Raw genomic sequence first — 264,925 nt, 5'->3', positions numbered from 1 at the left:
CTGCAGTGTGTCCACACACAGTCTCTGCTGTCCTGATACTCCCTCTCACTGTGTGTGCATGTATGTTAGTGTATATGTTTGTGTGTGTGTGTGTGTGTGTGTGTGTGTGTGTGTGTGTGTGTGTGTGTGTGTGTGTGTGAGCGAAGAGCGAGAGTGTGTCTCTTCCTTGTAGCCATGAAGGACTCGCCCATGTGCTGAGGCGAGTACACACACACACACAAACACAAGATCATTTAGATCACTAGTACATGACACAAGACCATAACTGGGCAGTCTCCTGTGTGTGTACACAATCTGATTTACAGACACTTGAACATGTATGATCTCTTTGGATATGTGTACCTCGTATGAACACCACACACACACACACACACACACACACAGACACACACACACAGACAAATGTGTGTTTGCTCACCCAGTGAGACATTGTCAGGCTACAGACTGTCTCATGGCTCCTTCTGCTCCTCATGGACATGGTGTGCTGTGATTTTGCCCATCGATGGGAGCAGGGAGTCAGGATAATGGCTCCCCAGAAGCACACAGTACTGGACAGCCGCATAACCTCAACAAGACATTTGCTAATTTGCTTCATGATTATGCATTCTGGATTAACTCTGCTGAAGGGACTGTGGGCCAGCCTGATGGACAGATTTCAGATGAGCATGTCCACTGTGATGGTTTACGCAGCCTGAACTGCATGGGTCAGTCACACAGCACTGATTTACTTACTGTGCCCTGCCATTATGACTTTAGCAGTTGGGCTCTTGCTGGTTTGGCATGCTGATCAGATGAAAGCTTTATGACAAGGTATAGAGGAGGTTTCTAGAGGTAGAAATGTGTCCCCCTGGATTTAATCATATTGTAGAGTGTGTTTTTTAAAAATAAATTACATGTTTGATAACACTTGAATTTTCAAGGTTCTTAGTCGAGACGGAGCTTTTCAAACTCCAGCAGAGTTTCCTTTGCTTTCTTGGAAAAAAGAAAAAGAAAAAACACAATTCAACATGCGTTCAGCAGTTCACCCTCTATTCAGTAACCTCGGGCTTTCAGTCGGCACCAAAGCTTTCATTCACCAGAGAACAGAGACTCGGGTAATTAGATTCCTCCGATAAGAGTTGAATTCTCAATCACAGTAATTAGAACCCTGCAATATGATCCCTTGCTGGATGCTTGAAGGTCACAACCCCAACATCCCCCCCCCCCCCCCCCAAAAAAAAAAACCTGAAAGTTGGGAGGCTGTGCCAAGGCCAGGGGCATGGGCGGGGGTTACGCTGTCTGCGGTGCCTTGGTGGGGGAGCCCTCAGCCCCTCCATGTTCAAACTACAATGCTTGTGAATGTGATGATCATGTAATTAATCACGTAGGTGGGGAAAGGGTGTGGCTGTGGAGCCCTGCTGTCCCCTGGCCCAGTATGGGTCTGGCTGTGTGCGGTTGTGCAGCAATGAGCCCTTTCACACTCTTTCCTCTCATACACTCTCCACTCACACACTCAGCCATCGCACCCTCTCCCCTCACACCTGCTCCCATCACACTTGCAAGCCCTTATGGTCACTGTGCTTAGTCAGGGGACCGCAGTGTTCCTCAGCAGGGCTCAGAACACCTGAATCTGGCAAGTTGAATGAAGGAGGTTGAGCTGAAGTGTCAAATAAACTCACAAGTTAAGAGACACTGAGGAGATGGTCTGTTTCTCTCCCCCTCTCTGTCCACACACCCCCACCCGTGCAGGATGGAGCGGATGTCTGAGGAGGCGCTGCGTCTGAACCTGCTGAAGCGGGGTCTGGAGGTGGCGGACGAGCGGGAGGAGGCGCTGGCCAAGCGTCTGAAGGTGGAGGGCCACGAGGCCATGGAGCGGCTGAAGATGCTGGCTCTGTTGAAGCGGAAGGATTTGGCTGTGCTGGAGGGCGCCGCCATGGCAGCGGCGGCCATGGCTGAGGGCAAGGGCGCCGGTGGGAGCCAGGCATTGATGGGCATGGCCGCCTATGAGGAGAAGCTGAACGGCAGCCTGAGGGCATCAGGCCATGCCACACCTGGCAAAAACGGCAAAGAGAACATGCTGGATGAACCGGTGGACATGAGCTCCAAGAGAAGGTCTGTGGCATTACCCCCCATCTGGAGTTCACTGGTTTGAGCCCTAGTAATGCCACAGCTGTCTGTGGCGGGTAGAAAAGGGTGCTGCTCTGTAAGAGGGAGGAATGGCATTACTCTGCACCCTGGTGTTCTCTTTGGCCCTAGGCCGTTGTGGAAGTTTAGTTCCTCTCGCTGCTGATGAGGGCAGTGCGTTTAGCTGCCCTGTGTCACAGTCAACATGATGCTTGGCTTCAAGTGTCTGCAGAAGCTCACCACACCCTCCAGCTGGCTAACTAGCTACGGTGTGGGAACTGGTATAATAACTAAAATTGGGAGAAAAATGGTGTACAAATCAAAAGGGTTTTAAATATACAAGCCCAGTGTGATTGGGGTTTTGAGGCATATCTTGCAATAAGGTGTTTCCCATGATGATGGCACTCAGTATGTCTTCAGTTTAGTGGTGGTAAGAAAAGGAAAAATAAAGAAAACGGTCAGAGAAAACAAGTGCACTTTGGCAACTCTTTGTCATCAGCGTGGAGCGTGAGAAACGCACTCCGTCTCCGGATGTGATCATCCTGTCAGACAACGAAGCGTCCAGCCCGCGGAGCAGCCCACACCCAGAGGAGCGACCCCACCGTCCCAACCTGGACATGTTCAAGGTACGCTCCGTTTGCCTCCCTCACCCCTGCCTAACTGACGCTGTCTGAACCCAGCACATTCTGTCATTCCCACATTCTCACATTAGGGTCCTAGCCATATGAGTCAGCCATAAGCCACATAGCAGTGGTTCATTATTGTGATTAGGAGCGATGAAGTCAGTCCCCAGCACAAGCTCATCAGGCCTCTCAGCTTAGCTGTTCAGTGAGTGGCACACTCTGTACAGGAGTTAGAAGGATGATGGACTTATAGTAGCAAAGAGGCCTGGCTGGCTGCTGTGGGCAGTTATATATTGGTAGTTGAGTCAGGCTTGATGTAAATATGTCCTCTATGACCATTGTCTTCTTCCATTGTCTAATTGTCTTCTTTTCACTGATTGTACTGTGTGTGTGTGTGTGTGTGTGCGTGTGTGTGTGTGTGTGTGTGTGTGTGTGTGTTGTGTGTGTGTGTGTGTGTGTGTGTGTGTGCGCGTGCATGCGTGGTCGTCTGCAGGGGAAGACTGGTGAGGAGAGGCAGCAGGTGATCAAAGCCCTGCGGGAGGAGCTCAGGTTGGAGGAGGCCCGGCTGGTGCTGCTCAAGAAGCTTCGGCAGAGTCAGATGCAGAAGGAGAATGTAGTGCAGAAGGTTGGTCCTCTACTAGCGCTTCACGCCCCAATGCCCAGACATGTGTACCCATGCCTTAGTGCCCATACCTACGTGCCCCCACTGCCTTCACAGCTGGTTATCAGTGCCCTCACACTGTCTGTGCATTCAGGTCCTCCACCACGCCTCCTCTCCCCTACGGGGAGGAGCATGCATGTGCATACTGAGCCTGCTCTGCTGAAAATGTTGACTCCAGCAAAATAGCAAGTAGGATTCGTTGCATCCGTTCAGGGAGAAAAGCGGCGTGATCCGAAGCTGCATTACGGGTTTCTACCTGCTGCAGCTCTACACAAAGCCATTTAATCTAGGCCTCTGTGGACTCTCCATCATTGCTGCTGCAAGCCATTTGTTCTTTAGTGGTATTTTCCTTATTTTTTTTGGAATATATTTACGTACTTCTTTTGATTGGATTTGTGTTTTCAGACAAGCCATCTGTTGGTAATGTTCTGAAAAGTATATGGCTGGTTGCACAGCTGGAACACAGTCAAATAGCATTAGACATCAAGGAAGTATATCAAATAGGGATTGACTCTTTTTTCCAAAATAAATTCATACTTGTCCTCTAGCACCCGCTTGTGCGAGTATTCCTAACAATGCAACTCCGAGGGACAGGGATGGGGTGGGATGAGGTTGGGATATGTTGGGATGAGGTAGTACAGGGTAGGGGCTATAGCTATCATCCCTTGGCTCCACTGTGCTTCTAGGGGGGTGGAGTTGGGCTTTGCCTCAGTGCCCTAGTTCTTTCGGTGTTCCCCTGGCCATCTCTCTATGTACAGTGGACTTTTTCAGACGCTGGGGCTCAGAGGGGATGAATATAGCAGAGTGCCCCCGTTGGGCACAGTTCATTTACACTAAAAAACCCCAACAGATGCAACCGAGTGAGTACAGTCACAGTAATGATGAGGTTGGCATGGTCATAAAAAGACATGGAAAAGTCTACTTGTACCCTAAAGGAGTGTGTGTGTGTGTGTGTGTGTGTGTGTGTGTGTGTGTGTGTGTGTGTGTGTGTGTGTGTGTGTGTGTGTGTGTTTGTGTGTGTGTTTGTGTGTGTGTTTGTGTGTGTGTTTGTGTGTGTGTTTGTGTTTGTGTTTCCAGGTTCCGGTAGTCCAGAATGCCCCCTCCTCTGTTCAACCTTCTCCAATCCACAGCTCACAGAGTCTGAGCAAACTGCCCACACGACCGGCCATGCACACCTCTGAGCCCCAGAACCTCCGCACAGCACAGGTGGGTTGGTGTGTGCATGTGCATTTTATTTAGTATTTAGATGTTGCACTAATATACTAATATTTGTTCCAGTTGTTTTCATTTGTATTTTTTCAAGTCATTATTACACATTAATAGAAACATTTAATAAATTTGTATTGTTTGCTGTTCTGTTTATGTACTAATTATTTCAAATACCTAAACAAAATTATTACAATATATTTTAGATCTTGTTTCTCCTGACACAAAAGGAACAGTCGTCCTTAATGTCCCATGTGATACCGATGTAGTAACACGGAAAGTGTGCACTGACATCTAGTGGCGGCACCTGTTACTGCATGTCTTTCTTTATTTCTCTGCGTGTTTGTTCCAGGGCCACACGGTGATCAGGTCCGCAGCCAGTGCCTCCCTTCCGCCCATGATGATGTCCCAGCGGGTGATAGCCCCGAACCCAGCCCAGCTACAGGGTCAGAGAGTACCCTCCAAGTCCAGCATGACCCGTCCCTCCACAGGGGGCATGAGCAATGCGGTGAACTACCAGCAGGTGAGGCCATCCTAACGCCATCACAGTGGGGTTATGGTGCAGGGCAGTGTGCTCCAATGGCTGAATGGGAAACAGCAATACAGCATGTGCTGTCCCTGTTCCTTACTGTAACTAAAGCTTTCGGTGATACTAGAGTTGAAGTGCAATACTTGAAGACCAAGTTGATGATTTACTGTTGAGAACATCAGCAGGCCCATTTATCGCTAGTTTACTGAATAAAGTGATGTGGAGTTCTGACCACTTCCTTGCTGTCATGCTGAGTAATGCTTCCTCTGTGTACTATAGGCTGCCAGCCAGCAGGTGGCGGCCTCGCAACGCTCCAGCTCCTCCACGGCCATCTACATGAACCTGGCCCACATGCAGGCGGCGGCGGCGGGTGTGAGTGGTGTGGGGGCCGTCAGCCCCTCCACACTGTCCAGCAGCTCCAGCGTGGCTGGGGTGGGCGCAGTGGGGGACCAGGCCAGCAGCCAGGCAGCCGCCAAACTAGCACTGCGGAAACAGTTGGAGAAGACGCTGCTGGAGATCCCCCCACCCAAGCCGCCCGCGCCCCTTCTCCATTTCCTGCCCTCGGCCGCCAACAGCGAGTTCATCTACATGGTAGGGCTGGAGGAGGTGGTGCAGAGCGTCATCGACAGCCAGGGTAAGGCCACAGCCTACACACCCCACTTCCCAAAACATTAACATTTACATTTAGCTGACACTTTTATCCAAAGCGACTCACAATTATGACTGAGGGGCATTAGTGTAAAATAGTTTAATCATGTCAAGTGTTGTCACACAGATTTCGTTTCATTTATAAATTCATATTTTGCTTGATGCAAAATGCACATCATTTAGATTGTATACAGTCACTTCACTGATGGTGGTAAAAAGGGGGTTTAATCTGCTTTTCATTTTTTTGTTTTGTTGCTGGAACGTCCACTTTAATTCCAGAGTATTTGCATCTGTACTGTATTGTAATCTCATGGTAAACAACTCATTTTTGCATTTCGGGATTGCCCTGTGTCATGCATATGTGAATAGCACAGTTAATGGCACGGACTTCTAGTGTGATGCGCTTCAACTTGGCCTTCAGAAAAGCTGTGCTTACTAAAACGCATCAGTCAGAAGCAGGACTCAGTGACCTCGTTTGCTGTGGTAGGTAAGATGAGGGGGTCCATGTCCCGAATGGAACCGTTCTTCTGCGCCCAGTGCCGGACTGATTTCACCCCCCACTGGAAGCAGGAGAAGACTGGGCGCATCCTGTGTGAGCAATGCATGACCTCCAACCAGAAAAAGGCTCTGAAGGCAGAGCACACCAACAGGCTGAAGAACGCCTTCGTCAAGGCTCTGCAGCAGGAGCAGGTGGGTAGGGCCCACTGCTCAGACTCCAACAGCACCATCTTCACAGGATGTTATGCATCAGCTGATTGAATGGTTTCCTCTCTCTCTGTTTTCTGTGTGTGTGTGTGTGTGTATGTATGTGCATGTTTTGTGTGCGTGTGTATGCGTGTGCGTGCGTGTGTGTGTTAGGAGATAGAGCAGAGGCTGCAGCAGCAAGCCACTCTGTCCCCAAGCTCCACCCAGACTGTACCCACCGTCGGCAAGGCTGAGAGCATTATCCGACACCAAGCCCTCCGACAGGTACCGCCTTATTCACGCGTGCTCAGCAGTCTAACAAAGCCATCTGATAGGTCCTGCCCTCCTTCACGCATACTCAACAATCTTCTTAAGCCCTCTGACAGGAATAGACCTTTCCCTAATGTTCATAATGCAGGTACCACCCTTTCTTGCACATTCTCCAGTCTCCTCAAGCTTTCCAAAAGGTCCTCCCTCACATGCATATACCATGCTGATCCCACCTACTTACCATGAAAAGGGTCTAAAAAATTTTCATATGATGTGTCGTGAAACTGTTATTCCAACAAAGCCATCTATGCGCATAATCATGTCCCATTTGAGAATCAGGAGTCATTTAGACTTTGGGAAGCAGTTCCACTCTGCTCCAAAAGGAGGTGCTCCTGTCTAATGGTCATGTGGTTTTGTGCAGGCCCCGCAGCCTCAAGCTCAGGCCCTGCAACGGGGACTGTCCAGCTCGGCAAGGGGCGTTCTCTCCAACTTTGCCCAGGCCTCCCAGCTGTCTGTGGCCAGCGGCTTGTTGGGCATGAGCAGCAAGCGCTGTGGGGGAGGGGCCATCAGTCCTGGGGGCGGAGCCAGCAGCCGGACACAGCACGAGAGCCGTCGGCAGATCTATAACATCCCTGGTGAGAGGCCCTGTGGGAGCAGATGTAGCAGCCAGCTACAGCTGATCCTGCACCAATGAGAATCGCATGTTAGTGTTTTGGTTTCCGATACATTTGTTTTCTGCTTGTTTGAACCTTCCTGTATTGCTTTCTTGTTTTGTCCCTCCTGTCTGTCACACTGCTGGCCCCTTTTCCCTGGATTCGCACAGGCCTCAACATTGCCTATCTGAACCCGGGGGGCATGGCAGGCCACAAGGCATCCAGCCTAGCAGACCGACAGAGGGAGTACCTGCTGGACATGATCCCCCCGCGCTCCATATCTCAGTCCATCACTGGGCAGAAATGAGCTGCAGCAGACCGCCGGGCTTCTTCTGGATGCCCCCATGCACACACACTTGCTTGCACGCACACACACAAACCCACCTACACATGTACATGATCATTCACACACACAAATAAAAGAACACACACACACACAGTCTGCAACCATCACCCCCGTCGCATGCAGTGCCTGTCCGTGTGCCTATCCAACTAACCTATGAGAACGACTCAGCCAGCCAGATGGTGAACACCAGTTTGTCAGTGCATCTCAACTTCCATTTCCAACTATAGAAAAGCTCTTTATTTCAACTTATTATTACTGTTGTTTATTATTATTATTATTATTATTATTATTATTATTATTATTATTATTACTTCTGTTACAGGTATTCTTATTATGATTATTAGTAGCTGTAGTAGTTTTTTTGCCTATTTTTTTCTTTCTTGAGAGACGGGGTTAGATTGCAGGGTCACTTGAAATTTTGTTTCCCTTTTCCTTCTAAGCTTTCTCCCTTTTGCACCCTGTAAAATGATGAACAGTTGCTCTCATGTTATGAAAGCCCTTCTGTTCGCTAATGCAGCTGCCATTGAAGCGTATTACTCTAGCTATGCTGTCAGAACAGGAGCAGTTTGGCAAGGCCGTGCTCTGGGGCCATAGTGTTCGCGGCAAACACGCTGTGTAACTGCCGCCTCTTCGGGAAGAGTCCACAGAGACGGAGGTCGATGGTGAGAGACTTTCCTGGCAGACTGACCAATGCACTTGCGAGGTCCCCATGTTGTCTTGGGCAGGCGAGGGGTCCATGGGCAGCCTCGTTCCCCCCACCATCGCTGCTGAAGGAGGCTCATGTATGGGCTGCAAGGCGCCCACAGAGGAAGAGCCAGGAATGGCAGGGGCATCGTGGAGGGCCAGTGGTCACACTGCGTCTCCGGGTGTGGCTAGCATGCGCTGTCACCTGCATCCCCTCAAGACCCCCACTGTCACAAGATGCCCTGACCCTGGCACCCTGAGAGTGCCTCCCCCGGTGGCATGGTGTGTTGGTCTGCGGAAGAAGGAAGTGAACCACAGAGTTCCATCACCATGAACTTTATTCCCCTTTGAGTATTAAAGTCTCTTCTTTTTTTCTTTTTGGCGGCGTCTTCTACTGAAACGGTTGCGTACCTGAAAGGTACGTACCACAGGAGACGATAATCATCAAAACAGTAGTTGGAAACTATTAAAATATCTATATGGTTCATGTGTAGATTCTTAGTAGAAGAACGTTTAAGAGGAGATGCATATATCTTTAATGGCATAGACCAGGATCAATCAAGCATGTTGGAGCAATGCACGCAGTGTGCCTCCTTCACAGGGGGTGCTTTTTCTCCACGAGAACAAAAAAAAGGAAAGGGGGAACCTTTAAAAATATAGGAATGCTGGAGCTGCCGGGCTCCTGAGGTATAGATGCCAGCAGAGAGTCTCCGCGAGAGTTAGGAGAGAGACCGCCACATGTTGTGCAGTGGTCGTAGACAGGGCCTGGACTCATTGCCCTTCTGGCATGGTGCCGTGGTCACTGATGCAGTGACTCCACTTCAGCGCCGTCCTGGCCTACCTTGCTTTTCATTTCAGCACAGGCTAAAGTGAGGCAGAAGGTGAATCAATGCTCAAGGTGGCAGCATTAACAGTGTTTGATCAGTATGCAGTATTAGCAATCAGGTGGGTTCTGCTGTAGATTTGGGATCAGAATCAAAGCGCTTTGTCTCTGTTTATTAAGACATTCAGATGATGTTGTCCTTTCCTCACTCACATAGTGAATAAGCACTTGACTGACTCCTGTCAGCTGCATCATTGCAGCGGTATGAATAGCTTTTTCAGGAAGATGGGCTAGTGTGATTAGCTTGCTCATCGATCATAGTTACATGAATATTTAAAGATTATCAGATTTGGGGGCACACTGCAAGTTTGGGCTCTTACAATGACCATTCCGTTCCTCAAGCCTTAAAATGTACCTCTTAGCAGTCGGACACACAGGTCTGTGTGGTGATGGAGATCAGCAGTAGGAGCTGGGCTGGTGACGAGCTCCGGTCTCTGTGGAGTTGTGGTTGGATGTCAGCCTGGTCAGTTCGGTTGTACTGTTTCGAAGGCTATATGTCATGTTATTGCTTTTGATGGAATGATGCAACTTTTAAATAAGTAATTGAAACTACCTTGGCTTTGATTCGCAGGTGCAATATTAGGTGGTAGAAAGTTTATGCTTAGAAAAGATTATCTAGATTCTACTTTTACTCACAATTAATCACCCCCCCCCCCCTTTAGTAAAAGCATTGAGTTGATTTTTCATTCTAATTTGTGTTTTCTGTCCTCTTGAAGCAAATGCAGGACTTGTACAGTCGCTCTTCTCACTCTCCTACTCTCTGCCAGACTGGAATGGATGCTTCTATATACCTTTGTTGAGATCGACCGGTTAGATTTTGAAATGTCATTTTCTAGGAATTTTAAATATTAAACTTACTTTGATGACTCCTCAATTAAGTTCAGTTTGGTTTGTTATTTAATTTGCGATCTTTCATACAAAAAAGAAAATCAAATATAATCTAAAAAAATAATGACCACCCAATATTTGCTAGATCAGAAGTAATAATCACATTGTACAGATACTTTTTTTTTTCTCTCCCTTGAATTAAAAAAATAAAATTAAAATGGTTGTATATTGTGTAGAGAAGCAAACAAAAAGCCATGAATATTGTGAAGCTTGTCATTTCGTTTTGTGATCACTGTGTATTATTGTGTAACAAATGTGCAAAATGTACGGGATTATACTTCTCTTGTTTTTGAATGAGCTCTTTTTCAGTGCATTCTCCCTGGCTGTATGTTTTTGTAGTCTGTAGTATTTACGAAAGGGAAAAGAAAAAGTCCTGGTGGAGTGTTTGGTTCATCCTGCAGTCTTTGGTCTGAGACATGATGGAATCCTTTTGTATGTTACCTTTTGTGTGTTGCATTTTTGTCAATAACACTGAAGTTAAACCAATGTTCAGTGAATACACTTATTTCTGTAGGTATCCCATGCAAAGTGCCAGCCTCCCATGACCTGTAGTGGATCAGACATTTGACAGTATTAACCCACACCTGACCAAACCCCAAGCACTCGCCTGTAGATGCGAAATAAGACATTACCACACATTACCTTCAGTTATCTTGAGTTGAATTACAGGGTGGCAGTTACCCTTTTGGGAGAATATGTAAATTTCTACTTCACCTGATATAAAAGCTTTCTTCAGTATGCCTCTTACTCATGTTTTCCCCCTAGTGGGAAAGTTTGCAATGCTCTTATTTTGTTTTTCATGAAAAATTGTACACATTGTATACATCTACATTTTAAAGAAAACCTTTGTTTTGACTGTTGTTATGCTTTCAGTTTAGTCAAATCTTAAGAGTGGGACAATTTTGCACACTTTCGAGTATTGAATATAAAGATTGTGACATTCTTAGATATTCTTTCAGGTTTCACCATCAGAGTAAGAGTCCATAATTTTCCTGATTGGACAATCAGCTTTTCTGGAGATGAGCATTTTAGCACTGGGGTTTGTGTCTCTCCACTGTGTGATGTCACTCTAGAAGCCACATCATTGTTTCAGTACTTTGTCATTCTTGTGTTTATATGAATTTTTTTTCCCTCTTATTTGTAATTTGTTGCAATATATTATTTGTTGAAGTGGGAGACTAAGGCTTGGGTCATATTTACTTTGATTTTTAATTTTCTTACATTTTGAATCTTTTTTTTTTTTTTTTTTTTTTTTTTTACATATATCTGCAATTCCACCAGTTTTAATATTCAGAACTTGGCAATATGTAAATCTGTTTTGTTAAATAAAAAAAAACTATAATTGAGTTTTTAAAAAAGTATTAATTATATGAACAACTGGGTATTGGCTTAAACAAATGAATTTGAATCAAGGCTAAGAAAAGTGCTTTTTGTCAAGTTTTTATTTTCATTTGGAAAATTTAATCCAGACCTTTTGCACATCCTTGATATTTAACTGTCTAAAAATGGAGATGAAATGGGGAAAAAAAATGCTGTTTGATTACTGCCGGTTGATTAACAACAATTATGCATTGACTGAAAAAATAAGCTAATTTTGGAGGAAATAACTTTGTAATATTTATCTCTTGCAAGCTATGTTTAATAAAGGATGGAACAGTTTACCTCTTGGAGTTGGTCACTTTAAAACATTCAACATTCATCATCATCAAATTTTCCCATTTCAAGCAGTAACTGCTTCTTTATTCACTTTTTTCAGTGTACAACCAAAAATAAAATGGCTATTCTGTACTTCTGCCTTGTGTGTAATGAGACTCTGGGTTGGAGTAGAGATGCAGGAACCTAGAGGCATTTTCAGCATAGTCACTGCTAGCACGCAGAAGCAGTGAAGAAACTGTACTGCTGGAGTATGCTCTACCTGATTCATACTGGACAGCGGCCCTAGCACAGAGACCTGAATCCCAGGAATAGGCAGTCAATGCAAAGCAGGAAGAAGAATGCAAAAGGAAAATAGTGGTTACTGTCAGGTCCACTCAATTTACCCATTTTTCCCTATGATGGTAGACTGTTGCAATACTGAATGTGCTGTGTTTAGGAAAACAATTTCCTTGAAGTATTATGGCAAGTAGTAACAGTATTTTGCATGGACAAAGAGCTAAGAATACTGGGTCTTTTCTTTTGGGCTGATGTCTTTAGAGACTTATCCAGTTGTCCTGAATAATTCTGCAGGAATCTTAATAAAAACCTTGTTTGCCCATCTTGGGTTGGCTTGATCTACTGTGTGGTTACACCTTCCACTACCCTATGACTCCTGGAAGCCTGCTAGTAGAGGCCATTCTTCACAGCGGATGTCTTAATAGCCTTGCCCTGCTGGTAAGTCTCTTTATGCATAACCTTGTTAAATTGCATAGAACAGTTCACATTAGTTACCTCTGCATTCATGCACAGACCTCTTGCTTGCCTGCATGTATGAGTGCCTGGGAAGGTCTCTTATATGTTGTTAATACTGTTTCTTTTTCCAGCAAGGAGGCACCAGTGTATTCTGTTATGTTAATGATAATAATTTTTATATTCACATATTTTAAGGTTTACAAAATGCTTTAGTGAAAGACATAAGAATAAGCTAAAAATAGATTAAATTAAAATATTAGAAAATAAAAGTACATATGTTGAAAATGAATTAAAGTCTTTATTTAAACATCTTTATTTAAATGTTCTTAGATCATCAAGATCCCTCAGGTCACTTGGCAATTGCACTGCTTAGGGTCATAGTAAGAAATGTCTGCCTTTAGTCGGGTAGTAGTTATGACCTGTATTTTACTGTTGGTAGATCTGACAGCTCTTACAGGAACATAACTAATAATAATTTAACCGAGTTACAATAGGGAGAGGGCATTAACATATTTGAAGGTCATTAAGAGTATCTTAAAATCAATTATGCAAGACACATGTAGTGCAGTTGTCTGAGAACAGGTGGAATACATTCTCTTATTCTCATATGTGTCAAAATTCTCATTGCAGCATCTTGTAGTCTGTAAGATAGAAATGGAGTTCTTTGGTAGGCCATAAAAAAGAGTTTCAGTAATCTAGACAAGTTGACACAAAAGCACGTATAGGTTTTTTGTTGTTGGCTCTTGAGAGAATGTCATGGACCTTGGAAATATTTCTCGGGTGGTAGAATGCAGTTTTGCAAACCTTATTTTTTTGGTTCTTAACTAAGCTTGCTGTCAAAAGTAACACCTTGGTTTTTGACAGTTTTAAGCCTTCACAGATATGTGCTCTAAGTCTCTCAGTACATTTCTCAGTTCACCATTACCAGTAACTAGGAATTTGGTTTTGTCTTTCTTTAAGCTATAGAAAATTGAGACACATCCAGGATATTTCTATCCTCTGGACATTTGAACAAGGAGCTCATACTCCTTCATGGCTCTGTAGTCAGGACACACACAGTTGCTACTGGTGGAAGGGAATGTTGTGTCTTGGCTAATGGGAGCATGTATAGCCAGAAATCCACAGTCTATGTAACTGAGATAACTGCATAATTGTATCATTGAGTATAAACCAGGCACACATTACAAACCACTAATACACCAACTACACATTCCTTTCATGGTATAAAATGAGGGGTTAAAATGTTTGCATCAACATATGAGAGTAAAAGGTGTACTGCCTTAGAGTGATTGACACATGGCCAGCCCACATAGCCTGATGTTCATCCCCAGGCTCCTGTACACAGACTGATTGGCGTCACTGTCAGCTCTGATTGTGTGCATTCATAACAATGGTGGATGATTTCCTTAGTATCAAGGCTGGCTGGGTCCTGCCAATACAAACAGAGCTCTGTCCTCAATGGGTTCACCATCATTAGGCTGGAACTTCTGAGACAGTAATTAGTTGGTTCAGGTGCATAAGAGCTCATTTGTAACAGGACAGAATAGTGAGAGGAACAGAACTGTTTCAGTATGTGGTTTGAGTGTTTTGTTTTATTTTGGAGGGAATCTCAATCTGTGTAGTTAGCAACACGCATCCCCATTTGGATATACTTCAGAGATCGTCATTGTTTTTTTGCCAAATCAAAGGATAGAGATGATTATCAGAACATTTCTCCAGCTGTTAAGAATCAGAACATGTAATAATGATAATATATACTATGTCACTGACATAACATTTTTTTAAAAATCGTATCATTATATGAGAAGTTAAAAAATGTTAGCATATGCCAGTGAGATTTAATTAAAGTAATTTTGGAACATGTCTATTGTCACACTCAGAATGAAATGTAGTCGTAATGTAAAGTGTACTTTCTTTTCTTCTCACACATCTACAGTGAACATTCACAACTGCATGATTTTTTCCATGAACTCCATTCACACTTTTTCCCTGAGTTCCCTCATAGCAGGTAGCTCAGAGGTAGTTTCACTACTTATGCCCTACCACCTGGTTCTCTTTTTTTTTTTTGCCTCATTACATATGTGGCTGTATGGGGTGGATTGTACAGGTATTTTGGTCTCATCAAGTTTACCAAGTGTTCTATTATCTGGTCTTCAGGGTGAGAAGCCTCACAACCACATCTGGAAGGGGTCAACCCCTTCATTATGTGGATTCTGCAGAGGTTGTTAGACTACAGTTGCTAGATTACAGTTATTCCAATAGATTTATGATCTACTGGAATAACTGTAATCTAGCAACTGTATTCTAACAGTTGCCTGTCTGTCTGGGTTGGTTTTTTTTTGTTTTTTTTTGTTTTTTTACATATACTCATGTATCCTGATATCTGACACAAGGACATAGTGTTATGGCAACCGCAATGAAATCCATATTATTGGCCTGACATTAATTCTGGCCTGATCAAGTCCTTTTTGGCTTTAATGTTGAAAAAGTTCATCAGTACTGTGAGACACAAAACAATTTGACCATGTTGTTCATTAACTGGGCTTTGGGACTGGAGCATTGTCATTTATCTGTCACCCACGCCTACGTGTTGATTTTTCTCTGCCTGTGCCCCATTAGTCATGGTGAAGCGTGTGAGGAGGGACCGCAGGTCAGAGGCTGTCACTGCTCTGGAATGTGGCCTCCAGTGGTGAACACTCCCTGATGTTAGGCCAGCTGCTCAACGCCAGACCTCTGACAAGGCTGGACCTGTCACTGTTTGCCCGTCTCCTCACGCCCCTTCACACCCCTTCCTCTCCTCTGACTGGCCTACAAAGGCCAGGGGGTAGGGGGTGACACAGATGTTTGGCTATTAATTTTTCAGCATTATGTGATAGCATAGCTGGTATTTATTTATTGTGTATTACTGGATTTTGTATTCTGTACTGAACCCACTTCTTTTTTTACTGCAGACATTGAAGTATGCATCACACCTTTTTTTTTTATTTTCAGGCTTTAAGACCTATTGCCATTGGAGGGCAGCCTCAAACAATATTGCTTCTTAACCATTAAGTCTTGGATTTGATGCCTATTTGAAGTATGGGGTATTCATAAGGGTCATTTTCACTTATTTGTTAGTTTCTAATTTGCTTTTCATAGTGTTATTCATTGCTATCCCTTTCATACTATAAATTATTACATTATCTACTCCATAAAAGCCCCTAAAGATCTCTGAGATGCCCTAACCATGTTCAGATTGTCTATATGACCATGCTGAAGAAGGTCTAACAGAAACAGAACATTTTGTCAGCAGGGAATGCAGTATAGTATTGGCCATGTTCATGGAGAGGCTGTCACAGAGATACATATTTGTTTCTAATACCCACTACCCCATCTGCTCCTCAGACTTAGAGTGCTAAGTCTATAGTCAGATAGACAGCACACACTCATTCAGCCTCACCTACCCTTGTGTTATCATGTTGTTCCTACTGTAAGGATGGATCTTAAATCTCCCCCTCTCTCCACCATTGCCTCCTACCTGACATTCTGTCTCACGATGGTCAAAGGAGAGGTATCGTATTTATCAGATATGTGTGAGTGACAGCAGGCATCAAAGATTTTAGACTTTTGATCACTTAGATTGTGTGAGATGTGTACTTAGGTGGGAGAGTTTATGATGTCAGAATATGATGAGCAGGTATTCTCATTTGTGGAATAACATCCAATGTGGATTGTTTTGGAAACCCATATGACAAATATGTTAATGTTATTTAAAGTGCCTCAGTTATGCCTCTCGATGAAAGGTGGTTCGTCCATCAAACCTCCCAGTCACCCTGTGGAAATGTATGATTTTATTTATTATATACATGCCATTTTGTTTGTTTAAATGCTTTAGCATTGAACACATTACAAAATACAATTTGAAAGTTGCTTTTAGCCAGAAGCATATAGTAGCTGAGGGGGTCAGATGGGCCTTGGAGTTAAATTGGAGTTTAAATGGTAGTTTGGGGGTTTGGGGTTTGGGGATTTTGGCACCTGCCCAGGAGACATCTAAGAGGTTTGCTATTGATTTCCTTTCTGTTCAATTAGCAAAATGCTTTTTATTGCACAGAGGCACAGAAGTGCTTAATGCTGTTTAGGGCTCATTCTCATCCTTCAGATTTGAGACAGCCCCATTAGACTGGCCCTTTGCTAGCAGGCTCCTAGGGATGGCCAGATTCAAATTCACCTTCGTCAAACAATTTAAGAATTATAGTTTCACTGAGTAGTTGTGTAATGAAATCAGCGACGTGGTGAAACCTTCTCCCTATGGCCATGTATTTTAACGAACCTATTCTTGTCTTTGGTTTGGAGGAGACTCATTCTTCACAAGTGAAAAAAAAAACAAGCTTTTGTAGGGTTTACACTGATTAGGTTAACTTTCCACTATTATACAGTCCTGACCCTTAATCACAGTTTCCAGCATACTAAAGACCAAAGGAAACATATAAGCATCCTGAATGATCTCATCAGTAAATGAACACAGAGCTTCATAGCAATCTGTACTATAGTAAATTATTCACTGTATATGGGTACGGCAGCAGGTCGTTGCCATAGCAGTTCCTGGGGTTGGGGGCACAGATCGTCCTGTCATTGGCTCAGGTGTGCTGGGGTCATCTCCTTTTAGAGGTCACCTGACCCTACTACCTGAATGCCAACCTATAATGTTTCACAGAGAATGTTTATCCAGGTTTATCTTTCTCTTCTTCTTTAGTATACCTTTGTACATATTGATTTATGATTGATATATGAATTGTCAGCAGTCTTTTATCCTATTTTCATATTAATTAATAACAGGATAAATTAAGGATAAAAGGATCAGAGTTTCAATCAGAGTTGCATCAATTTTCAAAATTTTCAAATTTCTCCTTCCCTGCTCTCTGTGAAATCTCTCTCACATATTCAGGCCCAAGACTGTTGTGTCTTCCATTGTGCCTTTTTTCTTCCTTGTTTTCCTTGCTTCTTTTATTTTTTCAGCATAGCTAAAGATAGCGTATCTATGGAATCCTGGGAATTTGAATAGTCTATGCAGGAACATGTCCGGGAGGTCCGTGCTGACCTCGCAGTGAGGAAGGGGAGAGCTGGTAAATGATAGATAGCTAAGGGTGGGATGGGGGAACACTGACATGCTGGTGCTTAATATGAGATTTAGAAAAATTAATAACTAATAATTCATAGAACTTATATTGAACTCTGTCTGTTTTGAGGTGAGTAGCTGAGACTTTCAACCAAAAAAGACAGAAAAACACAAAAAACAAATGAGAGGAGAAAAGTGCTTTTATTCATAGGTATAAAAGAACTTTTAATTTTTCTGAAAATAAATGAACACCGACACCCATGCTATGCATTATGTCCCAGTATGCTCATTTAATCTTTAATATGCTGCACAGAATTCTAAGAATTCCTCTTCCATTTTGCAATTACTCCAGTCACTGTGTATGACTGCTATGCTTCACTTTTAAAATATGTTGGCTATCATACACCTTGTCACTGCCACCGATAAAGAGTTTTGCTGTAGCCTGACCCTGGCAATAACACTACTGCTACTCAGAGTCCAGGGCCTCTGCTCTTGTGTGAAATCTGCCATTGCCATCCAAAGGATGATCCACAGCAATGAAGGGCCTTCACTGAGAACTTCAATGTTAACACCCTGTCAGCTGGACGGATCATATCCAAACACAGTAGATTGAGCTCACTGCGACTGGGCACTTTAAGGACTTGTTAATCAGCTTCTTAGCTTCTGACATTAAGGTTAGGAATCCAAATACACACATATGACTAGTGAGATTAATCTGTGGAAAAAATACTAGTTTCTAAGCAATCTTTACAGCACCTGTCCTGTTGAGCACAAGTCATAAACACAGTATGAACTGATCTGAACTGGCCAAGGTTCATCTCAATCTCTCAAACACACTACTGTTCTGACTTAACAGGAAGCTGCTGTCATGGATTTTCTGTGTCCATCACCATGGTGACCTTGCACAGGCCCAAGACGTAACATGATGCAGAGGCGTGTTTTTCTGCAGTAGCCTGGGTTGACTGAGGGCCCTGCTACACTGCTGCCTGGCCCCAGAACAATGGCTCCCTACAGAACCCTCCACTGATCCACCCACAAATGGGCTCATCACAGGGGGCCACAACAGAAGCAGAATTTTCCCTTCCGCACCAGTCCCAGACGCAGTCATGGATTTTCCCTAGCCTAATATTCTCCATGATTTGAAGAAGACATTCTCATTAAGGAAAAAAGAAAAACTTTGGAATGCTCATGTTCACTGGAGTCCAGTAAAATGAGAAGCTACTGTGAAACTGAAAACTAGTGCAAAAGGATAAACTGCCCTTCAATTTACAATGATATTAGGTTCAATATCTGGCTTATGTCAACATTATTTTAATATTTATGAAATTCTTTCAAAGTACTACAGAAAGCATATTCTAAACAACTTAAGAATTTGAAGCTTTTACACATATAAATCATCAGAGTGTATGGTGAGTGTGTAATGTGATGGGGCCATGTTCAGATTACAGTAAGTGTAGGCTGAAGTGTATTGAGTGTTTGGACTGCTCCCTCAGGACTATGGTCCAGTGGCTTCACAGTGGGGGCAGTGAGGACCACCCGAGACCTGTTCTGCCTTACACCACCACATCTCAGGACAGTGCTCCCGTTTTTTATTTGCATGAGCTAAAAGTGGAATTAGAGATTTGTCCTCACTGAGTTGGCTGAGAAAGTCCTAACTATATGATTTTAATTTCCCATTTGTCTTTACAGAATCTATGGCCACTTTAGGCTGGATGTGGTGGCATGGATTTCATCGCTATAATGTCTTGGTTAATTCACGACTGTTTCCAGTTTGCACTGGAAATAAAACTGCTGACATGGCTCCATGAAGCGAATGAGCAAGCCTTAAAAGGATCTATACAAAAGGGACATTAAACATAGCAACAAGTCCCTGCATGTGTGATTAGTACTGCAGTCAAAGCAGCAAAACCTGGTGCCTCTTTGATGAGTTTGTACATTAGTGACTTGAAAGAGAAAGAGAAAAAAAAAACTGATGGAAAATGGCAGAAAGGATATTTCCCTCTAGTGGACTGTCACTGACACATATAATGCCAGTTGCTGGAGAAGAACATGGATATGATTACTGAATCTATGACCAAATAGTGGAGCATAAAGTGTCTCACGCATGGAGCCACACTTGCTTGCCTCTGCCGACAAGATGAGAACAAGTGAATGGCAGCATGAAGAGGCTTGCAAAAAAACATTATCTGGAGAACCAGAGAATCAAAGAGTGCCAGCAGATGTGTCGCAAAGAACAGTGGAGAGCATGGTTGAAACTGTCCTGCTGTGTGAAGAGTTAATGAGGGTGTGAAGCTCTGAACAGACCATGTGATGCTTACTCTGCTTTCTTCATCTAATTTAGCCTAAACACATACTTATTTCTACTTCATCAGGTCTGAGTGTGCTGAATTTTAGTCACAATGATGAACATTACAATTAGTCACTATGACAGGCGAGTGGATATTTTAAGATATTTTAGAACAAGAAGAAGAAGAAGAATGTGCCAATAAAACATTTTTTGTGGTTGCTTCACGTCAGCCTGAATTGGTTATTTTCTATATCAGTATCCAAAATGAACCTTGTCGGTTAGTAGCATGTTTTATTTTATTATATTTTATTATTTTAGATTATGTTATATTGCAAAATTAGAATTTAGACATGAAAACTATCACATTATCTTCCCATCTCAGCAGTTTCAGAAGTACTGTAAACCCACAGATAGACCTATTGAAAAAGCACTGAAACAAAATGTTCGACACTGCATTACCATTTAAATAAAAAGGACCAATATAATTAGAAGAAACAATTGCCCTAGAAAAACAAATATTGGCCAAAGGCTGTGTGGCCAGCATTTTGTGCACCTTTAATGCATAACAGAGATCAAAAACCAACAGTAGAAATGTCAGACAGATTTTTTTTCTTTTTTTTTTTCCATTCAAGGGAATTCCAAGCCAAATTGCCTTGAATGATTTCACGGTGAAGCCTTTTCCCACTGTTTTAGATGTCCACTGTTTACCTCTAATGCTTCACAATACAACTTTCTTTTCCAGACTCATAAGGAGGAAACAATTAATGAGAAGAGTTCAGTCCATTCGCACAGAGACAGTTTTGCTATGAAAGGAGAGCGAGAGTGATTCCAGACTGCCCTCCAGGAACGCTGTTCCTACTCTGCTGTTTTAGATAAAGGAGAAAGAGCTTGCTTGTTCTGTGATGAGCTGATGATGGCCCACACATTCAAATATCTCTGCCTGGGCTCTCTCTCTCTCTCTCTCTCTCTCTCTCTCTCTCTCTCTCTCTCTCTCTCTCTCTCTCTCTCTCTCTCTCTATGTATCTATCTATTGTTCTTTTAGCAGGTGCTATATGTTCCATGTGTTCTTCTTGATCTTAAGCCCCCATAATCATCCTGCTTTCGGGAACTGGACTTATCTACTTCTCTTTCTTCTCTCTCGGGGGAAATGGTCTCTGTGTTGCTCAGCATGTTGAAGGTCAGCCTCCTGATTCATTGCTTTCCTGCTTTACTCCATGCACACTTGTGAAATCTATACAATGTCATTATATTGTCTTCTTTCTCTGATTCAAACATGACACATATGTAACTAGTTGCCTAATCACTGAATCATATCTTCATGGCTGACAGACTGTGTTAATGGGGGTATTGCTCAGGCAGGCCCTTTGGGTTAACCTCAGCCCACACAGGCTCACAGCTCTACAGCTTTACGGGATTAGGAGTGATACATCAGTACTACAGTTAATTTACCATACAGTGAGTCAGTGCAGTTACTATGAACTGAGCAGTTTTAAACACTACTCTGTCTCCATATATACTACTGTTAGAATTTTGGAACTTATGCTTCATTTAATTATGAACCAGCCTACCAAAATCACCAAAATAACAGATAAACTTCAGAAACACCAAAAACAAACAAACAATCAAACAAGAACAATTTGATCACATTGCGCAGTCCATACGTTTGACAGTGATATGATACAATTTTTGCTTCAGCACCCAGTAAAAATAATTATGGAGTCCAAGTGTAGAATATCAGCTTTTGTGTCGAACCATATAAGCCTCAAAATAAACAGGACAAATGCGCTTTAATTACATTTTGATGATCAGTACTGGAACTCCTTTGGTGCCAAGTGCCTGATTTCTGATTCCTCTCAAGGGCTACAATGCAACCAATTTCTCTTGCTGCTATTGTCTTTACAATATAAACGCATGTTTATTAGGGCTCAGGCCAGGTGGTAAACTAAGTTAGTGAAGTTATATTCCACTTTGTCTCCCTTATAGCTGCTTTAACAGTGTATATTCAGAGCACTGTCTAATGACAATGTAGAGCACAACTGCAAGGCATTGGGTTGGAACCGAGCAGTTAAGATTCTTCTGTACACCTCAGAACACGTGCCAAGTGAAGAAAATATGCCAGGTCCAAACATGGTCAGGTCAAGACACTACCTCCACCATGATTTGGTCACAAGGTGGTGTGCTCTGGAACATGACTAGTAGCTTTTTTCTCCATACTTTTCTGACTCTGTCACTGTGGTACAAGCTCATTTTTATCTCTGTCCCTAACCTAGCTTCAGAACTCTACAAGCGTTTTCAATGTGTGTGACCTGACATGTCAGTTTATGAGGCTGGGTAGTGATTTGAATTTTGTGCATGTTTCTTCTCTTTCAGTAAGTCTTCGACACACCTATCCCTGTCCTGGAGTGTTCATGATCTGTTCATGAATAGAAAAGATCTTCATGATTGAAAGTATACTTTGTTTCCCATTACTGTGTCTGTTGGTTATCTGCCAGGTTGTTTATTAATAACCTCATCAAGTCATTTTTATGTCTCAACCGTATACCAAACAATTTGACATGCTTTAATTTTTGATTGATCTATCTTTGATTGATCTACACCAATTTTTCAGCCTTGTAACCCACATGTATTTGGTCCTCATGCGGAGAGACAACAGCAACAAACCACTGATGCAAATGCCACATCTAGAATCAGCTCTAGAACTGTTGTTAGTCCTCTTGAGAAAGAATGATAACACCTTTTATTAGCTCTCTTATGCAAGAATGAAATAATAACACAGTTGCCTGATGGTACTGTAATGGAAACATTCTTCTGCTTACTGCACACAGGCATTTGAAAAGCAATGAAGAACAAGTTACTTCATGTTGAAATTTCAATTGTTTCAATTATTTTTCATTATTTACCTAATATTATAATACATACAATTATTTATTCTTTTCATGTTTAGTGTGTTGCCTGGTTTTTTATTGATACCTCTTTTATAATTTTGCAAAGAGATCACAGGCATGTGATTTATTTATTTATTTTATGATTAATGTATTTATTTTCATTACAATTACATGTCAAGACATCTTAATTTTGTAACGATCACATAGGTTACAATATGTATTCAGAAGACATAATTGCTTGAAAATTTCTTTCATTCATTCAGTTTGTTCTGTAATGTCTTTATGATTGGATATATTTGCAGTGATTTATTTTGACTGTGGCTCAGTTCTGAGGACATTTCTCTCTCTCTAGCTTACAAACTTGTCTGTATGTTTTGTCTCTCATGCTTCTCATCTCAGGCTTTCAAACGTGATAGAAGTTGCTGGTTCATTTCACTTGCTGTGCTGCAGAGAGAGAGAGAGAGAGAGAGAGAGAGAGAGAGAATAACAGTGAAAGGAGGAGGAGCTAGATAGCAGGGCTTGTCCTCTCACCATGACCAGGGCCTGGCAGAGTCTGTGAGACAGAGAGCAGCAAGGTCCTGAAAGTGAGAGGGAGAAAGAAGGGAACCTGAACCTCTATTGCTCATCTGTTTGTGTGGGCTGTGCTGTAGAACTTTCACTGTGAGTGAAACACAGAGCTGCAGTTCCCCTGGGAATTAAGACAGCAAGGAGGATTTATTTCACACAACAACAAGGTAGGAGCACCTAGTTTGCCCTTGATGTTCTGTCCTGCGTTTGAGTTTCTGTCTCCTCCCCTTCTTGCCGGTGCAGTCAGGTGTGGCGTGCAGGTAGCAGCCACACTCCATGCACCTTAAAACTGCACACTCTTCCTCTAGGCTCGTCAACTGTTCATGTTGATATCCAGAACAGCATGCTCTAATGAAGTTTAGCACAATATCACTTCTTTCTGACTGAAGGGTAAAGTCTGTGTACTAAAAGGTTACTGGCACAATCAGAACAAACTCATGCTTAGAACAAAGTGTCTTGGTAAAATGTTTAATGTTCAATGCTATGATCAGTAATTGACCTTTGGTTTTCATGTTATGGTTAACTGCATGGTGTGTGTGTGTGTGTGTGTGTGTGTGTGTGCATGTATATTTAGTCGCAAAGCTAGTAAACTAGTCATGTATCATCATAAAATTATAGTTGTTATATAAGCTATGTCTCTGGGTCTGAGAAATGATGTATCCTCAATGTCTAAATAAAATGGTCATAAAATAACACAATGTACAAATCCAGCAAAGCCCTAACTGATGAACTAGACAGTGATTGTAAAAGTTGAATCTTTGGTGTAAATATTGTGACTGCTGTTAGGGTGCTGGAGTTCCTTTTTCTCACATCAATGTGAACAATGCCAGTATGCCAAAGAGCACTTGTTTGATTTGGGTGGTATTAAAAATGCCTGTTAGCAGGTGACTGTGAAGCGCTACTGAGTCAGTGTGAGTCAGAATCAGAGTGTGCACAGAACACTTTAAGACAACCTTCATCCACTGCACTGCTGAAACTTAGCAGAGATAATATAGATATATATAAGTCACAAATACCTTTAAAGCCATTTAGTTTACAAAACTAGGATATATGTTTCAGAACAACTTTATTAGTTTATAAGATTCAGAATTTCTTCCATTTTTTTTACTGTAGACTAATGATCCGGCATAAACATATTTGATAGCTTAATTTATAGCACCACATTTCTACAAAAAAAAAAAGTAGACTATAAAGAAAGTTGAATTGTGAAGTACATATGGGAATATTTGTCCGGAGTCATTTGTGACTTGGGAATGGCTTGCAGACTGGGCTGAAGCAGGCCGTTAGGGTTAGGGGCGAGAGTATTAGCCTGTGTGTAGCACATCTGCACCTCTTCTCATGTGAGATTCATCACTGCTATGGGATTTGGACCTGGGTCAGTAGCAGGGAGCAGCTGTGCTCTAGCCACTAATGTACAGATCATGTGGCTTTTAGCCTTGAGAAGAAAAACATTTTCCTCTCACCATGCTGTATGTACTGGCACACTGTAACTTATTCACCAAAAGAGACACAAGTCTGTAGATAAATATGAAATCAACCTAGTCATTTTGCTGCACTGTAAACTTGTTAGCAGTTCTGCACTGTTGTTCACTGTCCATGGTGATTGCTCGATCTTTATGGCTGTGGAAACAGAGTCCTACAGGTCCTCTCACTGGGGCTCTGGGACTGATAGCTAATGAGGGTGACAGGAGTGATGGCCGTATTCACAGTATGAGGATGACAAACTGACTTATCACTCTTTAGTTCTCTCAGGTGTGTGTGTGTGTGCGTGTGTGTGTGTGCGTGTGTGTGTGTGTGTGTGTGTGTGTGTGTGTGTGTGTGTGTGTGTGTGTGTGTGTGTGTGCAGAGAGACGGAGACAGACTGTGCTGCCTTAAAGGTCTTGCGGAGCTGTGTTTAGGTCTGTGGGGTGGCATGATGGGCTGCTGGGTGGACTGGACAATTAATGGCACTCTTTACATAACTCATTCTCCACCCCTTGTGTGTTGGTTAGGACTCTCTAGCTGTAAGCTGAGACCACAGCAGACACTTTAAATGCAGTTTCATGTGGTTTTATGCCTGAACACTGCCTGAAAGCAGCCTGAACGCTGTGTGAATGCATGCTCAACAAGGGCCATAAAACTTGTGATGTAGGGCCTTAAGCATGAGCCCTGTGCTTGTTTCCTCTATTAACACAAAACAGGGTATCTGTATTTGTGCACACTCATGCCTCTGCATAAATGAGTATATTCTACACCTGTACATATTTAGAATTGCTGGGAAAGCAGACAGCTCTTATGTCACATAACTTTGCTGCTTATACAACTGATTGGCTTTCATAGCAGGAAGGTGGTGTTTCCACTACACTGATAACTTTAGGCTCCATTATGTTGACAGTGGCCTACATGCCCCACCTAATGTCAGCTTTTGTGCACTTTCATGCCACATTTAGATTAATAATGACTCCTCCTGCCCCCCCTGCCCCCCCCCAAAAAAAAAATCTGAACACATTACTTGTATATTACACTATCACTTAAATTCTAAAGCTGCTCTATGAGAAGGAAGCGGATAGTCATTTTAAACATGATGTAACACAGTTTAACCCTGGCCTTCTAAATGGGGAGGAAAATTGACATAAATCAATATATCCAGCCATTATAAATAAATATCTATCCAGCCATTATAAATAAATATTTAAACATCAATATTACCATATATGTCAAAAAGAAGCCAGCTTAGCTGGAGATTCTCCAAATGTTTAGTATTGGATATTAAGCTGCAGACAGTGCTTCTACTCAACTACTGCTGTGTTTCCAGCTCTGACATGTTTGAGTAGAGCATCGTTCCAGTCACAAGCATCCACTTTGACCAGTGGCCTCTCAGTAGCAGGGCAAAGGCAATGAATATGAGGAGAATCACACATCACTGGTCACTGCTGTTAGTTTTCCTTGAATGTTCAGCATGGAAGTGAAAGATGGAGCTCAGACTGGGTGGGGTAGTAGCACACTGCCTTCAATGTAGAGATTTCAGTTAAACCACCCAGTCAGAACTCAAGTGACTTTAGACTGATTAATGATTGTTTTCATTTAAAACATGGCCCCCCTCTTCCTTGTTCTCCATGGAAGTTTATTACTTTTGTTTATATTCAGAATTTGTTGGCTGGGAGAATGGAGCTCTGAGTTTCAGCTCACAACATCAGCCAGAGAGAAATGAATGCGGAGAGGGAGGAGACACACAGCATGGTATCACTCCATCAAAGTTGTGTTTGCAGTCCAGCAGACGAGCCTGTCTCTGTCAGCCAGAACAGACAAGCCTGTTCCTGTTCTAGAGCAGGACAAATTGCTCACTCTTTCCATCAAATCTGTTAGTATGACCCGTTTTGTGCTGGAGCACAGTGAGATGAAAGCACAACTATGCATAAACTCTAATTTGATTTGACTGTGCAGTATCATTTTCTGAATTAGCTATACTTAATCGCGTTTGGGTATCAATTTCTTTACGACAGGCGAGCAAAGATGAGACTGGTGGTGGTGGTGGCGGTGGCAACAGTGCTCCTCCTGCTGGTGGAGGGAGGTATGACTGCAAGGACTCGGAGGGAACTGGCCAGCCCACTGCATGGGTCAGGCATCCAAGACCCATATGGCTCGTACTGCCAGAGGAGAGGAGGCTGCTGCCCCGGCAGGGACGACCAGTGCACTGTGCCTTACCTGGACACCATCTGTTACTGCGACCTCTTCTGCAACCGCACCGTGTCTGACTGCTGCCCAGACTTCTGGGGCCACTGCCTGGGCATCCGCCCCCCCCATCTGGGTAAGTGGAGCAGCAGTGAGACCCTGGTAGAGCCACACACACCAGACCAGAATCCTTTTAAAAGATTTTTAGTCAGACACCTGTAGAGGAAGAAGTGAGTACAAATCGATCCTTAGGGAAGTGCATTCTGCTCGGTAACTAATTCCACTGAACAAAAGTTAAATTATTGTCAGGTTGAAAATCAGAGGTGTGCGAGTACACATTCCTGCCCAACTTAAAGTTCAGACAACATTTTTTTCTTGCATGGACCCATTGTAGTCTGCGTGCTGACTCTGAGGTGCGAAAAACACTGGGCTTTACCTGAGAATGGGGAGAGAACAGTGGGTTTCTTATGAACACAGGACGATGGGCGGAGCAGGAGAGCAGGAGGCCGAATGGAGGTCAGCATAAAGTATGCTTGCAATGCGGATTATGGTGGGGGTGGGGGGGCTGTATAGCAGGACAGTGCCAATAGAGAGCAGAGTGGTTGTCGAGCAGCACTGACCCAGGCATGGGTGTGCTGAAGGAGGGACGTTCATGTCCACAGGAGTTCAGCAGCCTCTTGCCACCCTGCTGCTTCATGCAGCACACAAGCTGAACCTGTGACCACTGGTGCCAAGTCCTGCTCCCAGTTCAGCAGAGACCTCAGTTATTTATTTGCCACTATTATAAGTACTTAATAAAATATTTACACAAGATTTCTATTTATTCATCAGGCTTAAAAATGTTCAAATGTGATGCACAAGAATTATAGTTATGGACCAGACCCAAGTAATTCTTTTTTTTCTTTTTTCAGGCATCATACACAGTTTTACTTACTTATCTGCATAATCAAGTGTTTTAACGCATCTGTACTTGTGTCATTTTCCACTGAACAATAATGTTATGTGAAATGTTTTGAGAGTGTGCGTGTTTACGTGGGGGTACAAGGGTTATTCGATGGCTGCAGTGTTGCTGGGACCAAGGCCGTGATGAGAACACACTCTTGCAACTTATGGGTGAAATGTACAGTCCTTATTTCAGCATGTAGGTGGAGAGACAGGAGAGGAGCCCTGGCATCCAGTGAGGAGAGTTCAAATTAAGCTTATTAAGCCATAACTGCAATAGAGGAAAGCCGAGCCAACGTTCCAGTACCAGATTCCTGAAGCTTGGGGAGGTTCAGCCTTCCCACCAGACAAGGGGAAGAGTTTCTGTTAACACTCCTAGCCAGCCCCCGGTGTGTGCTGAGCCCCGGTGTGCGCTGACTCAAGATATAAATGGCAGAGATGTGTGACTCGCTGTTACAGCTTCCTAAGAAATGCACAGGTGTTTGCATAATTGCAGTGTGTAATGCAGAGCAGGATGGCTGTAAATTCCCATTTGTTTATTACAGGTGTTTGTGAGAGAAATGGCCACACAGGTGCAACCTACAAAAAAAACTGCAATTTATGGTAAGGAATAACCACACACACACACACACACACACACACTCACTCTTCGTACTCTATGATTTAACAGGACCATTGTAAGAGGGGACCATTGTTTAGTATATCATCATGTATTTTGCTAGATTTATTCCCCCACAACAAAGGATTAGTGAGTGTGGAGGTGTAGAGATACACACTCTTCAGCTCCTTCTGCCTTTTTTCTCCTCCAGCTGTCTGTCTGAAACTTCTACCATCAAAGTTGTGTGTACAGACCAGACATGTCACATTACTGTCTGTATACACCTTCCTCTCCACCCTCTACCTTTACATAAGTCCCTTTCCTAAAGAGATTAGTGGTCCACATGGGAAGTCAGTCTAATACTAGTGCATAATAATAGCATGGTTATGCACCACACCTTTTCTTGTGTAGTGTAGATCATGGTGTACATTACATATCTTGGCTGTATTGTAGGTCCTGCACTGGTTGTGAATGGACATCATGACATACACTTGTATATTGTTCATAGATAAATGGGTGCTGTTCCAGCTGAGTATTCATTAGAGCTTTAAAATACACCGTTTTCCTCCTATGCTTCCAGTGTAGCCAAGTGCAGGATAATTGGATAATTGGTACAGAGCTCTAGCCGACTGTGCAAGGTCTCTGCACTTTGATCCATAAGCACCTTCTCTCCCCTCCCCATCTGCCTCTCCCACCGTGACTGAGTCATTCTCACTACCTGGGTAGAAGCTGCTCCTGCCAGCTTCTCATCTGATGCATGCGATTGCACAGGGTGGAGCAACCGCGCTTATCTGCATCCACTTGGCCTTTGCACAGCATTTTCCATTTATGGCCAGCATGCATGAGGTGTGGGAAGTGGAGAGGGTAAAGGTTACAGGGATTCCCTGCTTATGTGCTAGAGCACTTTCACACCTAAGTGACAGGAGCCATGCTGGTGTGGTACCTTCTAGAGGGACTCTCTGGACCCTGGTGCTGGTGCTTTCAGAGCTCTCAAGGGACTGAGAGGGAGAAGAGCAGCCACTGATAGGGATTTATCCAGCTGTCCCATTCGTCTAAGGAAACAGGAATCATGGCCAAAATGGTCTGGTCCATTGCTAGCAGACAACTTTTAGACTTTGAGACTTGTGTAACAAGACTTTGCATAAAAAAACTGACCTTGATCATTGCAGTACTCACACAAACTACAAAAGTAATTTGTAGAATATTCACAAATGTACTAAAGTTCCCTTCATTGTACACACATCCTACCATGGCAAGCGCTCCATCAGAAGCTGTGGGTGGAGGTCTTGACGTCCAGCTGACTTGCACCTCTCTCTCTCCTCTTGCATCTCCGGCTGGCCTGAGACTCCTCCACAGCTCTTATCTCATCTGCCACACTCCTGTCCTGCTATGGTCTCCTCAGCACAATAACCGTGGTCATGTACTGGCAAACGGCCTGGCATATGCTGGCCCTTCAGGAACTAACATTAGTGTTTTTAGTTATCACGCCTTTGATTTTTAGAGGTCAGGCATTCATGCTGCTTTTGAGTTTATCTTCATAAGTATAGAAACCTTTGCCATTTCTGTGAAAAATGCAACGAGCTAGTGTGATTGCTTTGCCCGACAGTGCCACTCTTCATCACAGGGGTCATTTCTTCTCTGCTCTGTGTCCACCTTCTCCACACCATGCATTTCCTCTGTAGTCCCTCACATTCATCTACAATGATGTTTGTGCACAAGATACTGGAAACTATATCAGTCAACTTGCTTCCCATGCAGAATAGTATTCATTTCTGGAATCTAGAGATTTAAAAAGGCTCAGTGGGATGGCACTTATGTGCTGCTATGATTATTAATCAGAACATGTGTATGCGTCAGACAAGTTAATATGGTCTTGAGAAGGAGTTATTTTAAATTAATGCTACCTCCATGCTACCTCCATGCTACCTCCATTTCTCTACAACTAATCATTCAGTAGGACTGTAAAAATATTTCCTGGATATGTGGAATATTTCTCTTTGAATCCTGTCACAACCAAAAAGCCTCTCATGTTCTAGACTTAGTAGGCTCCCCCTTCCTTCCTACACCCTGCCTAAAAATGGGAATTTCTTTGAGCACTGCAGCCATAAAAGGCTGATCATTCCACTACTAGCCATTATACTTCCTTTCTCTCCTCTTTCTTTCCAGTGCAGCCAAGTGCTCTCCTTCCATGTTTTGTGTCTCTTTGCAGAATTCCACTGACAGTCTTTATTAATATATCTATCTATTTATTTATTTATTTATTTTGTTTGTTTGTTTGTTTGCCTAACTTTTCCAGAATATATATTCACTAAATCTGGGGACTAAAACAACAACATTATTGTACAACAATAACAACAAAGTTATTGTACTGTATAAATGGAGTATTTGTGACATAGAACCTAGATTTATGTCTCATTTCTGTAAATAAGGGCCTGCATTAAGTGCGCAGATCGTTTGTGCCGCTGTAAAATAATCAGATGTTGGCTGGATAACCGTGTCCTGATATTTCCCTCCTGCAGTACATGTGGACCAAGCGGGCAATGGGACTGTGAGCAGAATGCTTGCCTGATAGAAGATGACATGATCCAGGCAGTGAACAGAGGAAACCATGGGTAAGAGCTATGCACTCACTCACCCAATGAGATCATGCTCTCACTGGTGACAACTCCATACCACACCATTCACAACGTTATGTGCTCAGCTGAATTGCTATCTTTTATATTAGAAAAAAAGAGTTCTGAATCTAGGCCAAGCCATAATATGTTTCCAATCCCAGCCCCAAAAGTACACAGAACAGCTTTCCTTTCTTACTGTCTCTTTTAGCTGGAGGGCAGGTAACTACAGTCAGTTCTGGGGGATGACCTTAGATGAGGGTCTGCGTTACCGTCTGGGCACCAAGCACCCGTCCAGAGCCACTATGAGCATGAATGAGATCCAGGTGAGTGGCCCCCTGGCTTCAGAGTGACCTCACCCACTTGCCCCATCTGTGCAGCTGCAGCCCTCCACAGTACAGAGCTGAGACGGAACCTCTGATGAAATCTGAAATTGTTATCAGGAAAGACACCCACCTCCTTCCCCTGGCCACCAATAAAAAAAAAATACAGGCTTGACTCCCTATCATTGAATTGGTGGGTCCATTAGATTTAAACATTCAAGTGACCAGCTCATACTTTGTCCCAGATGCATGCAAGTTCAGCTAAACCTCCAAAAAATCTCAGACATCTAATTTTAAACTATTACACCCAGTCACTGGTGCAATTGGACATGTCCAGTGAAATCTTTCCTGTAGAAACAGCATCCAGATCTTTTACATTTGCCTTTGAACTCTTATATTGCCTGTCTGATAGAGGTTGTGAACACAGAGGGCTCTAATGTGTGCTTGGCTGCTCCTGCATGCTGTTCATATCCACCTGACACGGCCTGTTTTGATCAGACTAAGTGAGGCCTTCAGTATCCCTCTAGGGCAATCTGTTCATTCTCCATGCAGACCCATTACATAATTATTCGTAATGGAGATTGGGAAGGGATGATGTGGGGATAGATGAGAGGGAAGGAGTGCTATCTCCCGACACCCATGTGCTCCCACTCTCCAAACCAGTAGGTCTCCACCTGTTGCTATGGTCAGATCAGAGTTGCATTCATCCATTCTGAAATCTCCCTATCTGTTCACTCTCTGTCTCGTCTTGATCTGCACATACCGTAGCAGGCTAATGGGCCAAAATGCAGACATGCGCATACACACAAACATGCATGCATGCGCGCACACACACACACACACACACATACACACACACACACGCACACGCGCTCACTGCTCCATGAGGCCAAACTGCTTTCTCACACCCTTAACTTCTCAACCCAGCATGAGTGCTCACCGTTCACCTTCCTGAGGAAGGTAGTAGCTTTTCATAGCTGTGGACCACAGTGGGACTTTGAACTACCATGATTTTCTATTGCAGTGCAAGTCACCTGACAACCGCCCGCATTCCAGAGTTTTACATCAATAGTTGTCAGCGTGAATGGTTAAGATATTAATGGCAGGAAAGCAGGAGGGTAGTGATAGATGGATTTCCAAAGGAGAATTGCACACGAGCCTAACCCACAAGCTTTCAAAGATGAACCATTTGATATCCACATCTGCTGAAATTTCACTGAGCTGAACTTTGACAACTGAGATAGCTCAATCCTTTCTAGAGGGTTTCAGGTTGGAAGAACACTGTATAAGGCGTGTTTAATGATAACAGTCGTGTGTTACTGCTAAACTGTCTTTTAAAGAAGTTTTCTAAAAACAACACTCTCTTGTTATGTGCTTTTTAAAGATGAATATGGATAGTAATGAACACCCCCCCACTTACTTCAATGCTGCTGATAAGTGGCCAGGAAAAATCCACGAGCCTCTGGACCAGGGCAACTGTGCTGCCTCATGGGCCTTCTCCACAGCAGGTGAGTCAGGGGACACACAGGTCAGACACATGCTCTCACTGCCTGGTGTCTCTCCACATCCCGTTACCCCCTTCATCTCCCATGGTCCCTCCAGCTGTAGCATCAGACCGAATCTCCATTCAGTCTATGGGACACATGACTCCACAGCTGTCACCCCAGAACCTGATTTCCTGTGACACACGCAACCAGGGCGGCTGTGCTGGAGGGCGCATTGATGGCGCCTGGTGGTACCTGCGGAGAAGAGGGTGAGGCCCTTTTCTCTTACATTGTTACTATTCACAAGTTTTTTAAAAGACAGTGCAGCAATGAGACCATGGGGGTCTATCGTTGCTTTTCTATATGTCTCCCTCAGCTCCCAGAGAACTGGTGTTTTACCCCTTGTTTGTTTCTCTCTCTCTCCTCTCTTAGGGTGGTGACAGAGGAGTGCTACCCCTTCTCTGCACCCCAGCACAGCCCCGCTGATGGAGCCCGCTGCATGATGCAGAGTCGCTCGGTGGGCCGAGGGAAGAGGCAGGCCACGGCACGCTGTCCTAACAGTCACATCTACCACAATGACATCTACCAGTCCACCCCACCCTACAGACTCTCTTCACATGTGAGAAAACCCCTGCAAAATTCTCCCAGTCAGGGCAGTGCCCCTGCGAGACTTTCAATTACACACTCCTGCATACAAGCCAATCAAAACACACTCCCTCATCTTATTTAATAGGCTGCTTACATGGGTTTAGTATGCATTGCATCACAGCCTAATCTCTCATGTTCTTGGTTTTCTCTATATGGCTCTGTGAAAACATTAGTAATAGCCTTTTATGCTAAACATTGGCCAGGTAATGTAGCAAAAGTATTTGAAAATGGGTTATGATTCTAATTGAACCTGTAATCCTTACCTATTAGTGCACAATGATACAAGAATATGTATACACAGACTATACATGAGCATGTGTACTAACAAGTAAACAATCATTCCCTGTTTCTGGTCTTTCTTAAATCACAGACCAGGACTTTTTTACTTGTCTTTTGTTTAATATACTTAATCAGTTAAATTGTGTAGTTTAGCAATGTAGTTTACCACGTCATCCATAAACTCTTCCAAAAGTGGAACATATGTACTTAACAGCTAACTGGTAGGGAAATCGAACATAGGTTTTTGATGTCTGAATGTAGATATTTGCTCTTACATGAATAATTATTATGAAACTGTTCTGTTTCTCATTCACAGGAGAAGGAGATCATGAAGGAAATCATGAATAATGGACCTGTGCAAGGTAAGAGATGAGGAGGGTCTGAGAATGATGACTAGGAAACTGTTTAGCATAGTAACATTCAGATGCCTTTTGAAGCTGCAATCATAAACAATTTATTGCTGAATGTCATAAAGTGATATTCCTAGTTCAATAAGATCCAACTTTAGCTAAACTTAGGGCTGAACACAAAATAAACTTGCTAATCCTTTAAAGCCAGTTAAATAGTATGTTACTGTACAATGTGTGTAGGTAATTTTAATCCAGAAATTCCCTCATTCCTTGATTTATTACCCTAGAAACTCAGTATCACACTGTAATCTGAGAAAGATTGTGTGTGTGCATGTGTACACGTGTGTGTGTGTGTGTGTGAGTGTGCGCGCATGTGTGCATATGTGTGTGTGTGTGTGTGAGTGTGTGTGTGTGTGTGAGTGTGTGTGTGTGTGTGTGTGTGTGTGCGCGCGCATGTGCGCATATGTGTGTGTGTGTGTGTGTGTGCGCGCATGTGCGCATATATGTGTGTGTGTGTGTGAGTGTGTGAATGTGTGTGAGTGTGTGTGTGTGTGTGTGAGTGTGTGTGTGTGTGTGTGTGTGCGCGCATGTGTGCATATGTGTGTGTGTGCGCATGTGCGCATATGTGTGTGTGTGTGTGTGCATGTGTACACGTGTGTGTGTGTGTGTGTGTGTGTGTGTGTGTGTGTGTGTGTGTGTGTGCATGTGTACACGTGTGTGTGTGTGTGTGTGTGTGTGTGTGTGTGTGTGTGTGTGTGTGTGTGTGTGTGTGTGTGTGTGTGTGTGCTTGATATTATGCAGAGGCATTTTAGGAGTCTGTGCCAGTCTTCTCTTGTATTGTTTCACACAGAAGGAAACCTTGGCCTATGGCTATTTTTACCCTTTTATAAATATGATTTTACTCTAGCTTCATGTCAAGAAATGAGAGGAATAATATGAAAAGAGTTAACATTTTAATTCATGTTTGTTAGTGCTCCAGACAACAGCAACATATTTGTTGTCCAACACTGGAGAGTACACTAAGTCTTTACACTGTTTATTTTTCAGGAAGTCTCTTTCTAGCAGGCTTTATCTCATTATCTCATTATCACAAAGGGTGTTGTTCAATTGAACTCCAAAACAATTAGGGTAGTGAAGTTAAAAATGTTCAGTCAGTCAGTTATAACTTTGATCTCACTTTGGTCTGCAAGGGAATGACATGTCTGGGTGGGCTTGTTGGATATTATAAAAATGAGCTCTAAAACCAGCCATACTCAGTGCTTTAGTTTAACTTTCAAAAGGTATAGCCTTAAAGAGCAAACCCTGATATAGCCAAGATGTATATGATTGGTGTGTCTGCTGGTTTGTTTTCCATCTTTAGCCATCCTGGAGGTACATGAGGATTTCTTTATATACAAGAGTGGTATCTACCGACACACAGACATCAACGTCCATAAAGCATCGCAGTACCGCAAGCACGGCACACACTCTGTGCGGATCACGGGGTAAGAGCTGCTCATTCCCACAGTGCTTAGTGCCAGGCTAACCTTTCCCCTTCTGTGGTGGAAGTAGGAGGTCCCGTGTGTATGCACTGCACCGAGGTGATAATGACTTTCATCAGGATTAGATAAAAGTTCTATTCTTGGTTTTATCCTGCTCTCTTTTTAACTCCTCTTTTGGCTGTTCAGCATTGGGTATAAAAATGTCTAGTTGATAGAACAGATAACTATATAATGAGTAGTAAATCTATTTTGGGTATAGTGAGAACTGCATTCACATACAGGACAAAGGCACTCCAGGCTCAGTCCTTTCAGAGAACACCTTTGCCCCAATTCTAGACATGCTCTATGTTACCATGGCCTCCACAAAAATGCAAACACAACACCTGGATGGCTGTCTTATGAGTCCCGCCTAGCCAGCCATATCCCCACAAGCCCCCAGTCTACCTGCACCACCTTTACTAAACATCCTGCCCTCAGCCCACCTTGCTATGCCTGACCCAACCTTGTAGGATCTTACCTGAACTTCATTATAGCAGACAACTCTAGCCCTGTGATCAGTCACTGAATCACCCAGGGTTCAACTAGACACTAAGAGGACTGTTGTTTTAACAATTGGGATCAACATTATCCACTCAGTGAGTTCAGAGTAGTTTAATTCCATGCTATTATAGCCACTTTCTTAAGCAGCTAAATGCAGTCATGTAGTCCATCCAGTTGCTTTGGAAATCCCTTTAATTTTCTGTTTTCTCTTTCGCTGGGAAGTCAACATACTTGGCACCATTTATCATGTCATAATCACAAACTTCTTAACATTCATTTTGTCTCTAAAATTTTTTTGTGCTTTTTGTGATGGAATAAATTCTGATATAACCAATGAGATATTGGATCTAATCTAATCTAGAAGTCAAAGTATCTGTTACATTTCTATAATTGTTCTGGGAGTTTTACCATTTGATCCTGAGACACGACATCCAAGTTATCACAGTTGAGGTGACAGAAGAGGCTTTTTAGATCTCTTTCCAACAATGTTCAGGAGCTTGTCATACATGGATGAATTTCACTTTCCATTTTTTAGGAATGTAAATATTGAGAAGTATAGCATAAGCATGGTAGCAACTCCAGCGTTGCTGACCTTTTCATTGGGTCAAGCCAACAGATTCACTAGGATGGGCTAATGACTACCAGCTTTGGTAATGTCTGCCGCTGGTGTCTGTGTGTTGGGCTGTGTGTTTTTCAGCTGTAGGACCTTGGCTGGTGTCTACATGTATCTGAAATGCTTCAGTGAGGATGATTTTGCTGATGCTGTGGTGGAGGACATCTGAGCCCTGGCTCTTGTCCTACCCATCTCCTTTGCTGATTCAGCAGTTCTCATGCCACTCCTGGGCAACAGCAAAGGGACACTGGCACTAGACACTAGACATTTTGGGTGCTTTTGCAGAGAAAATCTCACACTGTTGTATTACATTAAGCACAGAGCTTGTGGAAAGTTTACAGAAAGCTCATTGATGTCCACTGCTGTGGAAAGGCATTGTCAGATGGACTGGTCCAGTGGGCTAGCAGTGGGTCTAAGCCCACAACAGGTTAGAGGCGCCCACAGGATATGCGGTATGCTTGCCATTGTCCAGGACCAATGGTGGTAAAGAGAGTGAGATCAGTGTGTCAAAGGGCTGTCAGTCTTTATTCATACATTTATCTGGAAAAGCTCTAAGCTTTAGTCTCCAGAAAGATTTCCTATCTGTCCACTTCATCTGAAGAATACCTTTTGTTTAGCTGCTTTTATTTTTCAATTTCAATGACACTGAACCCTGCTTCCACTTTTGAGAGGGGAGCACCATGGTGAGAGAGGACACTTACTTTGGTGACAGACTTTTCCTAACAACTAGCAAAAGCCAAAACCAGATTGTTTCCTAGCATTCCTCTCATGAAAAGAAAACAAGTTTATCCCCCAAAGAAGTACATCACAGACAGGAAATAGAGCAGAGGATTTTTTTTGCATGATCTCTGGGAATGTGCTGCAGAGACCCTGTGGCTGTAACCAGTGGTGGGAGATACTGGCACATTTAAGGAATGACTGCTCTGTCTTTGAACAAGGCCTGGCGGTGGAGTAGGAGGGAGTCCTCCATTTTTTTGGGTCCAAATCTAGCCTCCCTTCTCAGAAAAGTGGATGTAGTTGAGAGGGCAGGAGGCAGATGTGTTCTGCTTCCTGTTGCTTACATGCTACTGCCTGCTCAGAGAAGCGGTAAACAGAGCACACGGGGAATTCCATCTCATCCGGAGGGGTGCTCTCCTCCTGTGTGGAATGTTGGTGTGTGTGTGTGTGTGTGTGTGTGTGTGTGTGTGTGTGTGTGTGTGTATATAAATACACTTTCAGGATATGTCTGATTAGGTTGTGCTTTCCTTTGTGAACGGTTTCAACCATGTTGATTAATTCTCTGAGAGTGCCTTCTAAAAATACGCAAAGGTAACAAGGCCTAAGATGCTATTATTTCTAGCACTTAGTGCACTTTTACATGTTTTTTTTTAGTATTCTAAAATTATGATGAAAGAAATAATTATTATTATTCCTATTTTGCCCAGGTGGGGAGAAGAAAAAGATTACAATGGGAAGACACGCAAATATTGGGTGAGAAAAGTTCTCACATAAGATAAGAAATTGTGTTAAAATAGAACCTAATTGTAAGCACATCTGCCTAATCTCCACTGTACCTCTGCAGATTGCTGCCAATTCATGGGGCAAGAACTGGGGTGAGGATGGTTACTTCCGTATTGCTCGAGGAGAAAATGAATGTGAGATTGAGGCCTTCGTGATTGGCGTATGGGGCAGGATAACCATGGAGGACATGCACAACCACCACCACCACCTCCACCATCAACATCATGGAAGACTCAAATAGAGATGTACTGGGTCTGCCTCTGATCTGTGTTCTCTACACCAAGTGAGATCCATACACACCTCTTTACCAGATTTCTGTTAGGACTATGGCAGGACAATGGAACATGGTTTTCATCAATATGCTCAATGACCAGTATCCAGGAGTCAGTTTCTATATACAACTTATTGCTGGTTGCAGGTTATTTTCATTGTATTGTTCAAAGTTCAAGTCACATACTCTGAAATTTCCGTTTTTGATTAGAAGGATGGCTCTACTTTTGATGTTTTAATGGCTTTTATAATTTCCTGAGAGGCAGTTTAGAACTTATCACTTTATCATGCTGAGACAAAGATACACACTGGAAAAAGGCAGAGGAATGGATTAGGATGGTGGATCTACAATCAGTTATTTATTCTGAAGTATACTAGAACTATTTTTTATAATAAAAAAAATAATAAAAGTCTTTGTGGCCATTTCCCAGTTTGGGTGGTAGCGCAGAAAGGATCAGTCAGATTAGGCTGTGTTGTGTTTTTCAGCAGGACAGAGCTCATGTGAATTCTGTATGAGAAGAAGTCACAAGTCTGATTTGGCTTTGATTCAGCTTAGGCATAATGGCAACAGATATGTTTTCTAAGAACATGGTACCTAAAGCACTGCACATTATAGTCATTTTATTTGTCAAATGTTAGATCATCCTAGTGGATTTCTGTTTGTTTTAATCGAATGTTCGATAGATTCAGATTGGAGCAAGTTAACCCTTTGTGTATGAGTTACAATGATATTAAGAATAGTTGATTTGGTCAGAAATACCAACAGGGCAGAAATTCACAAATACAATTTCTATCCATATCTCCCGTCAGAGATATACTATTTAATTAAACAGTGAAAAAAATGTAAACATTTTAGCTAATAACAGCGTCCAATTATTTTATGCCTTGGAGAAGTGATTGGTTGAATCTACTTCCTAAGCATTCTTTAAAAAAAAAAAAAAGACCAAATCAGAGATTGAATAAAACATGCAGAGTGGTAGTTGAGTCTCATAATTGGCTTAGGAGCACAAAGAGTTACCTAGCCATTACTGCAGTTCTGCTCAACACAAACAGCTGCTGGTATCATATCCTTATTGCTGAGTGACTCCCATAATTCAGTGCAATGGTTGTTTAGTATCAGAGAATGTGCTGGAAATGCATGCACACTTCCCCATGTAACATGTGGGACTTCCTCTATCTGCCTTAAACTCATGAAAAACCTTACTGTTAATTGTTTTCACACTGCAATTCAACAGTGTGTTCCCTTCATAAGCTAATGTATGGTTGCCTGTGCTACTAAGAACATTTTATTTCAGATTGTGACATTATTATTATATTAGATATTGGACTTAACATTAGGTAAGTGTCAAATTTATGTCTATCTGATCTGAAAGTTGCAATTAACTTAGCCATCATTTTAATTAGCTAGTGGATCCATTCAATCATCCAAACATGCAAGAGAAACACAATAATGTACAAATTCAAATACTTCCATCATGCAAAGGAAATGAGACTTGTCTTGAGGCTTTTATATGAAACATTTGTTTCTGTTCTCATTGCAGGATTGTTTTTCTGAACTCAAAAAGAGAGACCTATTATCACTAATAGCTCTGTTTATTTAAGAGTCAAGTTTGTGAATTATGTTTTATTTTTTTTGTGCAATTTGTATTACCTTGCTGTCACTAGTATTTGTATGCAATGCAATAAAATTAAATCCAATCCGGAAAGGTTTTTTGGCAAATATAAACTCTTCACTTTTATTTTAGATTTGAAATAAACACACTTGAGAGTTGTATGACTAACCCTATTAAATGCATTATAAACGGTACAAGGTGGAGACTACAATGGCAACTTATGCATATGCAACCACACCTACGATATCTAGAAATAATGTACTAGTAATTTGTACCATTAGGAACAAAAGTACGTGTGAATGTTCCAGCAGACGCCGGCATTATAGAGTAACGCTCAGATTTCAATTTCCCAAACTGGTGGGAAAAGTACAGAAAGGAACAAAGACGAAAAGTGGCATCCTCTCCCTTTCCTCCTCCTTAGGCCATTTAATTTATAAGGATAACTAATGACAAGAATCACTCACTATTATGAACATACGAGTCATTATGAGCTACTTTAAGTCCTAGGCCTAGACATTGATAGTTTTACCCTGATAAATTCTTTTAGGAATCCATTTAGTGTACTGAAAAGGTGTGCAGTGGTGTGTCCATATATAATAACAGCTTGTAATGTGGAGCATGATGGAGCTGAACGTTTTCGTTTAAATCCCTTTCTGACGCTACAGCTTCACTATAGATTTCAGATACGGGATAATTTAACCTGAAAAAGACCGCTTGCAGATATGTGATGCTCCATAGATACTTTCCCAATTGCAGATTCTCAGCATTAGCAGAAAGTGCAGCCTTTTTCAGAGAAAGCACGGAACAAAGTAACACGACCCACTCTGCTCCACTTTTCCCACCCTTCTGTAGTGGAGAGAGCATCACCAAGTCAAGCTTCACCAAGTGAGAGAAAGAGAGGGAGGGCAAAAAAAAAGCTCAGTTCCTCCATAGTCTGGGAAGCACTTCTCGTAGAGCTTCCAGTAATTACAATAGTTTACAACCAAAAGGTACTACAAAAGGTATAATAAACCATTTAAGATCTTGGCACATACAGCAATGCAGTATGCTGTCATCTAGACAGCAAGGCTTACAACCTCTATTAAAAAGTGTAAAAGTGTAACAGTGAGAATCAGACAACATACAAGGCTTTGTAACATTTGCATGCTTTTTACTTTGTGCGCATGCGCGCACACAGCTAATTTTCACATTTCATGAGCACCATTGTTGTGCACTGTAGCTGCAGCCATTCTAATGGCTCATTTCTAATGCTTCTGAGCAATCCACCTACATTATGGACTAACAGCAGGCACATACAATAAGCACAGGAGCCTACAGAATGTTCTGTATGTTTAATTTCAAAATGACCGATGGCAAAACTGAAAATATTTACAGCACATACTGCGTAAACACTTATGGGCTCTGTACAAAGAAATATACATGCAAAAGTATAAAATAATTGAAACAAAAATGAAAAATGATACTTACATTAATACAATGAGCTTGGAACTAAAGTAAGGTCAGTGACAGAACCTTAAAATGCATCCAGTCCTACTTTTGATATACGGTGTCTGTACAACTTTACAATGACAAATAAATTACAAAAAAAGAAAGAAGATATCGGACTATACAGATGAATCCACCACATCCCCTCCTACTGGAAAGCTTCTGTCCTCTCCCCACATTCTGTGAAGCTGAATGTGGGGATGCAGGGATCTCTGGGCTCTACAGATGAGTGGCAGTTAAGTGTAGGCTGCAGACCACTGGACAGCTGCTAGAGAGAAGACTCTTTTCAGAGCTGACACTACTGTTACTTTGTAAAATTGTCGAAAAAAAAATTTTTTCAAGCCAATGTGCCACCAAAAAAACTATCCAAGGCCTTTGACCTACATTTGTATAAAAGCTATCTGTAATGGTGAGATATTATATAAATATCATAATTTAAAGGCTTCACATTTATATCAAGGGTCTCTTGCCATCACAAGAAAGCATGAAAAATCACCAAGACTGCTAGGGGTTACATTTTTTTATGGGAATATGGTCTCAAATGCAACTAATGTGCAGAAAAACAAATGTATATTCTGTGAAATGACAATAGTATCTTGGAAATGTCCAAACTTGAAGATAAAAAGCTAATGGTAATTACACGTAAACAACCCGTCATGGCTTAAAATGGAAAAACGCAGGGGAAACAAAAGTCATAAAGCTAGTTGAGCTTTGGTATAACAGTAATGACAACCAAAAAGTGACAAAAACATATAAGTGCCATGTAGACAATTACCCTGTGGTGAGACAGGGAAAAATAATACTCAAAACTAAGGATATCATCCAGGTTAAATAAACACAATTAACAGTAGGACTTGCAGTACCAAGTACATGCTTGTCTATATATTTATTACAGGTACAACAAATGTCTTCATAAATAGTTGCATAAACTGTTGAAGCTGCAACATTGCACATAATAACAATCTGAAACATAATACAATGAGTGCATTTACAGTATTCAGTCTTCCTCTTGAGTTCATGTCTGCTGCCCTATGGCTATCTTCCGCTGGGGTTCCCCCATCCTGGGATAGTCTTTGTGAACATACAGCATTAAAAAAAGAAAAAAAAAGAAAAGAAAACTAAAAAATGGCAGACACAGACTATGTACAAAGTAAGGCTTATACATCTTTAAATTGCACAACACAATTTGCTCTAGTTAAAGCAAAGTTAAAAATTTAATTTTCTTGCAGCACTTCAAAATTAAATGTGACATGATCATAGTTGTTTGACTAAGCAACTTTTTAAGCTATGTGACCAACAAGCTTTGATTTCTGTTTAAATGATTCGAAAGAAACTGCCCTCACGTTTGATCTGCATGTGCCAAGCTCAGTCCATTCTGTGCAGATTCAAATCCTTTCCATTTCCTTTATTAGGTATCTTTTTTTGTTTAATTATTTAGTGTTCTCTCAAAATTGTACCTGAAAATTTGTAGATATCATCAGCTTCATATTTTCTCATTTTCTTTTTAAAAGTTACTTAAAGGAAGCCTCCCCAGGTTTGGAGTTCAATACTGTAAAAGCGCTAAAGAACAACTTGTTCCCTCTGGCTCAGGCTAAATGGGGGAAAAAAGTTTGCATCGCTTTCTTCCCAGAAGAGCTCTGCCAGTGTTGTGCAGGTGCACTTTACACACAAAGTAGTCATTGTGGCTTCATTCATCAGGCAATCACTGAAACAGTTTATATGTATTCCACTGATAGAATCCTTAAATTTTAAGTCCTTAAAATTTTAAACCAGTCAGCAGCATAAGACTGGGTAAACACAACTTATCCACAGATATCGCTCGTTGTTGAATTGTGTTCTACGTGGCTCTGATTGACTAAGGTGGTAGTTTCCACACAACTCAATTGGCTGGGGAACGAAAGCTTCCAACACATAGCACCTGGCCACTGAAAGAGGATGAGATGATTTGATGCATTTCTCTGCTCAGATCCTAGGGTGGAGCCTGCTGTGCAGAAAAGCCCTGATGCCTCCTAGCGGTCGCAGGTCATTCTGGTGTTTGCGCCGGTCTATGAAGGAGATGAGTCTGGAGGTGTCGATGCACTCAGCCGAGCAACGGTTGCCCCCCGGCCTCAGCCAGGGCTCCTGGATGCAGGCAGCGGCTGGGGGGCGCCGAGAAGGCTCCAGACGCAGCAGCAGCCGCACAAAGTCCCGCGCCTCCTGGCTCACGCCCTGGAAGTAGTCATCAGGGAAGCTGAAGTCCAGCCGGCAGATGTTCAGGCACGTCTCCTCAACGCTCTCGTCCAGAAAGGGCGACGCCCCACTCAGCATCACATAGGTGACCACCCCGAGGCTCCAGAGGTCAGAGGTTAGAGAGACAGGGTCCCCGAGAACCAGCTCGGGGGCAGCAAATTCTGGACTGCCAAGGAGAGGGTGAATGTAATGGGCGGAATTCAGCTGTACTGCATCCCCAAAATCCGTAAGCTTCACCGTGGGCTGAGAGGAGCCCTGATCCACCAACAGGTTTTCAGGCTGAGGCATTGGGTGCGGTGGGGGTTGGAGGAGAAGGAAAACATTTTTTTTAAATGTTATGACATTAGAAATGCATACATTAACAATTATTTTTCCCTATTCATGTTAATTCTTCACTAAGTTTACTTAATTTATGAGTAAACAATTCTATGTGCAGTTGAAGCCTCCATTTAAGAAGTTCACCATTTTTGCTTCTACTTATTTCCCCACAAAGTGTACTTTGTTTTTCCATGAAACGGATTGTCCAATCAAACAGACCTTGACATCAAGATGGGCTATCCTGCAGTTATGCAGGTAGTGCAAAGCTTCTAAAATGTCCCGCAGGTAAAAAGCCACCTTCTCTTCAGTGAGGTTCCCCCAACTGACGATGTAGTCCAGCAGACGGCCCTGATCAGCCCTGTCCACGCACACGCACATGCATGCATAATAAAACATACAGATGATGAGTAAGAATATTTTAAGGCTTGTGGAAATATATCCCTCTTGTGCAATGTGTGTGTAACACCAGGACACCTGCTATCTGTGTGTGTGTGTGTGTGTACACAAACACAAGGGCATTCTCACATGTCTAGAACCAGTGCATAACTGCTGGGGGTCTCAAAAGTGTCCTGTAGGCAGACTATGTGAGGATGCTGGAGCTTTTTTAAGATGCTGAGCTCCTGGGTGACCTGATCACGTTTCATTAGTTTCTTATTGACCAGTTTGACAGCTACAGTCCGTTTGGATCCCTTCAGGTCACACCTCTTCACCACAGCAAACCGGCCCCTGCAGGTGAAACGAGTGACTGGTTAGGTTACGTCAAATATATCTAAACTGTTCCTGGGTTTCATGCAGGTACTTGAGTATTCTTCCCAATCTGAGGCACGTCCTGAAAAAGGATTCAAGTATTACCTCCCCAGTTCTGCTACTTCAGTGTAGAAAGACTCAAAGTTGTCTTTCCACATGACCCGGACTCCATCACTGGAGGTACCTACAAGGAGATGCAATTCATGACCTGTTCTTTTTACCCATGGTTCACTTGGCTTTCAACACTATAGTTGTATTTTTGCATCTGAGAGAGAATCCTGTGTGCATATACTTACCCAGCACTCTGAGACTGGCGGATGATGTCACACTCCCTACATCATTCGTGGCAATACATGTGTAAATGCCGTCATCCTCTGAGGCCACACCCACAATGCGCAGCGTGGCCTCACCAGTCTCACTGTAAGACAGAAATGTTCAGTTAATCACTGCATGCAAAGCATGTGACAGTGTTTGTGATGTCCACTTCAAAGAGACTGGAGAGTGTGTGTTGAAGCCAAAGGCACACACCTGCAGGCTATGCTGAAGTGGCCATTGTTGGTTAGGGTGTTGTGCTCAGGTCCCTTCCAAGTGATGCTGGCTTTGGGGCGGCCACACAACTTACACCTGAGTGTGACACACTCGCCCTTATCACAGGTCATGTCACTAAGCGGGATCAGGATCTCTGGGGGAACTGCACAAAACACCACACCTCTCATCATTTGAAATAATTAATATACAATTTCAAATGTACATTTTTTTTAATAAATGAAAAGGAACAAGAATGGATATGCAAACCTACCATCATAGATGTAATTAGGGTTTAGAAGCTAGGGACAAATAGGAAGCCAGACTTCAGAGACTCAAATCAACCTTGAGACAATAAAACTTGAAACAATCTAGTTTGCAGCAGAGACCTCCTCTACCTCTGAGTAGATATCTGTTACCTTTACAGAAACCTTATTGGACTTCCTGTAACCATTTTCTATCTTGCCCTCCTTCTTCCCCTCCTTCTCTCTCTTCTCCGACTTCTTACGGATACGCAGGGATGTGTGCCAGGAAGATGATTTCCTGATAGAGGAAAACAAAACAGTTGCTGGAGATTAATATGAAAAAAGTCTCTCATCACTGCTGATGTTACTGCTTTAGCAGCAGTGTAGTAACTGACAGGAAATCAGTAGCAGCTGGTGCACTTACTTGATGGTTCCCTCTGGGGTGTCCGGGATGCTGGTGGAGGTGTGGCCCAGCACATAGCCGGGGATCCAGCCCTCGGCGGCGGGGCTCTGCTCCGTGGCGGCACGGAACACCAGGAACATACTCTGCTGGTTGGAGGCCAGAATCTGCACCACCTCCCCCTGACACACATTTATCTCATCCTCCTTCAGGGCCACGTAGTCCTGTGTCACGAGCATGGTGGAAATGTTGCTGCTGCTGCTGCTTTCACTCTGTGAGGGGACCGGTCAACACACACACACACACACACACACACACACACACACACACACACACACACACACACACACACATACACTCACACACACAGACAGACAGACAGACAGACAGACAGACAGACAGACAGACAGACACAAAAATGTGACACCAACATACATAGAACTTGAACACAATAACCAAGCACACTTTCACATCCTTGTATAGGACTAATAATCTGAGTGGCTCTTTATTATAGAAGTTCCAAGGTGCTCCATATAGCATTTTATTCCCATCCTTTGAGTGAAATGTAATGAGATTTGGTGCAAACCTGAGAATACACGCACAATAGAAACAGTCACACTCATGTTAGTCATCTAAAGCTGATCCATGCCTACAGTAACAACTTAATTTTGGGTTTTGGTTAAAGACCACCCGCAGAGATGTATACAGTTTTAAAAACATCTTAAAATAGACATAGGTAAATCAGAATAGTTCTTAGAATCAACCTGTTGTCCCCCAAAGATAATTTAAAGAACTGCGACAGTGCTTCAGAAAGTGGCAGAGAGAGCCTACAAGTGAAGTATTCCCTCCAGAACCTCCCAAAGACAGAACAGCAGTGGTTAGTAAACTGGGCAGCAGTAGAAATGTGTTACTGTTTAACAAAGCAGGGGCAGGAGGTCCCAGTCTTTAGAGGCAGAGAGCAGACAGAATCCAGGTTGGGGTTAGTGAATACTCAGCTAGGCAAGAGGAACAAAGAGCAGCAAGGTCTTGCAGAGGATAGCTGCAACGGAGCTGCAGGTACACTGAAGGCTGCAGGCTGGCGACCATGCCGGAGCAGGGCTCTTACCCCGTTGCTTTGGGTGGACTGGACCGAGTGCTCGCTGGCAGAGGAGCAGGTGCTCATGCGGTCTGCATCTTTGCTGTGGGTGGAGTGCCGATGGCTTTGGTTCAGGTTCTGCCGGCCCAGCGATTCGCACATCTCCCCGGGGAACGTGAAAGAGTTGGGCCGGCTAGCTGGGGAGCCTGGCATGGAGCTCCAAAAAGAGGCGGTGGAAGAGGGCGTGGTAGAGCCCCCAGTTTTAGGCCCTGGGCTGCAGGGCGGGAGGTTGTCTTTGAGGACTGGCGTGGCCACAGGGGTGGGCATCAAGGTGGAGGGGCCTGGCCTGGGTTTGACCAGTGCCAGGGGAGGCACTGTGGCTCGGGGAATCTGTGATGGGACTTGGCCGTCCCGGGTCTCTTTGGAAATGCTGTCCGCAGGCTCGCCCCGTTTGGTCTGAGGACTGTCCAACACCTTCGGCCTGGCAGGGTCTCGACTCGTGTCGGGGTCTGCAGTGCATGAGGGTGGGGGGCCCCCAGAGAGGGGCCGCTGAGGCATACCTGATATTTTTTCAGGGCCGTCTGGGTCGCTAGTTCCGGGGCCCAGAGCGGGAGAGTGGTGGCGAAGAGGCTGAGGCAGGCGGGAGGGCTGGGGGATGCGGGAGGGGCGTGAGCGGGGGCCCGATCCAGCTGGGCCGATACCTCCACCCCCAGGAACAATGCCCTGCCCTCCACCAGTGCCAGCGTGGGCACCACCCGCAGAGCCCACTGAAACACTCCCACTCCCTCCCACATGGTTCTTCTGGTACTCGATGGGAGAAGTCAGAGCTGCTGGTGAGTGAAGAAGGCAGCAAAAGACCATTCAGTACTACATAGGCTAAATTGCATGGCTTCAACAGGCCAATTTCCAAGAGTGCAGGTGTGGTGCAGCTGAATGGAGCGCAGTGCAGTGTGGGGCTGTACCAGTGAAAAAGTTGCGCTGGCTTTCCAAGATCTGGCTGATCTGCAAGGTCCAGACCTGTCGTACCCCAGGGTGGGAGGAGTGCAGGACAAAGGCCTCCGTGCTGCCCGTGGACATTCTGGATGTCAGAGTAAACTTACAGGGGTCACCATCGACACTGTCCTCCAGCCCCAGACAGCTCACCTACACACAGAGACAGACAGACAGACAGAAATTTGCAAATAATCATCACTATCACCATAATAAACCACTGACATTTTGGACATGAGTAGGCACCTTGATGCTGTTGTTATACAGGAAGCCAGGCATGGTGAAACCTCTCTTCTTATCTAAAGGCTCACTGAAAATAACAATCTGCTCAAACAAGAAGACTCTTCTCTCCTTCATCCTGCCCAGCAGGCCTCCATCAGAATCGAACACCATGAAGGTGTCCTGCAAGAGCAGACGACCCTGGGCGACTATCTTTCCCTGTGACACAGAAAAAAAAAAAGAAAAAAAAAAAGAGAAAATCTTGAATTCACCTTCTAATAAATAGTGGTGAGAGACACCATTTGTCCATACAGCTGTTATTTTCATTGTATCCCATGAGTGTCTTACATCAAATCCCTGGAGTCGGCCCACATTCATCATGTCATTACATCGCTTTGGTACAATGCACATGACCTCCACTGCTTTCTGTAACACAAGAGCGTCGCTGCACTGAAATAGCCACACCAAAGATGAACTGAGGCCTGAGCAGAGATCAACACTTAAGACTTAGCCCTTGCTCCTACCTCTAAATCCAGTGAGTCCAGTCCAGCTTTTTTGGAAAACTTGAGGAAATCCTACAATTGAAAAGAACATTTGAACAGGCCGGGCTGGTTAGACAGCTTAACCAATGGCCACACTCTACAGCGCATAGAGCAGCGCACACACAACAGCAAACTGAGGACACAAAGAGACCTTGAGCAGCAGCTGGTACTTCATGATTCTCTGCACTGGTTTGATGAGCAAGTCAGTAATCTGCAGCTTGTGTCCCAGACGCTGCTTCTGGTCCTAGTGGTAAGGGTCAAAAGGCAAGGGATAAATAGAACCTTAAACAGCAGTTTCAAAGTTTGGATTCTTGCTAACATGTGCTATCTAAGAGAAAATGAACTCTGATTAATTTCTCCTACCAAAGTTTCTCTGAGATTTTGTTACAATAAATAGTTTTTAAGGCATGTACCTCAAAGTAGGTGTCAATGTACTCTGAGACAATGTGTTCTGATTTGGGTTTGTTCTGGCAGTAAACGATGTACATGTGCAACCTCCGCTCCTGCAGACAGAACAAAGATACCAGAAGGCATGAGCTTTGGACACCGGAATATGGTGAGCACGTTTCTGCTGTGAGTCTACTGTGAAAGGTTATGTGCTTACATGCTTCATGAACAGCAAGCCCAGATGATCAGGGTCTTCAAGGCATTTCTCCAGCTCTCCCAGAAAGAAACTGAAATGGCAGCGATTACAGGCACTTAGGACAGCAGACCCTAGCCAATGTTTCCCAGCTGTGACTATCAGTGTGATTGTGCTCTTTTTGTGACAGGAAGGAAGCACTCATGTATGGCAAAGATGACATACTCTCGGTGCCAGTCATAGATCTGGTGGATGTTGCCGAACACAATCTTGTCTTTTCCTTTCATGTCGTCAGGTACACCTTCTTCCCTCATCCTGGCCATATAGCCCTGGCAACAAAATAATCAGCTAAAGCACAGCCTGGCTGCAGAGCACTTCACACAGCCAAGGTGTCTTGTGTGAAGAAACATGAAAATGGTTATTAAAGAAATGAAAAGTGCTTACCTCAACAACCAAACCAAGATCCCTCACATAGTCCCTCTCTGTCTCAATCAGCTCCAGCAGTACATAGCTACAACAAGCCAGACAGGACAAGTTAGGAATAGAGACAGAGAACGTGACCAGCTGGAAGTGCAAGCGAGTTAAGGTGGTGAGGGACAGACTTACTGGCGTTTCTTGAGGAAGGTCGTCTTGCGCTCATCCAACTCATCGATGGGGGAGGAAGATGAGAGGAGGGAGTTGTCTGAAGGGTTGAAGGATGGACTGCTGCTGTCTCCCTGCTCCACACACAAAGAACTTGGCCGGTCCTCCAGAGCCTTCACACGCAACACAATCACATACACATGCACAATAACTTACACACTCATGCAAAAAGAGCTGGTCCTGTCTTTCAGAGCCTACACACCCCCACCCTCAACCACCACTCCTACACAGACCCCACCCACAGAGAACTGGACCTGTCCTTCAGAGCACACGTGCACACACACACACACACACCAACACAAACACCTTCTTCCACTCACCACTGACACTTACCATCTTACTTTTGACCAGCTCTTCAATGGCACTGACTAATTCAGCAGCGCTGGGAGTCTCTGAGCTGGGTGGCCGTACTGAGAGACGCGATGACGTCTGTGGAGAGTGAGAGCGAGGAGCAGAGAGAAAAATCTGGGTCAGGCATCATCTTGGCAAAGACAAAAAATGAAGGCAAATCTCAGATGTGACGCTCCTTTTACCAACTGTAAAACAAATGACAAATCCTTTAGTTAGACTTACCACTAATAACACCATTTAGGTATACCCACATAGAAGACATAGAAAGAAAAATAGAATTTTAAAACAGACAGATCTGGCAAAACCAAAGTACAGCAAAAATCTGAAAAGGAAACTACTAAAGTACATGGCATTTCTGAAACTGTCTTCAATTTGGAACCCGAATAAAAACATAAACTGAACGTCATTAAAGAAAGTATTTAAAAGCACTAGTAGAATTATGTTTATCCACACACCGCTGTCAGGAGTTGTAAGGAGAACTAAACATCATGAAAGAGATATCCAAATAGAAATTTATCTCTGAAATTCATGAGGCTGACTGAATGACTGTTATAATTTAACTACAGTATTATGCTGATGGCACAGTTTAAAACTGAGAAGCAGAGTGGAAGTCTCCATTATTGGTAATCATCAACAATCTAGCCAACAAACAAGTAAAAGTGGAAATCTAGCAAAAAATCTCACCCTTGCTGTGCCTTCCAGACTTTCCCATGTGTGTGTGGGAGTGGTCTCTGGTCTGCTTAGCTTTTACATGCCAATTAGACACCAGAGTGAATAATGAAGGGAAAAGCACAGAGGAAGGGGGGGGTGGGTAATGGGGGGGATTATAGAGGGGTCAGGGGTCACGTAAGAGATGCTCTCCAAGATTCAGAGTTGTTGGGCACATGGAACACCCCCCACCCCCGGCCTTCATACACCCACACTTCCCACTTGGCCTTAACAATACATGTGCCCTCCAGTACTGTGAAGTTAACAGTGTGTGGGCTGTCTAATACTGTGAAGCTATAATCTGACAAGTTATGACACTTCTGAGGCACCCAGTTATTATAGTTATTTATAATAATAATAATAAATAATAAAATTACCTCTAACATATAAGGAGGAACTAGGTTTGACAAAGCTTAAGGAATCATGAAAAATAAATATGTGGAAAAGATAAGAAGGAAAAACAATTAAACCAATGTAAACCAAGTAACTAACAGTAATAGAATCAACAGAAAACAATTTTGCAATTTGGTAAGCTGAAGCTTAACTCAGTGGCCCTGAATATAAAAGCACACGGAAAAATCTTGTTGAGATGGAAATAAATAACAGCAAAACAAAAGAAGAAAGGTGCATCTGCCACTACAGATGTCAGTATATGGGAGGCCTACAGAGGATTTTTCCTAGTAGTGAGGCATCTCTGTCTATGGCTCTAGTTTCCAATCAAAGCAAGACTGAAATATAAAAAACTTAAATCAAAGTGAAGGAACAGCCTGTGCGTCTCGTAACTAAGCTGGCGCCATGGCAACAGAAATAGAAGCGACATGAGGGGAGGGAGGGTCGAGAGGGGAGGAGTCAAATGGAGAGGTATGGGAACTGAGATAAAACAAAGACAGGACACAAATCAGCATAATGCTGTGGCAAACAATACAGCCAAGAAAAAACAAAACAAAACAAAAAGCAAAAGAGAAAAACAAAATTAGTGTCACAAGCTTTTCTTTGGCAGTGTTGACCCCAGTTACATGTGGTGCATTTCACTGAATTTGGCACATGTCAGAAAATACCGAAAATGTCCTCAGGAAAATTCAGCTGGGAAAAAAGGTTCCCTTAAAACATAAAATGCTTACAAACTGACATATACATAAATTCTAGATTATATTTGGGTTTCTATAGGCTATAAATATAAACACACTCATTTCTTTTTAAATTGTTATATTTTAAAGCATGACAAGTCTATACAACTGATTTTGGTCACAGTTTTGTTTATATGGAAAAATAAAAATAAACCTGAAGTGCAGATTGAACAACAACAACAAAAAAAAAAAACAACCACTCACCATTATAAACTGTGAAATAAAGGATAGAGAGACAGAAAAAAAAGCAGACTTAATGAACCTAAAGTGTCTGTGCTGCCACTGTGAGGAAGCTCTGGACCTGCTTCATTACCACCAACTAGGCAACTCAGGCCAGTTGGTCCTGCTAAAGCACCAAACATGATTGGTGCACTACTGTCAATCACCATACACCTATAGATCTGCGTGGTCACCTTGTCGTCCTGGGGGTCAGGCTGAAGCAGGCTGTGCTGCTGGATGGCCATGGGCGGGGGCAGGGGCACGGCGTCGGGACCCTCCTCGCCCTCCTCCTCTCCACAGCTCTGCATGCCCGACGAGGACGACTTGGACAGTGTGCCGCTGCTCAGGCCCTCGTGGCGCACCCTCTGTGGACAGAAAACCGCATGCGCTTACTGCGAGGCCCCGAGGAACAGTGTCCAAACAGCAGCTATCCCAGAAGCCACTGGGGGAGCACGAAGCCGCCCTCACCTCTTCCAGCGTCTCGTCCTGCGGTGTGGCAGCGCTGTCGTCCGAGTCCTTCTGCGAGCCCACGTCGGCACTCTTGCGGACATCGCGGCTCTTCTTGTGCTTGTGAGCCAACTTCTTGACATGGCCGTCGGCCTTGCCGCTGCTGAGCCGCCGCACGGGGCTCGTCAGCCACTTGCGCAGTGTGTTGCCTGGTCGTTTGGGCCCTGGTGAGCTGTGTGAGCCCATCACGTGGCTTGGCTGCAGTGTGGCTGAGGAGCCCGGGAGGATGGCATCGTTGCTGCACACAGACAGGGTGTCTGAAAGGAGGAGGGAGACACAGAGAGGAAAAAGGAGACGAAGAACGAATCAGAGTTCAGCTCTAAATGAGAGAAGTGGTCTAGAAATTATTAATAAAAATGAATTCATTTAAAAAAAAATGGCAGAAGAACAATTTCCTGTGTAAATGGCAGTATACAGAAAAACCAGTACTGCATTCTACTTTGTGCAGAGATAAGAGACCTGAGGGCGAGGAGTGGCCTCAGCAGGCCTCTTCCTCACCCTTGTGGTTGAAGATGCCCTCCATCTCCATGCTGCTGCGGGAGTGGGCCAGGCAGAGGGTGGCGCAGGGCACCAGGCCCTCCTGGGCAGGCGAGCGGTCCGTGGTGCGCACCAGACACCAGTCCGGCTTGTCATGGAGCCGCTCCAGCACCTCCACCGTCTGCCCTCGACGCACCAGCAGCTCGTTGCTGTTCGCCGGCATGAAGTCATGGATGACCACTGTCAGCTCGCAGCCTCCAGATAGCTGGGGCCGAGACAGAGAGAGTGAACAAGACAGCTCATGAGGTTCAGCCGGGGCAGAAAGGGAAGAGAGTGCAGCATGGGGAAGAGGTGCGGAGAGTCTCGGACCTTGTCACTGTCCAGCGTGTTCTGAGAGGTGCGGGAGGCCAGGGAGATGGTGTCCGGCTGGCTGCTGCCGTCACCCTGACTGTCCAGGTCCTCTCCATCTCTACACAACATCAGTTACATAGCACGTGAAAACCCACAGTCCAGTCAATGCTACTGCTAGCAAGCAAAGGATCTGTACTAATTATGAGCTGAAACACAGTTAAAGTGGTATAATAATGTTTAAGTGGTATAAAGGGCCTTATTAGAAATTAACCAGAAATGTTAATAAAGGAACAAAGTCATTAAAGTGTAGCAAGTTTAGTAGAGACTTTAAAGTAGAGAATACAGTATGGTACACAGTATTATATTTAGATAGTAAAGTATAGTGAAGAGTATAGTATAGAGAGGTTTCACTGGCCTGGGATTGTACCTGCGACCCTTGTGTTTGGTTGTGGAAGGCTTGGGGATGTGGATGGGCTCCTTCAGCGCCCCCTTGAGGTGAACTGTGCGCTCCTGAATCACCTCACGAATGTGTTTGATCCAGTCCTGTTTGTTCTCAATACTGGAGGCCTGTGTGCGTGTGTGTGTGTGTGTGTGTGTGTGTGCACGTGTGTGTGTTAGAGAATGAAAAGGGGGGGGGGGGGGGGCAAATCGCACAAAGTTGCTGGAAGCCACTAACCTCACCCTTGTGTCTATTGTAATCTAAGGGTTAACTGTCAGGGTTGGTCTATACTCACCATAGCTCCATGTTTGCATCCCTGACTTAGCTTAATTTGAAATATAGAAAAAATTCACTACTTTTTAAATGCACATTACAACAAAGTGGCTTCAAAGACAGATGGGAAACACTGATTTTTTTATGCCAATGTATGTGCATAACAATGTAGGTGCATATTCAGAATCTCAGTTAAAATTGGCAAACTAGATGAAAATCACACAAAATTAAAAAAGTAATTTAAAAAAAGATTTTAAAGATAATTTTCATAATCAGAACTGGAGATTAATTTATGTGAAGTCACATTTGAGCAACCTAGACTGTATTTCAACTTTTAGGCTAACACTCCTTCAAACTGAATTAAAAATGGGGTGGCTCACATAGACAGTAAAAGACATGATGCATTTGAAAGTCACCAACATTTGTCATGTAAAAGCACATTGCAAGGTAAATTCTAGCATTTAATCTGACAGACACACAGGGGCATGCGGTTAAATCAGCACCTGGGAGACAACAAGGGCTGCAGCAAACAACTATTTGAACAGATATGACAACTAGATTTTTAGATAGTATTTGTAATAAAATAATTAAAATAACGTTATAAATAACTCAGTGTTGTACTCATTGAATGGTGTATTGAAACTAGAACCAATACTTAAAACAGGACTCAATCTCAGACTGTTGCTAAGAAACTGGAGTATAGTCATTAATGCAATTTCCTTCCCACTCTTAAAACAATACAATTGATTCTTGGTTTAATATGAGAAGGACTCATTTCCAATTGGGAAACAGTGTTATGAGGAATTGCAGTGCATGGAAACTTTTTCTGATGCTAGTAAACTCGCACTAGTCAGCATTAGCTAACTAACACCTAACACTAGCACATAACAGCATAGTCTGTGCTGTGATCTTGACCTACATACGCAGTCGTGTGTTTGGCCAGCTCACTGGTGGCCTGCCTCACCCAACACTAGAACCCATAATGTGCGATTTCCACCCTTGTCAGACAGCGAGCAGTGTTACAGAATGTTTCAGTACAAACTTAACCATTTACCAGTGAAAGAAACTCAGTTAAGGTCATAATCGCAGGAAATTTGTTCACCATCAGTGTTTATAAAACGCTGATTTCAAACAAGCCCTTATAAAACGAATACAATTGTTCCTCAGTAACAACCTGTTCAAATAATAGAAAATGCTGCTACTGAAGCATTTCCACAGTTGTAAATCAGTCAGTTTTGCTGGGTGTTGATCACATGCCATGGTTCTGCTGATAATTTTAAAATCTGGCAGTTGGCTACTAAGTTAGCCAAGATGCCCTCTCAAAACAGGAATCTGACTAAAGGAGTACATGTTTCACAAATGAAGGATGATTTGATTATGAAAATTCTCAAATTATACTTTTGGCATGCTAAAATTATATCAACCAATTGTTGCAGCCCTAAAAGACAAACCTTTCACAATGCACGCATCCATTAGAGGCCCCACAACATGAGTTCCCAACACCTCTAGAACTGCCTTGCACTAAACAGTAAAGCTACATGCTTTGCCAACCATGTCATAGAATGACCTTGTCCTGTGGCTGTGATTAGCTTTCCAGACTGCACAAAACAGGCAGAACTGAGGATAAGCATAAAACCGGGCCCTTCATTTCAAATTTTGAAGTCATTTACAGGGCAAACATTCTGTGAAGCACTCCGCCCTAAACCATGGCCTGTGCTGTGTGTACCGCTGGGGACGCTGCCAGAAGAGGACAGCATTTTCAGGGGCTGCAGCACATGTAAGGTCTGCTTGAATGAGTTGGCAGAAGCATGTCATGCCACCAAGGTTAGTTAATATTTGGAAGTACATACATTTGCATAACATCCTACGCACATGTGCAGAGGAGAGTTAGAGGACAGATAGCTGCCTGACTCATCACACAGAAAGTGCACAAGCGCTGAAAGGGTGAGAAAGATCAGCTAGCCACTAATGCTCAGCACCACAGCCATGCCGTCAAGCAGAAAGAGAGAGAGAGAATGAGAGGAAACCACAGAGAAAGTGAGAGTTAAAGAGCATGAAGACGAGAGAAGCTGAAAGGCAGTGCAATAATGAGTGAGAAAGCGAAAAATTACCTTAAGTACAATCTTGTTGTCTGAGGTTGGTGTCCGTCCTACCCAGAGGGCAAATTTACATGGGTCCCCCTCCACATGTTCAGTGACACCCAACTCTGAGGTCTACATACACACACACACACACACACACACACACACACACACACACACACACACACACACACACACACACACACACACACAAAGCATGCAATACATGAGTAGTTGTTTTTCATTTTAAACCTACTTAAAACTACTGAGCTTGTAATCTGTAGAACAAATCATGGAAACATCTGCAGATCACACAGCACTATTCCCATAGCAGTACTGAGAGTGCACGTACAAACAACTTGCTCTTGTAGATGTACTTGCTCCTGCCGTTGGAGTCTTTGACCTCCTTGCTGAACACGAGAGACATCTCAAACAGGAAGAGATGACGCTCTCTACCCTTTCTGATCAGAGTCTTAGGATCCCACACCTGGAATGATTCCTGCAGGATGAGCTCTCCCTGAGACTCGATGTTCTCATCAAAACCTGAGGGGATATATGACAACCACTGATTTCACATGAGAGTTCAGATGCATGCCTGAGTGTTTGTGTGATTGTGTGCGTGTACGTGTGCGTGCATGCGCGTATGTGATGATGAAGTGCACTCACCTTCCAGCATGCTGAGATGCATGGCATCGTTGGCTCGCTTAGGTACACTGAGCATGACTTCCAAGCCATCTTTGATTTCTCCTTTGCCCTCCTCGCAACATGTCAGGAGTTCCTGTACGCACACACAAATGCATACAATTATATGCCACTAAAGACTGAAAAAGACATTTTTCTGTGAGCCTAGGATAAGTATTTTTACTATGAAGGTCAGCAGACTACAGCGGAGTGGTGATGTAGCTACCTTGAGTAGCAGCTGGTATTTGGTTATTCTCTGCACTGGTTTGATCAGGTATGAAGAGATTGAGTTGGCGAGGCGGTGCCTCTGCTGGATCTCCTGCCAGATCATGAGTTTACACAGGTTGTTCCTCACAGTTCTCACAAATACAATTACAAAGTTGCAATTACTACTATAGAAACTTGTTCTTACATCAAAGTAGGAGCCAGCAAGCTCAAGTATGAGCTGAGTGGAGTCTGGTTTGTTTTTGCAGTAGTTCACATACATCTGAAACTTGTCAGCCTACAAAAGCACAAATATAATGATAACTTGGAGTGAACAAATTCCATACTATCTGTTAGTATTCTCACAAATACAGTCTTCCACAAGCTTACCCAGGTCACAAAACAGTGACCCACATCCTCTGGAAGCTGTTCATACTTCTCCAGCTCTTTTAGAAAGATGCTGTGAAGGGGAGGGAGAGAGAGAGAGAGAGAGAGAGAGAGAGAGAGAGAGAGAGAGAGAGAGAGAGAGAGAACTATAAATGCAAACAGCTATTAACAATGACCTACATTTAGCTCACAGGTTCTTTGACATTTATACAATGCCACAACTAGAGGACTTTTAGTGAATAAAATATTAAAATGTAACAGTCTCAAGTCTCAAACAGGGACTAATTATCAGAATGGAATAAAACTCACTTGTGGTGGAATTCATAGAGGTCCTGCATGTTGCCAAAAATGATATGCTCTTTATTGACGATTCCTGGCGGGATCTCCTCCACACCACTGGTCATTTCCCATAGATATGTCTGGGTAAAAGCACAGTAAATGGCATTTCAAAATGTCAAAAACATAAATCTAGCCCCAGAAATATCAGATGTTATGTCTCAAAAAAAAAAAAAATAAAAATCCAATTCCAAAAATAATTAATTTTTACTCACATCCATACACTCCCTCAAGTCCCTCACATAGGCTTTCTCAGTTTGAATCAGCTCAGCCATAATGAAGCTTAGAAGACACATGAAAGCATGATTACACAAATGCCACAAAAAGGAAAGGAGAGCAAACAGATGAACTAAACTGATAATAGAATTATGAAGGACTTGCTGACAAAGAAACTATAGTACTAAACTACCACGGCTTCACTCTAACACAGTCACAGACATTTAAATCTCCTAAATGCTATATGAAAAAAAAAAAAAAAAAGATCTAGAAAATTTTGTGCATAGTTCATAACTTGTCAAAGTGACAAAGAAGCACTGGTGCCTGGAAATGCATTACAAATAAATAAATATCAGAAGCCATACTGCCATCACCCACAGTATGGGTACAAAAATGATTTGAAACAGATGCATAAGCCATAGTGTTAAAGAGGACTATCTTTCTTGGATAGAATTAGGAAAAATATTGGATGAACATCAGTTCACCTTCAGCAGGGAGTCAGGAAGACTGCTGTCCAGTGGAACAGTATTATACAGTAAGCTGTGCAATGCAGTAGTATTACATAGTAGGCTGTCCAATGGGTTATTATACAGGGAGCTATACAGTAGCACAGAAGCCACAGACACATACTCCTTCCTGCGGGCAGACTTTCGCTTCTCCTCGTTCAGCTCATGGGCTGCATCCCTCAGTTTGACCTCTGACCCTGGGGTACTGGCAGGAATAATGTCCAGTTGCAGGTCCTTACTCTACAGGAGAGAAAGATAAAGACCAAAATTAATTATTACACTGTTTTCACTTGAAACAACACTTTCCAAACACATCAAATACTTCCAAGTTTAATTAAGTCAGCAGTGATTACTTGCTTCTCTTTCAGAAATTGGCAGCATATCACAGCCACCCAGGAACAACATTAGGTTAACGTGCAAGGTGAACTTCCAGAGGACTGAACCCAGTGGTCCTGATTAGTGTAGTACCCATCACTCCAGTTTGGAGTGTTTAAACATCTGAAAACCGATCACTTAAAAGCAGTGGATTTATTGGGTAGCACTTCTAAAATGAGAGGAAAGCTCCACGGAATGACTGACAGCCCTTCAGCTCTCTGCACTGCACACAGGCTGAGGCAGCTGGGGCCGTTTGTGCTGTTTGTGGACCACAGAGGAGAAACCTACAGCTTTGTTGGAATCACAGGAGATGCCGAGAGCTTTCTCCAGTGACATGCGGTATTTGTCCATGCGCAGGGAGAAGTCGCGGTAGCGCTTGTCCACTGCCGTCACCCACTTCTTGATCTCGGCGGCGTGGGCGTGGCCTTTGTCACAGAAGCCATCAGCCAGCTGGATGAGCAGCTTCACCCGCTCTTTGGTTTGCTGTGGACAGAGGGGAGGAGGGCGTGTGGGTGACTAACTCACTGGGGTATCATAGACATGAGTCTAGAGCGCGCGCGCGCGTGTGTGTGTGTGTATGTGTGTGTGTGTGTGTGTGTGTGTGAGTGTGTGTGAGTGTGTGTGAGTGTGTGTGTGTGTGTGTGAGTGTGTGTGAGTGTGTGTGTGTGTGTGAGTGTGTGTGTGTGTGTGTGTGTGTGTGTGTGGTCAGGGATGGGTTCTACCTTGGCTGTGATGTGGAAGTCCTCATGCTCCTTCAGCAGTTCCTGTGTGTGATGGATGCTGGAGCCCGTGGATGTGTGTGTGCTCAGGTAGAACTCACCGGTGTCGTGGATCCACTCAAGGGCCTGACCAACACATTAAGTTACTTAACAAGTGCATATCACATTGGCTTCAGCTCAAATCATCAAACCCATGGAATTTCAGTTAGAGCAGTTAGAGAATTTCAGTTAGAGCAAGCTGGAGACTCATTTTTTAGTATTATAAGATATGAGACACATGTCCATAATGTGCACAGCGGGCTGGACAGATGGGCAGGTATAGCTATGCAGTAAAGCAGTATCTAGGAGTAAGTGTGGTATGGAAACTAACTGGTATAGTATGGAGTTAATTAGCCCAATGAGAATGTCGCAATGACGGAGGATAATTAAAGGCACTAAATGTATTATGAATCTGCCAGCCTGTGAGGCCTCGGGAGACCACCTGCAAAACAGGGGCAGTGGAAGATGAAGAGAATGAAAACAGGAATGGGAAAAGAAGTGTGTGTGTGTATGTGTGTGTCACAAACCTGTTTGGCACTGCGCTCAAACACCACATACTGTTGACACTGATCCAGCCGTCTCTTCCTCATGGTCCAGAAGTGCAAGACACGATTCTCCCTTTGCAGCAACTCATTTAAAATGTCTGCACAGAAAACACACACACGCTCACATACATCACAATCTCAACATTTCAGCTTCAAAGATTCATAAGGTTTGCTGGTAGAGGAATAGTGTGTTCTTGGTAGTAAGGTGTGGTTTTAAGTGTGTGTGTGTGTGTGTGTGTGTGTGTGTGTGTGTGTGTGTGTGTGTGTGTGTGTGTGTGTGTGTGTGTCTGTCTGTCTGTCTGTCTGTCTGTCTGTCTGTCTGTCTGTCTGTCTGTCTGTCTGTCTGTCTGTCTGTCTGTCTGTCTGTCTGTCAGGTAAAGTGATGGATCCCTCCACTGGGATTGTCTGTCTAGTTCTGCAGTACTGAGGCTTGGCCCACTTACTGTTTCCAGATCCGTGAGTGATTAAAGCACAGAACAGAACAGGGCCACAATAATACTACACACTCAAAACTGGGCTAAATTGGACCTAAGTGGGCCAGCTGTGAGAAACAGAACTCTTGTCCAAGGCCCTCTACTCTGCAATGTTTCCCCACTAGATGTCACAATAGAGCCATGTAGAAGAAAAAAACATATTGGAGAAAAAAAAAGAAACCAAACAACCCCCTCAAGACAATGCAACTGTGTTTAGACATGTCTGCAGAGACAGCCAACTTGTACATGAGTTGGGAACAGCAGCTCAAACATGAGAAAACCTCCATAAAGTCGTGTGCTCCACGTTGGATAACAGAGCCCTCTCTTACCACTGCATTCAGACTAAACAATGACAAACCTGAAACACCCAACAACACCTCTGTCTTTGTCTTTCTGTACCTATGTCTCGCTATATTTGTGCATAAGAGTGTGTATGGCTGGGGGGCATACAGGAGAAGCAGCGTACTCACTTTTAACCTGCTGCTCAGGTGCTTTGACATGACTCAGCATCCCTGGCATGTTGACGCTGTTCCGATGCATGTACTTCAGGAACACGTCAGCATTACGTCTGGCCAGCGTGCATGCCTGAGGACGGACGGACACGGACACGGACACGGACACGGACACACACACACACACACACACACACACACACACACACACACACACACACACACACACACACACACACACACACACACACACACACACACACACACACACACACACACACGAGTCGGCAAGCAATTACAGCCGATTAGAGAGGTGAGCTGAGGTAGCTGGTGGCTAGGCTACCTTGAGGAAGGCCTCTTTCTGCTCCAGGTGCTTGCTGATCATGGGTGTGACATGGTCTGTCTCGCAGTTGGGCCCCAGTTTGTCTGCGCCGCCGCACCAGTCCTCGTCTCGCTTGTACTCCTGCTCCAGACTCTCCAGGACGCTGCACACCTGCACAAAAAGTCACCCAAAAAGGTCAGGCGCCGATGCCTCTGGCCCTTTAAAAGCCGCGAGAGCACAGTGCTCTCTCCAACGCCGCACGGCTACAGCGTAGTGATGTGTCTGGTCATAAGTGGCCAGCTCTCAAACACTGCCAACCGGATTGCCAAAGCTGCCTGCCCAAGTACCCGCGCTTCACATGCATCCATCCCTCACATGGCCCAACACCAACCCCACCCCCCCACCTGCTCAGAGGTCTTGTAGAAGGCCACGGAGGCGTTGACCAGCTTGAGGCGGTCCTCCATCTTCAGCATGAGCTGCTGCCAGTGAGAGGCCACGTTCTCGGCGCAGTCGCGGATCACGTCCATGTCGTAGTGGTTGGCCTGCAGCAAGGCCTCTGCCTTCTGCTGCACCTGCAGGGCGCTCTGGTGGGTCTTCTGCTCCGAGACACATGTAGGAGCACACAGAGACACACAGTCAGATAACAGACAGAATAGGGTAAGTAACTGAGAAAGCTAGATATTACAGCCCCAACTACACACAGACAGCTTGCCAGATGAATGAAATGGACAGATGAAGAGTGAGCAGATGAAGGGCACAGCAGTAAAAGAGACAATTCTATTATATTACATTAATCATTCATAAATTATAGCTGGAAGAGAACCATATCTGATTATTCAGAGTTCTACCCACCCCTCACTACAAGGAGCTGTAAGAATGGGAACGGATAACTGGAGGAAATGAAGAAGCCATTCTGATGGGCTGCTTCAAAAAGTTGCTAATGTTACCACTTCTACACGCACACAGATGTACTTTATTAAAGAGAGCAGGAGATTCAGCAGGTTTTCACTACAATACAATAAAATGAGCCACAGAGAGGGGAGATGCTCTGTTTTACAAAGATCCCCAGAAAGATAAGTTTATATACAATAAAGACACATCAAATTAGCTAGGGCTTTACGATATAATGATTATTACTATGGAGTATAGTTGCAGGCACACAGAACTACAGAGATGAAACCTTGCTTGCTCTCATAATAATACTAATTCACATAACAGGTGTGAACAGACCTCAATAGCATGCTGGAACTGCTCATGCTCTCTCTGCAGCTGTTCAGCTTCCTGGAGAGAACTGGCCGTGATTAGGCCAGCATTCAGCATGGACTCGCCATTACGGATCCAGCCCAGGACCTGCGAACGCACGCACACGCACACGCACGCACCTCCATAAACATACAGCCTCAAAGAAAACTATGGTGCTTTGGGGTCCTACTCATTCAATGGATGTTCACAAGAAAACTAAATACTAAAGTACTTAGTAAAAACTAAAGTAATCAGTTCCAGCATATGGAAACATCTGCAGTCCCTTTACATACATTGCCACAAACGAGATCCCATACAGTCAACAAAGACTACGACATTCCAGAGTAGCAGTGCTGTACTGCGCGTTACCTGCTTGACCTCGGCCTGTAGGTGGCGCAGCTGCACGCACTGCTCCAGGTGACGGCGGTGCTGCTCCGCCGCTGCGTCCAGCTCCTGCTGCTTCTCGTGCAGGAACTCCAGCAGGTCCTGGACGCGCGTGGCCATGTCCACGTCCCGGTCGCACAGCAACTCAACTCCTGCGAATAATGTGCACACACACATGCACAAACACACAAAAATGAGAAGACATTAACAAACATTAATGATCTAAATAAATGCAAGTTAATTGCAGTTTGTCAAAAAAAATAACAGTATTTTTCCTTATATAAATTAATACTGCTTAAGTAAATCCATTAACATTTCTATTTCAAATGTTTCAGTTACTTTAATTAAAATGTGACTTAACCTGTCCTGGAGTCATAGAGAGATGCCAAAACAAGTCCACTTAGACACTGAGCTGGTAGCACAATACCACAATGCTTAAGTTAAACCCAAAGTTAACTCAAAGCTAACCCAAGAATGCTTGGTGCCATTATTCTCAGGTCAATCATTGACATCCAATTATTACAAAATGATTAATTGATTCCAGATGCACTTAACCAAACCGCCTTCATCCATGTACCTGCACTGTTACCACTGCACGGTTCTGAGCAGGATCCAAGTATAGGTTTATACATGGGTAACGCCCTAAGATATGACTGAACAAAATGTATGAGGTATGATTCAACTAATTGCTCTTTAGGTGTGTGTAAACAATAAATGTCTCAGCTTATCTAATGAGCATAACTATCTGCACTCCCAATATAGACCAAGAAAAAGAACTACACAACCATAGAAGACCTATAATAAACCTCTACAAGCTTCTTGCTTATGAACAAATGAACAACAGAAGTGTGTCTTGCTGCACATTGTTTTGTGCATGTGTCTGGGAAAATAAGACCACAACGCCAGTGTGTTTTAATAGTGTGCGTGTGTGCAACTGAGCGCCTCACCGGATGCCTGCACCTCGTTGACATACTGCAGGAGCTCCTGACCCTGGTGGATGACATCAAAGGTGAGGTTGTTCATGGTGAGGGCTTTGTCTGCGTGGTGCTGGAGCCTCTGTTCCGCCAGGGTGAGGTCCTCAGTGTCAAAGTCACTCATCTGCTGAGACAGCTCCTCATTCCATGAGTCCAGATCGGAGATGATCTGAGGACCGCATAGGAGGCTTACAGGGGGAGTGTGTGATCGCGTGCACATTCACCATGTCACAGATCTCATCACAATGAGTACAGATTTACACACAGAAATGAATGCGCACACACACACATACACACATTAAAAAAGTCTCAACATACTATTCTGTTCTTTACAGCATGTGGTGGGCCTATCATCCCCCTGACCCTCACACAAAGCGTCCAGTGCGTGTCTGTGTGGTATGTAAGTAATCATTCCTGGCTCTGGCTACAGTTCCAGCACACGGCTAGTGAAAGCTGCAGCTCAATAATTGCTGGTTAATCGGAGATCAGTCAGCAGGAAGCCTGTTACTACAACTGCTAAACTTTATTTCAACACACACACACACAAATACAAACAACACACGCACACATACTGGCACCAGCTCCAACATGCAGTTGGTGAGGTCATGACTCACATCGATGGCATCGCGCTCAAAAATCCTGAGCTGCAGGAAGAGCTCCAGCTTTATCTTTCTCTCCTGGAAGAGCTCCTCCATCTGAGCCTGGGCCTCGTCCAGCTGCTGCAGCACACTCTCGATGTGGTTGATGGAGCTGTTGTGTGGGGCTTTGTTGCTGGAGATGGCCGAGTCTCTGTAGACAGGATGCACAGTCATGGTTCTGGGTCTACGTGTGGCTGCATTATATGTATGAAAGGTCACCGTTGGGCAGAGAGAGCAGGTGCATTTCATACTGCGTTTGATTCACATGAACAGCAGAGGTTATGGTGTTAGGGATTAGAGATACTGTTGGAAAAGGACACTCACAAAGGATATGACTGACAAACGCTGACTTCAGGGATACATTCAACCTCCTGGCTAATGGTAGAAAGATTCCTAACTTAATATTTCTTTGCATACATTATATAAACACTATGAACAAACAGCAGAATGGACTATTTAAGTCTGTTCATTAGAGAATGGGTTGATGTTAGAACTGAATTGGACATTTCCATGTCTCTGACAACATTTTATGCTTTCCCACGAAGCAAAGCATGTGGATGAAAAAAAATACATTATTTAAAATTACCTTCCAAAAGTTATTGGGAATTATTAATTAGAAGCCAAAATGTTCTTAGCAAATGTAACATGCAAAAAGAGAACAATACTTTCACATGCTATATTCAATTTAAATGAAATTATGCAGGACTTCTATAAATTTCCCCACTGAGCACAAAATACACATTTGATTTAATTAAACTATGCAGTGAAGTAGTAGTAACAAATCATCATCATTTGTAATACCCATCTTTCTATTGATAGTCTGCAGCCTGAGCAAGTCTGTTACCATAGTGATAACGTATTAACTGGCAAATCACAATAAAGATCCACTTCCATACTGTCTCACTATTTGCATTTTTGTGTGGAACAGAAATCAAATTACAAGGGATTTTTCAATATGAATAAATGGACAGAGAAAACAGAGACAGAAATAGATAATCCAGAGGGAAACACAAACGTTTGACTTTATGATTCATGAGTAGCGAAATAATTCATTTTCAGAAGAAGGGACTATGATGATATGTGTAAAGCACACAATGATTTGGTGACTGAGACACTGGTGCTCGAGCTAAGGGTCTAAATCTGTACTCAGAGCAGACAAGTGTCCTGCTGGGTAAATGTGTGGGTACTCACCATTTAGCTGGTAACCCTGGTACACACTACATAATCAGTTAAGTGGTTATGAAAGCAAGATTATTAAATTGTGTGTGTGGTGTGTAAGTAAAAGACGGAGAGACAGAAGGAAATGTTCTATGAATGTGACAGAGAGTTTAGCCTCACTTCTCCATGTTCTTGGCTCTGACAATGTTCTCACCGCTTCACCACTCTCATAGTGAGTCTCTCAAATATAAGATATGTAGGATGTTTCACTAAACTTAAAAACAAATGCCTCTGAATAATTTCACTAGAAATGGTCATCATAGTAATTGACTGACTGTAGAATCTATATAACAATGTTTTCAGCACCTACTGATAAACACTTTGTTGTGGTGCACATGAGAGTTTATGTCATGTCATGCACATATCCAACTGAAACATTTGCAATGTTGGCTAAAGCTTGGGCATCTTATCCCTTTTTTCTCAATTGTATATCATCAGAAACTGTAAAAAAATTATACTACATATGACAAACTACATATGACAACTATTGTAGACCACTAATAAATCCCAGATTTCAGCTCTGTGCTACATCAACACTTAAGGGGCTAAAGGATGTAGTAAGAGAGGTGGGAGGAGTATGGGTACCTGAGCTGCTGGATGAGGTCCTCGCCCTCTTTGATGACATTGACAGTGACCTGCAGGGTGGTCTGCTGCTGCTGGCCGAAGCGCTTGATCAGGTCCTGTACTGCTTCCACTGACTCAGCATACACGTCATCTAGCAGCTCCTTCTGAAGCTCCTCCAGCCACGTCCACAGCTACAGTGCATGCATGTGCACACAAACACGCATTAACACGTGCACACACACAAATACTGCCTCAAAGTCCTTGAGCAAGACATTTATCCCAAGTAACGGTGAGGTGCCCCACACCTCTGTAGCACCTGTGTGCTAAAGCCCTGGGAGGCACTGTGTGCAGCAGTGCTGTACCTCTTTAACGTGGGTGTGGAAGGCCACAGACATGTCCAGCAGAACCTTGCGCTGTTCCACACGCCTCACAAAGTCCTGGATGCGGTCCTCCAGCTGGTGGGCGGCCTGGTAGATTTCCTCCGGGTCACACTCACCCGTCTGGGCCAGCTGCTCCGCTGCCTCCAGCAGCTTATCAGCGTTGGTATACGTGTTCTGATACAAATCCCATATGTGCGTGCACACAAACACACACGAACACACACACACCACACACACACACGAACACACACACACACACGAACACACACACACACACACACACACGAACACACAAACACACGAACACACGAACACACACACACACACGAACACACGAACACACGAACACACACACGAACACACACACACACGAACACACACACACACGAACACACACACACACGAACACACAAACACACACACACACACACACACACACACACACACACACACACACACACACAATCAGGCTAAAGCTAAGTACTGTACTCTCCACAGACAGCAGCATGCACCGCTAAGCAAACTATCCATATGCTTCTCTCCATCTACCCAGCACTGATGCAGGTCCTTTATTAACTACAGAAGTGAGAGCACTTGTAGAACAAAATGGAAAGTGCTGGAAAGAGAAGAGGAAGAAGGTGTGTATGGGGGGGAAGGCCAGGGTGACGCCCACCTGGGCCACTTCTTCAAAGTCCTCGTGACGTTTCTGCAGTGCTCGGGCACGGTGGAGGGACTTCCCTACTCCCGTGTGCTTACTGAGAAACGCCTCACCATGGTTCTCGATCCAGTCAAGCACCTGCAAGCGGGCACAGACACAAGCCGCAAACAAACATACGGCACACACACGTTCGTACAATTGTAAATGATGGCATGATAACCAAGTCGTCGCTTTTTAGCTTTCGCTCGTGTGTGTGGCAGATGTGAGAAATGTGCCCTGTCAACCAGATTGAGCTAATGACAGAGCACCACAGTGAGCAGAATTGTGGCTCACAGAAAGAGAGAAGCATGAAAATGAGCAGCAGCAAGGTGGTGTGCTCTCTCAACACACACACACACACACACACTCACACACACACACAGACACACAGACACACAGACACACAGACACACAGACACAGACAGACACAGACAGACACAGACACACAGACACACAGACACACAGACACACACGCGCAGAGAGAGAGACTTTGCTCTGCTACTCAAGCGTTCTGCACCTGAATGCTGCAGAGAGCCCTGGTTTCCATAGCAACAGTATCCCTGGCTATAAGCAGTGAAAGTGGTGATGCATTCCTTCCCAGCCAAGCACCCCCCCCCTAAAAAAAAAAAGCTGAAAAGAAGCTAACCGATAAAAGGAAGTGAAAAGAAAGGACAGTGGGTGGGGCAGGAGGGGGAGGGGGACACACACCACATTCTTGCCTTCTAATTACGCATCACTATTTTCATGTACACACAACAGAAATAATCTCTGGATCCCTGTACCAAGATGTAGTGGTGGTGTTTTGCAGCCCGTATGAAAGGCACAGCATTGGCCATAATTGCATGTTTGGCTGCAGCCTGCACAAACCTTCATGGGCTTTTCCTTTACTCAACTCTCTCCTTCTTTCATGTCTGAGCTTTCACTGCCCCCCCAACACGAATGCAGAGAGCGCGCCTGCTAAGGTTAAACACTGGCTAGCACCCTGCACAGCTCTGCTATTAACATCAGTACACCATAACGCCACCCTTACACGCTGTAGGGAGGAAGCTTTGCCTTTTAATTGTTCATTCTGAGCCCTCCATCCATCCACCTCAATCTCTTGATCACTGCCTTAAAGCTCTCCAACACCCCTTCCCTCGCTCCACTCCCTGGGAGGAAGTACCAAAATTATGCTCCCTACCTCATTCATCTTGTTGTCTGTTGCCCCTCTCTGTGTGTGCATGCATGCGTGCGTGCGTGCACACGGGGTGGGAGGGGTTACCTGTTGGACATCCTGCTGAAACACACACAGCTGCAGGCGCTGGTGCAGGCGCACCTTGCGGTGTTGCCAGATGTTTTCCAGCTGTCTCTGATGATGCAGCACCTCGTGGATGATGTCCAGGACATGGTGCACTGCCTTTGAGTAATTGGCAGAGGCTGTCAGAGAATCAGCACTGCCCGGCGTCAGGGGCCGCTGGAGTTTGTCCAGCAAGGCTTTGCCATCCTGACTTACCTGTGAGGCAAAATGAACTGAGCTCAGCTGAGGGAATGGCAGGACTGAATTCATCACATCCACGCCTTCACATAGCTATGCTTTTTTAATTGGTATAATTAGCCTCAAGCGTATCAGGACCTATAGTTTCCACCCATGAATTAATGTGAACCAAAGTCACCAAAATAAATTCATTTAAGGGGATTTTGAACAACTCGCCCTCTCCCCACCCCCCCACCCCCCTCCCCAACCGACACACACATACACGTACCTCTGAGTAGGCAGTGGTGATATGTTCATACAGGCCCTGGTGATGGTGGATGGCATCTTCTAGGTCCTGGAGCTCCGAGGGCAAGTCCACTTCTCCACATGCCTTACACCATGAGTCCACATTACTCATGTACTGTATGTAAAGGATCCACACGAGGTCCATTAAGTAAGCCCTCCAACACCCCTGCCACTGTTTAACGATGTTCAACCGGATGTCAAATAGACAAACAGTCTGGATTAAATTAAATTTGAGATTAAATTCAGAGATTAAATGATATCTATGTATTTTATTACTAACCCAGCCATGTGGCTGGAAACAGCTACATGCCGGTCCCAAGCCGGATAAATGGGGAAGGGTGGAGAAAGTAATGGCAAACTACTCCACTATTATTGCCAAAATACTTTATGGAACAAATCCGAAGAGACTCAGATATGGTGCCGGAAGGTGGGTCCCCAGGGCCGGAAAGCACCCAACAATCGACCAGGGAAGAAGAAGAACAAGAATGACTTTCAAGTATTTTGGGATTTAATGATGTGAGCTGGACAAAGCCTTGTGGACTCCAGCCTGCTGATGCCACCCCAGGTGAAAGAAACTGTCTGCATTTAACAAAGTTTCACAACTTTGGAACATGGAATGTCTGTGGCCTGAATACAGGCAAAGTGGACATAGTCAAAGCTGAAATGGAACGACTCAGCATTGATATTCTTGGTATTAGCGAGCTACACTGGAAAGGCAGTGGCTCTCTCAACAGTGATAATTACACAGTTTACTACTCTGGCAATGACAACATCAAACGCAATGGAGTAGCCATTTTAGCAAACAGGAAAATCGCTAAGGCCATCCAATGTTTTAACGCCATCAGCGACAGAGTCATTTTTGTTGGCTTCAATGCAAAGCCTCGTTCACTTACGTTCCTGCAGGTTTATGTGCCCACTACAGATGCAGAAGAAGAAGATGTAGAGAAATTCTATGGAGAGCTCCAGCAAGCAATTCACCAAGTCCCCGACAAGGATACCATTTTCATTGCCAGGGATTTCAATGCAAAAGTAGGTGCGGGAGAGGAAAAAACAGTTGTGGGAAAATTTGGACTAGGAGAACGGAATGAGGCTGGTGACCGTTTGATTCTATGCTGTCAGGAAAATCATCTATTGATTGCAAACACATGGTTTGAGCAACCAAAATGCCGCTTATATACGTGGACAGCTCCAAACGGACAATACCGCAACCAGATTGGCCACTTCCTGTCAACAACGATGGAAGAGCTCAATGCAAGCAGTCAAAATGCTTCGTATCTTCGATACGCTGATGACAACTTTGCTTGCAGAAAGCGTAAAAGACCTAAAATATTTGATCCGACTTGTCAAAGAAGAAAGTGAACACATGGGACTGTACTTGAATATCAAGAAAACAAAAGTACTGACGACAACAGGCAATGGTAGAGTCCACATGAAAACCGACAATGAAGAAATTGAATCAGTTCAAGACTTCATCTTCCTAGGATCCAAGATCAACTGCAGTGGCGAATCAGGGCCAGAAATCAAAAGAAGAATCACACTTGGCTGCAGTGCAATGCAAGGGATGGCAAAGATATGGAAAAGTAAAGATATTACCATTGCAACAAAAACCTGCATGGTCAATGCAATCATATTTCCGATTTCCATGTATGCATGTTAAAGCTGGACCCTGAAAAAGGCAGACAGAAGGAAAATTGCTGCTTTTGAGCTATGGTGTTGGAGGCGAATGCTGTGCATCTCGTGGACAGATATGGTCACAAACAGGACGGTTCTAGAGCGTGTCAAACCAAGAACATCATCATTCGAGGGAAAAATCACCAAGCAGCGGCTCTCCTATTTCGGACATGTCATGCGAGCCAATTCCCTGGAAACATCACTAATGCTCGGCGTTGTTAGTGGGTCCAGAAGAAGACGACACCAAAGAACATGTTGGTTAGATACAATCAAGGCTGACATGACTATGCAAATGAAAGAACTGAAAGAAGCTGTCAAAGATAGGAAAGCTTGGAAAATGATGTCTCAAAGTGGCCAAAAGTCGGGTCCGACTGAACGGATAATCACATTTTATTACTAATAAGGAGAATATATATATAGAGAGAGAGAGTTCTGTGACACTATAACTCCAAGATGAAATACTACACAATGCCATGCATTATTGGCAATTCAGTTTGTCCTTTAGGGACCAACAGAAGAAAAGAAATACCGAAATGTAACAGGCTAAACTACAGTATGTAATGAGACATGAACAGGGGCTTCAACCCTGAACTCTAATATAAATTCCATCTCCTGTACAGAACCTGATGGTGAATGGTTATCCATGCCCTTTCTCGGGGATGAGTGTGGGACTGTGGTCAGGCTGACCTTGACTCAGGGTCTCAAACAGAATGGCATGTATGAGGGGGACTGAAACGGGGCTTTGTGTGAACTGACAGAGGATGCTAGATGGGGTGAAAATCATGGGGGACAATCCTGGGAAAATGAGCGCTGATCATGAAAAGGCACCAGAAATGAGAGGAATATTCCATCATTGGAAAAAGAAAGAAAGGAAGGGGAAAAAATAGGGTGACCACTGCTGGCGCTACACTCCTGTGAACTAAGACACTCTTTTACATGTGTGATTTTTTCCAATGTGGCTTTTTTAAAGTGGCAGATATGATAAAATATGCAGAAGAGGATACATTTCTTTTACACGTGTGTACCCACTATTGATTTGGTAAATGCAGAGAACTCTGATCCTATGTGGGTGAAGTACTTCCTGGTGCTAACATAACCTCAACCTGCACTTGCAGTCCTCTTTTACATGTCAAGATCCTTCTGCTTCTGCTGTTCACTATGTACATCAGCCCAACAGTGAGATCAACACAGTAGGTACTTATGTGGTGCTCACATCAGCGCCACGCCCAGCTGGAGCCTTAATGGCGGCGGGCTTTCTGACCTGGTCACACTTCTGATGGAAAGCAGCAGACATTTCCAGCAGGGTGCTCCTCTCGTCCAGAGCAGCAGCAAAGGCCTTCCACTCCTGCTCTAGCTGGCTGGAGATCTGCTTGATCTGCTGGGACGCGTAGTGGCCGGCCTCCAGCAGCCGGTTCCCCACAGACATGATGCGGTTAATGTTCACGTACACGTTCTGGAGCAGGAGGAGCAGAGGGGACATTAGCAGTGTGGGCAGCATGGTAAGCACGGACGCAATTTAGACACAGCATCTGCATGTCCGTTAAAAACTACTACTGCAGCATAATTAAACTGAATTAAAATTCAGACACAGTCTATTAAACGCATCACACCAGTTTCCTACACTACATCTACAATGGTGTTTGTTTATCTTTTCTTGTTAAGTCAGAACAAATCTGTAATAAGGTATGTGCACAATCTATAGATCCATGTCAGGAATCCAAGCCACAATGGTGCAGGCATTTAGGCTAAACAGCTACATCTCATCTCCAAATGGCTGTGATAAATTAGCTGCTACACCATTTTCCTCCTTTTTCTCCCTGCCTATCTGAAAAAGGAACTGATCCATATCTGTACTGAGGAGGTTCAAGAAAGCATGTCCCTGGATGGGTGTAGAGCAGCTGCAGGATCCCACTCACCCAGGAAGCATTTAGGATAGCTGCTTTTCCTATTACTGGACATGTAATGAGTCACTGGCACTGAACACACAAGCCAATTAAGAAAGAGCTATCGACCACTGTCCCATGCACTTTGAAGCTACTGAAGGAGACAGACTACCTGCACATTTTCCAAGAAGTTACATTTGAAAACACTGCAATCTGTAACTGCCACCACTCTAGGGGGACAGCAGGCAGTAGTCTAAAGAACCATCTGCGCAGGGTCCTCCAGGAGCCTCTGGAGGATGCTCTGGTTAAGCACAGGTTTACAGGTGCTGGGTGGGCTCCTGTACCCTCCATAAATGGAGAGAGGCAGCACCTTAAGGGTGTTGAGGTAAATGAGATCTCCAGCGCTACTACTAACCACACAGTCTCATTGAAGGCCAAACCAACCAACAGAACTGCTACTCATAATATACATTTTCAGGTAACTGGAGAATTTTGGATACAATGATATTAACAAACATAACAGGATAACTTTGGCTTTATACTGAGGCAGTGTGTGAACAGATTGTAAATCAAGGTGATTTAGAGGGCCCAGAAACTGAGCTGAGAGGAATGCAAAGCAAAGCATAGAAGGGAAATAACATGAACATCCCAAGATCAACAAAAAGCAAATTCTCACACCTGTCTGCACATTATGTATAATAACCACCACAAATCCACCAATTGAAATTCACAAATTCAAAAATGTCCCTGATTTAAGGCCAAATTTGTATATTTTGGTGAACAGGAAAAGTCAAAACATCTCAAGAATTGTTTCTTGGTGAGCAGCCATCCAGATAAAATGCCACAAGTTTCTAGGAATCATGTCTGGGTTCCATGCACACAAAACCGAATGAAATTGGAGTGTGCAGGGTTCCTGTTGTCTTACCATACAGTTCATGGCAAAGTGGTTATGTTGGGTCTGGAGCTCCATGGCATGTGAATGATTGTTGCCAATTTCAGTGTAGCCTGCCAGAAACAGGCCTTTGTTGTGCATGATCCAGTCGAACATCTGTAAAGACGCACGCAAACACACACACTGTGATTAAATACCTAGCTGAGAGTACTGTGCATGTGTATGAATGCACACAGCCAAACATCCAACCAAAACGGTACACATGTGTGCAAGTTTCAGCACGTGAAATAATGGGTTCATGGAGACGATATGGCTAAAAATAGATTGCTGAGGAATGACCTGATTCTCAGGAGGAGAGAATAACTCCCTGTATCCAAGCAACATGCAAAATCCTCTGCCCACTACATGCAGCATTCAGACTGCTTGGTTGGTGGTACAGCAGAAAAGTAAACACTATTGAAAATATCCAAGTAAAGATAAGCACTTAAATGTAATGTGTTTTTCATGAAAATGTATTTTTGCAATAGCTGTGGGGTGGAGGGGAATAAAAAGCCACATCTGTGCTTCTATTATATTCTCCGACACCCTGTAGGAGATCCAGCCCTGGAGATGCGGTGCCACAACACCCAGGAGGAGTGCAGCACTAATAATAACTCAGCCCTGTCGTGGAATTGCGCACCTGGCCCGCCCTCCTCCTGCACACATGCCTCACCTTCTCAGCGTCCTGCTCGAAGAGGCGGAGCTGGAAACACTGGTCCAGCTGCAACTTGCGGACGTGCCAAGCCTGATGGAGGGCCTGCTGTGTGGCGTGCAGCTGCTCTAACAGGGTGGTGATGCGCGGCACCAGGCCCTGCGTGTCAGCGTTGGCCTGTCCTGTGCCCTGGCTCTCCCTCTGGCCAGCGGCTGCCGGAACGGTGCGGCTGGCGTAGCTCTCGCTGCTCTGGATGCGCTGGAGCAGGCACTGGCCCTCACCGTCCACCTCCTCCACGGGTGCCTTCATCACCTTCTTCTTGAGGGCAGCATGCTCCTCAATCATGCGCCGCGCACCATCCAGGTCCTGTGGGAAGTCTTTGCGTGTCACGGTGGCCTGCATCTCCTCGAGGCGGGACAGCAGGTGCCTTGCATTGCCTGTGAAGTCCTCGAAGGCCACACGGATCTCGATCCATTCCTCATGGTTGTAGTCCAGGCTGCCCTCAAAATCGGGCGTCAGCTGGGATGGGTCCACCACTTTGGACAAGCCCTCCAGGGACACCATGGTGGTCTGGAAAAGGGCACCAGAAGGTCAGTTGGATGGTTGGTACAAGTAAAGACCAGGTGTACGGAGGAAGAAAGAAAAAGGAAGTCAACAGCCTTGGGGATTTACAAGTGAGAGGAAAAAGGAACAAGCCCAAAAAACAATAGAATGAAGAAAGAGGTAAACAGAAAAATAGAGAGCTCCGATTGTGAGCGAGAATTACAGACAAGCAGAAGTGAAAGAAACTGAAGGGGAACAGAGAAACAAAACACACAAACCAACCACAAAAATCACTCTGTGTCTCAGAGTCTCGTGTCCCATGCGATTCAACACTGCCATTCCAGGCTCACTTAATGACCAGTAAGGTGGGACGGTTATTTTTAACAGAGGGCATAAATCTAATTTAACATGGGTCTTTGGGAAACAGCCAGGGGTCCAGACCAGTCAGAACACACAGCCACACAGCCTCGAGCTGGCTGCAATGCTTTGGAGGCGTCTGAGCAGGCTAAAACATTAGCCGGAAACACGTAGCCGGAAACACAATCACACAGCCTCGAGGCAGTGTCGAGTCTTTGGGACATCCAGCCTTGAACATCAGCACCATTGCGGAACTCCAACAGCACGCTTCTTAGATGTGGTATGAAGGAAAAAGAGGAAAATACAGAGGTATGCACAAATGCACAGTGTGGAAAGGCTGGCATGTCTATTCTGCTTGGTTCTCGTGAATCATCGTCACCACTAAATCACATTAGAAAATGAGAGCCCACTGCCTCAACATCTGTGCGTCCGTCCCTCTCAGTGCAGTCAGCATTTGCGCTTTAACATGTAGTTCCTTGCCTGCTCGCACATGTCAAACTGAGCCATTTGGAAGAGCTCACTTTTCGACATAGGCATGGACGGAGAAGTGGAATGACGGAGGGATAGAAAAATGGAGGAAAAAGAACAGATGGACTGACAAAAGCAAGTGAGTGGGCTCCATCATGGCTGTGTGAAAAGGCGAGAGCAGAGCTGTTTGACTCTTTTGTTGAGTGGAGAACGCGGCCCACTGGATTGCTTCCCATCAAATCCAGTTCTCACTCAAATACCCAAATAACTGGCTATACCTTTACACTACCATAGAATAATAATAAAACAACAATGTAGTCCATTAGCCAGCTTCAACATGGGGTGGGGAGAGTGAGTAAAAGTGTGGAACAGTTCTCAAGTCCATAAAAGATCATACTTTGTATACTATATAATGTGGATATATAATATACACACAAATGTATGAACAGTCACATTCATATTGATGCAACAAACAGGGCTGGGCATTAACAATATAGATGCAATGACATTACATCAGAAAACAAAGGTGACTATACTGTTCTCTTAAATTAAAAAATAAAATATAGCACTAACTAGCTATGAATCTGCACTATTGCAATATAACAAGGACCATTAATTTTTTTTTCTTTCTTTCTTCATCCTTTTCTTATGGTTCTAATCGAGTGACTGTCATCAAACTGCAACAGCATCAGTGTCAGTGTTGAATGTAGCCTGCATTTATTAATGTGTGTCATGCACTGAATTTCCTCTCAACTGGAAATACATGTGTATTAAAATAAATATACATGTTAGATTAAAGTTAATTAATTTTCTGTATTTAGTATTTAGTTACAATAAATTACAAATTACTGGAGCTCAAACAGACAGTCATTGACATATTTACTCATGTTGATAAACAGAGTGAAGTACTCATCTTACAATCCGCTTTTCAAGATACGACCCCCTTCTCAATTGAGCGCCATGGAATTTCAAGAGTAACTACCATACTAGGCAAAAATGACCAACATCGTGATCATCTGCTGACTTGTTCATGAACCTGCACAGAGAAAATCCAGGAGCTCATGGAAGCTTGTAAGGGGACCAGTGCTATGAAATTCTGGCAGTTAATGGGTTAAAAAGTAATCCAAAAGTAATGGAAAGTAATTATATGTTACAGATACATTTTTAAATAGGTGAGCAGTACTCAAAAGTCATTCACCCAACAGTCACATAAATAAGTTCATGCATCATCCTGTAATTTAAAGTTGAGCAATGATACCACAAGAAAAATTAGTAGCAGAAAATCTTCTATCATGAATATAAAGGGGTCATTGTTTTCCCCCAGAAAATTTCTCCACAATAAGACTATGGTACAAATGGTTGCAAAAGCAGGCCAGTTTGCTGTAACTAACAGTTTATAGTGCTACTCTTCAACTTCCATTTATTCATTTATTGCTGATTGGCTGCAAAATCGAGCCATGGTATGACTGGCTGTTTCCTTAAGGAGGGACATGGGACCATGGGAATTCCCAGGCCAGTTCTTCTCAATGTGGGTTCTGGGAGAGCCCAGCGCTGCAAACAGCTGCGTTTGACCTGCTTGAACAACCTGAGCTAAATCAGAAGGCCTATATAACTAGTAACCAGTTGGTGAGCAGTGCATGGAATCCCTCATTAGACCAGGGTTTGTCCAAGACTGAGTGGAAAAAGCTAAATGGGAGATACTTACTAAGAGTATGAAAGGTCCTGATAATGCAAACATGCACACACTTTTTAATACATATTCCTTAGACCCATCAGAATATCGAACGCATTGTCTGACTGGGAGGTAAACAACAAGACAATATCTAGCTAAATTCCTGATCTGTGGTCAGCACTCAAGACACTGCCTCTCCAAAACATGCCCTAGGCCACCAACAGAATCAAATGAAAACACCACGATCAGGAAATGCAAACAAGCCTACAAGCAATGGGCACAGGACTAGAGAGGGAAGAGCTCTGTGCAGGCCCTGGGCTCAGCTCTGCACAAACACTGGGCTCAGATCTACAAAGGGGGAAGTGCTCTGTGGAGGCAACTGCAATAAGAATTCAGGATGCAGATATTCCCACAATGAATAGTGCAGCTGCACATGCGTTTGCACTCACACTGACAATGACACGCCTCCACACAGAGATGGAACCTGCACACCCACACTCCTCATGCAGAGCAGAGCCTTCTTCGTCTTTTTCTCCCAGGCTTGCACACGCGCGCGCATGCACGCACACAATCAAATTACTGTATTCTACAGCACTGACATTTAGTTGAAGAAACCTTGCTTAAAGTCCATCCAAGTGAAAATTATAAACCTTTTTGACACCACAACTTAATCATTCATACAAGGGCAAACATAGCTCAGAGACTGCACCTGTTTTTAAACTGATTTTTAGCCAAACCTCAAAACCGTTTGCAAAATAAAAACCTTGCAGGAGAATATGGAAAACCTAATGTGCAATAAAACTGAGCAGAGAGGAGGAAGCTTTCAAAAAAACAGCTAGCATCCATCAACATTTACACTCCGACGTTCAGATTTCTGGCACAGTCAAGTAAATGCAAAAGTTAAAATGTTTTTGTTTGCTTTGTTTTTTTCCTCTTATGTGTGTCACAGAATGGAGAGCTAGAGTATGAGCCATAGACAGACAAGAGTATTACATAACACGCAGTGTTCACTTGACGGCTAGAGTGCAGCTGCCCCGGTGCAGCTGAGACTGATGCAGTGATACAGTGCACCATCCATCCCAGAGGCGGGCAGCCAGCAAGCCCCCAGAGAAACTTGCTTGATTCAGCTTCTGAGGAACTGTGCACGACAAGCTCATACCTCGAATTCGAACTTGGAGCTGCCGAAGTTGGTCCTCTGCTTCTGCCAGAAGTTGTCGGGCTTGATGATGAGGGCGACGTGGATGCAACACGGGAAGGACTCCTGCAGGATCTTCAGCAGGGGCTTGATGGAGTCCCACTTGGAGCCACGCATGTCCACAATAACCGTGAACCCATGTTTACACACATCCTCACTGGGGGGTGGGTGGGGGGACAGAACAAAGACTGAGCTTTAATCCACTTTGCTTTATGTAAGCTGTCCATCATTCATCCCTCCAGCTGAGCAGAAGCACAGGGAGAAACAGTAATAAAGGATGGAGCAGATAAGCCTGTTTCTCCAATTCACAATCAATGCAACAACACACTGAATAGTGCCCAGAGAGAGGGGGAGGGAGGAAGAGCGAGAAAAACAGAAAGAATCAGACAGAAAGGAAGACAAATAAAATGAAAGAAAGAAAACGAACATTTTACTTACCCACGGCTTACAGCTTAAAAATGTAAACAATAAGCATCAAGAATGTGAAGAACTGGTGAAGGCCTCCTTCATCTTCAGTGTTTTGCCCTCTGTCTATCTAACCAAGCCCAGATCTGACTGTTCACTGTGGCTTGCTAACTAAGGATCTTTTCAGCCATGCAAGGAACGGCTGACTGGTCCAAGCAGACAAACCCAACCGAGCTCCATACACTCATCAGCAGATGCACACGCAACCTGTGTGACTGCGACACTGTTTTCCTCTTGTGCGCTCTCTCTCTCTCTCATTCCCACCCACTTGCATGCTCACTCGCTCACCCTCCCTTCCTGCTTCTCTCTGCGTTTGCTCTCTGTCACTCTCTGGCTCTGTACATCTGTCTCTCGCTACCACTCTCCCTCGCTCGCACTCTATGGGATTGGCTCGATCTGTCTCTCTCTCTCTCTCCCTCTTCCAGTCTTTCTCTCCCGTGTGACTGTGTGGGTGCAGAGCCAGGAGATGAGAAGAGAGAGCAGTGATGTGGAGGAGGAGGAAGGTCTGTTGGCAAAAGCTGAACCACTGCAGGTTTTTCTGAGTGGGGCCCACACTCCCACTCATACCACCGCCTTCTCTCTCTCTCTCTCTCTCTCTCTCGCTCTATCAATCTGTCTATCTATCTCTTTTTTTGCAGCCTCTCAATCTCAGTTCCACTCTCCTCCTCTCCCTTTCCCAGGTGACACTTTGCCACCACAACTAATAGAAATAATGGACTTATTAACAAGAACATACACGAATGTATACTGCAAGCAATGCCAAACCACAAAAGTTATAATACAAGAAATGTAAATTAAGGAATGACAAACTCAAAAGTGACTAAATAGTGTATAATATACATGTCGTAGTATCAGAACTACAACTCACACAATACTTTGGCTACAAACAATACTTTGATTGACATGACGAGACCAAACCCACTGTATATGCCTAACAGCAGGACAAAGCCTTTTCAATACATAATGGAGGTAAAGAGATCAACATGCAAGACAGGGTCAGCACACAGACACATCATCCCTATTCATGTTTTAATTAAAACAAGCATACCCCAGATTGAGCAACTAAACAACAGAATGGTGAGGTACTCTAGTGTAATTTACACTAAGCTCTGAACAAGCTCAGTGCATTCTCAAACTGCAGTTAACAAAAACTAAGCCATACAATTCACTTAACTACAGCATCCATCAGTACAGATTTACTACCCAAAGCAGATTTGCATTAGTCCTGAGCTACACACATGAACACTCCCTATTCAATGAGTGTCTAGACATAAATGGGAATTTCAGAATGGTCTGTGATTCCTGGAAGGAGTGGTAGCCAGGGATTGTGGTTGGCGGAGTGGAAGTGTGGTGTGTAGGTGGGGGTGGCGTGGGTGGAGGGGAGTACCTGGGGATGCCAGCGAGGTAGGCAATGAGCCTGCGCAGGTCCTCCTGCCGTATTCGGTCGTGGTTGGTACGTGATGGGAATGTTAATACAGGGCCACCGCGCTTGTCTCTGCCACCTGGTGGAGAGACAGAGGAATTGGGGTTTTGGGGGAAGAGAGTGTAAGCCTGCTGCCAGTGGGAACCTTCACATTGAGCTCATTAAAAGAATGAGCTCAGCAATGCCACCACTCCATAATAACCTGCCTCACCATACATCACCCACACTCTCTCACTGTACTGACGCGTGAGCTGATGTTCGATGTCACCTCACACATACATATCAGCATACATGGGAGAGTGTTGCAGCAGGCCTCTGTCAAGTGTACAAGTGTGTCCCCTCGGGTTTCTGCCCTCTCTGCCCTGATCTGCCCAGGTCTGGTCTCATACTGACAAAAAAAACTAGGCTACTTTGTTGTGGCTGACTACATCTCATTAAACCTAATTCTTATAGCAAATTTTAAAGAAAAGCAGTTAATATAGAGCAAGGCAATGTGGACCATCACGGTACTCTGTTACAGTATGATGATGACAGTATCAGTAGCATTGGACTGTGGACAGAAAAACATGCATGAGAAAACTCCCACACTGCAAAAAACATACCTTAGCAAGTGAAAACATCTTAAATCTACATTTACAGCCTTTGGCATACACACCTATCCAGAGAGAATTGTGTGTTTTTCCGTATGACCAAGCATGTATTCGTTAGGAATTGAACCCATGACCTTGGTGATTCTAGCACCTTGTTCTACCAGGTGAGCTATAGGGGTCTATATCTATAGCCAAAAAATATGTTTGACAATGTTATTTTCTTACAAATCAAGATGAGAAACAGCAGTTCTTCACAATAGATTTTTCAGTTGCTAAGATTTTTTTAGTGCAGTGCACAGCACTTTTCCCTTTGCACACTCTCCAACTTGCAGTTTATTAGTCTGACTTGAGACTGTGAACAAGGAAAATCTACAGGGTGTAGGGGAATATAGGAAAGACTTTTTTTTTTTTAATCCTCTCTGGCCAATAATCACCTTTTCCTAATCCCACACAGAATGGTCGACAGACAGGCTCAGTAATGTAGAAAGTACCCTGCCAGCACATAGCAGACTATCCCCATGGATTTTTCACCAAGCAAGAAAAGTGCTGAGTCTCCCTAATTGAGTGAATGCTTAATAGGATCAACCATCTTATCCCTTTGCATGACGAATAAATAATCAATCGCATTTATGCAATGCACTATGGCCAGATCTTTTGCAGGGTGTAACACGCACGGTGCTTGTTGTGTTAAAATCCCTGCAGTGCGGTGACAGTCTCGCACACAGTGATTTTGTCTGTGGCTAGCTATTCTTGACCACTGCACTGGGGGAGACACAAGTCACCAATTCACGTCTCTATGGAAACGCTGTCCACATCTGAATCTTTTTGTGTGGGTTATGTGTTAGTCTCACAACCTGGAGGCTGTAAAGGCTCTCTGTCTGTTCTCCTCTCAACCATGCTCAAGTGCAAATATTCTATCAACAATGTCCTCAAGTCTCTGGGATGTTTCTAACAACAGCCTGTGTTTTCCTAAGCTGCACCTAGCTTGCGGTATGAAGAAGGGGTGCGAGTCTGAGTGGGTCACTTAAGTCTGGCTGGGCACTGTGTATGGGAATAGAAGCAAGGCTCATGACTGCAGCTTCACTCAACTGGCACAACAGGATGCGTGTGCAGGTGTGTGAGTACTTCACATAAAAGAGTCCTTAGAGCTCAATTTACAGTGAGGAAGTACACTCAAATAACCACAAAGAAGCTCAGATACATGACCTTACATGCAAGCATAAACGCAAACTGGGGAAGGACAATGTATCACAAGCCTCAGAGATCTGGTGTGCTGTTTAGCTCTTGTTAACTATGTCAAAAAGTTAGTAAAGTACATAGTATATTGGGTGCAAATATAAAATCCTAATATTTTAGCACATTAGGGCAATTTAAGAAAGAACTCTTGTTAGCAGTTTGCATCAATTCATACCAAGTAATAGAGACCAGAGAGTGATATGGTACTCCAGTGTTGGAAATAGCTGAATGTTGATATGAAACAGCTGAAACACATGAGATGTTCAAATATATTCTTGACCCACACAGGCTAATCCAGAAATGTTCTAGCTCATGAAACAAATTCTGCATTGAGTAGTGCTGGATTTGAAGCCCATTCTTTTATCACTTAACCCATTAGGGAATTTAAGTTTGGAAACAGCAATGACGTAATAGCCCAGTACTCTATAGTGGCGGGAACACAGGGGATTCATTGGCTTGAGCCTGCCCACTCCAGATGTGCATCCTGTATCTGAAGCAAGTAGCCAGAGTTCCACAATTTAAAAAGCCCTCGTTGTAAGAATCACTGACACAAATGTTTATATCAATGTTTATTCAATAAGGACCTAACTGTACACACATTCAGAATAGTAACAAATTTTTTCCCCTCATCTGAATAAATGAATTTGTTGATGAGCTGTTGGTGGAGCTATTAAATTGTAGCTGTTCTCACTCACACATTTGAGTACGTTTTGAGCCACTGATTCAGCAGTGGTCAAGTGTACTCAGAGCTCTCAAGTGAGCTCAAAACAGGCAGAAGAGCACAAAGATTATATCACCATAAGCTTTACGTGCATGTCCATGCCTCAACTAAAACCGAGTGTCAAGGGCCGAGTGTCTACAGGTTTATGCTCCAACCCTACAGGTTATATTAATAACAACACCTCTATAATCAATAATGCATCCTAATTAGTTACAAACATGCAGTTACTAGGCCCTCTATTGAACAGGCAATTAATTATTATTTCTTTTCACATTTCACAATCTCTACCTTAATGCATAGCTTAGCACTGTGTCAGCAACAGCCCACCTGATAAAAAGGCCACTTTTTCCTTCAGAATGGGCAAGACCTCCATCGCTTTCATCTCTTCGTTCCTGTGAAATCCTGAAACACAGAAGTACACACTCATTTGCAGCACAGTGCTTTACTGAAACCAACCCAGCTGTTCAACATGCAAGCTAAAAGACACCCTCCATAGTATATTGCTCTGGATAATTATATAACTCAGTCACAGCATTCACCTGCTTCAAATAAACATTTAACTAATGAAAAGGCGGCCTTTGAAGGCCTTCATTCTCCAGCCCCTTTTCTATTGAAAAGCCAGGCTAATTCCCCCTCAGGCCTTGGCTCAAGTTCAAACGGCTTCTCTGTGAGCTCAGCTGTGACCTGGGTGAGCTGTCATTTCTGTTCAGACACTTGTTTTTTATGATTCACCATTTGAAGCTGGCTCAGTTGGGCCAAGTTAGGAAGGTTAGTCATACACTGCTACCAGACTTGATTTGGACACAGGATGGTCTCTGCTAAAGTTGTGACTCAGATCAAAGATTAACCTGTATATTGTAACTGACATTGGTTAAACAATTTTTCAAACTGAGTAAAGTAAAGAAAATGTCTGCTAAAGAAATTGTTTACATAAAGATGCTCAAGCCATGAGAATAAATCCAACAAGTATATAGTTTGATGCAGTTCAAAATACCAAATGATTTCCCTTATGCATTCAAATGTCGGAAAGGCGTGTATGTGACAATGTATGCATTCACTCATAAAAAGGCAAAGAAGATAGCTAACATAAATATAAATGTCAGGTCTAAAACTCCTCCTCCTATTTCTGTAAGGCTAATGCATAAAATATGCTCTGAAGAAAGATCCAAACCCTCCCACAGAAGGCAAACCAATAGTGTCCCATTATTTAGTAATGGACTCTACATTGTCATAGCACCTCTTGCTGTATACAAAAGCCTAGTTAACAAATTCTGTCCCAAAACACTGATATCAGTTATTGGATTACCAGATCCAAAACTACTCAACTATTGTTGATTGTAATGCTGTTTAAAAACATATGTGTCTTCTACAACATGGTCTTATGCATCTTGTACATCAAAGTGACTAGGCAATTGGGGTTTGTTTGTGTGTGTGTGTGTGTGTGTGTGTGTGTGTGTGTGTGTGTGTGTGTGTGTGTGTGTTTGTGTGTGTGTGTGTGGTTGTATGGTGGGAGATTACAGTAGTTCAGTCTGCCCTTAGGGAAAGTAAGTGTCAGACAGAGAGGCAGTGGTAAGCAGAACAAAGAAGGAACTCCCCCACCCGCCTGAATGGAAATGACAGATTAGACACATAGGGCTAGTGCAGAGATAATGCTACTAATTGTAAACTACTAAAATACCAATTCATTATTTTATGGCTTTACTGGAAGGCCATTGGTCTATTTCAACACAAAAGACAGGAGAAAGGCTCCTGCTCTCTTCACAAACATCATTTCTCATGCAGGATTTTACTTCCCAAAGCAAAGCATCCATTTCCAGGCCACAGCACAGACCTTGGAGTCTGGTACAGCATGGGCAGATATTTTAAAGACTCTCTACGTTCACCATCAGCAGGCAGCCATCAACCCGCAAAAAAACAAACACGCCACTTCATAGAAGCCATTTGCTTTGAGAAAACAATACTCCCACTTCAGAGAGTGCATTCTGAAGTGTGGCTGGCAAATCACAGTCTACAAAGAAGAAATAAAGCATGCCAAGAAAGAGAGAGCCAAGGCTGAACACAAGTTGAAAGCAGCAAACTTTAGAAAGTATTCTGAGGGACTGTTCTTAGGTGCAGTGCCTGGGACAAAGCAGAGAGGTGTGTCTGTCTCAAGCATTTCAGTTTTGAATGAAATATAAACTAGAAATATAAACTTTCCATTTACATCTACTTTTATTCCTACTTAGAAAGTTATTAACTGTATCATAGAAAGGAAACACATGAAAAGTGATATGCAATAAAGTGCATGGATCCATCCATCCATTCAGTGGGGGAGAGGAGGAAGTTTGAAGACTTGACATCTTAAAGTAATATTAGTTCCACAACAGAACATACATATTTTTAATGCACTTAAAAATATGTATTTTTACATGAGGGGACCCTCAGACTTTCCATATCAGCAGACGAATACTGGAAATGAGAACCAGGACCACAAAGCTAATCTGCCTATGATTAGACATGGCAGGGTTTTTAATACTGTAAAGCCTTGGATGCATTACATTACTTTTAAAACCCTAGCAGATTATGAAAAGATTGGACATCTCACACATTGATTCTGATTCTTACAAATGTTTATAGCAAAGAAATATTTATAGCAATTTCTTTTAGTTACTTCTGTTCTTGATGGAAGTCAATCACCTTTGTGAACCAGTATATACTACTAGACTGCTTCCAGATACTGAATGGGAGTTTTTTAAAAAATCTAATCATTTTGACATAATCTGACTGGTCTGAAACTAGATCAGAAAGCAGGAAATGATAGAATGTTCCCTTCATGCAATTCTCCATTTTTTATGCCAAAGATCAACATCGATTTCCCCAGAATCTGCAGACTAGGGCGAACTAGCACAGACACAGCCTGACTGTGAATCACAGTTGTAAATGCAGTCAGAATCTTGTAGTAGCGACCCATCTTAAGTAGGAAACTTTTCACGTTTCTTGTCCATTGTGGGAATCATGGTCTGGGGTGCCCAGCTCTGGTCTTGGTGATCCACTCCATCAGGCTCTAATACTCAGGCCTTGATTAACTGGATTGGGTGTACTAGACTGAGGTTGGCACACAGTAAGGCCAGGTGTAAATAGCCATAGCTTAATATGGACAAGAATAAAGAGAAAAGCTATGTGAATGGCTTGTTTATGGTGTGGCAGTTAATGAACAATTTAAACCGAATATCCACTTGCACTTACACATTTAGTGCAATCCACTAGTGTATGACCAAACAGTATAACCTAAGCTGGATTTAATGCTTCCATCTGCATTTTGCAGTAGTTATCATTTGGCACTATACAGCTCAAGGGATTTTGGAGCATAACTCAATGAACCACCCTCAGCCTCAAATTTTGCAAAGGCAATTCTTTACAGTAGAGTACTGCCTTGTTGGCACATGGCAGTAGCAGAGCCAGAGGATTCTGCTATTGGCTAATCATACAAGCAGGCAATGATAGAGGTGGAGGAGTGGAGGAGGAAGTGAGGGGGCGAATGTGGAGGAGAAAGAGGAGAGTGGAGCAATGAAGGGCAGGCCCCAGGAGGCAGGAGAGAAGACTGAGAGACAAGAACTGGTAGTAATCACAAAGAGAGAATGGAGAAGGAAAGAGGGAAGGAGAGCGATGGAATGAGAGAGCACTGGAAGGGTGAGAGTGAGGAGGAGTGAGGAGGAGGAGGAGGAGTGCACATGGTTGCTGGAGAATGAACAGAGTCCAACCAGCTGCAGCCCCACCACTCACCACCAGAGACAGCTGAGAGGGGCTGCCGACAGCCTCACAGCAGCTGCCTGCTCTAACACACAGAAATACACACATGTACACACACACCCTAACATGCCAATACAGGCACGTATATATGTACACACACACACACACACACACACACACACACACACACACACACACACACACACACACACACACACACACACACACACACACGCACGCACGCACACACGCACGCACGCACACGCACACACACGCACACACGCACACACACGCGCGCACACGCACGCACGCACACACACACACGCGCGCGCACACACGCGCGCACACGCACACACGCACGCACACACGCGCACACACACGCGCACACACGCACACACACGCACACAAAAACTTCATGCTCTTATACTACATGTACTTGTGTATTTGCCACCCACACCAAGAGTAAAACATGGCACTGCAACAACAGAAACACTACACTAAAAATACATATACTGGCCCTTCCCTCCTCCTACCCACTGGATAAGTGAAATGTGGATCCTAGCTGTCACTCATACTGATGAGCATGATTGTGTATTGAGCAGCCAAGGGCAAAGGCCAACAGCCCACTGTCGTGTGTGTGTGTGTGTGTGTGTGTGTGTGTGTGTGTCGTGGAGGTGGGTTGTGTCCGTCATAGAGCTATTCACATTGAAACCGATCTTCTGCAAACTCATAGGCCTAAGAAGACGAGGGGGTGATTTCATTTCCATCATCATAGTGACTCAGGGTCAGCTGAAGGCAAACTAACAAACAGTTCTGACGCAGCTAAACAGCCAGTCAGACAGCTACAGTGTGAAGCACTTCAAATGACCCTTTAACTCAAAAACAGCAGGATTTCTACTGGTCATCACTGGGCCAAGATGAGACTGCTAGAACCTATTCAAATCTAAATCCAAATTGGCCAATACAAAAATGTGCTAATGATCGAGATCTCAACAGTCTCCCAGCCTGTTTGACCTCACAGAAGGTCAGGTCACGTCACCAGTGGCAGCGGCAATTGTCGGGGCTTGCTAATGTAATACAGATCATGTCTGTCAAACCCAAAAGTACGCAACTTGTAAGCATGTTAGCTGAGGTGCAAACAGCTCAAGAGGCCCAGGAAAAGACCTTGGTAACCTGAATCTACTCTGAAGAACAGGTTAGTGACAGGGTTCATCACAATGAACACCAGAATGACAAAGGCCTATGAACCAAGATGAAAATAGAGCAGATTGTAAATTCAGTAGCGTGGGCAGTTCATACGTGGTTGAGAGAGGGACAGACAGTAAAGACATGCCAAATGTAGTTTTTTCGGATAAATAGAATGCTGAGGAGGGGGGGGAAGTATTCAAGCCACATTCTTTAACCTGAGGTTCTGTGACATGTCTAAACACATGCCAGAGAAGTTCAAACATCTCCCCTCACAGGATTTATGTGCAGACAGTAAATTCAGTCTAGGAACTGCACAATGACAACTTGTCACGCCCCTCCCTCTTTTTGTTTCCCCCCCATGTGTTAATCTCTCTGTGTCAATCGTCGCTTTAGCCAACATTAATCTGACATTCAGAGAGATGTCTGATGTTATTAACATGGTAATGGACTTGAGGGATGCATTGGGACGTGTCAATACACTGGGTGGTCAATACATTGGTATACAATAGTATTGGCTTTCAAGTGTTTATGTCAGAGAAAGTCACAATAATAATAATAATTAGTGATGCGTGTTCTAATGAATCAACACATTTATGTTATCTAGTGAACATAAATACTTTTTGTTAATGTAATGCTTTCTAATACAAAATTGTGAAATTATAACTTCTGTAATTGATTTCAGTAATTGCTAACTATATAGCTATCCCTTTACTTTACATCCTTGCACTCTATCTAAGCCTCACATGAGATGTGAAGTACAGTGTTTCAAGCTGAGCCGTACTTGGGATTTGAAGTAATCGAGGTATGGATCAAGCTTTGACCATTGACATTGTGTATGAGGGGGTTGGTCCATTTCTGGCTTTGTAGGCAAGCATCAAGGTTTTAAATCTGATGCAGGCAGCTACTGGGAGCCAATGAAGGGAACCCAGCAGTGGAGTGACGTGTAAACTTCAGAAGACCAGTAGTTCTGCTGCATTTACATACTTAGTAGCTAAGTGTGGTATTTTTTTATATCACAGGTTACAGGTTTAATAAACTTGAATCTTACATTCAGTTCAGAATGCCACAAAAACACCATAAGAAATCGGCTTTCAGTAAATCAATGGAGGACATGCTGAGTATTGGCCTGTTAGCATAAAGAGTCTAACTTTCACAGAGAAAAATGGGAGTGGTGGCATTTACTTTAGGAACATTTAGTCTCTGTACTCCAGGATACTGTGCTCATAGCAAGGAAAATGTAGAAGCAGTGAAATTGCCACGTTGCAGTAGTCTGCATTGGCAGAGTGCAGATTTAGTATTAGGTCTATAATACACACTCTTCACTGCTCCTACACAGAATTTGCTAAACTTCCACACACAAAGAAGGCCAAAACAAACAAGCTGCATGTGCATACACACACACACACACACACACACACACACACACACACACACACACACACACACACACACACACACACACACACACACACACACACACCACAGTACACATGGAAAGGCACTTATCAAAGATGTGTGTATGCGTGTGCATGAGTGTGACCAACCCGTCCTGTTATACATATAACACCTAAATAAAGTGGCTCCATCACTATGGTTCTTTACACCACAACGGGGCTGGGAGCCTGGGTGTGTGTACAGATGTGTGTGTCAAAGACTGCAGCAAAACCCTACCCACATTTTCAGTCACTGTGCCTTGACCCTGGTAGTCTATATAAATATACAGATTATTCTGTGTCACCCTATTTTTGCTCTTGAATTTGGTATTCCTGCTCTGGCTAAATCTAGCCACCCCCACGCCCACCGGGGTGACACTGAGCTGCTTCTCTCCTCTCCCATTTCAGGATCTCTAGGCAGAAAGTGGGGTGTGGTGGGGTGGGTTGGGGTTACTGTGGGGCACACCCTCAAGAGTGCAGCCTCTCTCTTCCTCCCTGACCACTGGCTCGTCTGGGCATCGCTCTATCTGGCTTACTGATCAACTCACTCTCCCCATTCTTATAATACAAAATTTCTGATATAATAACATAAGAAAATAATGATTAATTTTTTTTTACCCTTTTCTTATCTGGAAAAAAACCCACCCAAACTCTCCCTGCCACTGTCCATCGAGGCTATGGTTAAATCTACAGTGCTTCTGGGGATTAAGAATGAGCTAAACTACTGACTCATATGACCACCATCCCATGATCTAAACCAGGTCATCCATAAACATGCACAACCACACACACATACACACAGACAGTGAGGCTGTGATATGTATGGTGAATATGATGACACTCTGGGTTCACTTTGTCCTCTGTTTTACCTGTTAAAATGAAACTACAGTGTAAAAGCCACTTGCCTAGAAAAACCTGCATCACAGCCACTGAAAGGGTGAGTTTGTGTTACAGCCCTCATACTGAGTAAAGTCTTCTTTTGGGGCCAGGCCAACTCACAGTTCTGCACAAATGCAAACATGCACACACACATACACACACAAGCAGACACATGCATACCCACAGAGCTAGGGAGAAACTGCACTACCTGCACAACCTTTGGGCAAACAAGGACAAGCCTCAAAGATCCCATCATCTCAAACGTGAGCAGCACTGTATGCGATGAACACCACACACACACACACACACACACACACACCTCAACAAAACAGACTTAAACCAAAACTGTACATTCTTGTGCATTTGCGCACACACACACACACAAACACACTCATTACACACCGAGTTTCTTCTCTTAATGACTAAGAGAATTAATCACAGTGAGCTCAACTGACTCATCATGAGGCCCTGAACATCACTCAGTGTGAGTTAGACAAAAGAGATAGAGAGCAAGAGAGCGAGTGAGAGAGCAAGTCAGACAGAGTGAGAGTAACAAAGAATGAGAGCGAGTGAGAGAGTGCGTAAGAGTGATGGCAGAATTGCAGTGTTGAGGACAATGCTCCCATAGGACCACAGCCCATCTTGGCCACTGAGCAACCATTGCTAGAATGGAGGGATGAAGACATTATTTCTCCTCTCCACTCATCCTCCTTTGCCCTATTCCTCTTCACTTCTCCCACCCTGCCTGGCAAGCTTCTCATCTCTGTGGGGGAGGGGAGGGGAGGAGCCAAATTATGTCTATGCGATGAAAATACAAGGAACCTTTAGCCAACAGAAATATGGAGATTAAAGTGATAAAAATGTAACTAACAAAACACAACATACTGACACAGCTGCTGGCATTCCCTGTTGCCGTGGGCAGGGGGAGTCTTTTGTGCAATTCGTTCTCTCAATAAATTTAGAGCCATGTGTGGGACGATGTGGGCATGACTCTTACTGCCACCTAAGTAAAATTACAGTGAGTGACCGTTTCCTCAGCTGCTCTAAAACAAAATAAAATCGCCACCCATGAAGCAGCAAGGAGCAGTATGAAACTCACCAGACCATATAGAAGAGGGCGAGGAGAAGGCAGGCACCCCTTTACCTGCTCAAGCCTCCAGGGTGGCACCTAGCTCCAGATGGCAGGGTGGTAGCATCTGAAGGACACCTGCAGCAGGCAGCAGAGGTTTACCTGGCAGCTGAAGCAGCAGGACTCCCCACCTGTGCACGCTGCCCTCTGGGGTGGGCCGCCAGTGACATCACGCACAACTACACTGCACTGGGACAGTGCACGCACGCCATTATAGGATCAATTTTGAAATAGAACTCTGTGCTTGGGCAAAAATGGCTGATGGGGAATGAAACACCAGCAGTGTGGTGTGTGAAGGACAAAGTGCATTCAAAAGCATCTCAGCAACCTGATGAGTGAGAGGCATGAGGGCAGAGATGTCCCCTCAGCTCCAGTGCTCCTGATATTTACAGCAATGCTGAGCTAAACCCCACGACCACAGTATTAATGCCACGCAAACGGATTGTCTCTGTGACTGGGAAGTGACAGTAGCAGGCAGTACTGCATCCACACTTGCCCAAGGAGTGGACAGGTGCTGCTAGGACAGGTGCAGTTCAGTGCAATTCAGCAAGTCACCTTGGTGGCCACTCTGATTAAAGAAATAGTGGAAACAAATGGGGACGAAATGCCAAAATCATCAATGAGAAGTAACAACTAGTAACCCTCAGTTATCATTACACAGATTACAATGTGTGAAAATTAGTGATGTACTGGAATGAATTTTTGGCTGAAACTGATATTCATGACACTCTAGGCCAAAAACTTTCAGTTTTTGTTGTTGATGTTTTACGTCGTTTTTTTATTTGGGTGGGGGTGGAGACTAGCTCAATATGTTCCATTAGCCTTCGAAATCTAACAATGACAACAGAGATATCCATGGCAGTGAATTCCATTATCTTTTATTTATAGTCTAATTTGTGCTTTGGCACTGTACAAGTTTTTTTCATCTTCTCAAAAAGTGTGGCTAGCAGGGACCTTCCCTTTTGCTTTGGCAGTTTTGCTGTATTCAGCATACTGAGCAAGATGCCGTGTTGGCAAATCGTGTATCAGGCCTGTAAGAGCTTTATGTAGTCTGAGAAATTCTTGGGTGCCATACCTCTTCTTGAACCTTAGCATGAACAGTGATTACTTGATAAATCACTTGTCTAATGTCCCCATCAGAATTTCTGAAACACTGTGAACATTTTCACTGTTGCTGCTCAAATATGTGCACATTGACCGGTGTAAGAGATCAAAGTTAACAAACAGCCACCACGCTTTTGACTGAAAACCAAAGTGCCATTTTTGGCCATTATTACTGAAAGTTTGTGTGTCTGAAATTTCAGTGCATCACTCATGAAAATTATGGCTACATAGTAATATAGTCATTCTTAGCATTTAGCAGTTACCACAAGTCTTGTATATAAAAAAAAAAAAAAAAAAAACAGCTACAGAAAAGTAAAGTTCTACTGCAGTGACAAAATAGAGGATTGGTGAGAAGACATTACCAAGGGTTGTGCATTAGCATTAGCCGGAGGAATGCTTCCCTACTATAGCCTTGTCCACTGACAACAAAACATCAGTGCAAATGTGCACATGCCAGCTGCTCGCCACAGCAGGTTTATCAGCATGATCTGAAGCAGCTTCCACAGTCTGCTAGCTAAGAGAACATGAGAGAACTCTGTTAAAGGAATTAATCCAGTCTACAAAGCTCAGTCTGAATGTAAACAACACAAAAGGTTTAATTAGTACAATTTTACCTCTTCTTATCACTAGAGGGACCTGTTCAATCATTTAGATGTGCAAATCAAACAAGTGAAGGAAAACCATCAATCTATCTCTCATTTCCTGTGGGCACCCAATGTGCCAACCATAAAAGCATACTACAGACTACATAAACCTCTGAGTGGAGGTGGTGGAGACTGAGACTGGAACAGAGGGTATGGAGGTGTGTGCTGAAGCACTCTGCCAGGGAGGACAACAGCCTCTCCACCTGGGATGGAGGACTGCCGTATCTATGAGAAGGCGATTGAGTTCAAATACCATCTGCGTCAGAGGTGATGAAATTCTGCATGTTCATAGGTGCGAGTGTGTATAACCTCATTAGACTCAAAGCCAGCTGAAAAGATAACAAGACTAAAGTGCCACATGCGATTAGTCAGCGTGAAATCAAAATAAAGACACACATTAAAGACACAAGAGGCACATCATGGTAACGTGAATAAAAGTGTTGAATTGCTCCGAGTATTTCCGGATTTTTAGGAGGCTGCAGCTTTTGTCCCCCCATTTTTCCACTTCAGCCACAAACTCCCACAACTTTGGGGGAGATATGACACATGTTTGCGATTTACTCATGTCCCACATGGAATTTTCTGGAATGTAGCAACTCCTTTGCCACAGGGTTTGAAATACCAAAGGTCTGAGAAATGAAGAGAGCAGTAAAATGTGTGTGTGTGTGGGGGGGGTGTACGACAACAAAACATGAGAGCTGTTTACAGTAAACATGAGTGCTAGCAGCAGTGAGGAGGCTCTCAATCCCTGAGCTGGATGATGTCTGTAAAGGCCTGTGATAAATGTAGGTGTCACAGGCCTGACACTGACAAAGAGTCAGTTACCATCAATAGGCAGGCACTATGTAAACCCATCCTCGGCTGCACACACTCAACAAAATCCTGTCCATTTGTACCTCTCCAAGTTTTATAGAATTTCTTATCAACTTGCAGTGTCTCTGTTACATAATGTCATCCCTTATGAGCCATGGCTCCTTTTCATTCATTTCCAACCTCTGACCTATGCCACTAACAGTAACTACCAGACAAATGGCAACCAGTGGTCAGAAGATGATCTCATGTATTGATGGCATCTCCATCTGAAGGAGAATTAAAAGTGACTGTCTGTATCATCCTGGCTGCACTACATAAATCAATGACCTGTATGATGAGACCTTATGAAAGTTGGACTTGGGGGATATATGTAGTGTAAAAACACAGGCATGGGTGCTCCGACATACACGCTCACACAATGGCATGTTAAAGTTCATCTAAAGCAATTACAATGGCTTTCTGCATTTTCGATGTGTTTCATAAAATGTTTGCTTCACAAAATAAGTTCCCCTATAATCTTTTCGTCATTCATTTTTCCAAAGTAAGTTCACAGTGTCTGAGGTTTCCTGCCAGCTCCCCGAGTTCAGGGCCCCTAATAACAGGGTAGAGAAAAGCAGGAGCAGACTCACACAACAGACATTGAGAACGAGAAGAGAGGACTGAGCCCGAGAGTATCTACTTTATCTGAACTTGAATCTCAGTAATGTCTTTATAAACAGAGTACATCCTCTCTTGATGCTAATTCTCACACACACACACACACACACACGCTCCATATGCTGTCACTCACACCAAAGCTCATTTTAGCATTAAAAGCGGTAAGATATGCAACTCACCTTTCACCTGGCCAGAGGACATCTGACTAGAAAACACCTGGCCAGTGTGAATTACAGAAAGTAAAAGAGGGAGGCACATTTAGCACTCCATCTTATGAGGAGTCATGTGCATGATCTGGAGAATTCAGCTCAACACTGTTCAACACTGCTCACAAAACAGGCTCTCTCATAAGAGAAATATCATACAAAATGCCAATAGTTTAGCATGGCTAAATGAAAGATTCAAAATAGCTCATAGTTCTGGGTCATGAAAAATGTGTCAATGACTTGTACAATTACCACTGACACACAGCGAGGGAGACTCATCTAATTTCAACTTTAGGCTCAAGACAGCACTCCGATACCCAAACCACACCAGTCTCCCTTCATTAACTGCTCGAATTTGTGAGCGACAAAATTTGACATTGTATGTTCTTAAGAATCGGACACACTGGCTACATTCTGATTTTACTAATCTAGGATATGCCTACCACTTCCTCCAAAACAGCAATAATCCCCAAACCCCAGTACACAGCAGTCACCCAGCAGGGAGGCTGCTCTTTCTGCTCAATGGTTCGAGTCTCTAAAAGGCAACGTGAGCTGGTAAGGGTTTTAGCTTTCTGCCTGAAGGGCTAAACCTCAGGAGGTCTGATTAGACCACCCCACTCAGCATGAACTGTCCTCCAAGAAAGCTCTTGCTCCACACTGCCCAGATGTTCACTCTCAATCCTGTACACTGTTCCTGCTACATAACATCCCACATGCATCCTCATACTAACCCTGTTCTAGCGGGGATCCATTTCTGCCATTTACCCTTTCTACTCCTCCCATATTATACGGCCATTCATTTTTCCTCTCCCCTTTCCAGTCCCTCAATGTCCCCTCTTATAATCATGTCCATGTGGGGCTCCTGTAAGAGAGACCTGGAAATCATTCACCCCTACAGTCTGCCCCCCCCCCCCCCACCCCCACATTCGCTGGAAAAGACAGAGGCCCACACTGGGAAAGAAAGAGGCCACAGCAACTTTAAAAGGAGACGCAACGTCCAGTGAGTGAGGTCTCCTCCCGCCAAAAAAGAATTTCAAACCAAACAGAGCTGCAGAGGGCTGGGCTGACATGAACGGAGTGTTTTCCGTTATTGAAATTCCTGAGCTACAGTTAAGCTGAGCTCACGGAAACCGTTGACAGTGACCGTTATTATTCTAAAAGGGGAAGTTGACATCAGCATGGGTTCCCCTATGTGGTTTGAACGTCAAATGTAAACCAGTTGCTGTGGACAGTGTCATCACTTAAAGCTGGGATACATGAGTACATGTGGTAGAAGTACTGTGCTTTAGCATTGTACGCTAGCAACATGACTTTAGACTGAAAGTCTATACTTTTAAAATACCTTAAAAAGAGCTTGCTGTTTGCATTCACCCACTGTGTGTCCGTTACTTTAGGTGTAACCCCTGTGTAGTCTTATCTTTATCACTCACTATGCTCCACTGACAGATCCAGATGTTTCCATTCTGTCTATTCAGACTCAAAGTCCTGTAGCCTACAGCTATTACCTAGTAACTATCTAATGCAGGTATTTGTATCTGGTTTGAACAGTTATGTCCTGTGACTTTTTGATTTCAGTAAACCCCATGTTCAGGGGTGTCTTGTGTTGTGTTGTGTGTTATATGTGTGTGGGGGGGGGGGCACTACACTATTTCAGTGTAGAGAGGGTCATAGACTCTTAGATGGGTGGGTTAGGGTTATTTATAGAGAACACAGCTGCAGGATTTGACACTTCACTCATAGTGTGGGGTGGGGTGTGTGCGCGCGTGTGTATCAGTGTGAGTAAGAAAAGGCACACAGATGCCAGAGAAGAGGCGGTAGTGTTGTGAAAGGAAGCTTCACTGTTCCATTTACCCTAGACTTTCATATAGGAATACTCCAACAGATTAGTAGTGAGTATTGTATTACTACATTATGCTGTAATTGATTGGCAGCAGGCATTTTGAATCAAATATTTTGAAACAGCAGCTTAGTTCTGGTACAGCGTCATGAATACTTCCTCCAGAAAGTTGAAGAGTAGAAACTTGTTGGCAGGTAGAGGTGAGAAAATGAGATTTGCTTTGGTGACCAATAATGAAAGAGATCTTTAGTCAACAGTTGAGATGGGTACCTTATCAGGAAATCATCAATCAGTCAAAAGAAGCCCCTTAAAATCAGGCAAGTAGGTTTCGTCTCGCTGAAACACCCATTATAAACTAGCTGTGTCAGAACGAAAAAGTGTAACACGTCCACTTCTTCACTGCATGGTGATTTGAACAAAGGATCTATTTATGTATCCACAGTGCTTCAGAAGGCACCATGTAACTCATGCACCATGAATTAGTGAAGAATAAGGAGAAATTAAGAGACAGCTGTCAAGGAACACAAGCATTAAAGTTGACCTAACACATTTACACCCAACCCAAATGTTTTCCAACTAATCACATGTCAAATAAAGATCTTAAAATAATTTACTTTACTGAGTCATGCACATATGTTTTGCTATGAACCAGCTGCAGCAGATATTTGCCGCTGTGGCACATTACAAGCCTGGGTGCAGGTCAGGGCAGGGGCTCAAGCTGTGTGGAGACAGACGGCTATTCTGGCACCCTGGCTTCAATGCACATAGCTGGAGAGCCTCACTGGAAGCACGGGTGAGGCCATGGCTTATTTTAAGGCCACAAGTGTGGATGCTCCATGTGAACCATCTCTCTGGAGAATGCGTGGGAGTCTCCTCCGACACACACCTTTCCCGAATGCAAAACTGCACTCTGCTAGACAACACATGCACCTATCTGTCCACTGGAGGCTGAGAACATTCACACTGCAAAAACAGAAAGGACATTAACAGGATGTTTGCATCCAGAGTCAGGCTGGGGGTTAAGGACAAAAGCTAATGACCTTGCTGCCTCCACCTATTGTATCTTTTTATCCCACATTTTTCACACGCACACACGCGCGCGCAGCATTTTTATTTAGAAAGGAGGGATAAATGACATTCTTAAATATAAGATTTGATTGATATTGACGTTATGAACTGAGCTTGACCCAAATCTGACTAAAAACATGAACAATGGCTGAGCCACTCAGTAAACACAGAGCACAACTTGAAATGCACCAACATTTATTTAGGCCAGGTCCAAGATTGAGCAAAATGCTAAATGTTTCAGCCTATAGGGCCTTCATTAGGGCAGCCAAAGAATGCACTCATGCTAGCAAGGTCAGTCACATGATCTGAACAAACCATTAAGTCGCCATTAAAATTCCCTAGTGATTGAAAGGGAAATGCATCAATCTACGTCACAAACCTCTCCACAGACACAAAACATAGAACCAACAACGTCGTCAATAGTAAATCAACATAAAAACATGAAAAGGAATAAATGGAATAATTGCATTCAAAATAAATCTATGAATTTTAAGATTTTAAGAATAAGCCACCAACTTTCATAACCCAGACATAAATGTATTTATTTTATTTTAGCATTTAGCTAACACTTTTATCCAAAGTGACTTACAATTACGACTGACTACAACATGAGAAACTGAGGATTAAGGGCCTTGCTCAGGGAGCCAACATTGGTAACGTGGCAGCAGTGAGGCTTGAACTGGCAACCTTCTGATTACTAGTCCAGTACCTTAACCACTAAGCTGCCACTGCCCATAAAAAGCTACTTGCCAATAAAAAGGTTGGTACCAAAAAGTACTTGTCATTATGCAGGGCTTAAAGGAAATAAAATTTAAAGCTTAAATCATCATTCCAGCAGGAGCCATAGTGTTCAAAATGTAACATCTTCTGAGAAAGCTGTTTGGCAATATTACCCCTGATTAGAGTTCAACCAATCTTAAAGAGTAAACTCGGAGTAATGCTTTGCCATTGCATAGTCCATATTCCCTGCGATAATGGCTGTTTTGTCTTCAGATGACCTCTGTCTTAGTGGACATTTAGTCTGGCCAACACACCGTTTCCCATAAAGGCAGGATAGTCTGTAGACAGCAGAGGTGGTGTTGCATTTAATAAACTGATGTAAACCCTTTTTCCTTTATTAGGATGTGTAAGATACTTAACATTTGCTGCATTACTGCTCTGCGTCCATAATATATTTATAACTCCCAAGCACATTAATAGAAAATGCTGGGCGGACTTTGGTTTGAACGGGTGCCCTACTAAATCCCTTTAAGGTAGGCACCCTTGTGACAATGACCTGAAGTGTGGGTCAAGCTGAAAGATATTCCAATACTTCCTATACACTTTTTGATGGTAATTATGTAATTAAGTACATCCTATTTTGCTGACATTTTCTTTTTGTGCAATTAACTTAGATCTGTACTCCATGCCCCCAGTAACCACAATCAACATAAAAAAAACAAACAAACAATATACCTAAAGTTTAAACGTTTATTCAGATCAAGTAATTGACCTTACTAGTGTGGTTCTGTATAAGATATACATGTTTTAGTTATATTTTTTTAAAATATATTCTAGGTTTATAGTTACGTCTTTAGCATTTCGCCTGATGCCTGATGAAGGCTTTCAAGGCCAAAACACTGTCATTTTGTTCAGCCTTTGACATTTAAAAGCATTGAGAGGTGTTGTTCATGTTGATCCAGTATATTTATGAGTGCTGGTGATTTTTTGTTCAGACATATATTTTGGGATTAAACACCATGTCTTGTTTTGTCAGTCTCGTATTTTTCCCCCCTTCACTCTAATCTCTGTGTACCTAGTGCACTTGTAGCATCTTCTTAGTTTGCACTCTGTTTACCCAGCAGAGGTGATGTCTGCAGTTGGTCAATGGCAAAGCAAAGCCCAGACACAAGAGGTGCTACCTTAGATTCTTGTTAGAGAAATCCACATTAATTAAAAGCGAGAGAGAGAAGTAAAACAGGTGGAAAGATTGTTGATTCTATTGATTCTGCTTTTCTGAGGAAAATGCAGTGGTACTGAAATATAATGAAATAAAACATCTTGATCAGCATATACAAATATAAGCGTAATCATGCATAGCAGCAGGCCATAACTTCAGTGCCACTGCCTCCCTAATGCCTCCGTGCTCCAATACCACAGTCACTGTGCCCTGCCGTGTCACTGGCACTGGTGCAGCAGTTACTTATGAGAGCTTCATCATTAAAAAAAGGAAAAAGCAATCAAATAAAAACACCACCACAGGTGGCTTAACCTATTTATACTTAAGTTTTCCATGACTGGACAAAAGTTCACAACCCTAACCAGAATTGTATTTATACAGTCATATGTGCATTGACCAGTGTCTAATTAATCTGCTATGGCTATATGCATTATTAAGAAGGTTCATCAAAATTAAGTGGATATATAATAACTTTATTTGAAGCAATCACAAACACTACTTCTATTATCCATTATGTGAACTGTGAAAAAAATGTTCCAGCAATTTAAGCCTGCCCAATACAAAAAAGGTCCCCCCCCAAAAAAGAAAATCTTGATTTGAGGCCCTCAATATGTTTCAGCTGGGAAGGTTGTCAGGTCAAGACCATCAATCCTCCAGGAGGGTCAGCTATTCAAACAGAGAGCCAGGGAGCTGTGGACTCTGTAAATGAACTACAGCTTGGCGTGCGCACGCGCACGCACACACACACACACACACACGCACACGCACACGCACACGCACACGCACACAAAAAAACACACCAAAGCAAAAACAAATGTATGTGCTGACTGCTCCCTACCTGTTCTCTGACTGGATACATCACTTTTGGGTTCACATTTGGGAAAGGAGCCATCTATAAAGAAAGAGAGAAGGGAAAAAAAACTATTACAGCTGCTATACACAAATCACCAGTTGCATGAAATTATATTGCTGAGTAAATATAATAACTGATTGTTTCCATTTAAAAAGTGCCTTGAGAATTTTTCTCCATCTCCATAAAGTCTATGTCTTTCATGTCACTTTGGCTATTAGCATGTGTGCGTATGCTTGTACAACAGCATGAGACTCCAGCAAGCACAGGAACACTTTTAGCTGCTCTTAGCCCAGATCCCCTGACCCTAAAACATGCTGATGGTAAGACAAAAGTTCCACCTGGACACCATTCACCGTGCCACTCCCTCCTGAGCTAACGACCTCTAAATCACACATTTACTTCCCCACTGCCAGACACCATGGGAACCACTGGCTCATAAGAAGAGAGCAGGAAAGGGGTCCATGCTGACATCACATGTACTGGTGAATATAAGGAAAAGCTACAGCAGGATGAAGGAGATGAGGGTGTCTGCGTCACTGGACCCTGAGCAAAACACAATAGGCACTGTCCACTTTTCTTTGCAGGCATCAAAGTGGAGCAAGCAGAAAGCCTGCTGTGACCATAGGTTAAGACTGACTAATCTGCTGTTCAGTTTCCTTCAGCCATGGGTTGCTCTCCATGGCAAAGTGGATTCGCTGCTGAATGAAGATGTGCCTTCTCTCAGGCCACAGGAGCTTAGAAAGCAAATGTACACATAAAATAGAGTGAAAAACAGGAGGGGCACAAAAGGCACACAGATGAAGTATGAGCACTGCTCCTGATTTCACCATCACATCAAGTAATATCACTGCACTCCAATGGCCAGTTTAAAGACAGCCTGGACATTTTAACAAAACAATTTGCATCTTATTAGCAATTAATTCAATGATGATGTGGGTCCACTGTCTTATAAGCTGGCCCAATGACTAGTGTCAGGTGAGCATGCTAAATATGTATTTGAATGTGTGTTTTCCAGCCGTATCTGAGCTGGAGGAGTGGGGCCCAAAGGATCCCAGAGTCCCTGGCTGTAAGTGGGGGAGGGGATCTTGAGTACTGACAGATAAGGCTCTCTATCTTATCACATAGGATCTGAAGCCCAGAGAAACCCTCCACCTCTCCAAAAATGAGATGCTCATTACCAGACAAGACGGCTGACAATCCTTCCTCCCACACACACAATCAAACAAACAAAGCCAGCTGCAACCAGTGGCAAATCCAGCGTTGTGACAAAGTGTGGTTCATATAGTTAAGGGTAAGCCAAGAATGGAAGGACATGCATACACAGACAAATATAGAATGGAATGAATGTGTGGAATTCCAGGAGAGAAAATTCCAGTTTCTTCAAATTGCACAAATGGAATTTTCCCCATTTTATTCTACCCTGACATTCCACAAAGACAGAGGCAGAGACCTAGAGCAGAAAACTAAAGATAAAATACAGACACATGACACAACTGTGATGCCATACCAAGGGTATTCCTAACACAGTTACTCCTATTACAGTACCGAATGTGCATTGTGCTTACATGAGGCAGACCATTCGAAAACACCTAACAAATGTACTGTCACATTAGACTGCTCATTTTTAAGTATTTGCTCCAAAATTAATCTGCTGGCTCAGTTGTTATAACTAACATTGTATAGGTGGATCTAAGATGGGTTTAAAAAAATAAATACACAGTAAATAAAAACAGCCAAAAGAGATTTACAAGTCTGTTAGGACTAAGCTTGCTATTCCAGTCCAAATAAGGAAAGACAAGCTCAGAGGACCTAGTGGAAAGGTCCTGTTTCAAATTCACTGCATGAGAAGAACAGTAGTTTTCTCAGTCCAAAACTTCAGCAAGTATGTTGACTTCCATAAACCTCAGGCTCTGCGTGAGCACAGGGGCTCAATCCAGAGCTCAGACTAGCTCCCCTGAAAGCAGTCTTCATACAGTAACATGACGACTCTCACATCACATGCAAGTAAGGGAAGGTCCAGGTAGGTTACATGGGCCAAATTCACTGTCGTAGAAGGACCTAAAATACTGAACAAGCACATGCAGAAACATGCAGATGCACAGTTAACTGAGTAAATTGTATGTCACTACAAACCTACTCATACTGTACAGGAACATGTGAAGAAAAACATACACAAAATGTCAGCCATTTCAGTCATCTCAACACGTACATCGTCTGTGAGCCAGATCCGTTTAAAAAACAAAAAACAAACAAAAAAGACTGCTATACAGCACAGTGATTCAACCCGGCATGTTCCTGTCAGGACCCATGTGTATCCTCCCTCAACAACAACAACAAAAAAGACCCTCTTCTGTCATTATAACAATTTAAAACAAGCCCATCCTCTGTGAGTAGACCCTAGCAATGGGCCTACAGAACCTGTGTGCTGTGCACTATGGTGGGTTTGTCATCAGTAAGACTCACCCATGAATCACTGCAGAGGAAAAGAACCCTCTCATTGCTACATGCCTTTAGTCTGGCTCATCCAGGAGCCAGAGAGACAGGACTAGAAACAGAGACAGAGGGAAAAGGAGAGGAAGCCACCTGCTCCAGCAGTGCCAAGGTCCAATTCCTAGTTTTACAATTCCCAGTCCCACCTGTAATATCCCTGGTGGTGAGTTATAAGTCAAAATAGCACCATAAGTAGATGGTGTATTCTTTTATCCTCAAGAATACAAGTTTCCACCAACTATGATTAGAATGAAGTAAACTTGAATGAAGATCTTGAATTCACAGGACTCTTTTTGTGTCACGAGCTTCCAGGTGACCAGAGTAAATGGCAGGTTATAGTCAGATTAAACAAGAAAGGAATAGCAAAACCATGATGAAACAAGTTATATGGCAAACCACCATGTTGTATTAAATGTCCACTTAGCATAGACATTCTTTAATTTAATTTCTCCATTTCCCCAAAGAATTGGGGAATAACTAGCAATAGAATCAGTCTGTCATATTTTACATAAATCAGACATGTATTAACATTTATGGCCTGTTGAGGACAACCATGACAAAAGAGAAAAATGACAATTACAACATAAAAGAAACCAAGATGATTCTGCCAAATAACAATAAATAAACAAATAAATTAAATATATTTCTGTGAATGTTAATGAACCAAAGTATTTTCTCTGCCAGGTGAGACTCTTCTCTAGCAACTGTGCTAGGTCCTTGTTGTTCACTGCTCTCATTTCCCATTGATTGTGCAAACGTAAGTATGGCTCAGCACCCCTACGATGTAACGTTCACCACAGGACTATCTTTGGGTGTTTCTCCATACTGCCACCCAAAAGCCTGGTGAGCCCATGTAAACAGGCTCTTCTAGGAAAGGGCTAGCATGACGCAGCACATCAGCAAAACAGCGCTGAGGCAGGCCTGCTGCCCCCACAAGAGAGGCACCCCGCAATGTTCAGAAGGGGACAATAATAAGAGGTTAAAGGGCAAGTTGCTAGGCAACCACCCGGACAGAGACAGAAATGGAGACATACAGAGAGACGTAAAAACATTTAAGTTTAACATGTCTTTAGGGAGTCAGCTCAGCAGTTGATGGCTCTATTTTTGACAAGCTGTCCTATTTTACTTTTGGAATCAATTTAAAGCACATTTTCCTCTTTAAAAGGTAATAATTATTTGAGGCATCTTTAAATGTTGAGTCACTCTGCTATCATTCAGGGACAACCTAGACATGACAGTAGGTGGGTAGGCCTCTGCCCCCTCTTCACTGACTCCTGAATAATTAAATGCATAAATGCGCAAATAAAAAGACCAGAAGAAAAACAGGGCCTCAGCCAAAAAGCACAGCCAAAGTCACAGTGAAGCAGACGTATCCAACATAGGTGTTTGGAAACAACATTTGAACAGATGGACTTTACAAGCTGGGGTCACCAGAGATCCCAGCCATTAAAGAAGAGAGAGCTAGGACCACAACACTGCCTCCCACCCCATCACTGATCTGTTCTGTATGTTCTTCATTGGCCAATGAAGACAAGTCCGCTTACCCCTTTAAGAGCAGCCTCAGTTGCCTTGACAATATGTGAAATGAGTGCAGGCACCAGACAATTATGGTGAAAGAAAAAGAGCACCACACTAATCACTGCACTATTAATTTGTTGATCTTTAAAAAACAGGCTGAATGCACATGGGCCTCACAAATCATCCATACAAGAACAAGAAAACACAAATAGTAATGATTTCATAAGACTGACATTCACTGTAATGTAATATTAATGACAAAACCAATTTAAAACATGCCACATATATGTAACGATCTATGTAGCTATATTGTGAGATTTCCTATATTCTCATTTTCAACTTCAAACAAAGCACCTACATGGGCATATGCAATTCACAGTGGCAATATCCAAGAAAAAAAACATAATCCCCTAAGCAATGTGCGAGCAAGCCAGCCTCTTAAGGGAACAGACAGGGCAGAAACTCTGTGCTATAATATGGCTTTCGCTACTTATATATTTGAGGAATCACTAATGGTTAAAAGCCCAACTGAGACTGGCATCTCCCCTACTCCCCATCAAGCCTTTTAACATTTAAACATGAGTGAGTTTAAATCACATGCAACAGAAGCTGCACGACTGCTGCTGCTCACGGGGGTTATGCAAACTGACAACGGCACTGGGGAGTGAGCGCAAAACTGTCACGGCTGAAACTGGTGACCAGTGCTCATGAGCTAACTGCCACCATGCCACTAGTTGTAAAGGCAAAGGTCAGCTGGGCCTCAGGCCCCAACCATCTGCTATCACACAGTAATGTACAGTAGCTTGATGAAACGCAAGCATGACACACTTGCGGACGACAAAGCAGATAATTAAGGAACCGTATACGGCACGGCGTGTCAGCGCGGGGGTTCTGAAGAAAATCAAAGAAATGCCTTTTCAGGCACAAGAGACATAATGAAGAAACTCCAAAATAAACATTAAATTATTTGTATCAAAAAAGGAGGTAAGAGAGGGGAGGGGCTTGGGCTTACAAAACCAGGTCATGCTGGCAGAGAGCTAGAGACTGAGAGAGCACGAGAGATAGAGTCACCGGCGAGCCCCCCCACCCCGCTCTCATTCCCTGATCTATTTTGACTCAATTTCTTACCCACGTCTCTCTCACTCACTCATTCTCTTTGTCCCTTTCACTGTTCCTTCTATCATATTCAAAATAGATAAAGACACTGTTTTTCTTGGACTTAAAATAATGTTTAAACATGAAAAATCATCTTTTGCCTTATTCGTTCCCTTAGACCTATACAGCACAAGCATATAACGAGCACAGTAATATCCGTAGATGAAGTCAATATGTAACGTAGCCACACCAGAACAGCTAAAGCACAAGTGCTGAGAAACACACTGCATCTATTGAGCTTTGCACACTGCTGTGAGATTCACTCAAGTTTAGCATTAACCCCTCACCTCTTCTCTTTCACACTGCCATTGTCTTTGTCTGAGACCAAACCCCATAAAATAGAGTAGCCAGTAAAACTAAAGCCCACCCTAAATGCAATGGGAGGCCAAAAGAAACGACCAGTACAGTTATGCAAATCAATGGCTAATAAAACCACACTTAGGAAAGGTTAATGGCTGTCTCCACACAGACTCATATAAGTGGTATTTTAATGAATGATCACATGGAGCAGTGAACGTCAGCCTGCTGCTGTCTAACATCCTGCTGGGAAGAACGAGAGTCATTCTTAGAAAAAAGTAACCCATGATTCAACCTTGACCTCATAAATATACTAACTAAAGAAAGTTAAGCAGTAGAAACAAAAATGTTCCTGTACATAGGAATGAAAGAAACTTAGAAAATAATTCCTTATTCCTAATGGAATAAGGAATAAAACTGGATTAACCTGATCATTATAAACAAGGATAGTTGCGTCATATACATGTCTTTATAGTCACAGAAAATGGCCCTCTTCACCTGTTTAGCAAGGAGCTAAGCATGTGTTTTCCAGTTATCTATGAGGAAGAGACAGTAGGTTATGTGACAACAACAAAGCCCCTTCTAAAGGCCTGTGGGTTTTGCATAGCTTGTGGCCACTTCCAGTTTAGGGCAGGGCTAGGGCTAAAATCAATAGACAAAGCTACTGTAACTTCAGTCACTGAATTTTCTCTCCCAGATAAATGATATCTGCTTAGTATACTGTGACACAAAGGATCTTAAAAACAGAAGAGCAATCATGTACAGGACATGCAAAATGAACTGGTTTCATATAGAAAATGAACTGCCGAAACAAGCTAAACGAGATCACATTTTGCCAGCTGTTACACCCACAGGCTGCTTACGCCGCCTTCTTGATGTGGTGGAGCCGCTTACACTTGCTCTGCGGTGCTAACAGCATCCTGCTCCCCACTACAGGATCCACAGCACAAGCAGCTATGTTCTCTTCTGAAGCAAAATGTTTGTGGTGTCTACATTAGAGAATGTACAGCTAAACAACTGGCCAGAAGAGGTGGGACAGTAAGACTTCTGAATGATTTTCAATATGACAGCTTGACTTACTTTGCTTCCATAGCAACACTGCTGCAGTTCATTACGATAAGCTAAAAAGCATATATTATTCAGCACAACACTTTTTTAAAGGATGAACTGCCCACCCCCTCTGAAGGACAAAAAAAATTAACCTAAAAAGAAACACTGAGTAACAATTATTTTTATATTTAAGTACATTTTTACAATAACTATGAATTTTGTTCTGACCATTTCTTATTTTTACTTTGCAATTTGTTTTACAATTATTTTAAAAACACGTTGCTTAACAATTTTAAATGTATTGCAATGGTTAAGTGCAGGATTTAAGTTAGGTTGTGTAGAATCCACAGCATCAGCCTTTACAGTCATGGTTGTGAATTTGTGAATGTACATCACTGCTGCTACTACTACTACTCTTCCATCAGATCAGAGTACTTACGCTTGCCAACCAGCCATTTTGGATGCTCTCATATTTACCACTTACAATTTGACCAAAAACTACAGCAGCAAAATCATGCAGAAAGATATCAGCAGAACAAGATTGTTGGTTTCTGAACATCAACACCAACCCTCCTGCCCCTTCACAAATGTCACAAAATTGTGATCGACAGGCAAATAAGCTTTATTAAGCTGTAGAAAAAAAATGTCACCATCTAGTTTTGAGCCCTACATCCAGGCTGAGCTGTAGTGAACATAGTGAGAGGTTTATCGCGTGTGCACAGGACGGGATGGATGAGGGTGAGCTATTTATCAGGGACTGATATGGCCCACATTTCCCCTCTCCCAGTGCCACGCTCAGCACCTGGAGTTAGGAGAGACAAACAGTGACTACTGTCAAAGCAAAAAAACAGCAATGAAGAGTTTCAACACAAAATGGCATCATAGACAAAGATCTAAGCACCTGACCCCAGGCAGGGTCGACAGGGTCTGTCGCTGAAGCCATGGGCTGGCTAAGGAAGTGGGCCACCATGACATCAGTGAAACTTAAATTACACACACTTACATGCCATGATCAGTTTAAAATCAGTTCAGGAGCATTTTAAGCAAAACCTTATATTATATTTTAAATATTAAATCTCAATTATAATAAAATAATGATGTACTGTACTGACAACAGAGCAGAACATGATCTATTGTTTTTATAAAATGTCATTATTTTCAGTTCCCTCAGAGAAAAAGCAGGTGCTTAGTGATATACAAGCCATGTGCCCAACCCTCTACACTTGCTGTGACAATGCTATTAAATACATAGGCCCAAGCTGAACTTCTTTGGATGGTGTGCTGAGCTAGAAACAAGACTAGAACGTGTGTGCTCTTTATGACATTACAGGGGGCTGTGCATACAGTGAGGGTGCAGGAGCAGCAAATGCAGCTTGAAATCTGATTTCAGTGCAGCTCTAATTTAATGAAGACTCACCCACCAGTGTCACCCCCAAACAGCACTATTAGCACAGCACACCATACACACAGCTGTGCACATTCCTATAGAGCAAGCCACACTACTGAGCTCTCATTCGTGGTTTCCTCCTCCATATGCCACATTTTTCTTGATAAAATTCCTCTTACTGCTACAATGAGCCACACATTAAGCCTCTACATTGCAAAAACTGTCTGCCCTTCCCTCTGTCCGTCCTTCCCTGTGCAGATGAATAATAAAGACCCTCTCGCCATGTGCCAGAAGACTGAGAGAGAGGGGCACTGAGTGCACCACCACAAGCCCAGCAAATCTAGGTCAACATGACCTTTCCCTACCACAGAGGGAGACTGAAAGAGTGTCTGAGCGAATGGGAGAGACAGGGAAGTGAACACAGCAAGGGGAAGAAGTGGTTAGAGAGACTGGGGACAAGCTGTCAATACCGCAAATGGAGGCACAAAGGAGGGGACGTGAAGCAGAAGGCTATGGTTGCATATGCTGACTCGCCAGGTGACAGTTTGAGGCAGAGAGGCGGGCTTCAGTTAATCACTGCTCATTACATGCACAAGTGTCAAAAAAAAAAAAAAAAAGACCGGACAATAATACAATAAAGAATATACTGCAAAGACTTTGGCACAGACACAGGCAGAAAAGGCAAAAAATGTTGATTACTAAATTAGGAATTAATATTAGGTATTTTGTAAACATTTCAATACTAAATTTCTTTTTAAAATCAGAATCCTACAAAACAGTTTCTGAAGTATTTGTGTCACAACATACTGACAGCTAACCTTGAGACTCCAAACAACAGACCGGCTCATCATACCTTAATGTATCAAGGTTTAGGATGCTACGATAGAACAATATTTACATAATTTTAGTGCTCATAATATACCCAAGTGCAAATTGTCTATCACAATATATGAATTAGAGATTTCAAAGACCTAACAAAACAATCTTAAACCCACTGAGAACATGGCAAACACCTATATTCAAGTACTTCTCTTTTGTATGCCTTGTGCTCAGGGGAAACCTATGAAATATGCCTAAATTTCATTTACAGGGCAATCAGTACTTTGGTATTTATAAATCCCACTTAAGATTCTAGGTGACTTTCCATGCTAAAAGATGCATTTACTTTTGATTTTTCTTTTTCAAATGAGGCCTAATGACAATGCAGAAAGTAATAAAGGAACATAGCCTTACCTGAGCAAAAATGCTTACAGGAAATGTCATACCAATTTTTATAGAAAAATGTGTGGCTTATGACAATATTATAAGCCCAGTTTAAAACTAGTCTTTATTAATTCAACTCTTAGAAGAATAGAAACAAGCCAGTAGCTACAAAATGGCCAAAAAAGCAAATTGTATTAAAAACAATAAGGCTATAAAGTCAAGTATTAGTCACAGACACGAACACTCTCACTGTGCATATTGTTTGGTCTTCCAGCATTCATCTGAGGTTCAGTTTTGCTGAACTGTAGTCTTGTATTTAGGAAAACTTAGAAATCTTGGAAAGCACATCATCTCATAAAACACAATTAAGCACAATTAAGCTGTACGCAGCTCGGAGACAGCCCTTTTTCATGTAAGCAAGAAATTTATTTCCTTTTTTGGGGGTGGGGTGGTGAAGCAAATGCTTTCAATGAGATAAGAACCTGAGCTAGGGCAATAACTCAACTTCTCAAACAGTCAAAAAAGGCAGCATTTGCTAGTGTCATCAGTGATTTTTAAAAGTGCCTCCACTTAAAAAAACAAAAAACAAAAAAAACACACACTGCTAAGACTTTATACTGTATACAAATATTATAACTTGCACAATAAATAATACCATCTTCCAAGGAAACACATTCCATAGAAGGCATTATCTGACTCGGCAGAAACAGCTGTAAGATAAATCTCACTGAAGAAATTAACACGTGAATCTTACAGTGGTCATAAACCACATCACCCCAAAAACTGCATAATAGTTTACACGTTAGTCTAAAAGGCTATACAGGATCACGTGATGCTATATTCCAGAGAACTGCCTGTTCAGGACTGTAAAATACCCATTTAGCTTATTTCTTCCATCACTGCTAGCTCCCATTATGTGAAAAGAACAAACATTGCAAGTAATATGGTATTTTTGTGACATCAGAAAAAACAGGCTTTTGTATTACAAATAAATCAGGAGATTATTTTTGTATTGTCCCATACTCATTTGGATGCATATATGCTTGTATTCTGACACATAGATCCCCTCAAAATTTACATTTTTGCAGCTCCTATAAGTGCATTTTCATATCCATTTTGCACATGTTAAAAAAAACAAAAAACAATTTCATTTCTGGAGCACTGTGACATTCAATAACTGCATTTAATGTTACAGTTTATCGTGCAATCGCTACTAAAATTGGTTTAGGTACTCAAAAAAAACAATACTGGTGTAAATACCACTACACTATCTTTTAATAACTAGCATAAACTTAAATAAACCTACACATACACAAGCACGTGAACCATAACTAAAGTATCCATATCTATGCCCAATGGTGATAAAACTGGACTCTTAACCCCATTCATCCAGATTTTACTTTCGATGCAAATACAGATCACATACACACACACGCGCAAAAAAAAAAAAAAAAAAAAAAAAAAAATCACAAAAGACTTCCGGTAGGGAAACCGCTTTGGTGCAGCACTTCCTCGTGTGGTTACACTTTGCCACATTGAAAATATTCTATGATTGTGTGTTATTTTTCGTGGTTTACTCAACGGTTCTCTAGTTTCTCTAGTGAATAACTGCACTTCCAAACATAAATCACAAAATTCCTATAGCCCGATCACATGCAGTTTGCGAAACTGTACCACCATAGATTTTAATACATTTCTAATAATTTCATTAATCTACAGTGTGGTGTTTGCTAAACAAGATTACAAAACGCATCAGTAATTACATGTTAGTTTATATAATAACTACAGCAAGAAAGGTTGCAGGAAAGCGGATGACGTCAGGTTCAAGAATACCAACTAATTTAAGTTACCTCGAGCGTGCCACCTTATTCGCTAGCTAGCTAAGTTACATGGCTAGCTAGGTCCCTAGTACTGCAGCTTTCACTAAGTGCCACGTAACTGTCACACGACCAAATAACTAACGTTAGACATTTACTGAAAAGTTGTATTCCTGTAATCTGTCGACGGCAATCTACTAAACTACTTAACCAAGTTAGATAGCTAACTATTAGCAACTGGCTAACAGTTCCTCTCGAGAATGCCACGCCAGGTCATTGTTTACATTGCTAGCTAACGCTAGCAGTCTGGCTCCTTTAGTCCCACAAATGACGCGTTCCATCTTGCTTGCTGACAGTGTTGCATATTCTTAAAGAAAATATTAAGATAACTAGACGAGGATGTTTTTTAATCACACGCAATAAAATAAACAGATACGTTTATATACTGCCAAGCCTAATCCCGTTTTTTTTATTTTATAGATGTTCAACGGCCGTGCTGAAAGAAAATAGTGGATACCTAGCAATCTAGTTTTGGTTAGTCGGACAGTTAAGAGTGTACTAATGGTTAACAGCAACACTGGCGATCGTGAATATTTTATCCAGCTAATGTTACTTGAAATAAAATGTGGAAAGTTGACATCACCTACCAGTACGTTAACTAAGATAACTAAAAGCTAATAGTTAGCTAATAGTGTAAGCGCTAGCTGCTGATCAATAAGTTGCCCTGTTGGTCACAGCTAGAAGAGATGATATAGCTTGAACAGCTAGCTAGCCTAGCTGCCTGTGTATTCGGTGCTGGTTACTTTAAGAAACACCTCATTAATCAACAAACGTATTTGTATTATACAACGGCACAGACGTCAGTATAGTGCAGCCCCTTAAACAAGCTAGTCAGCTAGCTAACAAGCCAAGACGTTAATGAAATAGCTATGCAGCTATGTGACCAGGCTAATTAAATAGCTAGCTATTGCATTAGAACATTGTTGGTCAATGGTTTTACAGTTAACCAAGGTTAGCTATCTAAAATAGCTCGATATCTATGTCTGACTGAAACCACTTTCCAAACTATTACCCCAGCGCTTGTTCAGGGAGAATGTCTCACAGATGCCCTGCTTTGATATTACCACGGCTCTCAGACTAGCAACCTAGCAAGCTGTTTCAATCACAGTCCACCCTCACTAGTTTCAGGTCTTACCAGATTTGAAGAACGCCGCGATATCGGCTGCCTCCTTAGCCGTATCCTCGGCTCCTTCCCCCGAGCTCATGTTTGTGAAAAACACTACGCAAATATCCAAAAGTAAAAGTTTGTTTATTCCAGGTCACGCTGTATAAAATATATCCGCCCCTATGCTTAACGAAGGATATGACTAGGACGGAAAGGACCACTTTTGTGCTAGTCTAGGGACCATGAGCGATCCTCCATCTTGGATAATACAAGTTAATAGCACACCGGCCGGCAGCCCTTCCGACTGTGTGGTAGTCGGAAAGGAAAGTCATCGAAGATAGCAGGGGGCGTGAACAGATTTCAAAAGCTTCATTAACCCTGTCTCGGTTTTTAATGGTAATGTTTTTATAATCCGATATATACATTTAGGCTGTGCTGATGGTAAAGAATATACATATATATACATATACATATATATATATGTATATACATATATATATGGTAAAGAATATATATATATATATATATATATATATATATATATATATATATATATATATATAGTAAAGAATATACATATATATACATATACATATATATATGTATATACAGAATATACATATATATATATATATGTATGTATATACATATATATATATATATATATATATACATTATATATTTATATATATGTATATATATATATATATATATACATATATATATATATATATATACATATATATATGTATACATATATATATATATATACATATATATATATATATATATATATATATATATATACATATATATATATATACATATATATATATATACATATATATATATATACATATATATATATATATATATATATATATACACATATATATATATATACACATATACATACATACACACATACATGCATCTATAATACACAATCTAAACTGCATACTAGATAGTGTATCCTAGCTAACATCTGGATTTCTTGCATTTAATATTTATATATATATATAAATAAACAGTACACTACTGACATTTCTGACATGGTCATTAAATGCAAGAAATCCAGATGTTAGCTAGGATACACTATCTAGTATGCAGTTTAGATTGTGTATTATAGATGCATGTATGTGTGCCGTATATACGTAATTTGTAAATGTTTGTATAATGTTATATTAATACATTTACACATCTTGAAAAGTTGGCCTAGAAAGTTAAGCCTGTAGCTGTCATTTAATTGTAGTTATTCACAAAGTTTTTGCTCAGTTCACAAATTCTGTAAAGATGACCAGAAATGTTGATTGCTTACAGTCAAATAAAAGAAAATCTATGCGCTTTAGATAAATCAATTTTAACAATTTTAAGTTTTTATTATTTTAAGTTTTTATTGTTCTATTCTTTCTAAATGCCATGAGTTCTCCACTTTCCCTACTCTTTTGTATAGATTAATGAATCCAACTTGTCATACTATTGTGGACAACACAAAATATTATTTTCAAAACTCTGAGTAGTGATAACCTGTAGTTGTGATGGAGGATAGTGAATCAAAATACTTTTGTACAGTTGTGGAACTAGAACTAACAGTAAAAATACAGCTGCAAAATGGTTTTCTGAATTGTGGCTGTAGTCTACATGATTTGTCAGGATTATACTGACTCCTGGTGGATAACTATGTAAACTACATGTTTTCCTATTACAGATTACACATTAATTTTAGGGGCATACCTTGGGATAATGGAACATTTCGCTGAAATATACAAAGTATACATAATGGCTATTTAATATCCTATAGTCACCCAGTTATATCTTGATTTGTAAATCTTTTACTGTGGAAATGAAGCTAGTCTAATTGGACACATCATGCAATAATTAAAAAACCAAGAGTTTTCACACCAGGAACATGCATTTATATGCCCTGATATTGCCTTTCTGCAAAGAGAAACTCTTCTGTTATTGCCTAGGACAAGTTGACTGGAAGTTCACATGCAATAATCCGAGTCCTACAGGGCTCTCAGGTGGAGTCCAGAAGCACCCAGAGACCCAGACAATATTCTCTTCTGAGGATCACTCGCTGATTTTCAAGCAATAAATACTTGTACCTTAAAAAAAAGAATATTTCGGGTGGAGGACTCAAATAAATAGCCTCTACATTAGACAATGTATCACATACACTTGGTGGCGATATAGCTACTCTTGCTGTTTTCAGTCCTCCGCAGAATCCACAGGAGAAGAAACAAATCGAAGAGGTGGAATAAAGACGGTAAGTGCATTATCCAGGTAGCGCGTTAGCTAACGCTAGCTATATGAGAAGACCTCTGATTTTGTTTCAGGTATCTGAAAGCCCGTATGCAAATTCCAATTAATTTATAGGCTGCTTAGCACACAGCGATGGTTTAGGTAGAACTGCAATTTCTCCCGGAAGTTAGCCCAACAGCTAGCTTACACTGGCGAATTTGCCTGATGAAAATTGTTAGCTAGGGTTAGCGAACTAGTTGTTATCTTTTAGCTAGCTAACGTATTTACCTAATAGCAGCTAACTGTTATCTGGCTAGCTAGCTGAGATTTATCAGTGGGTTAATAAATAGACGAATCAGAATGCCCAATCTCGAGTCGCGATGAAAGCATAACCTTACAAACCCTTTCTAATCATAAGGTAAGGATGTCTACTTCGCTAGCTTGCTTGCTAATTGTTGTAATGTATCAGTAGGGAGCTATCCTAGCTGTTAGGCGATGGCTGATCTTCTAACTGTTTACGACGACGACGAGGCAAACACGTTCATCGACTGCACGGTAAATTTCAGTTTCTAGTTTATCCGACGTCTTTATTCACCTGAACGCTCAACAATTACAATATGTGTCTAGTGATGTATCGTTACATACAATATATATGCTAAGCTAACGTGTGTGATTTACAGAGATTGGTGTATTCAAAACTGACATAAATCGATCCGAGACGTTTTATATTTCTTTCTCATATTATTCATCTTTTTAGATTTGTGAAAAAAGACTAAGAGGTGATACTCAATATAAGGTCCATCTGACGACTTTAAAGCATTTCAAGGTATGTATATTTTTGTTACATCTATTTAGCTATCTTAGATACCTGGGCTGGCTGGCTAAGATAGCTAGCTAACCTAGTTTATTTAGCTAGCTAGCTACATAAACTAGATAGATTATCGGTTATTTTATCATTAAATGCCACATTTAGCTAACTTTATAACTATATTAGCTCAATACTATAATTAGTCAATTGTTTCTGGGGTTAAGCAAATACTAAAATTGCATTAATGCTGTTAGCCTGTTTGACTTAAATTATTTTGGAATAATTTCAGTTTGGAATGTGTGATGTTTAATGTTACTTAAAGGAGCAATCAGTCATTTTTGCAAACAAAGTAGCATACAATATTTATGAAACTGACTTTAAAAAAAACAAACAAACATTTTTCCTCCTAAAGTGCAGCTCACATGAGATGAATAAGATTCCTTTATAGTCCCCAAATGAACCACTTTATGCTCCGTAGAGCAGCTCCCCCACACGTTTAAAATAGATTTAGTACAGAATCTCTGATTCATCCAGGACACTAGATGTCAGCATAACGGCTATTTCATAATGTGAAGAATTATCACTATAAATAATAACTGACTTATTGCTCCTTTAAATGAGCTCTTAGAGGATGTGATTATACCATAGACTGTATATAAAATTGATGGAAAGTCACCATTGTCTACCATTGTGAATTTTTTAAGACACCAAGATTGCTGGTATGTGAGCTGCCATCTTGGATGCGCTTGCGCACTAAATGAAAATTGGAGACGGAGCATGCGCTTTACATTTACATTTATGGCATTTAGCTGACGCTTTTATCCAAAGCAACTTACAATTATGGCTGAATACAACTTGAGTAATTGAGGGTTAAGGGCCTTGATCAGGGGCCCAACAGTGGCAACTTGGAAGTGGTGGGGCTAGAACCTACTGATTACTAATCAACTATCTTAACCACTGAGCTACCACTTCTTCAAACACTGTAAGCGGGTCAGTATCTCCACACAAATCTCAGCCACATTTGTTAGTGCTCGCCCCTCTCTTAATGCTGGGAGCAATCCAACATAACAACATAATGCATTCTTATTCATTAGCTAGTGATCCATGATCAGCAAACATGTCTTCATTTCCATCAACCACATTCTGGAATGAAGCTCTTTATTTCTTCATCACAAAATATCTTGGCAACTTGGCTAGTAAAATATCTCACATTTAATGTTGGCAAGCTAGCTAAATGACCTTACATGAAGCATCTTAATCATGGCTTCCAAATTTACTCCTTCAAGATGAGGTATTTAATAATCATGTATTATTTTTCTGTTAGCTAATTACAGGATGTTGTTCACATTGTTTAATGTAATGTGACATGATAAGCAATGTTTATATTCAACCAGAATTAAAGTTTGGTACCAAGTGCTTCAGTGAAATTGACAGACTAGCTATCTAACAAGGTAGCTAGCTTGCAAGCAAGCAAACTAGCTAAAAAAAAAATCAAGTGAAGCTTATTATAGCTGACGTCAAGTCAACTGCCTCTGTTCACATTTGATCATCAGTATTAGTTGTCAATCAACACAACCAATGTCTGTCAATAACCTAATCGACACACCCCTTTAAGTATAATTAAATAACTTGTATAAAACCCATTCTTCATAAAGAAAATATTGGGGCATATATTAACAAGAGGGGACCTAACGGAATTAACACATCACCATTGCCAAAAAATATTAGGTATATAATTTGAAGTATGTCATTCACTTACATGGGAATGGGCATGGATAAAAGTTGTACTACAGCCAGCCACTAAAGGGCATCAGACACATGGTGGCTTCACTTTTCACCTGCTGTTGTGCAGTCCACTTGTATATACAGTCTATGGTTTATAGTTGTGGATAGGTTCCCTTGATCTGGAGTAAACAAGAAAATTATACATTGTTACATATTAGTCCTGGTTTGTTTAGCTTTCACTCTCCCAAATTTACAACCACCCAAAATAAGTTTTCTTTTTTTTTTCTTTTTTTCTTTTTTTTAAGTATATTTTTCAAGCCAGTCATTAGCACAATGTACCACGTCGGTCTTAATGCACTTATTGGAGTTGTATATACTTGGTTGTATTTTTACCAACTGGAAACACAGCAAGAGGTGGTAAAATTGATGAGTCAAAATGCCACCAGACATTCCTCCTCTGCACATACCAAAGAAGGTACACTGCAAAGAAGACAGCGATTCCGATGCCTGTACCGAATCTTAACTGAAAACATGACTCCGTTCTCTTGCAGCATATTCAATGTTGCATCTTGTGACATCACCTCCTGTTTGTTTCTTTTAGATGCTTTTGGTTCATATTATGTTCATACTTCAACGCACCAGAGTTAGTTTAGAAACGGACCAAGACCTGCCTGCTCAGGCAGTCTCTGCCCATTTATTTGGTGCACACCAGAGTTCTAAAGGAAGCATTCACACTTGCGTTCATTTTAATTGAACCAAAGCTGACAAATATATACTGTCTTGTTTGGATTTAATGCATCATGTCCAGCTTCTTGTTACCCAGTTTGAGTTCATGAATCTTGTCCACCTGCTTGTAATGTTTCCCATTCTCTGGGAAAACTCTTCTACTTGACAAGAATACAACATTTCTCTTTTGCATCCAGTGTTTTTGACTGTTAGTCTGTTTGACTTAAATTAGTGTGTAACACCATTGTGTATAATGCCATAATTTAGTGTTATTGCATTTTAGAACTAGATGCATCTTCTCCAGCTCCTTGTAATCTGCCCAGTTGGATTTCATGTTTCTTGTTCATCTTATTGTAATATTTCAGTTTATTAGTGTCTGGATCCTTAAATAGTACTTCTCTACAAAGTGTCTCCTTGGCAGCATAGTTTATGAATGTCCCTGAAGGCTTATATTATACTTATTGTATGAATGTGAGTATTGGGATCGTCCTCTCTGCAAAACCATAACTGAAGCCTGAAGTATAATCAAATGTATACAGTTTAATACAAACGCTTTACAACATGGTACCATCTGTTGTATATTTGTAGTCTGAGACTTTCCTTGCACTACAATAAATGTTACACTGGAGAAATCACTGCATAGTTGCAGTGTTTGCAAGTTACCTGGCCCTTTGTCTCATGGAGCAATGCCCTTTTTATGGGGCCTGGGGACACTCCATTGAAGAAAAAAAAGGTCTTGGATAAACCTAGAAGATGACAAGTATTTGGATTTTGAACCAAAATAAACAGGCATCCTTGAAAGAAACTGCAGCTTGCCTCCCTACTACATTAAACAATGGACTGTAGTTTTGCAAGGATTGAACATGTCAGTATGTGCTTTATACAAAATGGATCCCTTGGACATTTGTGTACATTATTGGAAAGCTTTTTTTTGTAATGAACATGGCTGAATGATATAATGTGACGTATCCAAGGAAAATTCAGATGCTTTCTGCATTGAAGATGTTGTCACTGTATGTGATAAACATATGGCTCACTGCTAATATGACACATTTAACACTTTCAACATTTTAAACTTTTTTTCTTTTGACACTTCGGATGCCTTTAAAGCTTGATTCACGCAAACTGTGTGCCTTTTGGTTATGATTAAAATTAAATCTCTAGGTTTACTGAAGGCAGGAGGTGAGCATAGAATTAAGGCTCCCTACCTTGCATTATGCCTTCAGTGGTCTTTGGTACTGTTGTCATTCTCCATGACCTCATTCGTTCTATTTCTGAAACTTTAAAATTGTTACAACTTGTGGATTTGCTGAAATGCATGGGTCCAGTCTCACTTCCCAGAGTGCACTGTACCAGTCTTACCCTTCAGTTTTTGGAAATGGAGATACAAGCATATGTCAACATGTCCAACAAAACACAAACTGACCACTAATACTATCATAGTGTAATCTTTGCTCAGACACTTGAGCAAAAGTGAAACCTACTCACTTTTCCACTTGTCTGTATATCTTTGCAAGTACCTAGAACAAGGAAGCATGGATCTGGCTTTATGATTGGACTTGTTTGCAATGTTATCTTAAATGATTTGTCACCAGCATCATTCCTTTCACTTCTTCACTGTGCCCTCAAGATTAGGGACAGAAGTTCATTTGTAATTCCAGCTTCAAAAATGAAATAAGTCGAGGCTCATTATGCCTCACACATTGACACTCCCCAAATCCCTTTTACATAAAGGACAATGTAAGTGTTGCTTTTAACCTCTGTTTTTCTATTTGAGGGAAACTTTTTAAGGTCTGATGGATTGTTACCTGCTTAATCACCTGTACCTGTTTTTCCTTCATGCTTTGGTTTAAACCCTGTAAAGAGGGAAGAAGGCCTAGCTTCTAATGGTAAGTTGTTTTCTTTGTGTTAAGATATCTTTGATCAATTATACCATTAATTAATATTCTCATGATCATAATTGTGTTCTATTTGAAACTGCACAGAAATCAACTTATTTTGAATTTTGATGTCAGTATAAATAAACAAATAAATAAATAATACATTTTTGTATTTAGCGATTTACAAAGCAATTTATATATTGATTTCCAGCTTCTCTTAAAATTTCTGATGCACAAAGTCTTTTAAAGCAGGACAGATTTGGGCAAAGTACTCCAAGTACTCTAATTTATTCTTATACTTCATCAACATTTAATTTAAAACTTTAATATTTTACTAAATAAGAATTCTAAATGGTTTAGCAATTCATTTTAACCTGGCAAAAAAAGACTATGTTGAATGAATGCAAAACCTGTTGATTTAATTTTCTATGTTATTTGCAAACAATGTGTTTCACACTATCGTGATTAATATTTGTCTTAATTACCTTCAAAATATTTGAAAAATATTTTTTTAAAAATTAAAAATAATTACTTGGAGAAGAATACATTACTTTGGAAACAATAACTAGACATTTTCTACCTTCATAAAAATCTTGTTGGTGGTCTACTTTACATTAATTCACTGTACTGTTTTTATTTACTGCATATATCTGTGTTCTTTAATAGCACAGTAGCAGATTAAAGATTTGAATAATTAGGGATTCTTTTTTAACATTTCTGGTCACGCAAATAGAATAGTTCAGTGTCGCAGGTATGGCTGTTTTTGTTTTCAAACCTACATTTTTCCCAGTGTTGATCATAATCATCCCATGCCCGCTGTTTGATAACCACAAGCTCGGTAGGGTGAGTGCTAATATGTTGTACTTCCTTTTTCTGTGTGGATCCTTTCTGCTCACAGCATCAGAGAACAGCTGAAAGCACTTGGTGGAGAGGGCTAAGTGCTTACTTCAGTTTAAGTTAACTGAAAGTTGTCTTTGATAGACTGGTGTCATCAAGAAAAGGGGAACAAAAGCCATCTTTCCCATCCAATAAGAGTAAGGCATGTTGCACTCTCATAGACTACTGGCTTTATGAGACTGTGACATCACTGGGATTCAAACCCCTGTAACAGTTTGAGCTGCTTGTAAACTTACATTCCAGGAGTATAATCTACATATTGAACAAGGCAGTTCTGAATCAAACCACTTGTGTTGGTTCTAATCATGCTGCTTTTGAAGCTGATCTTGGAAAACATCAGTGGCTTGAACTATGCTTAGAAATTTGTCTTTCAGTATGTTTTTGGCCGATGTGGCCATCTGATTTCTGTGAGTTTCATGGAGATAAATGTTTCCAGCAGTGCAAGCCAGTCAGCTAATATGCCATCAACAATTTCAGACAATCTTGCCATGCTAACACTCTGTGCCATGTTATCAAGACAAAGCTGACCTTCCTCAGATGGAACAAAAGGCCAACTACATTTCTGGAGGCTACTAGCATGGTCTTACGTCAAGTTCTACTTGACAGATTCCTGTGTTTGGGTTTGCTTCTACACAAGACCTTCAGCGTGGTTAAAGACATTGGTTAGATAAATATTGGTTAAATAATTCTCGCTCAGTTAGTATATCCTATCAAAATTAGGACCTAGGAGTTTTTGTGAGAAGCATAGTCTCTCGTCCAAAGTGGCTGAGCAAAAATACCCTGACAGGTAGTGCCAAGGTGCTGAGATTCATTTGTAATGCACAGGACCCCTGTTTTCCCATGTGGCATGTCGCCATACTCACAATGTTGACAGCCCTGTTGTTTTGCTGCCATTATACCCAGCATAGTAAACTTCTGGAAACTGTTCGTTAACTTTTACTCTTGGTCAAATGGAATAGCTTTTTTTTGTTTCATGACATGGAACGATGACATTTCAAAATGGAGTGTTTTATTTAATTTTTTTTTTGTATTTTTTTGTCTGTCAGAAAATCAAGGATACTTTCTTTTCTTTTTTCTTTTTTTTACATTTCTTGGCCAAGGTTTTCCATGCAAAATTGTCAAGAACCAGTCATTTTCTGCAATTAAAACCAAAGCTTTGGACTGTATTGCTTGAAGACCATTATTGATTACTTTGCTGGAGACTGAAGACGCTGACACAACAAAGAACTAATCATATTTTAGTTTGTAAGGATTGTTAACGTGTGATATTCTCTGAAAACCGAGATCTTTAGGTTGTTTATTCAGTGATGTATATCTAGACCTTTTTGTAAACATGTCACTTGATGTGAGATTTACATCAAGTAAACATAAAGGCAGAGAATATCCACTAGAATGCCTCTCTGATGTATAGTTTTGCTTAACTGATTTGTTATGATTTTGATAGGCCTCATCCCTAAGCCACCACCACTGCCAGAATGGACTGATATCAAACAGTACTTGAAATATCTGGACCTTGATGAGCCCATTATTGGTAAGGAAGCACCGAAGCCTATGCTAATGCTATCTGTTTTTGTGATTTAAAAAAAGGAACAAAAAGTACTAAATACAGCTCATTTTGTGAATTCAATTGTACCCAATGTCTATAATATAATAAAACCCATCATCTCAAGTTCAGTGCTTCAGTAACTATACTGTGCAAATGCTGTGTCCACATAGGACTTAGTGCCTTAGTACAAGAGGAAGATTCTGTCTCAGATGATGGGAAAGTCCTACTGAGGTACAGATGTAGAATGTGTGCAGTAGAGATGGACCTCTATAGCATGGCCACTCATGTGGTAGGCCTTAAACATCGTCAGAAGTACCTGGTGAGATTGGGCTACTTTCTCTCTTCACTTTATTGTGGCTGAGGATGAAAAGATTTAAATTATGTTATAAACCTCTTTATTTTGCATTTTGAGCCCCAGGATATAATCAAGCATCGACAATCAGTCTTACTTTTGTTCAAACAAAGAAGCAGTAATGGGTCTCATGACGCACATCTTTTTTTCAGGAACTGAAGAGACCTGACTTGGTGACATGGCAGAACAATTCACAGAAACAGCCGGGTCTTGTTGCAAGGGCTAAGGCCGCAGTGGTAGAGAAGCAAGAGGGATGGGGAACTCCAGTTGTACGTCCTACACGTCGCCTAATTACTGTTTTCCAGCTGTGATGACCTTAATATTTTTATATATATATATATATATATATATATATATGTATGTATATGTATGTGTGTGTGTGTGTGTGTGTATATAAAAATTTGTATGTTCAAAAGTTGCCATAGTTGGTCAGAGAGACAAAACGTGTCTCAGTAACGGTGTTGGTGTTCCTTTCTTTACTTCAGCCACTTAGCCGACCAAAAGAAGTCAGAAGCCTCAGGAAGGACAATCAAGGTATTTTAAACCATCCTATACTGTCCTGCTTGTTACTTTTTCACTCTAATTTTCTTTATTTGTTCATTTACTTGTTTCTTTTTATGCCTGAATTATAAGGACATTATTATTATGCATGATGTTAATACTACAGGCTATAGAACAACTGAAATCTGTTGGTCTGATACCCATGAAATGCCCTATCCTGGGCAAGATAGGAGGGAAAAACCTCCACCAGCTGAAGTTGCTTGTAGATCGTACTTGGAGGATGACACTCTTGGAAGGCACTCTCGTTATCGTGAGGATAACACATATGATGGGTCCTACAGAGCCAACATCACTCATCTGCGATTCCATCCAGAGGATGACAGGTGTGAAATACCATACTCTAAAAATGGCAGACAAAGATCTTACCGAGATGACTCGCACACTGAAAGTATTTACCTGAAAGAGGACAATAATTTAAGGTCTTACACAGAGGACAGTGGTCGAAGTTATGTTGACAAGCCTGCTACAAGCTCTAATTATGAGTGCTGGGATGAATGCTACCGAGAAGTTAGTCCCAACAGACGGCAGTTCACAAGCAGAGACGCGCAAGAAGATTTCTATCATGGCAATGTTCCAAAAAAACAATCAACTGACATTGATCTACGTGTGAGCGGGGCAGCTCGGCACCCAGTGGAAATGGACCTGGATCAGGAGAACGAACAGATGTACACATCACATGAGGGAAGAGGATCTGGCATGGATGAAATGGAAAGGCCGGACAGAAACCTCCAGTATGCAGGGAAGGAGTGGGAAAATTTCCAAACTGTGGAAAGAACAAGGGTGGGATATTTTGAGGTACAAACCCATCCTCAAAGAGCCAGAGACGCTGTGGCAAACTACCCTCAGGAATCAGTGCCTGCAAAAAGGAAAAGAAAGAGCAGGTTCTCAGATGCCACGCCTTTAGAAATGGCACTTGCACAAAAGGGGTGAGGACACATTTACTATCATTCCTCAAGAAGTGTTTCAGTAGGCAGCAAGAATATATGCATTATTTTAAGGCATTTCACTTATTTTTACTCCAGAATTGCTGTAATGTTTTTATTAGACATCTCAAGTAATTAATGTATTTTTCAGGCAAATTGAAGACCTGCTTCGGAAAACAAAAAAGAGAGGCGTAATAATTCCCACAAACCTCGAGGTAGTCCTGTGGGACACTGTGTCAACAGTAATGAAACACACATGCACAGAAACTGAGCAGTTTATGGTTGGCGGGGGGGAGGGGGTAGTATTAAAATTGATGCTTTTTCTCTTAATTTTCATTTAATTGTAGGACATCCAAATTGAAAATGATGAAGAGGCTAACTTCTTAAAGGAAAAGTTATGTACTCTTCTGAAAGAGTTCCAAGCAAATAAAGCCCAACGCACTGAGGTAGGAACTGAATCAATTTAATTTAAGAACTTAAATCTTATTTTAATCTTGTGCATTCTAAATGCCTCCTGTGACCCCCATCAGCAAAAGAACCAGGCCTCTCACAGCACCAGAGACTATAATTACATGAGTGACGCTCGAGTGGAGCAACGCAGAGAAAGGCCAGAAGCAAGACATTTCGAGGCCCGAGGTCATCTGGAGCCTGCTAGATATCATGAGTCTGCTAGAGATTATCAAGACTCAAGAAGTTGCAAGGATAATGCCACTAATATGCGGGAGACATGGCAGTTTGAAGAACACCCCAGAGCTTTTCAAGACCGCAGACACGTTCAGGATATCAGGAGATATGGAAAAGACACTCTTCCAGAGTTTACAAGACATGAACGTGATCCTAGAGAGCAGGACTCAAGACATTTTGAAGATGGGGTTTCCAGGCAAGGTTTTGAACACAGTCCCAGAGATTTTCAACTTGCAGGACATGTTAAAGAGTCCAGAAGCATTAAAAACGCAAGGCACACCAGAGGTACTGAAGAAGCTATAAGTTATGCAAAATATGAAAGAGTTACACTAGAACCAAGACATCATATCACAGAGGGAGTGAGAAGAGCAGCTGAGGAAAGATATTGTGGAGGTGAATTCAGACCATCTCAGCACAGCTTTGAATGGGATCCCAATAGGGGGGGTTCTGCTGAGCGATCTGAAGATGTCAAGTCTTATCTTCCAGATAATGAACGGAGAGGTTACCGAAGAGGTAAACTGATAAATAATTCTACATCTTTTAGGTGTCTATTTAAAGTCAGCTTTATTGTTAATATTTTATATAAATAGTAGAAACTAAAGCAAATCTGCTCAGGAGATGACACAAAACAAGAAATTAAACAGTTGCCCACATCTTTCTCTTTCTTTCCTTTTTAAAGTGAGTCTTTGGGATTCCAAGTCACTGATGGAGGAAGAGAAGGTGCGTGCTGACAGCCAAACAACAAGAGCACGTTATCAGCGTGGTGGGGACCTCTATGACCCCTTTCATCCGTCATCTTCTCCACCCAAGGAAGTAGCAAACTCCTCCAGTCTCGAGAAGCTTGCCTCCACTCTTCTGGAACTTATGGCACGCAATTCAAATTAAACGGACTCTTGGTGTGTTCAGAAATAGTGCATTGCATAATTATACTGCTTTAATAATTCCATATTTGCATTTGTTGTGTTTGTTAGCTTAGCAGAGGTTCTCAGTGGAGATGACAGCTTTGTGTATTTTTGTTTTATGCTAATGCTAGGTGTAATGAAATAGTGGTAATAAACCATTTTCTTCTGCTGGGTTCTGTACTGAGTTTGGATTGGCAACTTTTAGGACAATATTAGTGTTTAAATACATTACTAAATACATTGTCCAAATTCAGAATACTACATTTTATGATATTAAGTATCCTTAATTTCAGATAACTGATCAAAGCATAATTGCTACTTACACTTGGGGAAAAGGCAGAATTACTGACCCCTAGCGGTAAATATATGTAAATATTCTCACCATAACACGTATTTTGAGCAACGGTTTGTTTGGGGGGGGGGGGGTTTTTGTTTGTTTTGTTTTTTGATATTATTACTATTTTTTTACTTCAGCATGTTTAGTATGTGCAGCATATTCTCTAGGTACTAAAATGAAGAGGTAAAATAATCCAAACCTGTCTCCTGTTGTGCTTTACACTTGCATACAAGGCAGCTAGTTATGGTTATGAAGTAAGACAATTTGTGTAAATATATCATGCATATATCTTACACCTTTTAAGATGTTACCCTGGCATGCTACTTCTGGAAGTTTGTTTGGTAAACAGAATAACTCAACAAAGTGACAGGTTTGTTTAACTACAAAAATTGGTATTTGAGTAAAGAGTGCCTTTGGTTAAATAGATTTTTTCCTTTATATTCTCATGTAAATATGGTAGTTTTTTACATTTTATTTCCATTTTTAAAAACTGAAGAGAAAAAAAAACACTACAAAATAACTGATATGGACTCAGATTATAAGAAAATTAAGGATTTTAAAAAATACCTGGGAACTGATATGTTCTGAAAGTATGTGTTGCTAAGCATTTTGTGTTGTTTCGATATCCCTACACTCTTCTGTTATTCTAGCAGTGATGCTAATAAGACATGTTAAGCAAAAATTACAATTTACCATAGTGGTATACACACTGGACACATTTGTAACACAAATGCTTTCCATGGACAGCTGTTCAGCTGGGGAAGCTGACAGAACATCATGGACTCATTTACGTTTTAACAAGGACACAAATTCTATATGTAGACTGTTCATTCTTAATAGGTAAGAGTGAAGACTTGTGGGATTTTTTTAATACCAACAGACAGAAATAAATGCTATTTCCCAAAACACAATTTGTGTAACAAAGCGATTAATAGTTGACATTCATCAAACTTAAAGTTTGGTTTATTTGTCACATACATAGTCATACACAGTATAACTCGCAGTGAAATAGTTGTACTACCTTTAGGCCTGCCTGTACTGTGGTTTAATGGAGGAATAGTAATGCTGTAGACTATAAAATCACAAATTATATTTCAAATGATAATGTAAAAGATTGTTCTTCATGCACTGAATTAGTTCTAAAATAATATTCGAGATCAATGAACATGGAACAGTTACTGTGAGATTCACTAATTTAAAACAAGGTGTAGATGATTATTTATGGGCCGCTAAATCCTTTAAAATTCCAAGTGAAATGAGAAGCAGCATAATTATACCCTACAATAAACTATACTAATGTAAATATAATTCATATAATTATACCGTACACTGTTACATTTGATGGCTGGGGTAGCACTCAAATTGTTGGCTATCAGTGCACAACCACAGTAAAGGTTGAACAGCTCCGTTTTTGAACGAAATCAGGCATAATCTCAGACGTAACAGCAGACGTCACGCTTTTTCCGGTCTCAAAAGAAGTTGTCAAAGCGTCGGCCATCTTGGCTCCTCTAGCACACTGAATTAAATTAAAAATTGCGCTGAACCGGACTACTCTACGATTTCGTCACGAAAAGTGAGTACGTAAGTAAAATGTTCTAGTTTAATCCTCTTCGCTTGTAGTCGTATGTAAAGTGTGTCTTAAGCAGAGGTCATGCGAGACCGCTCGGCCAATGAACGATCTCATCCAATGGACGATTGTTTTGGAGGATGAACATAGGCGCCATTTCCCTCCTCGCTCTCTGAGGCGCTTATTGGTGGCTAGTGGAAAGGATTGGAGGCGGTCACGAAACTATGGAACGCAATCCGCCATTTTGGCTTTGCATGTCATAGCGTACCTTTCAGGCCTTGGTTCATGTTGAGCCCAAATGGTGTTAGTTTCGCAACTATCACATCCCTTAGAAACCTTGATTGGTGGAATCTAGTCCGAGGTTTGATTGGTCTGAAGGACAGATCCAAACGTAGTCTTTATTGGTTAGTATGCCTTTACACCGCTTTACAAATATTTTAGGAAAGTTTTGCATAGGGGTAGCTTCCTCATCTTGGGAATTGCTGAAGTTTAGCGAACATCTAAAGAGAATTTTGGGGCCTGCTGATAATAGCCAGCATTGTCTCCAAAGTTTCCCGAGCTTATTTAACTAATGATGCGTCCATCCGAATTTGTTTTGTCAGTTCATTGATAAAGATTGGTTGGCTACCTACGTTTCCAACCATACTTAGTAATTTAGCTACTCGTTAACTTTGTTTAATTTCGCTACTAACAGCTAGCATGTCTGTTTATGGTCGCGTAAACAAGTCCCCTGGCAAGGTAGCTAACCACTATGTTGATTGGGTAGAACCAGTTTTAAGTGTCAGTGAAATATACTCTGTTGGCTAACTAGGTTTTCGTGAATCACAAAGCACAAATTTCACAACACGTGCAAAGTGACGGGTTAAAGTTTTTTTTTTTGCCTGTGCCTTTTAGCTAGCTAGAGTATGGTTTGCGCGTAACGTTATCTCCTTTGACCAGCTAGATTAGCTTGTTAGCCCAATTTGTTACCTTAGTTTTTTCGTATCTGTGACTGTGATGGTACTCAAAGTAGCAATATGATATTTAATATGATAGCCAACCTAGATATGTTATTTATAAATATACCAGACATCAGGTTTCTCGAGGTCCAGCGTGAATGTAGAGTGAATCTTAAATGCCCTTCCCAATACAGCCTATCGCAATGAGAAAAGAATGGGGTGTCGATTATAATACACTTTTAGTTCTAACCTGCTTGTCAGCTGGTTCTCAAATGCAGTCTTTAGAAAAAGCCATCAACAGTCTTAATATCTGATAAACTCCTCTTAGTTTTTTTATAAGTAGTCACGGTCAGTCGGGGCCTCTGTGGTATGGGCTTTCTTTCATATGATTGACACTGATGGGTCCAGATTGGGTGAAACACGGAAGTAATATTTGTCCTCATAACAAACCCATTGAGTTTGGGTTACCTGAATGCCTGACTCACGTGAGATTTAATAGTCAGTGGCCAAGTTGGGCAGAATTGAACATAAGGTTATAAATTTTTAAATGAAATGGTATATTCTTGAAATGCATGCTTGTGAAGTATTTGTTTATTGTAGGATTAGTGTTGAATAACTAATGACCTGATGTGGTGATTAAACTGGGGAGGTTGGTCACTGTGCTGAGGTAATGATTGAGATGATTTTTGACTTCTTGGTCTTAAAATATTCCAAGGCCTTCATGCGCCTACATATTACCAACATGTACTTATAAGCATTTTAAAATGTTAATTAAAAAAAATTTATTTTAAGATTTAAGTTCTGAAATATATGCTTGCATAATCCATATAGACCTTAGTTTCCCTTTACATGAGACTATATTTCTTTTTTTCTTTTAAAACATTTAATTTATATACTTATGGTTATATACTCATGCTCAGGTTATTCCACTGATAGGAAGCTATAAGCCCACTCAAGATGAAAGATGTTAGCCAGGCCTAAGCATGCAAAACTAGCCACTAACGACGTCAGGAATAAATAATACATTGCAGGTAGAACAGCACAAAAATTGCTCTGGCACTCTGGCCAGTTGTTGTCGCAATCTCTTTTGCTCAGATGCTGTGTAATCATTTACCAGTTTGCTGTGGATCTAAAGCAACATTGCATTGCTTCTATTGAGTTCTGTGACACTCCACTCTTTCACCTTGTTTTTTTTTTAATTTTATTTTATTTTTAATTTCTTCAGTATGTCTTGATCCTCTCAAAACATAACCTCTGTTTGTACCCTCTATCACAGTGCCCCATGGCTAATCCACCCTGTTCTCTCTGACTGGGCTGGTCAGGGCATTTCTCTTCTTGCTGTCTTGTTTCTCAGAACAGTGGTGATTTTCTGTAATGACAGGGATAACCTTGAGGCCATTCCTCCAGTCTTGGCATCCTTTTAAAGGATACATTGCACTGCTTTTACTTGCTCTGTCTTCTCTATATTGCACAAATGTGTTCTAGTCAAATTACTAAGTGAGAGTATGAACTCAGAAATGTTCGTTTTTATACCACATGTAATCAGTTTTGTGAGTTTTCTTTGAAATGTGCATTGCATAAATCAATATCAGGTTTCCAAGAAATTGACTATTTGAGATATGATAGGCTTTTGTTCTTGGAATAACATTCATTAAATCACAAAAAGAATTTATGCCTCACATGACATTTTGCTATATAGAAATCAACTTTAAACAGCAGTAATGTGGTATGCTGGGTTTTGTTTGGGGTTTTTTTGTTTGTTTTTTGTTTTGTTTGGTTGTCAGTCCTATATTTCATTTTTATTCAAATTTGTTAGTTGTCTTCTGCTTTTGACAACTGTGTCAACATACTTAGGCTAAATGTCTTAAGGTCACCTTTGTTGCTAAATGTTTATCATGATCTTTAAATGTAAGAATATGCCGCATATAATTTCAAGATAAAATCTTCAACCGAACCGGTAAACTGCTCGTTCTATGCAGATTTAGTGCCCAGATGTCCTTGCACATGTATGTGACTGCAAATCTGCCCTGGATGACATTCCGCTTTAAATCATCCGGTGACAGCATGCAGCATCTGCTTTGATACTCCTTTAAGCCAATCACAGGGCTTGAGGTTATTTGCATCACTATTCAGTCAGCCACTGTGCTCCTCAGAGGGGCGGGCTGCAGAGACATTTTGTTTGACATTGTAAATAAGCAAGGGACAGTTGTAAGTGAGGAGCCAGTTGTTCATTCCGTCCAGCTGCAGCAGGGAACAAGCTTTGCTGGAAGAGAGTTCTGAGGCTAGCAAGCAGAGCCTGTCCTCCACCCTCCTTGTGTTCATTTTTCACTTTCTCCTTTTGTCTTTTCTTTTCTCTCTTTTCCTTTTTTCTTTTCCTGACCCCTATCTTACTGCTCAAGGTAACTTAAAACAGGAAGTTGACTCTGTGAAAAGGGGTGGAGTAGAGAAAGCGTGAGGGAGGGGGGATGGATTTACACAGTCTGTGGACAGTTGGCTGAGCCAATAGAAGCCAAAGTGGACTCCGTCTGATTTGAAGAGGAGATCAGAAATGGGTAGGATCTCGAGCAGAGGTGGGCTGTAAGTATCGTGTAGCAGGCTAGATTGATTACTTTCAAGTGTTAAAGGGAAAGCGGGCAGGAGATTTTTGTCCAGGACTTGCCCTACCGATCCTGCCTTCTCCCTCTGTGTGTCTCCATTCTCTCCGTCTCTTTCACTTTCTCTACTGTTTTTCTTGGCAACTCTGCTTGTGCTGAAGCAGGGGTCAGCTGAAAGACAACCGCTATGGTTGCCAAGCAGAGACAAACTCCATGGCTTAGGCAGCTTTAGAGGATTCGCAGGAATGGACAGGGGCTATGTGTTTAGGGCAGTGGGGGGTGGCTGAAGGAGATGGGGCAATGGAGGTGGGGGGGGGGGTATTGCTCTCCCTTTGGCTTTATGCTTGGAGTGCAGTGGTGGACCGCCTGCCCCACACAGCCTTTGTTTGCTCCTGGGACAGTATGTGGACTAGAAGCACTTTATCTCTTCACCTTCCAAGGAGACTTCAGCTCCAGTCCTCTCTGTCTCCTGTCCTCAGTCTACAGTGCACAATGAAGGGCATGGGGTAAGTGTGATAACTGCAGACAGCAGTGCTACAAATCACTCTGTTTGGTGTTTGTGCACTCTCTTTCTCTCTTGTTGGCTTCTTCTCTTGCTTTCTTGTGCTCACACTTGGTGTGGAAATAGGATGCTTCCTATGTCCTCCACAACACTTCCCCTCCTCCTTTCGTCCTCTACTCTCTCCCTTTGTTTTAAAGGACTTTCTTTCTATTTTTTCCTCCTGCCTTTTTTTTTTTTTTTTGCTGGACCGGTGCGAAAGGTTTAGACATAGTGATGAAACTGTTTTAACTTTTACAGTGCACTTTGACAGTTGTTTTTGCCTGGTCCTGTTGAGTTCATGTGACTAGGTGATGGATAGTGGCTGCTTTAAATAGCTATCTTTTCTGTACTGTGTTGTCTGTGATTTTTGATATTTGTCTTTGCCGAAGGTGGATTTTGGACATGCTGAAAAGCATATGGGACGCTCTCTGCTGCAGCATTTCCGTGTCTGTTGAGTCGTGTGGTGAGATGGCAAGTGTCTAGCCATGCTGGCGTCTCACTTCACCTTCAAGGCCCTGGGCCTTCATGGCCTGTTTACACTTTCCTGACAGTGATGTAGAGCAGAGGGCAAACATGCCAGCTGTATATAGGGAGCAAACCAGAGCTGCTTCCTTAGCAAGCTTTAGAGCTGGTTCTGTAGTGAGCGTTAGCTCTGGTTCTATGGGAGCAGTGCCGTGACAGGTACTTGTCATTGCTCCCTCATGCATCAGTATCTCCAGCAGGGTACTTTCCCCTCACTTAATAACCCTTAAGCAAAGCCGCACTTCACTGCAATTTTTGTTCCCTTTCTAATTGAAAGTTTCCATTGGTGTCTCTGATAGTATGGCGTCCCAATGGGGGAAAGAGAACTAAAAATAGTTCTGAGTTGGAGCCATTGCTGCCAAATCCCTCTGCGATTTGCTGTTTGCATGAGATTTGAATATCATTGGAGTCCATTACTGGAGTGATGGCAGTATGGGCCTGCAAAAAAAAATGCGCACATCAAGCCACAAGCACGGAACAGGACCCGCATCGTAAGTGACGCTGGGCCGCTTGAAGGTGACCTTTCACATGCTGTCTTCTCTGACCAGGTGCACTTTCACTCAAGGTTGTGCACGTTCCACATGGTGTGGTGTCTGTGTGTGTGTGTGTGTGTGTGTGTGTGTGTGTGTGTTTGGTTTTTGTTTTTTTTGGGGGGGGGGTGTTGTGTTGTGGTTTTTTGGTTTTTTTTTTTCTTCTTTTTTTTTTTTTAAACACTGCTGATGGCATCTGCATCCATCATTTTGTGCTCACATCCGACATGTGATCAGGCGTTAAGCAGCGTGAGCTCGTCGCCATCCTTCGCTGCACTAGTTCGGCCTAGCTCTGGATGAAGGTCACGGGAACGTGAGAGCGGATCCTGCAGTCGATCTGTCGGCAGGGAGAGCGTGAGAGCGCGCAGACAGCGCGTCCCTCACAGGCCCATAGACAAGAGTGGCCCTTTCACCATCACGATCCCCTCTGGGGAGCACGTGGGCACACAGAGGAGGGTTTACCAAGGGGTCACACTGTGCTGCAGTTTTCTACTCCACTCAATTTCATCCTTCCCCCTGCTCCCATACACTATAGTATCTATCTCTTTCTCCCTCCCTCCCTGCCTAAGTATGTGTTTTTTCCCCACTCTGCTATTGGATGACCTTGAGAGATCAGTAACTGCTTCCTGGAGTTAGTGAGAGGCTGGAACAAGGGCATGTTTTAATATGACTGAGCCATAGGATCACAGGCATAGGTCATTGGATCCATGTCAGTGTTGTGTTTTCAGACACACAAAGCTTAGTATGAGAAGAAACAGAAGGCTGTTTGTTGGTTAATTTGTAATTCATTAGTGCATGCTGCTCCATGTTTTGTTTTGTCAGAGTTGATGATTAACCAGCAAAAGCAACAGGAACAGCGCTTGCCCACTGTCCTCCATGTGAGAATGCCACAGTAGTTAATAAGTTCTAATGCAACTAGACAAATGTGTTTGATACCCTTGAGGTGACCTTTTATCAGATGGAAATTTCTTTCCCAAATTCAAACTGTACACAGATGTCTTGATGATAACAAAGAGTATCTAGTTGGATTGGTAATATGAAATTCAAGTCTGGTTTATTTTGGGATGCATTAAATTCTGATATCTTACAGTTTGCGTGGTCAAGGGCATTTCGGAATGCCTAAGACAAAGCATCTCAGTACCATGCCATATTTAGTGAATAGTGACATTCCTTCTGTATAGTGTATTTTTCAATATTTTTTTTTTAAGTCCCATTGTGGAACATTTCTTCTTCTTCTTCTTCTTCTTCTTCTTCTTCTTCTTCTTCTTCTTCTTCTTCTTCTTCTTCTTCTTCTTCTTCTTCTTCTTCTTCTTCTTCTTCTTCTTCTTCTTCTTCTTCTTCTTCTTCTTCTTCTTCTTCTTCTTCTTCTTCTTCTTCTTCTTCTTCTTCTTCTTCTTCTTCTTCTTCTTCTTCTTCTTCTTCTTCTTCTTCTTCTTCTTCTTCTTCTTCTTCTTCTTCTTCTTCTTCTTCTTCTTCTTCTTCTTCTTCTTCTTCTTCTTCTTCTTCTTCTTCTTCTTCTTCTTCTTCTTCTTCTTCTTCTTCTTCTTCTTCTTCTTCTTCTTCTTCTTCTTCTTCTTCTTCTTCTTCTTCTTCTTCTTCTTCTTCTTCTTCTTCTTCTTCTTCTTCTTCTTCTTCTTCTTCTTCTTCTTCTTCTTCTTCTTCTTCTTCTTCTTCTTCAACACGCACAATCCCTTTGTCCTAAATTGTTCTCCTCTTTTCTTGAGCGCAAGCCCCCCCCCCCCCCTTAGCATTTGGATGCCAGATAAGGTTGAATTACCCCTTCATATCAGTTCTCATCAGTGTTCTATTTTCCTGTACAGAGAAAGGAGGGAAGGGTAGGGGGGTGATGACACAGGATATAAAGATGCGAGCACTGGGAGATCCCACCCCTTGGCTTTTTTGTTTTTTTGCACTGCTTGTTTTCATGTTTGAGTGTTAAAATTGAAGTCAGTAGAGGTGGCAAATGTGCAGCATTTTGCCGTCTAGTGAAATTGGGTTGTAAGTGATTCTATACTTCATTTGCACCAGAGTTGAGATTATTGATTTACATGATTGTTTTCTAACCCATTATATAGTCTAGCTGTTTCCATCAGTCTGTAAATCTGACAAGTCTGACCTTAAAATCTGAGACAAAAAAAAAAGGCTGTGACCTTTTAACCAGTCATAATTTTTTGTGCATGGGTCATCCCTATAGCTTTTAAAGTAGAGTTTTAGACATATGCATTGCTGTTTTGAGGGCTGTCGCAAAAATGAAAAAAACCTTTAAGCAGTTTGACTTTCAATAATATTCATAAGTACATAGTCCATGGTCATAACATTTTGTGTTCTCAGAAGGTTTAAGTCAGCTAATTCCAGCAGTGGGATGAAGCATGTAATCACAGTTGTGTAGAGAGTAGTACCTAGTTTGCTGAGGCTGAACTTGTCATAAAGTAGAAATCTGATGCTCAAGGTTGATCCGAGTGCTGATTTTGTTTGAGTAATCCGCCATGCATCTCTGCCTTTGTGCTCAGTACAATGCTTAAGTGTTTCAAATTAAAACATTGCTCTCTATCAGTTTACTTTATTTATGCACTGGTAGTCCATCATTTCAGAGTATAGAGCTGTGCACTGGATTGCCTCTGGGCAGTGCTGTTTCATTGCGTTTGGGTCACAGTGGAGTGCACCTGCTTCTCTGGAGTTTCTCAAGAGACTTGAGGCAGCCCCCTTTGCCTGCTTCATCCGACCTTATAGGTGCATTGCAAACAGAGTTGCACTCTGTACAGCCTTCATGTCGCCTGAGGAGGCCACGACTGAGCTAATAAATTGGAGTGCATTTCGGCCCACCGTTTCCTATGCACAGCCCTGCGGCCTGCTTGAGAATGAGGAGCCACCCTGCCCCAAGCCTTCAACCCCCTGTGCTGATTCAGCACCATCAACTTTCCATGGGTGGAGAAGCCACGGCCAGTGGCAGTAAGGCACCTGCCCACACAAGCCAGGAGAAACCAAACACTGCACATGCTGCCCGACTCTCTGAAGGGCAGGAGCGGTCGACGACTGCAGGCAGCAAAAACACTACCCACACGCAGTTAGTTCTGCTATTTATGTACCCAGGAGAGAGTTTAATCTGAGGTTCAGGGTTCAATAAAGATGTGACCTGATATCTGTTTAGACAATCCATCTTCAGCTCTTTTTGATGACTTCATTAAGGTAATATGAAATTCTGGTTTATTATAAGTGATCCATGGTTACTCAGGACTCCTAGTCTCCTTGCTCTTCTTGGCTGTGTCATGTTTTAGAGGTGATAAAAGGTGAATAAGGTTAGCCACGAAGGCAGCTTTGATGATGCATTTCCTTCAGTGAAAGATTTGCCTCTCCTTTTCTTGCAGCTCTGAGGCCAGTTGTGTTATCGCTGCGTGGTAATTAGCAAGCTAGTTTTCCTTAATGGTGTTAAGTGAAGCATCTAATTATTATTTCTTATCTATTACTGGTACTGAGAATCGCCCATGCGCATTCGTGGATGTCCTCAGGAGCTGTCACGAGATCAATGCCTGATGCTGCTTTTTAAAGCTCTAGTGTTTTTCACCAAAAAATACCCAACAGCAAAATAAAAAGTGAGCACAGAAAACATAGCAGGCCAGACCAGAGAGTTTTCCTTGCTAAAGGTCAACAGTTCCTCCTTAGGCCCAATAGTTGACTGTCCAATTCCATTCATGTCCAATTTTGTTCCTTAAAGACCACCTTCTTTTTGCAGTTACAACCTGGAAATGACACTAGACGTTATTAGCTCCATCTGGGCCCCAGCTAATATGCATGGTTCATTGATTCTTATTGTTTTTGCTCTAATGCTATTGATCTAGACTTTCATTTTGAAAGCAGTGGGTCCACTCTGATGGAAGAGTAGGACAAGTTATTATTGTTTGTTGAAAGTGTTTTCTCTTAACTGCTCATATACATGTCCGTGTATATCTGTGTATGTGTGCATCTGCATTTACATTTTCAGTATTTGGCAGACACTCTTGACTAGAGTGACTTGCATATATTTATCATTGTATCACAGAGTGTATGCTTCCTGGGGGTCAAATCCTTGAATCACACCCAAGATGCCATTTGTTGCTAGCTCCTTACACCACAGACACTACCAGGTGATCTACAGGAGTATGACCCATCGACTTCTATCTTACGGCCCAGCATGTTTTTCACTGTGCTATCCATGTGTGCATATGTGTGTGTATGCACATGCATATATTTGTGTTTCTGTGCACACGTGTGCACACATGTGTGCACTCAGTTACTCCGTTCCAGCATTTGACCCAAATTCTAAGGCCATATGGCAGTCTGCTTGCTATGGCGTTTGCACCTCCCCTCCCTAAGCCTTTGGAGCTGCATCTAGTTATTGGATTATAGCTGAACTGCCCAAGGCCTGGTAGCTTTTTATTCTCCTGTACCCACTCCAGCGGCACTCCACCCACCTATTTCTGGCCGCCTCTTTCCTTCCAGAGAGCCAAAAAGAAAAAATGAGTAATGCCGTATTCCCCAGGAGCACAAGCTCAGGCAAGCTGAACTTCTCAGCAGAATTCCTCTCATGCCATAGTAACCTGCCTGATTTGCTCTTGGGGCTTGGGGCAACTGATGCCTTAGACCCACTTATTTTTCTCATGGTGTGTGTGCACGCATGTGTGTGTGCACGCGCGTGTGTGTGCACGCGCGTGTGTGTGTGCACGCGCGTGTGTGTGTGCACGCGCGTGTGTGTGTGCACGCGCGTGTGTGTGTGCACGCGCGTGAGGGTGTGTGTGCCTGTCAGTGTGCTTATGGGTGATTTCTTGTCATGCTCACTGAGCAGAGCAATCAGTGTATCGCATAGCGCTGGAATGAAACTCTTTGGACTTCAGGGATTCAGATGTACCAATGGTTCATTGTGAAGTCTAACCTTGACGGTCTCTGTAGGCTGCATTCCTGAGGTTTTGCATCTTCTGATTTTTTTGGCCTTGTTTTTGCAGCAGATCTGAAGATGTCGGCAGACTCGTTCGGAGCAGGGGGGAGCGATGCCCAACAGAGCCTGCAGTCTTTTTGGCCCAGGGTCATGGAGGAGATCAGAAACCTCACAGTGGTAGGACACGTGCACTTTCTCTCATGCGTGTGCGCACTCTCAAACCTCACAAAAACAGCTTTACAATCTCTTTCTGAAAGGAACCAAAAGAGGACAAAAACCCAAGCATGCATAGCACTCTGAATCTAGAAGGGGGTAATTACTGCTGCTCATGTCCCTCATACAGTGCTGCAGCTGAGATCTGCAATGCTAATACCAGTATTCATGAGCACCTATTTAGGGATATTTACTCTGATATTTATCAAGTAGGCTTAAATGTGGATTACCCTGCTGGGACATGCTCCCAATCTGTTTCAGAAGGATTTTCGCGTGCAGGAGCTTCCACTTGCTCGAATCAAGAAAATCATGAAGCTGGATGAGGATGTGAAGGTATGACCGATGGGAGCAGTGACGGAATCACGGGAATGAGTCACCTCCTCACACCCACTACTCACCTGCAGCGTCAGCACGAGCTTTCCATGTTTGCTCATACTGTATTAAGCATGACTGGACTAAGGCAGCTGTAGTCTTTTCTGATTTGCTTCCCTTTATCTCATTGCACAGTGGTGTTGGTGGGTGCTATGAGTTGCTTGAGCAGTACTGTGTGTGTGGCCAGACATGTGGGAAGCAGGCAGCAGATCAGAGTGGTATCTGCGCTCCTAAAATAATCCCAATCTTAGATTGAGAATAGGGTTAAAATGGAGCCAAAAGCCAAGGCACTAAAAAGCTCTGTGACAGTGACATGGGCAAGCCCTTGGAACGTTCTTTGGTTCCATCTCTTGGCATGTGTGTACAGTGAAGGGGTCATATCTGATGCACAGGGACTGAAGCCTAGCAAGCGCTTGTCCTCCATTAACCCTCTCTATGCAAACCCTTTGTAGATGATAAGTGCTGAGGCCCCTGTACTGTTTGCCAAAGCAGCTCAGATCTTCATCACAGAGCTCACTCTCAGAGCCTGGATCCACACAGAGGACAACAAGCGTCGCACACTGCAGGTTGGTCACTGATCACTGTACCCTCTCACCTCTGACACTGTTGCAGACACTGTTATACCCTTTACCCTCCGACACCTTTTTGGTCATGGTTATTGCTACTCATAGACCCAAGTTCCCAGTAGAGTTGTGTGGTCATTTTTAAAACAATTTTCTTACGGCTTTATGTTTCCTCTGTAATAACCAATCAGACCTGTTGCACCAAAAACCCTTCCTCTATCTTCACATGTAACTACATGTATATTCCTCTCAGCAAGCCATGATGGATCTTGTCTGGGTTGTTTTTGGTTGTTTTTGTTTTGTATTTTTTCCGTTTCTTGAAGCAGGTGGGCGGGAGGTACCTTACTGCTCTAGGGCCTGTTTCATTTTAGCACTTTCCGCCAACTCTAAAAACACATTTCCTGTGACCCACTTTCTACAATACCATTATACATTCTGTCCTAGAGCATTATCAGACACCAGTGCTTCTCAGAAAGCCTCAATTTTGTCCTAGAGCGCTAGTAAGCAACAGCGCTTCTCCAAAAGCCTGAAGTTCATTTGTTAAATTAAAAAAGGGAATTTAAATTTTACAAAAACATTGTATCAACAAGATTTTCCTTTACAATATATTATTATTAATTTATTATAAATAAATAAGTAAATAGATATTTTGGGGGTAAAATTAAACCTATTTGTTTAGTAATTTAATAGCTTTTTTGTTCTGGGATAGAATTAGTTGGAATATCAGGAACATATATAACATGGGATCCATTGCCACCTGAATCTGCAAATTATATTATGTGGTAATGCACGTTGCTAAGGCACTGCATGTGCAGGCTCAGCCTTTGTGGAGGCATTGAGCCAATCTGGGTCGTCACGACAACGCTAATCAATAGAACAACTGTGCGGACATGACCCTAGCCACCAAATATTAATCACATGGCTAAAAATAGTGGCTGATGTTAGGGGTGCCAATGGAGGGTCTTGGCAGCCAATATCCTGTGGAAAGTACCACACAGATAAGGAGCGGGGTCGGTCTGTGATGTGATGCATTACATCATTCTGTTCTACCACATTTAGCTTTAATCTAAATGTGTCTAACAGTTATTTATTTGCTTACATATTTACATCAGATTCGGTCAGACCTAAGGTATCATACTGTACATTAAAATGCAGTGCTTGGAATTTCTTTTTTCCCCCCATTCATTTTGCTTTTTCAGAGGAATGACATAGCCATGGCCATCACCAAGTTTGACCAGTTTGACTTCCTCATCGACATTGTCCCAAGAGATGACCTCAAACCACCCAAACGCCAGGTGGGGAACTAGAAAACTCTGCAATAAACAGGTGTTCATTAGCATTGTTATACTGAGCTAGACCGAGGCCTTACCCTAATGGTAAAGCGATGTCTGCATCTGTGAACATCATCTCTGAGCGGCTGGAGCCCCGTGCAGCACTCCAGCTGGCAGCATGGTGGCGCTGTAAACATCCTTGACTGGAAGCTTGGGGTAGGTGCAGTGAAGGCTTTCAGTCGGATGTTTGCAGCATCCGGCTTCCACTGAACAACACGCTTCACTGTGGAGTTGTGACTGACTGCAGTGACAGCCACAGTGCAGCCTGTCTGGCCTGTTCTGTGCCCCACAGGGCCCTCTGCATGCCACTCTCCTCCATGAAGCCCCTGCCCTGGTCACGTGCTTCGCATCCCAGATAAAGCCATATCGACAGGAGACAATTCTGTTGTTTCTGTGATTAGCATGGCAGATTTGTTATCAGTCTGCCTGGTGCTGCTGTCATGTTTGCAAGTGCCTGTGTGTGTGAGCAGGTGTGTAAACATCCTACACTCTCAGCTGTGACATTGCAAAGCTGGGAGAGGGGTGTTTACGCTCTTTGTCACAAATTACTCTTCGGTTTCTCTTAGGAAAAGTTCTTGTCACTTTTCAGTTTTTGTATTATACTGTTACTTTCTGTAAAGAGGTTTCGTTATGTATTCTTGCTTTTTTTTTTTTGTTTGTTTGTTTGTTTCTTTGTTTGTTTGTTTTTTTGTTTGTTTTTTACATCTTGCCAGGTGAGTTGTTGAATAGTTAAGTGGTATGCAGAAACGTCACTGCAGGGTTGGTCAGTCCACAGACTAAATGCCCAAGTGTGAATGTGGCCCCACTACTCGCATTACTTTGCTTAGCCATTTCAATAAGTTATTTATTTGACTGCTGCTTCTAGTGTTACAGCATTAAAATAATTTATGGAGATGTAACCAAATGATAGGGTTAATCCTATATGTGCATTTGCCTGTGTGTGCGTGCAGGAGGAGGTGCGTCAGTCAGTGGCCCCAGCAGAGCCAGTCCAGTACTACTTCACACTGGCTCAGCAGCCTGGAACAGTGCAGGTGCAGGGGCAGCAGCAGGGGCAACAGGTGGCCGCACCGACCGCCACCACCCTGCAGCCTGGACAGATCATCATCGCCCAGCCCCAGCAGGGCCAGGTAATGCACGTGTACACGCGCACACCCACACACATGGCGCGCACACACACATACATATATTCTCTCACAATCACACACAAATATACATATGTGCACACACAGAAGATCCTTTGCACCCACTGAACTAGAATTTAAAATTAAATGTGTACCTGTACTTTTATGTCAACTAAGGGCAAGCAAACTCTTCTGTCATGAGAAGCCATAAAAAGGGAACCTGGGAGAGCAGCACATATAAGATAGTTGCTCTTTCAAGTGTAGTGGCACTCCAGAGTTTGTCCTTGCAATCTCCTTTCTCTATACCATACCTCAGTCTGATCCTCAAGCATTTGAAACTTTACCATACTAACATGAATTAACGTGTGTGCGTATGTACACGCCACACACACACCTCTGACACACTTGAGCTCAGTTGACTTTGATCCCACTGGATCATTTGATCCACATATTAACAGTGGATGCCCAGAGGTGTCATTCACACTTTCCTATCAGGTGAACAGTACAGAACCCAGTCACTCTCCCAAGTGTAATATCCGTCCAGCCTCTGAGTGTGAACTCAGCACCCTCCTCTCCCTTTCTCTCTCTCTTCTCTCCAGTCTTATTCACTTTCTCTTTGGCAGCACACCTGACTGCCCCTTTCTCTCTCTCTCTCCCTCTCTCCCTCTCTCTCACACACACTCACACACGCACAGAGTCTCCCATTCTCACTGACACAGTGCCCTGCTCCAGTTGTTCCCGAGGTTCATTCTTTGTTTTGACCCACTCGGTCTCTTTGACACATCCACTGGCCCCTTTCATGTCTTTCTGTCCCCTGTTCTCTCACATGTTGTCATTAACCTAATTCAGCTCTATTCAGTTGCTGCTTATCTTCATCATTCCGTTTGTTCAAGTCTTCCCCTCTTGTACTCTGGTTCTCCCTTGATTTCTGGGAGGATTCTTTCTGCACTCTTTCTCTCTTTCTTGGCATCTCCATCGCTGTGTGCCCTCCCTTCCTCCCACTCTCTTTCTCTTTCTCTCTCTCTCTCTCGCTCTCTCTACTGGACCTCATTCCCTCTCTCAGGATCAGTGCTGCTTCAGCAGGCCTGCGATTCGCTGACTTATCAGAGTTGGGCACAGAGCTGCTGCAGTCACCTTCTAAAGCACTCAGGTCAGGCGAAAGCGAGCAGCTGGAGAAGTGTAGTGAGGATCGAGTGGAGGAGGGACAGCCAGATATGGGAAGCAGTGTACAGGAACAGAGATGAGGCAAAGAATAAGTGGACCTTGCTTCTAGCACTGTGACTTTCTTTAAAAGAGAATAATGACAGAATAATGAGTCCCTGTATGGGCTCTTTGGTCAAACAGATGAATGCTTACTCTTTTAATAACATCACTTGAAGCCATCTTGAGCTCTGCAAAGATGCTTGTATCTTCAGCAGTTAGTCTGCAGAATCCAGTACAGTCTTATTGGTCCTGCTGGAGTGTAATCTGATCCACTATTGTTGTGGAGTAGAATCCAAAAATATAACTGCTACAATCTTGTTCCTTTTTTGCATTGAGTCATATTTGTTCCCCATATATTGCTAGACTAGCAAAAATATTTGACTCAGCAAGGTAGCTCTGGCTTAACTATGATTACTAGGCAGCTGTCATCTGTATAAACTCTGCAGGGAAATTTGGGATGGCCATGTCACTCATGCACTTTGAGCAGATCAAATAACTCTTAAGATGTGATGGGGTGAAGTTCACTATATTCTCACTTTGGTTACTTTCACAAACTGTAAATCACACCACTTGCACTCAGTTCCATAAGAGCACAGGACTGAATCCACATGTTGCTGCAGAATTTAAGATTGTGTAGATCAAGTTAGCTTCACTCTATCAGAAGAGAAACTGGAGAAGTCTGTCGATTTTGGTATGTCATTATTAAGCTTTGTCAATAATGTAAATTTAGACAAATGATTATCATCATCTCACTTAAAGCAATATTATTGCATTGTAAATTCAGTTCAGAAGTGCACCATGTGAGCATCACAGGGCGTTTTAGCATTTGTCATGTGACCCTTCTCTTGTAGCCGCTACACACGTGAACTGCTGTAGAGAGATGGTATCAAGCACTGTTCTGTTACTGCTTTTTCACAGCTTGCTGAATTTGGCTGTGATACCATACGCACGCCACTTCCATCAGAGTTGCTGTTGTCTTTGTAGTACAACATTTCTATCATTCATCGGCTTTTGACCAACAGTGCTATGATTGTTCTGCCAAGTATTTTGCACACTTCCATTTTTTTTTCTGTATTTTTCTTTCTTTCACTCTGTGCCTTAGATGCTTTGTAACTGAGTAAAGTTGTCAATGTAATTTAGTGAGCGCTTTGCATGTGCTTAATGCTTTATAAAGCGCTCTCTCTCTCTCTCTCTCGCCATGTGTTCATCCTCAGGTGTTGCAGGGGACTGCTATGCAGCAGCTACAGCAGGTGCAGGTAGCTCAGTCACAGGCTACCCCCATCACGGTAAACATTTGAGACCCAAACAGCATCCTACATTTCCCCAGTATTGTGCCAGTTCTTGCCCCAGGGCCATGTGCTATGACCCCTTGATCCCTGTTCATCACACCGTACAGCTGTAATTATTGCAGTCCCAGGCAGTAATCATTGCCATTCATATTGCTCACAACACTAAAGCATCATGCTGATGTAGATCCAGTAAGGAACATGATCAGCACAGCGAGAACGGAGAAGTGTTGGACACAGTCCTGAACGGAGCACTTAGTCTCCATGCACAACCAGTGCTGTGTATCTGTAGTCCATCTCCTCTTCACTTGATGCTACATGAGGTCACGGCAGCAGATAAAGACAGACCGCTAAAGAAGTTGGCACATATCAGGTGTCTCTTCCATGAGAAGTGGCCGATCACCTTTCGTGGCTGGCCGATTTCCCACCCAGATTTCTGTGCTCACTGGGGAGATGGGGATCACAGACTCTACACATGCTCCCCCCAATCCCCTGTGTCTATGTCCAGTATTTCTGACAGAGCCATGCATGCCCACTGAGATGGAAGGGGTGCTGTTAGTGTTAGTATTGGCATTTCAACCATGCTGAGAGGAAAGGACAGGGCAGGCAGGATGATGCACTGCAGGATGAGTGCTTTGCCAGCACACATTGCTCAACACTCCCAATGCTCGCTCACACCCGTCCCCATCTGTTTCTCTCTTCCATGTCGGTCTGCCATAGAGTGCTCCAGTGACCATGCAGGTGGGTGAGGGCCAGCAGGTGCAGATTGTGCAGGCGGCTGCACAGGGGCAGGCCCAGGCCCAGGCCCAGGCAGCACAGCCAGCTGGCCAGACCATGCAGGTCATGCAGCAGATCATCACCAACACCGGAGAGATTCAGCAGATCCCCGTAAGCACTGCCTCATGCAACAAAAGCTTGGTCAACTTGCATGTCACTCCTCCAAAAACCACTGACCTGCCAATGTCTTAAGCTGCCAGCTACCATTTATTGTCAATTAATGTAGATGTAGATTATCTTATACGCCAACAGGGCAGAGAGTTGAAAAACTGTGTTCACTGTCTCCCCCTTGTGGTGTTGTCCTTGCAGGTGCAGCTAAACACAGGCCAGCTGCAATACATTCGCTTAGCTCAGCCAGTCTCAGGAACACAGGTCGTTCAAGGACAAATACAGACACTTGCAACAAACACTCAACAGGTAAAAATATGTAGGTGTTTACTGAAAACCCTTGCTAGAGAAAACCCTTGTTTGTTTGTTTTTTTCTCTCTCGCTATTGCACAGTATTAGTTTTACCCTTAGTTTGGCTTGTTCACTCTCTGACCTGGTACAGATCCTTGAACAGCACAAATTATACCACTTTTGAATTGTGCCACATCATCTTTTCGTTAGGGATCCTTTAACTCAAAATTATAATGCCTGTTTTGCTGTGTCCATCCGTTGACAGATATCACAGACAGAAGTGCAGCAAGGGCAGCAGCAGTTCAACCAGTTCACTGATGGTCAGGTACGACTCAGAGTAACATTACACTAACACCGTAACTCAGTCTTCTTCCCCTAGCCCTGTTGTATTTGTACTGTTTTTCATTTATATTTGATGGATGTCTCACCCATTCTTTGTGCCTCTGCTTTTCCTCCTCTGTTGGCTGCACACCCCACCCTCTGTCTTTCTGGTGGACCTGCAGCAGTTGTACCAGATCCAGCAGGTGACAATGCCAGCAGGGCAGGAGCTGACCCAACCCATGTTCATCCAGTCCACCAGCCAGACGGCCGATGGCCAGGTCACCACGCAGGTCACTGCCGACTGAGGCTCTGGAGCTGTCCTTCACCCCACCTCTCCCAGTCGCCACCAGCGCAATAACCACACTGCTCCAGGTCTTCTGGAGGAGCGGGATCCCAACCATCAGCACCACTCTCAGCACCAACAGGGCATGTCTAGTCCTTCCTGTTCACAGTCCTTTTTCATGCAGAGCCATATATACTGGCATTTTCTCACGGTGACCACCATACTTTAATTGCTGTAATTTTATGTTTTAGCATTGACTTAAATACTGTCCAAAAAAAAAACCTTATTTTCTTTGTTTCCTGAGAACAGGTTTAAATAATTCAAATGATCACACAGTGGCAGAAGCCGGTTCTCTTCCTTAGTGAGAGTCCTTCCTGGTTAGTTTCCCCACACCCACCAAAATGGTTGGCAAAATACCTGTTCCTGTTATCCAATCGTGATGTGATTAATGAAGAGCACTACAGCTGACCTTTTCCTTCCTCCAGCCAATCCACAGACTTATTTCTAAAAAACACAATCTAGCAAGTCAGCAAGGCTGGTCTATGTCTTTCCAGACTGGTTAGTCAGATGCAGTTTGTTCTTTTCAGGGCACAGTTTCTATGGTATAAGGCAAAGCAAGCCATTTTAGCATTCAGTGTACCATTAACATTACACTGTGAAGCTCTCAGGAAACTCTGCCCTGATGACCCTAGTGACCTAGTCTCAATACAAACACTGCAAACAGTCTGGTCTTCTATGTAGTGTAGTTGGAGCATCTCTTTGTTAAGACAGTTTCAGAGTCTGTTTGATGAAGAGAAAGGTATGTTTTCTCTTCAGGTTCTAGATGCAAATCTAGAAGTCTTTTATGCCTTGTATAGTTACAGGCCTGGAAAAATGTTCCTGTGGAGCTTTTGTGTGGTCCGAGATGAAAATTGTTAATTTTAGGCCCAAGTTAAATTTAGATCATTATCCATTTTCATTATTGATGATCATGCCATTTTGTGTAGAGTTCAAAGCTTAACAATAAAGCCATATACCCATCCTGTATACCCATCCTGTATACAAGTATCGCTGTAGTTTGTATGATACCTTTGTTTGTAGTTCACTTTTAATTGTGTTGGTTCTGTTTAACTAGTATCTTGTATAGTTTTCAGATTTGATAATGTAATGTTGCTGAAAGGGCTTCTTATTGTTGGGTTTTCTACATATAAAATAGTGTGACTGCAAATATGGTTGAGTTGTGTGCGTGCGTGTGCGTGCGTGCGCGCGTGTGTGTGTGAGAGATGGTGAGTTTCCCCAGTGTGTGATATTGTGCATTAAAACATTTCTCTGAACCACATCTTTCCTCCTTCCTAGTCTCCCTTTGTGGAAACTACCCTCCAACTACCACATGTACAAACTACATGTTGAAATTATATCCTTTTATATACACATTTTAAAACCAGTTGTAATGAAATCAATTTTGTTTTTTAATCTTTAGAAATTTGTCATCACTTTGTTGTATTTTTGGGTTATTTGCATGTAGTTATCGCTGCTGGCATGAAATGCAATCCGCAGGTACATTTTCTTTCTTTTATTTTTTAAAAAGTTGGGTTTGTGAGAAAATAAAAAAAAACCTACAAGAATGCTTTTCACTATAATAACTACTAATTAGGTGTACGTTTACCACTCCTTGTTCTCTCATTCTTTTCTGTTTCTAACTTTCCTGTGTAATACATCATTTTAACTGCAATTTAAATATTTTTTTCATTTATATTTTTAATTTAAAATTTGATTGCGTTGAATTATGAATCAAAAACATTGTAACGTTACATTGTTTCACTTTTACAACCACACGGTGGAGTCGTTGATTTTCTTTTAACCAAGAGCTCGCTATACTGTTGGAAGGAATTTACACGACCACATTCTCTACCTTTGGCTTTCAGGTCAGTTCGCTGTTTTTAGGAAGTGGAGAAACTGAATCACGCGTTAGTTAGAGACGGCGAAGCTCAGCGAGCTCATGCGCCATTCCTTATTATGAAATTAACTACCAGTTCGGCATACGTTTTCACTTACTCAGTAACAATCCATTCTGATTAAAATAAGACGAATGTTGTGCACCTAATTATTTCTTGCTTCGTATACCTTTCCGTTTATATAAGTATGAGAATATAATTGAGTAATGAACAAGTCCTTTAAAATATAATACCACCTAATTTGCTACTAATTCCATGGAGGAAAAAATAAAATGAAATCTTCAGTCCTATCTGCAGCCAAAAATAAATTACGACTAAATAAAGCATATTGTTAATTGTGAAATGTATCATAACACAGGCCTTGTGTCCACGGCTGATCTAAACTGAAGCTCAGGTGCATCTCTGTGAACTCAGCCAATATTTCACCTTTGGCCGTGATCCTACCCAAATCGTTTCATGCGCTGAACAATTACCTTATTAATTAGTACGGACTGCTGCCTAATGGGTAAAATACGAGAGGAAGTATGCCTCTAATCCTGGCATTATTGGAAGTGTTTGAATGTATTTTTCTTGGCAACTATCTAAATACATTTCTTTTAAAAGAAATGTGCTGAGGAATAGTACTTACTACATTTATCTATACTTTCTATTATGTAGTTTGTCCCCATGTCTGTGTGTTTTGTAGTTGTGGACAGGTTATATCTTGCATGCGGAAACCCATAAACCATCAATTAGTTGTATGAATCTATACTTAATTCTTTACGAAGTATTGGGTGGTGCATTTAATTGATCAAATCAAAAGTTATTTATATAGCTCTTTTTACAACAGTTGTCTCAAAGCAGCTTTACAAATGTCCAAGTCCAAGCCCCCAGTGAGGAAGCCATGGGTGACAGTGGCAAGGAAAACCCCCACTAGAGCATGAGGAAGAAACCTTGAGAGGAACTACAACTAAAAGGGGGCCCATCCTCCTCTGGCTGACAACTGTCACCACAATAATAACAATTTAAAGAGAAAAATACATTAAAAATAAAAAAAAAAGCAATTAATGTCTAGTCCAACTTTCTAGAGGTCCTAGTCTTGTCCCGATGGTTTGCATGTGTCCGAGACCCATCCCACAAGAGAATGTCCATTAAGGGGCAATGGAGAAATTGAATTTATTGGCAATGAATTCTGGAATTGTAGAACCTTGCACAATAATCTTATTATTATACACATTACATATTATGCCGGCTTTGTGCTAGTCTCTGTGTATAATCAGTCTGAATACAAGGCTGAGTTTCATCATGGTGGAGTAATGTGAGCACCACCAGGTAACTGCAGCACAGAAGCTACATTCTGACAGCGGTGGCCTGACTCTGGTCTTAAACTGTTATCTGACAACCACAAAGGTCTTAAGGTAGAATCTGCAAATGAGTGTTCTTTTGGCAAGGCACTGTATTTATTGTTTTACACCCTACACACCGTAACGGAACATAGACATGACTGAGTTGTGCTCATTGCCAGGTGAGGGAAGAACTGAGGTACAAAAAGTCTTTTCACTCCGTAATGGGTCCAGGCACACTTGCCCTCCCCATACTGGATTCTCAAAAGATCTCTTTCACTCACATGGTAGGAGGTGTCCAAGTCTGCCTAACTTTCTCTGAAATGACTGCTTTCTGTTGGATGAGACAGTGATGTTTGCATTCAGAGTTGAAATCAAGCAAAAGTGAAATCTTTGAATCCTGAAATCCAGGTCTGGCATTTAAACCACAGTTTGCGCTTTCGTCTGGTACAAGGGTCAGAGTAGCAATGCTATCTAGATGTATTGTTTTGTTTTCTCTGAATTATAACATTGTACTAAATACAATATCAACAATATTGTGCTAAATAAAGGCATGCATCTGGTATGAGTCTACTACAGTGGAAATGCTAGGATGTGAGACATGAGGCCTGGCCAACACAGCTTATGGGTTTTGAACTCTAATAAATGTGTCCTTGCAGCTGTCTGATCTTGGATAGATCTGGCTGGGGTATGAGTGAAGGCAGCCCAGGGGTGTGCACACAGCTTAGCACAATGTTTGTCCCATTCCATCATCACTTGTCTTACATGGGAAATTCATGGATCTTTGTAGATGGCTTTTAGAGTTCACATAAATGTGTTAGCCAGTCATGTGTTAGTGTGAGGAAGGATGTTTCCTTTCACACCAGACAGTGACCTTTCCCTGCTATTGTGTGTCATTAGGACTTCCAGGGTGAAGATTGTTAGGCCAGGTGGTCAAGGATGAAGGCTAAGAAGCATTATACACATTATTTTGTGTTTATCTTAATTACAGTAGTCAAAATACAGTAGGATGCGTTTTTCCTTAAGTTACAGTGGATTCTGAGTGAGTCTGGACCTCAATAGTGAAACCTTTCTCCTGCTTGTTATCTGATCAGTCATTTAGCAAGTAGCGAAGAGCTTCCTAAGTCTGACAGTTCCCTAATTCTGACCACCTATAGCAAAGAGAGACTAGAGGAGAGACTGCAAAACCTCCAGCTAGCTTTCATGCTAACCTAGTGTTTTTTTCCTGGGCTGGCTTCCAGTGTGACAAAGATATCTACATAATACAGTACTTTTCAAAGGCTGTGGCTTACATCTGAGTGGAAATGCTTTTGCTTGTTTTAATGACATGACAAATAATGCATCTGCAGTCTGTCTGGTGTATTGCACATGCAATAAAGTAGGCTGCTGCAAAGGCCATTAGGATGAAAAGCATAAATTCACATAAATTAAGTGCGTTATTTATTGATATTCTTCTTTCATTCCATAAACTGATTTTCAACACAGTATGGTGAAAGCATAAATTCTTACATTCTGTGTGAAGATATATAACACTTCCCAACGGTAAAATGCTCAAATTACACATAAACGGACTATAGACCACCGGTCTGAAATTCTGTCTTGTAAATTGGATCACTTTTCATACATTCTTCATATGACCTATACGTTTTAGGAACACAATTTAATGATCCCTTTCTTTGTCACGTGACGCATACAAAAAGCTTTGGCACGTGTTGTTTCATAACCCTGTTTGTTCGCAGCACTCCATGCTTTGTAGCGCATATTCCCAGCACCTGTTCAAGTGGGATAATATTGTCCTTGACATAAACAAGATGGAATTTTTCGCTCGCCCCCTCCACATGGCTGGTCACGTTTGCGTGAAAGCACTTTGACTTATATTAATTCAGTTTCATATAATAGTTCAATATCAGGTATTCACAAACCATAATGTTAGTATAAATACGCATCATTACGGGTTAAGTAGGTTTGATAAAACTGATATTCATGTTATTGAGATTACGGTCTCATTAATACAATCAAAACACAAAGTGCTCCTGTGGGAAAACAGAAAACACGAGAATCAGGTAAACACGATAGTGTTTCCAGTCATCCCTCCCTTCCCTCGTTTCTTTCACTCGCGCTCATTTTTTTTTCGCACAACAAACCGGCAGGTTTCTTAGAGCGCGCCCGTACCAAGCTGTCGGACTGAATCTCTCAGCTTTTCCGGGACTTCACGATATGCCATCAGCTTCTGGGGGAGTCTTATGACCAAATAACACAGTTGCCGTTGAATTATTTTTTCTAGCACCCCTCCGTTCCTCCCTGGAAGATTGGAATCGGCGCTACGCACTGGAGGCGGGCAGAAGAGAAGACTGAAGCATGCCGTTTCTTTCTGAGAAATTCAGTGGTGGTGTGATTAGACTGTCTTTATACCAGAACCCTAAGGAATGGGCAGAGTTTGTATGATGTGTGCTGGGCTATACTATTATTAACGCTCTTCCCAAAACTTTTGAAAGATTCCTCGCCGGATGTCCTCCGCGCGTAACTGTTTCACTATGAAGTGCTCACAGTCCAGCTACGATTTAAGAAGTCTCACCAAACTTTTCTGAAATGTTATAGTCACACCCGTCTGAATGAGAGCCTATTGTCGGCTACTAAAAACTATTTGCTGCTTAACTAAAATTAAACTATTTAAAATGTCGGTGCGCTTTAATCAAAGGTCAGAGGTTTGTCAAGAATAGCGGCTCTCAGCAACATACTGATATGTTGGACAGCACTTTTGTTTTCACGTGCAGTTTTTTCGGCGTATTTATTTTCTGTAAATGTAGTAATATGGTTTTATGATCATTAATAACTGATTTAAATGCACTTTTTTGACTAATCTAATGTCAAGGAAAATTTGTTTTTGATGGGCAACACGGTCGCATTTATATCAATTACATCGACAGTTTTGGCGGATTTTTATTTGTCAAATCGATGGTTAGGTTAGATTGACTGGCTCTGTACGGTTTGTTCTATGAATATTATGTTGGGCAGTCCTTCAAATAACGGCGGTATTAGAATGCTGGCTCCCCCTGCACCGAATGACGACAGGCGGGTTGAGTTTGTCGCGCTCACGGCTGTTCAGACTGAGAGAAGCGAGCCATCCACGCCGGAACGGGGTCATCCCTCTCGTCGTACTGGGCTACTCGGCACCCCGTTGCCCGCGCCTCCAGGACCAAGAGCAAGCGCCTCAGCTGCCAGCAAACGCTACAGGAAGTTCCAGACCTGCTTGTACAACGTTTTGGAAAGACCGAGAGGATGCGCATTCATTTACCACGCGTTCATGTGAGTAATTCTTATATTCTGATAATCGACTTCTTCGACTTTATTAATTTTTGAGTTTTTGCACAGGGGGAAACACTTTAAAGAAAATCTCTCGATTACTAAGCTGATAAACTGTCTAGGAAACTAATGTTGAGGTTGCATTTTGCTCTAGCAACCGACCTGTTAATTATTCACCTGCAAGACTCTCACCTGGAGTCAGTGACTCTTGTAATTGGAATAGCCACGAAATCAGATACAACGTCTTTACATGAGTTCAGGACTTTGTTAACTACATAACATCTTAGAGTATCTACTGATGCTTTGGAGTGAAACCTAGCCAGATTCGTCATACCACACAAATAAAGTCTGCTCCTTGTGAATTTCTTTTTATTATTAGAATTTATTTGTGGCCATTAAAATTTACTGTTTCATGCAATTAGAAGCTAAGTTTGGCAAAAAGTAATTTTTATAAAATAAAAGTAATTTCATACAATTTTATAAAACAAGCCTGCATATTGTCAATAACTGGTGGCTAGTCTTGTAAGACCTAATTGAACTGCAGTGGAGTTCTGTTTATATCACCGTTGCCCTTTATGATTCACTTACTTTGTAGTTTAGGTAAGTTTTTTTTTAATGATTGGCCTTTTTCTGCCTTAGAAATTACTGATTGTCTTGGATTCTCCAAACTTGTTCTCATTATATCCACCTGGCACAGTTATGAAAGTAGAGTGCTCTATGTTGTATATCATTCAGCAATTACCGTACATTTCACTAGTCTATTAGGATCATGTCCGCTGCAGTTAAGAGCATATCAATCCAAGATGGTATAAACAGACTGATGGGTGGCATGCGGATGAGTGAGAGTGCAAGTCTAGTCCACTGCAAACATTTGAGTTAGAGAAGTAATGCAACATAGTGTAAAGAAGCCAGTTGTTATGTAGTCAAATCAAAGTGTAATACAGTCTGATGATTATTGTATAAGACTTTGCCATCCACAAAGTAAATGCTTTTCTGTGGTGCTTCTTTTTTTTATTTATATGCAGTGAGCTTATCAGAGCCTTGTAAGAGCACCAGGCTCTCCCACTCAGAACCTCAGCATGGTGGTTCTCATGGCTGCTCAGATCATCCAGTGAGGACCTTGGTTATTAATCTCATATGATGACTTTGAATTTTTAATCTTAAAATCAGTTAAATCCTTTCAGGTTTGATTACAAATGAGTAGTTTAATGTTCAAGCAAAAGCATCATATTCAGTATATCATGCTTAATTAAATTACTTTCTATCTCAAATGAAATCAGGCTGAACTGTAAAACTGTGATTCAATGATGGTTTTAGAACATGAATAGTACTAATTAACACAGTCCAGAATGTCCCCTGGATTGCCAGAGCTGTGAACCAACTTTAAGAGTTTTCATATACTGAACTATTCTTGAATCAAGACTAAATATATCTGCTTAGTTACAAATGGTCTCCACAGTGTGACTGTTGCTCTAACTGTATGACTGTAGTCAAGCTCACCAAAGGGTTTTGCCCTTTATCCATGAACAGAGAGGTGTTCTGTCTGCAGTGCTTCACCTACTGAAGTTTAAACAAGCACTGCTGTCTGTCACCATATATTTACATCAGAGGGAAACCCAAGAAGGGACAACATTCTCCCTCTGTCTCTTCTCTCTCTGTCTTGCTCGCTCTTTCTCTCATGCTCTCATACATACACAACTGTACACTAAATGGCCATTATACTCTAATGTCTCTTTATTTTTTTCCTCTTAATGAAATGGTTTTAGAGTTGCTCTTTGTAAGCCGGAAATGGTTCTAAGGTCTTTTCAGTGAGACAGCTCTCTCTACCCGTCTTAAATGTCTTGCATCGAATGTACGGACAGAGACATGTTCTAGCTATAAATCATTGCAGGAGCACGGTGAAGATGTAAGCATCTGTGCTCACTAGCTCCACAGTTATGCTGCCCCTCAGACATGTCTGGAGTCCCTAGAGGCCGTGCTGGTATCACTCGTGTAGTTGTCAAGGTTACTTCCCTTATAAAGCTCTCATGTTTCCAACCCCCTGAAACACTCCTTAGCAGTGCTGAGGGTTATGCTTTATGTAATAATGTCACTTTCATAAAGAACATAGTAAAATAAAATGTTATTTTTACAATGTGGATAATATTTCTGATATTATGACAAATACCATGTTACTTTCACACACTATCATTTTTTTAAGTCTCTCACAAACTCATGCGCAGTACTGTCAGTGCAGCCTTTCTATTCTTCACCTTTTATGAGTTTTTCCAAATACACAGTCTGTGCTGACATAAACATCCTAGTATCCTTCTGCTGTTGTGTGCCACTACAGAGAAGAGCATAGTCACAGAAGCTTTAGGTACAAATGACAAAGCTGCTGTGATACTAACATAATATACTGCTAAAATAGCATTTAAATCCATAACATTATTGTGGTAATATTCTCAATTCTATTTATTCTTCCCTTTTTATATTATACATTACACTTTTGCTTTGTTAAAGTAACACAACAGTAGCCTAACATCTTATTGGGCACAACATGTAATAGTAACAAAAGTAATATGGAATATTGTAGCATCCCTTATTTCTTTTAATTGAGGGTAATATTAATAAGTCACATGTTACATTTTGAAAGTTTCTACATTGTCTTGAACACTTCACCTGGTATGTCCGTGTACAGAAACATCACAACACATTGACTGTCATATAATGCACAAACAAACATTGCCTTCTGTATTCTCTTTAACTGTTACGCTAATCGGAATTCTACTTCCTGTAGAAGATTGAACTGAACCTATGTTGCGTGAATGTTGTCATGTTGGCCTACTTATAATGGCAATCTGTGTAGCAGGCATGAGACTTCTCCTCTGCTACATAGATATTTTTGACACCTATACAAATCTTAGAGACACCAGTCTACCTGAGATCTTACTGTAACATATGATGGTCCTATAGCATGTGAGTTGAATATGCTGCTTGAACTTTAATTGCTCTGAACTGGTGTTGCACAGCTTGGAGCAGGGCTGTTGATCTCAGAAGTGTCTCATGATCACTTAACTGAGTCTGCAGTAAAGCATGGGATGGAAATGTCTCAGCTGCTTAATTAGGCTGTTTGTGAGCATCAGCTTGGGTGGAGTTGGGGTGTTTCTCTCAGGCTGCCTCTTCTCAGTGTGTCTGCTGGGTCAACAAAGGTGAAGTGCTGTCTACAAAGGCTGTTCCATCATGTTAGCACATTTCTCCCCTGCTTTGCTTCAACTGTTGCACAAAAGACTCTGCTTCTCACGATTCTTGGGGTGTGCTTCTGTTGACATGCATGGGGCATGGCTGGAGATGGCTGGAGACATGTGTTTTGACTGAAGCTCCAGCAACGGAATAGTCATGTATACATGTTTAAGAGTGGAGCACTTTGTTCTGCTGACTCAACCTGCATGAAAGTGGGGTAGCTAAAAGCAGATCAGGCTGGTAACACCTGCTGTTCTTCCAAAAATTCTTCATGAGTATAATCTGTTGCTAGGACACAAGAGAGCGCTTTGTTGTTTCAGAAGGTTATAAAGAAGGGCCTGGTGGTTTGTTATAAGATCATTAAAGCCAAGACTTTTCTCTTCACTCTATAGATTTAATACTAGTATAATTTTGTGTCATATTTTCTCATAGTGGAGGAGTAGACTTTGGCTACTTTCATGCATAAGTCAGTCAATGTTGGGGTGAATTTTGTTTTTCAAAATAGTGGGTGTATAGAATGAGTGCTTGTAAATGGAGCAAATGCCCATGATGTAGCAAGACCTCTGGCCTCATCTGGTTCCTGTCCTGCCACAATGAGAAAAACCTATGGTGACTTCCACTGACCCATAATAGGACGTTTCTAGTTCTTCCAGCGTTCCTCACATTTCTGGGATAGCATATGATGAATCTTGTTTTTAGTCACAGTATACTATTAAATGTAATTGCTATTATTAATTTTATTTATTATTTTTATTTACATGTTTTAATTATTTTTTAAATATTACTTGTAATTCAAATTCAAATGTCTTGGACATGTAAATTCACCCTAAATATATCAAGTAGGTTATGCTCATAATATTCATGTTTAGTTTTGAGACCTCACTTAACTTAAGCACCTCTGTACTTCCTTCATATCTCTGGAATACAAAGGGAACAAGCTAAGATTCAATCAGCAAAAGAAAAGACCAAGCATAGGTGCCCTAAGGTGAAAATAACCATATTTCTGCCTTCCTTTTGGACTTTCATATTTGTTTTGCCATCATAGCCATTCCTAAACTTCACACAGTCAGCCAAAATAACCACATGCCAACAGCTCATTCTCCATCTTTTAAAAAGCTGCCCACATCACCTGAATTTGAGTAAAAAATATATAAATAATAAACATATGCTCCCTTGGTACAAATACAGCCTTGTAGAGACTGGAGCTGCATGTGTAGGAAAGGCCTTAGTGCTTACTGTGCTGTTATGCTCTTTAATAATGCATTGTTTGTGCTTTTAAAGACATTACTCAGCAATCATGATTCCGATCGGCATAGGACCCTCTTCTCTTGGGAAGGTCATCGATTTTCTCCAGTGGTGGCAAGTGCGTCGTCAGGTCTGGCCTAAGCTTGATATTACCCAGAGATCCGAGGGGCAGAGGGCCATAGTCAGGTGAGACTCCAGTGCCTGAACATGCAACCACAGCCAAACTTACTCTTCTTTTGGATTCATGATCTGCATCTGTCTAACATGGAAATGAAAGAAGCCATGTGCTCCAGTGGAGCAGCAAATTAGACAACTTTGCCAGTAAGAAAGACTGAAATGGTGTGAACGCGATCACTGGTTTCTCTTTCCTTGCTCCTTTGTAGACCCTGGAATGTAAAGGACATAGGTAAATTGTCATTGGTATTTCTATTTTTGCATCCACTGAAACACGTTCTGAATTCTGAAATAGGAATGGACCATCCACGTCATGTTATTATTATTATCCTTCACTGCTCTGAAAAGGGCAGGACATTTGACCCATGCCTGACCCTGCATACACTCTGGAAAATTTTTCCTATCTACACAGAATTTTCTTAGTGTTTTCTCATCACACCACTCTGTTATATTCAGTGTCCTGCTTTTAACTTTTTATCATGCAATCAGGCATGGCCAGGAGATGGATGCTGTTTATGAAACCATCGGCGTTAACCCTCATTATTTATAAACGGAGAAGGGGGTGGACTGCAGCGCACCCCCAACAGCTCCTGTCCACACAACAGGAGATGATCCACGGTCTGTCTGAAGAAGGCATGGTCCAGGCTGCTGGCCGTCTGCACTAATGAGCCTAGAATATTAGGGCAGCGTGAGAGCTGCAGGCAGGGGCAATGAATTACAGGTGTGGAGGGAGAGTCTGCAAGCCTGTAAGTAAGAGGAGTGCTCATACCACATGCATAGTATCATTTTGTTGCTACTGTACTAAACAGCACTGAATGTATTTTTTCTCTTGGTGTGTTTGTGGTCCTTGTAGGCATTTGGGTTTGTGTTTATTAATGAGTAAGGAGAGTGAGGCGTGTCATAAAGGGCGAGGAGGTGGAAATAAACAATTTCTGGCCTTCATCTCCATTTAACCCACACACCAGCATGTGCCTCTCCCTAGCTGGTTTTACTGCTTCACAGCGGTGAGTGTGTAAATTCTGCCCCATTAAAATCCCGAAATAGCCCCTTATTTAGATATCAGCTATGCGTCTCTCATTGGCTTTACTGAACTATTATCTCTTTCTCTCACACTATTTTAATGGGATCTGAAGCTACAGTGTGTGTTCCGCTGAACCCTGCTTCCACCAGTATCCTTCGCCTTTGCCCAGACCCTCCGCACTGGCTGGCACATGCCCAGCATGAGCTATACCTTCAAACTGCTGCTAACAGGACATGACATTTTTCGTTTCTGACACTTGTGAGCACGGGTTTGAGTCCTGTGCACTATACACATAAGAGGAACAAAAAGACCTTTAGGTAAATCGCACTGCATGACATGTTAGCCATCACAGTCATCACACCCAAACCAAGCAGGCAAATGACTTGAAACGTGCAAATGACATGAATGTTGGGTGGAGTAGAGTTTCGGATAAAGGCATGTTTGCTAGAGACTGCTGCTGAAGGCTCAAGCTCAGCAGAATGAGATAATTGAGGTGTATGCTGAGAATGCTGTCTGTTGCACACTCCTGCCTCCCGCTGGTTATGGCCAGAGATTCTGACTCACTTCATGTGCTGTTATCAGCGGAGCAGCATCCAGAGGCCAGTACATGCTGCCCTTTGAAGATACCTTCTTTTTCCATGCAGGATGGACACAAGGAGAGCTGCCATCTAATTGAGCAAAAAATGAGATTATTGTCAGAGTAATTAGATTGTGATAACGCTGAGCAGATGATTTGGTAGGATTATGGCTATCTGCTCCTGAAGATGAGGGTGTCTGGGCAGAAGACCATTGTATATGATCATACCCAGTCTACAGCACTGTTCCTCACATGAGTGATAGACGGTTACTGCATATTGCACAATATTTTATGCTTATATACTACTATTGTAAGAAAATTCTCATGAGTTATATGGGTTTATGCCTGAATTACACCTAAAATGTGATCTAGTCATCTAAGACATGATAAACAAAGAGAGTCTTACTTAACAAGAAACACATATCATACAAAGCTTCAGTGAAGTTTAACTAATTAAAATTACCTTTTTCATGATTGCATGTTTTTGTTATTGGCTGCTCCACCAACTTCTGATACAGTTTACGTTTACATTTACATTTAATGTAAAATGCCAAATGCAGTAAATGTAAATGTATATTTAAATGAAAACTACCAAAAGTGGGTGGTGCAGCCAATAACTACTTCAGTAAAAGTATCATGACTTTAAAATAATGATTATGCAAGTAGAAATAAAAATAGTCAGTTTATTAAGTAAGGAAGTACATGTTAAAAACTCTACTCGAGTAGTGTGTTACTTCATCAAATCTCAAATCTCATCACAAAAATATGTGGACTTCAAAGTTTTAAGATTGTTTCTTTCAGGCATGGTTCCTAAAGTGACTTTTACAATAGGTATTTATTACTTTTTCATAAATAAAGTTATTACACTTGCAACATTTGCAGTCTTGTACAGGTGTACAGGTGCTACCGATTTTCCATAGACCTATTATACATAATTATATGCGAACACAATCGGTTGTAACATATTTGTGCTAGCTAAGTAAACAGCTAAATGCCCTACGTATAGATGTAAATATAACAGAACAACAAAACTATGGGCAATAGAGAATTTCTCGAGAAATTTGGATTCAGCGAGTAAAAATATATAAGCTTTTTTTTTTTTTTGCTATGGATCTTTGCCTACTTCTCATGCGTTATGTTTAAGATACATGAGGTTTTTGATATCGGCTAAATATTGTACATATAACCTAGCTATGTGTCATAAGCATAGCATTGGATTTAGTGATCACTTTGTGATTAGTATCTACTTTGTGGGAATATCCAGAATTTCTTGGTCAATCTAACTAGCTTGTTATCTATCTAGCTAAATTTACATTGCAATTAGACGACCCAGGCCGACTGGCTAGCTAGCTAACCTAGCTAACTAGATTTCCTAAGTTGCTTAGCTAACAAGTTTGTCAGTATTTTGTCGGAAGAAATGTCAACATATAACATCAATAACCAACGTTAATCTTTAAAACAGCGAAAACTATATTTCTCTTGAAAACATGCACCAACATATAGCATGCATTGCTGTACGGTATGAGTTCAGCTGCAAGAGTTGTTATATAGCCATGTTTTGTTTTGTTTTCTATCAGAATATCCTTGACATCGGATCACAACGCTTTGCTTTCATAGTAATAGTGTATATTAGGGGAGGGCACTGATTTCACTCGCAGATATGTGAGCCTTAAAGGATATGGCTAGCGAAGCCAACCTACTTCTCATATATTTGATCCCTTTCGTCCCATGCAGGAAACGTTGCCTGTTCGCTGTTCGTTATGTTGGTGTGCTATTGTCCAGTTTAACGTATAGAAGCAAAACGATGGCACTCAGTGATCATTTAGGGATTCTTGACAGCCGTACAAAAAATTGCAGTTATTTAAAAATGTAACGGGACGAACGCAGATGAACATAACAGTAAAGGTACATTTTTGTCCTCGCCAATGAAGCTAGTAAAAGTACAACCCTCTTTTGAACTCTTAACAATACAATTTGTTCAAAACGTTAACCTGCTTAAGTAAATGTATCGCGGAGCAGTTGCATGTAGTTACTACTGACGTCTGTATGTGTAATACAGGACGCCAGAAGTCAGTCGTGCGATTGTGAAGTTTTTCATTGAGAGATTATACCTCAGTGTAATACGCAGAGACACTTTGAAAAATAGCTTTAACAGTTGTACTCTGTGACTCCACTGACGTGGGCCTGTCCACACAACCGTGGCTTTGAATGCAACTCGCACCACTGTAATGCAGTAGTGCTGTCCTCAGAATACCACAACCCAGCGGCACCCTCTTGCACCAACAAACCATTCGCCTAAACCTATGATCAGATCTGGCAAACTTGACCTGTATGCAGTGAGTACACGTAAATATATGTACCCCAAAATACTGTAAACTAATAACAGCAGCAGACATTTGTAGGAGAACTGTTGCGTGTGGACTGCTGGCTTCATAGTTTCTAGGATATTTGCTTCCTAATTTCTGGGTTAGGATTATGGGCTAAAACTCTTATTTATGCATTATATTTGTGCTGCACTCTAGAAGAAACTTTAATTTTAGTCCTTGAATGTGATCACGTAACATTTCTGGTATTTGGAAATAATCAGCATTTTAAAAAAGAAATAAAAAAAAAATAAAGTTCAGTAACTTCATTGGGGTTTTTTTTTTTTTTTTTTCTTCTGTTGGTAGTCATTTATCGGATAGGCTTGGAAAGACTGGCAGGTCCTTACATTCAGAGCCCTGTTCTTTTCCTGTGCTTGAAGTGCCCTGTGGACGAAGAGTTAGGCATTGGCCTTTATTGTGTGACAAAACACTGTGGAGCTTTTTGCCTCTGTTTATTTGCACTGGCCTCCTGGCAACATCTCATTGTGGCTCCCCTGTATAGGAATTCCTCTCCTGTCCCCTTTCCCACCCACCCACCAGCAGCAGCAGCAGCACCCTGTCTCTGCATCTAACAGGAAGTCAGCTGTTAGTCCCTTTCAGTTCTTTTTACAAGACTCACATTGTTGGGGTTCCAGCATTTTACAGATCAAGTCATAGTAAAAAAAAAAAAAAACAACAACAACAAAAAACCTGCTGACCTGTTGAGCGTGACCGGAATAAAATGGCCCCACAGGAAAGCAGGCCCACGGTAGTTCAGAGATGACTGCTGGGTGTAGACGAGAAACTGGAGAGAAATAAGTAGGGGATGGCAGAATTGCGTATGAGAGAGGCTTGGCAGTGCAGCAGGGAGTGACACAGTGCTTTGTCCTTGTTATAGAGTGCTGGTAAAGTCCTGATGAGAGGTGACGCAACGGATTCATTTCTCCTTTCCGGGCAGAAATGTTTCCCCTCAGGACGGTCTGTCTCTCTCACAATGTACAGTGTCTGGTTTTAGGTTTCCAGAATAAAGACAAACTGAAGCTGTTACCACTGTCATATTAGCTATGGTTATTCCCATTGTAATTTCCAAAACACTGTCTCAGGCTTACCCAAATATGTGTGTGTAATTGGTGCAATGTTAATGTTATTTTCCTTTTTTGCAGTGTATCACTATAATACATTGTGCTATTAATCCAACAGATACACAAATACTGGTTAAGTCAGATTTCCAAGACTCTTGGCATCTTGTGGAATAAAGGTCTAAAGACTAGATACTGAGTGGAAATCTCCATCCTATTATGTCTGTGAAGTTACACTAATAGGTTGAAAGAGGCTAGAATTCCATTCCTCTCATGATCCCGCCATGACGGTGGGCTCTGACTTGCACTTCCATTCAGTGGGGTTCAACTACACAGCTAGCTGCCACAGTCTGTAATATGACCCACACTGGTGTTGACACCCACTTAATCTGCACTAATCTGTGTTTATATAAGGTTATTTTTAGGGCCAGCTCAGCTGGGCATCATTTATTTTAAGTGGGCGGAGCCATCAGGTTGCCCTGGGTCACATTTCACAGCCAAAACCCAGTTACTGCTCCACCCCAGCCCTGCCCCACCATTTCAAAGGCCAGTGACACTTCAGCATCTTAACCAAAAATACATTATAAAATCTGCCTGAGAATTTCTCCACAAATGTATGCAATATTTTTGGCATTCATATTTGTGATTACCAAGCTACCAAACATTCTTTTCCTTATTGTTTTCATTCTGCAGAAATGCACAGAATGCTTTGGTTTGATGACATGTCGTGTTTACATTCTGTAACCTAACTTGAAGTCTGTTACATGTCATTTCGCAACTGTCTCTTCAGAAGGTCACTGATATTTACTGGGAAATTCATTAGGATTACAGGATATATTGAAGCATCACATAGTTTAAATCCACATGTTGTTCCTCAGTATTAATTTCTGTTTACATAAGTTATCCAGGGGACCTTATTAAGATTCACTGTGTGTGTGTGTGTGTGTGTGTGCGCGCGCATGTATGTGTATATGCTTGCACAGATGCTAGCCTCTTATTCAGCTTTTTGTCACTTCCTCCTTCCTGGTCTGTAAATGCCATACATAATAAATTCATATCATCATAACCTGTAAGTCACCACCAAACTCTTCTGTGGGTTCCTCAGTTTAATTATGTACTGTACAATGTTAGCTCCAAAAATTCCTCAGTTTGATTTATTTATATGTTGAATTTACATTTCTTCAAACTAGGCGAATAGTAATTGTAGAAATTAAGAGGTATAGATTATCCTACATTTTACATTCCTAAATATGGCAAAAATAAACTAGCATTTATAGAAACTAGAAGAAACTGGAATGTGGTGAGACGTGCCCTGCCACTGTGTGTCTGACTAAAGTGCACACTGTTTCCCTAGGCTCTATTTGTATGTGATTTAAAATGGGGTACAAACCACTTATTCTAATGGGGAACCCCTGCCAAACTCTCAGCTAAAACACAGTGACTATCAGTACCCCTCATATCTATCTCTCTCTCTCATCTCTCTTGCTCTTTCTCTACCAGCCAGTTAGTCTAAAGTCTCGTCTAAAATCTGGCTTAAGTGTTGTTAAGACCACTTTAATTTATAATGGCAGGTTCTATAAACATGCAGGGAAACCTCACCATGGAGACAGCACTAAAACAAATTCATAATATAGAGCTGTATTTATAAGCTCCGGCTTCCCTGCTCCAAACTCATAAGTCTGGTTTGTGTGTGTGTGTGTGTGTGTGTGTGTGTGTGTGTGTGTGTGTGTGTGTGTGTGTGTGTGTGTGTGTGTGTGTGTGTGTGTGTGTGTGTGTGTGTGTGTGTGTGTGTGTGTGTGAGTTGGTATTTATGTGTTTGATTGAACACACTTTTACCTGGCTAACATAATCTGTTTTTTAAAAGAGTTAGAATGGTTTTCTTAAACTGTAGTTGCCTAATTATGTATATTGTCCTTCTCCCAAAATGAAAGGAATGGAAAATATTGGCTTTAGCCCCACTGCTTGTTAGATTTGTATGATTCACTGTTATGGGCCCTTCTAGTTTATCTAAAAATAGGGAACCTCACTCTTTGCACATGTCTACTGATTACCTGGTGCACTGAATTTATATTAATGCTGACCATACACTAAAAGACTCTGAAAACTTTAAAAACTTTTAAGAGTATGACAACCTCTGACATTTAAAGACATTGTAGATTTAGACTAGGGGATCTTGCAGGATCACTATCTGCAAAACTAGATACCTTTTTCAGAATATCTTCCATCATGCTCTTGTTGGAAAGAGAAAGTGTTAAAAAAATGGATCACAAACAGAAGCTGCTTTTAGCTATAGCGGCCCTTGTGTGTCCAGTCATTCGTTCTGAAAAAAATAAATAGGCCTCCTCTGTTTCATGTCTCATCTAACTGCCAGAGATGTTCCAGTACCTGCTTTGCTGCTTCCTGTTTGGTGCTGGGCAGGTTCATCCATTGCTTGTTGACAATGTCCACATCACTATTTGCATGTGGCAAAACTAAAAACCCATGATTAATATTAAAACTTTGTTGATTTTATTCGAGCATCACAACAAAAAAAAATAGATGCTTACAACAGCTATCCTGACCACCTTACACCATACATTCAAGTAGACAGGAACATGGCAAAACTCTCATGATTGGAAATTTGTGTGTGATAGTTAAGTTACTTAAAGTCATTTGGTGCAAGGCCTAAGCATAAGTCTGGTCTGAGATATAATGCATCTGAGGCGAACTATAACACAAACAGGTGGTTTAGATTAATTTGTGCATGTACTCATTCATCCTAGTCCACTATTTTAGATGATCGTATTGATGATTAATTTTATTATATCACATAACGAGGTGCGTTTCTATTGTGCAGTCCCACTGAGTGTTATCTCTGTGTGTCCTCTCTCCAGAGCCCAATTCTCTGACTCTGCACTCTCGCAGTTTTAATAGTGTCTATTATGGGAGAATAGACAGGGAAAGCTTAGCCTAAAGGTCAGCCTGATTGGGCCATAAATACCACATCAGCAGCTCAACTCTCCATTAAAGCACACGGAGGTTTTGTGCTGCACAAAGCCATGCATCTATTGCACAATATCTTTTGTGTGTGTGTGTAAAAGGTGTGAAAGAGATTATACACCATTGGGAATGCTTGTTTAATTGCACAATTTGTTATCAAAGGGGAGGTTAATGATTCAGAAACATTAAAAAAAAGTAGATCTCATATTTTCCACATCCTTCTTTGTAAAGGTCTTTAATGCCCAAAAGTACAGAGATCCTCATGCTCTTCAGTATACTGCATAGTAGATCAGATCCTTTAGTCTGCCCATCCACAGAGATCACTGTATTCCTTTTTTGTGGTTTTCAAGTTGGATCCCCGGGTCCCACAATGCTAATGAGCCCGAAGAGGAACAAAGAGGAACATTACAAACACTTTTCACTAACTGTGTATCGCATCACAATTCATCTAACATTTACCAGTTACATTTAGCAAAAATGTTTTTAATAATTCCTACTAGAGTTGGGAATGCTCACCTAGGAACTAACTGCTAAAGGAGTCCTGGCCTGAAGAAAGGTTGAGAACCGGTTTTACTGCAGCATGTCTTAAAGCTCATTGTATTTAGCAGGTTGTAATGATTAATCCAATAAACCAGTTCAAATTGTTGGCTATGGTTAGTTGGGTTAGTTACCCTGGGGTAACAGCATTTTGTGGAGCATATAAATTACACTTGGGTTTTCCCATTGATGATTTATAACAGGGTGGAAATCTCTAAGCCAGCAATTCTTATAAAATACGAAAAGTAGCATAACCATTTAGCTACCTATTTCTCAGCATAGACCAGGAGCTATTTTAAGTATCAAAGCGAAAAAATTAGAACAAAAATACTGTCATGCCTGATAAGAAAATAAAATGGTAACACAAATAATTGACTTCTGGGCCCATAAATAAGGATAATTTTATTTGTACAGCACCACTACTTTTACATGCAGTTTACCGTTGGCCTGAATCTCATCAAATTCTAAGGATTTGATAATTCTAACTTAAACACCGCCCCAAGGTGGTGAGCTCACACAACAGCCAAACAGCAAGTGTAGGCTGATCCCTCACAGTCAATTGAAATCCCTCCCCTCTTTTTCTTGTTCCTGCTGAGATACAGGAAGAGGTGGAACCATACCCAAGTTAAAATTTAAATATGCAGGCTTTAGTAATTTAGCCCTTACTTACAGCAGTGTTTAAAGAAACGTTGACTGCTACTTTGTACTAACCCTTCACAGCTACTTCAGTCACCCAGTGGGATATGTGAGAAATGGACATGTGTATAGAGTGGGTATGCAGGAAGATTTGAGCATTCCTGATGTGATAGAAGAGGAACCTGTAACACCTAGTAATAGAACAATTTGTTCAGAAAAGTTTAATTCTTATTTCAGTTCAGCTGATTCTCGGCACTGTGTGTTGATTTACAGGTCAAGTGACTGCGAATGTTCACAGGTATGTATTTTGAATTCAGTTTTGTCACGATTCAATTTGTAGTCACAAGTCTCATGATATGGTGCATATGGAGAAACACCAGTGGTCAAAAATTGTTGCTGGTTTTCTCAAGACTGACACTGTCCAGTTTGCCAGACCCCCTTTAATAATGCGCTTTATTGTCACCACTCATTGCATAGTGCCTTACGCTCCCCACACACTGAATCCCCAGAACAGGTCTGGTGTGTGTCCTCTAACAGCTGCCCCAGTGCTGACAGAACCCTGGTGCACCCTGACTGGACCCTGACTGAGCAATGCAGTCTTTCAAGGCAACCGCAGATTCCATGTTTGAAGGCTTGGTCAAAGATGTTTGACCAGTGATCCTGTTATCGTGCTGTGAATGATAACAGTAATGGGACTATAACACTGCACATGCTCTCTTTAAATGCTCTCCATGTTGCCAGATTCACTTATCAATAGTGTTAATAGGGCTACTATCAAAGTCAGGTGTTCCCACCTGATGGTCAGAGGGCACCACTATGGCACTATGGGATGCGTGTGCCTAGATTAAATATACTTTATATTATCTGGGGGGGTTTTTCCACCAACAAATGTTGATATTGTAATTAGGGCTTGAATTATATCTGTGTTTTGTGTTTTGTGTTTTTATATGGTGAGCAAAATATTTTACGGAGGCCAGAAAGACCCGTTGCACTGCAATGGATGAGGACCACAACACAACAAAAGTGATATTTCCGGAGGACACAGAGAGGGGATGCATTTTTTTAAACAGGGTTATTTAAGGCTGTGTTCTGTACAACCTAGCAACATTAGCTAAATATGCAAGAATGCGGAGCACAAATAGTTCAATAGCTCATTCTGTATTATATATCACTGATAAAACAGTGGTAATCGTAAATATAACTTCTCACAAGCTCAGTTGACTCTGCTTCAGTTGCCACTGGGTCTCACTGGAGTTCTTCTCTGTGTCCTTTGTGAAACAAAACTTCCTTTGTGGCCCTCCCTGAGTTGTGACTGGATTTGCAGTGATTCTGAAATTGCGTTTTCCAAAATGTAGCATCTGTGTTTTCATTTTGAATAAAGTGTTTTCTGAATGTGAATTTGCATTGCATTTCATGAATTTGCAATGCATTTGTAAAATGGAGCACATGCTGTCATTTTGATGAGTATGCTTTGTGTATTTGCAGAACATTTTTAATTTGCAGTGCGATGGGTCTTCTCGGCCACTGTACAATTTGCTCTATAAATATTTTGAAGAAAACTTATCCAGAAAGAAAGGTATTTAAAGGCTATATGTACCGGATAAGCTATTTTATACTTAACTTATTCCATCTGGAATGTCTACCTGGTCTGTTCAATATTGACTGCCTCCCATTACATAAATAAATACACTCTGATGTTTTGGAACCTCTAAACTTGCTAAGACTGAGCTTACTCACCATGTGACTAATCTCAGCAGGATCGATTTAATGAGAAGTTCATTGGACCTGCCCATCACTATACTTACCTATTTGGTTTAAAAGTGAACTTGAGGGGGGTGTGGCTGGAATGTCAGACTTCAATGTTGAGCCTTCTGGAGGTTTTGTGAGCATAATTCAGTGAAACACTGATGAAGGGATGCCTACTTGATGTCCCCGGTGAAGAGATTGAGATTTTTTTCTTACTGTAATGAAGTGAGTAGGCTGGGCCCTATGTGAAGCTCTAATGGTTTGGCATAGGACAATTGAAATCTTATCCTGTGTATAATTACAATTACTTATAATTTTGTAGCTAATTATACTGAGCTTAGAGTAGGACTTATTGATATGTTAAAATGAACTACAGTGAACACTCCTGATTTTTGACACCATGCTGATATATTGACACTGCTATGCCAGATTTGAGTCAGAGCCATCTCCAGTCCCAAACCCCAGTCCAGTGTTCAGGCCATGTTACCATCAGCAGCAATTCCACATTGTAGGAGGCATTTGGAACATATTGTAGCTCAGACTCAGGAAATGTAATGGCTATACTAAACTTCAAGCTACTGACAGATAAAGTGACTAACATTATCTCATTACAGTGGCAACTGTCAATGGGTGGGATATATTAGGCAGTAAGCGAACAATCAGTTCTTGAAGTTGATGTGTTTGAGTGACTGACAAGAGCCAAATTGCGATGTCTAGACAACTGGGTATCTCAAATTGCAGGTCTTATGAGGTGTTCCCAGTATGCAGGGGATAGAACCTACCAAAAGCATTCCAAGGAAGGACAACCAGTAAACTGTCAACAAGATCACAGGGGCCCAAGGCTCATTGATGCACGTGGGAAATGAAGGCTAGCCCATCTTATACCACCAAAGAGCTAATGTAGAACAAATTGCTGAAAAATTAAACAGTAAAAAAGTCAATAAAATTCTGTGATGAGAGTGCAAGTCAGTGTTCTTACACACTAAGGACTTCATTCTATAATATAATATACAGGGTTATGAAGTGGCACTGAACAGATGAACCTTTTTTTTTTTTTTTTTTTTTTTTTTTTTTTTTTGAACTCATGGAACTGCACTAGGCTTTCCTTTTGTCCACCAAAGGAGACACAGATAGTTTTGGTCAGACTTATCCACATGAATCTGGTGGACCTTTTTCTCAATATTGCACATTGTTGCAACAATGGACATGTGAAACAAGATGAGAATGACAGTCAAGTTAATCAAATCAGGACCAGGAACAAGATGATCATTTAGGCTGGTACCCTTGTATTGTCCTGAGCAATAAAACACCACACACAGTTTGATGGCATCCTTGGGTGGTAAATCTCATGATGAGTAATGTACCATTTTTCTTCTTTGAAGCCATCATCTGCTGCTTCCTACATGTCTCCTCTTTCAATGACTTCTTTCATGAATGTAATATACTGTTTCTTGTATATCATCCTTTAAGAACTTCCTTTAGAGATTGTTGAGACAAATCCTGGTATGCAGTCTGTTAACAGGTGGAGTAGGTCTCTCCTTAAAGGACCAGGGCATCTCATAATGACCCTGAGCTTTTCTCTTTATACCTTGCTTTAGCTTGGTTTGAAAGAGAGTATCATCCTGGGACAGTTTTTTGTTTGCATCATCTATGTTTTTAAAGTCACAATCCAAAATGCAAACAGCATCTGCTGGAGTTACAACACTTTGACATCCACACAATGATGCATACTACTGGCTTTAGGTGCATCAAGGCATGGTGTTGACCATCTCAAAATGATCCATCCTAAATCAGTCTTTACGGTGTATGTATTACATTCACCTACAATTACTTGTCTTGGTGCCAAAGTACTTGAGCAGTTGTAGCCTATTAAAAGGCCAACCATACAATCCTTCAGTGATAGGTTTTCATCTATAGTGAGTGCAAGATGATTTCACTGCTAAACCTTTTCACAACTAAATGAGTTATTTTACAGAACCTAGATAAATAAGATATAGTGTCACATAATACTATAAAAAATATCACAAATCTGCAACACTATTTTCAGATGAATCAAAGAAAACTAAAATGAACATGACAATTTGCACATTGAGTAATTTAAAGATGAAAACAGTTAACAAGGATGAAACTGTTTGAAAGCAAGTTAAATACATAGTTCACATGCACAGAAATGAAAATTAATGCTATACAAGTGCATTTTACCTGAATGTATATTTAGTAGATGTCTAATTACTTTGTTCACCTACCAGCTAGACATGGAAGTTTACAAAATTGAGAATCTTTTCAGTTTGTACTTCTTTAGCATTAACTGAGCATTCCCTCCTTTTCATTATACACACAGTAACATGAGCAAGCAGAACACAGCCACACTTGACAAAATAAGAGTGCATTTTTATGTCTATTCTTCTTCTTAAAGAAAAGAATATACTAATAAATAAACACCAACACAAAAAATAAACAGAACAGGTTTTGATAGTACTTTACATAATGCACCATGCTACTCTTTAAAAATTGTTCAGTAATTGTTTGAGGACCGGGACAGAGAGTTCAATATGTTCACTTGGCCTCCAAATTCTGCAGCTCTCAGTCCAACCAAGCATCTTTTTGGATGTTCTTGAAAAACAAGTTTGATCCATGGAGGTCCCACCTCACAACCTAAAGGACTCAAACAATCTACTGCTAATATCTTGGTGCCAGATACAACAGGGCACATTAGAGGTCTTGTGGAGTCCATCCCTCAATGGGTCAGAGCTCTCTTGGTGGTATGAGCGGGATCTACAGAATATTAAGAAGGTGGCTTTAATGTTATGTCAAATCAGTGTATATATTTTATACTTTCAGTGGCATTAAGTAAAAGCTTTCCTTTCACCAAACTAGCCTTTGGTTAATTACACAAGCCTCAAGGTGTCCGTTGGAGCTTTCCCATTCCAACAGCTCAAGTAGCTATGTGCACGCCGGTATGTGAAGTATTTTGCATGGCAGGATTATCCATGAAAAGCAAACTTTGACATGCTGAACACTAGCATCTGTGGAGTCTTCCATCTTTGCCTCACATTATGAAACTCAAAAACTACTCAAATTACCTACATATAAAATGTTGCACAATCTTTTCATTTACTGTTTTTTTCAGTCTGTTCTAACCTCCTAATACCAGACAGGTGACTTGCTGAAATATTTAATCTGTTGCTCACTTATAATGATTTTAATCATTACAAATTTGTAATATTCTATAATCACTTCTTTGTAGCAGGGAAGGTTTTGTTGTGAGAAAACATATATATGAAGTTATCCACTGTGTATGAAGTTATCCACATATGTATGAAGTTATCCAGTTATCTGCAGTTCTCAATCACTATTAGGTCACAGATATTATACACCTATACATAAATAATGTAAATAAAGTTAAATATAGTTCTAATAATAAATGATCAACAGATATCCTAATATGTATGCATACCACATGTCTATTTAATTGAACTGCTATGTAACATGTCATATAAAATGTCAGATTCACATTACATTACTATACTAGAGATGTAACATCTGTTCGTGTACATTTACATTTTCTAATACAGAATAAGTATAGTCTTCATATAAAGCATGTTTACCTGTTTTATGGTCAGTGTTTTGTTTTGTTTTTTTACAGCAATGGTAGGTGCCTGTTTAACAGGCCAGTTAATACAGGGCTGCATGTGTGGACACATTTAACTGAGCTGTTCCTTAATGCCACATCCCACATAGTGCCAAGGGCCACAGGGGCCAGACCAGTGCCAAACCCCTTGGGACCAACACACTGACAAAGATTAGCTTTAAGCAATCAGGGCAATACTGAAGCCAAGACTCTATAGATTTCTTGGCAACATGGTGTTTTAGTGGTAGTTAGTTAAAACCTATATATATATATATATATATATATATATATATATATATATGTATGTATATATATATATATGTATATGTATAAAATAAAGTATTGGACATCAAGACCAGCCTATTGTGGTATTGACTGGTCTTGGATCCCATTCAAACAACACTTTATTAAAAAAATAAGCACTTTATTAAAAAAAAATCAGTTGGCAAATAACATGTATCTCCATGATAAAAATTGTTAATCTAAGCAATAAAAACCAGTGGTACTAAGAGAAGGCATCATAGCCTGAATTACTATTTGATAATGGCAGAGTATTTTATTTTTTTTACTGTCCTATTTGATAGACTTTATCAAATACCCAATAAGGTGGGATAATGGTTATAACATTTTTCTTAACAATATTTAATATATAAATAGATAAATATATTATATAAATATTTAAAATATAATATATAAATATTTAATATATAAAGCAAAACAAATAAATGTGATTCAAAACAGAAATAACTAGACTACAGCCTGAAGACCACCACAAGCACAAAGACAAAAACTGCATGCAGGGGGGTTGAGGTGGTGGTGGGGGGTGTGATGGGCTTGAATGGAGTGGTTTTCTGTGAGCTCTGGCCAAGTGTGAATTTTTGTATTATTAAGAGCACTTACTATTAAGTGCTAGCTGTGCTAAGCTAGAAGTGATGAGTGAAACAGACATGGCGGCCACTAGCACTACTGATGTGGCTGTTAGCATCGACAGGGACACTCTTAGTACTACAAAATTTACCAAGGCCCTTCAGGCACTGAAAGCGGATATATGCGACAAAATTGATTCTAAAATTGAATCTGTCTACCAGCCCTAAATAGGATATAGAAACTGCTAGGCAAGAGTTCAAAAGTTCGATTTCACAGTTACAACTCACTCTGGACGCACATGGTGACACCATACAAGAGCTGGAATGCTGTGCTTCTTCTCAGAGCAATGTTGTCACCGCCATCGAGACTACATCGTCTGAACTCTCTTCAGAAGTGAAGGAATAACATACGCATATTGAGAGTACCCGAAGGTCTAGAGGGACATTGCTCGACTGGCTTCATCGCTCAGATGCATCAAGATGTCCTAGGCCTAGATGAGAAGCTAATTTGAGCTAAACCAACCAAGGGAAAATCTCCGCAACCATTCACAGCCAGAGTCCACTGCTATCACGTCAGAGATATGATCCTCCGGCGGTGGTTGAGGCAGCCCTGCTGATCCATCAGGGAAAGAAGCTGCTTATATTCCCTGATTTTACCACTGAGGTGGCAAAACCGGGCAGCTTTCGGCCCTGTCAAAAAGCCCTCATGTGAACGCCCTGGAGTCGAATTCAGCCTTTTTTTTCTGGTGGCACTGAAAATTACCCTATCTACGGGAGGCGTCCACAAGTTCACCGATCTGTCTGCGGCTGCGGACTTTGTCAATATGAAAATGAGCTAAGGCTCGCCATGACAATTGTACCTGGAATGCTGTTAGGGGTGTCATATTTACATTTATGGCGGTTGACTTGTTAGATATCCTGCCCAAACGTCAAGGCTACCCTTTGCAGCAAGGCAAGGGGAACAGCAATTTTGATACATAAATCCATGCCATTTAAGGTTGATAATAATGGTAGATATATTATTGTAACTGGTAGAATGTTTGATATACCAGGGATACTTGCCAATGTATATGTTGCTAACTGGGACAATGAGCATTTCTTTAAGACCTTTTTAGGCCTCTTTCAGCATATACACACACACACACTACCTTATCTTCACTACCGTGACTTCAACTGCCAGCTCAATCCTTCTTTAGGCTGATCTTCAGTTAAACTTCAAACAAAGTCTGTAAAAATGATTAGATCCTTGAATGAATATACTGTGACAGATGTTTGGAGATTTCTTAATCCTACCACTAGGGCATACTCTTTTTTTTCTCACATTTACACCATACCTTTACACACATTGACTACTTTCTTCTGGACAATAGACGTCTTCCCTCAGTATGCTCTTGCCAGTACAATCCTGTTGTCATATCTGATCATGGACCTGTTACAATGGATTTAAACTGGGAAAGGGGCACTGCATCATGTCTACCATGGTGCTTTAATAACCGGTTACTTTTTGATGACAAATTCATTACCTTTCTCTCTGATCAGATTGATATATTTATTAAAATCAACAAGACAGACCTTTCTCCCTCTACCCTTTGGGAAACATTTAAAGCATACATTAAAGGGCAAATAATTTCTTACACCAGTTATGAAAAAAGGCTGAGTTAAACAAAAAAACAAAAAGTTAACTGACCTGACAGCTCAATTATCACAAATTTCATATTTATGCCACTTCTCCTGATATACTAAAAGATACTACAAGGCGAGTTAGACCTGTTGCTCAAAACTCATGATAAGGACATTCTATTTAAATGCAAATACACTTAGTTCGAACAGGGCGACAAAACCCGTAAACTTTTAGCTCATCAGCTGCATCAGAAAGTCACTGCACTTCAAATCCTTCAAATCAAAACAACCTCAGGCATCACAACTGACCCTAAGCTGATAAATGATCAGTTTAAAGAATGCTATAGTCACCTATACAACTCAGAGCTGTCAGTTGATTCTGCAGCCTTTGAAGCGTTCTTCAATGGTCTTCCTATGCCACGTGTTGATGTAGACTCATATTCAGAGTTATAAACGCCCATTACGGTAAAAGAAATAGAAAGAGCAGTTCACAGTATGCAATGTGGAAAATCCCCCAGGCCAGATGGGTCTCTGTTGAATTTTATAAAACATATTCCTTAATAAACTGTCTCCACTTCTAATTAATATGCTTAATGAATCGTACTTATCTAAATGTTTACCCAAATTATTAACACAAATATGTATTACTTTTGAAGAAGAACAAAAATCACCATTTTTGCAGTTCTTATCGGCCAATATCTCTAATTAATGTGGATGCAAAATTGATAGCTAAAGTGTAATATATGCACATGACAGGACTTGAAATGTTGGTCTTTACTTCCCTTATCTTTAGCTGGATCACATTAATTCAATCAAAATGAATGTCCTTTCTAATTTCATATACCTCTTCCAGTGCATACCAATATTCCTGACTAAATCTTTCTTCTGCAGACTAGATGGAATTATGTTAGAATTCCTTTGGAGGTGGAAAGCCTCCAAGTCTCAAGAAAATATATTTAGAAAAACCCATATGCTCAGGAGGGTTAGCACTACCCAATTTTCGATTTACTACTGGGCCTCCAAACTTTGTGTGATGCACTACTGGCTACAGTTTGACAAATCAAAGGCAGACATCTCTTTGTTAAAGATGGAGTCATTTTCCTGTAGATTGTCCTCTTTATCAGCACTTATATATTCAGTAAATCGCCCTACTGCACCCTATACTGCAAATGTTATAGGGAGATCCACACTCAAATTTTGGGCAGTTTAAATGCTATTTGGGCTTCAAGTAATTTTCATTACCTGCCCCTCTACATCACAATCACAGTTTTCTTCCATCCATTATGGATGGAGCTTTTTTGCTATGGTGAGACTCAGCTGTTGCTGATTTTAGTGACCTGTACATCCATGTTAAATTTGCATAATTTCAACAACTTTAAGATAAATTTCAGTTACCAATAATATATTTCTCCAGTATTTACAAGTCTGTAGTTTCGTCGATGCCCACACACCCCATTTTCCCTCTGAACCTGAAAGACACCCCCCCCCCCCAAATTGAATCTTCCTGAAACCGACATTAAACAAGAATTTCCAACATGTATGCCAGAATTTTCTCAGAGTACAACCACCCTCATTCTTCTATTAAAAGCCAGTGGGAGAAGGACCTAGGTGAGGAGCTGGGAGATTATATATGGGAAGCAACTCTTTCTGTGTCAGACATGGCTTGATACAAGTCAAAATTTTACATTGCACACATTGGGATAAAGTTAAGCTCTCAAAGATTTTTCCACATATTAGTCCCCTATATGGTAGATGTCAGCAAGCCACAACTTCTCTAATTCATATGTTTTTATCTTGCTCTTCCCTTCATAAATATTGGTCCGACATATTCGGTTCTTTCAAGATTCTGGAAGAACCACTTGATCCCACCCCTGTGACCATCTTGTTTGGTGTGTTGCCATCCACCCTCTTGATGCCGAGCTACAAGGCAGATTTTATAGCTTTTGCCACCTTGTTAGCTAGAAGTCTCATTCTGCTCAAGTGGAAGTCAGTTGCCCCACCATCTGTTTGTCACTGGCTGAAAGATCTCTTTTGCCAAATTAGAAACAATGAGAGGATTTAAGATATGGGATCCTTTTCTTGAGTACTACTGCAGTTCCCCTCTGCCATTCTATAATGCAGTTTTCTCTGACTTATCTGTTGCCTCATATACGTTATCTGGATCATGATCATGTAGTAAGATTTAAGATTTCAAAGGACCTTTCCTGCCCCTTTTTTTCTTTCTCTGAATTTTTTTTATTTTTCCTCAATCTCCTAAACCCCCCGCCCCTTATTGGGTATGTTTGTTCAGTGTGTTGTTGTTTTTTTCCTTTACTTGTTCTTACAGTGGCAGCTTGTGTATAGTTTTATGCAGTACATGTACTTGCTTCTTGGCTTGTATTTTTTTTTTCTTTCTTTTTACGTTTATCCTGGATATGTTAGCAGGTGCAGTGTCTGTACTCTGTGTTGTGTGCAGCACTGTCATCGAGTGAACAAGTGTTCAATCTTAAAACCAATAAAAAATAAAAACAAAACTGCATCCGTCCAATCAGTCACACCCTCTCACTGTTCTTCCTGTTTATAGACCTTTGACCTGTAGATTGCACATACTCACAACTTACTACAAATGACTAATTACTGTGAATAAATAATTAAAGAAAAGGGTCCTACACAACTGACCCATAATTGTACTTGAGGAATGAAACAATTACTACTATGTAGGACCCTCTCATTGTAACCCCGTGGCCCGAGTGCCGCAGGGCGTGGAGCAGGACACACAGACTTCCTCAACATGGAGGAACAATTAATTGAAACATAAAGACAATGGCACTCACATGTGTTACAAACAAAGAACGCAACACGGTTAACACTGAACAAACACGATGAACACGGACACATTTAACAACGACGAAGAATATTTAACATTCACATTAACACGCCCCATTAACACATTATGTCAACAATAACCGACAACACTGCACACAACGACAAGAGTTTAAATACACAAAGACTAACACAATACAGGTGTGTGCAGGTGTGGCTACGAAGAGAATCCTCCCACTGCACGTGGCGGGCCAAACCACATGACTTGCAGGATGCGAGTGTTCCATGACAGAACCACCTCCAAAGGGGCGTGGCTCCCAACACGTCCGTCCAATGAATGTGAACCTCCGGGCGCCGTGTACACAAACACAAACACACAGCACAGCCATGCCCAGTGCCCACCCAGTACCAGGCGGGCCAGGTGCTGCCAGCAAGGGAAATCTCACAGCGAGAGGGAGAAAGGCAGCTTCCCTGCCTCCCTCAGGGTAGTCCGGTAGGCTCACAACGACATTGCACCTGAAAACATAAAAGGCGCAAACACAAACAAACAATAGTGCCCACACACAAACAAATAAGGTGCTGTGACATGGTGCCCGCTGTCTGCGCAGGTGCCTTGAACGTGTCCGTGGCCTCAACGACAAGCAGGGGTGCACATCTGCCCCAGTTCCGGACGTGCTACCCTCCCCAACAGTCCTCTTGCCTGTCGGTCTAGGAGCGACCCAGAGGCGGTTTGCCTCCAGGTCTTTGGGCAGTCCCCTCCAGTCTCCCTGGCAAGTCCGCTGAAGGAAAGGGATTCAGGCTTCAGCTCTGGCCCCCAGAGATCCCGAATGATCCACCCAACCACCATCTTTCTGGTCGGTGTGGTGCCCCTTGGTCCTCCTTGGCCCAGGCTCAATAGCCGTAGGCCCCACCAAGAAATTCCTGGGGGCATTCCCCTCCGCTTCCGGAGAGTACACAGAGAGTGGTTGTGGTCCTCTCCCCAATGTCCTGGGATCCAGGCAGCAGTGCGGGGGTGCCTATGCACCTCCCACTAGGAAGTCTGTCATTAGTCGTGGGAGCTGGCGTCCTGTGAAGGTCGGTTATTCTGTAACGCGGTGGCCCGAGTGCTGCAGGGCGTGGAGCAGGATGCACATACTTGCTCAACATGGATGAACGTTTAATTGAAATATAGAGACAACAGCACTCACATGTATTACAAACAATTAATGCAACACAGTTAACACTGAACAAACACGATGAACATGGATACATTTAACCACGACAAGAACAACAATAAACATTCATATTAACACTTTACATTAACACATTATGTGAACAATAACCGACAACACTGCACACAATGACGAGTTTAAATACAAAGACTAACACAATACAGGTGTGTGCAGGTGTGGCTACGAACAGGATTGTCCCACTGCACGTGGCGGGCCAAACCATGTGACTCATGGGAGGCAAGCGTTCCATGACACCTACTATGTAGGAGCCTTATCTAATCCATATAAAGAAGAAATAGAAGCATAAATAGAACAATGTTGTGTACAATACTAGACCTTTGTCATCATGGACATTTATTACCTTCTAGCAACAGGCACACTTTAGTGATTGGTCTTTCTAATCCTTTACAGTCAGAGTAGATTTCCATTGTCCTACCAAAAATCTAGGTTTCTCTAGGTGAAACTGGGTCCACAACCAACACAATGTCACCACCCTAAAAGTTCCTTCCAGTGCTGGATCATGTGTTGTGCTCGTTCATTTGGTGTGTTGATCATGTGGTGTGCTCGTTTATTTGGTGTGCTGGTTATGTGGTATGCTCATTTATGCTCTTTGTCCTACTCTTACGATCAGTTTATCCTTGCTCAGCTTCATTTTGAGCACCAACTTTTTTGATGTTACCTTTAGTTTTAAATACCAGAAAACTGCTGTGTTAAGTTTTGTCCAATCAGAAAAAATGTTTTAGCAACTTCTGTGTTGCCATTATGTCTGTGGCATAAATTGTATTAAAGATACATGGTCCGTTTACCTCAGGATCTTCCCTTGATAGTGAAGTTGTTTCAAAGCCAACTGGCCATGTCTGTTGTTTTCTCCATAAAATCTCTGGACAATAAAGCCATCTTTAGTATGAATTTATTTGCTGTTTGACCTCTTGTCACATCATCACCAGGACTGGATTTGGAATCAATGTAGCTCAACTGTTACAAGTCAGTTGTATCTCTGATTGCGGCAACTCCGCTGGCTACAAATGTTTTCTATCTGGCATGTTCATTATGAATATATGTTAATAATGACTGACTATCTGTACAGAACATGGAATGTTTCACATGAAGCTGTAGACTTGACAAGAGCAGCAAAACAGCAGTAGAATTTCCATTCTTGGTATTGTCATTCTTTTGAGGTGTGTCACATGACCTTTCCCCATTACTAAAGTGACATGAACATTGATATTATCCACAAGCCTCAAATAACTTATAGTGCCATGACCTTGGTCACTAGCTTCGGCAAAATGGTGCAACTGTGCATGCCTGACCAACCCAAATCCTTCCGCCTTGAAGCATTGTTATACCTTAAAGTCAGAGATCTGATTCAGACCTAATGACCATTTTAGCCATTGCTCATGGATGTTCACTGATAGCTGCACATTCCAAGCTAAGTTCCTCCTACACAATTCCTGTAGCAAACATTTAGCTGATAGTGTGAAGAGGGTCAGGAAGCAGAGGGGGTCGTAAATTGAATGTACGGCTGTGGAACACTCCATGATGAGAAGAGAGGAACAGCAGGCACAGGTAGCATGCAGAGCTCTTGTCAGAGCTAATGTCACCTTGCTTTTTTTTTTTTCCAAAAAAGAAAAAAATTATGACAACAAGGTAAAACCTCAACTTTTCTCAAGCTGCAATTCAAGTTGTATTCACATTGCATGTGCACTCTTTTTTTTAATATAGGCTAACTTCAACAAGAAACAAGTGTGAGAAATTTGAATTAAGCACTGATTCACCCAGACTATGTTGCCACCCTGCAGACGACGCTCAAGAACGCCCCTGGCACCACAATGGCTCAAGTCACCTCCGCTCTCGTCCTATATTTATATATATATATATATATATATATATATATATATATATATATATATATATATATATATATATATATATATATATATACTTTACAGAGTCTTAACTCTAATGCACACTTCAATTTTTCCATCCCATGTAAGTAAAAGCATTGTATTTTGCAGGGGTATGAGCTTTTTAAAAAGTAAGCAGTGCACTGAGCATTAAAATGTCAGGACATAAGCAATATAGTGTAGACCACAGGAGGTAGTTGTGTAGACCACAGGATGTGGTGTGTGGATGGGTGCCGATTAGTCCATACACGTGTGTATGTGTATGGTTTAATCCAGTTATACCTATGTTTCTTTATGATTTCAGAACCACGTGCCATGGATAGCTCCTGTCTTTGATTTTTTTCCTACTTGCATTCATCTGCTTTATAAAAATATTGTACTGGTATTGAGTTAAAGGGGTTTGAACTCATGACGTCTGTTATGTGCACAGTGTTGTTTTTGGTGCTTGAGCCAAGGCTTGGTGCTAATTGTCTGAGCATAATAAGCATATTGTCTAGAAATGTCAAGCCTCTCAGCACCTTACGTCATCCAATTAACATCATTTACAGTCCCTCTACCACTGCACTCAGCCACGTCAGCAAATATCATCCCCACATCACCAGGCTACAATAGCCCATGATTGTGCTCACTGCCCTTTTAAACCGTAGCTGCATGAAGGAGCGAGTGAGAGCTTCTCCATTGCTGGACCTAACTTGAGAAGGCCACAGATTGTGTGTGTGTGTGTGTGTGTGTGTGTGTGTGTGTGCGTGCACGCGTGCGCATGCATACACATGCGCATTTTCTCACCTTTGTTTGTATTTGTGTGTATACTTAAGTGAGTGAACAGTGGAAAGCAATAATAGATTAAATGGTAGTTTCGTTCTTTACATTTGGTTCAAATGATGTTATTGGTTTAAAGAATTATGATTTCTGAAGAAATCATCAAGAGGTCTCTGAACAACATTGAAATGTCTGAATTAAGTACTATGTGATTTATAGTAACTGTTGAATGAGACAAAATTATTTTTTTCATGACCTTTAAATGCTTTTATACATATTTTTGTTTCTGAATTTCAGCATTTCAGAGTGCAAGTACTTTTCAGCCTGTTTTAGGAGGAACCTTTAGGAATACATGGATAAGTACCCCTACGTGGAGTCATCAAGCTTCTCAGGGCCAAGATACGTCCTTTAAACTAGGCCATTCTGGAAATTACACTCAAATGGAGGTCTCGGAATCCTCTCAGAACTACTTGTGCCAACTGAAATATAATATATAACAAACACTTTCTGACCATTTTATGTTTATCGTCTTTTTTCCCCCACAGATAAAAGTGCCACCTTATAATGCTTCAGTGAAATGGCATGCCCTTCAGTGAGAGGGCATCTGGGACCAGCTATCTGATGTTAGTTCTATGAAGCCTACAGCTTCTGATGTTCTCTTGTTAGGTTAAGGTCGTGGCTGTCACTGAAATGCTTATAGTCACCTCTTACAGATTCTGTGCTATAGTATGTACTTGGAACAGACACTTCCAAAATAAAACAGAAAGTAATGAAAGAGGAGAAAAGAGACATATATGTTGTGCTGTAAACTTTTAAAATTTAGCCCAGATGCCATTTATAAATGCATGTTTTTCGCAAAATTCAGTCTGAATTATAAGAAAATTAATATGATATTCCATGACACAGTATCAAGGCCAAAGCCCTCTGTAATACTCTCTTCATCCTCACTATAATGTGGAAGCTTTTGTTTTGTATTATGGGCTCATAGAGGCCTTTAATCACACATCTTGCAGCTTTTCTGCTGTGGCGCTCGCACTGCATTTTGCTGTATTCATTTTAAGTCTTGCTTTCATTGTAAGAGTTAATGGTCCCTAAAGGAATCGCTCATCAGGGACTAGTGAGGCAGGAGCACCGCTGTGTACCTGGACAAATTTGCAGCCTGTCACTATTTAAGGCCTGCAGGTGCTATTTATACTTTCCACTGTTACCGTCTTTCCTCTCTGCCTACAGAGAAAAACCTCTCTCTAACTCGTTTCACTCTCTCTATCTTTCTCTCCATTTCTATATGCATGATGAGCACATGCCTTCCCTGTAGAACACAGTGCATTGCTGCTTTCCCAGCCTCTGCTTGCTGCCTCATCGATCATATCTGTCTGTCACTTCTCTTGCTCTCCCTCCCTCCCTCCCTCCCTCCCTCCATTTATCCGCCTCTTCCTTAGCCTCACCTCAGTGTTGCTCACCTCTTTTCATCCTGAACCTAATCAGTCATTTTTTACATAATTTATATAATCAGTAATTCTCTGTTTCCACATGCTCCTCATTCTTCTCCCCACTCTCCCTCCTCTGTCACTGGTACCTGCCCCATCATGCTCTCTGATGAACTGGAGACTCTTATGCTATGTGCAGATGTCACATGACACAGGCTAAAGTATCCAGCCAAGCATAATACAAACACGCTAGCTATTCATCATCCTGCATATTTAGACAAATCTGCTGTGTGCCTCATTATACGAGTGATGTGTTTTTAGATATTTCAAATGGGAAAATGAAAAAGGAAGAACATGCTTTTCTATTAATGAATGCTAGTGTAACTATGTACAGAAAACTTGTTCCTGTGATGTGAAATCCTATTTTATAAACCTTAAACTTGTTTTCTTCCCCTGAGAGCTGGTACCTTTTATTTTGGTCGCTGTGCACATTCCACCACAAGCCTGTACACACAAGGTGCAGTGGAAGCTTTGTCAGCAGATAGTATGGATGGAAGTGGAGTACCCACACTCCTTTCTCATCATACTGAATGACCTTAACAATGAGATGCTAAGCAAAAATCTCCTAAGATGCAAACAACATGTCACTTGTGCTACTATGGCTGCATTGTGATCAAGGATGTAAATTTATCTGGAACCCCTCCCCCCCACCCCCATGCTTATGTGGTTCTAGGACATTCCATCTGTTGTGTGGTCCATCTCAATCTGGCGTACAGGCACTAAAACTGCTAGGTCTGTCGCCAATACAGTTAAAGATGGACCTGGGAAACCATAGAGAAACTACAGAGCTGCTTTGAATCCACAGATCGGAATGTCTTCAGAGGAGTAGCGACTAGTGACCTGAATGAATATACTGTCACTGTGACATCATACATCAACTCTTGTGAAGACAACCGTGTTCCCACCAGAACCCGAGTTGGATACAGTAATAACAAACCCTGGTTTACATCAGCAGCTTACTCAGGCTATGAAAGAAGCTTAGAAGACCTGAAATAGGGACCTCTGCCAAAGGGACAACTACAAACTAGGGACTGTAATTAATGACCAAGCAAGGGAACTCTGGAAAGTTGTAATGTAGCTGTAGTGTGAAAGAAGTGTATTTTTTTTTGTTTGTTATATGTTGTGTTTCGCAATGAAAGAATTGGAGGGATTTTGTATAGTGACCTCTAATGTGGAAGAATGGGATGGCAGTTATGGCAGACAGTTGTAGCAAATGTTGTGTTCAATAAAAGCATTTCAAAAGTCTAATTAGAGTGTTTGTAAAATAAGGCAGCTTGACGCTTAATTTCTGGAACTGACAGGAGAGCATGAATAAACATGGTGCAGCATCACATTTATTGCTGTTTTCACTGCTAATGGCACTAACACTGTGAAAATGGTGCTTACTCTGTCTAGTGTGCACTGGATTAGAAGGTGTTGAGCAGCACCTGATCAGTGTAAACCTCCTGAGAACCTTACCACACAAACAACTGACAAGTGTTCACCAGACAACCTATGTCTAAACACAAATCCTCAAATGTTGCACATACAGGGTGTGTACTGGTTCGAAAGGAAAGCTGTGTCAACCTGGAGGGATGATCTGCAGCATGATATGCAGAACAAGAAAAATAAGATATTATACAGTATAGCAAGACTTCAAAGATTAGTGATGTTGATGGTGGCAAATGTGATTAGTCTCTTAGGAGCAACAGACAAAGCTGAATTGCCTGCAATTCCCATGTATTGCACAAAAAGGCAGAGATATCAAAAGGCAGAGATATCTGTGTTTATGAAGTTGTGGTGCACCCCATTTCCATCAATTGTAAAGGTAGAGCACACAATAAAAACGGACTTCTTCAAACTAGATTTAAAGTCATAGCATCATCTGCGTGACATTCATTGACTCACTTGATTACTGAGGTACAAGAGGCACATTCTTGTATTTTGTTTGCCACTGAAACATACCAGTACATCATAAAGTAGGTGCTTCATGTCATTGATGGAGGTCATAATATCTAAAATGACATCATTCTGTTTCGACAGAATAAGCATATGCCTGAATCAAATACTGCAGAGACTGCAAGAGAGGCAGCTGGAACCAAACTGTGATTGCAGAATATCAGAGACGTGGGACATGGAACACATTTTCTCCAAAAACAGAACTAGGGCATCACAGGCCAAAGAAGAAGCTGATGCAGAACATTCAACATTCTTGAAGTGCACAGATGCTTTCTGGACCATGTCAATTAGATGCAGCATATTTGATGGCCCAGTTTCACCCCCTGCCACACATATATCTATGCTATTTAGCGATGAGCATGTCCTCTATGTGGCCAGGCACTTTATGGGAACTGGAAGTGATGTTGGCCACTGATGTTACTTTAAACTCTCCGAGTCAGCAGACCCATTTTGTAGTGCAGAGTTCAAAACGGCATTTTTGTACTTAGATAAGGAGGCCAGGCATATATAGAGCTGTTGAACAGCTGGCAAGATTCTGCTTTATGTGCCAACTGGACAGTGCGTCATCACGTATCCCAATATTACATACTGAACTGCCAAGCACACCTTGGCAAATTGTTGTTATAGATGTCTGTGGAACTTTTCCATCAGGCACATCATAGCAAACTGCTACTCAAGATGGAAGGAGAGTGTGTTTTATTGCATCACTGGTTAGTTTTTTGACAAAAAATGTTTTTTTACGGGTCTTCTTGAGACCATAGCCTCTGACAATGCATCTCAATTCACACTGAATGAACTCAGAGACTTCTAAAAAACAATTCAAAACAACCCCATTATATCACCATTTGCTTGAATCAAGTATGTTGTGTGGTTGAAACACAGAATGAATCAGACCATCCATGTGGCTACTTTAGAAGGTCAAATCTGGCAAATGTTTGTAAATGTTTCTGCTATAGATGTATACTATTGTTTGCCATGGGTTTTATGTATATTCACTGCCATAGGTTGTGTGTGTATATATATATATATATATATATATATATATATATATATATATATATATATCCTCTAACACTATACTCCTGGCCACCAAGTTGTTTGAAAAGTGTTATGGAATGTGTAGCAATACTACTGCAAATAAAAGCGAAGTTGCTATTAGAATCATATAATTCTATTAGTGTTAGCTTCATGTTAGAATATCAATTGTGTCATTGCAGAAAAGAGGAAAGATGTTTGTTTCAAGGATCAAGTGTCTGTATTTTTATATGTAGGACTAATTTCAAGACCCATATTATGTGCAAACCTATGCAAAAAGGAATTTCCAGTGATGATTCACCGCTGGCACTGCAACTTAAACTAGACTAAATTCATAAGTATTTAATGGTCCAATATAAAGAAATATGTTATGTAGTGAACAATATCAGGGAAGCGGTTATGGTGGATGAGTGTCATGTATATTAAAAGGTTTTTACAAAACTCTGTCCCTGAGACACCAGCTATAAGCCAACAAACCATCCTCAGTATCGGCCTGCAGGAGATCATGGAATGGCCTCTCCTTGCAAATGCCTCAATTCCCTCAAATGATTGGTCATATTGGCTAGAAAATAAACTCTTTGGGAGAATAAAAACCAAAAAGGGTCCAGACCATCTCTCTTGCCACCTGAAGCACTGTACAGATCCACTCACACTATTCATTACTTGCCTATAGTCAGTTTCTGGCCCTCTGTATTACCATTTATTGTTTCAAAAATGTGAAAAAAGACTCATAGTCTGAATGATTACCAATCTTGTCTTCAGTGGTCATGAAATGTATAATCCACTTACTCTTGACAAGTCTGTGCCTGACTTCATCTGTTGGTGGATCACCAAATTACTGACAATGATGAAAAAGTGTATGGTTAGAAAAGCCCACCTCATACCTCAACATGGGCAGTAGAGGAGCAGGGTAGACGCTTAGGAATGGAGCAGTGGAACGGAGTGCTTACATTGAATGACATGTTGAGTGGAGTCTGAAATCTTTCAGCTCTTCTTGCATGGTCTGGCTGCCATTGCAGTAGAGTCTATCTTTGGAACAATAGAAGTTGTTGGTGTATTATGTTTAAAGATTTAACCACACAACAGGGACTTGCAGCTAAGGTCACTAGAACCAATCAATATCATTTGTAATCTGTAATCACCACCAATGATCTGCCCTTTCTAAAAACTGGCCACATGTAAGGCCTTGAATGACCCACATGTGGTCAGGTTGAGTGGCACAAAAGAAAAGCATTCACCCTATCATTCAAAGATAGCACTAGTGGTTGCTGGTTGAAGACATTTGTGGCCAGGAGACCAAGGGAGTAAACTGGCACGTCTCTCTGGGTGGGAGGTATGGCATTACCCTGTCCTCTGTCAATTACAGTGATACTAACCAATTGTAAATGTCTATGTGTTTGTGCTTGCTGATGAGGGCAGTTAAGGATGTTATGCTCAGGGGGGTGGCTGCCCTCTGTTGGAACACGAACAGCAGTTCAAAAAGATGTGGTACTTGGTGTCACATGTTTCAGAGAAAGCACATGCTCACTGTACCCTTCACAGTTGGGAGTTGTTATATCACAGCGGGAGGTTAGTTAGTTGGTGGGTGGGAATTAGCATAAAAACTAAATCAGGTGGAAAATAGGATAAAATTTAACAGTTGACCACATGGAAGGTATTTGAAACTTATTCATTTCAGTTTACAAAAATACACTTCCTTGGTTATAAGATAAGATAAGATAAGATTCCTTTATTGATCCCTAAGGGGGAAATTCGGGTGATACTGCAACTTCAGCACAGAATAAATAGAGGTAAAGGTTGAATAAAAAGAGTAGAGTAGAATTACAGTAAAATAAAGTAAAAATACAAACTATGGGGACAATTACTATACTATACACAATATCCCAAGTGAGACCCCATCCAATAGTGATATGCACTGCTAGTGATATGGAGTGTAATGAAAGTGTGAAATAACAGCATATATAGCTACATATACTACTGTTATATTATAACTGCAGACCTTTACATATATATATATATATATATATATATATATATATATATATATATATATATATATATATATATATATATATATGTATAAAATAAAGTGTGCAGTTATAACAGTAGTATATGTAACTACAGCAAAATATATATATTTAAAATTAACAGTATATACACATGTAAGTGCTATGTAATGATTATCAAAAAGTATATGGCAATAGAAAGTGGGATAAAGAGACTGTTGAGTTATTGTATGAGGAGGGTGCTAGTCAGCATGTGGACTGATTGTGTCCTTAACTCTTGTTATATAGTCTTGCAGTAGACAGGAAAGGACATCTGAAGCGTTCCATCCTACACTTAGGTGGAATGAGTGTATGACTAAATGAATTACCTAGATGCCACAGTACCTGACTAAGCAGGTGAGAGGGATTGCTCTGTTGATAATTGCTCTGATTTTGTCCTTCATCCTCCCCTCACACACTGTCTCCAGACTGTCCAGCTCCAGACCCACCACAGAGCTTGATTTACTCAACAGCTTAGTCAGTCTGTTAGCCTCTTGAGCATTGATTCCACCACCTCAACATACCACAGCAAAAAAAAGAGGGCACTAGCTATCACATACTGGCAGAATACCTTCAGCAGTTTATTGCACACACTTAAAGACCTCAGCCTCCTCAGAAAGAACAGCCTACTCTGTCCATTTCTGTGATGCATGCAACAATGGAAGAGTCATCAGAAAACCTCTGGACATGGCAGTAGCCAGAGTTGAAGTGGAAGTCTGATGTGTAGACAGTGAAGAGGAATGGTGCTAGCTCACTGTGGCCAATCTGTAAGGTAAATGTGATCCAGGACATGGTGTCAGGGTGCATGTGCATTTATAGCAGTTTCTCTCTCAATAGGCAGCGCTGGATGGTGTAGAAGGAACTAGAGAAGTCAAAGAGCATAGATCTCCCAGTGCTTATCTGCCCGAGGAACCAAAGGCAATGGCTTCACAAGCTATTTGATCAAACTCTCTGACTTCATACTGTATGGATGTATCCCAGTCATGGGATGAAAATGTACCACTACTGGAACTTGTCTCCTAGTATCGTAAAATCAGTTTATATGCTGGAACAAGAATATATTAGATGAAAAAAAAAGAATAAAAATGTATTGTATACAAATCTCAAGTGTAAATGTAATTTGTTACTGAAATTAGTTACAGTAATTTGTTACTGAAATATCACAATGAAGGCATGTGGCCAAGCATCAGTCATGTATTTAAGCACTAGAACACATTTTTATGCAAAAATAATTTATACATAATGATGTCGGAATATATGTTGATAAAAAATTATCACTCTTAATAGTACAGCTAAGTGACTCCAAGCTGTTTTATTTTGCTTACATTTTGTAAGCATAAAATATTAAATACTATTTTCTTTGCAAAAAACAAAACAAAACAAATTAATAATGCCATAGAGCATAGGGGCAATTGCTTCATAGCTGTATACCAAAAGCAGTGATATCCAGCAAAATGATAAACCTATTTAATATTTACTATATAAATAATTTTAATTGCACAAACACTGATTTATTACAACCATGGTATAATTATTTTTATTAATACATACAGTACCAGTCAAAAGTTTGGACACACCTGAATGAATGTGTTTTCTACAGTCTTAATGGCATTTTAATCAAATTCCTTAGGGTTACATTTCTTTCTAAGACAATTATAAATAGTGAAAGATTATAGCCTACATAGAAATTGATGTGCAAAATAAAAAATACAGTATGACATTTTAAAATAATAATAAAATAAAAATTACATTTGAATTGCCCACTCAGCAAATAGTTTTCATTCAGAATTGTATTCCCTCACCCTACAAGTAATCAGCATGTGTGAGGATTTCTTGAAGACATCATAGGTGGTTCCTCATGAAGCCGATTAAGAGAGCATGAAGACTGTGCAGAGCTGTCATCACAGTAAATGTTATGACTCTGAAGAATATAAACTCTAAGAGAGTCAATACTCATTTTACCATTTTTATCTTTATTTCATGTTTTTGAAACTGTTTTCTAAAATGTGGGGAATATTAAAAATGAACAAAGTGTGTCCAAACCTTTCATTGGTATTGTGTACACTCTGTCAGTTACTGAATTTGTCCCATATTATGTGAGATAAGGCTATGGGAAGAAAATAGATTTGGTTGTGAAAGTCCTTGTCTAATTGTTTTGTGTTTTGTGATCCAGTCATTTAATCACACACTCGGAATTTGCTTATCTTCATTCTCCAAACTAGACCTCATCAGTTGAAGCCTTCTGTCAAACAGAAATACTGATATTATTTACTGTATGACCATATGCTCATTTGTGGGGATCAGAAAACCACTTATGAAACTACTTTGTTTTGTTCTCCCAGGACCCTCTTTTTGCTGATTTGGAAGATTTGATTTCTGCTTTTTCTAATTGACTTTTTTTTTTTCCTGGAAAGGGCTCTGAGGATGGACCTGAAACATACCTCTCAGCTGAAATGTGACCCAACGCTCAAGGTGTTTGCATGCTCTAATGTATCTGTCTTTTTTACTGTGTTCATCATTTTTGAATGGGCAGCTTTGGAGGAAACTGAGCAGCTTCTGGGCATGTCTCTCTCCGTCCAGCCCCACTGTTGCTGACTCAGGACTGGGGCGCTGGGGATTGGCTCTCATTCCCATTGTTTCTCTGGGATCTTTTTACATAATATCAGTTCGGAACTAATGAGCAGGCTGGGCAGAGGGGTAAAGCCATCAGAAGAATGTGTTTCAGGCTGACATGTGATCTCTTAATCCTAATCTGATGTAGTCACAGAACCATTTGTGTTTTTTCTCCATGTGTACTGAATTATGCTTGTCCCATAATATTCATTATGTTTGACTAATTATGTAGTCTGAGTCCTTTCATTAAATAGTCACAGATGAAGAACATGCAGGAAAAAAGGAATGAAGCAATCATGAGTTTCCAACTGAAGCATTTAATGAAAATAAATGAAAATGAACATAACACATGAACCGAAATGAACCGAACATAAAAGTACAGTAACTACAACAAAAGGAGCCAACATAACATACAATTACTGACAACGGTCGTGAAGCCAAGCAGGGCTTATATAAGGCCAAACATAAAAGCATAATAACCCCTGGATGGTGAGAATGATGACATAGAAAACACACCCCATGAGGGAGACCTGGGAAAAGCCCAAAAAAAATTGATAAATGAACAACAAACATAAATTAAAAGCCACGTGCAGAACCGCCGCTGCATGTCGTTGACTACTGGCCTGGGGAATTGCTGTGACATAAACACATGGCTAAATGTACAAACAGAAGTGAGAAGTTGCTATTTTTAAATATGCAGCTGTCTATAAACATTCTGGTTTTCTCTTTGTGAGGATTTAATTTGTCCCTGGTCTGAAAACTGCTCTGAACACACAAAACTTTTGCAACAATAAGCAGACAGGCACTGTTTTATGTCCTGTTAAGATTCAGTTTTGGTTTCTACTATGAAAAACATTCAAGCTGTATGATAAAAAATAAAGGTGTTATTGTTCATATTACATGATATTATGTTTAAATGCTGTATTCATTGTAGAGATTTTTTTTAGAAATCTGCAGTAAATGCACTTTAACAGGATTAACATGACATGGTACATTCATAAATGAGCTGATGTTATAAGTTCACAAATTCAGAATTAAACTTACTGCTTTCTAAAATTATTTTACCCATGTCAAAATTCTTACTAATATCTTACAGAATAAAGATAATAAATATATACTTATAATAAAACATGAAGAGGAAAAGAACTGTGTTCATGTAAACTCAGGTACTGACAAGATGATTTTTTCCCCCAAGGTAGATACTTGAGGTTATGGTTGGCTGTGCACTACTGAAGTTTTTCTAAACCCTTTTCAGTGTTTCACCTGTTGTTTCTATTAATTACTGTAATCAGTGTAATCTTTGTTGATAAGTAACATTTCTTTTTGGAGGTAAATCATATGGAAGCCTAGCACCCCAGTTATCTTGCTGATGCTGTCTGCTCTTTATTGGCATCCTGTCTCCTTTCTCTGCCTGTATCATTAGCTCAGCATGTCTGACTCAGGACTGCTGATTTGCTTTGAACATAGTGGAGACCACTCTTCACTAACTCCCTCCGTGCCGGGCGCATCAGAACCGAAGGGGTCATTTGTATAAGCAGCTCAAAGCTTTGCTCATTATTCTACAGTAGTTGCACGTGGCACCTGAATTCAAAACTCCAAGTCAGACCTCAAAAAATGCTTTCATTAAGTTCTTTAGAGAACAATATATATTTTGTGGTGAAACCGAACATAAATCACTTTACATATTATGTTAATGAGATTAACATCCATGAAAATAATTACCCTCAAGTAAAAATATTTAAGACATTTCTTCCCCACTTTTCTTCCCTATGTGTAGCCAGTCATATTGCACAATCTAGAGTAAACTAGTGGGGTGTGAGGCGAGCTAGCTGGCCGGTTGACAGAGTGGAGAACGCTGCTCCAGTAAGCAGAGGAAAACATGAAGTGAGAGCAAGAACTGGGTCCTTATGGGTCCTGGCACCATCCCCAGCTGCTGCTGTGAATCTGATTTGGCTCCAGAAGTGCCTTCATGCTCTTTCTGGGGCAGAGGTCCAACACAGCTTAGCTTTTGTTTCAGGGGACCTCAGCTGGGAACACCTGGCATAGCCTGGTAACCTCCACTGTGTGATGCTGGTTCTCAAGCTAGTGGAGTACAGCACTGCCATGCTGTTTAGTACCTTTTTTCATGAAGATTTATGAATTTAAAAATTGTTTAAAATCATTTTTCTAAATTCGAATGGATTTCGCTGTGTCATATTTTTAGATGGATATTTTGGTTGTATAGCACATTACAGTCAGTGAGATGCTTTACCTTGGTTCACTGTCAAAATGAATCAAAACTCTCACAATCATGACATAAAATGGAGAAGAGTGAATTGCAATACTCCCACAGTAATATTGACCCAGTACGTGCTATCTTTCATCCAGTAGCACATATAGAAATGAATAATTCCTTTGGCTGGCACAGAATACTGAGTAATCAGTAAAGGACACAAATTCTCACCCATGGGCAAGCACTGGCCAGGATGTGCTGTCAAAATCTCCCCTGTTAACCCATCTTTCTGGGCCAATGTATGCACAGTGAACAAAGTCCACAGCAGTACTGATGACAAGCATGTGTGTGTGAAGTTCTTTGCTAGCTCGGATTACAGGAGTCGGTGTCCAGTGCCCTGACGCCAGTACTGGGCTCAGCCAACATGCACCATCAACCATTTCTGTGTCTTTCACTAGCGTCGTCATGTGCCTCAATGTAATTTGTTTGTTCGCTGTTCTTATTGTTGCTGTTGTTGTATTTTTCTTTTCTGGTAGTGTCATTGGCATTTGCAAACCTGTGTGTAATAATTGGTCTTTAGCATAGCTTGCTTTTGTTTTGGCTATTCTCTCTATGTAGGAAAAATTTAACTCATAGTAAAAATTAGTATTGGTAGTTCAGTCCAGTTATTTGAACCTATGTCTTGTGTCTGCAGTCATGTGTAAGCATTGACCTCTGTGTGTGTGTGTGTGTGTGTGTGTGTGTGTGTGTGTGTGTGTGTGTGTGTGTGTGTGTGTGCGTGTGTGTGTGCGTGTGTGTGTGTGTGCGTGCGTGCGCGCGCACACATGTATGCATGTCTGTTGCAGTTTTCTCCTGGTGTTCAGCTGTCTGGTGCTCTCTGTCTTTTCCACCATTCCCACTCATCAGGAATTTGCCAACGAGGCTCTCTTCATCCTGGTAAGAAGTCCACGTGTTTGGTAGCACACTACAACCAGCAATGCAAGCTTTCATATGCCTATACAATCTTTAAAGAAAAAAAGAGGAATTGACAGTTTAAGGGCTGCTCCCTCAAAACAGCATATTGCAATATCTGTGACTGTTAATGTTCAGTATGAAACTTGCACACACATCTGATGCACTACACTTTCCTGTCATATGCTCAGGTTGTGTGCCCTTTTCCCTACATTAAAGATGCTAAAGCTTACAATCCTATATGCACCCATTAAAGACACCCAGGACCAAGACATGGCACTGCATGCAGCCTGTCTTACCTTAAAAAGTCCTTCTGTCCATTCACCATTCAATACAAACTGTAGAACAAAGTTAAGACTGAGATCTAGTTTGCAGGCCCAAGTTCCCAAGATGGTATAGCAGCGTCTTTGTCCAGATGCATCCCATTTGTATTGTCTCTATTGTTTCCAAATGCAAACATGCAAATAAACATTGTTTCAAATATCTGGCAGTGCTTTTCTGTGGATGCCTTGTCCAATAGCTGTGTTTTTGGAGGTGTGTCTTAAAAAAGTGGTGAATAGGGTCAATTTTTCATTTGCCAGCAGTATGGATCAAATGTGCCTTGTCTGCAGGCCTTTTCTGCAGCCGATTGTTTTTACTAAAAGCTTTATATCATACTGGGGACAGTTTGTTATTTTGTAAGCATAAACAAGGGGATAGCTTACAAAGAGAGATCAGGTGGCAAAAGAATGCTAATAAGGGAAGATCCAAATGAAACTGTAATGCTATTTTTGACATCTTGGTCATATTTTTTATGTCTTTTATTGTCCAGTGAATGTTAATTCAAATAGTCACATTTGGGGTTATGATTCTTCTTCTAAGTTAAGATTACCTATGATAGCTTTTAAAGCTGAGGTCACTGCTGACACTCACTGGCTGATTGACAGGTTGCAAGCTGGCTTGTATAGCCTCACATCTCCTTGTGGCCACAGTAAGTGTGTATGAATGTGCATCTTGTTTTCCAGTAGGCTCTTTGCACAGGGAAATAGCAGTGTAAGCACAGTGCAGGTTTCAGGTGTTGTTGAGTATGCAAGAAGTAGTCATCTCAAGCCACTAATCTTACCAGCAATCATATAATCACCCATGCAGTATGAAGTGCCTTTGAGGGAGGTAATGGAAGCCCCCCCCCATTCTCTCTCTCTCTCTCTCTTTCTCTCCCTCTAATGGAAGAAAATAATGTTGTCTGGTATTTCCTTCTGTTTTCTCTCAGATTATGTTATGTTGGGGCTCCCAGGGCTCCCATTAGAATTTGTCAATACACATTTACAGTAGAAATTAATTAAAAGTGCATGGAAAGAGTTGGCTAGGTAATGGGCACAAATATGAAAAGTTTCACTTTGTTATATTCCACATTCATCATTAAAAGAATAGTTATTTGCCTAAGTCATTTCTCAATAATCAATACTCTGTTTACAAAATAATGTAACCTGTGCTTCTGAGTGGTGCAACAGAAAAGTGATCACCATATCATTGGGAGATCACAGGTCTGAGCATGCCACTGCCATCTGTGATAGGCTGGAAGCCTGAGAGAGCAAATTTGCCATGCTCTCAGGGAGGGGAGGATACTTTCACTCCCCTGTCAATTACAGCTGAACTGGCCAACCATGGTTATCTGTGAACTCATACATCAGAAAGGGAGGATAGTGCTCTCCTTTGAATTAATCTGGCACCTGATGTTACATGAGCTGCAGCTTGAAAAGTGCCTTGGAGGACATGTGTGACAGCCTTTGCGCTCCCTGGTTGGCAGCTGTGTGACGGGAGATTTTTACCTGATGGGTGGGAATTGGATATGATTAAATTAGGGAGTCAAACTGGGGGGGAAAAAATCCAAAATCAGAATATACAAAAAACATGCTTCTGATACAGCTTTTACGTAACTGAATTTTGAATTGGGCATTCACAGGAAATTAAAACATATAGGCAGGTGTCAAATTAGTCAAATAGTTGAAATAAATACACTGAATCTCATTTTTAATATCTTCACAAGTAAACCAGTTTGAAGTAAAGTTTCTTTTTTCCATTGACTCAGCAGTTGAGAATTAGACACACAACACACTATGGTATGAATCCAACAGTAAAATTTGTTTGTAAAAGCTTGTTAAACAACTTTTAAAAATTTTTCTTCAATCCAATTCCCAATTTCCCCTGCAGAGCTGGGATGGTGAAGGCATCACACTCTTCCTCTGAGGTGTAGTAGCTCAGAAGTGGCTCAGTTTTGTAGAGTGCAGTTACTTTATTTTTTCCGGTGCCACATGGGACCTAGTTGTGTTAAGTTCATATACAGATTTTTTTTTTTCATTGTCCTCATCACATCCTACGCTATTTCTCCCAGAGGGGTATGAAAAAACAAGTCACTCAGATGACTGAAGGGCCTCTGTGTCCTTTGTGACCTGCAGGAGTTCGTCATGATCGTCGTGTTTGGGCTGGAGTACTTTGTGAGGGTCTGGGCAGCTGGCTGCAGCTGCCGCTACAGAGGATGGCAGGGTCGCCTTCGCTTCGCCAGAAAACCCTTCTGTGTGATAGGTAGAGCATGGGTCCTCAATTCATCAGGAGCTTCATTTGTATTTATTCTTAATGTCTTGAACATTGTGTTTGCTTGTCTTGCTCTGTCTGTAGACTTAATAGTGTTTGTGGCGTCACTGGCCGTAATCGCAGCAGGCACACAGGGGAACATCTTCGCCACGTCTGCTCTACGCAGCATGCGCTTCCTGCAGATCCTGCGCATGGTGCGCATGGACCGACGTGGAGGGACCTGGAAACTGCTGGGTTCTGTAGTGTATGCTCACAGCAAGGTGAGAGCACATACACACACACACACACACACAAACTCACATGGAGGCACCTGGAAAATGCTGGGCTTTGTAGTGCATGCTCACAGCCAAGTGAGTACACACACACACGTATATACACACAAACACACACAGTCCCAAGGAGGCACCTGGAAACTGCTGGACTCTGTAGAATGTATGCTCACAGTAAGGTGTGCACAGACACACACACACACATGCACACTCACATGGAGGGCTCTGAGACTTAAGCTCTTTTTTTGTGTCATATGGTCATATGTTTGTTCTTGTATGATCACATGGTTCTTTCAGCCCCATCTCTCTTTCTCTTCTAGGAGCTTATAACAGCCTGGTACATTGGCTTCCTGGTACTTATTTTTGCCTCATTTTTGGTGTATTTGGCTGAAAAAGATGTCAACCCAGAGTTCACTACCTATGCAGACTCCCTCTGGTGGGGAACTGTGAGTACAGTTAAATGCTGAGCTGGCCTGTTCTTGACTTGCAGAGAGGCCTTAGAACAAATACTGAAAAAAATTTATGAAATCCATCAACATTCTCTAGTAGCCTGTTTACACATTGCCTGTTTACCTGCTTAACATGTGTTTCACATCTGGACTGTATCTGAATTTACTTTGCTCAGATCCCGTTTATACTTTTCACTAAAATGCAGTGACTGTAACAAGATGAGATCCAAGCATTATTTCCAGCATAAAAAGCACACTATCCCACACATTGTTTCCATTTCCATTTTACTTCCTGAAACCTACTGTAAACAAACATGGTTGCTCACAGGCTATTACTAGTGTATCATATACTGGCAGATATGGGCAGAAACCAGAAATTAACCATCTGCCTCAGCACAGGAGAAGGCTGTGTTTGGCAGCTGCTGTAATTTCTGCGGTCAGTCAGCAGACGCCCTTCCGCTTGCGTAATTGTATGCGGATACAGAAGACACATTCCATTTATAGTTATATTAAATGTTTTCAAGATCTGTCTCTGACCATCTCCGAATGTGGTTTGAGTGTTCTGATCACAATGCATCTTGGGTGTGTTTACACTTGGCTATTAATGCGGTCAAGTGAAATCCAAAAATTATCCAGTCAACAAAAATGCATGTTAATGCGAGGTGTAAACAGGTTCTAGAGCTAGTGTCCTCTTACTCGATGTCTTACTCGCCAGATAACCCTAACTACTATCGGTTATGGGGACAAGACTCCACACACCTGGCTGGGTCGGCTTTTAGCAGCAGGCTTTGCATTGCTGGGCGTGTCTTTTTTTGCTCTGCCTGCAGTAAGTGCACACATTGATCACCTAAATACAATCTTCATTCTGGACCAAGTGCAATTCATCTAATGCCTCTTTCCTCTTCTGCAAGGGGATTCTAGGTTCAGGCTTTGCCCTGAAGGTCCAGGAACAGCACAGACAGAAACACTTTGAGAAGAGGAGGACACCTGCAGCCAACCTCATACAGGTGATGGTCTTGCTTCTGTACTGAATCAATCAGAATCCCTGGCTCATTTACTGAATCAGTAACATATTGGATCTTTTTAAATAGCTTAAAATACCTTTTTTAAAGTGTTCCCAAGATGCACTCAGGATATGTGTCTGTGTGTGTTAGGCTGCATGGCGTCTCTACTCTACGGATGCTCAGCGTTCATACCTGACAGCTACCTGGTACTTTTATGACAGTATGCTCCCGTCTTTCAGGTAAGTATGATCTGTGCTCATAAGGGGCTCACAAATGCCCTCAGCTCCTTGCCTGTGTGCTGTGCTAACAGAACCTTTCCTTAAACTAGCACTGGAAATGCTAGCGTTACATATAAAGGTAATGTGTCGCATAAAGGATAGACAGCGTTCTGGAATCCTCCTGATATATTATCTAAAAGTTAACCTGGTTGTTTTAATGTTAACTCACCTAAAGAAAGAAAATGATGCAGACATTTCTAGACCTTTGAAGCTACTGCATCAGACATTGCTGTTAATACATTGCTGTTACTTGGTATTGTGATGCAGTGTCCTTAAGATGGTGACAGGTAGTGGTTGGAAATGAAATAACTTCCTGTATGTTTAAAATCTACAAAAACAAAACATGTTACAAATCTGATTTCAACAGTATTAAAGTCAATACTTTGACCCAAACTTTGTAAAATTATAATGTCATTAAGATTATTTCTTCCTTTTTAAACTTTAAGTTGCCATTATTTTAAAAGATGGAAAAAATTCAGTTATTCTGGTTTGTTTTGAAACATAACTGTTAAATGAGAAAGAAAAATGCATTTTATAGAATTGATATTTAATGGATATTTTAGTGAAGAAAGCTCACACATGCAGTACTAGCTCTCAATAAACAATTTACTTAGCAATCGCTGATTAATTAGTTAAATGATTTTTATTCAGAACTGCCCAGAACAATTTGCAAAAGAGTATAGTTGATTCTTAGATGGATATCAGGTTCTGAATTATTTTCCCAAAATTTTTCTATGCATATATCTCAAATGCTTGATTCTCAAAAGATTTTAATTTCATTTTAATGCTACTACACCTTTGTGTTCCCATGCATTTTTAATTGATTTGACTAATTATCTTTTGTTTAAAAAGACAGACCATATGTATTTATTTAAATAATACATTATTTCTCTTTCTTAGATTGATATATGAATATGTAAACATCTTATGGTATCTAGCGCATATTAATATACAAATCATAATTTCCTGAATCCATATCTCTGTCTTTTTAAGTGTGGCTTTGGTTGATAATTTTGCTCTCATTTTATAAGTTTTTTTTTTCCCTTTATCATATTTTTTTGCTTATGGGTCAGAGAATTGACGCTACTGTTCAGTCACCTTCAACGGCAACGCAACACCAAGAAGGTTCTTCACAACCATCACACCCTGCTGTCAGGGCTGCGGCCCTACAGCTCTCTCTACCTGTCGGGGGACAGGTACGCCACTGCCCAGCCCGAGTATTCTCATGACGTCTGCCAACTCGCATTTAATGGGCATTATTTACGGTGCATTCATTCACACATACATTCTACAGTCTTTGTTTTCTGTAAGAGAGAAGCATAGATATTCCTGAAATGAAAGATTGAAAGACTATTTGCATTATATAGCATTGTGTCAAGGATAAAGCTGAGAACTTTACAAGTACCAAATGCAAAGAAAGTCACAACATACACTGAAGAGTTACAAAAGGTGACTTCACAGAAACTGCAACAGTTTAATTTGCATTGCCATTACTCCCTTTTCCCTGTTAATATCACATTTTTGTGTGTTTTTACCAGTGGTCTCTAACACTACTAACTTTACATTCCTGTTTTCTAAACAGATTGATCCTAGCCCTGGACTAATTATTGTTTTAATGAAGATTTTTCTAGTTTCTCACTTAATCTTTTTTATTATTTCCATAATTATACAAAATTTTAGTTACACAATAATTAAATAATGCATTTTATTCTTAAACTGATTATTCTGCTGTAGGTCTGAATGAGATGAGTGTAGAAAACTAGCTTTGCATGCATTGGGTGAAAGATAATGAATCAAATGTATGATTTAGTTTTTATTTCTCTGTGTATGCTTGCTTATTGTGACAGGGAATTTTCTAAATGCTCCAAAATCATCAAAATTCATATTTACAAAAGACAAAAGTCTAATAAGCCCATCCATGCTCACCTTTAATTCATCCTCTCCATTATTCCATACTTCTGTGCCATCCTTTTGTCTTTCCACAGTTTCAGGAGATCTGAAGTCACAAGGTTTGTGGTAGGCTTCTGAGGGGACTTTAATTCCTCATGGATAAAGCTTGCGTTTTTCTTTTTTTTTCTTCAGTTAATTCTGAATAGATCTTTTCCCTTAATGCCATGGTTTTTTGAATGATGATATAATTTTTTATGTTGACATTAAACAGATCTTAATAGACATTGGGGCCAGGGGCCTCAGTACATGTGGTTGTAGCTTTTCCTAAAAAGGGCCTGAATTTTACACGTAGTGACATGTGCAGCATTTGCATGCCATTCCTGTTTGCAAATGCTACCTGTCCTCTGTCCCTCCCTTCCTCACTTAGCACTTGTCCTTTGAGTTAATCTTTCCACCCTCCATTTCTATGACAATAACTGATTCTTGGAGAGTTGCACAGCTGTGACTGAGATAGTTGTGAGGTGTTCACATCAGACGGATGTGCAACGGTTGATCTTGAATCACAAACTCACCTAACTTTGATATTACCATCCTCTTCAGTGTCACACACATCATATATATATATATATATATATATATATATATATATATATATATATATATATATATATATATATATATATATAAAAACACACACACACACACATATACGTACATACATACACAAGTTTACAGCATTTATCATGTGCTCTTATCCAGAGTGGCTTACATATTTATTAGTATAACAATATATTCTTCTTGGGAGACAATCCCATAATCTTGTTGTTACTAGCACAACACTCTGGGAATCAAACCCATGATCTTGGTGGCACTATGCTCTGGTTGCTCATCCAGCTGAGCATTTGATATAACGTTCATATATACACATGAAAGTTAATGTTGCCTCCTTTAAAAAAAAGAAAGAAAATAAATTATTCCCCAGCCCACCCCTTACTCTTTGCCCCTCTGCCTTATGTCTCTTCTTCTCAGTCAGCTCGTATCTAAAAAGCGGGGTTTCTTCCGGATTCATGGTTGCAAGCAGAGGTATCCATGTCACAGTACCTGCTACACAATGGGCACGCCTCTCCACCCTATGCCTAACACTCCCAGAACCACACTGCTCCAGAGCCCCAGTGAGTTGTATCACTATGAGTCATCATAGAGGTAGTCAAAGATATCAATTACAACTCTACTATTAACAGAGCTAGTATGTTTAATTTTGCAGGGATTCAGAAACTTCATGACATATTGTGACTAGAGACATCGTTTTGGGTCACAGCTAAACACAATTCACAGCAGTCTGAAAATCTTTTCTTTTGGACAGTCCCAACTTACTTCAAAAGGAAGGGCAAATGTGGCTCTGGCTCAGTAATGTCTGCTTGTGCGCTGCACTGTGTGAGAACCACAGCACAATGGGGAGAAAGGTTATGCTGCTCCTCTTTCTGCCTGTACAGTCTACTCCAGAACCTGAGGTTTGCCTGCCCTCAAAAGGTCGAGATAAACCATGAGTTCAGATGTAACCACATTACTGATAATCTCGGCTCACCAAATTGCTGTTCATCATGGTTTATTTGGATATGTATACTAGCGTTGTCAGCATAACTCATGAGAGGCAGTGTTTTTATGGCATGTTTGAACATTATAAGGATGAAGGAATGTTTAGAACTGAAGTAGCTACCGAGTTAGATGTGCATGCCAGACTCTGAGTAGCCGGTAGATGTTTGGAGTGCAGTGGCCCTTGGGGCAGTTGTATGATGCGCATGATTGGCATGGGCCAGTTTTGCATACACATTTATGACATAATGGAGTTAAGCTCAAATGCATGTGACTATGGCCCTGCTACCGCAGTCAACACAATGTTTTGGTTGTTAGAATAATATATGCATGAAGTACAGCAGTTTATAGCAGTAGCATATTTAAGCTGCTATGTTCCTGATGCTTTGGTGATCATTTCAATGTCATTATTTAAAGGGAAAAACACTACTGAATATTCAGGCTTCAGTAAATCAACATCATGCTTAGACTCTACAACACAAACAGCTCACTTTAGAGCATGACCAGTTCACTGTGAGATTTGCAAACTTTGATGTTGTCCATAGTGTATATTTCAACCGTCTTTAAAGTGCTCGCTTTTGCTTGATGTCCCTAATGGTTGTGCATCTGTTAGTGCTTGATCTTCTAGCATGATATGGATTCATTCAGTTTCTCTTCTTTGTAGTTCTAAATCTATCATACATTTTCATTTGCAAAATTAAACTGCTTTATCTGCTAATATACCTGCTAATTCTCCTTCAGCAATTTAAATATTAATTTAAATGGCTGACCAACCACAGTGTGCACATTTTTGTTCATTTACCTTTGAGTGTTCTATGTAAAGAGTTACAAATGTTTTTCACAGCTGACAGAGCTGAAGATGCATACACTAACAGTGAACCAGGAAGTATGGATACTTAACATGTTATCCCTCTTCATTTGTCTAAATACAATAAGTGCCAAACTTGCTGCTATAGGCTGCCACATATAGGAAAAGTTTTAGGAGTACACTGTGAAAACTCTGTGGAACATCAGTCCTGGGATGATATCCGTCAGTAGCAGTTTATGTTAGGAATGATCTCTTTGGTAGCCTATCTAAAGTTTGTGATGCTCCTAAAACATATTAAAAGGCCTATAAAGTATTATTTTGAATTTTCTCCTCTCCTTTTAGAGGAGAGGGTGCTAAAACCATCCAAACAAGAGGAATGCATGTAACATAACATTATACTCCCGCCTACTATTGGACACAATACCACTATCAAAGACCAAACACCAAAGTTACTAAATAAAATCTAGGAGGATATGAGCACCACCTATCTGACAGGGTGGAGAAAGATCCTAGAGGTCCCTCCTCTGGAGACCTTGAGCTCCAACTTCCTGACATTACCATCACTCCCAGGAAAGATTTTCATGACCAAAGCCATTTGCCAATGGTTTCTTTCCATTTGGATGTTATGAAGAAGTACTAGGTCTCCCTCACTGATGTTGGGGTGGCATTACTACCACTTGGAATGACTCTGGAGTGTTGAGAGGTGTTGGACAGATAAAGGACTCTTCTCAACTGCTACCGGTATAGAGCTGCATCAATGAAGAACCCTGGAGGAGGATGAGGACTGCAGACCTTCTGGGTAAGAGTCATAGCTGGATTAAGAAGAGATGGAGCAGCCGCATCCATTGAAATAGTTGTCAAAGATCTAGCATTGATTATGGTGGATACCTCAGTCATGAGAGTAGACAGAACATCATGGGCTAGATTAGAAAGTTGCATTTGGGATAGGATTGAATCCACAATCCCCCATGGAGACCCCAGTCTTTCTCTCCCACACACCACCCATGTGAAAGGAATGAGGCAGAACGAAAATCCACATGCAGCCTTCTTGGCTAAGGAACCTGGAGACATTTGGCTCTTTGTCATCTTGCAGGAATACTTTCAGCTATTTACATGCTCCCTTGAAATTTGTGCCAAAATCAGAATGGATCAGCTTTGCAGGACCCTGGAAGGCAAAGAATGGATGAAGAGCATTTATGAAGCTTGATGTTTCCATAGCCTCAATAAGCTCTATATGAACACCGTGCATGCTGATGCAGGTAAAGATAATTGTCCATCTCTCGCTGTTGGCAGCACCTCCATGGGTGCAAGCCAAATACATGCTGCAAAATATATCAACATCTGTTAGTAAAAGGCAGCTCTGTGCTCAGCCAATCTAAAGGGAGGTCAGCCATTTTTTGCTGGGTTGTCTTACCTTGGAGTTTCTTCCATGTCACACACCTGTGCAGATGTCTAGCAATGCATCTCTTGGCACCAACAATCAAGATGTCATCTGAGTGTACAGCTCCCTCTGTAAAGACCCAGCCTTGGTATTTTACTCTCTCATGGAAGCGGTTAATGAGTAGTGCCCCAATATGGCTACAACCAGACATGATAAGATGATAGTCTCTCCTCTACCATCAGAGCTGAGTCATGGAGCTGGCCCCCATTTCTCAGGAGTCCGTCACCATTAAGGATAGGATCCAACTTCCTCAACCGACTGTTATTGGGAATGTTCTTGCTTCAGGCACCTCAGTATGATATGCTTCACTTTGGGAGCATATAATGATGACCTGTTTCACCTGACACTGTCAGATGATTGGGCTTTCAAACAGCGGTACCCACCTCTACACTCTTGTGTTCTGCTTTATAGCCTTAGCTATGATGGTCTTGATTATCTGGATCAGTGTGGCTATGGGCCTTTTGAGAGACTTCCATTTAGAGAACCTTTTAAATCTCTGAGAGTCCAGTTTTATGTTGGTGCATGCTGTGATGTGAGATCGAACCTCTGCATCAGACTCTGGGTCTATGAGGTCATAACTTTTCACAGAAGTGTCTTCGTTTCTTGGTTGCAGCAGGAACTTGGGTCCAGTGAGCCATTTGGTATTTGAAAGATGTAAGGCAGGTACTGACATAAATGGTATGTCTGCAGGATTCTAACTGGTGGATACATAGTGCCACTGTTTAGGGCTTGAGAACCTCTTGATGCACTCCACTCTATTACTGACATACACATACAACCTGCAGGTAACAGTGTGAATGTAACCCAACGTGGATTGGCTCTTCATGTAAAACCGTTTTTCTGCAAGTCCGACAAGTATTTCTCTAGACACCAGTTCTGCAATCTCAACTGCCAATACTGCAGCCCCTATCTTGAGCCAAGGGACTGTATGATCCAACATAGCCTTCCTCATAACAAATCCTACATGGTTCTTGCTGTCATTATCTCACACCTTCAGGTAAGCTACTGCAGCAATGGCCTTAAAAGAAGTATCTGAAGAGACATGTAGCCCAACACACTGGGTATTAGAGACAGGTGTGCTTGTGTAGCAACAAGGAGTCTTAAAGTGTTTGAGAGCTTGTAGAAAATCTCTCCAAGTGGTCCACTCTGCTTCTTTTTCAACTGGGAAGGGCTCATCATTGACATTAGACCAGTGGATCGAACAAACTGGTCACTGTATCAAGCACGCCTGTGCGTATGATTGGACTTTTGGTGGTGGATACATGAAAGATGAACGCAACAACCCACAGATCCCAATTTAATCCTAGACTGCATTGCGCTGGAGGAGATTCAGTGACTAAGTGAAGGTCCTTTAAGTTTTTAGTGTATTTAGAAGATGGAAATGACTGTATGACTGCTACACTGTTGGATTCAATCTTGTGAAGGTGTAGATTGGTCATAGACAGCATGCTTCATGCTGTTTTGAGTAGGCCAGTGGTGACAGTGGCAAAGGGCAAAAATGTGAGGCCATAATCTACATAAACCTCCCCATGGATAAACGTCTTTGCTGCATAGCCATACTTGCCTTCTCCATATAGGGAAGCTCGTCTTAGGCCATAGGTTCCTATGGCTGGAGAGGGGCTGTTTCCAAATACGTGGACAAACATACAGTATTCATCAACCTCATCCAAAGTATCATTGTTCCTATAAGCTTTCCTCATGACGAAGGCTGTCGAACATTTGTCAAATCAAGTCAAATTTATTTATATCATGCTTTTGCCACACATGTCAAAAAGCTGCTTTATAAACATATGGCAATGTAGAATTGTGTGTGTGTGTGGGGGGGGGGGTGCTCAGCAGGGGGCATCAGGGCATGGTGGGAGGAGCCACCACAGCTGAGACAGATTGAGGCTCAGCAAAAGCATGACACTAGGCATAGATGTACCTCAGCAGAAAGAGAGGCTAGATTATTAGACATGTCCAAATACTAAAGTATGTAAATTAGGGATCTATAGTGTGAAAAGATGGAGTCTGGCAGATCTAGCTATGGCAGCACAGCTAATAAGAAAGAGCCAGAATTTTGCTTGATGTCTGCAACAACAGTAATCGGTTCACCTTGAAAATGCATCAGACCTCCCAGCAAGCCATTGTTCAGGTCTATTCCAGTCAGCAACAATCATTAAGAGACACTCCAAGGTGCTTGGCACTGGATTCAAACAAGACTTGGATCTAACCTGTCTTATGTGGGTGATACACTGAATATGGGAAGGTACTAGCACTCTTCTTCCTCCACTAATGGTGGAGCCGGCTCTGTATGATCTTGATTGAAGATCTGTTGCATGAAGGTTACAAAGCTTTGTGCTACAAAGAGAAATAAACTGACTGAGATCTTGCTCTCTGTTGTTAGGCAGACATGATGGCATCTAGAAGGGGAGTGGAGAACCTATCTGTTCCCTTCATCAATGAACATCTTATCCATTAACACAATGAACCTCTTACCCTCAATAGAAAAAGCTACCTCATTGTCATGCTCTGGACTTTTGAAAATCACACTTCCCATGGAGTCATCTTAAGTGCACACAAGCTAGCTGTGAGCATTACAGATTGTTTAGACTGTGAGAGCCTTGACCTTTTACATTGAGCTTCACTTTCAGAGTGAGATGATTTGGGCAAGGTATGAAATGAGAGTGGAGGCCATTCTCAAGTACCTGAGTGTGGAAAGCACTTTCATCTTTGGGTCTGTGAGCTTTATCTAGATAAGCTTCACTGATGATGACCCAGCCAAGACCCGAGCATTGAGCATATGGTGCAATACTGTGCTGGTCTCCCACCATATGAGCCTGTCATGGCAGAGAAGACATAGGATCTGAGCCTTTGGGTCGAGGGGAGGAATGTGCTTAGCGATGGATTTGAGGTGAGTATGACACTTCACCACTTCTGGAGTAGGTACTTCTGACATGTTTTAGGAATATAGTTGAACTCTATGAGGGTTGGGAGGTTTATGCTGAGACTTCCATCTAAAGGTTAAGCGACCAAACTTGGAGCTCTCCTTTCAGACATCTCAGTTGGATTGAAACAAGTCCAGAGTGTATAGAATGCACCTGTCCTTTTAAGGCCAAAATGGTCAAAGAACTCTGATCTGCTGAGTAACTGGTTGCTCTGGTCATGAAGAATAGCACAGTTTCATGGACTTCTCCAGTTGTTCCCTTGGATGCACTCTGTTGAGGCAGATTTTAGAACAGGAATGTGGGCTGTTCTTCTACACTTGGAGTTCACAGTTGGAGGGACCTCACTCTTCTTCTCCCTACCATTCTTTGGCCTTGGGGTTTGGCTATACCATGGAACTGGTCTAGGTTGAAGAGCTACTGTGTGCTTGTCGCTGTCACACTGTTTACACTGAAATACAATTTTGAAGTCTCTACCAAGGTGTTCACTAGAAGAACAACATCTAAAACGTAAGCCAATTTCTTTGTGGAATGGCTTGCATTCTTCAGTGATTTTGGTTCTGAAGTCTCTACAGTGTTTGATATTTATATTTAAGGCATTTAGCTGACACCTTTATCCAAAACAATTATGACTGAGTATAACTTGAGCAATTGAGGGTTAAAGGCCTTGCTCAGGGGCTCAGCAGTGACAACTTTACAGTAGTCGGGCTTGAACCTGCAACCGTCCAATTACAAGTCAAGTACCTTAACCACTGAGCTACCACTGCCTTGTTTGATAGGGTGAGGCTTTTTGTGAATAGGACATTGCCTACTGACATCTGGCCTAGCACTGGTGGCCTCTGTAGTGGCAGAGCCAAGAGATCTCTGTCTTGTGGAAGAGATGAAGTATCTGGAACTTCTCATTTTCATTGTTATCTGCCTTGATAAATGTAGCAGCTGAAGAAATCAGAGAGAAACCTATAGGCCTATGGCTGTAGGCCTCTTTGCCAACAAAGTCAGCAAAATAAGTGAATGGCAGGAAGTGTACTTTGCAGTGTAGCTTGTAATTACTCCTGTGTGAGATTCTTTTCTCTTGGAAGGCTAAATGGAAACTTTTCCTCTATAGGGTTCAGACCTCTCTCGGTGTCTAGGTAAGTAAGCCCAGATAGGCTGCGCTCATGCTGCAATTAGTTCCTGTAGCAGTTCACCAAGCTGTCTGATGTTCTGAGGATCCTTGTTGGTTATCTTTGGAAACTTCTCCCACCTGTCAAAGAGAGCCTTCTCGATCATTTCTGGCAATCCATAACACTCCTGAAGAGGACTTTCTCAGGCTTTGAACTGGGTCATTTATATGGAAGTAACGAATTCTCTTGATGTACATGAAAAACTGCGGGCCTAGCAACTTATTTAGCAAGTCGAGCTCCTCACTGCAAGTAATCCCTTCAAGCTTAGAAAACCTGTGGTGCTTAGAAATTTTGACTTCCACACCCAATAGCTGTCTGGACAGTTATTGGATTTGGCAAGGCCAGAGCTCAGCAGCTCACATCGAGCAAGGAACCTAGCGATCTCACCAAACCCTATACAGTCAGCAGAGAGAGTAGGATTGTCTATGATCAGTGGTAGGGAGTGGCTGATGTAGTCTAATGGTGTGAGAGCTATGAGGGTTAACATAAAGAAGTAGCTCTGTTGACTGGTTGGTTGAGGTATGTGGTCTACTTCTGCCCACTATAAGAGAGGTCTGAGTGGCACTGCTGAATGTAGCTTGATTGTATTGCTGAGGCTGATGGGTGTGCTGAGTCAATGGGTGTAGGCTTAGAGACAGCTCTAGAATGACACTCAGCATACTAGTTCTTTTTCATGGAGGGTGGAATGGAAGAGCTGTGATGTTTGAGGCTCTGGAACCTTCTTCTGATTCTGCTGCTAACAGGAGAGCTTTAGCCTATTCTACTGCTCCTGTAACCTCTTTATATAGCTTTATGATGGCAAAAGCAGCATCCATCCAAGCCTTTTCTAAAAATATTTCAGTCTTTTTAATGAAGGCTGTCATTTCGCTTGGCCTGTGCTTTAGATGTGGCTAAGCTGGCAGAAGACTTGTTTGATCTTAAGATGGAGACACTGGCTACTGACCTGATAACAAACAGATCATATGTTGGCACAGCTGTCTGTTCTTCTAAGAGTGCAGTAGCATACATTATTGTAGCTTATAGGAGATCAGTGTGATACAGCTGCAACAGTTACTAAATAATACTTTTTGTCTTCATAAGAGCTATGTACAACCTGCTGTGATATTGGTTTTCAACTATTTTGGCACCAGAGCACATAGCACGGCACATATCACCAGATAGTTAAACACTCTTAAATGATTTGACTAGAGTAACATTCTCTAACTTCAATGATGAAGGAGCATCAAGTTGTCACAGACATACACGCCCATTTAATGGAGACACGTCAATCCACATAATCAATTATAGTGTGAAACTGTATATAATAGTCATGAAATAATGTGTGTGAACTATTTAAGATGTAAAATATGAAATACAATTAATATAATCTGACAGTTTCTAGGAGCACTGATGAACTGTTCTACTTACAAAAAAAGCTTCTCCAAATTTCCTCTGTTCCCTATCTTGTATACAGGGAAACTGGGATAAATGAGGAAGTGACTAACAATCAGTGTGACAATTAGCAACCAATGAGAATGCTATAAAAAAAAAAAAAAAACAGAAATAGGATATATTTATGTAACAGCCTATAAAGAATGCTAAAACCACTCAAACAGGAGGAAAGCATGTAACATTACATATACCATCTGTAGTTTGTTTCTGCCCCCTCTCTGGTTTTTCATATATTCTTACTCAAACAAACATAGTTGTGCCTTAAAGAGCATTTATATTTCTATCTTAGATCAATCATCCAATACATTCTGATAATGATAACGAAAACATTGTTTGTGAACCCCGTGTTTATACATTTTCTGACAGTGGGAAGACTGGTTTTCGTGATCGCATTAGGATGAACAATTCGCGCTCCGCACAGGCAGTGCGGAGTAAGGCTTCCTCCCCTCTGTCCCCCGAAAGCGCGCAGCACTCCCCAAGCACAGAGAACATCCCTGAAGCCACCAGCCCCGGCAAGGTGCAGAAGAGCTGGAGCTTCAATGATCGAACGCGCTTCCGCACTTCGCTCCGGCTGAAGTCACGGCCACCCACAGAGGGTATGTCTCACTACTTTGGATATCACACTCACTCTCCAGCAATGACTAAATTAAAGGCATGTGGCTTTCTCTCCTGATGGTCTTCTACTACTTCTTCTACTATCTTGTAGTAGAGGGAGTTGGGGAAGAGGTCACAGAGGACAAGTCATACTGTGATGTTGCTATGGAAGATGTCATACCACCAGTGAAGACTCTGATTCGAGCAGTTAGGTAAGTTTGCGGCTAATCATATGGGTGAATAACTGTGGCCAGTTAATTTATCAGCAGAGAATCTGGCTATTTCATTTGCCAGTTTGGGCAATCAAGTCAATTTTAAAACACTGGTCTCTGGTTCTCATATACACTACTATAATATACTGCAGTTCTCTTAGCCCAAGTGAAATGAATGAACATTTTATCAATGTCACTTATGCTTTAGTTTTCAGTGAGCTGTTTATCACAAAGGAACCTCAGCAAAGAATCTGCTCCCTCAGCCTTGACCTTTTCACAAGTAACCTTCAGGCATTTATTATTAACATCATTATTATGGCACGGTGAAGAAAGTGACACACAAGGGGCATGGGAAGCTTCAGCTACGCACCATGATTTTTGTTTAAACAAGCAAAAAATAACAAAAGATGTTTTACAAATGTTGGCATGCTATAGCTGAGTCCACAGAGCAATTGATAAGATTTATCGTTCACCTCCTAATCAGTTCATATAACATGATACAGTTGTTTTCATATTACCAGCACAGTGTATTGAGGCAGGTGTGTGTTTCTGTTCATATATGCAACCAAACTCAAACAGTACCTCCATTTCTTTCTCCATAGGTTTCTTTTGAAAAAAAAATTAACGTGTTCCTACAGATGCATATAACCTCAGTCATCTTATTTTAGAAAGTGGAAATTGTGTGTATGGGGTGAAGGGGGGGACTTTGTGTGTAGTCATTAAATCCATAGTCAGGGGTTTCTTACTCTTCCTTTTTCCAGTGCTTTTCAGGTTAGATATCTTTATTAGTAACAGTCCAAACAAACAAACGATATATAATATTTAGTGTTCTTTTATTGTTTCATTGTGGACAGCTGGAGCTTTGTGGAAAATGAAGCAGCCAGTATGTTCCTGAATTCTTCTACCTGAAAACATCAGTCAGCGATAAAGTTGCCTTGAAAGTGCCCTTTGTAATCAGTGAGTAGTTTAATACAGGACAATGAAAATAGTCAGGATTTGCATTTTGCTTTGTGAGCAGGCTATGAGACAAAGAGATGGCTATCTAACACAACATACTCTTGTATTCTTTGCCTTAACTAGGCTCACCATGTGATACTCGATGTAAGAGTGATACTTCATGTTAGAGATAAATACAAATATATTTATTTGCACATAAATTAATTTCTGGTGCTACAGCTACAAATTTAACCAACTGCTTAACCATGACAATTTCAAATCTTCTCGCCTCTGATTTTGCTATACTTCTTTGATAAACTTGTTGCAGAACTGATTTTTGCACATTTAACTGCTTTACTAAGGGATAAGAACTGGGAGCAAGCCAGAGGGGTGAGACATATTTTAAGACCAATCAGAATAGCTTTATTTAGCAAGTAAAACACTGGATAATGCAGAAAGCCACTCAAGCTCACTAAAACCTAAAGTCAAGCCTCTCCATTGTTAGATTACAGAACCACAAGCTTGGCTGGTATGTTTACCGTCTTTCTGTATTTTGTGTCTTAATTATCTTAACGCTATTGCTTTGGACTTTTATGATGATGCTTTTTAGATGGTGCCTACATATTAGCTGAAATTCAATAGTGATCATTTACACATTCAGTAGTGATAGGAAATTTGGCTCCTTGTGGCAAACTGATTCTTTCAAATGGTTCATTTATATTAATCAGACATCCAGTTCAACCATTTCAGTTTCACCCTGGTGGGAGACATAATGGTGACCGTAGTGTAAGTCAATCCATGTAAAGCTGCACTTTTGTGGTTCTCTTGCGACTAGAATAGATGGACTATATTTTACCTTCACTAGGCTAGAATGACCAAAAACGGAATCCTATATTCCTATAACTATAATTTCATGCACAGCTGGCAAATGTTCACAGTTTTATGGCTATATCTATCTGGTACTCAATTTAAACAATATAAAAAGATCACAAACTTATTGGAATATGTTCATAGAATTGTATTAGTCTTGAGCTTGCAATTCTCAATGGTTCTGTGTGTTACACACTGTTTCACGGGATCAGTTGTTTTAATTTTTCTGTTTTTTGGCTCTTTTCTAACTGAACAGAACAAAAACTGCTCATCTAATCTGTTCAATCGACTGACTGTTTTTTTATTAAACATGCTTGAGAGTTGATCATGCTTGAGAGGCTCTTGGGATCGATCAGCTCTCTCAGAGTTAGAGCATATCAATTACAACTCTTGGCTGAGAGGTGGTGCAGAAGAACCAATAACAGAATAAACAGAATGCTGTATGATTTCACGTTAAAGTTTATATAGGTCTACACTAAACAGCTGCATAGGGATGAAATTCTATTCCCACCACACACCTGCTCAACATCCCTAAAGCCATCTCCCCTCAACTCATCCCTGACACCCCACTGACATATGTAGCCTACTAATGTAGTCTACTGTCTGAATAACACTGTCCAAAATGTCATTTTTCCTCATGTTAATGAGTTTTCACATTTGGGTTGTTTTTATAACCAATAGCGTTATAATGATATGTTTGCTTCTATGACTTTGTAAGATACAAATCTAATTCACAGAACTGCAAAAAAAATATTTCTTGTTACAAATAAGTGACTGAACATCCACCTTATGGTAGGCTTTCTGTTTAGATGAAGAGTGATTCTCTAAAATGAAGGATGGCCCTTTTAGCCAATAAGAACTAACTTTAAGCACATGCATAATACGAAGAAAAAATAAGACAAAACTCATTACAGAAACAGATTAAACTATCAGTATTATTACTCAACAGTAAAATAAACACTAAACTATCAGCAATACCAAATACACAACAAAACACAGAAGTACAGCCCAATCAATGGATCAATTCTCAATTGAAGTATCAACCATCAACATGCAACTAAAAGGACGCTTCAGCAGAATAGAATGATAATAAGAATTTTCTTCATATTCCAAATAAACTATAGAAAACTAGCCACTAACAAATGAATTGATCTTACTGTCAATCAATAAAGTTGCAGGCTTCTCTAAGTAGAATGAAACTTTCTCAGTAGTTTCTCCTTCTATTCCACATGGAATTTGCTGCCAACTGAATCAGTTGGGCTTTGCATCTGTGTTCAGAAAAAACATAGTGGAGTTCTCACATATAGCTGTATAGGCCCCAAATGTTAGTGCATGTGTGAATTTGGCCAGTACAGAGGGTACTGCCTCAAAAATGTTAGAATAACTTTGAACAAGTTTTTCCATGGACTGTTTTTCACTGTTGGGCTCCATTAGTCGAGGTGATCAAAGGTACAGAAACTGGTGATAAACAGCAAACTGAGCCTCTGCTATATTTGTTTTTGTTAAGTCCAGCAATGGTTTCGCTGTTTCAACATCCAAAAAGCTCAGATATCCCAGGTCCCGGTTTTGAATTCCCAGATTTTGACTTCCCACTCAATGGCTCCATGAGTTGGCTGTTACATTTAAATATGCAGCAAATTCTCCAACATAGTCAGTAGTGCTAAAGTACAGATTTTTGCACTCAGAGAGAGAAAATCCACTTCTCCCCTGTCCCTAGCTATCAACTGAATCAATAGTGCCCCTCAAGGGTAATTCATTGGACATGAGGAATTCAATAATATACATGATGGATGACACATAAAAAGTATTTTTGGCAAGCTGATTGGCATTTACTAATTTTGAAATGGTATTTCGCAGTTGCTGTTCCTTCCAAATGGGCATAGGCTTCTGGTTTTCTATACTATTAGCACATCTATATATTTATATTATATATTTACAGCATTTAGTTGACACTTTTATCAGCTGACATGACTGACATGAAAAATTACTAAACATAGATTGTTTTAGCGAGTACCCTATTAAAATGCTACTGCATACTCGCTACTAGCAGATTTAAAACTACTGATTAATGTTTAAAGACAGGCTCATACAGTTTTAAATACTGTAATGGCCTAAAAAAAAATATTTAGTTTAAAAATGTAAGGGGCGGATCTGTATATTTGAGAGGACAACACTCTTTTTTGCCTCCTTCTAATATCAGTCAACTGGAAAGCACATATGTATTCATAGGTTTTGCCCGAATCCACTCTCCAAAGTAAATCTGAAAATGCAGGTTTGGTGTTGTAGTGTGAATAAGAGAAAATGTAACGTTTAGAAAACACTAAAGTTAGGTTGCAGATTCCTCAGTTAAAACATGGTGGATGTAATTGCCGCACTGTTTACAGCAGGAGCTATTTTAATTTGACACTTAGCTGCTTGATTTCCTTATCTGTTCAGCTGATATATTTTCTCACTATTTTCTCTACATGTTCCCTGCTACATTGCACGTAACTGCAGCACATAAAGCAAATACTGTGGCAGAAATGATACACGAGTCACAGTAGACACTTGCACATGCTCACCATTACCTATTCCTTCATTTTTCTGTTTTATTGTGGACAGAGAACATCTGGAAAATGGACTGAAAACACTACTGTAGTCAAACCGCAAAAACAGCATTTTTTAATTTACTGGCATTTGGACTGGGCCTGCATTTTCAAATAAAAACTGCAATAAACATTTTTGAGTCGAATGTGATTGACAACCGACGTTCAGCTCAGTCAATAACTGTACAGAGGTCAGCAGCATTGGTTAATTCAGACAGTGAGTGAGTCTGACTCAATACAGTGTACTCAGTTTCTCTAGCAGGGAGACTGTCACTTTTTAATCTAACTTATTTTTCACATTTGGGTTGTCTTTATTACCAAAATGACTACAACAGTATGTTCATTCATATAATATAGTAGGATATAAATCTAATTCACAGTATTGCCAAAAATGTAAATATATCTCCTTAAATTTTATTTCTCAATTTGCCAGACTATTGGACTATTTGAGCAAAATTTATGAATATAGAGTTGTTAGCATCAACACTAGTTCATCGCTATACCCATCAACATTCAGAACATCCCATGGTCTCAAAATGTATGCAGCAAAGGTCAACACACATTCAACTGATGATAGAACACAACTGCCCTGCTGACATCCACACTGATAAATTCAAATTAGCTGAGACACTACAGGGAGACACTTCAGGGGAGACACTACAGGGAGACACTTCAGGGGAGACACTTCAGGGGAGATACTAAAGAGAGACACTTCAGGGGAGACACTACAGGGAGACACTTCAGGGGAGACACTTCAGGGGAGATACTAAAGAGAGACATTTCAGGGGAGACACTACAGGGAGACACTTTAGGGGGAGACACTAACAGCTTCAGGTGCAGATTGCACATAGCACAAACACTGAAGGAATCTACAGGCTAAACTGTAGGAAAAAAATGTAAGTAAATTCAAAACATATTGTGATTTTATATTCTTCGACCATAAATTATTGTCATAAGAATTTTATTGGAACTGGCCAAAAACACATGTAAAAATGCAAACTAATGAGCTAGATAAAGCTTTGATGTAGCTGTTATTTGTGAATCGGTTCAACTGATGTACTGAAAAAAGTTCAAAAGAACGATTTGTTCAGGAATCATCCCTAACATTCAACATTACCTCTAAAAATAATCAGGAATCATGCAGACATGTTTTCATAATAAGTGGAACATTTTAAAACTTTTTTTTTTTAACAACTTAACATTGGCCAGAAAAAAATCATTAGGGATTCCTTCTCTTTATTTTGTATGTTAGATTGTTAAGTAAGATTGACTAGGTGAATTATGTTGCTATGGTAATCATCAGAAAATGCTTGTTTAGCTCTATCCCAATCCTGGTTATTTTTCTTTATGTAATAACCCTGAATGTGAATACAGTCATTATTGGAGTTCAGCAGTTAATGTTGTTATATGAACAGTTCAAATAAACACACTGATAATTAAGTTTACTTTAGGCAGGTATCATGCTAGTTGGCACATTGGCACCATCTACAATAACAGGTTAAAGCAACACCATTATAAAATTAAGACATAATTTAATATTAAATAAAAAAAGACAGTAAACATACCAACAGAGCTCAGTGATCCATAAAACTATTAATGGAGACATTTGTCTTCAGTTCTTTAACAAACATGAGTGACTTTCTCTGGCATCCAGTGTTTACTTGCTAAATAATGCTCTCTTGATTGGTCACAAATTAAATCAGAAACCTTATGGCGCACACCCCACCCCCCATTCATTTTTGCACCAAAAATGAATTTATGTGTATAGAATTATATTTGTATTTAACTAATATTTGTATTAGTTCACATATTTTGGACATTTCATCTTTGTTAAGACTTTTACTCTACAAATTTTCATATTTGTACTTGCATTTTCACATATAGAATATGGAAAATGCAAGTACAGATTTTATACTGCAAGTTCTGACATTTTGCAACATAATTACCTCCATAGAGCACAAAGCTCCAGGTGTGCTGTACTCACAGGTGCATCATTGCCTGTGACACAACATAGGCTCTAGGTTTTAGCATTTTACGTAAGACTCCCAGGAGAAGATTGATTCACTTTAGAAACAAGCTAATTTTAGCTTAATACAATGCTGAGGTTTCACTTTAAGAAGAGTCTCACTGTTCATTCCTGCAGAAATGTGCGAACTATGCTTAGTGAGATGTTCCTGGAATTCAGGAAAGACTTGCGTACACCAATGTCCTTGAACTAAACTGTACACCTTTCGCTGAAAAGGCCTTGCTGTCTTTCCAATATACAACACATCCTGTCAGTAAAATAAATAATATTAATGCTTTAAGCCTCCTAGCAAAAGACCATTTTCAGTAGCATTTTGGGTTCATAAATTGCCATTTAGATTTAGTCTTGTCTATGCTTCTTGTTGGATACAAGAGTGTCTGACCAGCAATGTTTGCTCTCGCAGCTATTATTAGGGGTAGCAACTAAAAGGTTTCTTGGGGGTGGGGTACTCTAAAGACTGACAGTATAACGATTCAGCCTTACAGTGCATTGACATCGACACAGAGAGAGTCAGCATATTATGGAAACCCTGAGAGAGTGGAAATAAATGGGATTTCTTTTTACTTTTCCCTCTCTCCCTCTTTTTCCTTACCCCTTCTTTTATCTGCACCTGATACCCACACTGGAGAAATGTGCACCTACCTACAAAACTAAAAACGGAGGAAAAAAAATAGTCTGCAAATAAAATAAAAAAAACTGAACTCAAGAGTCATCAAGAAACTTGGGTTGTAGGGGGTAGGAGGCGTGCTGAGGCACAGCTGTAGTGCTGCTCCTGCATTGCGCTCGCCAGCCCAAACGATGCCATCGCCCAGGCTGAGACTCATGCCCTGCCACTCGCACACGCAAGCTGTTCCTGCCGAACAATGGTTCTTTTTTTAAACTCGCTTCAGCGGTTTAGATTTATTTTACCTGCATTAGTCAGCATGACTTCTTGTGCAGATCCAGTCTCTCCCCCTGCTGGCCATGAAGAGCTTTACGGCAGAGCTGGGACCAGCTCGCTCATTGAACCGTTCTCCACTCTGCTCTGGTAAAGGATATTCCATTTAATGGATGCTTATGCCTGCTGACGGGAGAAAGCATATTCTCATTTTAAAAAATCCTCCTCCTCTCCCATTCTCTGTCTTCACTCCTCTTGGAGTAATTTATCATGGCACAGGATAGCCATGTGAGTGCACCCGTTTGTCTATCCTAACATTTGTAGTGTTACATTTGTTGAGCAAGATTCATGGAGTAATATGAGAGCAGTAAGGAGAATGAGATCTGGGGTTCTTGGCAAAGGCTGTGTATCATCACTTCTAGCTCGGATAAGTTTGCAGACATCTGCCAAATACAGTTTGAATTACAATCATTAGGATAGAGCCCTGTGTCCTGGTGCCCTCTCTCTTCTGTATTTCTCAACAAGGGTGTAACTTTGTTTTGAAAAGTGCTGGGGACAAGAATGCAGACCAAGTGTTGTATTAACTTCAACTGCCCCTCAGATTTGTGTGCCAGGCTTGATTTCTTAAAGAGGACATGAATTAGAGGGCCAGCTGAACTGAATGCGTTCACTGACAAGAATTCAGCGCTGGGACTGAACAAAGTGGTTCAGTGAAGGTTTGATGGCCGTATTTGGCAAGCCTTCCCGCATTGAAATTTGTAGTGCTGTTTTCTGTTTATTTTAATTTAAAAAGTCATTTGTTTTGTTGGGATGTTTATTTTAACAGAAATGTCCAGTAGTTGTTCTGGGCTTTTTCACACCACTCACATGTTAATGACAGCCACTGGTCATATTATTAGGAATGGGCTTACCAAATACACTTTTCCACATGATCATAGCACTGTTTTTACACACTGTTTGCACATGTATCTGCAGCAATCAAGTACACACACATGCACAGACAGAAACACTGATTTACTCCCTGTAAGTAGGAATGATCGAGTACTAACAATTGCAACAGAAGTGGAAAGGATTCATAAGAGCCTGAGAATTTTGGAAAAGCACTTTAAAAGTGTTCTAGCCTGTTCATTCCAATTGGCTAAAAATATACTTCTCACACCCACTGTGTCCAATCTATCACTCTCATAGTGTGTGGGACGTCCTCCTTATGCCCTTTCACAGAAGGGTTAGCCCTTTGAATGATAAGACTGTTTTTGTAATTAATCTTACTCGTGTGTGTGTGCGTGTGTGTGTGTGTGTGTGCGCGCATGTGTGTGTGCATGTGTGTATGCATGTGTGCGTGCGTGTGTGTGTGCGTGTGTGTGCGTGTGCTTGCTTGCATTAATTTTCTGTTTGTAGGATCCTAAAATTCCTGGTAGCCAAACGGAAATTCAAAGAAACACTGCGACCATACGATGTAAAGGATGTAATTGAGCAGTATTCAGCTGGACACTTAGACATGCTTGGCAGAATCAAGAGCCTGCAGACAAGGTTTGGTTTAATAAAAAGTTTAACAGAAAGATACAAATTATTGCGTTGGTATCTGAGAACAATTAAATGTGTTTGTTAACATTAGAATGTACATCTTCACTAATTCCAACCTTATGAAGATTAAACTTTTAGTAGAATTGAATACAGACCTCCAGACTACACTGATTCATTTTTCTGTCTAAAAAGGGTAGATCAGATTGTTGGCCGTGGAGCTGTTCAACCTGATAGGAAGATGAGGACAGATAAAGGTGAAAAGACTCCTCCAGAACTGGATCCAATGGATGAGCTAAGCATGATGGGACGTGTAGTTAAGGTGGAGAAACAGGTAAGCCATAGTCAAACAGTGCATTCTGAATGTGTTAAAATTAAAGAAGCAACATCTGAGAGATGAGTATATTTCAGAAAAACCTCCAGTGCTGAAATAACTGTCAATTTATTTTGTAAATTTTGCAGTAATGTCTTTATTATTGGACCACTTCTGACAACAACTTGTCATTTTCTTAGTTATCAATAATATGAAATTAATAATGAAGAATATGAAAAGAAACCATGAAATTGAATGTATATTCAGTCTGCAAATCCAAAAAGACCAAATGGCTCATGTTTCTTTTCATATAAATAATATTTTTATTACTTGGAATGTCAAAATAAATTTTAGCCACCTCTGATAAAATTTGTATTGTTTTGCCCCCTTAGGAAAAAGTGATATGTATCAGACTTCTTTGTGAATACTTACAACATGTTCTTATGCAAAATCACCATACATTAATAATAGAATCAGAATGCACCGTTACTGTGAATTCTGTACATAGTGTTATATATTTGACTTAATTATTGTAGTATTACAACATGCTTTTTAACATTGCTGGCAATGTTAGACCTCGGAGGGGTTAACTCAAGATCTCTGCAAACAGCTGCCTCTAATACTGCCTTCTTCTGATCTCTCAGGTGCAGTCCATTGAGAACAAGCTGGACATGCTGCTGAACTTCTATTCTCAGTGCCTAAAAAAGGGCTCGTCCCAATTCACCATGTCCTCCTTGCTGGAGCCTGACCTCACCTCTGACTACCATAGCCCCATAGACCACCAAGAGCTCTTCCCCTCTGCCAATATGCTCAACATCTCCCATTCAGACAGTGGCAACATGGACTGAGCCAAGGGAGTGAGCAGTAGGACCACGAACATCCAGGAGAAGCAACCATGATCGCAGCTGTAGTGCCCATAGCCAGGAGCTCAATGTCACACATGACAAAAGCTCTTCTCATCTTCTCACAGACCCTTCCTACTGCTTCAGCCATCACCACATTCTCACATACGTTTGCCTACCTCTACTAAACTACTACTGGTGACCCTTGTCTCTTATGTTTTATGAATTTGCCTTTTGTTTCTGCTCTATCTATCCTATCTATCTATCTCTCTAGCTAGCTAGCTATCTGCTATATATCTACTGATAGATAGATAGATAGATAGATAGATAGATAGATAGATAGATAGATAGATAGATAGATAGATAGATAGATAGATAGATAGATAGATAGATAGATAGATAGATAGATAGATAGATAGATAGATCGATCGATAGATGTATTCAAAATTGTAGTGATGTACAAAACATTTTCAGAGAAACAGGACGTTTCGGACAGAGGTCCTTCAACAGCTGTGCAAGCAATACAATTTTGAATAACTATATCTTTACATCTCTTACTATAGTACACTGCAGTCACCTAGAATCTTCTTTATATATATATATATATATATATATATATATATATATATATATATATATATATATATATAAAAAGGTTATGGTTATTTGCTTTCCCTTTTCCCCATTATTTGGACTACATATCTGTCCCTTTCTTTTACTCAACTTTACCATATACCAAACACAACATAATGCCCCATACTTAATATTCATGTCCTTTTTATTGTTCCTTATGTTGCATCCCTTCTCTAACTCCCTTTGCTCATATGCTAATCTCATTATCATTGTAAGTGGTGTTAGAAAAGAAAGTCTCACCCCATCCTTGGGTAAATTTAATTTCATGTCAAGTAATAGTAAATCACTACAACTACTTTTGTGGTTTAATGTATAAGATTATACCACAAATGTCTAGTTACACTGACTTACAGTTTTGAAGATACAATCCCGAAGATATATACATTTTTAGAATCTGGTATAAACTTGAAGTGATGGAGACACTTGGATGAGTGGTGAAACGTCTTCAAATATATCTTCAAGATTGTATAACACAAGTTCAATCCTCTTGATTTACTACTACTAGACCATTCGATTTCATAGATATATTGCTAAGTGTTTGGGGTAGAATACCCTACAAAAGAGAGCATTAGAGGACAGCTAGACACTTGATCTGAAGGTGAGCAAATTTACAAAGCAAGACCTAAGCTTTTCACAGAGGCATGCCAAAATCTGGTATCTCTGCTTTTCTGTCTTCCAAAAGAAAAGAGATTGAGAACTGTTACTTGACCACTAAAAACTGTCTCACTTACTATCTCCTCTCCAGTCTCTTTTATAAAAGCCAAGCAATTGTAGATATATAATTTTGTGCATATTTTGCACATTTTATTTCTTGACATCATAATATCAGTAAGGTTTTTGGGTTATTTGTTTTTAATTTGTTTGAATCAAAAAACTTCCAGAGAGACTATTTTTCTGAGACCAGGGATTCAGTTTCCAAATAAATCTGAATCAAGCTTGGACTTTACATTTTCTTTCTCTGTCTTATTTTTAAACTTTGGGCTGATGCAGCATCTTTTGTGCCACAAGGTGTCACTGAATATTCAAATGTGCTGCAATCCATAACCTTCGAATGCTGTCCTACTGTCCCCGTCATTCTCCAGGGTATATTAAAGGACAGTTCAGCATGACGGCCCCAAGCTGTACAACTGAGTATCATGGGCACAAAACCTGACTCAGGATGGGAAGAAAGTCTCATATCCAGGTTTTGTGTGATGATCTAAGTTCAGTCGCACGCTGTGCTAACTTGCGGCAGTGCTTTCTGCACAGATTCAGGTACAGCTCCCTGTCACTCAGCTGTCTCTCAACAGCACACTGTGCAAAAATAACAAATAAAAGAAATAGAACTAGAAATTACATGAATATTCCTTTGATAAAATAACAGCATTAAAGTGCATGTTAGTGGAAGACCTTAAGGTGTTTATGAGGAATAATAGCATAAGGCAGCATCTTATCATTCTTTTTTAGTGCCTGTAGTCATAGAGGCTGTTTAGATGCCCTATTCCCTGTTTAAAGCATTCTCCCTTTCTGTCTTGCAGCCCATGTTTTCACTCTGCATGTACCTCAGACAAAATTAAATGGTGTATCCCTAAAGGAACCTAACAAAAATGCTACAGGTTCTGGTGTCACCTCTATCTTATATTACTTGCTTACCCTAGTTTCTGAAATCCCCACCCAGAAACCTTTTTCTTCAGTGTGATAGCTTTTTATACCTTGGTTAAGGTCTAATTACCCTAATTCAAAAGGCATGTGATGGAATGAGACATTAGTGGATCCAAAATGTCACATATTATATTTCCCTGTGAATTACCCACCGGAAATTGTCTGACATATTTGCCTTGCCCCATAGAGATTTAAAAGCAGTTAGGCTATCCTGCACAGAAGTGATTGAGATAGAAGACTTTAGTCTTTGTGCATGACCACCTATCAATATCTATGCATGTAACTTGGGAAGGGGGTATCCATCTTATAAGAAGCACTGCAGCCAATTTGGGTAAACAAAAAGCATGGCAGGAGAGGTAGTGGAAACAACTCTTCTGCCTTATCTAGTTAGAGCACACTGGGATGTTTACGATACAATTGTGGACCTAAGCAATGGTTTTGGTTACTTATCATGGCATTATTAAATAATTCTAAATGGACTGAACTGGAGTACACAGAATTCAAAAGGAGTTTTCTACTTAATCACATTTGCACCTGCACAGATTCATGTGTGGTCAATATTTTCCTCTCACAATGTACATTTCACTTTTATTATTTTTCACTTTTACTTTTGCTTTTTATTCTTTCTTTCCTTGTTTGGTTTTCTATTTATTTTTCTCTTCCTTTCAGTTTTTTATTCTCTCTGTCTCATTCAACTTTCTATCTGTCATCATTTGTCTTTTTAAGTACACCAAGGTAATTTCAAACATTTATGATATTTCATTTATTGCTGTCCATTGACATGATTGTTAACTGCTAATGTGATAGATAATTTGCTCTATGACATGTATGTTTAATCTGATATGATTGTAAAAAATAACAATAAATCCAGATTTTGTCTAAGAAAATCTGAATCGCAAACTATTTACAGATGTTACAGATGACTTTCAACACGCTGCCTATGTGTTAATTAGAATTATTAGCGATATCATGACTCATTTTGTTATTAGATTGGTTCCATTTTGATTATAATGCCTCAGTGCCTAAAACTTAGTATTGAAGTCGAGATACTACATGTTGATGCCGTTAAACCAGATATATTAAACTATACAGTCTTAAACAATACACCCTACAGCTAAGACTGACCAGTGCGGGCAATTGCACGTTTACAATTCTAGCTAGCCTTAAAAGCTTAATAAACAAGTAAATAAATGTTAGGGTCTGCTCACCACTCTCAATAATTGCAAAATGGTTTCAGCTGCTGCGCTACATGCAGGAAACACTGCTCATCCTCTGCGAGTGGGATACTGCTATGAGGTTAAATTCGATTTTAGTCAGGAAACTGAATTTCATGAAATTTGGAAATGAAAATGATGCAACCATACTGTAACCAATTTTGCACACATTTTAACCCCAATGCATGTTGGCCATAAATCCAGCCACTAGGCGGCGATGTAATATTTATTTTCTGAAACAACGCCCCGTTTCCGTTAATATGACGTCACAACAACGCTGATGTTCAAAATGGCGGATAGTCACGTCCTCAGTTTTGTGTAAATAAAGTATATAGCTAAGTATTTATTAGGCAAACCATCTGAGTTATGAACTGTCACGCGATCTAACGTGGCTATTTTTAAACATTCGAAATCACTGACATCGAGATTTTTCGTGATAAAAGAAGCAGTGGCTGGTAATTGTAATATAAGGTAATATAAGGACTCTTAACCAGCTACGGTAGCTAGCTAAGATAGCTAACCAGGGTCATCTGCTAGGCTAGCTGGCTAGCTAATAAACCGATATGTTTAGGAGCTTCATTCTTTGTTGATAGACAATTTGTAGCTGACTAATTAGATGATTTAGGTGCCTAGTCCGTCGTAGGTCTTAGTCCTAAAACGGGGTTCTTGCCATTTATAATTACAACAACCACCAACCTCTTTTAGGTTGTTAACGCTAGCCACCTAACTTAGCAATGTAACGCTAGCTAGCTATGGTTTTAGCAGCCTAACAGTTGTTTACTAAATCGAGTTTTTGCTGTCTCTCGTGATAACTTAACTTAATTTAGCCAGCTGGCTATATAAAATGTGAAAAAAGTAATATCTCACACAAATACCATGCGTCATATAGTTAGCTAGCTTAGCTAACTAGTTAGCTAACTACTTTATTTTTGAAAATTATTTATCAACATATGACAGCTGTCCAACTATCGTTTGTTCATTTGTTTTGTGTAGGGAGCTTCGACATAACTCACCTCCCTTAAATCATGTGTGTTTAAGGTGCTCGTTTTTTACCAGGTTCAGGAAAGCTTACATGAAGCGCTGAAATATTTATAAAGCTTCATCGTCGTTTGTGTGGACGTGGATCGGAGGGATGGAGAGTGACTGTAGGATTCCGATGTCGTGTTTCAAACCCAGAGTTCTGGCACTCCACGCGCTCTTTTGGGGATTGGTGTCATTCAGGTTAGTAGAAAATATGCAATGTTATTATGATGTAGACTGATGAATGATTCGTTTCTGGCTCCCTACTGTGTAACATGGAGAGGTGGATACTACAGGAGCTTGAGTTCTGATATTTGTGATGTTTATCTTTGCCTTCTACACCTTTCTGTAATGTATTTTCAGAGTGTTCGGTGCAGCTCTTCTCAGTGAAGAGAAAACCACAGGTACATGAAGATGTCTTACCAATGGCCATACTCTTAATCACAAAGAAGCCTATCTAGAGCACACTAAAACTCTTACAACCCAGTTGGAAATAAAATCTACATGTTTGTAATGCTGCTATTTGTTTCTGAATTGCAGGAACAAAGGTGGTGACCATGCCATGTTGGCAAATGGAAGAGTTTGTTGTTGCTACAGAATGCACCATGTGTAATGGTTTTCAAGCGGTGAGAACCATTTTTAAATAAGCAGATATATAATATCTATTGTAACCCTTATAATTTGTGTGCATTTTCCCAGAGGGATCACTCAGCATTTTTGCTTTGATTCTACTCAGCACATACTGTAAAGATGCTTACAGTTTCTTTGTCTTGTGTGATGCCCCCTGGCCCCTCATAATCTCTCCAGAAGAGGATAGTGGCCTGCAGCCAGACAGGATATGTGGAAAGGATTAACTGCACCAAGTCCAACAAAGATGAGTACAAAAGGTGAGTGCCCCTTTCAGTCTTGCTTTTTTGTTGTTTCTGTTTAGCACTAAGAGTGAGCTACTGTAGTGTCCTTAAAAACTTTTGTTGTAGTTAAGTTATGTGATCATCCACTCTGTCTTTCTCTCTTTGTTCATGGTAGCTGCCGCTCTGCAGTGATGGAGGAGCACCTCTTCTGGAAATTTGAGGGTGCCATGTTGGGGCTCACTGTTGTCTTTGCACTGTTAGTGGTTATCCGACAACAATCCTTAGACCGCCAAGCCTCGGAAAAGGTTCGCCGGCAGATAGAATCTATTTAGTATGGTATTAAAGACTGCTGCAGAAATATGACCAAGAGGTTAAGTGCTCCATGGTTTTCAGCAAAGATTCAGTGTTAGAGCACAGCTGTTGTAACCAGTTCACCTCACAGGATACATGCGTCACATGGATTGTGGACGTTGGACATTCATGCACAGTGTTTCTGGCTGAGAGGACACAATGTTCCTTTTCTTTCTGACATTAAATGTAGACAACAGTTTGCTGCTTCCATAAGAAATTGACCCTTTCCCCAGATTGTTCGTGCTATTTCTACAGTAATCTCCTTTTAACTGTGAAGCTCAAGAAATTGAATAGGGGGATTAGCATCAAAATCAAACAGACAAAATGTGTTGTCCTATGTACAAGCAGAGTATGTAAGTTTGTAATTATTTTTTAAAATACTATGTGCTTTTTAGGTGTGTGTGGTCCATGCCTTTAATTTTGCAAAATATGATTTGCCATAATTTCCAATATAATCACACCTAAAATGGCACCTAATCACATCTCCCCTTACCGTACCTGTCTGTGTGTAAAACAGCGAGAGAGAGACCAGGGATGTAACCAGGAATGATTGTATGCTCAATCCCAAATTAAACCTGAGAGAATTTTACTTTCAATTTTCAGAGATAACTCATCCCTTCTTTTTAAATTTACATATCTACACTTTGAGGTGTTCTCAAATTTATTTTCAAAAGTCCAATGTTTGGGTTGTTCATCTTGCAGTTTTCGGTTCTATACTATGTTTTTATCTGTTTGTCTTGTGTATGGTGTGGGTGAGCGTGTGTCCCATATTTTTTTTTACAGTATCCACACACATGCCAGGCATCACTGCTGCTACTGACTTTCCTTAATCTAAAACTCAGCCCTCTTTTAAATCTATATATGACAAAAATGTAAAAATATGCAGTATGCTAACACAAATGTTGCATTTTTAAACTAGGTAATTGATAATGAATAGAGACATGTATTTTCTGGTTTACAGCTGATTTTATTTATTTTGAACACCGTACCCATCTGGTCTTGCATGGTCCATCAGTGTAAGGCAAGCTTGCAAGAGTTATGACATGTTTTGTCTTTTTTGTTGCTGCACAAGATTATAACTAAAGAAAACTGCATGCTCTTGACTAAGATTTTCTTCCTTGGCCAGTTTTAGTGGTCCTCCCAAACTCAATAATGTATTTTTATGAAAAATGTGAGAACTTTCTTATTCTCTGTATCTAAAAGGAGAACTGGGGAATAAAGTAAATATAGTCTATATGCTATGTATTTTTTAAGTCTTTGATATCCCTTGACTAAAGTACAAACACTTGGTATCTCTACATGAGAATAAGTGTTTTACATTTTCCAGCAATAGCAAAGCAATGTTAGATTAAAAACTCTTTAGGAAAAAGTGAGTACACCTTGATCCTTTAGCACAAGAGCAGACGTGGCCATGCTGAGAGTTTCTTAATACGGGACAATAACTTCCAGTGTTGCACTGTGGAGAGGAAAAGATACAGAGAACATATGATGAATATGTGCAATATAGTTTTTGCCGAAATACTGTGTGAGCGTCATCTACACAAACACCAAAACCAAAAATACTACATAGAACGTGCCCTTCCTTACTTTGATTTTAATCCACTAGGTGTTGCTGAAGCGTACAGTGAATGCATTGTGTGATTATGTTAAGAGGAGTATATCGTCTATACAGCCAAGATTTTTGTTTATCTAGCAACAGCGACTTATTGCCTTTGAGAGCATAGAAATACCATAATTGTTATTCTCCTTCTTTTTAAATGCCTGCAAACTCCTGGAAGACGACCGAAGGTCTTCCGTAACAAAGCCATGCTATTTGTCTCGAGGCTTTCGTAGTTGGATTTCATCTATGAAGATAATACTTTCGTTAATAATTTTATTAGATGCCTATATAAGCATGCTTAGCAAAAATGATTGTAATAGAATGATCAGTGCACGAGCTACACCGAATTAGACTACCAATTGGTGTGTGAACTACTTTGCTTGGGTCAATGAATTTGACTTACCGATTCTGTTTTGGTTACGGTAGCATCGATCGGTCTCACTTGTTGGCGTTCTTGTGGTCTTGCATTTACACTGGTAAAACATACAACTATATAAACTACAGGGAACAGTAAAGAGAATTTTGGCATAGTGTCAGTAATACCTGTGCGGCTAACCTACTCCTGCCGTTTGCGAGCATGAGTACTTGGCCGAGATATATTCGGATAAACTATGGCAGGGCCTGTGGGATCTCTCTGAGGTGCTGAGCTGCTCCACGTCATTGTAACGAACATCTGTGGATAATGGGACATTTCCAATTTTATTTTTTGTGGAAATTATAGAAATGCCTGACTGACTGAATAAACTAACTTTTTCATTAGTTTTATAGTATTAAACATGAATAGACTGTACATTCCCTGCAATATAGCTGACACGGACATGGTCAACTATTTTAGTCTACAATAATCCTATAGCCCACTTCAGAGCGGATTTGCTGACTGTGTCTGGCTCTTTTGTAGTCTCCTCTGCTGCTTTATGCAATGTGCGGCCTTTCCGCAAATATCGGTAGAATGTTGCTGATCTGTTTAGCCTACATCTAAAAGTCAGTTTCGTCATGTCACCAAACTATCATCTACCAACAAAAGATTGCGGTCATGCAATCATTTTATTCTAATGCGGTTAGATCTTTTGATGTTTTATTAAAATAAATGTCAAGGCATATCTGCCCCGGAGAAAATTACGGAAGCACGGGCTATATTATGCCATCTTATGATGTTGGGAAAAGGTCAAATTCAGAATCAGAGTGGGGTTTTCTCTGGAACAGATAAGGGCACAGCGCCATTAATCCTCAGCTCTGATTTAATAGTGAGCCCGTCTAGAGATACCAGACTATGTAAAGTTCATCACTGAGCCAAAAACCCTTGATAAGAACATCAGAGGCGAAACCTATTAGACGTATAAGATAACTAACCTCTGGTCAGCAGTAACCGGACCCGCATTAGTCACTGAACAGTATTAGAGGGAAACTTTGTTCCTTTCAATCCCTTTGATAAGTGTCTTCTTAATTAGCTGCTGTCTTTCTGAGTACATCGTATAAATCGTAATATTGCTTCAAGAACGTCGTCGCCCAAGTGAGAGCACATATCACATTGATTAATACAATGACTGTATGGTTAAGACATTTCCCCTGAATTTCTATGCCCGTGTCAACTTTTCGATTTTATATATATATATATATATATATATATATATATATATATATATATATATATATATATATATATATATATATATATATATATATCCATTTTCTATTTCTAAGATGTTTTAACATGTTTCAACATTTTAACATGCCTATTGTAAAAGGGTGCAAACTACAGATACAAATCTGTAGCTTCATTAATTAGACATTATGCAGAATCAATGAGCCTTAAAGACATTTTTATTAAACAAAAATAAATCAGGTAAAGTTTGGATCGTATACATACATGGCAAGATTGCGAACATTACAATTTTAAGACATAGCTCATGTAAATTCACACACTGAACGATGCCCGTTAAGTAAGCTCCCGGCTAGTTGCAGTCTCGGAAAAGTGTTCGCGCGACGTCAATCAGTAGCAGCGCAGGAAGAAGGTGTTGCACGCGGTCCCTCTCGTACAGTCACACAGTCGCCCAATGCGCGGTCCGTGCTTCATGGCACAGCGTTCTCCCAAATCGCACTAAAAAGAAAAAAAAGAGAAGAAACGTGCTTTTTCCTTATTTAAAGATAATAAAATTCATTTGTTAATGATTCCATATTGTCATAGATTGATTTTCTGATATACATATATACATACAAAATAACAATCCATTAATATTTGCAAAACGTTTTTTTTCGATTTTGAGTGCTCTACATGAACTAAACTATGCTTTACCCTCGGAATGACACTAGCTTTTTTCTCCAGCAATATCCGATTGCCCTCGTCTCGTTCTAAGAGTTTTCCGAATGCTTCAGCCTGTGAGAAGAAAGAATTAATGAACATATCCGAGTCAATTTTCCGATGTAGATCACAAAGGTTATGAAATTGATTTCAGAGAATTTGAAACAAATTACTTGTGTAGCCAACTTATCTTATCAGATAACTATCAGACTTATCTTTACCATCGTTATTATTAATAGCCTTTTCATTTCAGCGATAACAGCGATATTTACAGTATAATAGTGTAATTATACTTCAATGAAGACTCGGGGAAAGTAACCCAGATCGCAAAACAACCTTTACAAAAGTTAGATTCCACAATATGATTAGTTCTTACCAAGTCTCTGGTAACAAATTGATCCTCTTGCGTTGACAGTCTGTTATCCAGTGACATCTGACCCTGGCAGACGACGCTGAACACAATGCATGCACCTAGGTACAGTGCTGCTTTGACGCTGTCCATGGTTCTGGATGCTTTGGCGTAGTCAAGTGTTGGTTAAAAACACTTTACTTCTCTTTTTCCGAGTAAGCGATACTAACACTCGAAGTTTCCGTTGACGTCTTCACTCTTTACTACTTGATGCTGTTGTGTCACTGGACTGCTTTTAAGTTTTCCCTATTTATACGATTTGAGTACGGGGCTGATATATTCATGTAACGTCATTACCTTCATCTCCAAATCCTATTTTTCTACAGGTGCAAATAAGTATCAAGAACAAATGACAACACTGCTTTGACATCCCAAAGGAGAAAAAGGAGGAGACAGCGAGTCTGTCATATCTGTCTCTATAGCTATTGTTTACATAGCAAGGGATTTATTACATTCATCCACTAGAACCCACAGGTCACTTTTGCTTTTTAGGGAAAAAAAAAAAAAAAAGATTTTAGAAAAATATAAAAACCAAGAAATAAATATGAAAAATCTTGGGATTTGCAAGACTAAGACCATAATACCTTTTAACAAGGTAAAGATGTAGTTTTGCATTAACATGCTTCTCAGTGGTCATATCTCTGTGAAGAATCAACAGTTCATGAAAATTCAATATTTAAATTGTTATTACATGTTGGGTTATATATGTATGTAAAATAGTTGAGTAAAAGCTTGTGTCATAATTATTAAATATTCCATATTATTATATAAGAAACATCTCGTGGATGTACTAGGACGCATCATCAGTGATGTAACCTGGAGTCATTGGATGTTTCGGGTCTCTCAACATTAGACAGGGGGCCCAGCCGGGGTTGATCAAGCCCTGACTTGCGTCCCAGCAGCTAGCCATGGATCAGCCCTTTTGAGCCAAAGCCATCTTGTGGCTTTCTCTGTGGCTTCAGTTGCAGATTGTATGGCCCTCTTCTTAGCCATTCCTGAGGTGCCCAGTCAACTAAGAGCTCTACAGAGGGAGCAACCTGCAAAGCCCCTACAGCCCACTTCTATGGGCTCATAGCTCATCCTCCAGCCTCTGCCTCTGCACATCTCCAACAGTACCTGGTACTTGGCAGGCTTCCTCTTGTTGGCTTCCGCCATGCACTCTTCCAAGGGCCCTGTAAGTTCCAGCATGATAAGTTGTTTAGAAGCAGCAGAGGTGATGATCATGTCTGGGCAAAGTGATTTTTCAGGTATATGCTGAGGAAACCTCAGATGCCTTCCCAGATTAACCTGGAGTTGCCAGTCGGAGGCTGTATGGAGGAGGCCCGTTGTTGCTGTTCTGGGTCGTGTCTGAGGTTTATCTCCCACTTTGATAAAGGTGATTACCTTCTTTTGGGCATGATGGTGTTTGCTGGTGCTAATGGCCAAGGCTATGCTCTCAGCAACTGCCTTAAGCACCTGGTCGTGGGGCCACCGATAGCAATCTGCCATCCACATGTGCCTCTGGGCAGCTGTTGAGGAGATGTTCCAAAGAGCCTCTTCCGGAGCAAAGGAGGCAGGTAGGTATGTCGTTCTTTCCCCAAGCATGGAGGTTTGCTGGACTTGGCAGGACATCATAAACCACCTGCACGAGGAACCGGACATGATGGAAGTCTGCCTGCATGATGTTTAGCCAGGAAATCCTGCACTGCAGTGTGTTCTCCCACCTAGTTCACACTCCCCGTTGCCAGAATATGTTAGGGAGACATATTCCTATATCCTTAGATTACTTGTCTATACACCTATAAGATTACACCTGTTGAGATGAAATAGGCTGCTTCTCTCCCACTGTTATTCCTGCGCTTAGTCTATAATTTAACTTTGCTATCTTACAGAAAAATGACAAAATTCTGATATTACCTCCACACCAACCTGTTCCACTTCAACCATTTAACTGGACTGTCTTTAAGAATGAAGAATGATATTCTGATCATCTCACCACCTCAACCTCTCTCATTACTTCCATCTATTCCCCTCACCTAGTAGTATAACTAATGCACATTTAATGACTCATGATAGGTAAGTCTAGCTCTTCCCACCCTAGCTCCAATAGGTGTGAAATTGAAGGAAGTGTAGGTGCGAAATAGATCGTCTTGGGACCCTTGCTTGAAAGTGATTACGATCAAAAGTATTCAAAACTATATTTAGGATCTAGATCTTCTGTGGGTCTTAAAGCTAACAGTGTCTGAAATAAGAATTCACATACATCAGAGTTTAATTTTGAGCAAGATCTGGATTCAAGCAATTTAGGCTTAAGCTTTTTTGAAAAAGTACCATGTATGGTTATAAAAAGTATTTGAATAACATTAATACATTTTGAACCTATTAGTGTGGTGAAAATCAGATATTAACTGTTGAAATAATGTGATGCAGGGCAGTGTCAAGGGAGAGATAAGACACAGACACAAAATACCTACATTAATACTCTTCTTAAGTGCATTTTTATATACCCAACATAACAACAAATTTTACATTTAATAAATTCAATTCATGATTTGCTTATTGGTTAAGAGGAAGACCATAGAAGTCTAGCAGGTGGACATTCCACATGTGTGTGAGAGTGTGTATTTGTGTGGGATGCCCCTTATATTATTCAGAGAGTCATGGTCTCCCATGGTCATACATCTCCACACTATCAGGCCATTAATCAACATTTAACATGGCCACCACTGTAACTGTGTATAAAATAGGTATTGCTTAGTGTGTCACGAAGGAATTTTTGGCTTACATAGCTATGTTTCTCCACAAGGGTCTGTCTAAGGAGGCCACTATTATTGTATTTTCATTGCTAATAAATGTTTTTGATTCTTAGTTCCATTTTTCAAACGTTTTCACAGCAAAAGAATGTTCTATTTGGACCAAGCCATAAACAAGCAACCAGTGAAAAAAATTCTAAATTCTTTATATGTGCTGTCCAATCTTAACCAGCCAGTAAAACTGTATAAGAGATTATTTGCTTACAATTAATAATCTTGTTATAATCACCTCCAAATGCTAACATGAAAATAAACAGGATTTTTTTTTTAAATAGATAAATAAACAATTTGCAATCAGCATGCTTATTTTCCAGGAGGTACTACAGTTAATGCTTTGGTAAGATCCACACACACCTGGCTGACACAAACAGGCTCTAAGAAACAACTATGGTATAAGTTTTACTGGCCAACATTTCAAGCGTCTTTGATCACGTAGGTCACAGGAATTTGATTCAACTGACCTCCATCGACAAATACTCAATGGGTTGCAGTTATTTGACTTGATAAAAACAAATGGATTCTTTAGTTCACAGAAAAAGGTAACATGTGGTGTCCTGCAAGGAGGGGTTATTTCTTCATACTCGTTTCTTTTACACACATTGACATGACAACATGTCTCCGCTGAAACATTAGACACAAGGCATGCTGACAAAAGAGAGAAGAGAGTACAACAAGAGGCAGATGTTTTGCAGAAATTGGCTACAGATAACAGAAAGAAAGGGAAAAAAGCCTGTTGAACTCTAAATCTGCTTTTCAAAAAATGCACCACAGACCCTTTATTTTGGGAGGGCAGATAGCTCCAGTGGTCACAAATGCAAAAGATCTGGGCTATCACTTAGAAAATAGCTTAAACTGTGATCTTTATATTAACCTGTATTTGAGAAAAGCCTTAAAGGTTTGCATTTTTTCAGTGTTATGGTGAGAAACAAGATACCCCAGTGAGCCTTCAACACTATATTCAATACTGATTAGGCCATGTCTGAAATATGCTGGCTGTACAAAAAACAAGAGCTGGCCTTAAAAATAAGAGCAATTGACATAATAGCAAAACCTAACTGAAATCTAAAAATCTATCTCCAGTTCTTACCACTTTGTAGTCAAGAAGACAAAAACCTGCTTGTCTGCACTGAGTCATCCTGCAAATGATTTACTCCCACAGAAAAGAATAGTGAGGCCAGGCATGGGCCTCAGGAATAGAAATCATCTGACCTGCACAGGTGCAAGGACAAAGAGACTGAGACATGGAACACTGATCACAGCTATCAGACCTTTTAACGCTCATTTGTGACTTTTTATGATTTTTCACTTTGCAGTATTTTGTGTCAGTCTTGAATGTCAACTTTTTTTTTGTTTCTTTGTTTGTTTTGTTTGTTTTTGTTTAAAAGTTATGGTTTTAAAATATGTAATATTTTTTATATTTTAATATCATGAATTTGATTATTTTTCATGAGGATAGTGCATTTATGTCTATGTATAAACTTGCTCATTTCAGTTTTAACTGTGACACAGAGTGGAATAATTTGAGGTAATTTGAGGCAGTTAATACATTTGAGGTAGTTATAAATTGAGAGACAAAAGTGATGTAATATGTAAGATATAATATGCTTATGTTTAATGCTATAAGATCAGCCAAACTCATCAGTCCTGATCTTCTTAGATCTTTCTACTACCTTTCACATGGTTAATGTTACAGTTCACCTACCACTGAAACATGAGAGCATGAACAAAGAGAAATTCTGCTTGGACTCACCCAGATTAACAATCACAACTGAAGAGGGATGAAATAAAGGGGAAATGTCACTGCTTGGATAGAACATTTACTGCGTCTGAGAAAGAATTGTCAGAATGCAAATGTAATCCAATAGTACCACAATGAAATGAGGGCTACCATGAGGGCATGATGTGTGTTCCAGCTGTGGATGTGCAGAATATGATCATGACTAATATAACTATAGTTAAACACCAATATAGGCTTCCTGACTTAGTGGCAAGTTACCTTCATACAGTATGCTAGTAGATATGAATGCAGCAATAAGCACCATACCAACAAACTGGCATATGCCACTGGAGTAGTCTTGATTCAAACCTTAAGATGCAAAATGCAAACAACAGGGCACTCCCACTGTACCATTTCCATTACATCAACAGATGTATGTGGAATATTACTGTGGAACATTAACACCAAGGTTGACCCAGTGTTGATAGAGGCACTTGGGGCTAGCACCCCTAAACTGGCTCCAACCGTTCCCAGGTTGGCGGAGTGGCTCCAACAGTTCCAAGGAATGACAACATCAATTTCAGTCCAGAAAATATATACATATACAAATATATACACTGAATGGCCATATTATTAGAGACACCTGCCCGTCCATGATTTTAGCTTCCATGTATGGAAATTAGATGTCATGTTTTCATCCTCTAGCCTGCCTCCCACAAACTACTTTAACCATAATCTTCTTGTGCATTTCCAATCTCAAATCACCTGTGTCTCAATATCCTAAATGTGTCTCTGTATTTAAACCCCTCTGTTTGTAGTTTACTTGGTTAAATCTTATGCTGCTCTGCCTTAGCATTTCCAAGCTAATCTGTACTCTTCTTCCCTTTTCATCCTATGCATAGCTTTTTCAGTATGCCCCTTTTGCCTGTTCTTAAAAAGGGGTCAGATTAGGATGTCAAGAATCATTCTTATACACAGGAGGTGTACAGTCAGGTAAACTGTAATTGAATACTACACTGGTGCTCCAGCTATGTCCAAAAACCTGTTCCTTAGCATAGATGGGCTATAACAGCAGTCAACCAGTTTGAGTGACATTGGTGTCTAAGGGAATCAGAAAGACATGACTTCAGTGGGAAAAAGGGTGCGAAACATTGGATCACTGAGCTGTGGAACAATTGCCTGTTCAAATAAATCCAGGTTTCAGTTGCACCATGCAGATGGAGTAATGGTGTGGGGTATGTTTTCTTGGCACATCTGTGTCCACTAATATCTGTAGACTAATAGGGCTTACCTAAATGTTGTGGCTAGCCAAGTACATCCTTTCATGGCAACTGTTCACACAAGGGTAGAAAGACCCTGTCAGCAGGAAAATGCACCATGCCACAAGGGTTATACATAGATTGGTTCTAGGAACATGACAGTGAGCTTTCCTTGCTTGCCTAGCCATCAAAGTCCCCAGATTTCAGTCCTAGAGAGCATTTCTGGGACAAGGTAGAATGGGCTGTTCAGAGCATGTCATTACTACCATCTAATTTACAGCAACTGTGAGAAGCTATCCTGTCTGTATGGGCCAAGATTCCTGCAGAACAATTTCAACATCTAGTGGAATCTATGCCACGACTATTTGCTGCAGTTCTGAAGACAGAAGTAGATTCAGTGTGATGATGGATGGATGGATGGATGGATGGATGGATGGATGGATGGATGGTCAGTCAAAATTGCATTACAAAAGGTTTCCACAGATAAGTATGTATGTGTATGTGTGTGTGTGCATGTGTATTTTTATCCATTTTCTCAGACAGGGTTCTAGATTAATGGTATCCTTAGCCAAATGTACAAACATAAAGCTCTAAGGATTAGTTACATGTAGACAACATTTTGTAAGTATTGTGCTATACATTTAAACTATATTGTTATTGTTTGGTAAATATCTTACACTTACTGTCTCTGAATTTTTTGTTGTTGGCTTGTTGAAATTGTCATAATTTTGTTTTATATTTTGCATCCAGTCCCTGTAAAAAAAATGAAGAATACTATTCTTGTTATGCTGTAGAATGTTGGTTTATGTAAATATCAGAGACACCATTATACAACTTGTAATGTTAGCTGGTGTCCATGTTTTTGGGGTCAACTTGTTTTGAAGTATAATTCTTGCTGAGAAATAACTTGGTGTTCTGATAGTGTTCTGATAGAATTAGTTGGTTTTAGAGATAAGAGAAATGCAGAACTTTGAAAAAGTGAATTCAGACTGGAAAATGCTTGTTAGCAATCATCAAACTGATAACACAAATCTTTATGTGCCAAGTCATTTATTTACTCACTAATTAGATGGTACCCCTATAGGTACCCCAAACACAGTAGCAAAGACCGAAGCTCTTATCTATCTTAAATATACACACATGCATCAATGTGACCCATCAGCATACATAATGTGCAATATTTATGATAATTACGTGTATTTGCAGAGCATGTTGTGGAGCTAGTGTGTGGAATGTACAGTCATGATTAAACATGTTATATAGAGAAACAGGAACCAGTTTGTTATGACAACAGTGTCACCTGTATCCTGTTAACCTCTCACTGCTGATTAGTCTGTCCAGCACTAGTAGAATTTTGAGACTGAGAGCTGATTGGAGCTTCAAAGTCTAGTCAGAGACTACACCTTAGTCAATATAAGACTACTGAGCCAATATAAGACTACTGAGCTAGAGCCTTTTTATGTTTCTTTTTGTCATTTCTTTTGAGAGTTCATTTAATGTGGCATCCTCCTCAATCCCCCTAAAGTAAAGTCCTGCCAAAATAGGATCTCTGATCCTGTCCCCCTGTCACGGTGCGCCCCTCCTCCCAACGACTCCGTGTGTGTGTGTTTGTCTGTATTGCCACGCCCTCTCGTGTCATTCACCTGATCCTTGTTGTGTGTAATTGTCATGCATGTATATAAGTCTCATGTCTTATATTGAGGTTGTCGGTGTTTGAAACCATAGCCTGTGTGCTACTTCATAGTGTTGTGTGTTAATAAACGTCTGTGTTAACATGTCTTGTCCTTGCATTACGTCCCTGCATCACACCCCCAAAAAGTAAATCCAATAAATTTTCTCTTAAAGCCAAACATTTAATGTTAATCCATTTCTCAATGGTGCCTTAAAATGTTAACTCTCCACCAAGATGGTCTAATGAACTTCCACTGCCTGTCCATAAAGTCTTCAAATGTCTCATGCTGTCTTCAAATAAACAATGAAGGCACACCTCTTCAAGAAGCACTTGAATGATCCCTATAGCTTGCAATGTGAAACAACGGTGAATGGCAAATTAAGTAGTGAGCGAAAAAAATTTATACTAAATTGTTTTAAAAAAATGACTATTCTGGTTTTCTAAAAGTCATAGTCTGGATTTGAGGGATTTAAGTCCAGGGCAATGGAGTAGTGAGCATGGGTGAAGGGGGGTGGGTCACAGCAGGGGTGTATTGGGTGATTGAAGGGGCTATTGCAGTGGAGACAGGTTGAGGCTCAGTAACTATTATGACATCAGGAGTAGGTGTTCCTCAGCAGAAAGAGAGAATAGATTATTAGGCATGTCACTGAGCCTGCCTGTCTGTTTATTAGGCGTGTGTAAATTAGGGAACTATAATGTGCAAAGATTAGGTCTGGCTATGGAAGTACAACTAAAAGAATAGAGCCACAAGGAAACAGGCATGAGGGCTCCCTGGAACATCAGCAATCCGCTGCTCTCAGTCAACAAGCGTGAGTGACAAAAGAGAGGTGAACTGACATCATCGTAACGTCCAACTTTACCATAACTCTCAATGCCCATGGACCCCCAGATCTACACCTTTACCCAAGAAAGGAAGTATTTAATAAAATACCTGACTATACAAATAGGTTTTTAACCTAGCCTTAAATATTGATACTGTGTCTGAGTCTCAAACATTGACAAGAACGTTATTCCATTCCATAATATGGGAGCTTTATAGGAAAAGGTTCTGCCCTTGTGGTAAATTTTCTTATTAGAAAGAGCCTGCACCTTTTGATCTAAGCATACATAATAAATCATATTGCACTGGGAGTTCATTTAGGTACTGTGGGGCAAGACCTTTCAGTGCTTTGTAGGTAATTAGAAGTATTTTAAAATCAATATGATATTTTACTGGGAGCCAATGTAATGTAGCTAAAACAGGAGTAATGTGATCAGATTTTCTAATTCTAGTAAGTACTCTGGTTGCTGAACTAGCTGCTGCTTGTTTAAGCACTTAGTGGTACATCCAGATAGTAAGGCATTACAGTAGTCCAATCTGAAAATGGTAAATAGACTAGCTTTTCTGCATCATATGAAGATAGTATGCTTCTAATCCTTGAAATGTTCCTGAGGAGAAGAAAGGCTGTCCTAGAAATATTATTTACGTGAGCTTCAAACAAGAGATTGGGTTCCATAATTATACCAAGATCTTTAACTGTTAAAGAAGATGTGATTGGGAGACCCTCAATGTTCACTGTGTAATTAGAGAACAAAGTCCTATCTGACAGTGGGCCTAATAAAAACATTCTGTTCTGTAAGGATTAAATGAGAGAATGTTTTTCTTCATCCAGTGTCTGATGTCCTTTACACATCCCTCAATAATATTAAGATAATATTTGACCTCTGGTTTGGCTGAGTATCATCGGCACAGCATTAGAAACTAGCACAGTATGTATGTATAATGTCACCTACAGGTAGCATATATAAAGAAAAATGCAGGGGCCCTAGAACAGATCCTTGTGGGACACCAAAACTAACTTTAGCATACGCTAAAAAAAATTCATTCATGTTGACAAGATGGTAACGAGTGGCTAAATACATTTTATATCAAGAAAAGGACTATTACCCTAATGCCAACAATATTTCCGAGTGTATTTAATCAAATGTGACATATGTTGACAAATGCTGCACTGAAATCAAGCAATATCAGCAAAGAGACATAACCCTGGTCAGAAGCCAACAACAGGTCATCAGTACTTTAATCAGCGTTGTCTCTGTACTATGATGAGGCCTAAACCCTGACTGAAAGACTTCATGTACCAGGTTCTGATTCAGGTATGAGCTTAGCTGATGAGCTACAGCTTTTTCTTCGATCTGAAAAAGACATACATAAAGGGAAGGTTTGAGATCAGCCTGTAGTTTGACAGCTGACATGGGTCGAGGTTTTTCGAAAAGTGGTCTGATTACTGATAGTTTGAATCATTTAGGTATGTAGCTAATGTTCAAGGAAGAGATTAAATCGTTTCTCTATTGCTATGAGATCCAGGTTTTAAAATTCTAATATGTTTTGTCATACTCCACAATATTTCCATGCCAGCTTTTTAAAAGTCTTTCAGTTTTCATTTCCTGGTCTCGATCACAGTGCTCATCGCAGTCTGTTCTGAATCTGAAGTGTTTGCTGCATAGCATGTTAGCAACATCCTGGCAGAATTTTTTTTTTTTTTAAGTAAAATATCACTCGATATACATTTAGTATTGATTTAGTTATTAAAATAAATCTAGATTTCACCCTGTAGCTTATTATCCAGCAAAATGTACGAGACTTCTATCAGAAACAAAATAATAATTCGGTCGGAAGCTCATGGTTCAAATCCATGCCGATCTTATCACGGCGCTTTTTAGGGGGCTTTCTTTTTCAATGAGTGAAAAGAGCACTGGCTGAAGTGGGATGATAAACATCCTATTCAGACAAACAGTCTGATAGCACCTGTCGCCATCCGTGAGCAGCTGAGGTACATCGTTCCTGACCTTCAGGCATTGTTTGATTTTAAACGAACGCCGACGGTTGGTTTCTGTCTTCTCGTGGTAACATACTGACTAAAGGCCTTCTCGCGAAACATACAAGAGGTGAGAATCATGAATATTTCGCCGATTGCAAGTGACAGAGGCATCGTGTGCGCTTGACATTTCCTCAAATATTTGATTGTCACGCGCTGAGAATACATATATAAATGTGAAAGAGAAATGGAATAAAATAAATATCTTCGTGCATCTGTAACTTGTTCGTGTTTATAAGTTTTACCTATTTTATAGACGCCACTCAGAATTGTCTTGTCCGCATTTCTGTTCGCAGAGATCATACAAAAATATCTTCAAAGTTTCCTCGCCGGTCTTCTTCGTCCGAATTTTCAGTTTAACACCACAGACGTAGGCTACCTAGACTGTTATTGTTAAATTACATCAATGTTATCTGCCAAAATACAAAAAAAAAAAAAAAAAAAAAAAAGCGAAAACAAATGCGCATGGTGCATTTTACATTTTTAGGGGAAAATTGTTTCTAAGAACAGTATTATAAGTTTATTAGGTTAGAAATATTCACCTATTGTGTCATATCAATAGTCTACCCTTCTGTTTACAACTAAGCACATAAGCATATAAGTTAAGCCATTATTCCTTAATGCTCACAGACCTTTGTATTTATCCCCTGCATAAAAACGATTTACTGTCTGCATGATGCAGACAGACTGCATCTGAATTAAATGAAAATTGCTCCCATTCGTCGTGTGGTTCGGTGCACAAAGGCTGGAAATAATGCTAATGTATTCATCGTGTTGTCTCCTCGTCTTGTTGATCATAAAGCCCTGCTTCACTCTAACCACTGGAGGAACAAATTCCCTTTTCATGAGTTTATATTTCGTCTCTTTTGTCTAAACTGTCTATAAAACATTTTATCTTCCCTTTATATTATTCTATATGTATTCTAGTGCTTTTATATTATTCTATGGTAGGTTTTCTTTCTGACAATGGATAGGCTACATAAAAGGGCTCTAATACTTTGTGACATTTTTCTAAGATGAAAAATTACTAACCACAAATATTTAGGAATTAATCATAACCATGACACTACTTATTCTTAAGCAAGCTTTAATCTCCAGTTTAAGATAAATGTCTATCAGTACTACAAACATCTTTGTTAATATGAAGGTCAGACAATAATTTTCCATCTCCCAATGTAGCTTTACATATACGTATATTTCTTTGTCAACTTTTATATAGACAAATGCATTAATGTAATTAAAAATATTTATTCCATATTATTAACAACACATACATATTGCTTCTTTAGTTCATAAAATTAGATGTATATTTATCCTTGAATGGAACTGTTATATGCAGTTTACAAACTATAAATGCAACATTTAGTACTTCAGACATACAATAGCACAGGACTTGTGCTGCAAAGCACTGAAAAACTGGTCATGAACAAGTGCATTGGCTTAGGAAAGTGCCCATGTATAGGTTGTGCAAGACCGACACTAAAATTTGGCCAAATGGAAGCAGGGTTGCGCTGAAGGTGTAGCTTCTGCTCTGATACACACAGTACATCTGTTTTGTTTCTTAAACAGGCCAGTTATCCCATCACTGACAAAAGTGATTTCTTTCAGAAATAGAATGTTTGGAGTTTTATGATGCAGTGGTAATGAAAAATGTACTTGATGTTACTATGTAGATAAAACACATCTGCTATCTGGTAACAAGGGTAATAAATGTCTTAGGACGAATGCTCCATTCAAGACAAGTAGATTTATCCTGGGTTCTGTTAATATTTTTGGTTGATTTAGAAGTAGACTGGATTTTTAGTGAGAGTCAATATGAACATGAAAACAATTTCAGAACAATTTCATAACATAATGGTGTTATGTTAAATAGAAATGTGGAGGGAGCATGCATGCACACATGAGTGAAAATTAATGTCTCCTCCAGCTCTTCTCAGCACTCGATCTCAATTCACTAGTCTCCTTGAAAAACATGCTCCATACAATTGTTTTATAACCTTTAAAGTGCCATTAAACTGCAGGAGGTACCAAGAAGTCACTGGTAAGGAATGTTTCATTTGATGATCCATTTCAACATTCATAAAACCTTGTCTTTTCTCCACGGGTACACGTACGTGTAATTAAGGCTTTCCTGTATCTCTTTGACTGCCCTGAGGAAACACAATCTGAGAGCTAATTAACCAAAAGTAATCTTTTATTTGTTTGAGCTTCACTTCTTTGCAACCTGTTCCATTTATTCTTGTGTCCTATTCCTGAGTTATTTGAATTTGTTTTGACCCTGTAGTAGAGGTGGCATCCTGTAGTGTGTCTTTGCTGGGGTTCTGCAGAAGTAGTGGGTGCCAATAAAAGACACTTTAACTGCCTTTTTGAAGTGGGAGTTTGTGGATATGGATGTTCATTCATGTATGAGTCTGTCTGATGTGTCTGACTGTCTTTCTGTATATCTGTCTGTCTGTCTGTTTGTCTGTTTGTCTGTTGGTCTTTCTTGGTTTCAAAGTTTGGTTTGCAAAGTCTCTGGTGCTCCATCTTGGTTGTCTGTCCATCCCTCTTTTCCCCTGGACACCCTACAAAATAAGAAGCAAAAGAACATTCTGTATTGTCGATGTAAAATTGATTTAACCGGAAACACAATCTGTCCTAGATTTAAAGAAAAAAACATTTTTAACCATATTTTTGCTTATTTGTTTTGTTCTCTGCAATTGAACATGTAGTAATGCTTCCTAGACTTTGCTTTGAGTGCCCTCTGCTGATATCAAATACAACTACAGCTATAATTTGCGATAAAAGCTGTTAGCACCAAAATAGCACATATAGTATTTATCTGACTCGAGCAATAATGATAAATTGATTATAACATAAGAAAAAAATAGGACATGCAAAGGTGTGTTGAATGTGGTCAGGATTTGAATGGCCAGTGTTCTCACCTCATGTATGGATTTGACAGTGTCCTGTGATGCAAAGTGTGTGAACTATAGGAGTCTGAGTAGATGACGAGCAGTCAGGACAAGTGTGAGCAGTACATTTGGATAGACTGCCCTTGTGGCCTGAGATGAACAAAGAACAGCTGTGTCAATAGAAAAGTGAATAATAGAGACCCAGAGGAACTGTCATACAATTGTCATTGTGAATGCTGAAAGTTGGATAAACAATAAGGTGTCACTTTTTAAACAGAACCTGTGGTGCCAGGAGGCATAATTATTGGAATCTCTAAGAAATTATCTTACATCATTGGAAGCCTACCCTACATAATTTTGCTTTCAAAGCATAATGTTATCTTTTTGAACAGTGCTTTCTTATAATAAAAATTACAATGCAATAAAATACAATAATACAATAAAAATTGTAAAAGGAATGCCAAAAATAATGTTTTTAATTTTATTGTCATCCACTGCTAATGTCTACCTTTGTGTGCCTCATTGACATAAATAGATTAGATATAGGTTAACAAACAATATTGCATTTAAGAAATCAAAATATATTTTATCTAGATGTAAATTAATTTATTTTATCCTTAAATGGATCTCAGGTGACCCCTTCAGTCTGAAATGAACTGATGCACACCAGCTAAAGGAAGGGTGAGGTATAACTTCTGTGTAATACACTGGTATTTACAAGCAGCCTTAGTGAAATCTAGATATCTTGATTGCAGTTTTAACAATAACTATTACTGGTGAAGTTTAAACTAAGTTGAACTTGGGTGGATGATGAGAAATGTAATCATTGGCGTAATATAATATCAGCGTGACACTGCTACCTGCGTTGTGGATGCTTGGTGAGAAATGACCCTGAGGAATTCTGAGCACTGCTCTACCCGTAGGGTCTTTTTTCACACTGTTAGAGGCCTTAATTGAGGTGCCTTTGTTTATTTTCCCAGCCTTTAACATGGGATATGAAGCAGATGGGCCTTTTCAGATTCTCCTATTCTAATAAGAGCCATATGTTTACACTTATTTTCAGTACTGAGTCAGCAGCATGTGCACACTGCCAATATACACTTCCATGCTAGATAGGATCTTCAGTAATAGCAAGATGATGCAACAGTACTGAGTTCCAGCAGTTTCATTACATTTATTAAGACTATGATTTACCTTTGTTTTGATTAAGGGTGTGAGTCCTCTGTTAAAAAAGTGTGACTTTGCTTTATTTGACTGTGAGTAAAATGTAATTGGGCAGTGTTTTGTGCTCTTTATAGGCATGTGTTATGTTTATAGGCATACATATGTTTGACTATTTTTCAGTCCACTAGAGATCACACTGGTGCTCACAACCTCTATTACTCTGTAGTTAGTACACATATTCACTTAAACCATGACTGTTTTGACATAAACAGACTAGGTATGCATTTCAGACACTGACCAGATGAATCAGCTCATTTCAGAATTAATTCTGTTTTGGATTTATATGTATAAAATGATAGAGGTCTGCTGTGTGTCTTCAGAGCTTTGTCTGTTTGAGCAAAGTTTTGTCCACCCACACAAAACATAAGGCTATCCCTTCTGATATCCAGTTCATGAGAACACAGGGTCATGATGGTTCTCGGGAGAGGCAACATGTTCAACCTCCTCATAGTTTTCTCAGTGTCTTAATTCAGGCAGGCTGCAAATTCAGCACATTGTCTTCTAACTCAAAGAGGGGAAAGGCCAGGTAAACCAGAGAAAGGATTTCATACCTGATCTGTGATTAGGCTGGTGGACATTGGAGATACTGCATCCGTTGGGCTTATGTCTGTCTCACTTTCATATGTTCCACCTCCCATAAGTACCTTCTCCAAATCTTCACTACTGCCATTGCCTTGTGAGAGAAGTGGAAATGAAACATGAACCAAACAATCAGCTCACTGTTTCTAATCTTGTGGCCACTGTTAAAAATAAAATAAAATTTAAAAAAAAAACAAAAATAAAAACTATTGCACCATGTGAGGTAGGAATACATACTATAGAATACATAATCAAATGTGGCATTGTAGTCATATTCCGGTGATGGAGTGGAATCATACTCATATGTAGGTAAGACATCCAGGCAAGCTGTGAAGATAACAAAAAAGGGAAGAATTAGGTAGAGTTTGAAAGATGGTTCATGAGGCATATGCTGAGAAAATGATTACTGAAAGAAGTAATAATCCTGCTGCAATCCTGCTGCAATCCTGTATGTAATCTTGCTAAAAATAAAATGCCATTTTTATATCAGTTTAAAAAGAATAGAGGATTACAGCTAATTTGTAATTATATCTCATTATTAATAGTTAATCACAAATGATCTTACATTAAATTAGCTTAGCTGCTTTAACACATTTTTTGCTTTAATACATTTTGGCTAGTTCTAGCAAAAACATATTATACAGCCATTCATTAGGTATGTGAAATTTGTCTATTTGTCTATTGTCTATTATCTTGAAATGAATGTAGGGAAATTACTTGACACCATTGTATTTAATGATCAAAAAACAATGGATAACAAAAGGCAACAATGTCAGGATGTTTCTGTCTTCCTAACAAGCTAGGAGGACCTCATCTGTCAGAACAAAGATATTCAATCAGCCACCATATTTCTCCACACCTGTAATCATATTTAAAATGAGTTTGTGATCATTTCTTTGGTGATAGTATTTTATACAAAGGTGTTTACAGCATGTACAGTATAAGATCATTTAAGTTAAAGAAAAAAAAATTGGAAACTATTTGTTCTAAGGGGATTTCATTCTTTATTAGATTTATTAGAAACATTCAACCTTTTTTGGTTTTTTTTGTGGAACTTTATATCACAGGACATGAATAGGCCACCTAAGACCAAAGCAAGCACATGAACTTGTGACTGGCAAAATAAAGAGAACATGTGAGGTCAGTGTATACATGGCTATAAAAAGCAAGTGCATTCTGGAGATTCCCCCATTCTATGGAAACCTTTAAGGCTAGGGTCTGCTTGTACTCTTGGGATTTACACTGTTTGGCCAATCAGTGATCTAGAGAAAAGAAGATGAAAACTGACCCTGCGAACCCACATCCTCATTTCAGAAATGAAGAACAAATAATCTTCCAAACTTTTAGATCTAATTCATTTATATATATAAGTGCTTTTCTTGAGGGAGTTTTAGAAATATTCACACCTGGGAATAGAACCCAGGGAACCCTGATGCGTATACAAGCTCTATCTGGATTTTTGAACTTGTCTGAAGAGATAAGTAATTGTAGTTTTACTTTGCTTACTTTTTTACTTTTTATTGTTATACATTTTATAAAATGTGAAAAGGGACATTCAAATAAATATAAATATGCTAAGTTAGCCAAAGGTTGTTCCATTCATCAGTAGTCTCTTTGCCTGATGTTTTTAGGCATCCAAAAAACAAATTTAATACAATATAGTTAAAACATAATACAATATGATAGATGTGTATACAATACAGTTGGAAAGCAAATCAAATTATTTATTATAAGTTATTTATAAACAAAATACAGCATATAAATTACAGGTAAAAATTAATTTATATGAATCTAGTCATGTTAAAGGTGAATAAAACCAGCAATGTTGCCATCACTGTAGTTTGGCAAAGGTGATTTAAAGGAAAATATTCAGGGTCGGTTCCAGCCTTGCGGCCTGTGCTGGTTGGACACGCTCCAATAACCCCCCAACCACCCCCCGCCCCCAACAACACACTCCTGAACTGAGGAGTTTGTGTTGCAGCTGTTAAAGTTCTCCCACTTATCAAATCTCATTCACTCCCATGCATACTCTATATGTGTATTTGACTAACTTGAGCTCTGAGTTTAGAGCTGGGATTTGCTAGGATACAAAAAGGCCTTGTCCTGTGCAGTTTATCATGTGGGGTGAGCTTCAGTAAAGTATGTGCAGTATGTGCAGTTTTTTCCAGACATGGTTTTACAACAGATGTACCTTATATCAAATCTCTGGATCTTTTTCCCTCTTCTGTTAAAGCTAAGAAATGTCTGATACTTTCTACTTTCTTATGGCAGGATGCCAAACCATTACGACTTCTCCTCAGCTTTGCCTATCTTCAATCACATCCCTGAAGAAACTAGGTGCTCTCAATGAATGCTCATATCAATGCATGCTAAGGTATCTGACAGAAGCCAGAGGGACATTAGCACAGTGGTTAGCCATAACATTCAATAAGACTTGCTGCACTTTATTAGTCTCAAAAAAAAAAAAAACAGCAAAGAGAAGTTTGTTTTCAGTGTGTGCTGAGAAACCTCATGGCATGAGCTAGCTGTTATCCTCTCCCAGCATGGAGGTAGTAAAGAAAAGAACTGAGTGCTACTACCTGGATCAACACCAATAAACAAGTGGGATCCTAAACAGCATGGCAGTAAGCACTAGCTGTGAGCCAGGAGTCTGGTAGTATCTGGTGTTTATTTAAGACTACCAGCTCCAGGGGATGGTAGCCGCCCGCTATTAATTTAAGTGTCACTACAGGAGACAACACTGGGAATTGGGTACCATGATCCAGGTCTCATGGTCTCTGTCAACCATTTCACTAAGGTGTTCCACTATGTCTAGCTAAGTGATCCTATCCAAACAGCATTGTGACTTCTTTATCACACGGATTTGCTGAATAAAGAAGTAACAACAGCAAGGCCATATTTTAGTTTGTGCTGGATTAACATGGTGTAGAGGGTTTTATGCTGAAGGTATTCACATGCCCTGCTGAATGAGGCCTTCCCCAGCAGGGAAAATTAATGGAGCTGAGCTTTGTCCAGGCACAGTAAAGTCTGTTTACTAGCAAAGCTTTTTCCCTCTGCATGACTTTTTTTACAGCTTGCATCCCTCTCTCTCATTCTCTGTGCATCATTACTGAGAAGACTTGTATAGATATGAGCAAAATTCTAAAGTTTAAAAATTGAACACATTGTTCAGCCTGTGGATATTAGACCACACAGAGCACCAATAAATCAACATTAGAGACATTTGCTGTCGCCCAGCAAATAGCTGAACAAGATGAAACAAAAAAAAAGATGGAACTGAGCCATGATCAACACCTTTAAACTGAGAGCACAGTGTATATATACTAGTATGTTTCTGACAGCTTCTTTAAGATCCTTAACATTCCTTAAGAAAATAGAAGATACGGTTCTTTTTTTCTCACGAAAGGAATTATAGCACAGCCATGACCAAATATAGATATCATATAACTAGATACCAAAATCTCCCAGACATTACACTGATATGTGCTATACATGTCAAAACAAGTATGGAATATTAGGATCATAGCACTAATGTGAGTTAAGATCTCCCAAATAAAGATTTATGACAGATTTAATCTCTTTATGTGATCTTTGGAAGGTATGTACTCTAAAGAGAGACAGAACACAGAGGTGCTATTCATCATGTATTAATTCAATTACTAATTCTGAGCTTCTTTTGTTTTTGGTGATTAATTCACCAAACTGCTTTCCCAATGTCACATATCTGAGAGCATTTCTTTTACTACTATCTGCCAGGTTTTCCATCCTAAAACCCAGTGCTGTGTTAATTCTCCCTGTATTATAAATAAAAACCATAAACCTCTCACACTTTACCCTGTATGACTCAGAATAAAGTTTCACTGTGAAGATGAAAGAACATTCTGGCTTTCTTTTTTTTGTCTAGGTCTGGGTTAAACTACATGACATCCCAGCCCTATTAACAATTTGCATTTACTTCTGGGTCACCTGAGACCTCATTTTTCTTAGGCACTTTCTAAACCCCCACACAGCTAAATTCCTGATACTGAATGAACGTCTGCAATGTTGAACAAACTGTTACAAGATGTACACTATGGCCTGTTTCCCAGATTAAGTTAATCCCAAACCTAAACTAAAAGGACTTTCAGTTGTGACTCACCATAGAAATTACAGTTGCGTTCATGGCTAGGAGACCAGTACTATAGATATTAAACACAGGGAATTTAGCTGTCCATGGTGTATGGTCTATGGAGCAACTGACTTTTTTTCTTAGTCACTCAAGCACAAGCTTATCTCTTTTCTTCTGGGGCAGGAGTCTTTTGAGTGTGAATAAAGAGAGTTGTGCATTACTTCCTCACAGACACATTCTACAGAAAATAGTTACGTCACCCATATGATTGTTCTGGCCTCTTGAGCCAGCTCTCATACTGGGGAAACCACACACCATAATACCGCTCACTCTCACATGGCTTTGTCAGGATGCCCCTGGGGGTTATACCTTTTCCGGGGTATTTCTTCATCTAGCAGATGCCCTGAAACTATAGGGAAGTGTTTAATGTTCTCCAAAATACACGAGAGAATTGCTTTAGGCAAAAGCACCACATGTCCCTTTGTTGTATTGTTTTTTGGAAGTAAGAGCTACTTAAGGAAAAAATGATCGGATGATCTAAGAGAAATAAATGCTGAGAGCAGCATTTTTCTTTATTTCAACACTTACCTCAGGGCTGCCTTTGCTCACCCTCTTCTACATTTTCTATTACCATCCCTTGCTTCTCTGAGGTCAAAATGTACAAATATATAAAGATTTCTGCCCTAAGCTATCCCATTTCAAAACTTGTTGCGACAAGAAGCATGACCATGGTTCATGCGGCCTTGCTGAAGCAGTCCCAGACAAACTGAAAACCAGATGCTCAAGGGATCAGGGGGTCTATGTCTACCTCCATAAATGTTTTCTGAAACTGTCACAATTACTACTCCCACTTGCCAGACAACTCTGTCCTAAACAAAAACATGTGCAACCAGTTACCTTAGTGCTCTAGACAGATCACACATGTTGTCTATTTTCCTTTTCATCCTAAAATATGCACTTGTCCACAAAAACAACCCTCTAGAAGCACATGTGGTCTAAAACATTCAAATAGCTTTTATAGCTCTGAGACCTAAACATCAACATATTCTCACATATCCAGCTCAAACATGCACATACAACTTTTCCCTCTCTTTCTCTCTCTCTCTCTCTCTCTCTCTCTCTCTCTCTCTCTCTCTCTCTCTCTCTCTCTCTCACTTACAGCAAAGATACACATTCACATACACTTATACATTATTTCTTTGGACTCACCGCAGTAGAGTGGCAGTAGTAGCAGAGATCCTGCCATGCACACAGCTATAACACAGTGATGAGGTAACCTGGGCATGTTGATCTTCACAGAGTTTGTGTGTGTATGTGAGTGAGAGGAGCTTGCACACCGTGCCTCTGAATGACTATACCATGTAAGTGGGGAGGAGAGGGAAGGAAACAGCCAAGGGGGAGGGGGTGGGAGAAAGAGCGAGGGGGAGGGAACTCTCCTGGCTTGCCTGGATGCCTCAGTTATTTCCAAACTAAAGGTGCCCCTTTTTTATACTGGCCAATGCCAGCCAAATTATAGAGGTCTTGGTTATTATAAGTGTAATCTAATTTAAGGACTAATATCATCAATTTAAACAGAAACCTTTACAGGTGAGTTTATGACTGGCTAGCTTTGGTTAGCAGTGCTGTTTTACGGGTTTTGGATTAAGATCTGATGAGCTGACGGTGGTTTAGGATGGAGGGTCTGTGGGCCCACAGAGAGGTCAGGGAGGTTATTCTCAGGTCAGTAGATATAAATGTCATCTAGACAGCTGAAACACATTGTAGTTGTTGTGATGTACAATAGTGATAAATGTGTGTGCAAGCTTTGAGCAGAGTGTGGGAAAGATGGTTTCAAAATCAGCAAGAAAAACACTAAATAAGTGAGTATGATGAACTGCCAAAAGTCCACAGGAAATATTTGACAGCAAGCACATTAAGTCATGGCTGTAAGTGCTTGTGAGCAGAGAAACATTTACAGTATTTAGCTGACACTTTTATCCAAAGTGACTTACTATTATGACTGAGTACAACTTGATTAGATGAGGGCTAAGGGCTCAAGAGTGGCAGAGCTTGAACCAGCAACCTTCCAATCACTAGTCAAGTACCTTAACCACTGAGCTAGCACTGCAGAAAGCATTTAGCTGACACTTTTATCCGAAGTGACTTACTATTATGACTGAGTACAACTTGAACAATTGAGGGTTAAGGGACTTGCTCAGGTGTCCAACAGTGGAAAACTGGCAGTGGTACTTGAACCAGCAACCTTCTGATTACAAATCAAGTACCTTAACCACTGAGCTACCACTGTCACAAGTAAATACACCCACATGTACACACATTGGCAGTAATGGTGTTACTCTCACTTTAAATAGGCAAAGAGACATATTTTCGTTTTTCGTGACAAAGCTGCAAAAAAGTCATTACAGCTTACAAGTGGATCTTAACATCTTTGTCTTGTGTGCCCAAATGCTCCATTTCTCATACTGTACCAAGCAGCAGATGTTTTTCTGACCTGGATCGCAAAGGAAGGAGCTTTGAGCTCCCCATTCTTTCTACTCAGCATGGGGTTGGAGGAGAAGCTAAAGGTATTAAGATGTACATCAGCAGCAGGACATGACAGAGAGCAGTGGGTGTCAGAGAACAGACATGGGCAAATGGATGAATATTCATCCCACGTCTTTCCCTGCAACATTGGCCTGTTCTGTGACCTTTAGTCTGACTCGGTGGGATTTGGCTTAGTTCCCCTCCTGCATAGCCCCCAGCTGTGTGTGCTGGATCATGGGAGTGTGTGGGTGACTGGCCATGTCAGCAGAGTTTCTCACAGGTAAAGCCAGCTGATGTCCTCTTTCCCATCACATATCCCAGGGAGCAGCATTAGGTCTCCACTACTCATGTCAAGACATGCCTTCAACTCAGGCTAGAATACCACAGGCATGCAGTCAGAGTAAGAGTGAAACTTAAACACCAGCCACACAGGGTGGTCACTGCCTACAAGGGTCGGTAAGGAAACAAAAGGCACATCAGCAGTGTCCACCATGGCAATGTAAAATCAAACAAACCTGCACGAAATATTGCTCTACAGTTGAGAGGCCAAGGCTTGTTGGAGATGTGCCCCAGGAAAGTTCTGGACTTCATGTGGTGTCTAATCCCATCATTCATCATAACCCACTTCCATGTTGTGTATGTGAAGAATGCACCATTGCTCCAGGGGTTAGAAAGGCCTCAGAGGGTTTGAATTTGTGCAGGGGTAGGCTTCGGAAGAGTTCACTGCTAAGCTATTTGTTCAACTTCATAGATACAAAAAAGTGAATTTGCAAGCATTGTTAAAGACAAAGTCATCGCCACTGTAAAATCTCTGGAAAATTACTGCCCAGTTCCTTTCCTGGGAAGAGATTATGAGTAGTTCTAATCTTATTTTGAGTCAAGAGGTATATAACTTTGATAAGACAATTAGAATAGAGTCATGTATTTCAGTCATTGTAAATATTAATCAGGAAAATTTTCACTTTTATAGTGTTTTTATCTGAATTTGAATTTCAGGGCTGCCACTCCAGACTTGCATTGATAAATTGGTTGGAATGGGCATATATGTCAGCCACTTGACTGCTCTTTTGACAGGAAGATATGGAGTACACATTCAGGGCAGAGACAGCAAGGACAAATGCTCTACCTAAGAGACATGTAGAGATGTATGGCTGGCAGGCCCAAGCACACACATTTAGGGCACTTGAATAAGGCACATGTGACACAGATATATCACTGTCCCAAGACATTAACTTGTCCTTTCCCAACACGTACTCATGTAAAGGAGCTTTTCCACTCACTGGAGTGTTCTCGGTTCTATACAGTTTTAGGCTGTATTTTCCAGGCTTTCTTTCTACTTCTTTTTAGCAACAGAAAGATCTTCTTTTTTTCTTTTTTTTTTGTTTCAGCTTCTTTGTCACAAACACAGTCTGTGCTGTCTATTGTTTAAAGACAGGTGTAGTGTGCACAAGGACACCATATTTACCCATATTTTAAGTGTTAGTCTGTTTTGTTTTTTCATTTTAAAATAATTCCAACAAAATAACTTTCTATTTTATTTTGGAAGGAGGGAGTGGATTAAATGATGCATTGATAGAACCATGGTGAGGGAATTTGCCATTTGACAGAGCTTCACAGAAATATTTCTAAGGGCAGCCTTTTTCCTTTTCTTTGGGTTGTAGTGAAAGGACTTTTGTGTTCAAATTGCAACAAAAAATTAGGACAGCTATAGTTTTATAAAGTAACACCTTTACAGTCTATAATAATATCTACATTAAATATATAGAAGTTGTGTTTGCTTCAAACTTTGACTTAAATGATCTAACCTTTCTGCTGCAATATGTATTTTAAGGTTTATAACTACGCGCTTTATCATCTGAAAACAGGACACAGTGATAAACGTCCAAAAATATAGTCCACAAATTCCACACTATAGTATGGAAGTTAGCATTCAGTGAGAGCAGATGATAGAAGAACTCTCATACTCTTAGGACCTCTCTGTGGATTGCATGTGAGAGGGATGTGAGGCACACTCCCACTGCCTGCTGTGTGCACACCAGGAAATACAGCAGTGCGTGTTTGTGCGTGAGAGCAGTGGCAGGATGAGCCCCGATGTCCCCCAGGAGCCTGATGCGGGCCCCAGGAGTTAGTGTGGAGGAATTTGCCACACTGACTCTGAGGCTCTTACAATGAAAAGGCCATTAAAGAGATCATTTGTTAATATAAGCCACGTAGCATTTGCATGGAATCTGGGATCACTTTCAGAAGCTATTTTACATGCATGCAGTACACCAAATGCAGACCTTTTATGCAGTAGTACGGTTGAACTAGTGTCTGAGAAAATATAACTATCCTTGATAATAGTATTGTATACAGAATGTTCTTTTGTACATTTTGTACAACAGTAAAAGTATTTTCTTAATACACTAAAATATCATGTTACTCAATAACTCCTTAAAGCAAAGGTATATTACATTCTCATCAAGTAACAAATGCATTTGAAATTTACAATAGGACAGTATAAAATTAGGTTTCTTACTGGTTCTTGACAGTATTTTGGGATACAAAATGCCAAGATTTCAACCACAACAAATGAATACCGGCTAAGTTTCATCTGCAAGGCAGAAACACAACCCCGTTGAACCAGTGGGTAATTAAGGTTGTACTTGTATATGATTACAAGCATCCTACTTATACCAGCTTCTCTTTCAGGTTGCTGAGTGTTGACAGCGAGAGAGGGAGAGAAATCTTACAGGTACAGGTCTCTGCACTTTGTTTATATAATAATTCCGGCTCTATGCTCCACCTCTGTTTCCTGCTTCCTGCTTCCCTGATGAAATACTACAGCCATGTCAAAACGTGAGACCTAAGATGCATGCACAACATGAAGGTGCCTGTGGCTGCCTGAACAAGAGCTGGGCAGTGCAGCTGCTTCCGCTGCACTTGTCACTGGCCCAGCAGCTGGAGTTCGTTTCCCTCAGGATGATGATCCTGCATAGGGGTGGCCAGACTGCATCATCAGACCCTAATGTTAAAGGAGTTTGACGGTCCCTTTATCTTTATGCAGCAGCTCCAGGACTGTTGCAGCCTGTTACTCCTCTCTTCATATTGGGGCTCTGCAGACACTGCCAACCTGAAGGTGCTGGGGCAGTTAATTGCCACTGTGCCACTGCCCTTAGCACGTGGAGGAAGCCATCTGGCTGATGGGGGACTATTTTGCAGACCACATTCCACCATTGCCTGGTTCAGTACGAAGTAATACATACCAGGTGAAGGCGAAATGTTTTCACAGAGATATTCACAAATATCTGCTGGTACCTGTATCTGCCAGTACATGTATCCACTAGAACCTGTCACTGTCACTAGATTTTCAAGGAAAAGGCATAGATTCCACCACTCTCCACCATTTCACTGCGAGTTATACTGTGTATGACTATGTATGTGACGAATAAACCAAACTTGAAACTTGAAACTTGAAGATTCAAGGCACTGGCTACTGTCTAGCCACTGTTTTCATGGGCATAATGGCATGTACTCAGAGATGAGTCCCGAGATAGACGTCCAGGTGTGACTTCTGCTGCCTTCAACCAGGAAGCACTTACAGGGTCATCCTAAACGGTCAAGAGCAGGAAGGGCTAAGGGGAGGTGCCACAGCTCAGGAGGACACTCCTGAAAGAAGGGATTGATGTCACAGTTTCCTATTGATTCCTACTGTCCCGGTTTTTTGTCTGTGCATTCACGGTGATCTACACAAGTGATATGCCTCATCCCACAAATGTCATCTGTCACAAATGTCATCTGATTAACCTTATTTTGAGTCAAGAGGTACCTGGCAATACCAAGTACTTTTGCACCTCCCTATGATCAAGGGATCTTCTTCAAAAGAATTGGCATGGTTCTCATCTGGCCAATATAATGGAGTACACAGAGTTACAGCTTTGTAGGATCCCTGGTAGACTATGCAACACAATACCTGGAAGGGGTGGCTGTCTGCAACAATTCAGCATACAGTATTGCAATAGTACTCCTCCAAAAGAGATTCTGACTGATCAGGGCACAGCATTTATATACACTGTGAACTGCATGTATTATTGGGGATTAAATTAATTTGCACCAGAGTGTACTACCCCAGAATGGTTGACCCAGTAAATCAGTTTAATCAGAACCTGAAAACTATGATTTTAAAGTTAATACATGAACATGTCATGTATTTGGATAGGTGGCTGGATGCCCTACTGTTTGCTGCCTGAGAGGTCATGCAAGTCTCCACCAGATTCTCCCTGTTTGAATTATTGTATGGGCAGAAGCCATGGGGCACCATATATGTCATCCAAGAAAATTGGGAGGAAGGACTGACAAATAGCAGAAATGAAATACATTCTTTACCTGAGGGCAAAACTCCATTCACTGGGACACTCAAGAAAAGTTCTTCAAGCTCAAGAACAACAAGCCCACACATAAAACAGAGACACCCAGCTGCATGTGTTTTCATTGGGAGACAAAGCGCTCGCATTGCTCCGCAGTTCAAGCACTAAATTACTTGCCAAGTGTCAAGGACCTTTTGAGGTTACACAGTGGGTAGGGGAGGTTGATAAAAAGATAAGAATGATGCACTCCACATTTAACACTTCATCATTCTCTCCTCATCCCAGAAAGCAGAGTTTGCCCAATTGTAGGCAGTTTGTGCATGTGTTTTTGATCCTGATTTGTCCTACTGACCTCATTGAACATCACAGTGAGACAACCTCATTAGTGGTTGTCCACAACAGCTCATATAATTTAGAAAAAGGTGCCTCACTATGAACTCAGAAATCAAGGGCTGGTTCCCAAGCTCAATGGAACTGTTCCTTTCTGAGCTGTCTATAGAAAAGTAAATTGGGGGTCTAAATTTTATGGCTATCCAGTTTCATGTATTGATGAACTGCTTGATCAGTTCAGCTGTCCTGAAGTCAGTGAGATAAGCCGGCCTCACTACAAATCCAAAGAAGTGTACCATTCAAAGGATGAAGGTATCTGAGTTTCCACTTGGGTCACAGACAGACGCATGCCAAAACTGACAAGATTGCAGCATTTCTGAAGCAGAAACTGAAATAGTTTTTGGAGCTGGCTGCCTATTAATGTAGGTTTGTATATTCAGACATTATTAGATCACTGACTGATCTGAGTACAAACGGAATGCCAAAACCAGTACAGTGGATGCAGCAGTGCCAACAGGTTTTTTTAGTTAAAGTGGTCCTTTGTGAGGGCCAACTGTTGCATTCATTATATTAATAAATAATAAACTACTGTTGAATAAGGTAAGTAAGAACAAGCACCTATCAGGTACAAGGCTTTGACATGAGAGATGTTGTGTTCTTTCAAGAATATATAAAGTGTAGTGGATGTCAGTTGTCCATTGTTGGTCACTAGGCTTTCAAGATTGCATTAACAACTAAAGGTGCTATTGAACAAATCCTTTTATAGCATCAGTTGTAATAGATGCTGCTTCATGTCATAATCACTAAGAGTGATAGCATACATACAGTCCCATTTAGCCATCTCAAACAGTCCTACTATTTGAAGGCCTATATTTGTCCATGGAGCAACAGGTCGAGATAGCTGTAGTGGCGTGATGAGAGTCTTTGCTATTTGATCTGAACTGCAGCAGAGCATACAAGCTGAGAAGTGCATCCATTCCAGTGCACCGATATAAGTCACATACTCATTGCTTTCTTTGAACTATGTCCTGGTGGCTCTTATGTAAAAACTTTTTACAGAGATGTAGGCACTACAAAGCTACAGTTATACTCAGATCTTTGCACAGTTTGAAGTATGGCTGAAGGTTAGAGGTCAATAACTATGGGGAAGCAGGCCATTTGTGTTGAATATGAATGTTTAAAAGCAGAGAGCTCAGGGTATGATACAGAGGCAGAATTGAATTAAGCAAGTGAAATAGCAGCTTGTGCAGTGGTGAGCAGTGCAACCAACTAAAGAAGTTCAGTCTCAGATTCATCAGCAGAAGGCAATTGTAATCAAAAGAAAGACAGTCCGCAGTGTGATTTTGTGAGTTAGTGTGGTAAACTACATCATAATTGAAGTACAACAAACATGCTGACCTATCTTGCAAGGTGCATTCCAGCTCTATCAAAGAAGAGTAGTGAGTGCCCGTATCTAAAATCTACAGATTCTTATTCCACCTGTTTTCTTCTATGTCATGACTATTGGTCAAAAATGTGATACATCAACATGTTTGATTACACCAGCAGAAAGCAACTGACTCAATTCTTGAGACAGGTCTCACAGACAACGGCAGACATTGCAGTTTTTGATGTACAGGTGCGGAAGCCTCAGCAACTGTTACCTGGTGCATGAATCCTTTCACATTGTACAATGCAGGAGAGTTCAGACAAGCTGTGGAGATCTGCATGAGTGAGGTGGCGGTAGGAGAAGAGCAGGCAGGTACATCAGAAGCACAACTTAAGGGCAGATATGAGGTCCATGACCATCAATAGCATTCCAATCTTGATAACATAAAGTTGTTTGTAGATATCCGTGTTTCTCACATTTGGTTATATACAACCCAACATTTTGATTGGAGTATGTATGTAACAAGGTAAACTGCAGGCAGCTTTAAGGGTGCTTCCTTGAAATAGTCACCATACACACATTTTGGTATAACAGACACTGAAGCGTGTCTTGACTGTCAGATTTGTTTGTGTGTGTGTGTGTGTGTGTGTGTGTGTGTGTGTGTGTGTGTGTGTGTGTGTGTGTGTGTGTGTGTGTGTGTGTGTGTGTGTGTGTGCTTTCCCAGCACAAATGTCCACCAGTGGTGTCACAAATCAGTAGCTTGTGACAAATGTACAGCAATTGGCATTCTTCCCTCACAACCACCTAGGACAAAACAACCCCAGCCCTCTGTCCATCTGCAAGACATAAGGGAGAAAAACCTGGTGAATGCTGCTGTGTCCTGCATTTCTTAACATTGTATTCATAGCAACACCACTAGATGTCAGTAACAAGCTTAACGCACTAAAGTTATAGAAGTGAAGAAGTTGTTGAACACTTGCATGTATGTAATGTGATGCTGCTGTTTGCCTACATGATGGAATACAATTATGAGTTCTACTTAACGTTATATTGGGTTCCCATGTTTTTTTACTTAAATATACCTGATTGGTGATGAGTGACATGTAGTGTGTAGTTACTAGCATACTTCCAAATTCTAATTTGAATAAGATTACTAGAGCACCGTTTCCCAGGATTTTTCTGCCTGGTCCAGGGGAGTTCAACATTCCATTCATGACCTGGGGAAAAATATTTTGAAAACTACCTCATGGTCATCAATGTTGATGGACAAAAATGGACAGATGCTAGATTACCTGTGCTTCTACTACATTACCTCAGTATAGAGGGCCAGCAAATATTCTACACATTACTGAAGTCAGGTGTTACATTGGATTTGGCTCTGATTGCTTTGCATGGCTATTTTCTATGAAAAGTAAACGTGGTTGTAGAGGGACACATGATTTACCATACACCAAAAAGCCATTTTCCATACACAAAAAAAAATTGGAACAAGTTTTAATTCTTTCCTCATACTGCAACATCTGACATCCCATTGTATGTGTTTTTGTTATCATGGCATGGTAATATTTGTAACATAATTTATAATTTAATGTAACTTCAAATTGGTTTACCAAACACTGCTGCATGTTCTGTCGATATTTGTATGTTCCTACATTCATAAGCAATGCAGAGAGAGTCAGCCTGCGTGGTTCATTTGAATCCACAGAGAGAAACTAAGTAGGGTACTGTCACAGAATGCTCCCACCCAGCACCCACAAATCACATTGTATGGCCCGCCGCATGAAGGGGAATTTACATTTGTTTCCATGCCCTCCATGATGGCACGCACCTGCACGGGGTTAACGTTGAGTGTATGTCTGTTTATTTCAATCCCTGGCAGTGTGAGCCTCATGGTTGGTCATTGTTAGTGTTGGTGTAGAATGTTAGTGCCAATGAGTGTGTAGCCACTGTTAGTGTAACCCAGCATTTATATCTTTTTCTGTTGTCATTGTTACTGTTTATACTGTTTGTGTATTCCTGTCCATTAGTGTTATTATGTGTGAGTGCCACGAATGTCCTTTATGTTTTATGTCATTAAATGTTTCACATCGTCAAGGAAGTCTATGCATCCTGTTCACCGCTCTATGGCACTCAGGCCGTTACAGTTACTGGTGCATAAGGAGATACTATTACATTTAAAATGTACTTAATAGGTCCTAAGAGAAACTATAACTATAAAGTTTAACTTTATAGTTTATAGTATAGTATTACTATACTATTAACTATTAATACTATATTATAGTATTATTGACGAATGCATAAAGGATGTCAGACACTGGATGTTGAGGAACTTTCTCTCACTGAATCCTGACAAAACAGAGGTGCTTCAATTAGGCCCAGAGATGGTTAGGTCCTTACTATGTAATTACTCAATGAATCTCAATGGTCTCCCAATCACTTCTTCCCTAACAGTTAAAGATCTTGGAGGTATTATGGATCTCAGTCTCTCATTCGAAGCTCATGTAAATAATATTTCTAGGACTGCCTTGCTTCATCTTAGGAACATTTCAAAGATTAGGAACATGCTCTCCTCACATGATGCAGAAAAGCTAGTCCATGCATTTATTACTTCAAGATTGGACTACTGTACTGCCCTACTATCAGGCTGTACTACTAAGTGCCTAAACAAGCTCCAGTTAGTTCAAAATGCAGCAGCCAGAGTTACTACTTGTACTAGAAAATTTAATCACATCACCCCTATCTTAGCTATTTGACATTGGCTCTCAGTAAAATTTCATATTGATTATAAAATACTTATATTAACCTACAAAGCACTTGTCTTGCCCCACAGTACCTTAGAGAACTCTTAGTGCATTACGATCCACCACATCTGCTTAGATCAAAAGGTGCAGGCTCTTTACTAGTATCTTTACTAGAATAATAAAAACTCCTGAAGGGGGCAGAGCCTTTTCCTATAAAGCTCCCACACTATGGAATAACCTTCCTGTAATATTCAAGACTCAGATACGGTCTCAATATTTAAGGTTAGGCTGAAAACCTATCTGTACAGTGAGGCATTTTATTAACTGCTTCCCATCTTAGGTAAAGCTGTAGATCTGGGGCTCCATGGGCATTGAGAGTTATGGTAAACTCTTTTTCTTTTATCACTCAAGTTTGTTGACTGAGAGCAGCAGAGTGCTGATGTTCCAGGGTGCCCTCTGATTGTGTTTCCTTCTGGCTCTATCCTTTTAGCTGTGCTGCCATAGCTAGATCTGCCAGAGTCCATCATTGTACATTATAGTTGTTCCCTAATTTACACATCCTCATACCTGGACATGCCTAATAATCTAGTCTCTCTTTCTGCCAAGGTACACCTACACCTGATATCATATTACTGAGCCTCTTCCCAACTCAGCTGCCACGGCTACTCCTACCACCCCCTGATGTTCCCTCCTGTAGCCCACCACACCTCAACCCTAGCCAGCATCTCTCCGTTGCCCTTAATGGACGTTCTCTTGTGGGATGGGTTTCAGACACCATCGGGACAAGACTAGGACCTCTAGAAAGTTGGACTACACATTAACTGCTTATTTTTTTCATTTTAATAGTTATTTATAATAACTTAGTTTTTATTATTAAGTTAATTATTTATTTTTCTCTTACATTTGCTATTATTGTGCTGACCGTTTTCAGCCAGAGGAGGATGCCCCCCCCTTTGAGTCTTAGTTCCTCTCAAGGTTTCTTCCTCATGCTCTAGTGGGGGTTTTCCTTGCCACTGTCACCCATGGCTTGCTCACTGGGGGCTTGGACTTGAACATTTGTAAAGCTGCTTTGTGGCATCTGTTGTAAAAAGCGCTATATAAATAACTTTTTGATTTGTTTTGGGGGTTTTTTTGGTTTTGTTTTTGTTTTTTTTATTTAACTTGGGAAATCCAGCAAGCATTCCACCAACACTAAAGTACCCATATAATGTTGCTGAATAAGTAATCCTCTAATTTCTCTAATTTCCTTTAGGGGATTAAGTGTTATGTTATATGTGTTTGGTGAGTAATGACTTATGTTAAGATCATTAATTTTCACAGGCCAACTAACTAACTACTGTGAATGTAAAAACAATCATTTCAATAATGAAGGCCACCCCATCCCAAAATGCCACCTATAGGGTTTTAGAGGGAATACACATTGCTGTTGTCCCATGATGAGCAGTTTCATTGACTGAAATTCAAATGAATGTTCCTGATAACAGTACTCAGTGCCTGTTCCTTTGTTATTTTTAAATCAATCACAGGACACTGTGAGAATGACTATCCTGAGAAGCCTGAGAAAACAGAGGGTGGTGGTTTCTGAGACAGTTTCACACATGACCCTGTCTCCACACTCCTAGAGAATGGAGCCCCTGAGACAGCTTCACATGTGACCCTGTCTCCGCACTCCCAGAGCATGGAGCCTCTGAGACAACATCACACGTGATCGTCTCCACCCTCCCAGAGCATGGAGCCTATGAGACAGCTTCAAACGTAATTCTATCTCCATGCTCTGTACCTCTGGGCTTTTTTGTCTTTCTTTCTTCTTGGTTCTTTTTGAGCATAGCAATGGAAGGGATAGGTGTGAATGTGATCAAATAAAAGTAAAGAAAAGAAGAAAACAATCAAAACAAGCAAGAAATATACAAACAAGAAAATTAGAAAAATGCCTCCATTGGTTAGCTTCACTCAAGTAGCACAATATGTTTTATATAATGCACAATGCAAATTAAATTAGTTGACTTTATCTGAAAGCATTGGAAAATCTGTTTTCATGCAATACAGCATCCAAATTGTCCCAGTGCAGCAAATTAATTTAGAACAATATACTTGTAACAACTCCTTATTGTTTCATGGTGAAGTGGCCTGGGAATATTCAACACAATGAAGTTCTTATATTCAAGACTGTCCAGTTTTGGCCCAGCAAATAAATGGATCCTTATGGGCCAGACATTTTTGAAAGATGAGTGTGTTCTATGATTTGATCTTTCTAAATGTCTTGAGGACACTTTTAATAGCCTTTGGGCCAGACAAGACAGTGTTTTGTGAATGGAAATTTTGTATATGTGCAGTGGATGTTGTGTTTTCTGTAGGTAAGGAGCAGAAGCCCATTACATAAGTTCCAAATTCATCATCACATGCTCAAGGTTATATAAAAAAGGTTATATTAAAAAAAACTACCAAAGGAATTACCATGTACCAAGGACTCTAAAGTCTGAAGGTTTAAACAACAGAATCAGCAACCAACCAACAATCAAGATTTTGTAGGGAGCTGCATCAATTCTTTTCTTTATTTATATACAACTTGTGCATGGGTACATTTAATTAGGCATCTTAAAAATATAAATTATTCAATATAAAATTAAATAATGTAAGACTGTGAGATAATGAAAATATCCTGTTAAATATCCTAAATAGCTGATTATAGCTATTTTGTTATCAGATAATGGCACTTACTCATATATATAATGGCCATTAGAAGAAACCAGTATCTGTTTTGTCAGAGGAATTCACTCTAATCTTTGGGTAAAGAATCCATTCATAAATTTCAAAGCATTTATACCTGATTGTCAATAATCCTGGTATAATAGAGACAGTATGGTTTTACTTCCAAAATAGAAAGATTAATCTTTTTGTACCAAGACTAATCTTTCTGTACCATCACACACATATAAGATTTGATGAATGATCCAATGCTGGATAAAAATCTTAGGCAAAATCTAGTCAACCATCACTAAATATGGTCAGCTCTGATCCAAGGAAAATTTTATAAGTGTGTATAAGACATTGAAAGTGGTTTTCCTAAATACACACATATAACACAGAAACTGCTTATCTAGTTCTCACTGGCACCTGTTTGTCTAAGTATAGCTGAATGTTGTGGTGTCTTGCAACTTTGTTAGGATAGCTCATACCATACAGTATTTACACACAAACACACAGTGCAAATGAAATGCCTTCATCTGAATATGTGCACATAAATACTTAACACACACATCACATATATATATATATATATATATATATATATATCCTAAGAAGATACCAGGTTGCCAGGTGAGTAGCTACACTGCACTATAATAAGAGATGTATATATATTTAAAATTGTAGTGAAGTGCACAAGGTTTCAGAGAAACAGGATGTTTCAGACAAAGGTCCTTCATCAGCTGAGCAAGCAACTGCTGTCCGAATTGTTCTATTTCTCTGAAACCTTGTGTAATTCATTATAATTTTAAATATATATACTTTAGAAATGCCCTTCTATAAATCTACAAACTGATTTTCTGAGTTATCTCATTGCTCCTCTGGAACAAATAATGTGATCATTCACAATCTACAGGCCTGTAGAAAACAAAGGAAATATCTTTCAGGATAGAAAGCTTCCTCTTTGGCTGTGCCATCTGTGTCAGAATGTGTCAGTGATGGACCCATGCCCTCTGTCCATATGCTTGTGAGTTAAAATTTTAAAAAGAGGTTTTTTAACTTGACTGTCTGTAACACTACCATTTACTGTTTGGGGATTTTTTTTTGGGGGGGGGGGGGGGGGGGTCATGTAGTTGAGACACTACACCTGGAACTAATTTAAATCATGCTTTGTGATCTTATGGGGTAAATATGTATATCAGAACAAAACAAAACCTGTTCCTTTTAAATGCCTCTAAGAACCTTTGTTTGTTCTTCATTGTAAACCTGAATAGCAGGTTACCATTCATTGTTCACAATGTTAATATAAAGAAGGCAATTATCTACAGCTTCAAGATATTGGCACATACATATATAACAATGACTTTAGCAGGGTCAATGTCAAATACCTCCACTTTATTTAAACTCACTATAAAAACTCACAGTACACTCTATGTAATGCCTGATAAAGTTTTGAATTTTTAAGGGATTTATACCTTTTCCACAAACATTGTCTTTGCATTATATTTTTTTCTTCCCATGTTATAAGATAAGTTAAGTGACAAAAATAAGTAAATAAATTTTTTATCTTCCTATTATGCTCTCATTGTTTTGACTGGTGTCCTATTCAAACAATTTTTGCTTCAAGAATACCTGATATCGATAGAATTATGAT

At 41.0% G+C, this 264,925-nt stretch overlaps 9 protein-coding genes across 30 annotated transcripts in view; 6 read left to right on the top strand and 3 right to left on the bottom strand.

Moving 5' to 3' along the window:
- The window catches only part of gatad2b (GATA zinc finger domain containing 2B), a 30,023-nt gene extending 18,184 nt beyond the window's left edge, over positions 1-11,839 (top strand). For both annotated transcript variants that reach the window (XM_027012063.2, XM_027012062.2), the window contains 10 exons: positions 1,729-2,091; positions 2,603-2,729; positions 3,220-3,351; positions 4,465-4,593; positions 4,946-5,116; positions 5,402-5,756; positions 6,258-6,460; positions 6,629-6,739; positions 7,146-7,359; positions 7,548-11,839. In XM_027012063.2, the coding sequence (XP_026867864.2) occupies positions 1,730-2,091; positions 2,603-2,729; positions 3,220-3,351; positions 4,465-4,593; positions 4,946-5,116; positions 5,402-5,756; positions 6,258-6,460; positions 6,629-6,739; positions 7,146-7,359; positions 7,548-7,684 (1,941 nt within the window). In that variant the 5' untranslated portion in view covers position 1,729 and the 3' untranslated portion in view covers positions 7,685-11,839. The remainder of the gene's footprint in view (positions 1-1,728; positions 2,092-2,602; positions 2,730-3,219; positions 3,352-4,464; positions 4,594-4,945; positions 5,117-5,401; positions 5,757-6,257; positions 6,461-6,628; positions 6,740-7,145; positions 7,360-7,547) is intronic.
- An 11,561-nt stretch (positions 11,840-23,400) lies between these two features.
- On the top strand, positions 23,401-40,400 carry tinagl1 (tubulointerstitial nephritis antigen-like 1). The gene is made up of 12 exons (XM_027012129.2): positions 23,401-23,567; positions 26,883-27,187; positions 28,539-28,596; positions 31,111-31,203; positions 31,415-31,529; positions 32,911-33,034; positions 33,129-33,279; positions 33,443-33,629; positions 34,254-34,299; positions 35,648-35,771; positions 38,346-38,391; positions 38,483-40,400. The coding sequence occupies exons 2-12, from the start codon at positions 26,893-26,895 to the stop codon at positions 38,660-38,662; spliced, it is 1,419 nt and encodes a 472-aa protein (XP_026867930.2). The 5' UTR covers positions 23,401-23,567; positions 26,883-26,892; the 3' UTR covers positions 38,663-40,400.
- A 1,220-nt stretch (positions 40,401-41,620) lies between these two features.
- trioa (trio Rho guanine nucleotide exchange factor a) lies at positions 41,621-113,612 on the bottom strand. Of its 3 annotated transcripts, none has more exons than XM_027012064.2 (59): positions 113,344-113,612; positions 101,217-101,270; positions 84,080-84,154; positions 81,170-81,284; positions 79,282-79,474; positions 75,104-75,652; positions 74,425-74,547; positions 72,878-73,069; positions 69,929-70,060; positions 69,448-69,678; positions 68,163-68,285; positions 67,472-67,663; positions 67,131-67,300; positions 65,304-65,478; positions 64,663-64,858; positions 63,701-63,867; positions 63,320-63,439; positions 62,494-62,685; positions 62,111-62,260; positions 61,786-61,900; positions 60,825-60,940; positions 60,262-60,384; positions 59,828-60,022; positions 59,289-59,404; positions 58,658-58,724; positions 58,416-58,525; positions 58,110-58,179; positions 57,928-58,017; positions 57,742-57,834; positions 57,501-57,612; positions 57,187-57,377; positions 56,865-56,966; positions 54,776-54,805; positions 54,457-54,608; positions 54,060-54,159; positions 53,712-53,955; positions 53,175-53,470; positions 52,901-53,071; positions 50,635-50,730; positions 50,266-50,414; positions 50,104-50,170; positions 49,885-49,988; positions 49,684-49,753; positions 49,493-49,582; positions 49,231-49,323; positions 49,062-49,112; positions 48,886-48,963; positions 48,565-48,756; positions 48,291-48,471; positions 47,359-48,158; positions 46,278-46,525; positions 46,028-46,151; positions 45,883-45,910; positions 45,612-45,774; positions 45,380-45,501; positions 45,189-45,267; positions 44,862-45,062; positions 44,556-44,694; positions 41,621-44,297 (listed from the first exon to the last, which is right to left on the bottom strand). In XM_027012064.2, exons 1-59 carry the CDS (start codon positions 113,411-113,413, stop codon positions 43,752-43,754), a joined length of 9,333 nt encoding a protein of 3,110 aa, XP_026867865.2. In that variant the 5' UTR covers positions 113,414-113,612; the 3' UTR covers positions 41,621-43,751. The 3 variants fall into 3 exon arrangements, with proteins under 3 accessions (XP_026867865.2, XP_026867866.2, XP_026867867.2); XM_027012065.2 differs by having other exon boundaries at positions 43,752-44,297; positions 47,359-48,155; XM_027012066.2 differs by lacking the exon at positions 54,776-54,805 and having other exon boundaries at positions 43,752-44,297; positions 47,359-48,155; positions 54,469-54,608.
- Positions 113,613-115,433: 1,821 nt separating this feature from the next.
- si:ch211-13c6.2 (uncharacterized protein LOC100000125 homolog) lies at positions 115,434-127,096 on the top strand. 7 transcript variants are annotated; one of them, XM_035529218.1, is made up of 13 exons: positions 115,434-115,582; positions 116,027-116,112; positions 116,315-116,383; positions 120,681-120,705; positions 123,038-123,124; positions 123,310-123,458; positions 123,644-123,760; positions 123,977-124,025; positions 124,159-124,978; positions 125,127-125,217; positions 125,323-125,421; positions 125,506-126,172; positions 126,339-127,096. In XM_035529218.1, exons 2-13 carry the CDS (start codon positions 116,053-116,055, stop codon positions 126,542-126,544), a joined length of 2,439 nt encoding a protein of 812 aa, XP_035385111.1. In that variant the 5' UTR covers positions 115,434-115,582; positions 116,027-116,052; the 3' UTR covers positions 126,545-127,096. The 7 variants fall into 7 exon arrangements, with proteins under 7 accessions (XP_035385111.1, XP_035385114.1, XP_035385113.1 ...); XM_035529221.1 differs by having other exon boundaries at positions 115,535-115,582; positions 116,030-116,112; positions 124,219-124,978; XM_035529220.1 differs by having other exon boundaries at positions 115,535-115,582; positions 116,030-116,112; positions 125,127-125,190.
- A 1,266-nt stretch (positions 127,097-128,362) lies between these two features.
- On the top strand, positions 128,363-147,997 carry nfyc (nuclear transcription factor Y, gamma). Of its 12 annotated transcripts, none has more exons than XM_027026141.2 (11): positions 128,363-128,471; positions 138,567-138,676; positions 138,977-139,045; positions 139,537-139,650; positions 140,847-140,942; positions 141,929-142,105; positions 144,517-144,588; positions 145,309-145,476; positions 145,675-145,782; positions 146,030-146,089; positions 146,268-147,997. In XM_027026141.2, exons 2-11 carry the CDS (start codon positions 138,578-138,580, stop codon positions 146,388-146,390), a joined length of 1,086 nt encoding a protein of 361 aa, XP_026881942.1. In that variant the 5' UTR covers positions 128,363-128,471; positions 138,567-138,577; the 3' UTR covers positions 146,391-147,997. The 12 variants fall into 12 exon arrangements, with proteins under 12 accessions (XP_026881942.1, XP_026881938.1, XP_026881934.1 ...); XM_027026137.2 differs by having other exon boundaries at positions 128,364-128,471; positions 138,570-138,676; positions 138,974-139,045; XM_027026133.2 differs by having other exon boundaries at positions 128,364-128,471; positions 138,974-139,045.
- Positions 147,998-152,420: 4,423 nt separating this feature from the next.
- LOC113587464 (potassium voltage-gated channel subfamily KQT member 4) lies at positions 152,421-220,358 on the top strand. The gene is made up of 13 exons (XM_027026129.2): positions 152,421-152,930; positions 193,454-193,544; positions 195,995-196,121; positions 196,215-196,390; positions 196,720-196,845; positions 197,564-197,674; positions 197,760-197,855; positions 198,003-198,091; positions 209,747-209,976; positions 210,090-210,186; positions 218,879-219,010; positions 219,197-219,335; positions 219,959-220,358. Exons 1-13 carry the CDS (start codon positions 152,620-152,622, stop codon positions 220,160-220,162), a joined length of 1,929 nt encoding a protein of 642 aa, XP_026881930.2. The 5' UTR covers positions 152,421-152,619; the 3' UTR covers positions 220,163-220,358.
- Positions 220,359-223,918: 3,560 nt separating this feature from the next.
- Positions 223,919-227,100, top strand: jtb (jumping translocation breakpoint). 2 transcript variants are annotated; one of them, XM_027026117.2, is made up of 6 exons: positions 223,919-224,115; positions 224,701-224,865; positions 225,028-225,068; positions 225,205-225,290; positions 225,472-225,551; positions 225,691-227,100. In XM_027026117.2, the coding sequence occupies exons 2-6, from the start codon at positions 224,777-224,779 to the stop codon at positions 225,845-225,847; spliced, it is 453 nt and encodes a 150-aa protein (XP_026881918.1). In that variant the 5' UTR covers positions 223,919-224,115; positions 224,701-224,776; the 3' UTR covers positions 225,848-227,100. The 2 variants fall into 2 exon arrangements, with proteins under 2 accessions (XP_026881918.1, XP_026881917.1); XM_027026116.2 differs by having other exon boundaries at positions 224,683-224,865.
- A 2,215-nt stretch (positions 227,101-229,315) lies between these two features.
- On the bottom strand, positions 229,316-230,370 carry cart4 (cocaine- and amphetamine-regulated transcript 4). Its single transcript, XM_027026148.2, has 3 exons — positions 230,142-230,370; positions 229,760-229,840; positions 229,316-229,564 (listed from the first exon to the last, which is right to left on the bottom strand). The coding sequence occupies exons 1-3, from the start codon at positions 230,265-230,267 to the stop codon at positions 229,457-229,459; spliced, it is 315 nt and encodes a 104-aa protein (XP_026881949.1). The 5' UTR covers positions 230,268-230,370; the 3' UTR covers positions 229,316-229,456.
- Positions 230,371-241,570: 11,200 nt separating this feature from the next.
- si:ch211-191i18.2 (uncharacterized protein LOC564095 homolog) lies at positions 241,571-250,609 on the bottom strand. Its single transcript, XM_035529374.1, has 5 exons — positions 250,487-250,609; positions 245,407-245,496; positions 245,142-245,263; positions 243,397-243,516; positions 241,571-243,036 (listed from the first exon to the last, which is right to left on the bottom strand). The coding sequence occupies exons 1-4, from the start codon at positions 250,560-250,562 to the stop codon at positions 243,442-243,444; spliced, it is 363 nt and encodes a 120-aa protein (XP_035385267.1). The 5' UTR covers positions 250,563-250,609; the 3' UTR covers positions 241,571-243,036; positions 243,397-243,441.
- Between the last annotated feature and the right edge of the window lie 14,316 nt (positions 250,610-264,925).

Source organism: Electrophorus electricus, chromosome 8 (genome assembly GCF_013358815.1).
Source record: "Electrophorus electricus isolate fEleEle1 chromosome 8, fEleEle1.pri, whole genome shotgun sequence".
Classification (NCBI taxonomy): Eukaryota; Metazoa; Chordata; class Actinopteri; order Gymnotiformes; family Gymnotidae; genus Electrophorus; species Electrophorus electricus.
This window is presented reverse-complemented; position numbering and strand designations above follow the sequence as displayed.

What these genes read in the sequence shown, in the direction of transcription:
- si:ch211-13c6.2 (XM_035529218.1), top strand. Translation starts at nt 116,053, where the DNA reads ATGGCTGATCTTCTAACTGTTTACGACGACGACGAGGCAAACACGTTC. An exon ending in CGACTTTAAAGCATTTCAAG is followed by an intron (nt 116,384 to 120,680) that starts GTATGTATATTT and finishes AACCCTGTAAAG; the next exon opens with AGGGAAGAAGGCCTAGCTTC. An exon ending in CCTTGATGAGCCCATTATTG is followed by an intron (nt 123,125 to 123,309) that starts GTAAGGAAGCAC and finishes GTGTCCACATAG; the next exon opens with GACTTAGTGCCTTAGTACAA.
- tinagl1 (XM_027012129.2), top strand. Translation starts at nt 26,893, where the DNA reads ATGAGACTGGTGGTGGTGGTGGCGGTGGCAACAGTGCTCCTCCTGCTG. An exon ending in TGGTACCTGCGGAGAAGAGG is followed by an intron (nt 33,280 to 33,442) that starts GTGAGGCCCTTT and finishes CTCCTCTCTTAG; the next exon opens with GGTGGTGACAGAGGAGTGCT. An exon ending in CCTACAGACTCTCTTCACAT is followed by an intron (nt 33,630 to 34,253) that starts GTGAGAAAACCC and finishes TCTCATTCACAG; the next exon opens with GAGAAGGAGATCATGAAGGA.
- si:ch211-191i18.2 (XM_035529374.1), bottom strand. Translation starts at nt 250,562, where the DNA reads ATGCCCAGGTTACCTCATCACTGTGTTATAGCTGTGTGCATGGCAGGA. An exon ending in ACTACTGCCACTCTACTGCG is followed by an intron (nt 245,497 to 250,486) that starts GTGAGTCCAAAG and finishes TTATCTTCACAG; the next exon opens with CTTGCCTGGATGTCTTACCT. An exon ending in ATTTGATTATGTATTCTATA is followed by an intron (nt 245,264 to 245,406) that starts GTATGTATTCCT and finishes TTCTCTCACAAG; the next exon opens with GCAATGGCAGTAGTGAAGAT.
- LOC113587464 (XM_027026129.2), top strand. Translation starts at nt 152,620, where the DNA reads ATGAATATTATGTTGGGCAGTCCTTCAAATAACGGCGGTATTAGAATG. An exon ending in CTTTTTTTGCTCTGCCTGCA is followed by an intron (nt 197,675 to 197,759) that starts GTAAGTGCACAC and finishes CTCTTCTGCAAG; the next exon opens with GGGATTCTAGGTTCAGGCTT. An exon ending in ATCAAGAGCCTGCAGACAAG is followed by an intron (nt 219,011 to 219,196) that starts GTTTGGTTTAAT and finishes CTGTCTAAAAAG; the next exon opens with GGTAGATCAGATTGTTGGCC.
- cart4 (XM_027026148.2), bottom strand. Translation starts at nt 230,267, where the DNA reads ATGGACAGCGTCAAAGCAGCACTGTACCTAGGTGCATGCATTGTGTTC. An exon ending in AATTTGTTACCAGAGACTTG is followed by an intron (nt 229,841 to 230,141) that starts GTAAGAACTAAT and finishes TTCTTCTCACAG; the next exon opens with GCTGAAGCATTCGGAAAACT. An exon ending in AAGCTAGTGTCATTCCGAGG is followed by an intron (nt 229,565 to 229,759) that starts GTAAAGCATAGT and finishes TTTTCTTTTTAG; the next exon opens with TGCGATTTGGGAGAACGCTG.
- nfyc (XM_027026137.2), top strand. Translation starts at nt 138,578, where the DNA reads ATGTCGGCAGACTCGTTCGGAGCAGGGGGGAGCGATGCCCAACAGAGC. An exon ending in ACAAGCGTCGCACACTGCAG is followed by an intron (nt 139,651 to 140,846) that starts GTTGGTCACTGA and finishes TTGCTTTTTCAG; the next exon opens with AGGAATGACATAGCCATGGC. An exon ending in GAGAGATTCAGCAGATCCCC is followed by an intron (nt 145,477 to 145,674) that starts GTAAGCACTGCC and finishes TTGTCCTTGCAG; the next exon opens with GTGCAGCTAAACACAGGCCA.
- trioa (XM_027012064.2), bottom strand. Translation starts at nt 113,413, where the DNA reads ATGAGCTCGGGGGAAGGAGCCGAGGATACGGCTAAGGAGGCAGCCGAT. An exon ending in TCTACAAGACCTCTGAGCAG is followed by an intron (nt 62,261 to 62,493) that starts GTGGGGGGGTGG and finishes CTTTTTGTGCAG; the next exon opens with GTGTGCAGCGTCCTGGAGAG. An exon ending in ATCTATGACTGGCACCGAGA is followed by an intron (nt 49,754 to 49,884) that starts GTATGTCATCTT and finishes CTGCCATTTCAG; the next exon opens with TTTCTTTCTGGGAGAGCTGG.
- jtb (XM_027026117.2), top strand. Translation starts at nt 224,777, where the DNA reads ATGGAGAGTGACTGTAGGATTCCGATGTCGTGTTTCAAACCCAGAGTT. An exon ending in TGGGGATTGGTGTCATTCAG is followed by an intron (nt 224,866 to 225,027) that starts GTTAGTAGAAAA and finishes ATGTATTTTCAG; the next exon opens with AGTGTTCGGTGCAGCTCTTC. An exon ending in TGTGTAATGGTTTTCAAGCG is followed by an intron (nt 225,291 to 225,471) that starts GTGAGAACCATT and finishes TAATCTCTCCAG; the next exon opens with AAGAGGATAGTGGCCTGCAG.